This window comes from Ambystoma mexicanum, chromosome 4p (genome assembly GCF_040938575.1).
Source record: "Ambystoma mexicanum isolate Mex_15411 chromosome 4p, UKY_AmexF1_1, whole genome shotgun sequence".
Taxonomy (NCBI): Eukaryota; Metazoa; Chordata; class Amphibia; order Caudata; family Ambystomatidae; genus Ambystoma; species Ambystoma mexicanum.
This window is the reverse complement of record NC_090927.1, coordinates 941,313,352-941,601,709: the sequence shown is the minus strand read 5'-3', so window position 1 is coordinate 941,601,709 and position 288,358 is coordinate 941,313,352. Positions and strand designations below refer to the sequence as shown.

Genomic DNA, 288,358 nt, shown 5'->3' with positions numbered 1-288,358 from the left:
GAAGTCATGAAGATGTTCACTTGCTCTGTTGCACAAACTGGTCTAGGGAAACCAAAGTGGCATTTGGTGTAGTATTTCCCCTCTGTTTTTAAATTTGCGCCGACAATACTTGCCACAGTTGAGTCTTTGTAATTGTAAAATATGTGCATGAAGGTCGCTATGTGCAGTTTGTGAAGGGATTTCACAAGTGACATATTTGTGAATGAACTGCAAAACAATGGCATCACTGTCCTGACCAAATTTATGAGAATCGTTAATCCACAAAAGCATGTGGATGTGTGGTGCTCCTGTGGCTTGGTATTCTTTTCTCCAAAAGAAGTGTTGCACTTCTCTGAGGGGAGGAACTGTTTTATTGCAAATGAAGTGCAGCATAGCAATAAAGCGATGATGGAAGTATCTTGATACATTTACAGGATCAAGAGAGCAGAGTTCTCCTGGTGTTTTTATTTCTATACTTGTTTTGTTTTTATTTGCTATGCATTAGAAATTGTGCAAGTTTTCCCATGCATACTCTGCACAACTTAATGTCACAAACCATGTGAGTGGTTGAAGGTTTCATATCATAAGCGTACCACTGAGTGTTGTTAGAACCAGTATTATTTCGTACCACACATGTTTGCTAAAGGATTTGTAATACTTGACTGTAAAACTTCATCTTTTTCTTCCACCTTTTGTAGTAATTGCATAGCAGACATATTTAGAAAATTGGTACCTGTTTTCAATGTGTGTGCAACTCTGTAGCATAGAGTTGCTAGTTCACTTTCAAAGAGAAGGTCGAATATGTACATTTGTGAAGAGCAGTATTCTGATGCTGTTGTTTGTGTGGGTCTTTTATCGTACCTACCTCCTTTTCCAGTAGGAATGAGTAGAGGAAAGGCTTGTGCTTCTACACTTTTACCCATATGCTGATTGGAGATCCTTTGGCTTGCCACATTTGGTAAGTTTCCAGTGCATCATCGATGGTGTCTTCGGAATTCAGTGGGGGAATTGTATAATGGTCTAAAATATTGTATGCTGCAATAGGATCTAGAAGTTGAAATTGGCAGTTCCTGATGAGTCTTTTAGATATTGTAGGGCTTCTCTAACTTTATGTAAGTTAACTAGTTGCTGCCAGTTTTTTTGTCTTTTGTAGGTATGCCATTCACTAGGATAATCAAAGTTTGATCTATTGGCCGCTGCACTTCCAGAGTGTCTACATTTTCTTTAAGATCTAATGGCAAATAAGCTACTTTCCCACGAATGCCTTTCAGTAATTCAGAGGATGGTAGTTTTGCTGTTTTTGGTTGAAGGCATATTATTGCTTGAAATGGGTGCAATGTTTGAAATATAATGCTCTCATACAAGTTAAGTTGTTGGAGTGGTTTTGGCAGTGGGAATATTTCCAAGTTTAAGTTATAGCACGCAAAGGTATTTGGTTGTTGTCAAGTTTTGCAGTGCAGTATCTGCAAAGTATTGAGGGGTTAGTAATTTGTTTTCTTCCATAAAATAGATAGCTAATTGGAACCACTTGGATACATCATTGTCTTCTATTTTGTACAGTTTATGTGCTCTTTTAATAAACATGTTTGCAGTAACACACACACACATGGTTTGGTACTTCACAAGATGTGCTTTTAAACTTTAGTATTTCTTTTTTCTATGTGTGTAATAGAAGGTAGACATCTGTAAGGTTGTTGCTACTCTGTTGTAAAGATATTGCATTTTGTAAGTGGGTTACACTTCCAAAATATTTACTTTGGACGTGCTCTATTTCTTCGAGTAGTTCTTTGGCTATACCATGTAGAAGAATGTTATTTAAATGGTCCAGTGCTAAAGCAGGACTTTTTGCATAGTACAGTTTATGAATGAGATGTCTTACAGTTGAATGGTGTGCTGCTAACATTTTGATATGGTGGAAGATGCTCTTGCAAGCAGGTCCAAAAATGCAGGCTAATAAATGTCCTTGTAGTCCTGTGTATTTGCGCACTGGATAGGAGTCCATAGTTTTGAATAGTTTTATTTTTAATTTGTCTTTGCCTTTCACATACTGATTGAGGAACTGGCATAAAGATGCGAAAGATGTTTTGTGTATGTTACACATTGATGTGCACGCCATTTGTAGACTGGAAGTATTGGTTCGGTGGAATGAAGAGTTGATGCTAAGTTTTCTGGGGATATTTTTGTGAGCAGCGCTTCTTGTTCCATGACGGTATTGTTGACCTTTTCATACCCTCGTCCTCTGCTATGTATGGCATTTGGGTTTGTTTGCTTTTGTTTGTATGCTTCTTCATTGAAATATGGCTCTGTGCTGGTGGTGTGAATCCACTCAACTGCACAGATGTTTGCAAAGCTATCTTTGTTGACATTCCGTCTGTTGTGAAGTTCTTGTTGTAGTTTAGTAATATGTTTTGTTAGTGGTTTTATTCTGTTTAAATCTAATATAAATAATTTCCTTTTGTGAAGGAATGCCCTGCCTATGAGAGCTTCCAGGATTTTTTTTTCTGCAGTAGGTTTTAAGGGTTGAGCATGACTTCTCCCCTGTTTTTATAAGGTTCTGAAGGACTATGTGGTGGAACTTTCTTTGTAAAATAATGTTTTTGTTATGCTTACTTGAGGCTACATCAAGATTTATAGGTGCAGTGCTAGAACTAGTGGTAGTTGCAGTGTTCTGGTTAGTTTTACATTTTGAAAGAGGAGTCAAAGTTTCTTTCCTGCAAACTGCTTTAGTTTGGCGTAGTGACTGTATTAGCTGTTTTGTTTGAACTTTTTGTATAAATTCTGCTTGAGGAGGATGCCTATTTTATATGCTTTTAGTTTGATTTTCTCTATTTCTGCGTTGCTTTCTACAGAGTTGCTTTTTGGTAGGAATTATTTGGTGTCTGTTGGAGAAAAAAGTATGGGTTAGGAGGTTGTGCAATGTATGTGCGCACTGTGCATGAGTATGGAGGGTAGGCATACATGTAGAGGTGTGTTATTGTGGAATGGGCTGTTACTTCAGGTTGGGAAGGTGGTTTCTCATATCTGTGTGTTAATACTGGTGTTCAGATGACAATACAAAGTGTGCACCTGCTGAGGTGCAATCAGTAATACTGAATATAATGCAGTAGGGTTGATACAATTGTTTGTTGTACAATACAAGAACACTACACTGTTTGAGTAACAGTCAGAACACTATAACAGTATTGCACTTACTTTGTTGGATGCAAAGAGTAGGTTTCTTCGGGGTTCTGTTTTGTACTTGAGATGCCACTGGCTTTCAGGAGTGTGGTCTTCACTGCAATTGTGAAATAAGGAAGTTAGTACATATGTGTGTTAATGGTACAATAATTTAACTTCAAGAATAGATTAGTTACATTTGCAGAAGGATTTCTTTCCAGGAAGAGGTACTGTATGTGCTAAATTGCACAGCTTTGTATGTGAATGGGGATTTCAGAGCATCAGTATCATTGCTAAGGGGGTTAGTGAAGTATTTATAAGTGTGTCCTATGAGGTGCAATTTTGAAAGTGTATGGGCCTCATTCCGAGGTTGGAGTAAAGGGAAAAACGATGCTGGTAAACTATTACCGGCATCGCTTACCGCTACGGGCCATTCCGACCGGTCAGACCGCTATTTAGGACACCGTAATCTACGATGCTGTAAATACCGGTCTTGGGTTGCGCACGCGCCACACCATGCCGGAATTAGCGGCATGAGGTAAACCGGAGCTGATCACAAGTATGGAGCACACGTAAATAACAGCCTCATTAAGGCCGTAAAGTATCTTACCGGCAAGGAGTACACACAGGCATCTCAGAGAAGGAGTAAAGAACCCTGAACAGTGGTCCACAGAGCCACAGGTGCACACAAACAGCACAGGTGGAGGCAATGGAGTGTGCCACAGCAGAAAAGGATCACACCCACACAACACACCCCCTCCCACACCAAGAAAAGTCCAATAGTGGTAGCAGCACATGAGGCAGGAGGCCCTGCCAGCAAGGTCACAACCACTAGAACTACACCAAAAACACCAGGCCTCCCAACTGAGGAGACACAGGGGGAGAAGGAGGGGGAGACAGGCCCAGCATCCAGCACCAGTGCAGCCTCCGCCACCACCCCAGTAGCCCCCATTCCCACGCAGCAGGTCCTGTTCCTCAAGGAAACCCCTGAGCAGACACACACCCCCTACCCACTAGAATGTGACAGCCTCACCACCATAATTTGGTGGCGAAATTACTAGATAAGTGAGCAGCATACAAATACACTCCACTCTCCCGGCACAATTGAAGGTGGTGCCTGTGCCCCACACCCATGCCACAGGCACCTATCAGCACACAGTTGGACCCATGCACGGCATGTCACAACCGTTCAGTATATGGACGCAGAACGAAGTGCTGGAGCACCTCCTCAGGCACACAAGGGGCTACAAATCCCTAACAAGGACTACCCAGGAGATATACGACACAAAAGTTGGCCCCATGCATTGGCAGGGATGCCAAATGAGATGGGTGCTCCTGACAGCACCCACGTGGATTAGGTTGACCTGCATGGCATGCATGTGGCGGATCACAACCGCAAGCAATACCATTCCCCCTATGTGCAGATGGAAAGCAAGGCAAGCAAGAACAGTTCTCCTACATGACAGTCCAGACACTTACCCAAATTGGCTACACATGCAGGTGTTGGCTGCTGTCTCTTGACACCATGGTACCGGAACCCTGTCAGAAACTCACAGACCAGGCCCAGGGATCCCTATTATAATGGCCATACCCATGCATGCGTGGAGATGAAGCAGCCACCTGGCTTGCATAAGGCACATATGAGTTGCCGAAACTGGACTGGTGGGGGACCCATTTACTGCAATGTGGTGTCCAAGACCCCCATGTCATGTGTACAGCTCAACAAATTGTGCATCCCTTGGAATGTGGCACTGTCCCCTGACATGGGACTGCTAGTACCAGATGAAGAATGAGTGAAGGAGGAGGAGGAAGGCTCAAGACAGCATCATGGAGGCGGTGCATGGGAGGGATATGTCGTGTGGCTAACAACGTTTGGACATAATAACCAAAACACAAGACAGCAGAGGCCGGCATTATATGGGCACACAGGGCCCTGGGTGTGTGTATACTTGTAGACCATGCACTGTCAGACGTCATGATACACATGCTGAATGATGAATGTCCACACAGGTTAAACTTTGAAACTCCAAAGGTGTATTTAAATTTTGGATGGATGAGTGTAAACAATCCCTCCACCCGCCCAACCACCTCCCCCCAACTCCACAACAAACCCTCACCCCCCTCCCCCCAAATCTACAACAAACCCTCCCCCCTCCCCCCTTCCCCCCAACTCCACAACAAACCCTCACCCCCCTCCGCCCTCCCCCCAACTCCACAACAGTACTCCATTGCAGTACATTAAGGCCACATGTGGCAGCAATGATGATTAATGCATGCTCCCAGGGCCCGGGGGAGGCATGTCCCAGCGCTGCATGGAACGCAGAGTGCGTCGCGGAGGACTTGCCGGTGTGTCATGACTGGATGTGGCTGTGTCCTCCTGCTGATGCTGCGGATTGGAATGTGCAGCCTCAAGGGCATCAGCTAAGCCTCCTAGGACTTCACACAACCTGTTAGTGCTCTCAGTGACTGCCTGACACATTTCCTGGAGTTCATTTAGCCATTCCACCCTGGCCTGGCGGTTGTCCTCCATGAACACAGTGATGAGGTCAGTCAGCTGAGTTTCACGACATGTATCAAATGATGGGTGTTCATCACTGGAGTGACTTGGCCCTACGTGCTCTGGCATGGACTGGACTGGTGAACTTGGGCCACGATCATCGTATCCCTATGTGTCTGTTGGAGCACTACGGCCAGGTGTTTCAGGATCCCCAGAGTCACTGCATGATGCCAGGGGGACATTGCTGGGCTCCGGGGTGTGGACTGTGGGATAAAACTCCTCCTTGGATGCCCCACAGATGGATAAAGAGCTGTCCACATTCTCCTGGGGGCCCATAGCTGCCACCTCCCCAGCAATACTAGATTCTTCCGACGTTGCGGTGGCCATTGTGTCAGGCGCCGATGCAGGGAGGGATTGGGGTGGTGCATCCTCCACTGACCTTTCGGGAGCCGGGGTGGGTGTTTTGGTCCGGGCTGGAATGCGGCGGACCCTGGCACTGCCCATGGAGGTGGTTGGACGGCTCGTCTGGGGCTCGCCACTGTCATGATCAGTGCCTGTGGGGGTAGAAGAAAGGGACAACATGAGTGATTGTATGATGCCCTAATAGCATTGATGGCTGCATTCACATTTCAGTCATTTGGGGTTTGTGGCCTTTTGGGTGTAGCAACAGCACTAGTACATGTGCATGAGTATGATATGTACGCAGGTGTCAGAGTGACTCATCCTGCCATGGTATTGTGCAGTCTGGCTCACACACTGCCGAACTTGCAGCACAGTGTGCATGATGGTATGTGCAAATTAGTGATGTGCGTTATGTACTTGCACTTGGCCCTTGAATGTGTGGCAGTTGGCTCTGCATTATTTGGATTGGGGGAAGGCAGAATGAGAAGGTGCATTTGACGGGCCTTGGGGGACTATACATCATGTAAATGCATTTGGCAGTGTTGACTTTGGACACTCATCTCCATCGCCAGATGACGTAGCCCCACACTCCATATCACCAACGCCCTCAATTGATTCCGTACCGATCAGTGAAGCGCATGTCTCCTCCCATGGCTCCAGTCTCAATGGGGAACTTGGGCCCCCTCCAGTCTACATTGCCTTACTCCGGTTGGCGGAGAGGAGGCTCTGTACCCGCACCCGCACCCGCAAATCACCCCACGTTTGCTGCAGTCCTTAAGGGTGCGGGGGGTGGTGCCTACTGCACTCACCGTTTGGGCGGTTTGTGCCCAGATGTTTTTCTTGCGGATTATTGACTCTCGCCGCATGTTGCAGCTGAAAACAACATCTGCGTGCTCCGCAAGGTAGTCAACCATTGCCTGCAGCTCTTCGGGCTGAATCTCCTCTTGCGGAGCCGGTCCTCAGACTTCTTTGGGGCTTTAGGCATTGGTCCGGGGTGTGTGGTCCTTTCACGAACTTCGGATTGCTCCCAAGGGTGATGCTTGAAGAGGATGGCAATGGATTGTGTTTTTAAAGATGGCCGCCGCGCTCCTTCCCGTTCCTGTGCGATGACGAAATTTCCGGTTCCGTTGTTTTGCAGTGACCGTAATTTATGGGATTTACAGACGCTGCTGCTTCCAAGGCGGTGTTGTAATGTACGTGTCGCAGCATGCCGGTAGGGGTTTTGCGGATCATTTAGCGGCATGCCGCTAGGTACTTTTCAGGCATGGCGAAAAGCGCGTGTCCACAAGGTCGTAATGGGCCGCAATTAGTGGTCTGTCACCAGGCCGGTGTCGTACTTTCCGCCATGCCGGAAAGTACCTGTACTTACCTCTTAGCTCGGAATGAGGGCCTATGGGTTGCTGTTGCACTATTTAGTGTGTAAATTAATTAGTGGAAGTTGTAGTAGGTTGAGAAAAAAGCTTGGAAAGATTTACAGATTGAAAAGTAGAATGTTTTTGTGTGTGGAATTCCATAATAGATGCTTACTACATGAGTGGAGGACACCTTTCAGTTATTTGATTTATTTATCCACATTTCTAATGGAACTGTTCTGAATGTACACATGTATTTGTTTGGCTTTGCAAGAATGGTAAGTGGCAGGTACTTGCAATACTTTGGTAACATACACGCTGGTTTCCTGTTCTGTGTGCATTCTAGTTATTTCATAATAGTGTGTTAAGGGGGAAGTGGTTGTGAAAATGACAGAAGGAAATAAGAGAATAACAGTTTGTACATTATAATGATTGATATGGGTAAATGAAAACTTGGAAAGCAGACAGGTTTGCAAGTGAACTTGTGATAGGAGATGTGAAAAATGACAGTATGCTTTTTTTGCAGCTCATGCAGGGTAAGTGGCAGGTACCCTGTTCTTTGCATTTATAAAAGAGTTTCAAATGTACTGTACACACAATATTCATACCTGTAGTTTGTGTTGATGTGTGTACATGTGGTTGAATCTGGAAGGAGAACTCTTGTAGATTTATACTGTTGTTTTTGATGTAGGTGCTTTGAAATCTCAGGAGACCTGTACTCAGACTGATGAACAGTACATCCAAAGTGCTGTACTGTGAGGACAGAGTTAGATGTAGAGTTCTTGGATGTGTTTGGTGGATGGTTGTATGACTGCTTATGTGTAGCCAATGAGGGAGTGGTGCAGAAAGTGATGTGGAAAGGGAAAAAGGGCTGCCCCCTTTTTGTTACGGGTCTGAGTACATGGCGGTAGTTTGCGGACGGGGCGTGCCACACGCAGGGCTTCTCAGCATGTCTGGCATGGAAAGGGGACTGTGGGGATTAGCCGATCAGGTGTTGAAGTTGTGCTTTGTTCGAAGAGAGGCTGAGTGTAATGAAGATGGCAGAGGTGAAGAAAGTGAGGGCGTTGGTAGTAGGAGATCTTTGTAAATGTTTTAGAGAGGTATGCTAAGTCTAAAAATATGGCTGCCAATTTTCATTTTGAAGGGGTGGAGGTTTTGTGGTCAACTGTGCCTGGCTCCAATATGCAAGAAGTGGTTGGAGTTTGTAAGAGTATGTCCATTTGGAACAGTCCAGATGTAGTGGTACTGCATTGGGGTGCTGTCCATTTGGGATACATCAGTGCTCCTAGTTTGTTGAGTGCTCTTGAAAAATTGGTTCAGGCAGTGATGGTGGTTCTTCCAAGTGCATAGGTAATTTTTTCTCAAATGCTACCTAGGGTAGTATGGGACAATTGCAATATTTATTGTTCCCAGCAAAATGGTGCAAAGTTTTTGGTTAACAAAGGCATGTCTGTTTTCTTGTTTAGAGCTGGGATGTTGTCTTGTAATAATGAGAATATTGATTCTGTTAATATTCATTATTCCAAAGCAGATGGCATTTCTTTATCCATAGTGGGAAACGCCATGTTTTTTCAAACTATAAGGAATGCTTTACAGGGGATATGTAAAGAAATCTGGAGGAAAATAAGTGAAAAAACCCCAAAAAATGCAAAATGAAAGGTGCTAAGGCTCTTTTCAGAGCCACCATCAAAGAGTAAATGGAGTACCCTGGTTGCAATTTCTTTCCGCACCCTCACAGATTGCACGATATGTCAGCAGACACTGTGGTAGTCCGCAGAGCACATGTGTCCCATCTGGGGATTTTGAGACTGGCAGGCATGGAAATGGGACTGTGCAGGCCAGAGGATTGGTCAATAAGGTTAACTGGGTGTGATGTGTAAGGAGAGACTTTGGCAGAAGCTCTGTTTGCTGAGAGGAGAGCAAATGGCTATGGCTGTGTCTTTCAGGAGGCGTGTCTGGATTTTGGGCGACTCCTGGATAAATTGGTTGGCGGTGCATGCAGAGCACTGTGGAGTGGCTCCACATCTTGGATTCCATCATGTGGCTGTGCACTGGTATGGAGTGCGCAGAATGAAGTGGCTGGATGTGGTTCCTTTTTGTACCATTTTGATGACATACTGTCATCAAGACATTATTATTATTATTCATTGTGGAGGGAACAGTTTAGGACATATTACTGGAATCTCCTTGTAGTTTGCAATGAAAGAAGGACTTGGGAAAGTCATGGGGCCTCATTACGACCCTGGCGCTAAGTGGTTAATGGCGCCGTAAAAGGCTGCGGCGCCGATAACCACTTAGCGCCTTAGTATGAGGTCCATCTGCGGGACCCGACCTGAACGGCTGGTCTAGACCAGCTGTTAAAGTAGGGACCCGCAAAGGGACTCTCGAGGTAAGTACGGTACCGCAATTTGCAGTACCGTACTTACCGCCTTCCCCATTCCCAATGAGCACTATGGGGCAAAAATGAGAATGGGGAAGGGCCAATGTTCAATGCGGAATTACCGCCCCGCCAACATTGGAATGGGGTGGTTATTCCCTATTGAACATTGGCAGACTCGTTACAATACCGGCACCAACCATGGTGCTAATAGCGCCATGGTTTAGTGGCGGTGTTGTAATGAGGGCCATGGACATGTTTCCAAACTCCAGAGTAATTTCTTCTTGTAATGCGCAGAAACAAATGTGGCTGTGTTCTTCTTCAGTTGGTCCGCAAATGGAGAAAGCAAGGTGCAATGTCAACAAGGCTGTTAGCGCTTTTTTGAGAGATGTTGGCATGTCCTCTTTCCACAATGAAAATATTATGTTTTGTAGCACAATTTTTTTTCGCAGACATGGAGTCCATCTTACTGATACTGGCAATCAGATTTTTTGCAAAATATTCAAAATGCATTGTGGCCCTTTTTGCAAGTTTAGCAACCTTTTTTCCAGTAGGTGTTGGCCACTTCAACTTTTCAAAATGCAAAAAAAAACCACCAGTACAAAAAGGCTATTTTCAGAGCCACCACTTCCTCCCAGAGAAATAGCAATGTTTTTGATAGCACACCACCCCAAAGATGTTGCAAGTACGTGTCCTGTCCACAGATTCTCAGAATGCCCAGGGCCCTGCACCATTTCATTGGCACTTCTATTTTTAAACTGTGAAAGGTGGCTCTGAAAAGAGCCTTTTTTGTGGTTTTTGTTGTTTTGTATTTTTTGGGTGTTTTCAGACATGACACATAAGGAAAGGAAGGGAAGGGAAGGTAGTGGAGTGGCACCAAGCACAGGGATAAGAAAGGGCAAGTGGAGAGAGAAAGATGTCGGATGGGCCTCACTTGGGTAGGTGGCACTCTTTCTCATGCTCCCAGACCGAAGCCTCGAAAGCACTCCGAAATTGTTCCCCCTGCAGATTACTGCATTGCTGTACATACACAATATAGTGACCCTCGAAAGGTAAGGGTCTACTGCATCGCATAAAGGCCTACGATGCTGGTTCAGGGATGCGCTGTCCCACAGCAGTGTCACTTGTGGTGGCAGGAGCAGATTTGGAGGATGTTGTAGAGGAACTCAACCTACTACTTTGTTCAAAGCGGACAACTCTCCGACTGCCACCTTGTGGTACGACCTCAGGTGTTACCGCATGGAAGTAGTCCCGTAGCTGTACAAACTCGGTTTGCCATGACTGGGCTCCATGTTGCACTCAGTGCAGCGCAACTTGTTTGCACCTGCCTTGGGTAACTTTGCAACATTGGTAAAGAGCCCCCAGACCCAAGACTCATGCTGGCAGGCAGTAGTGGTGACTTCCACTCCTGATCCTCGGCTTCCTCTTCATCCTTCTCTACATCTCCATGCCTGTTCCCCTCTCCAGGCCCTTGGGAAGGGTGTGGTGGTGGAGGGGTTGGGGCTGGTGCTGAGGCAAAAGTAGCATGAGCAGCAGGAGCAGCAATGGATGCCATCAGAAAAGCTGTCAGGAATGAGGAAGATTGCAATCTGAATAGCAAAATCTGAATAGGACTGGTCAGCACAATGGAGCCAAAAAAATTCCAGGTAGTATTCAAAAGGAATTAAGGCAGGAGCAAAAGCAGGGCCAGCAAGGATTGCAAAAACCACCAATCTGCAGTAATGCTCGGTCTTGGACAGAAAGACAGAATGAGGAGCAGGCATGGGGTGTGGCTTTTTATAGGGGTGCTGGGGAGAGCTTTGCGGACAGCCTTTGCTGTCCGCGGACACTTCAAACACCAAAAAGGGCTCAAGAAGATGCAAAAAGAATACAGATCGGTTGGGGCATAGTCTGGGACCTCTTTAATGGTGAAGTTTCATAGAAAGATTCACTGCACAATCACAGTGAATAAACTGGGGCACAGCAATTAGCAAATAAATTGCACTAATTCATTTGAATATCAAAATGTTCAATGATTCAAAAAAATGCAAACTTTCAGTTTTTCTATTTATGTAAATCATAACTTTGTATTGTTCAACATCATATACCAATTCAAATCATTGGGCCTCATTACGACCCCGGCGCTAAACCATGGTGCTATTAGCACCATGGTCCATGCCAGGGTCCGCCATGGTGAATGGTGGAATTACCGCCCCTTTCCAAGGTTGGCAGGGCGGTAATTCCCCATTCACCATGGGCCCTTCCCCATTCCCATTTTTGCCCCATAGGGCTCAATGGGAATGGGGAAGGCGCTAAGTACGGTGCCGCAAATTGCGGCACCGTACTTAGCACCAAGGTCCCTTTGCGGCACCCTACTTTAACGGCTGGTAAAACCAGCCATTAAGGTCGGGTCCCGCAGAGGGACCTCGTAATTAGGCGCTAAGTGTTTAACAGCGCCGCAGCCTTTTACGGCGCCGTTAAACATTTAGCGCCTGGGTCGTAATGAGGCCCATTGAACATTAAATCAAATCTTTGCACACAAATAATTACTTTCAAAGATAGGGACACAATTATATGTTCCTGTCACTTTCAATGGTTATTCAAATTTGAGATAAAATTCACAAATGAGTCCCAATATTTGAGTTGACAAAAGTTATTCAATATTAGTAAAACAGTAGTCCTCTCATCTAACTATGCGTTTCGAGCATGCTGCGCCCTTCTTCAGGTTAAAATATTGGGTGACTTTTCTTTGTAGTTCTCTTGCAATTAATTATAGAAAAAAGCTAAATCAGTCTTCTGAAATGATATACTACCAATCATGTACGCAATCACGTATGGGTGCTGTATTGCACTAACCTTCATGCTGAACTCGGAGTGTAGTCCGGATATTTCTAATCAGGAGGATTAAGTGGTCACAGCAAGATATATACATGTCAGTGTCAAACGAGTATAATGTACTCTTTTCAGGTCTCATAATTTTCAGTAAAGGTAGCGCTTTACTTTCTGGGACCAGCTTAAGTGGCTATTTAAGTATTACCAAAAAATTGTCGACAGAGCTGTTGGGAAAAACTTATGAATGAATAAGTGGTGTGCATCTCTACTCTCAATTCATGAAGTTTCATAGAAAAACAGCTTGGATTGCTCAACAAAGTGTTATTGTTGGTGTCCGGAGGCCCGGACCATGTCCGTGTTCAAGGGCCTACGCTCAGCCTGGGTGTGGTCACATAATGATGTCGCGGACACGTTCACGAATGGGATGGCTGTCCGTAGGACACATATAGCACGGGATCAGTTGTGTGCATGTGTATAGGGGTTCTACAGACAGGGTTTGTGTCTCCAAACTAATTAAAAGTGTGACACATGGGCGCTAAGGGATTACCGGCACCGGTGACCTTACCGGTGCCGGTAATCCCTTAGTGCCCTACTACGAGGTCCCTCAGAGGGTCCCGTCCTTAACGCCTGGTCTGACCAGGCGTTAAGGACGGGACCCGCTGAGGGACTTCAGAGCTAATAACAGTACCGCAAATTGCGGTACTGTTATTAGCTCCTTCCCCATTCCCATTGGGTAATGGTATTTGGAATGGGGATTTACCGGGTCCTCCAGGGTTGGAATGACCCGGTAAGTCCCCATACCGCCTACCCGGACCCAGTACCCAGTAAGGGAGTAGCCATGGCGCTAATAGCAGCATGGTTACCTTCTACCGTGTAATGAGGCCCTTTGTGTACATGTGGATAGGGCAGGTGTTCTACAAACACCTCCATTTTGATTGCGGACAGACCGGACAGGATAAGTATCCGTACTACACCCCCATTTTGATTAATTATAAACTTTCCAGACAGTCGCTCTGTCCATGACATGCAAACAGGATTTTAAAAAAAAAGCAGATTGATACAGCAACGGTATACATATAACTACATTTATGTGGTAGACCCTGTACAAGAGTGCAGGGAAGGCAGAAGGCACTCCAGGAAGCGGTCTTGCATGCAAAAATCACGGCAAAACACTGAGGCAGCGAACCATTTATGTCAGCCAAAAAAATGTCTTTAATTAATCAATTGTCCAGGACAGAAAAGAAAACAGCACTGAAACAACGCGTTTCGCGGTAACAAACCGCTTGTTCACGTTAAGGGCGAGAAACACAAAGGAAGGACTATTTATCCAAATTTAAACTCTATGATTGTAATGTAGAGAGTCACGCACATTTCCTATTGGTCTATTACACAGATCTACCATCTTGGGTTGTGTTCAAAAGCTAAACCACACTTAAAGGTAAAACAAAACAAAACATACTTTAAAATCGAGCATTGTAAAATGTAGGCAAAGACATATTACAGAGTAGAAATCACTTATTATAAGGTGTCTATTAGTATGAGCAATGCAGTATTTGAGATTTAGTGCATAGTGCACATAAACTGCTCATTTTAAGACTCATGTGTATTTAACTTGCTTATTTTGGTACAAATGCCTGTTTAGACTAGCTGTGCAAAATATGCCATATACAACAAAATGTTGTTAAAGTGCTATGTGCAATCAGCAGCCACGGAGTACAACTCCTAATTCATAAAGTGCTACGTGCATTTAGCAGCCTCACACTATTATTCTCTATATGAGAATAGAATAAAGTGTTTAGTGCATAAAAAGCTTTTGTTTGTACTTTAAAAATACACGAGTATCATTAATTACCACATAAAATAAAATAAAAAGTTCTAGGCAACCATAAAATCAATTGCCCACATGTAGTAAAACCTCAATTGCAGAGTAAATCATGAAAAGTATTACCAACCCAAAAGTTGTTACAACCAAAAATGGAGAAAGACAAAAAAGGAAAAATTCTGCATGCAAATAGTTATGTTCATGTGTTAATGAATACTTCAACAAAAGATAAGTTGCTTGCTCTGACAAAAAGAAGAAGTGAAAAAATATTAAAAGGGAAGAATAAAGGAAAGAGGAGGTCTAAAGAATGTTCAATCCTACAATTATAGAAAAAGTATTGTTTTGAAAGACCTTCAAACCTTTATACTACATTTATATACATAAATATACAAATTCTAAAAGAGAGGGGGAAGCAGAAATGGAAACATATACATGGGATTGGGGTTTTCAAGAGGTAGGATGTTAGGGGAGGAAAGGATTGAGGTCTCATCGTAACATTTTTGGTGATGGGAAATGTTTGGGGATGATTGACTGGGACAGGGAGAAGGGGAACAGGTGCACGTGGGGCAGTGATATTTCATTTTCTCCATGATATGTCTTTGTACAACGTCTTTCAAATCAAGAACATTTTTTAATAATTGATCAATTGTTTCTTCTAAGTGCACTAGATGATTTTCCACAGTGTCCGTTTGTTGTTCCATATGTTGTGGGGGTACTGCATGATGTACTGTTTTTGGAGCATTGTTGTTATTTTCTGTATGTACAGTTAAAGTAAAATGTGTTAGGAACATGTGCAATAATTGGCTTACTTTGGAAACTGCAGTGTGTACCAGTACTATAACTGTCTTCACTCATTCATCCCAAGGAACATTTTCTTCAAGCCAGTCCAGGGTGCTAGCCATCTCTGTGTAAAAAAAGAGAAATCATTTTTTAGTGTATCCTACTAAACAAAGTGAATAGCTATAGGAATTAATGTACTGCACTTACCAGTTTGTTTTTCAGTTTTGCTGTTAGTGCTTTGTAGGTGTGCTGCTGATATTTGCTGTGCAGTTTCTGTACAAAGCAGGAGTGAGGTAATTCTGCTGGAGGCATAGGTTATTTTTGTTTTTGGTATGATCCATTATGCTGTACATTCTGTAGAACGGCATTGTTGGTTTCTTAAGTATACACTTTGAAATTGCACACACTAACATTCTCCTTTCTAATCTGTACATGCTTCTTGGCTTCTCCATTTTTCTCGGCCTTGGTTCCAGATTGCAGCATGTCTCCCACTGCCGCCTTATTCGCACTATTACACACTTTAACCAAACAGCACATGCTGCAAGATCCATCGCCACTCTATTACCCACCACAACCAAGAACACCAAACTTCTGCTCAGGTGCTTGAAATGGCCATCCTGATCACAGCACATGCCTCGACTTCATCGCCAATACAGAATCCTGCTCCATGCAGCCACAGGACCTCTTCTATCAATGGCCATCCCCAATGGATACAATATCATTAGAAGCGATCGCAAAAATAAAAATAAATACATTAAGAAGAATAAAACTACTAATAGCGCTACCACTACATCTACCAATATTAACGTACCCGTAGTTTAGCATTCCAAAAAAATACTTTTTTTACGAAGAATATTTCACCGTAGAGTACTTCACAATCTTATAAAAACAGCAGAAAAAGTCACCTCAACCCTTCAAATTACTGCAGAAGACTAATCCTGGAAGATCTCATTGACAATGCAATGCTCCTCAAGAGAAAATTGTTTATATTAATTTTAAACAGAATGAAACCACTAACAAAATTAATGAGTAAACTACAAAATGTACTTCTAAACACGTGCAATGTCAACATAGATAACTTTGCAAACGTCTGTACATGTGACTGGATTCACACAAGCAGCACAGAACCATATTTTAATGAAGAGGCATATAAACATAAGCAGAAAAACCCAATTGCAATACATAGCAGTGGCTGATGGTATCACGTGGTGGACAACAGTATTATGGCACAAGAAACTCTCATTGAAAAAATGTCCCCAACCAATTACAATCAACTCTTAATTCCACCCAAGCAATCCATCCAGTCTAAAAATGGCCCTGCACCTCATAGTGTAATGTACGGAAACAATACTTCAAATCTTTACGCCAATTCCTCAATCACTATGTGAAGGTAAAAGAGAAAATTAGAATAAAAACTTTGCAAACCACAGACTCCTGTCCAGTGCGCAATTACACTGGACTGTGAGGACATTTATTAGCCTGCATTTCACGACCAACTTGCAGAAGCACCTTCCACCACATCAAAATGTTAGCAACACACCATTCCACTATACAGAACCTTGACCAGAGACTACTAGGCAAAAAGTACTGCTTTAGAACTGCAACATTTTAATACCATTCTCCTATATGACACAGCCAAAGAACTCCTTCAACAAATAGCCCACATCCGAATCAATTATTTTGAAAGTGAAGATCACTTACAAAATCCAGTAACATTAGAGAAGAGTAGAGAAATTCCAAATTTTCTAAAAAACACATACAAAAAAGAAATAACAAGGTTTAAAAGCATATCTGCGGAAGTACCAAACCAAGCATGTGGGTGTTGTCACAGAACCTTTTATAAAAAAGCACCAAAACTGTAGATATGATGTACACAATGGAAGACAATAAAGAGTCCCAATGGTTCCAATTAGCTCTCTATCATATAGCAGAAAATAAAAACAAAATTACTAACCTCTTAATACTGTGTACATATGGCAATACAAACCTTGATAATAACCAACTGCCTTCATGGACTATCATTAATAACTTGGAAATATTCCCTCTTTCAAACCCTCTCCAACAGCTTAATTTGTTGAGAGCATTATAATCCAAACAGTACACCATTTCAAGTTATAATACTCCCTTAACCTAAAACAGCCAAATTGCCTGCTTCTGAATTACTAAATGGTATTTGTGGCACAGTAGTTTATTTGCCATTAGATCTTAAAGAAAATGTAGACACTATAGGAGTGCAACGGCCAATAGATCAATCTCTGATTATCCTAGTGAATGGTGTTCCAATGAAAGACAAAATAAATTGGCAACAACTAGTAGACTTAAATAAAGTGAGAGAGGCCCTACAATATCTTAAAGAGAACAATGAGTATTACAAAGAAATAAACATTGAACACCACCCAAAAATGTTGGGATTCCTCACCAACTGGCCACTTTGTACTTGTAGATCCTATTAGGACATCCAGTATTTTAGAGCAGTATACAATTCACCCATTACACTCCAAAGACACCATAGACGATCCACTAGAAACATCAAATGCATCAAGCCAAAAGGCTCCAATCCGCATATGGAAAAAGAAAGTGTAGAAGCACAAGCTTTCCCTCTACTCTTTCCTACAGGAAAAGGGGGACGATATGATGAAAGATACAAACAAATAAAAACATCAGAATACAGCTCTTTACAAATGCATTCTGAAGACCCCAGATTCAGACAAAACGTTAAGTACATATTCAATCTCCTGTTTGAAACTGAACTAGCAACTCTATATTACGGAGTTGCAAACACATTGAAAACAGGTTCAATTTTTTTTACACATGTCTGCTACCCAACTACTTCAAAAGATAAAAGACAAAGATGAAGGTTTGCCGTCAAGAAGCACACATCTATTGACAAACATGACTGCTACAAAAGAATACTGGTTCCAACGTCCCGCTGATATATGGTGTATGCTACGGAACCTTTGGCAGACCCACATGGTTTGTTGCTTTGAGTTGTGCAGAATATGCATGGGAGGACTTGCACGATTTCCTACGCATAACAAACCAAGACAAAGAAGGTATAGACATAAAAACACCAGAAGAACTCTACTGTCTTCACTGTGTAAATGTATCAAGATACTTTCACCACCACTTTATTGCAATGCGCATTTCATCTGTAATAAAACAATTCCCCCCTCGGAGAAGTGGAACACTTCTTTTGCAGAAAAGAATATCAATCCAGAGGAGCACCACAGATCCACATGCTTTTGTGGATAAAAATGCTCCTAAATTTGGTCATGACAGTGATGACACTGTTTTACAGTTTATTAACAAATATGTGACCTGTGACATCCCTTCAGAAAGTACACAAAGTAACCTACATACACACATTTTACACTTCAGAAAACATAAATGTGGCAAATATTGCAGACGCAAATATAAAAACAAAGGCAAATACTATACCATATGCTGCTTTGGTTTCCCTAGACCAGTTTCAGCAAAAGGACAAGTAAACAGCATCATGTCTTCTGTTAGACACAGTGTGAAAGGCAACTCGCCTAAAACAAATAGTGCATTAGAAGAAAGAAAGCTTCAAAGTACATAAAAGATTACAATGCAATCATTGCCCTCTTGTGGAATGCAAACATAGATATACAATATATTGCAGACAATGCCACTGCTATTGCAAGATATGTCACAGCATATCCACCCAAAGCTGAGAAAACAGAGCTGAAAGACCTCTGAGATGACACATCATCTAACAATACACTGTCACAAAAATTGGACAGCTCTGGCATAAAAATGCTCTCCCATAGAGAATGTGGATGCTATGAAGCAGCAGACTATTTAACAGGCAGTCTTATATGCCAAATCTGAACACATGGGGCCTCATCATGAGGCAGGCGGTAACGCCGGCGCTAATAGCCCTACCGCCAAACCCCCCGGTGCTATTAGCGCCGGATCACGGGTTTGGCGGAAGGGTTATTGCTCATTCCCCATTGGGCCCATTTGGGAATTCCTCATAAATTCACACTATTATCGCCGGCAGATTTCCCGCCGGCGGTAATCGTGCCGCAAATCATCAATTTTGCCGCAGATTACCCCCAGCTCAGATCTGGGGGAAATCCGCCACAGCCATGATCTGGCAGACCCTTAAATGCAGCGGTAATAGTGCTACCGCCGCATTTAAGGGTTACCGCCAGACTCGTGATGAGGCCCATAATCTGACTAAGGGCCTCATTACAACTCAGGCGTTAAGGGTTAACGCCATCGTTAACCCTTAACGCCTGATTCTGATTTTAACGCCTGCTTTTAGCAGGCGTTAAAATCCATGGCGCTAACCTGCCATGGTGCTAATTACGCCGCCGTAATTTACGGCGGCGTAATTAGCGCCTTCCCCACTCCCATTATGCCCTATGGGGCAAAAATGGGAATGGGGAAGGGAAAATGGGAAATGGGGATTTACCGCCCCACTCACCTTGGAATGGGGCGGTAAATCCGCCAACCACCATGGTGTAAACGGAGTTTACACCATGGTGGTAAAGTTGGTGCACTTAGCACCAAGGTTGTAATGAGGCCCTAAGCCTTGGAACTGTTGCATCCAGGAAAGGGTGCTGAAATCATACCAAAACATACAAACAATAGCTGAAAATGATCCCAACAGCCAGGACATTTTGAAAAACAATTTATTAGACACATTGGGCCTCATTACAACCCTGGATTTGGACCATGGTGCTATTAGCACCATGGTCCATGCCGGATTCCGCCATGGTGGATGGCGGATTTACCGTTCCATTCCAAGGTTGGCGGGACGGTAAATCCCCATTCACCATGGCCTCTTCCCCATTCATATTTTTGTCCCATAGCGCTCAATGGGAATGGGGAAGGCACTAATTACGGCACCATAAATTACGGTGCCGTAATTAGCACCAAGATCCCTTAGCGGGTTGGACTTTAACGCCTGCAAAAAGCAGGCGTTAAAGTGTGAATCTGGCGTTAAGGGTTTAACGGGGGCCCAGCCTTTTGCGCCTCTGTTAACCCCTTAATGCCAGGGTTGTAATGAGGCCCAAATTACCCAAAGAAAAGTATTGCTTTGGAAAACATGTGCCTGTACCAGATAGCCCAAAATTTCTCCTACAAGAAAGACAGCTTTCATGCTTGCCTAGTCATACTCTGTGCCCCCACTCTAGTTCCCATCATAACCAACTTCATAAATGCCTCCTTCATGTCCAACTCAGTACCCGCCAGTACCAAAGAAGCCTGGGTTACTCCACTCCTGAAGAAACAGTCCTTGGACCCCGCTATACCTACCAACTAGCGACCCATAACTACGGTTCCATTCCTGCTAAAAATAGTCAACAAAATTGCTTTCACCCAAGTCCAAGAGTATCTAGAAAGCAACCTTCTCTTAGGAGACAATCAGGATTCTGGGCCAAGCACAGTACAGAAATGGTGCTACTAGACCTCAAAATCAAGATGGACTCCATAAGAGACTCTGCGCAACTGTGCATACTGCTCTTGCTTGATTTGTCTGCTGCTTTTGATATGATGGACCATGACAAGCTATGTAATGCATTTTATAATAATGTCAACCTCTCTTCAGAAGCCACCGCATGGGTAAAGTCATTCCTTTCGGAATATACTTCAAGACTATCCATTGGTGATGAGGTTGCAACCCCATCCAGTACCTTTTGGAGTCATTCAAGGATCCTGCCTTTCCCCCACCTTATACAACGTCTATACCAAACATCTATTTTCAGCACTGGATGCCATGAGAGTTATCTAATTTCTTGGATGATACTCAGATCCTCATCCCCATCACGGGTGACTATGAACAAGATTCCGCAGCCATTAACAAGATTTATGCCATCATTCAAAAATAGATAGCCACTAACAGCCTGTGCCTCAATGATGAAAAAACTGAGATCCACATTGTACGTACCCTCACCCGATTGAAAACTCTGCACCCTGACTACAATGCCATCACCATCAATACCTATACCAGTATTGATAAACAGGTCAAAACATTAGGGGTCTATCCTGATTCTAACCTCACCATGACTAAACACATTAGTGAATTTGCTTCCTCCACTGCCTACACAGCCAAACTCATTTCTCTCACCTGCCAATTTCTCACCCCAAAAGACTGCCTCACACTAGTGCGAGCCCTGATACTGTCAAAGCTGGATTATTGCACAATCCTCCTCTTAGGAACCACAATAACGAATCTGGCTAAACTGCAATTGTTGCAAAACAAAGCCTCAAGGGCAGCCTTTGGATTAAAAAGAAGTGACCATATTTCTCACATCAGGAGAGAAGCACACTGGATACCCATACAAGCGAGAACATTTTTGAAGTCCCTTATTATCACTCACAAATGTATTTCTAATGATGCCCCCACTTAACTCAACAACAGTGTCTCCCAAAAATGGTCCATTGAACACTCAGATCAGGCTCTAGCACACGCATCTTCACCCCAAGATTCAAGAGCTCCAGGGCAGGGAGTGCTAGCTTTGCAGTCGCTGCACTGAAGATCTAGAACTCCCTCCCTTTGCACATCAGAAATGAGCTTTCCCACCACTGCTTCTAGAGTCTTATCATAACTTCAACAAAGTCTAACCAGTATCACCCCATTCTCAAATGTTTAGACCATTTTCTGTAACCATTATCTAGCATGAACTGTGTTGCCTGTATGATAACAAATGATGCAAATAATCCTACTTGTATTGTAACCTCCTCTGTATCCAGATAAGTAATTCCATGTAAACTACGTTGTGATACCTCTGGGTTTGGGCGTGTAACAAATGCTGTAAATAAATACATAACATTAAACCAGATGAAAAAAATTGAACATAGATAGTCAAAACTTGTGAAGGCAGCCTTTTTAAACTTACCAAACTCAGCCTAATTAACCATATAAAGGTATCATTTAAAACTCCTCACCATAGAAAACTTTACCACATGTCCCCACTCCAACTTTTTAAACCATGGAGAAGAGAACATGATTGATTGGGCACCCATGACTCATTTGAAGCTGCTTTCAATGCAAATGAAAACAGCTTAACAAATGTCAATTTCAAGCACTACAAAACATGCTGGACAATGAACGCCAACAAGGGAAGAAGTTCAAACACAACTAGATGAAGACACTCCTAAGAGCAATCAACCTTCTGTTACAGGAAGCCAAGAACCACATGGAGAGCAACTCATGGTAAATGAAGCAGAATTAGCCATGACTGAAGTAGAAAACACCATGTATCAATATGAGCAATCAGAGAAGTGACTAAAGAAATTGAACATGGTTTGCAACATTAAAGTAAAACTTTTAGCTGTCAAAATTATAAACCTGTACTCCTCTATGTAAGCATTGAAGCTGGTTCAGGCAAAATGTTCTTAATAAAAATGATCAGCAAATTCCTCCAAAAGTTAACAAGTAGCAAGCTTTATACTGTTTTAATAGCCCCCACAGGTTTAGCTGCCTACAACATAGGAGGTGTTACTTTACACCGACTACTGCTCCTTCTAGCAGAACACCAAAACAAATTAGAGTACTACAAACTATTAACAGAAGCTGCTACTGAACTACGCACAATTCTGAAACAAACAAAATGCTCATAATAGATGAGTTGACCATGGTCTCCAACCTAATGTTGGCTTTAACATAAATCAGATTACAAGAAGTCCTAAAAATGGACTAAGAACAACTCTTTGGAGGAAAACACATTATTGTTTTTGGAGATATCCTACAATTAACACCAGTGAAAGGTGAACCTATTTTTAAACCTTAGGGCACAAACAATGCTGCAACACACTTGGCAGCATAGGAAATATAAATCTCAAACAACATTTCCAATTCAGAGAACACACTCAAAGCCTTGGTCAGTCTACAGACCTCACCTATGCTAACATTTTAAAAAGCATTAGGACTGGTCTTCTTTCTAAAGATGCACAATCTATCTTAAATAGTAGACTCATCCATGAGCTATATGGGCTTGACACATCTGCTCCTGATTTCATGGAACAATTAGCACACAAACATTTTAAATGTATGTCCGTAATGTGAACCCTAGCAAGTTGTATGCAATTCAGTGAGATAATGTTAAAAATAGAAATGCACCGAATAGTGCATATTAACTCCACAGACAAACTGAAAGTGCACGGCATGACACTCCCTATGAGTCAACAAGCAAAAGCACAACTGAATATCTTAGAAAAATGTATCTCCAACACAGCTGGTTTGGAGAAAATGTTAACGTTGTGTTTAAACTGCAGAGTAATTCTGAAACGTAACCTTGATGTGGAGCAAGGTTTAGTTGATGAAGCAATTGGAACAGTTGTTGGCTTTCAGTCATATCCAAATGACAAAAACATTCAATTTGTCAACATCCACTTTGACAAACTCTCACAAGTTAAAAGAATAGGACACTCGACATCACGATTCCTTCTTGTCAAAGACATGTATGTAAGCATAGAACAATTCTCTCTGTCTCTTGCATATGCAGTCACTATTCACAAATCGCAAGGTCTAACCCTAGATCAGGCATTGGCAGCACAGTCTTTAAAGAAGTTATGAGTTATAAAGCACTGTCACGTCTATGTACACTCGAAGGACTATTTGTAATTAAGTTTGATGCAAACAAAGTCAAGTCTGACATTCCTTGAATCATACAGTACTACAGACTGCATGTTTTCTACACACCCCATCTCAATATGTTCCTCAAAAAGGTAAACTTGTGAAAAGAAAAATAATGCAAACAGAATTTATGAGAGATCTCCCAACAGTACCACCAAAGAAACTAAAAACAGCTGTTACTCCATCAAGTAGCACAACCACAAAACTATCTATTGCAAACACAAGTGCACATCCAACAGCAAAGAGAGAAATGTGTTTTCTAAAAAACAAGTGGAGTTCCAGCAAATGACACAGAGACCAAACTCTCTGGTCTATTTACATTTTACAACACAACTGGTGTAAATTGCTATACAAATGTAGAAATTAATCATCTGTTCCAATTGCCACCAATTGTTCAAAACATTTACTTGAACTGCTCAGACCAGCTGTGTTTGCAAATGCTTGTCTTTCATAGAAGTGCAACAAAAACCTGACAACACTTACAGTGTCTCATAATTAAGGCAAGAATTGTTCTACTGTGCATGAATGGTAAGATTCACCATAAACACACAGGAAGAACCACAAGAAAATCTAATGTACTTACTGCAAGTACTACAAAGCAAAAACATAACTATAAATTAAATCTTCCAGATTTCATACATGTGGAAGCATACATGCAGTCTCTGCAGCCATGTTGCACAGGAGCAAGTCCCCAATGAACGATGTGTGTATGTATCTATACCTAATTGTGAATCCATTCCATTTTATCAGCTGCTTCGAAATGGAAATCATGGCATATTATGCACTGTTTGCAATTCAGACACTCGTTCAACCTTAGATATAAACTCACATAGTCAATATGTAATAGTAATGCTTTTAAGGTACGACGAAGATGGTACCGAAAACAACTGCAAGCTTACTACCATCACACAGAATCTAGTATCTCTTGGCAAGAAAACCTTCACAACAGTTGGCATAATCTACTACACTGGTGCTGCAACCACTGCATGTCACTATACTGCATACATTAAAAACACATGTGGTTCGTTTGAATGCTTCCATTACTCTAAAACAAAGATTACCAGCACATCTAACAAATGCTTACTTAATATTCCTTAAACCTAAATGTAGTCACTGACCCGTAAAACTATCATAAGTTAGTGCATGATAGACACCAAAAGGTATCTAAGTGCTCAAGAAGTACCCTTCTGGACTCTAAATGTATATACAGAAGACAACAACTGGTATCTAACTATTTCCATAGTGCTAAAATGCTGTTTCTAAAATGGAAAACATTTTCAATGTGCCAACAGATGTACATGTCATACATTTTCAATAATGCTAAACATATTTTTTCCCCAATGACCCAATGTTTATGCAAACAGAAGCAAAAACTGTGCAAAACACACACTTATGTTGTTTCACCCATAGTACTTAAAATGTACTGATTATGAGGGTCTACAATCTTTCGTCATCAACCTGTAAAACTGACAACCGTTAGAATATGCCAACTGCTATCTAACTGCACCCATAATGACTGCAACATCACTTTCCAATAGTGAAATAGTTAGAATCCACCATCAGGAATGAAAGTGCTTCAAAACATACCCTTCAAAACAATAAAATTATCAACAGTTACAATAAGCCAAGTGGTATCTAACTGCACCCATAATACTGCAATATTAGTTTCCAATAGTGAAGAAGTTCACATCCAACAGAAATCTAACTGCAGCCATACCACCAGCACACATACACCATTGCACATCTTCTTACTGCAACACTGCTTTAAACAGCAAATATACTTCCAAGGTTGGCGGGGTCGGTAATTCCCCATTCACCAAGGGCCATTCCCCATTCCCATTTTTGCCCCATAGGGCTCAATGGGATGGGGAAGGCGCTAATTACGGCACCGTAAATTACGGTGCCGTAATTAGCTCCTAGGTCCCTTTGCGGGTTGGTTTTTTAATGCCTGCAAAAAGCAGGCGTTAAGTACCAACCCGCAAAGGGAACTCGGAGTAGGGCGGTAAGGGTTTAACGGCACTGGTCTCGTTAACGGTGACCGTTAACCCTTACCGCCCGACTCGGAATGACCCCCATTATATTATGTTTTTTTCACAGAGAAAGGAGCAAGGATTTCTCCTGCATTACCATGTACAACAAAGTCAACCTATACCCCCTATGTCACATCAACGAAAATAACTATTTCCACCTCAATGGTAGTGTGTCACTATGTTCAAAAAACAATGCATTGCCTATAAAATGTGTATAATGACTATACATATATTGTAATGGTTCTTTACAGTGGCCAAATTCCATTTCTGTACACATGTTATCGTAAAACTTGTAGCCAGTGGGCAGATTCTTGGGTGCATGGCCGTATTATGCTGTGGTGGTTGTGGCCAGTGCCTAGATTCTGGCACGCATGGCTATGGCCTACGGCCATGCACCTAAGAACCTAGGCACTGGCCACAACCACCACAGCATAACATGTCCATGCATCCAAGAATCTTTCCATTGGCCACAACCAACACACCACAACTTGACTTTAACTTTACATTCAAACACCATCTGCAGACATTGAAATAGACTGCCAACCCTATTTTTCACCGATGGCAATATCACCATATGTTCTAGATTCCACTCCCGTACTCTAACAAGCCCTTTTGTAGTCACCAAATAACCCCAAACATGTTTCTCCAACTGCCCACCAAACACTTACTACTAGAATGGTTGTGGCCAAATTCTTGGTTGCATGGCCGTATTTGCCTGTGGAAGTTTTGCCAGTGCCTAGATTCTCGGGTGCATGGCCTATTTTTAACCTAGAATCAAACAATTGGGCTCCTGGTATGGAACCTATTCTACCCAGGAGGGTTAACTGAAGAACAAAGCACACAATTGAATAGGTTCAAGAACACTATTGCTCATACACGCAAAATCCCACAATTTTTTTGTAAACTCTGCCGTTTCTTTAATGAGACAATACTCATAGAGGTTATATCGTAGAGAAAAATCTCTCAGACACAATTATTTTATATATTGGAACTGTGTGAGTGGTATACATAAAAGCACAATTCAGATTATTACTTTTGAAAAGATTGTCATCAAGACAGTAATGGCCGGATTCAAATAAGAAAACTTCTACCAGGACAAACCCGATAGAGAAGAAAGGAGTGCTATGAGAAGCCTGGAAATGGACAGATCTATAACCATCAAGCCTGCAGACAAAGAGGGTGGCATAGTCGTCTGGGACACTTCTGACTACAACACAGAGTGCCTACATTTATTGAGCGACCGAGAAGCATACATACCTTTGGAACATAATCCCACGAAGGATCTCCAAGATGAAATCAGAAGCCTTACGCAACACGCTCTCACCCAAGGTTGGATTTGTGAAGATGAAAAGATGTTCCTGAACAAAACCAATCCACGCATTCCGGCTTTCTACATTCTTCCCAAGATGCATAAAGACTCCAAAAAACCACCTGGAAGACCGATTGTTTCAGCTTGTGAATCCCTCCTTGAACCCTTGTCCCTTTACACAGATTTTTTTCTGAAACCCTTTGTCATAAAAATGCCTTCCTATCTCAAAGACACCACCAGTACAATCAATCTGCCTGATGATCTTGTCCTTACCACCGATAGCCTGCTTGTCACAATGGACGTTGAGGCGTTATATACATCTATACCCCAACAAGAAGGCCTCGAAGCAATACGTGATTTTTTGAATTCCAGAACAGACCAATATTCCACCCCAACTGATTTCATCCTTGAGTGTACGAGATTGGCTATGTCAGAAAATGTCTTTCTGTTCCAGAACCAGATCTACAAGCAAGTAAAGGGTGTGAGCATGGGTGCCACCTTCGCCCCAGACATTGCCAATTTATACATGTCTAAATACGAAGAGAATTATGTTTTCACACCAGAGAACCCTTTCCTATGTAACATCGCTCTATGGAAAAGGTATATTGACGATGTAATCATTGTCTGGAAGGGAACACCTTTGGAACTACTAGATTTTCATACGTGGATCAATTTGAGAAACACCCACATTAAGTTCACGATACATTGGGACCACCATCAAATAGATTTCCTTGATCTCCATATCTACAAGACGGGAGACCGACTAAAAACTGAGCTTTTTCGAAAACCAACAGACTGCAACACCCTATTGCACTTCACAAGCTATCACCCGATGGGCCTCAAGTACAATCTACCGTATGGACAGTTTTTGCGCATTCGTAGAAACTGTTCCGACTTGGAGAAGTTCCATCTCCATGCGGCAGGATTGACCCAACGACTTGCTGAAAGAGGCTACCCAAGAAAAGATGTTAGTCAGGCCAAGAAAAGAGCAAGATACACTCCGAGAGAGATCTGTCTGGGTAACAAACCAAAGAAAGATTTGGGAAGACTCGTGTGGGTTACCACTTTTGGGCCCCTGAGTGTCCTAATCCAGAAAACCATCAAGAAGAACTGGCACTTGGTAACCCATCCCGGAACTTTGCAAAATGTGCCTTGTTTCGCTTTAAAAAAAACAGGAATCTTAGAGATGCTCTTGTTCACACTTTCATAGAGCCACCCTCGCAACCACAGCATACACTCTGGGACCTACCCCCGATTTCTGGACACCATAAAGGCGGCCATTGCGTGGCCTGCCCACTGACTCTGCAAAAGAATTCCTTTGAACATGACAAAGTACAATGGACAATTAATGATTTCACCAACTGTAATACCAAGGGTGTCATATACATAATACAATGCCCATGCAAGCTCCTGTATGTAGGCAAGACCACACGTGCAATTAAAATCCAGATCTCGGAGCACCGTTCCTGCATCAGAAATAAGGTAGCAGACAAGCCCTTAGTAGATCATTTCACTGCTAAGAACCACAGGGACACGGATTTAAGGTGGTTTGTCTTCCAAAAAGTTAAACCAGCCAAGAGGGTGGGGGGGGGTTTGAATAAAACACTCACCCAGTTAGAACAGCGGTGGGTACACAGACTGAACACCGTACATGCTGGTTTAAATGTTTCAGTAGAATGGAAATCTTTTCTGTAACCACTGATTCATGTGTTGTTGATTTTTTGCCCAGTAGAATGTTGTTTCTACTTGTTTCAGAGCATTAATTCACCCTGCTCCACCTGTGTGAGTAACTGTCTGAATTGGCCTAACATATGGTTTTCTCTCACTATATGATATATGCACTGCACCAACAAGTATAGCCTGGTGTTTGTTGTGTGTTTTTTGAGGACCATATGAAGCATGCATTCATTTTTCTATGCATTTGTAAGCACTTCTTATTTTTGCCCATTATATTCAGCATACTATGTATACTATGTGTTCATGACATGCACCACTGCCGCAATGCATTGACTCCCTTCCACCCGTTCTTGAATTTATTTGTTGTTGATGGTTGCTATGGCAACCTTTAGATTGAAAATAGCCCCTAAATTGCTTTTTCATAATCACTTGAACATTAGGCACACTCGTATTTGTTTTAGTGCAATCATACTAATCTGGATCAAGTGCTATACACCAATTCCTGGGGGCACTTGATCCTAGCCTGACTCTAAGATGGCCTCCATATAAAACAGCCTCTTTGTCCTGGCAACAGCGTTACTAACACTTTGCTGTCGGCTCTCCCCAGTGACTCAGAAGCTTGGGAGACGCTGCCCACTGTCTTTTCCTGCAGACTACCAGTTCTGCCTGATACACGATCCAAGGTAATTCTACTTCTGCGGTCCCCAGCTTAGACTAAAACGAGGATCCTCTAGTTCTGGACTCTCATTGTTACTTTATATTTATCTTTTAGCCGTGCACCAAACGGCAGATTGCTGCTTTTTGAGAGAGCACTCCTTGACCTTCTTACCTGGATTTTGCCGGTGAGAGGTAAGACTCATTTACATTCAACAAAGCATGTACTTTTATAACTATTATGTACATGACACTGGAGGGTTTTTCAACTCCCCGCCAATAGTACTTGTTCTGTTTTGTATAACAGGATTACCTAGAGACCAGCCAACGCGGCTAGCGGATCTCTTATACAGTGCCTGTGAATTTACCCCATAGGTAAGCTGTGTGTTTTCTAATCACATTGATTACACAATACCTCTGATTTATTCTTTTTAAATTATTTTGCTCATACACCCGTCTGATTGTGGTCTCCCTCCCCTGCAGCACAGACGCCATTTCACACAGAACCCATCCTGATGATGGCCATATGAATGATGAGGCTCATCTAGCTCAACTCCAAATGGCCGAAACACCTGGTGTAGACGCACTATTTCCCTGAAACTACAGCACATATATTGCTGTTCATACATGCAAATATCTCTTTTGTGTCCTTGCAAATGTTTTATGTTGTTTTAAGAACCTTGTTTTGTAACTTCACACCATTGAATTGTGCATTTTTGACAAACCCCCACACAGATTGGGTTTGTTATACACACACTGTCTTTATTTTTGCCTGAAAAACGCCTTGATACAGTGTGTTGAAAACATATTCTTGTTTGTTCTGTTGTGGTCCAAGAAACCATTTTGATGTCTGTTTCTACCTGGAATTGTGCTTTTATGTATACCACTCACACAGTTCCAATATATAAAATAATTGTGTCTGAGAGATTTTTCTCTACAATATAACCTCTATGAGTATTGTCTCATTGAAGAAACGGCAGAGTTTACAAAAGATTGTGGGATTTCGCGTGTATGAGCAATAGTGTTCTTGAACCTATTCACTTGGGTGCTTTGTTCTTCTATTTTTAACCTATACAAACATCCTCATATCATCTACATTCCACTCCCCTACACCAAATTTACAAAAGCACGCTTTCGGGACCAAGCTGCTGCTCCTGCTGCAAATTTGGTGAAAATACATTCAGCGGTTTGGGCTGTAGGCGTGAGCAAACCTTTTTTTCCATTGCGTCTACGGAAAAAAAATATTTTTGGACCCCCCTACAACTTTGCCCCCCATTGAAGAAACCTCACCAAACTTGTCAAAAAAAATTCAGAGGGGGCCATATACTTTTTTTTTGCAAAGTTTGGGAATGATTCATCCAGGGGAGTGAAGTTATAAGCTGCCCAAAAATTGCGCTTCCTATGAGTTGAGCAACTTAACCATAACTACAGGGCTGCTACCACAGGCCCTGTAATACATATTATAGGACACCCCCATTGTTAATGTGATACCTATGAATCATAGTACACATGAAAATTCTATTAATAATAATATTTGACTTGCAGGACAGAATTAGTTGATATTTTCCAAACAAAAATGTTGTCACACACTGTTCCCTCCACGCCCACCAGGCTGGACATTTTGTGAAATATTTGTTAAAACATTTAAAAGTTATTAAGAAAGCAAAAAATTTAGTTTTGGCCCGTTCCCATTCACTTCCAATATAGAAAAGGTCCAAATTTGGTAAAGCCAAAGTACAACAACCATTGGGCAGATTTTGACCAAATAAGAAATAACAAAGCGTTGACTCAATTTCCTGCTCTTTTAAACCTTTACAGCTGCCTTGGTGCTTTGCAGCAGAGAGTCTGAGAGAGTCTAATAACTTTCTACCTGCTGGATGCATATGGATGGAATCCTCCAAGCACAAAGTTTGCCAAAGGCCTCCCCCAAACTGGACATTTTAGGAACAATTTCTTAACAAGCCTACTTCAATTAATGTTCCCATAGAGAAAAGTGTACTATTTGAAAGTCTAGCGTGTACACTGTTCGGCAGATTTGGACCAAATAAGAAACAATTTGGGCACAAAACGTTGACTACATTTCCTTGCATGGTTTGTGGTAAATCCATCCAGTAGTTTTTAAAATATTCAACAAAAACATGGGGTTGTCCCTGCTCCTTAAATAATGTATAAAAATCAACCTTGATGCTTCGCAGAAGAGAGAGTTTTCAGAAATGAAAAGTCACTATTTCTTTTTCAAGCAAGAGCACTTTTACTATGCTTGTACTTCCTGAATATCCTTCCCTCCCGCCTCCCGTCCCACCCTTCCTGCTCCCATTGGTCCGTGGACCTTGGTCTGCTGCCTTTCCATCGGAGCAAGGTGAGTGTTGCCCCTATGTGCTGCGGTTGGTTTCAATCGTTTTTTCCTTTTTTTGTTGATTCCATTTAGGCCCTGAGGTCCTGTGTAGACCCTGCCACAACCCCGGGCCCTCTTGCTGAATATCCTTCCCTCCCACCTCCCATCCCGCCCCCCCGCTCCCATTGGTCCTCTCAGCTCTCATTACTGGTCATACCAATGCAGCCTCTGCCCGTGCAGCCCTGTGGCTAAGGGCAGCTCCAACAGAGGCGGCGCCGGGAGGTGTCAGCAGGTATCTGCAGGGAAGCAGTGGCGAGTATTCAACCATCAACCTACAAGGACCAGTAAGGTAGGTAAGGTAGGAGTGGCCGGGGTCAGGAGTAGAGCTACTACCCTGTCCAGAATTGGAGCCACTTATCAAACCCATAAAAAAGTTGATTATTCTCCACTGCATATCTTGCCCCACCCTCAACTTGGAGAGATTCAATCAGTATTTTTAATATTATACCTATCTGACCGGCTAGGCACAGACCTCCACACCTCTATATAGACCTATACAAGTCTCTCAAATCTAGGAGGGTTTGTTGTGTCCAGAGTACATTGCATAATATTTGTAGATTGCATCGACGGGCCTATCTCTCAAATCTAACAGGGCTTCTATGTCCAGATTGCATTAAGTGTTATCCAGATTGCACTAATAGGGCTCTAGACAGGTCTCTCAAACTTAGCAGGGTTTCTGTCCCCAAATTGCATTGTATAATATCTAGATTGCACTGATAGGCCTCTCTCCCACTATACAGGTCTCTCAAATTTATCAGAGGTTCTGTCCCCAAATTGCATTGTATGATATCTAGATTGCACTGATAGGCCTCTCTCCCGCTATACAGGTATCCCAAAGTTAGTAGGGGTTCTGTGTCCAAATCACATGGTGCGATATTTAGATTGTACTGATACACCTCTAGACAGGTCACCCAAACTTAACAGGGGTTTCTGTGTCCAATTTACATTGTGTGATGCTCAGTTCACACTGATAGGCCTCTCTCCCACTATACAGGTATATCAAACTTAATAAGGGCTCTGTCTTCATATTGCATTGTGTGATATAAAGATTTCATTGATAGGCCTCTCTCTCACTATTCAGTTCTCTCATAATTTGGTAGGGACCCTATCACCAGGCTACATCGTATGATTCAGATTGCATTGATAAGCCTCTCTCCCACTATACAGGTCTCTCAGACTTGGTAGGGTCTCTATGTCCAGACTGCATAGTGTGATAATCAGATTGCATTGATAGACCTCTCTCCCACTATATAGCTCTCTCTAATTTGGTAGGGGCTCTGTCTCCATATCACATTCTGTGAGATTCAGATTGCATTGATAAGCCTCTCTCCCACTATACAGGTCTCTCAGACTTGGTAGGGGTTCTATCTCAAGGCTACATTCTGTGACAATCAGATTGCATTGATAGACCTCTCTCCCACTATACAGGGCTCTCAGGCTTAGTAGGGGTCCTACTTCTAGACTGCTCAGTACAATATTCAGATCCCATTGACAGACCTCTAGACAGGTCTCAAACCCTGCTGACCGACTCACCCTAAAGTGAGGCAGAACCCACCAGTGAATACTGTGGAGTGACACCCCACGACTAGAGGCTCATGCCTCATAAGGCGTATGTCCTAGCTGCCCCCCTCCGAACCGCGCTACAACTAGTAGATATCCTCCTTAAGCCCACACTGCTTGCTCACTGAAGTGAACCACAGATAGGGTGAAGGACACACTAAAGAGAGCAACCGAGAACACCTAATATATAACCCCTAACCTCATCCCCTACCCCTCAAGACAGTAACCGAACAAGTCGACAACACCAGCCGGAAATACCTCCCACAGACAGGGCCCTACCTGCTAGCGGACAGCCCTACTCACCGATTACTATACCACAAGACCACCAGACCGAAGTAGAACCAACTGGGCATCAGTGACAAACAAAGACCAATAAACCTCCTATAATGCAGCGCAAACAACCCATTCCGAGGGAAAGAAAAAGAGAAGAAGCAACAAACACTCCTGAACAGCAACAAAGAACCACAACTACAGAACGCAATCCCGCAGTCTGGAACAAGAATAGAACCAACTCTGAGAGAAGAGGCAAATCCCTCTACTTAACTCCTTACCTCGCTGACAACTGGTCACCAAAGCAAACCAACCCAACGCTAGAAACAGCAATATCAAACTACCCAACACAAACGCGAAGAAGAAGGACAAACAACACAAGAAACAACAAACACACAACTGATGCGATAACACCCTACATCACCAAAACAAGAAGGACTTCCGCACTACACTCCCAGCTCATGGAAGATGAACCTGATGAAAACAAAAACCCAAGGCAGAACCTAGAAGAACTCTTCGAAGAAGATGACCCCCCAAAACCTACACCTCAGCAAGAGATCAACCAGGAAGGAAAGCAAAACACTGACCAGAAGAATACCTCTACAAGAAAGCCCAACCCAAACAACAACTCTAAACTCCACTACAATCTTATAAACATAAGATCCATGTCAAAACACTCAACAGAGATCTTCGACCTACTCGATGACAACAGCATTGACATCCTATTCATCACAGAAACATGGCAGGACGACAACTACAAAATCACATTGCAAAGCTGCCTTCCAACCAACTTCAAATGCCTTCAAATAAACAGGAAAAACAAAAAAAGGAGGAAGAATCGCAATAGCATTCAAAGGACACCTGAAAATAAAAACAGATGAAACGCTCAACATTTTCAACTGCAAAACCATGGTAGTACATCTAACAGCAAGCCCAAAAACCAATGTCACATTCATCCTGGTATACAGACCACTGACATATGATGCAACCTTCATTGACAACTTCATAGAAGCCATCACCAACATAGCCATCAACCACGAACACCTAATCATCCTGGGGGACTTCAACAGCTGGTTTGAAGACAGTCTCGCCAACTCCCAAAACTCACTGATCGAACAACTCACTACCATGAAACTACGACAACTAGTCAAAGGGGCAACACACTCGGCGGGACACGCCATCGATGCAATTGTTCCCAAAAAAAACTCATCACCACGGCACCACTGATACAAATATTGTGGAGCAACCACCTCATCATCCAATTCCTAATCACTCTTCCTACTCAAGTTGGCATCCAACCCCCTAAACTCACAACCACCTTAAAAAGAAACTGGAAACACGTCAAAGAAAGCAACCTATTCGAACAACTAGAGTCAACCAAACCCTCAACTACAGAATTAGAGCCAGCCGACCTAGACAGGAAAGTGGAGCTACAACACAAATGGATTGCAGACGCAATCGACAAGGACGCCCCAGAAAAACCGTTCACCCCATAAAAAAAAGAGCAATGGCCAAATGGTTCACCCCACTATTAAGCAGCATGAAAAAGGAAAACAAACAGATGGAACTGGAATGGAGGAAAGAATACAACCCAGCCAAAAAAACTCTGTTCCAGAGACAAATCCACGCATACAAGAAGGAAATTCAAAAGGCAAAGAGAAGGCATTATGATGACAGAATCACCAATGCCACCAACACACAAAAAGAAATGTTTAACATCATTAAAGAGATTAAAAACCCACCAGGCTGCGACAACACCCCAAACCCCTCAGAGAAACTATGCAACGACTTGGCAGACCACTTCAAGAAAAAATCAATGACATCCGACATACCATACAAAACATGCCAACCAACCACAACATTCTACCAAGCGAACCTATCACAGAACCACAGTACAAAATGAAAAACGTTCCTGAAATATTAGCAGAAGCATTCGCAATGCTGGTAAAACACAGCAAGAAGGAGGATCCCTATCCATCGGACATCTACAAATCAATCCTTGCACAAGGAATGCCAGCAGAATACTACAGAAACCTTCTGAACCTTTCCCTAGCAACAGAAACTGTGCCAAAGACCTTCAAATCAGCATATATCAAACCACTTCTGAAAAACACAAGTGAAAACATAGAAGACCTCTCCAACTACAGGCCGATTCCAAACATTCACTACCCAGCAAAACTCCTGGAAACCTACATACCTAAACTAACCCAAGAATATGTAGAAAAACACCACCTGCTAGACCAAGTTCAAGTTGGTTTCAGACCCACAAGAGGAACAAAACAGCACTATTATTCATCTGGGACGACCTTAAAACTAACACAGACTCAAACACAACCTCCGCTCTCATTCTACTCGACCTCTCCGCAGCCTTCGACACAGTTAGTCATGACTCCCTAACCAAAAGACTAGAAGACATAGGCATAACAGACAGAGCACTACTCTGGACCAAATCATCTAGCAGACAAAAAAGAAACCGTGTGGATTAAACCCTTCAAATCCACTACAAGAGTTAACGAGGTATCACCTTGACTATAGGGTAGCAATCCCCATTATGCTTAGTTGCGGTGTACCTGGACAGTACTCTTACGGGACCACATCCATGCGCTGCCACACCCAATCCAACCACTGCAATGCAATCAGAAAGGCTGTCCCTTTCTTAGCAAGAAGTAGCCTGTCTTCCTCCACCTCATCTTTGTCAATCAGTACTATAACCACACAGCCTAGTAGTATGGGACACAAAACTCCACCAACTACCTTGCAAGCAATAAAAGAAGTGGTTGATCCATATCTTTCTAAGACAACAGTCCTCTGTATACACTGCAACACAGCACTCTGCAAGGGGGAGCAATTTTGAAGTGCTTTTGAAGCTGTAATCAAAGAGCATGAAGAACACTGCCCTCTACCTTAGATGTAACAAACGTGCAACTTCTTCCCCTGTCCAACTGCCCTTCCATATTACTGCATGGTGCCTATTCCCTCATTTTCCACCAAACCTAACATTGTAACCTTTCCTGGAGAGAAAAAAGTAAAAAAAAAAAAAAACTGGTAGGAATCACTTCTCACATCTAAAAAAGAACTAAAAAGGTAATATTATAAAATTCATCTACTTTGCATGTTCAATAAAGTAGATAAACTCAATAAGGCTCTGTTGGCCCAACTTCAAAGAGCTGCGCAGCACTGATTACATTCACCCACCCCCAAACGCTAACATCACTATATGCTCAGAATTAGCTCCACCTACTTGAATGACGTTAGTCCGCAGCATAGCCAAATGTACATGGTCATCACCAACGTCATAAATTATGTAACGCAGAACAAGGAACTTAAACACAAACATCCACAAAAAACGCAAATCTTTGGTCATTTTTTACAGAAATGATCAAAACATTTTATTTCAAACAAAACAGCAAAAGTGGGGACCCTAAAAAATACTTTTCATTTTGACACAATGATTAAAACATTCACTTAAGTCCACGAAAAGTTTTAGAACTTTTTCAAACACAATTCATAGCTACCGAACGTCACAACGTTCACATTTTGACTGAAACTCACAACTGTAATCTTCTACTGGCAAATAGAATCATCGATCCATCAATGAAAGTCTTTGCGTTCTCCACCAAGAATTCATTTCCATAAGCAACAAATAATCTGTGCACATGCCGCTCTATTACGCAGGACAAATTCCTGCTTTCAAATTGAAACAAATGCAATACTTTCACATCTGCACTTTCTAGATCCTTTATGAGACCATGTTGCTTCTTGTTACTGCAATGGCAAAAGGACAAATCATCCCACACAATCTTTCTAAGAGATCTGTTGTTGATAATTATTGTCCAAACACTGTTGAAAAAGCTGTCCGCCAGTAGACTGAACCCATGACACGCACAGAGCGGGAGTATATAACAATGCGAAATAGATAACAAAAACATATTTCAGTAAGCACTTTAAAATTAAATATACAAATACATTCATATTTTGGCTATAAATTAAAGTTTTTTGTAACATGTACGATGTCTACTCTTTGCGGCAAATTTAACATTAATGCGTCATTTTACAAATTTTACATTCAGTGTTGATCCTGGCAGACAATACACTTTCCACACTTTAATAGCTTTCGCTTATGATGTTGCTTACATTGCATTTTGTGAATGCATTTTACAATGTTGTACAGGATGAGCCAATTCACAACAGTTTTCTGAAATAGAAATTTTACTTTCCGATGCCTGCTTTTAATACCGTAAATCTTATAATTTCTTTGCTGATTATCGACACATTTACTCGCAGAAATTCTTAGTACACTGTTTTGAATGACACATAACAATGGCATCCTTTATGTAGCGTTCACACCATGCCAGAGTCAGTTTCGTTTCTGGAAATACATGCCACATCAATTAACACTGTTACTCGTAAACAGTGTAGTATAAAAAACAACCAAATATTTAAAATAAACCACATATCGCAATATTACATTCCATGTTACCGCTATCAATGTGCTTGTTTACAATACAATTACATTTTTCTTTCAAAAATAAGCTTATGCGCAGTGCACACAGGAACGTACTTCCCTATACGTCAATAGTAATGTGCCCCCTGCTCTGAGCTATAAGAAGCATTTCCCTAGCACACAGTTGTAGTGGCAACAACAAATGTATCATGAGGAAAAGTAGTGTGTCAGAAACAGCTGCAGATAGTGAGTTTCCATGAGCCAGACAGCCTTGTCGATAATAGAAGGATCTTCAATTTCATCCTTAATGCAACCACTAGTACCATTGCTCTGCACACTTTCAGCTTCTAGGTAAAAGTAAGAGGAGCACTATGACAAGGGCCAGCACTGCAAAATAGGGGCACTGTATATAGATAGAAGGCGCAGGAGCATAAGCAGGAACTGCGGGGACCCATAGGGCGAGTACAGTGGCGCTGAAGCTGTACAATTTTAATATAGCACAATAAGTAGAGAACAAAATAAATAAAGTGCCAGAGATTGATTTAATCGAAGTGTTTGTCCTTGAGTTGGTCAACAGCACCAATCCTTTTCATTACATGTCATTCTACACAGCGTATCAATTCCAAAAATTATATGATGTAGTGATTCATACCACTGAGTTGTTAGTTAATATTTGTAGTGCTTGTATGGCGTTTACTTACTTACCCATAGATGATTAGATGGATTCTCCTAGTTGCTACAAACCATCTTTGTAAATGCCGGAGTTCCGAGATATATCCCTGTTCCTACAATATGAACATTGGGTTTTGAACCTGCTTATTAATTAGTGTTAATTGTGAATATAATTGCATTGCGCCTGTTTAAGCTTATGGATCTTGTTCCCCTTGCAGAGCCCTTAGCTCTTCATGGATGCTAATTGCTACCTCCACATTGATCACCAGTTATTGGGTCTATAATGGTATATCCCGGGATCTCATACACCCATCAGACACAACATAATTGTAATTAAAGTGCAACATCTTCGAATTGCTTGTTCATTTTTCATGCTAATTCAATTTCTCCTGTTTCAATTGAAAATACTGCAGAAATTAGTGGGAATTATCAATATGGTTAGCCCATAGGTTCTTCTATACTAGTGCATCTCAGGAGCTGATGCCCTTACCAATCATCATATTGTACAGATTCCTGATGATTCTTTCCGTCCATATTAGTGTTGTTCGGTGAAAGTTACCCTTTGGAGTTACTTCAGGGCAAGCTAACTGCATTAAAATCGCTAAAGAATAGAGCCCACATCAAAAAGGCTGAACAGTAATTAAGGAGCTCAGTTCTCCTCACGGCTGCGTTATTGCAAACTCACGCAGCCGCCATTTTGTTTTACTCTTTATACCAGCGTAGCAGGTTTAGGCACCACCTACTCATGCGTCATACCAATTATGTGTGAAAGTTTCGAAAAAATGTGCATAGCTGTGTTACTTTTTACAATACAATAATAGATTGTTTAAGTTATCCTCATATTAAATTTGAGATCAGTAAATACATTCAGACATGTTTGTTTTTAAGAGGTGTTGATATTTTTTGCCTTATTCCCTGTGCACACACACATTTCAATCAGAGTGCTCAAAGTTGCTATTTCAGCCTATTAATGATATTATTTAAAAGGATATGGTGTCTGAGTGCTTCCAAAGACTTAAATGTACTAATAGATATGGCATTTGGACATCATGCATCATAGCCCTTCAAATATATGAAAGTACCTGCATCCAATTGCATGGTTATGTGAGGTTGATTGCTTAGCTATGTGCTGTCAACAGCAGTCAGACAGCCATGTCAGGGTGATGCGAAATCATATTTCAATGTTAATGTTTTAACGTTACAATTTTACAGAAGTGTTCTACATCCAGTTGCATTGTGGTATTTAGTGTTTTAATGCCACTTCACATTATATCTATGCATAAAATCATTTACCTGAATTCTATCTTGTGCCATAACAATTAGAATTGTACTTAAGGTCACTAGACATATTAGTGATATGCAAATGTATCTAAAATACAAGTCGAATGTGCGCACAGGATTACTGTTTACAGAAATCTACGCATTTCATGGTCAAAATGTATACTAATTTCCATTGCCCTGAAATAACAAATTAATTTCACTTCAGTTTGTCTAAGCAGTCTCTCGTGATTACTCCCTCTTATGTTCAACAAAATCCTTTTCAGACCAATAAATCTAATTTGGTCCTTGTTTTCCATTTCATGATTCATTTTCTAGTGCACTGCTGAAGGAAGTCTGGGTCCTGACTGTTAATGGAAGAGAGGTGTTCACAAATTCTGGATTTCGGTGCTCTGATTGTACTTCAAATATAGATTTTGTTACAGGAACAGATTATTGTGTAAACTGCATATTTCATTTTGCAGTTGATAAAGTCGTGATGGTCCAATTATATTGCCACTATGATCCTCAAATTTCACTGTTGTATCATGCACATATTTGCGCATTGTGAAAGTCCCACATTTATCAAAACTAGTTCTTGCAGGATTTAGCCAAGTTCCATTGTCTCTCGGCATGGAGGGCGATAAGAATGATGGACTTTGAGCTTGCTTGAATACTAAGGCTGCTTTTCTTCCAGGTACTCAGCCACGTCTTTGTCCAATAATAACAGAGTGTCAGGATTTTCCCTAGTGTTCCAGCCCCTAATGCTGGGACAACTCAGGAAATTAGGGGCTGGACCACTAGGGGCCTGGGCCATGCTATCACCCACTGATGTTGGGTCAGTTACTGGCCCTGCAGGTCCCTCAACATGGGAGAATTCTCCAGAATGGCTAATTTCCCTTACCTGTTTAGTCCCTCAGCAGCTTTAATGGATTTCTAGGATTTTCTTTTTTTTCACCTGGTAAGCGTGTGTTTTGCTGTGTGTTGTACATTTTGTGCTCATGGACTATGGAGTCTCACCTACTCCATAGGCATCATCTTTTTACTTTGTGTCACACAGCACCCTTAGTGCAGTGACACAGGGTTGTCTTTTTAGACTTCCCACTTCAAACTCCATTTTCTGGGAGTGACTACTGTCTCCAAGAACATGTAAAGTTGCCATGGACTTTACTAGTCTTTTTAAACTTACAGACCCATTACAAACTATCTTCCCATAGAGTACTGGAAGGGTTAATAGTTATCCTTTTTTGTCTGTTTCTCATGGAAAATTATTTCGTTCCCCTTTCTCTAAGATTTGTCTGGTGGCAGTGGTATTTACCATTTTTATTCTACTGCAAGCTATGACAGTAGCCTCAGTAACGTTAGAGGCTATGGTGGTAGCCTCAAACTCTAATCCGCTAGACCCCTTTTAGTTTTATTTGGTTCAGGTCAGGTTTAGTTGCCATTTCTTTTAGTAAAGGTCTTTCTCGTGTTTTACTCTGCACGCCAAACCAGGTTTGGTTCCTTTGTTTGCCGTCCTTTGGCAGGCTTCTGCACAGAAGCCCTCCTTAGATGTCTGAGTGTCTGGGTGGACAGGATGTGAGGGAGGGGTTTGAGGCCCCCTGTTTGAGACCCAAGTCACACTCTTTTTTGACTGGCTAGGTGGCTGTCCTGCCAGGACAGCCACCCTGCTGTGCGATTGACAGCCAGTCTGTGTGAATGGGGGAAAGCTGCTTAAAAGCAGGTCTCTGGGACTTGGAAGGCAGAGTCGCCACTGGAACGAGAGAACCAACGAGGAGCTGAAGGAAGAGAACTGCTGCAACTACTGTACATCCCGGTGAAGCCCTGCTGCAGGTCCGAATCGCCTGAAACTCCGACGACAGAGAAGATCTGCAAGGAGTCTTCTTCGCTTGAGCTTGGTAGGAGCAACCAGCTCGCCAAACACCAAACGCCGGCCTTCCTCTCCTGGTCGAATTTGCTGTGCATCGCTGCAGTGAAACGGATAGCCAGGAGGAACGGGACATGTTTGAGTTTTAAGTAGCGCTCCTTTTATTAAACGCTTTGCTCTGCTGCTGACTTCTTCCCTGGGCAGTGCAGGACCCTCCAGTCTTCCTCCTGCTTGTCACCACGACTGTCACTTCAGGAACCGGGAGCCTGCAGGAACTGCCAGGAACAACCGCCTCAGCTACAGCATTCTTCTTCATTTAAGGTACTGTGCAAATTCGGTCGTTCGCTGCGTCCAACCGCGATGAAAGTGTTTGATATCTTTTGCCTCTCCAAAGGCTTGTCCTTCTCTTCTCCTTTGAATAACTTTTCTTCTGACAAACTTCATTTTGAACCCTTGGCAAAGACTTAACTACTCTGAACTATGTGATCCTCTGCAAAGACCATTAACATTGGCCCAGGCCTATTGACATGAATCCTAGTTGTATTAAGCCTTTTCTAGATTGCCCTGCCTAGCATTAGTTGGTGTTGTTGATTTAGGATAACCTTTTCTTTTCCTCCCTTTTAAATTGCTGGAGTGCCATTTTGCTCACACTTCATTCTTGAGCTTAACTTGTCCAGAATTGATTGGGGGTTATTGTAGTGTATCAAGATTCTGATTTTCTGCTGCTTTATATTAGGGAACTGTTTTATAACTGATGGTGTAAATACATGTATATTCTTTTACTCAGGAACCTTGAATCAATGTTTGAACCATAATAATTACTGTCCTTTGTGTAACTTCTGATACTGCTCACTTTACTCTTGAGATAAGTCTGGCTGCTCAGCCATCACTACCCCTTTACTGTGTAGTACAGGCTTGGAACAAAGGTGAATTTGTACTTACACTAGTAGTCTTAATTGTGTGTGGTGTTCCCAAAGGGTACTGCATATGATTCTGCCTAACACAGGGCCTTTAACTTGACTTCCCTTCCCCTTGGACACACGGACATCAGCTGCCCCTGCAGATCTTTTTCCCTGGGGGGGGGGGCAACAGATACTGCTGTAGCTCCCTGACCCGAGCGGTTGGGGACAGCAGCTCTATCTTCAGATGCCTCAACCTGGGTGCTTGGGAGAGCAGATAACCCTGCAGATCCCTGATCCAGAGTGCTGGGCTCAGGGGTATTGCAGGGACGTCCCTTCACCTTGTGCACACAGACATCAGCTGCCCCAGGGTGCCTGTGTCCCTGGGGGGGAGACAACAGATACTGCTGTAGCTCCCTAACCCGGGTGGTTGGGGGCAGCAGCTGCATCTGCAGGTTCCTCAACCGGTGTGCTTGGGTGCGCGGATGACCCTGCAGATCCCTGACCCAGGGTGCTGGGGTCAGGCATTTTGCAGGGAGATCCCTTCCCCTTGGACACACGAACATCAGCTGCCCCTGCGTGTCTGTGTTCCTATGGTGGGATGAAAACCGATACTGATGTAGCTCCCTGACCCTGGTTGTTGGGGACAGAAGCTTCCCCTGCAGCTCGCTGACCATGGGTGGTAGGGATAGCAGCATCTCCTGCAGCTCGCTGACCCCGTTGGGGCTGGTGCACAGCTCTCTCTGCATGTCTCGACCCTGGCCACCTCGACCACCTCTGCCACCTTTCCCTCTTGGGGTCTTCCCAACCCTGGTGCAGATGGATTTGTACAATGGGAGGCCCAACAAGCAATTGTCCTGGGCAATAGGAGTGAGGGGGCAGGGTACATGATGTAAAACGTACTACTGTGGTCCAGCAAGTCTCAATATTACCCCTAGTGAAAAAATGAATGGGCTGCATAATGCACAGGCACCCCAAATATCAAAGATGCATGACCCCTCGGTAGCTCCTGTGAAAAGATAAAGCATAACGTAATGCACTGTGGCACCCAGCAACACAATAAATGCATATGCGAAGCAAAATGCGTGGCATCTCAAAATTCTCCGAAGTCCACACGTCCGTCCGGTCCAACTTGCACGTGCGGTGTAATGTTCTCCCATGCACTCCTTCATCCCTAATCTGAACACCAATGCCCAACGGCCAGCGCGTGTCACATAACTTACACAAGTAGTCCCTTGCCTTTGATTTCACATGTACGTGCTAATTAGGCATGCACGAGTAACCGTCACTCTGTTTCCGGCTGCCCATGCGAGAAACATGGAAGATTCACGCTCCTGCGTGCAAGCCTTTTTACCTGCTTCTTACTGCCCTGATCTGCCAGCTACGAGCCATCTGCTGCTGTCTGACCACTGTGTGTGCCTGCTGCCCACCTGTTTGCAATTTGAGTGTCTGCTGTCAAGCCATTGAAAGTGCTCCTGCCCTTGGCCCTGTGACCACCTCAGATGATCCCGAAGACTCACAACATGCGATTCCATCACCATCGCTGCGCAGCCCAGACCCAGGACCACTTTGCCCACCCACACCTGCCGCAGGTGTTGCCATGTCTCAACCAACATTTTCCGAGGTTGGTGGCAACCCCATGGCAGCGGGGCAGAGGGCTGTCAACTTCACAGCCAGGGAAGTTGACATCCTGATGTAGCATTTCCTGGGGTATTATGATGCCCTCTTCCACAGACCAAAGAAAGTCGGCAAGGAAGGACGGAAGCTGATCTGGGACCAGATCATGGGTGCCATCAACGTGGATGGGATGGAACCCTTTGACAACCACCACGTGCACAAGCGCTGGGAGGACCTCAAATTCAGGACCCACAGAAAGGCCCTGCCCTTCCTCCAGGCTGGGGGGCGCAGGGGTCAGATTAACACCACCGACATGCAGGTCCTGGACAAATTCTGCCCAGCACTGCACACACAAATCAGTGATTTACAGCTACATCTGGAGTCGTCCTGTGAGTGTCCAGTTAACGTACGCTTGGAAACACACTGCCAAAAGTTTAGGAAACAATTGAAAACCTTCCTGGTAAGTTGGAAAATGCATGGTTCCTGTTCCTTTATAAATTAAAATTATTAGGGAACAGATGTTTGACTGCAACAACACAACAGCATTATACTTTTTCAGGAAACTTGGCAGGTAAATTCTATATAAATTGAGGGCTTCAAAATATTTCACCAACCTGCGCAACAAAAAGCAAAAGGCAGGCCATGAGGGGGACTAATGACAGCAGTCAGGAATACCATAAGTAAGGAATCAGAACTCATTTTCAATAATAAAATGGGACTACAGGCCTGCAAAATCTTAATAAGATCAAACAAGCCAAGTTTCTTCATCATTGTAATCAACATTTATTGGAACCCCGCGTGTATCAATTTCCAAGCCTTTTTGATTATACTGTCTTCCCTCTTGGTTAAGATTAAACTGGAATATAGGGGCACCGATATAATACTGGTGGGTGATTTAAACACCTATTGTGTCCAGCACATAAATAAGGAGGAGTGGAGGAGATCACAAAGGTTCTCCTCTAAGGGAAGAAGCTGGCTCAAATTCCTAAATGGCTGGTGTCTCAAAATGACAAATGGGTTGGTGGCAGGGGATGTTCCATCATCGACAACTTGGCAGCGAGATGATTCATCCTCCACAATTGATTACATCTTTCTCTCACCTGACCTATTATCATGCTGTTCTTTGTTGAAAGTTAAGAATGGGGGCACAAATGATCACGCTCGACTGGAGCTGGTGCTTACTGATATGACCATTACACCTATGGATAGACAGATACAAGCAGTAACAGCTATTAAGGGGGAAATTAGGCTGGCCAAATATAAAAATGAGGGGAATTCGCTAAATGAGAAATGAATAACCATCTCAGAAAAGGCCTTTGAAGAAAACTGTCATCCTCTAAAATTCATAGAATCTTTATGGTCTACCACTTCACCAAACCCAGTCAAATCAGTTAAGCAGGTCTCTTGGGAGAGAAAAAGAATCTTAAGACAAAGGCTTAGAAAATTGGGGAAAACAATCTTGTACCCTGAGCTCTATAGACTGGAATCCAAGAAACTAGTAAGTCAGTATAAACACTGGTCATCAAGGCAAATAATTATACGCCTCCAGAATTATGGCGAGCTGATGTTGAGTACAGTTTGCAAAAACAACTCGGGAAACTTCTGGGCAATCATTAATCGGTTGAAGCACAACACAGCAGCATCCAATGCAACCTAGTGACAGAATCTGGATTGAATATCTCTCACATCACTTAGAGAATCCTTATACTAAAACTTTGAGAAAGTGTGTAGATGGTCTCTGGCTGTTGAAATTCAATGAACCTGAAATAGCAGAACTAATAATTAAATCCCCTCCATCTAGAGTGGCCGGCCCAAATGGGTTGACATACCAGGTCCTAAAAAACAATGTGGGCCTTTGGTCCAGGTTATTGAACTGGCTTTTCAAGGACATCCTGAGAAGAAAAGTGTTCTCTCCTTCCTGGAAAACAGCTATAGATGTCACATTTTTAAAGGGGGACGATCCGGTGAATCCGGCAAACGATTGCCCTATTGCCCTCATTGATATCAAGAGCAAACTACTCATAGCCCTCTTCCTGCTCCTACCTGCAAGGCAAAAAACCTTGGGGTTATCTTCGACTCCACTCTCTCCTTCTCTCCTCATATATCTGACGTCTCTAAGAAGTCACACTACCAGCTGCACCTCCTCAGAGGTATTCTTCCCTTCCTCTCCTTCCCCCAGAAGCTCGCTGTCTCCCGAGCCCTGGTTCTCTCAAAACTGGACTACTGTAACAGCCTTTATCTTAATCTGCCTGCCTCCACACTCCGCCCTCTGCAACTCATCCAGAACAGAACTGCGAGACTTGTCCTTGGCCTCAAGCCCAGGGACCGTATCTCTCCAGGACTGAAATCTCTACACTGGCTCCCAGTGGCTGCGAGGATAAAGTTCAAAACCCTCTGCATTGTCCACAAGGCCTTCTGGGGCCTGGGGCCTAAATACCTTCAACTCTCTCTTCCTAAATATCTTCCTTCCCGAGCCCTTCGCTCATCCGTCTCCAACTCCCTCAGGGTCAGCCGCTTCTCGAAGCAACGAGCTGGGGGTAGATCTCTCTCCGCGGCAGGGGCCTCCCTCTGGAACAGCCTTCCTGCCCCCCTGAAACTTGAGGAGAACCATCTCCGGTTCCGGAAGCACCTCAAAACCTTCCTCTTTGCTTCTGCTTTCTCTCTCCCTCTCCCCTGCTAATTCTTCACTGAAACTGCACTGAATCTGCAACTGGGCCACTCTCACCGACCTCGGTCCTGGGCCCAGCCACTCTCCACTTGCACTGCCTCCCTGGCAACCCCTGCACTGCGGGACTGTCTCTGTATCCCTACAGCCCCCCCTTCCCAGCACTTGTTCTGCACTTACCTTGCACTTGCCACCAGCTGGCCCTTTTATTTATTTATTCTACTTACCTTGTACTGCACTTCCCCCCTCCCCTTCCCCATGCACCTCTCCCCTCCCCCTCCCCCTGCACTTGCGCGATCTGAATGACACCTGGCCTAGTAGGATCGTTGTCTGTCTTCCCCTTGTTCCCCCCTCCCTGCCTCGTCGCGCCTTGAAACACCTGTGTATAGGCGCGTTACAAATGCCTTATCATATCATATCATATCATATAACGTCTACTGAAAGAACTGGAAACCTGGGTCGTAGAGGCGCACATTTTGTCTAAGCTCCAGACAGGCTTTAGTAGAGGTCTCTCAACTGCCCTTAATATAATTTTCCTTTATATATGATTTATGTAAGATTACATAGCCCTGACGATGGTGTAACACACCAAAATGCATTGGCTTTTTTGCACTTGATTAACCATTGTATTAGATCTCTGCCTTAGAAAACGCCACTTTTCATAATAATATAACAGGAATGTGAATTAAACATTTTCTGCACTTATTTCCGCTTCTTTTTTGAAAAAGTACATTTGTTTCTAATGGAAATTAAGTAAAGAAAAAAGAAAACAGGAATGTGAAGAAATATAACAGCTAAATGGAATAATATTTTTCTGCTCTTATTGAGCTAACTGAGAGCGTCAGTAATTATGTGGCGTTTTTCACCTCGTTTACTTGTTTCTTTGTATGGTACCACCTCTTCCAACGCACAGACATGCAATTTAAAAATACATCTTTGTACTTTGCACCTCCCAAGCTCAAAGCAAGCCAATAAAAAAATAACAGTGTACAACTTACTAGCAGAGGAAATTATAGGTGAAGCATAAACAAATTGAAATCACTGATATCAGGTGCATCTCTACTTTAAGATTATTCAAGAAGACATCTGCTTAGCAGAAAATAAACTGCAACCCCTGCTATTTAGTTTAATGCTGGGGACATTTACCAGTCCTAATGACAATGATGATTCTGACCTGGTGGGGCATACACAAAAAAACACGTTTGCGGAAATAAAAAAATATTGCAGGGTACAGTTAAGAGACTTAAAATGTACCCTTACATTGTATATAAAGAATAGAAGGTATTGAGACTGGAGGGGATGCACTCTCCCTGATCGAATTGCAAAAACAAACTGACTTTTGAGTTAATGTATATCAGTCTTTGTCCCAAATAAATGACGCTGCATTACTCTGCAATAGACCACGGGGCATTTTTAAGGAGACTTTTGTTAAATAGACTTGAATTTCAGTTGTAAGTGGTCTGCCGCTGTGAATATAAACCATCTGCTTAGAAATACAGGAGCTCATTATGGGTTTGGCGGTATATGTTAAATGTGGCAGTAATGGCATTACTTCCTCTTTTACCACACCGCCGAATTCAGGGATGTGATAATTCTGCCAGTAAAATAAGCTGCTGTGGAATTATCGCCAGTGGTGTAACTGCCAACATGAGGCCAAGTTAGCATCTGCCCTAATTTCGCCAGTGGAATTATTGCCAAGTTGCAATACAGTACTTCTACTGTATCACACGTTGAAATATTGCAGAAATACTGCTGAAAACAAAGTGCAGTTATCTCCACTTAATAGTTGGAGGTAGTTGTATACAGGTGATGGAGAAAAAGTCATAGGTGCACCAATCCACTCTGAAAGACTACAAAATGTCTATACCTGATCTAAACACACTTTCAAACATCATGCTGCCACTAGCTGTATCTGACTGAGACATGCATCTCCCCCTGCTTCAAAATGAGCTGCAGATGAGAGGAAGGAACAGCAGCACAGAGCACAGAGAGGAGGAGGAGACGCCAGGCAAGGTGACTGCTTAGGCACCAACCATGGACATTAACTGCTATGCAGCTGAACAAGGAGATCATTGTACAGCTACTCTCCCTCATCCATGATGACATACAGAACAGGTGTACAGCAAAACAAAAGAGGTGATGGCTGCAAGGTTTAGAATTCATTGTAACCTTTGGCATTGCTTTGGACATCCTTCCAGACCATCGTTCTTCGCCTGCCAAGCCATTAGAAAAGGGAAATAACCATATGCAAATCAGGCTTGGTCTCACCCCAAAGGGGGCAGTCCATCCCAAACTGTTTGGTCACATCCCTTCTACACGAGACCACAAGCATCCCTAGGCATGTTTCGGCCTTGCTGGGCCTCATCAGTGATGAGAAGCCTCGCTCTATAGGCCTAGCATGCACGGGACCCGTGTCTGGGCATACCTGCCCCACTGCAGCAAAACAAAATAGGTGATGGCTGGAAGATTTAGAATTCATCTTAAAAGAACAGTTTTAACATAGGAAAGACCCTATACATGCTGCACCTGCCCTCACGCCCTGCATATGACAGCCATCAACCCACAGGACTAGGCAATAACATACAATGCAGTAGTATGTTGGTGATGCATATTTCCCCAACAAGTACAAAATATACACACAGATGACTGCAGGAACTACAGTGTAAGGGAACACATATCTAACGTTCAATGCCAGAGTTTAACAATGGACAAAAACAAGGCAACACTAGCAGAAAGAGATGGCATGTAATCTTGTAACCATGCATGTGATCCCATAAAGAAAGGAACACAGAAAGCACACACATGCAAAGGAATAACTAATCACCCACCAGGGCACATTCACCATAGCAACACATAGATCCAACACAGGCAACATGCACTCTGTAATGCCAATCACAGACCACAAAAGTGGTGACTGCTCCTTGTGAGCTCTGTGCGTGGTGTAACATGACAATACATATGTTACCCTATAGTAAATGATGCTACATTCAATAACTGGTCTTTAAAACCATGTTGTATGACCATTTAGAAAAAATGCATCAACAGAGTATCCATCAACATGACTTTTGAAAAGTGAAAACATCCACAATGCATTGTGACTAACACCTGTGAACTTTGACCTTGCAGGTCACTCTGTATACCCCAAGCTACCATGGCTACTGACAGCTATGCACAATCCACGTATGCCACAGGAAGTGGTGTTCAATGAGGCATGTGCCAGATCCAGATTGTGCAGGTAGTGGCGTTTGGCCTGCTGAAGGGTCATTGTTGGTGTCTACACAGGACTGGAGGGGCCTTGATGTACAGGCCAGAGAAGGTCAGAAAAATATTTCTTACCAGTGCCAGGCTGCACAAAATCTGCCTCAAGCAAAATGTCCCCCTGGCCCATGATGAGAACATGCCTCCCCCAGAAGACAACAACAAACTACCTGCAGGTGTAGTGCTGCCACACAGTGATTGAGAGAGGGGAAGGGATGGTTGTCAGGTACAGCAAGAACTAATTGACAATTACTTCTAAATACATTGATAATAACCTGCTGCTCACTTTTGTATATAGTCACGTTTTGAATACATCCCACAAAAAGGATTGTCCAAGCATTGCTTCAAGTGAACTTGTATTTAATAGTGAAGTGTGAAAAACATACATCCCCAACACCAATATATCACCCACCTTCCCCATCCCCAACACTCATACCCATCCACCTCCCGATCCCCAGTCCTCTGATTACAGGTCACACTGCACACGTGCCAAGTTGTCGTGCTCAGAGTATGAGGGGGAGTCATGGGGAAGATGAATGGGTGTGGGTGCTGATTGGTGTTTGTCATTGGCAGCATCTGGCTCATCAGAAACAACCACAGGAGCTGGTTGTGAAATTGTGGTTGCAGCTTCCGCGGGTGCAGCACCTGCATCTGTGTGTGTTGTGCTGCCATCTTGTGCTGTACCAGCAGTGACATGTGCACTGTTTGTGGTTGTGCCACTTGGCTTATTGGTGGGGGCCGTGCTGGTGCCTCCACATCTTGCAGCTGACATGGTGTTTCTGGGCACGGATCCTTGCCCTGGTGACTCATTCCTGCCATTTCTCCTGCTTTTCCCATTGCTGGGTGGTGTAGGGGTGGAGATTGTTGTGGTGCAGCAGTGGCCCTACCATGGGACCTAGACAGGCCCACATGCAACTCCTGAGTCACCTGTAAACCGTTTGGGTGGATAATTGCATACTTTTAGTCATAATACATACTTGTACTTGGGCGTGCAAGCCACTCATACCACATGATGGAAGGTCATCATACACACATGTAGTCTGATGGGTTGGGTGGATTGCAGATCAATGTATATGGCTAATGCAAGGCAGGGGGTGTCTGCTGACAGTTTACACCTCAAATGCATGGACTCTTTGCCTGTTGGGCGAGCAATGTAGGAGGACCGGGGGTTCATGTTGGCACTTCGCCTTTCCCAGCACATATGGGTGCTGCCCATGTTTGCATGGGTTCACATGAAAATTCCTCCAACAGTGCACGGTCGCCCAACTTCCCTTGCATACACATGTGCTGGCATTGGCTTTGTACACATTGGCATGTGGTTGAACATTCCCCTTTTTAGTGGGAACCATCTATGCTGAGGGACACAAGCATGGGATGATCATTCAGCCAATGCATTGTCATGGGAGGGGGGCATTCATACTCATCAGCTTCGCATTGGCTTCTGGCTCAGACCTTGGCACTCCCAACATCTCCTCCCACAGCGTCAGGACAACGGGAGTCCACAATGCTGCCTCCTTTGGCAGATGTTTCATGCCAGTGTTTCAACAGGAGGTTGTAGACCCTGGCCTTGAGGTCATTCCAGTGCTTGCGGCAGCCCTCACTGTCCCATGGGACTGTGCCCACTGCTGCAACCTTTATCTGCCCAGATGTCTTTCTGTGACTTGAGCTGTACAGCTCCTTACCATGGACCACATCTGCGAGGACATGCCAACGGTTTGTTTGACCTCCCGACAACTTGCAATATGACGATAATTCTGCTGGACACCACAGCACTTGAAAGACCACAAAATGAGGCTTACTTCAAAGAAATGGAAATTGCCAGTCACGAGGTGCAAAAATGCATTTATTCACAACCCTGGCTGGGGTCTCAGTGCTCCACAATGCATGCGTACAGACACTGTGGCGGGAGAGAGCCCTGAACAACCAAGAGTGCATACATATATTCAAAACAGAATCACAATTGAAACGCTTGACCAGCCCCTTCAAGTGACAGGCTCCAGAGGGTTCATGACCTTTCCACGCAGGTAATGTTACTAAAGCAATGAGTCTGCATTTTCACCATCCTCCCATTAACAATTTACTGAATGGGAGCAGGGCAAAACAGTGCGTGGGGGCATATCGTGTTCACTGGTACAAGGTAACATTTGCTATACAGTTTATATGGGTTAAGTGTTTCATCTGAAGCCTAAGGTCAGTCTGCTCTAAAGCTGGGAATGGGGTTTTTCTCTAAAGGAGCATGCAGCATCTGCACATTATTACAATTTATAGTGATGGGGAAAACATGGTTGAGACCTAATTTATAGATAAGAAAATGCTTCTGCAGACACTTCAAAGTTCTACAGTGTAAGACAAACAAAACGCTCGACAGAATGTGCATTACTGTTCAGCAATTATCAGGGGTTCATGCCGCGGTCCTCCACTCCGTTCAGAATGAGAAACGCAAAATGAACAGGGAGATGAACTGAACAATGCATCCAAGATGGCAAATAAAACAAAATGGCAGCGTGATCACCATTAGTGTAGCAATAGGTTCATAGCATGATTAGAATGTGCTTAGGCCAATATGCATATCTACAGGGCATTAGACATACACATATTTTCACAAACCCTCCTTTTGGCCTAAGCCAAGAGCATCATCCAAACATACCATCCTCAGACGACCAGGTTGCAGAGTCATCATCAGAGCATCTGGAATCGTCACTATCATAAACATGGATAGCCATACATTCTTTTATAGTAGCCTCCTGCATGACCGGTGCATTGGTGACATGTATTGGCAAGTGTGGGTTTGGTTTCAATTTGACTAAAGAACATGCACAGCAATCCACTGTCATGGAACCCGTTACAGGCAAGCATTGAATGCAGCAGCAACAGAATAGAACTATACCAAGGATAATAGCCAGGACAGAAAATATCTTCCAACCCCAAGTTCATAGTAGATTCCCGAACCATGTACTAAGGTCCCAATCCCCTCGGGGAATGTGTACTGCTGAACCCAAAATGTGTAATCGCTTTATTGCTTGGAAAATGGTGGGGGCGGTATCAGGTACGTAAACACAACATGCGGACACGACAATTTTGCATACACCACCATACTCAGCCAGGATGACGTCTAACACCATTGTCTTCTGACGTGCCACTAGTCTAATGGCCTTTTTTCCAATGTCATATTGAACATGATGTCGGTAGTCTGATTGATAGTTTTCTCCAAAATCCTAGCCAGCTTTCTAATGTCATGGGAGTTAATAATTTGTCCCTAGAATGGAATGAAAGATTTAGAAATGTCCCTCAGCACCTGCAGGGCGGTGTCACCTTCGATTCCCCTTCTTGGGGGGGGGGTCTTCAATATATCGGCTGTAGAAGTCATATACACTCCTGGCAAGAGTATTCACAAATAACATGTTCCTTGCCAATATTTCGGTAACCAAGGATAAGCTTCACTTCCACAAACAAAATAGATAGAACCTCCTATATACAGAGGACAATCCTCCTTTACTAAAACAGCTGTGTTCATGCATTTTTCATACAAGCCCATAGGACGGGAACCTTCTTTTCATAAACAGAATGGGACAGAATCAGGATCATGGTTGATGGTGTATGATGGTGGAGCAATCTCCTTATGGACTGGAGTCCTTCTAAAAGAGATCATTGATTGGTAGGGTCTGGAATATTTGTCAGAATGTCTAACAGAGGCAGTGTTTAGTGTACTTCTTTTTGCAAATACTGAGCATCCTAGAGGTAGCAATACTAATCGATCAAATTAATTTATATTCATTCCATCAAAGTTACCAGTGGTGCTGTTGTTTCATCATCCAAAGAACAGCACCCTAAATGCAGCATAGAATGCAGTAGAAAGGGGAAGAGGGGAATATACCAACCTATCCCCTTCTCACCATGCTGTGGCACATTTTTGCAAACCCAGCCGTTGGTTTCATTCAGAATAGCATGAGCTGCATTCATAATCATCATGAGGGTGTTGTTATGGTAACCCCCTTTATGACTGAGATCACGTGGACGAAGAGTGTGTGCATACACATGTAAGGGAGACATTGTAGATGCACTAACAGTTGGCAATAGAGTGTTAAGTGGATGCACACTTTCTAAATACCAGAGCACCGGTATCAATGTGACCATAATACAGGTTATCACCAGAATAATTATCCATTTGGTCCTCGGGGACCATGGCCCTTGATGAACAGGCCCATCAAACTGCAAATGTACCATGTCCTCATTTAAGCAAGCAGCCCCAAACGCGGGCATAGTACTTTGACGTCCGTTAAGAAGCATCACTGATAGGCATTTATCATCCTTTGGTGGCACTTGACCACATGGCCAATCTTGATTGAAGTCTTCTTGCTACTCCCTGCCCCTCTGTTTGTCTAGAGGGGAATGACAAGGGAATGGTGTTGGTATCTTCGTTGGTGAACAATCTTACCACACTTATCTAATCTATTACAAAACGTAATGTCAATCCCTAAACTAAATCCGAAGAACCATCCATTTCTGAAGGAATAATGTCATCCAATTTAGAAGAAGAAGAAGAAGAGGAAGAGGAAGAGGAAGAAGAAGAAGAAGAAGAAGAAGAAGAAGAAGAAGAAGAAGAAGAAGAAGAAGAAGAAGAAGAAGAGGAAGAAGAAGAAGAGGAAGAAGAAGAAGAAGAAGAAGAAGAAGAAGAAGAAGAAGAAGAAGAAGAAGAAGAAGAAGAAGAAGAAGAAGAACAAGAACAAGAACAAGAACAAGAACAAGAACAAGAACAAGAACAAGAAAAAGAAACAACTTTATCCCCAGGCCCCACAGACCCCGGAAGAGGTTTTGTCTCACTTTTGGCGTCAATAAAAATAGGCGCATGATGATCGGTCTCCTTCTTTTCGCAATGATTGAGAGGCAAAAGCAGTGGCGCTTGTTTCACGTGCGTTGCATGTATCCAATGTTTGTTGCCTGACACACGTAGTGCTGTCTGCATAGCCAAAAGGACTTGATAAGGCACCTTCCAGTGTGGTGCAAGGCATGTTTTCCTGTTGAAGTTCTTCAATAGGACATACTCTCCAGGCCGAATTCCATGTCCTGGCCTTGCATATTTCTCAGGCAGGGCTGCTCGAACCTGTTGGTGAATCAAACACAAGTTTTGAGTCAACTGGTCAAAATAATCAGACAGTAACGGGTATTCAATGTCGGACAACTTTCTAGACCTTGGTGCATTCCATACTTTTGCAGGCCTTCCCATAATGATTTTGTATGGGGAAAGTTCTGTTTTTGACTGTGCGGATGTCCGCATTGAAAACAAGGCTATTGGTATAGCATAAGGCCATTTTAGATTACTGTACGTACACACCTTCACAAGTTTATTCTTTAAAATACGATTGTGGTGTTCCACCAAACCGGCACTCTGAGTATGTCTCTCTGAATGAAAACGTTTATCGATCTGTAATCCCGCACAGATTTGCAGAATAACATCAGCGATAAAGTGCAGTCCATTTTCGGACCGAATGACTCTTGGCATACTAAAACTAGGAAAGCGGGAAAGCTTTGACCATTTGCTAAAGGTGCAAAACACTACCAGTACATATCTGTAATTTTGGCAGCGTTCCATCTCGATAAAGTCAACATGAATCACTTTGAATGGCATGGAGGGAGGTCCAAAACTACCCTTCGGTGTTGCTGTTCCCTTCCCAATGTTGTGTTGTAGACATACCATACAATTCTGAACTAAATGTTCGTCAATTTTCGGGATATTCTTATTGTACCTGACATGATCTAAATGCTGGCATATCTTTTTCGCACATATGTGTGCTGGACCATGAGCCATAGTGACTACAGCAGTGACATAAGCATTGGGCAGCATCCATCGCTGCTTCTCATTGTCCACCCAACACCCTTCAACATCCAATCCTGCCAGACCATTCTCCCATTGCTTGATTTCCTCTGCTGTTGCTTTAGCCTAAATTTCTTTCACACAATTGACCCCTTCTTCCATCAAATTAGTGTAACCCATCTAGCTGAGCCTAACACATACATTCCCGAGTGTGGATCGGTGGCAGTCAGTTTAGCAATTCTGTCAGCAAAAGCGTTTCCTTGTCCTACATCGTCCGTCACTTTTTGGTGTGTGCCACATTTCATTATCGCGAACTGTGCAGGAAGCGCTAGTGCTGACAACAATTGTACTATCAGAGTACCGTGTTGAATTTTGGTGCCATGTGATGTCAACAATTCCCTCTCTGCCCCTAATAGGGCAAAATTGTGAACAGCTCCAAAAGCCTACTGGCTATCGGTATATATGTTAACACAATCCATCAGAGAGCTTGCCCGCCCTCGTCAATGCAACAATCTCCACAGCCTGGGTGGAGTTATGCAGTATCTTTCTTCTCTCAACAATATTGTCTAATGTGGTAATTGAATAGGCAGCAGTGTAGGTACCATCAGGTAGCTTAAAACAAGAACCATCACAAAATAGTTCTCCATTCGGAGACTTTAAAGGTGTTTCGCTCAAATCAATTCTACCCTTTGTTTCTTGTTCTGTAACATATAGACAAACTATGTGACATGTCATTGGTGCAGTCATCCTCTCGTGGAGGTGGCAAAAGTTCAGCCAGATTCAAAGTACAGCATCTCTTAATTTGGATTTGCGGTGCAAAAAGAATCAACTCGTATCTCGTTAATCGAGCAGAAGTGAGATGCTGTGTGTGTGTTCTGTTTAATAGAACATCAACAGAGTGAGGTACCATCACGGTTAAAGAGTGACCTAAAACCATACCCTCACATTGTTTTACTGACGCAGCAGCATCTGCAGCTCGAAAACTTTTGGGCAAAGCACATGCAAACGTGTCTAACGTGGAAAAAAAAAAGCTGCACGGTCTACTCTTTCCCCCATGTTCATGTGTCAACAAAGCCAAACCACAAAGCTCACGTTCATGCACATACAAAACAAAATTCTTCTCATAATTCGGTGTGCCCAAAACTGGCGCTGAACACAGCGCAACCTTGAGACGATCACAAGCGTTCTGGCAATCCATGTCCCAACTCAAGCCAAAGGAACACCCTTCTTTGCCAATGCCAACATAGGTTTAATCAAAAGCGAAAAATGAGGGTTCCACTGTATACAGTATGAAGCCATGCCAATCAGGGCTCTAACTTCTTTCTGAGTTTTTGGAACAGACATGTCAGAAATGCTCCGTATACGTTTAGGTGTCAGCCATTTTCCCTCAGCAAGCGTCCTCAGAATCTGCAGCAATAAACAAGTCGTCTATATACTGCAGCAATGTGCAGGTTGACAGCAGCTCAAGCATATCAAGCTGTTCTTTCAATGCCCTACTGTACATGCTTGGCCTCTCAGTGTAACCCTGAGGAACGCGTGTGAATGTGAAACAGCGTCCACCTAAGGTAAACGCAAACAGATACCTACTATCCGTGTTTACAGGAATGCCAAAGAAAGCATTCTTCAAATCAATGAAACTAAAATTTGTAGCTGAAGCCGGGATCATAGTTAAGATAGTCGTAACATCAGGGCCAATCAGGAACTGTGGCGTGTCAATTTTGTTAATTTGCACGCAAATCAATATGAAATGGTAGGGTAAAACATGATCCCCTTTTTTTATATACAGGAAGGATCGGGCTGTTCTTCAATGCACGCTCACCCTGTACTGATATTTTGTACTGTGGAATGCGGGGCAGCATAATACCTTTTTTTTAAAATTATTCGTACTGGCTCAACACTCAAGTACACTCCATCTGGAGAACAATGAATAACAGCATTTAATTTCTTCAACAGATTTAATCCCAACAAATTTTCGCCGCAATTCACCATCAATAGAATGGACATGAATCCATAAATGGTCCCAATGCAATCAGAACCGGCCGAGAGACTGAACTAACTACTGGCGTACCGGAGAACCCTACAGAAACGTTGCTCTGCCCTCACAGTGGGATATCTGGAACCCGCATATGATCAATGGAACACTTCTGTGCCCCGGTTTCCACTAGGAAAATATGCTCCCTATTCCCCACCTTCATTTCAACGTAGGGCCCCTTTTGATCTACAGGAATAGGTTTCGGTCCCAGACTCTGCTTTGGGCTGTCCTAGCGAAACAGTACATCGTCAGATGTGAAATCTTCTGTGAAGTATGCGTGTGTAGGATTATTGAAAACATTCCTGCTATTCATATTCTGTAGCTTGTCCCCTCCTTGGTTACCCACATTCATATCTTGTGGTTGCTTCTGCTGATTCTGTGCAAATTGCTATCTACCAGGACAAGTAATTCCAGGGTGACCCCTTGATCACCTGCTCATGGTGCCATATGGGTTATTAGCTCGCTGTTGGAGAGACGGACACTGTGCCCTCCAATGGCCTTCCTGTCTACCATACGCACACTGATTCACGTGAGGAGGACCCAATGGCGCTCCCATTTGTGGTACAAACTGACCTCTAAGTTGTGGATTCCCACCCCTGAAGCCTTGTGCTATTTGCTGTAAAAGGACTCTGGTCTTCAGATCACCCTTATTCTTCTCCACCTTTTCCTTCTCTGTGTTTACCCTGCTCTCATAATACTGGGCAATGTGTAGTACCTCGGATTGCGATTTTGCTTGCCATGCACTCTCGGATGTCATGATCTGAGTTTGAATGTCAGGCAACAATCCTTGTACAAATTTGTCGACAAATAGTCTTTTTCTCTGTTCTGTACTCAAATCTTGTTCACTAAAATCTGAAAACACTTGTTCAAATCTGTTAAAGAACTCAGTTGCACCCTCGCTTTTACCTTGTATGCATGCTGTCAATTTGTCCCATACGATTCTCTTCTCGGGCACTAAAGTTTTCAGTTTGGTTACTACATTATTCAGCAACATTAATATAGACTGAGGCGGTTTCTCGTCTGCATTTCTACCCGCATCAGCTCGTGTCAAAGCGTCCCAAGTATCGCCCATACTCGCTTGATCATCTACAGTTCTAATCTGCTTCCATAAATCTGCAGGGTGGATCACAGGAAACAACAAGTCAATATCCCATAAGGTGAAAACCAGCAAATTCAGAACAGATTCAATCTCTTTGTAGAACCCTGTGGGATTCTTCCTAATGTCTGGAATAGACAGTTTAATCGTATTCACTTCCTGTCTTGAAAATGGGACATGGACAAACTGCGAGATGTAAGCTGCTGGGGTAGTGGAGGCAGGTACATTACCTACCCCTGGAATCTCTACTTTCGGGACTAGTGTCGGAGGAACCTCTCTCATAGGTAATTGTAGAGTAGAGAGTTCTGAACGCTTAAAGCCAAATCGAATGACAAGGAAGCTATCATGGTGTGAGGAGAAAATGCTCATTTGTAAATCACCATCATGTCCGCAGGACAACACAAATTTCTTTTCATGCATTTATCTTGTAAATACTCAACCATCACTTGTAACAGTTTCCTTTGCATTTCCGGAGTATACTGGCTAAATGTATCATGCACTTCAATAGGGGGAATAGAAGTGTCTGAAATACATCTAAGCGCATCCCTTATACATATGCGCATTTCTTCACTCACAGGTTTCAATGAGGGCAAAAATTGCTTCTGTACATACGATGAATCTTGCTTATCCTTATTCAATTGATCCCTATGTAGAAGATCAAGTTCCCTCTTATATACAAACACTTTTGCAACATATGCTCATGTATTTTAGTCGCGATAGCTCTCGAACGAGACAAGAAAATCAAATCCTGCAATTCTTGTGGAATAGCTGAATCAGTCAAATCATTCCATATTTCAGCAAGATACACTCCCATTTGTTCTATCACCACTTTCTGTTCAGGAATACCCCGTGGTCAGACATTGCACTTACAGTAGCAGTTTCATCACCTCCCTCCATGTACGTTTCAGCCCACACACAGCTCCTCCTTTTTCTCTCCAGATATCGTACTACGTGTCACTATTCTTGATTCAGTATCGATCACTGATAGGGGGGGAGGGGAATGGAGGTAGCTGGCATGGTAAGGAAAGTAAAAATAAGTCCTGAGCACTCGGTGATGGAGGAAATATTCTTGCAGTGGGAACAATGGGTGTAGCAGCAGCTGTCACAATCGGACCGGGTACAGATGCAGGGGGAGGTATATAAGGAGGTGGTGCAGTTTAATTGGCTCCTGAATCAGATCTCCGCTCATTCAATAACTTATTCAACAACTCATCCGACACATTCAAATCTTGCGATGGATTTCATTTCTGCATGTCTAATTGAAAGGCCTTATCCATGGTCCTAATGGCCTTGCGCTGTTTCTGCTGATCGTGTACTAAAGCCTTCTTGGCATTTGTCATATATCTACGTGCATGCTTCTCTCTACTTCTGAGTCGCATATTCGCTTCCTTCTTCCAATCTCTAACAGCGTCACATGCTGCTGGCCTAAGCTTTATTATGTAACAACGCAGATTCCAAATATTCTATTCTCGCTAACTCAAAACAACTCAGGACTGGCCACTGATGGTCGGGTGCATGCCTGGTTTGTCGATGCCAAACATCATTGAATACAAATGCGCCTAGGCCATACGATATGTACATGTCATACGCTGCCAACACCGTGGGTGGTGCAGGTTGACTATGTTTCAAATACTTAGGTTGTCCTTGGCAATGAAACATTGCAAAACAGGATAACAACTTACCAGGCATACTAAAATCACAGTCTTAGCTAGTCAACAATATTTGCGCAAATATACTACCAATCAAATTCAAATCCAAAATCACCAGGCCCTTTCCTTACTGAAACATGCTCACCTGATTTCCAAACAAGTTCAATCGAACGATCATCGTGGCTGGCAATTCCTCCAAGCGGCAGAACAAGCCTCCATTCTGGAACCCTCGCTTCGATGTCCCGTCGGCGCCGCGATTGGCCAGATATCAGTCATATCAGTCTGTGAGGAAACACGTCTCTTGTGCAGGGGCCCCTTTTACTCTCTGATCCCAATCCAACATCCTCGTCTTCATCCAACATGGATGGAACATCAACGGGAGGGTCTCTGTTTGGGCGCCATCTGAAAGACCACAAAATAAAGCTTAGTAAAAAGAAATGGAAATAGCCAGTCACCAGGTCCAACAATGCATTTATTCACAACCCGAGCTAGGGTCTCAGAGCCCCAGTATGCATGCATACAGATAACATGGGGGAGAGAGCCCCGAACAACCAAGAGTACACACATATATACAAAACAGAATCACATTTGAAACACTTAATCAGCCCCTTCATGTGACAGGGTCCATAGGGCTCATGACCTTTCCACGTAGGTAATGTTACTAAAGCAACAAGTCTGCATTTTCCCCGTTCTCCAATTGACAATTTACTTCATGGGAGCAGAGCAAAACAGTGCGTGGGGGCATATCTTGTTCACTGGTACAAGGTAAAATTTGATAAACAGCTTATCTGTGTTGCTTCTGAAGCAGTCTGCTCTAAAGCTCTAAAGCTAGGAATGGGTTTTTTCTCTAAAGGAGCGTGTAGCATCTGCACATTATTACAATTTATAGTGATGGGGAAAATATGGTTGAGACAGGTGGGCACCTAATTCATAGATTAGAAATGCTTCTGCAGACACTTCAAGGTTCTTCAAGGTTCTACAGGTAAGACAAACAAAACGCTCGGCAGAATGTGCATTCCTGTTCAGCAATTAGCAGGGGTTCATGCCGCGGTCCTCCACTGTGTTCAGAATGAGAAAGGCAAAATGAACAGGGAGCTGAACAGAAAATTGCATCCAAGATGGCGAATAAAACAAAATGCCAGCATGATCACCATTAGTGTAGCAATAGGTTCGTAGCGTGATGTGCTTAGACCAACATGCATATCTACAGGGCACTAAACCTACACATATTTTCACACACTAAAAGTAATTCTGCAGAGGTGGAATTGCCACCATTTTACTGCACAGCTCGTAATGATCCCCACAGTCTGTTCAATAAACTGATAATTTCAATAGGCAGCTTAATGACACAGAAACATACTTCATGAGCCTAAATCTCTACCAAAGTAATAGGTTGATAATGAATGACCAGATACTGAGATCAATGACTTTCAGATAAGGTTAAAAATGATAGCCCATGGATTTTGAGTTTTGACAGCAAAAGACTGGCATTTGAATTTAATTGTTTGTAAATTGGCTACAAGGCCTTAGTCTCAAGTAAACGCAGATGGCCCAATATTTTGAGCATTTATCAAAGTGAAAGATCATTGGTCTGGGCATTTCCACTTCACACGAGAGAGGACTGCTGCACAAACAAAACTCTTTAGTGCAAACTAAGGTGACAACTTTGGAAAATATTTTATTTTTGTCATTCTTACTTGTAATGGTAATCAGATAATATTATGTTCTGTTCATAATTATACGTGATGCCCCATGTTTTACTGTTACCTCATTTTGTCAGCTTAACATTAATTAATTGATAATTCAGTGCAAAGCAATATTCTCAACTTGTGTTTTATGAAGAGCAATGCATTCAATCAGATAATGCACACCACCATAAAATGTTTTCATAAACATGCATACAGTGTGTAAGTGTTGTAGGCCTCACTGTTCTGCATATGTTAATATCTCTTTCATTCATGCTCCAGCATTCCTTTCAACTGCTCTTTATTCAGGCCCTCTGTCTTTGTCTATCCAAAAATATGTAATTCCTCCTTCACTTCGCAATATGAGATTGATGCTGGTGGTAGATATCCCTTAGGGATGGTATGTTTTTAAATTGTTGTGATTGTAGTTAAATGTAAAACAGGATCATTGTGAAATTCGCACATTTCCTCATGTACCTGTGAGCTGCATCCGATAATATCACTAGTTATTCTCAGATAAAGCTTTCCACAATTAGGACGTATGTTCTAGCGTTTCTGTTTGCATCTTTCATCATTTAACCTATGAAGAAATATTGTTACTTAAGACAAGAAGGCAGGAACCCCTAGAGGATAGCAAATGGGTTAACGGTACAGCCTGCCCCCACTGAGCCAGAAACAGCTGACCCTCCTCCACACATTCACGCACAAGTGGTTATACATGCTGCCACAGTTAGAGATAAAATGTTGCCTGCCCCACACTGAAGCATGAGTGGGAAGTAAGATCCATGCATGTCTCCCATGCCTTACATGTTCTGCTTCTCATGAGCATAAAGATATAACATTGGCACGATGGTACTTCATGTTGCACCTCCGTTTACTGCCCACACAGCTTCTATCATCAAGAATGAGGAGGCTCCAGCAGGAGCAGCTCCTGTCCCAAGAGGTGTTCTGCCTCGTGTCACTTCTCCACTTCTGCAGCTCCTTCTTTAACATCAGAGAGAATGTATCATTGATATGCACAAGATGGTCCATGTGGCTAAATGGATTAGAACAACATTACTACATCTGAGGAGGGTCCTCTGGGGCAGAAGCCATATTTCTAGACCTGTATGATGGTGGCAGGCACCAGCTTTTCCTCTCACTGTTAAACAAAGGAATCACCATTTCTACATGGCTGCCAATACGAGATTGACTCTACGTTTTAATAAAAACTTTGAAACGTGTTCATCCTGAGTGGGCTACCCAAAGTCCTGGTGAAGCAGTAGCCAATATTCCTGCAGGAGTGTGGCACCCAGGAAAATGTAAATTACGAGAAGCTGAAGGTGAAATACAGGTTAATGGTAAGAAAGACTGCAGTTCGCCTCAGTCATACAAATATATCAAGCAGGAACCGTATATCTTATTATTTCAACCCCTCCTTGAAATAGCAAGGAATCGTGAGCAAGTGGGTTCACACAAAATGAATGAGTCAAGCGAAAGGATGCACACCTCACGATAAATCTCATCAGAGCATGGTGCACGGCTGAATAGAGGTGTCAGACATTGCTGACACTGAAGCATCTGTGAATATAATTCTAGATCACACACTCAATGCACTATCACCAATCCCTCACCTCTCCCCTACTAGAGTAAAGATGGGTGCTATCCCATAATACTCTGATGCCCATGTGCAGTGTGTACACCAACATGAAGAAAAGAACACAATTTCACTATGAGTGTCTGCAGCAGAGATGGATAGATACATAATTGTGAGCTATAAACTGGCTTTGCTGCTTGGTCCCCTTAGGTTTCATTTGTCATCTCCATCGTAGGACTCGAAGATCTATTGGATGAATTTCAAGCCTGTACCCAACGTATCAGATGCACATGGGGCATGACTTACTGTTCACAGGGATAAGACTATCTAACATGTGGCCATCTGTCATAGGCACATGCAGTTCCCTAAGCATGGTATGGCGGAACATAAACAGGCAAATCTTGAAAATTGGATCATAATGGAAAGAATGTCAGGGCCAGGGTCCTGGGTTTCTTCATTAGTAATTGTAACAAAGTAAATCAACAGGCCAATGTATGCATATGTCTCAGAAGGTGCACCCCAGACATAATAATTAAAAAAACAATGACAACCCACTGTGATGGGTGATGACCTTATCAAAGAACCGGCAGGTGCCATACTATTTGCAAAGGTTGATTTGCATGCAGGCTACCACAAGATCAAACTTAGAAAAGAATTGCTAAAAAAAAACATTTTCAGTGCATGACAGCCTCTGTGGATGCTCGAGATGGAGTTTAGGTGGAGTACTTCACTCCCATCGGATCAGGTCTCAAGGCCTGCAATGTGGAATAAATATGAGCATTGCCAATGTGCTGTACTCACGCTCTCTGAAGACGACCACATCCCGTGAATCTGGAGTGATGCACTAGCACGTGAAGTAAATGGTTCCATGTGTTAATGTCCCCACAAAAATATCGCCATACAAAAATATCGCCATATTTTTGCCGCAATATTAAGCCATGGAACCTGCGGGGGACACCCTTGCAAATCCCATACTTTTTTTAATGGAGCGGGGGAACCACCGTAACTCCGGTCCCCCAAACCTCATCAATTATCGCCACTAATAATATCCCCTATGGCCTTACCCCACGACCATATAGATGGCGATATGATTGGTGGAGATAATGTTACCTGATACCAAGTAAATGGGACTCAGGTTAAACAAGCAGAAGTGTGAATTCCTGATAGGAAAAGCAGGATTTTACAGGTAGCAAGTTGAGCAAAGATGGAATCATTGCTGTCTCGACATGCATTCTGAACATTAAGGCATGCCTTAATCTGCAAACAATTTCACAAGTAGTGAGTTTCAATCCCATGGTAAAGTACCATTATTTTCCCCAATTCGAAACACTTACAGTACTGATGAAGGAGCTTATGAAAAACTCCCACAGATGGGACTGGAGTAAATGGCCTCTCTAGCCACAACATATGTGCTCACTACTGACTATACAATGTCTTACTTTTTCAGAAAGAAACACACTTAAATCAGTTCCATGGCATTTCATCGCAGGATGTTTTTTGCAGGGTTTTTTACAGTGCATTTTTAACAAAAAACCAATCACATTTAAAAAATATATATTTTTGGGGGGGTCCCCCACCAAACCTTTTTTTATCTATTCCCAAACACCCACATCCCAGATATATAATTTTCGAACCCCACCAAAAAATTACATGGGTTTTTTTCATTAAAAGATTTGCGGTAAATAAACCTGCGAAAAAAAGTCCCGCGATGAAAGGACCTTGTACCCTTAAATCCTGGTGATCGCCAATCCATACGACGTGCATCTTTGCTTTGGCATTCACACTAGAATAATAACATTTACACCATTGGGCGTTTATTTATGGATGCCTTTATTTGCTTGTTTATTTATTATGCTTGTGGGATGGAGTGTAGCATATTTAACTAGGGCACGCCACACAGGTGGAGTTGCAAAAATGTGCACTGTATTTACAAGACCATAAAATAACCTTGTTATCTGCCAGCAGTCATTTCATTATAATGAGTGTTTTCCTTCTGTTTATGTTTACATTATTTTTCTCCGTCATCAATCAAAGTACCAGGCCACCATTATTCTATTCTGTTACATTCTTGATTACACATTAATTCTACCTTTATTTTTATTTTTGTAATCTTATATTTCTCAGCACCATTTTATAGCTACAAGCGATGAATTCACAGTCCACATTTTCATCATTTCTAACCGGGCTGTGTACATTAAAGAAAAAAAAAATGTTTCTTTCTGTCCATGCTTACAGAGCATTTGTCAATACTTCTGTATATAACTGAACACCTGTTTACTTTATAGTTGTTGTTAAATATATCAAATATGCACCATGTGATTAAAATCTGCCCCTTTCCAGTGAGATAGCTCAGCATATTATGTGTTTCTTTATGAGATGCATAGTTAATGTGCAGGTTGGAGGTCCTTAGCCTGGCAAGGGCCAACTTAGCCTTTCACCCTTTTGAGGTTGTTATATGAGTGCCAAATTCGGCTGGGTAGTAATAATTGTAAATACACAAATGTGAAACGTACAGCACTTTGTTGACAGCTGTATAGAGAACGCATTCTTTTTATTAGCATGTATGAGTGCACAGCTGTCAGCAGCAGGGGGGAGGAGTGTATTTTCAGATACAGTGAAGAGATTTAGTTTAGAGGTGTAAACTACGAGACTAACAGCTCCCCCACTGGTCCAGTAATGACACCCTTCAAACGGCCTATCTAGTCTCATAGGACTCATGGGTGTAACCATGCATAGAGGTCGAAAGGGAAAATAGTGCACCATTGCCCATGCCAACAGGGTGTTCGTGGCCACAGAAAATTGAGAATTCATAGATTGAGAGTGAAGCCATTGGGTTCCATGCAGGATAAGACATTTGCATCTATGTGTACATGGTCATTCTTTCAGACCCATCACTGACCACAAATCTCTCCTCCCCATGTTTGAAGCTACAACCCATAGCCTTCCTGCGATAATTAGAAAATGAACGTTTAACTACAAAGCTTTGATTTTGAACTGACCTTTGACCCTTGAAAACACAATCTATCTGATTTAATTTTCCAGGCAGCCAAGACTGGCCACGCCACAAAAGGTACAGAACAGGGTGTCAAGGGCATCTTGGTATTGCACAGAAGAGCACATATTGTTTCTTTAGGGTTTCCCACAACATGTACTATTAAATATTAAAGTGAGGCTACTGACAATTGTGTTAATTCCTTTCAGTGTATCAAGTGATAATTGATACAAGATAATTGCTATTTATTATTCAATGAGCAAAGAAGGGTATGTCAAGGAAATGTACATATTTTTCTTACACAGCTCTGTTCGACCAATGCGTAGAGGGATGAGTGCGTAATGGGGATGAGTGCGTAAAGGGGGTTTAATTGCGTAGAGGGGTTGAGCGCGTAGAGATGAAAAATGCGTAGAGAGGTTGAGTGCGTAGAAGTGATGAATGTGAAGAAGGGATGAGTGCGCAGAAGGGGTGAGTGCGCAGAAGGGGTGAGTGCGCAGAAGGGGTGACTGCGTAGAGAGGGTGAGTGCGTAGAGGGGGTGAGTGCGTAGAGGGGTTGAGGGGGTAGAGGGGTTGAGGGGGTAGAGGGGTTGAGGGGGTAGAGGGTTTGAGGGAATAGAGGGGTAGAGGGGTTGAGGGGTAGAGGGGGTGAGTGGGTAGAGGGGTGAGTGGGGTAGAGGGGGTGAGTGGGTACATGCTTGAGGCTGACAAGAGTGTACGCGTGGGGCAAACAAAAGTGGATAGGGGGCATTGGACGGACTGAAGCGCATAGAATTGCGTAACGCATAAAGTATGGTTTGGAACGCAGATAACGCTTAAAGAGCATTTAACCCACAATGACTGGAGTACGCATGGCGAACTAGAGCGCACAGAACAAACTCGAACGCACGCGGCAAGCCAGAATGCATGAATGCGTGACCGAAATATATGAAACAGCCTGGGATGCATGAAGTGGATAGGAGTGCATGGAACCGACTGCAGCACGCGACGTATATAGTATGATTTGGAATGCAGAGAATATCTGAAAGGGTATATAACCCACCTTATCCCACCACCACGCTTACTCTCTCCTTACATCACCACTCAACTAGAACACAGTGATACTATGACACCATTCGGTATAACTGTTCTCATACCAACACTCGCCGCTCACTCCACATCATTCTAAGTAATCACTGCTGGTAACACCCCCCCAGCCAAGCGTTCTCCTCAGGCCTAACGCAGCCACATCCGCTCTGGATAAATCCTGCCAGAACGAACACATACTGCTGACCTCTCAACCAGCACACCTACTGCTAGAATGCAGCTATTACACGGTTACCGCACGAGCTGCACACATACCCGGTGCCCACACGCACCCTTTTGACTCTCTCTATTCTCTCTACTGATATGAACTTCGGTTCTCAAGGGCATGAGCAACCTACCAGCGCCTTCAGACCATACCAATGCTATATAAGGCGCTATATAAATGCAAAATAACAATAACAATAACAATAACAATAGATATTGCTGCAAATGGGGCGCAGTGCAAACGTATCTGCAAGGTGGAATGTTTCTGCTTAGAATGCAATTGTAGTTGCAAGCGTTTCTTTTCTCATGCTTGTTTTGCGGGTTGAAAGCATTCACATGTTCACATCAAGTCCACACCAGCTCTAGCATAAGGAATTCCCTGGAGAAGCTTTGGATGAAAACATTGTTTGTCCTCGCACTGCGCTGCACTGCTCTACTGGCTGACTTTTTAACCTGGGTGAACGTGGTATCTGGAAGAATTCTCTGCCGAATGGGGACCCCAAAAGTGGAAGGCTCGTTTGCACCCCTTACTCTGGTTTTCCAAGTGACCACCACTGGGGTACTCATAATCACTTATGACATTTATTTCGGTTTCGTTCACCATCAGTAGGAGTCCAGGGGTCACACATATAGTGGCTGAAGCAGGTGTCAGGATTGAGACCAGCTTGATGGTAGTTCTGATCTCCTGTTACCAGAAAGTTGCAATAGACTTACAGTACCACAGGACAGCAGCCACATCAACGTCCACGGTCTGCCATCAGGATGACCATTAGAACACGGCAGATGAAGTGCAAAAGCAAAGAAATCCATGCCACGGGTCAACAGTCTTGGATCATGGTGATTGCATAGAACACGCTCTTAACAGGCCCCTACTCATGCAGGAGAGTAGAAGCAGGTAAGTGTTCTTGGGCCACAAACCAAAGATCTGCAGAGTCCCAAGCTCCAGCTTGGGCCAGCGGCCATTGCACCTGAGAAGCCAGGATACTGGAGCAGGACCATGACTGGTTGATCCCACAAGTTTAAGTGTGGCGCTGTCTAGTGTCTTTTCTGGTCACAGGAAACTCATCAAGTTATCTCTGGTAAACTGCTAGTGACATTCTTGGTGTCTGCAGCAACAGTCCTCTGAGTCTTCATTACAGTGTTTAATTCGTCAGATTCTTGGATCCCTGAGGCTAGCCTCCAGAACAGATGCAAGACTCCTCTTCTCATTCAAAATCAAAGCTAGTGGTTACCTCATCACACCGATGGAAAGGATGTGCACCTTTCAAGCAGGGGACAGCAGTTCAATCTGTCCAGCAACAGGCATCCCCTGCAAGAAGGGTGGATTGAGGCCAGATGGCTCCAAGCCCAGTTTCAACCAGTTCAGCCACACACACCACTGTGCCGGGGAGTCCCGTCATACACTGTGAAAGTTTATGTACATCTATGGGCGTTTCCAAACTCAGAGCGTGAAACAATGGCCAAAAAGCAAGATTGCTAAAGTAGACAATTTAAACCACAAGTGGAAGTCATTTTGAGAGTGTGATACTGAAATCAACATTCTGCAGTAAAAGGAAGATGTGCACGGTAGCGAATACATAAGTACACCATGATTATCTGTAGCAAGCCTGTCCTAGGCAAGTCAAAAGGGCATATCAAATAATGACAGATAAAAAATTAAAAAAGAAAGTACCCCTGTAACATTCCACTTAAAGTCGTGTAGATACAATGTAAAAAGACAAGTACACATGAAAGCGCCCTCAAAATAAAAGAGTTGAGCACGTATGTGAAGGCAAACATGTTGTACTTACCTCAAACGCCAGCCACAGTACCATAAGATAGACAAGTCAGTGGAGCAAAAGTTGCAAAAAGAAAATCTTTTCTAGCATCTATCCTTTCAAGGCAGTAATGCTGTTCGAGTTTGGGAAACTTTAGTAACAAGTCTCAAAACATTTCAAGGAACCCAACAGTGTTTTACATTTGAAGCCGAACAATGAAGCAGCCACCCCTGTCATCCTCTACCTGTTCGATGATCAGCCATCTATGTGTTCTATGATCTGTTAGGAACACATTCTTCCAATGTCTATTTGGAAAATCTCTCTCCTTCCCTCTCTATCCTCTTTATTTCTCCATCTTTAACTCTCACTTCGCTCTCTCTCTCTCTCTGTCTCTTCTTTGATCTCTCAGATAATTTCCTCAAGTACTGTGGGAGCTCACAACTGACCTCTTCTCTGGTCTATGGGAGCTCACAACTGACCTCTTCTCTGGTCTATGGGAGCTCACAACTGACCTCTTCTCTGGTCTATGGGAGCTCACAACTGACCTCTTCTTTGGTCTATGGGAGCTCACAGCGGTGCCGCTTCTTTGGTCTATGGGAACTTACAGCGGTGCCTCTTCTTTGGTCTATGGGAGCTCACAACTGACCTCTTCTCTGGCCTATGGGAGCTCACAACTGACCTCTTCTTTGGTCTATGGGAGCTCACAGCGGTGCCGCTTCTTTGGTCTATGGGAACTTACAGCGGTGCCTCTTCTTTGGTCTATGGGAACTTACAGCGGTGCCTCTTCTTTGGTCTATGGGAGCTCACAACTGACCTCTTCTCTGGTCTATGGGAGCTCACAACTGACCTCTTCTTTGGTCTATGGGAGCTCACAACTGACCTCTTCTCTGGTCAATGGGAGCTCACAACTGACCTCTTCTTTTGTCTATGGGAGCTCACAGCGGTGCCGCTTCTTTGGTCTATGGGAATTTACAACGGTGCCTCCTCTTTGGTCTATGGGAGCTCACAACTAACCTCTTCTTTGGTCTATGGGAGTTCACAACAGTGTCTCTTCTTTGGTCTATGGGAACTCACAACTGACCTCTTCTTTGGTCTATGGGAGCTCACAACTGACCTCTTCCGTGGTCTATGGGAGCTCACAACTGACCTCTTCTGTGGTCTTTGGGAGCTCATAACTGACCTCTTCTTTGGTCTATGGGAGCTCACAACTGACCTCTTCTTTGGTCTATGGGAGTTCACAACGGTGCCTCTTCTTTGCTCTATGGGAGCTCACAACTGACCTCTTCTTTGGTCTATGGGAACTCACAACTGACCTCTTCCTTGGTCTATAGAAGCTCACAACTGACCTCTTCTTTGGTCTATAGCTCACAATTGACCTCTTCTGTGGTCTATGGGAGCTCACAACTGACCTCTTCTGTGGTCTATGGGAGCTCATAACGGACCTCTTCTGTGGTCTATGGAAGCTCACAATTGATCTCTTCTTTGGTTTATGGGAGCTCACAACTGACTTCTTCTTTGGTCTATGGGAGCTCACAACTGACCTCTTCTGTGGTTTTTGGGAGCTCACAGCTGACCTCTTCTGTGGTCTATGGAAGCTCACAACTGACCTCTTCTGTGGTTTTTGGGAGCTCACAGCTGACCTCTTCTGTGGTCTATGGAAGCTCACAACTGACCTCTTCTGTGGTCTATGGGAGCTCATAACGGACCTCTTCTGTGGTCTATGGAAGCTCACAATTGATCTCTTCTGTGGTTTATGGGAGCTCACAACTGACTTCTTCTTTGGTCTATGGGAGCTCACAACTGACCTCTTCTGTGGTTTTTGGGAGCTCACAGCTGACCTCTTCTGTGGTCTATGGAAGCTCACAACTGACCTCTTCTGTGGTTTTTGGGAGCTCACAGCTGACCTCTTCTGTGGTCTATGGAAGCTCACAACTGACCTCTTCTTTGGTCTGTGGGAGCTCACAGCAGAGCATCTTCTTTGGTCTAATGGGCAAGTTATATTGAGCAATCTCCGAACACGTAGGGCCTTTAGAAATTAATTTAAAGAAGACTATTTGCACATTTCTAAACCTTATATACTTCACTGCGGAAGTATAAAACGATCTATTTCCTGTGAAAGGCTTTCATTAAAAAAGTTTGTGAGCCGAAAGTTGATTATAAAAACAAATAATGACACTTCAAGGTGTTTTAAAACTTGTATAATTATGTGCTTTAAATTATATATATTTTCCTTGCCTTTGATGACTCAACTGTCACACCGTGATGTTAAGGAAAGAACAAAAAGGGCTGCTGAGGTATTGACAGTTAATTAGCAATCTAAAGAATGGCGATGCGTATAAAGGGCTCGCAGTGCCAGTATACACTCTGGAACAATATTATAAATATGAAAGTTCACATGCACCATGTCGTTGAGTTTGAAATATGCATTTAAAATGTGTAGTTGGCTACTAAGCTCTCTTTTCATAATGTACATGTTACTACTATTTCATTCAAAAAGGTATGTTATTGCGCATGTCATATGTATAGGTCTGCAACTAGAACCATGTGAGCAATATCTGATATTCAAATCTGATTTCTTATCTAATGTACGTTCGTTTGTGATCAAAAGAGAACATTGCTCCTGAAATATGTGTTATTGGGTGAAAGCAATTATTTTGTTTGTATCAACGTTTAGTTGAAAGTATTTGTAATGGCTAGTTATGATTTATGTACTCATGTTATTAAGTGTTAAATGGTTCACAAAATAAACCTTAAACACTGTTTGAAGGCATGATCCATCACGACATATCGCATTTTCGACATAAAATCACATAAGGAGATCAGGAAGACCAGCAAGAACAATCTTCCTGTGAAATATATTGCAATCTAATAAAACACAGTTCTGTTATAAATACAAAATACATGATACATTCAAAATTATAAATTAAAATGTCTTCATATACATTTCTTCCATCAATCAGTCTTTGCCCTTCCATCCAATAGGCGTTCAAGCATATAGATACATACAGTGCATTAACTTACTATTTATATGATTTCATAGGTTATTTATAATGCACTTAATATCCAGAGGTTTCTAAGCGTGGACCCGGGGATCAAAGCTGTGTTACTCTGTGTTGTCTTGCTTCCAACGTGGAAGTAAGGCGTGGAAAGAAGGCAAAGGCTCTGACTGAGCTGACCATTCGTGTCTTCTTTGCCTGTGGAGCAGGAGCTCTTCAGCGCCCATGGTGCACTGCAGGAGCAGCACCCCAGACCCCACCGGCCATCACAGGACATGAAGTAAGCTTGGGGCATATTACCAGCTGTCCCTGATCCCCTCTGCGCCCCGCTGTAATCAGCGCTGGTATTACCCGACATCAGCCCACTATCTGCAGCCTACTAGGTTTTTTGACCGCAACGTTCCGTTATAGAGAGAGCAGTCATCTGGCTCACTTATTTATTCATCCACCACTGGAGCACACGCGGTGCTCTACACTCAAAGATGGCCGCCGCTCTGGAATTGTCATGTCTTCGTTTCTGCTTACCCCCACCAGGCCGATTGGATACAGCACCCTTTCCTAAAGGCAACACGATTCGCCGGCAGGCGGAAGCCGGCTCTGGAAGTAAGGCGTGGAAAGAAGGCAGAGGCTCTGACCGAGCGTGACCGGCATCTGGCGCTGCCTCCATGCTCAACTTTTCTTCGGTCTACTCCAATCCTTAGTGCCCTGCCCTATTTGCCTAAAACATGGATACCTGGCAACTCCTACACAAGGTAATCCAGCCCCAGCCCTTGGCGCGCCTTTACCATTTTGCTCCTTACGCCCACATACCACTGTCATCCCGACACTACGGACTTTCAGCGCGGAAAGTGAAATTAGCCTATTCTGTGTAAAGTGAAATTAGCCTACTCTGTGTATACAGCTCCTACATTGCTGTACACATGACTCATGCTGATAGGAAAAGCCCCCACTAGCCTGTTTTGCTCCCACCATTTTTGTCATTGTACTTACTGCTCCGTTTCTATGTGTCTCCACGCGCCTGCCGACACCTGCCTAGCATGTACCCCTAGCTGTTACCGCACGGCATTCATCCACAGAGTGTATTTTCAAATCTAGGCACTGTCGCATTTAACCTGGCCCTAGTGTGTACCAGACTTGCATTGTGTAGCCGTGCGCCCAGACCATGATCACCTGTCTCACTCTCACTCTCACCATGCTCCCTTTCTGCATCATGCCGGACAATGTACACTGTACCGGCAACATCTTCATAACCGTCAACGGTTTAGCCAATCTAGGTTGCCCTAGGCACTACCCGATCCCCTGCCCCACGCCCTTCCTACCCTCCCAGACACCTTTTCCAGCTAACCAACACTCTCACCTTACTTCCTCCGTAGACAACAGCTCCCCTGCCAATGCGACCTCCAACAAAACTCCCAATTATAGCACACTTAGTGCTCCATGTCTCACGGGGCCCCCCACACTGAAATCTCCGGAATCCCTACGTTCTACCAACCCAGACATCACCGCCCACAACAACAGACTAGGCACTAGGCTGCCCCTCACAAATAGCATCCACCTGACCAAACTCAACACCAAAACTAAGAAGAAATTAAAGACCCCTAATGCGCCCGACCCACTACCTCTAAAAGGAGCCTTACTCAATGCCAGATCCCTGGCCGCTCACCCCACAGAAATTGCTGACACCATTCTAACCTATGATCTTGACTTCCTTGCCCTAACGGAAACATGGCTACATGAGGCCTCAGGACCACATTTATCGCTAGCCATTCCTGCCAACTACTCCATCCTTAGAGCCGACAGACCTAATGGTAAGGTAGGAGGCGTAGCAATCATTTCCAAATCACCACTAGGCTGCAGACTAGTCTCCACCCTATCACTTAAATCCTGTGAGTTACTCACAATCAAGTTACAAACTTCCCCCACAAGTACGATTACACTACACCTTATATATAGACCCCCAGGACATCCGGGAACCTTCAAGAAAGACATTACAGCGCTCATCACTGAAAATTCCAAGCCACTAACACAAACTATTATCCTCAGCGACTTCAATCTGGGTTACAACAACCCCAAGGACGCACCAGCCGCATCCTTAGCAAACGCCCTAACCGAGCATGGATTCGCGCAAGTCAGTATCTCACCAACTCACCAGAAAGGCAGAATTCTCGACTAGGTAGCAACTCTTAACTGCAACACCACCTGTAAGGACCCCCAACCTCTTACATGGACAGATCACTACCTTCTCCCACTCGAAATTCACACCAACCAGGCCACGCCTAAGAAGCGCCCACTGACACCAGCCTGCCCAACCAGAAACAAGCGCAACATCACTGCCGAAGCACTATTACGCCTGGTCCTACCCACCCTTAACGCTCTACCGGACAATGCTGACCTTAACCTACTGGTTGACACCTTCAACAACTCCATGGCTACCGCCATTGATACCATTGCCCCTTTGAAACTACGTAAAAGTAAACCAATAAACCACCTGAATTTGTGGTACACTCCCGAACTCAAACTACTCAGGAAAAAGAAAGCCAAAATAGAACTACTATGGAAAACCAACCCATCACCTGAAAACAAATCCAATCTCAAGAACATCTCCGCGCTATACAAAAGCGAGATAATACACACCAAAAAAGATGCCTATAACATCAGGATTGACCAGGCAGGCTCTTCCACCAAAGAATTATTTAAAATTCTAAAGGAGCTAGAAAACCCCAATCCCCCTCCAGACAACTGGTCAAAAGATAAACCCTGGTGCACTGTTACCCCTGGTCCTACCGACCCTTAACGCTCTGCCGGACAATGCTGACCCTAACCTACTAGTTGACACCTTCAACAACTCCATGGCTACCGCCATTGATACCATTGCCCCTTTGAAACTACGTAAAAGTAAACAAATAAACCAGCTGAATTTGTGGTACACTCCCAAACTCAAACTACTCAGGAAAAAGAAAGCCAAACTAGAACTACTATGGAAAACCAACCCATCACCTGAAAACACATCCAATCTCAAGAACATCTCCGCGCTATACAAAAGCGAGATAATTCGCACCAAAAAAGATGCCTATAACAGCAGGATTGACCAGGCAGGCTCTTCCACCAAAGAATTATTTAAAATTCTAAAAGGAGCTAAAAAAAACCAATCCCCCTCCAGACAACTGCTCAAAAGATAAACCCTGGTGCACCAGCATCCAGAATGCCCTCAACAATAAAATGACAGGGCTCCAGACCAAAATTGAGAACAAACGCCTACAACTCACCAGCAACAAAACCGCTAATCCTAGCTTAAGCCCACCAACACCTAACAAAGCCAATACAGGTTTCACCTTTAAGAAAGTGACCATCTTAGAAGTCCAAAAAATCATCACTTCCCTAAAACCTTCTAATTGTAAAGGGGACAGCTGCCCTGCCCAAATAATAAAAGACGCTGCCAGAGACCTCTCCCCCTTTATCACCAAACTAATCAACCTTTCATTTGCTAACAATTCTGTCCCCAACAACCTAAAACAATCCTGGGTGCTCCCTCTCCTAAAAAAAACAATCCCTAGACCCAACCATACCAACTAACTATAGACCCATCACCACTGTCCCTTTTCTGTTTAAAATCCTGGACAGAGTCGCCTACATCCAGATTCAGGAGTACCTGGAATCTAACCAACTGCTAGGTATACGTCAATCTGGCTTCAGACCTCAACACAGAACTGAAACCGCTCTGGTTGACCTCAAAAGCCATATTGATGAAATCAAAGACAAAGGCAATGCAGCCATCCTACTTCTCTTAGACCTCTCAGTGGCCTTCGATTTAGTCGACCACGAAATCCTATGTAACCACCTATCTATCTCAGCCCACTTCTCCTCCTCTGCCTCCGCATGGATACAATCCTTCCTGGCGAACAGAACCATGCGAGTCTTCTCCACAACAGCTGCTGCTGACCGACCCGATCCCCATCACCTGCGGAGTCCCACAAGGCTCCTGTGCCTCCCCCACCTTGTAAAATATATTTACGAAGCCTCTATTCAACAAACTGGACCATCTGGGTGTCACCTACACCAACTATGCAGATGACACCCAGATTCTCCTCACCATCTCAGGCAACTACAATGCGGATGTCACCCGGATCAACTAAATCTTCTCCATCATTCAGGCATGGATGGCCACCCACGGCCTCTGCCTGAATGATGAGAAGACAGAGCTTCTGCTGGTCGGCTCTCCTAACAACCTGTCTAAACTCAGTCCCAGCTACAAGAACATCATCATAGACGGTAACACCATCCCTATCGCTAAAAGTGTGAAAACCTTAGGTTTCCACCTTAATGCCAGCACCAACCTCTCCAAACAAATTAACTCAACCGCCTCGGCCACTGCCTATACGGGTAAGCTAATCAGGGCTAGCAGACCCTTCCTATCCCCCGACAGCTGCCTCACTCTGGCCAGAGCACTCATTCAATTCAAACTAGACTATTGCAACAGCCTGTATCTAGGAGCCAACCAATCCGTAACTAACAAACTCCAGGTTCTCCATAACAATGCTCTACTCGCAGCACTCAACATCCCAAGGCGTGAGCACATCTCCACAACCAGGAAAGCATGCAAATGGCTCTCCATACAGCAAAAAATTGACCTCAAAACTATCTGCCTCACTTACAAGGCCTTAAACAACCTAGCCCAACCGTACCTCTCCAACAAATTCACTCTAAATTCCACATCCAGAACCACTAGATCCTCCAACTCCTTATGCCTGCTAGTGCCCAGATTTGCCTTAAAAAGAGCAGGAGTTGCTAGCTTCACTGTGCTAGCCTCCCAACTTTGGAACACCATACCACTCAAAATTAAAACCACTGAGTCCTTCCCGATCTTTAGGAAACTTGTTATTGGCTGGTTACTGAACAAAGAGAAGAATTTACCCGCATCTCTAATATCTAACAGCCGCAACCATACCTGTATTATATGAATATTGTTGTACTATGTACATTTTTTTTTTATAAATTGATGTACTTTGTAAATGTAAATGCATATCTTATGCCTGTAACCGTGTCCTTAAGCGCCCTTCTACCCACGGGTCCGGAGCGCACTACAAATAAACTAAACAAACAAACAAACAAACGTTGCCGCTGAGCGATCCTCCTGAGAATCCTTCTTGAGGATTCATATGTTGAAAGAGCGATGACTGGAACTACTGCCAATGTATCATCAACCTTGAGCCAAGATACTCTCTTCAGCACATGCCCATACATAATATGTAGCCTGAGTTAGCACCCTAGAGGTCACATCAAAAATGTATGACCAGAATTGATCTACTGTGATGACTTCAAGAGTTGACATAAAGGACCTGTATCCTCTAAGAAATAGCTCTGATATTGGGTAAGTACATGTCTAATAGACTCCTGTTCATGATTGACCACATGCTCCGCATAAGCGTTCTCACCTGGGGGTTCTCAATCTAAGGCTCAGTACAGCCATGACAGGTAAGAGTTTAAACCTTAACCTCAGGCCAAAGTATGTGATCCTTTTCTCACTGAGCAAGACCAGACAAGGGACTGACGGACCTAGAGGAAAAGATTGTTTCATATACAACAGTAGAGAAGGTTTTTCCTCTAGGTAATCCAAATTGTGAGCCTTGTCCCTTGCATTTGCCTTCTGTTTTACACTATGCTTATAATGCGCAGCGTGGCGAGATAAATCAGGGTCCCAGCAAATTTCAGCATGAAAATTACTAACTTTATGCTGGAATTAGGGAAGTGTAGAATCTGGGAGAGATAATAATTGAGATCTCTCCTAAGACCAGCTAAATTGTGTGTGATGTCATCAATGACATTTGTGATGTCATCTTTGATGTCCTGGGTGTTAGTCTTAGCAGTGCACGGTGGTGGCGCGAGTTATGGTTGCTTAGCTTACCATAACTGGCGAATTTCAAGGGTTTTTCGGTTTTACTTGGAACCATAACGTCCCTTTAACAAAGTTTTTTCTACTGAATTTCATAGGTTTTTAGTAGCGCAAATTAACCATAACGTCTCTTTAACAACGTTTTTTTCACTGAATTTCATAGGTTTTTAGTAGCGCAACTTAACCATAACATCCCTTTAACAAAGTTTTTTCACTGAATTTCATAGTTTTTTTAGTAGCACAACTTAACAATAATGACTTTGACTTTATATACATGTCATATGGAACTAACTAGATCTCTTCTTATGAACTTGATGTCCGCAAACTTATTTAATGTTCGCGGACATGTTCGGAGAACAGTACCACCACCTAAAAACTCTGGGGAGGTATGATGTGTAATATTTATATCATAACATAGGAACATTTAACAAATTCACAAAGCAGCACACATACAAAGTATATGTAGTAATACTTAAAAAATGTTACCCATATATGTAACACACTAACCATTCATGTAAATACAATATGTTTTAAAATGGAATATACCAAAAGAAGATAAAGTGGCTTCCACCATAATTACCTCACAGACGCTCCACAACCAACAGCAAAACCAGACGTATACACTACTGATTACATATCTCACCAGACATAGTAAGTGCACTTCTTTTTACTCATATATTTATAAACTTTCTATATTAGAAAAAAAAAACATATTACTTCTTTGTTTTCTCACAGAAATGTGTAGTACTCTGGACTGGCTAGAGGACCATTTTCCACGAGACGAAATGTTAGAAGATAGTCCACCTAATGGTACACACTTTACTGTATAAACCAATTGATAAATATTATTTTGTATACATTCAACATATACATTTTCTTTTGCAGACCCTACAAAAATTGCAACTTCCAAAGAAAAAGAAGTGGTGGATAACACTCTTGAACACATTACCCACAAAATGGACCAACTTATGGCAAATTTTATGGATTTAAAGAACTTTGTGGAAGATCACCTAAAGCCACCAACAACATACCATTGTCCCACCTGTACTTGTCCCCCCTCACCATATCCCATTCATTTATCCCCAAACTCTCTCCATGGACCACAACGTTTTGATGAGATTTGCATCCCTTCTTCACCTGATCCCACTAATATTGAAAACCCTAATTCTCCTGTTTTTGTTTCCGTTTCTGCCCCACCTTCTCAGTCATAAATTGTTTATATATGTTAAATAAAGTTACTTTTTTATATTGTGTTGTAATTACTTTCAGTTCCTTGTAATAAAACCAATTTAGGTGTCCACGGACACCGCGGTTGTTCGGAAATGTTCGTAAAGAAACGAAAATGTAACTGTCCTGAGGACAATACATCTGTCCGTAATGTTCTCATGCAAGTTCAAAATGTTCTAAGAACACTCGTAGTGTCCTAAAATGTTCGTAAAGAAACAAAAATTAAAGTGTTCTAAAGAACACTATATCTGTCCGTAATGTTCGCTATCAACTTAAAACTGTCCTAAGAACACAATTGGTGTCCTGAAATGTTCGTAAATAAATGAAAATGATGTGTCCTGAGCAACAGTACAACTGTTCGTAGTGTTCGCTACCCAATTGAAAGTGTTCTAAGAACACAATTGGTGTCCTGAAATGTTCGTACATAAACTAAATTACACGTGTCCTGAAGAACACTATATCTGTCCTTACTGTTCGCTACCAAGTTTAAACTGTTCTAAGAACACACGCGGTGTCCTGAAATGTTCGTTTCACGTGTGACGCACTTTTAATTACTTCAGAACCCGAACAGTGTCCGTAGGACATCAATGCGCATGCGCTAACCAATCTCCGTGCACTTGGTGTCCTGCGGACAGGCGCTTCCTTCGCAGACTAGTTCGCAAACAGATCATATGATCGCGCCCACGCTCATCGTGTGTCCTGAAATGCGGACACTGTTCGTGTCCCCGAACAATTTAAAAGTACATTTTCAGTTAATCCATTATATTTTTCAATAAAATCTCACCATGCCACAAGTCCCACATAGCAATCTTGAGTTTCTATATACCTTTTGAAACTTTCCGATCCTTTTTTTGTGTTCGATCTGTCCGCGCACCGTGCGCATGTCCGCAGACCGTGCACAAGCACCCCTATAAAAGACCACGCCCAAGAGCTTATTCCCATTGTGTTTCTGGCTATTTTTTAGAACACAGTGATTTTTGCTGCCACCTGCAGACTACACCATCATCGACATGGCATCCTTGGCTGCTGAACTGCCACTTGGTGCTGCACCTGCTTCAGCACCACCACCACCCCTCCACCACCACCACCTCCCCAAGGGCCTGAAGAGGGGAACAGGACTGAGGATGCGGAGGAGGAAGAAGAGGATGATGAGAATGAGGTAGAGGAAATCCCTACTACCCGCACTAGGCGTGAGTCTTGGGTGTGGCGGTTATTTACCATTCATGGGAATGGTCCTAAGGCTCGTGCGAACCATGTTACCTGCAATGAGTGCAAAATGATACGCAGTCGCGGGAAGCACGGTAACTACAGCTTTGGGACCACTACTATGAAGCAACACCTGAGGTCATTTCACTCTGGGGCTATTCGCAGGGTTGTACCTTGCGAAGAACGTAGCAGGTTGATTTCCTCTACTTCATCCTCTGTTTCTGATCCTGTCACCACAAGGACGACCTCTGTGGGACAGCGTCTTTCTCAAGCTGCCTCACAGGCCATACAGAATGCTGATGACCCTTACATTTCGAGGGTCACAGTTGTATGTATGTACTGTGACACAGTACTCTGCAGGGGGGAGCGACTTTGGAGTGCTTTTGAGACTATCGTCTCAGAGCACGAGAAGACCTGCTCACTACCCAAATAAAACCCACTCTACATCTTCCTCTCTCGGCTCGCCCTTTCTTATCCCTGTGGTTGGTGTCCCCCCCTTTACCCTCCTTTACCCTCCTCTCCTAGTGTGTCGTGTCTGAAAAATCAAAAAATACAAAATTACAAAAATCAAAAAAAAAATAAGGCTCTTTTCAGAGCCGCCTCTCCCAGTTAAAACATAGAAGTGAAAATAAACGAAGCAGGGCTCTTTGTATTTTTTAGAAGTCCGCGGACAGTTCGCGAACATTAAAAAAATTGGGTTACTAATCCATCACAAACATTGTAATTTTCTCTGGAAAGAAGTGGTGGCTCTGAAAAGAGCCTTTGGGTGGTGTTTGTAAGTCAAAAATTGTAAATGCTTAACATCTACTTCAAAATCGTTGTTGTAATTCCAAAAAAGGGCGCAATGCATTTTGTACATTTCTCAGAAAAATCTGATTGCCAGCATAAGTAAGATGGACTCCATCTCTGCGAAAAATGTATGTACTACAAAACATAATATTTTCATTGTGAAAAGAAGACATGCCAAAATCTCTTAGAAAGCCACAAACAGCCTTATTAACATTGCGCCTTGCTTTTTCCATTTGTGGACCAAATGAAGAAGAACAAAGCCACATTTGTCTCTGCGCAATCTGTGAAAATATCACTTGAGAATTAGGAAACATGTCCATAACCTTCTGCAGTCCTTCTTTCATAGCAAATTGCAAAAAAATTCCAGTCACATGCCCTAAACTGTTCCCTCCACAATGAATTACAATTATGTCTGGATGTTGCTCTGTCTCCAAAGTAGCACAGAGAGGTAGCAAATCCAACCACTTCATTCCACGTACTCCATGCCAGTGTACTTCCACATGTGGGAATCCAAGATCTACAGCTACTCCACAGCTTTCTGCATGCACCTTCAACCAATGTATCCACAAATCTCCTAAAATCCAAACAATCTGTTTTCTGAAACACACAGCCATAGCTATCTTTTGTTCTCTCAGCAAAAAGAGTATCTCAGAAAATCTCTCCTGGCACAACACACCCACCAAACTTTCCTGACCAATCCCTTTCAGTGCTTATTCTCATTTGCATGACTTCTAAACCCAAAAATCCCCGGATGTAACTCCTGATGTCCGGGAACTACCGCCATGTCCGCGGACATATCGTAACATGAACAGCCCTTCTACCATTTCCACTACACTCTCTCTGCCATTCCCTCATTGGATGTACCTCAAAAATCACATGACCATGCACCAATCACATTCAAGACCTCTACATCTAACTGCATCATCATAGATCAGCACTGCAAATGTACTCTGAATCTCTCTGAGGACAAGTGTCATATCATTGGCAAGCAGCATCTACCACAAATACTGTACAAGTCTTCAAGATTTCTGCTTGCAGCTCCATGCATATCCATATGGATGAACACAAACTTCAGGTATGCATATTTTCTGTATAGTAGATGACATAGCTCTCAACCATTTTTGTTTTACAGGCGGGTGAAATCACCCGATTTTGTTTTTGGCGGGTGAGACGCCCATTGGAATGAATGGGCGTGCAGGAGGCTTGGCGGGTGAGTCTGCCCTTTACAAGGTGTGTGACACCCGCCAAAAGTGTGTGAGTTGAGAGCTATGGTAGAAGAACACATTTTCAAACAGACTTTTACCTTGTAAAATCTGTAAAATGAATTTACTGTACTTTTTTCAATTTCCTAAAATCAACTATCACTTATACACCTTTATACTTTTTACTTTCTTTATACACACACACTCAAATCATGTTAAACTAACATTTTTTAAATGAAATATATAGACTACATATATTCAAACAAAATTGCATGCAAACACAATCTATGTTTAAACCTTTATAAAAATACTTATACAATTTCATATTTTTTGTTTTTATTTATTTATTTACTTAATTACTTTAAATTAGACATGACATTGAGGCGCTATTACCTAGAACAGTTTACTTACAGAAATAGTGGTATTCACTAATATATTATAAATTTCACAAGACATAGTAAAGATATTTTATTTTTGCTAGTTAGTCATTCAATACGATTTGTTCATTAAGAACATACCATATGTACTGAACTGATGCAATGTATCTTATGTAAATAAATTAGTTTAATGGTTTTACAGAAGGCACTGAGGATTTCAATTAAAAAAATCAATATCTAAATTAAAAACAGTGCTATATACAAACAAATAATTTGAAGCTTTTACAGTTGCAGTGAAGACCAGTTTCCTGAAAAGAAGCAGCCGAATTCGAAGAAGAAAGAAAAACTAAGAAGTTACCTGTTAATTTTTAAAAAAAAGTAAGTAAAATATCACCATAATATTTATATTATTAATCAAATATACTATAACATTAATACCAGCTATTTTGGTTTTTTAAAATAGAGATTTTGTTCCATTTTGTCCAACAATTTCCATGTCGTAAACAGCGATTTACAACCAGAATGGCCCACAAATTTCTATTTTTGGAGACACAAATTAGCCAACTGAACATCTACAATTTTCATATTATAGAACAAACAACTGGTTTAATTGTATACATTAGATTTACTATTTGTACTTTTCCACACCACTAGCTTCCTTTTTTTTTGTCATCTGAACCCCAGTTTAGTGACACATAAATTCAAGAATACTTATCCCTACTAGTTTTAGTTCCCAATGCACAATCACACACCATTACATACATCTTTATCATCTTACTCAAACACTCATGCACACAGCACACATACATTCCAGAACACCCCAACCCATATCTTCTTTATTTTTTTCAACAGACCCTAAAGAATGCCTACCAAAAGACAACTCCGTAGAAAGCAACGCAAAATTAGAGCAAATTAAAATAAAGGTGTCCAACATAAGCATCCATCTCTAGCAGAATTTGTAAAAAAAAGTTGAAACAAAACAGCTAATACAATCATTTAGTGAAACAGTGAAACACAAGAAGTTTCAAGTACAACTTCGCTTCCTCTATCAAAATGTAAAACAAACCAAAAAACAATGTACAGATAAAACTACTTCTTCAAATTTTAATATAGTGCAAAGTAAGCATACCAAGAAAAGTATTTTAGCCAAAATATACTGTCACAAAGTCCTTCAAAATCTTATAAAAACAGGAGAGAAATCAGGTTCAAAGCTTAAAACCTATCGTAGGAAATTAATCTTAGAAGCATTGATGGACAGTGCAATTCTTCTCAAAAGAAATTTATTTATTTTACTGTTAAACAAATTGAAACCACTAACAAAACTAATAACTAAATTACAAAAAAGACTTCTCAATAAGCGAAATGTCAACAGAAAGAACTTCTTAAGTATCTGCGGAGGTGAATGGAATCACACTACGAGCACAGAACCATATTTCAATGAAGAAGCGTACAAACAAAAGCAAACTAATACAATTGCCATAAATAGCAGTGGTCGAGGTTATGAAAAAGTGAATAATACCATAATGGAACAAGAAGTACTCCTTACAAAAATATGCCCTGAAAACTTAGAATTACCCCTCCATTCAACTGAATCAGAACGTCTAGTGTACAAATGGCCATGCACGTCAATGTGTAACATTCCCAAACAATGTTTCAAATCTTTACACCAATTCCTCAATAAATATGTGAAAAGCAAAGACAAAATCAAAATTAAATTACTGCAAAATATAGATACCTGTCCAGTGCACAAGTACACAGGACAACAAGGACATTCATTGGCCTGCATTACAGGACCTACTTGTAAAACCACTTTCCATGATATCAAAAGGATATCAACACATCATTCAACTATAAGAAATCTAGTCTATAAACTGTACTATGCTAAAAGTCCTGCTTTAGCACTAGCAAAGTTAAATAACATCCTTATACATGGTACAGCAAAAGAACTACTTGAAGAAATTCACTATATCCAGAAAAAACATTTTGGAAGTGAAAGCCATTTACAGAATGAAATAGCTTTAAACCAATTAAGCAACAATTCTACACATGGCAACCTTTTGCTAAACACATACAAAAAAGAAATACTAAAATTTAAAAGTACATCAGCTGAAGTACTAAACCATGTATGTGTATGTTGCCGTAGAGTTTTTTATAAAAGTAACACAAAAACTGTGGACCTATCATACAAAATAGAAGACAATGAAGATTCTAAATGGTTTGAATTAGCTCTCTACCTTCTAGCAGAAAATAAATATGAAATAACTGAGCCCTTAATACTTTGCAGTTATTGCACTACAAAACTTGACAACAACCTAACTCCTTCACGTTCTATCACAAATAATTTGGAATTATACCCAGTACCAAAACCTCTACAACAACTTAATTTATATGAGAGCATCATAATTCAAACAGTACACCCATTTCAAGCAATAATACGCCTTCAACCAAAAACAGCAAAATTACCTCCCTCTGAATTGGTAAAAGGCATTCGTGGAAAAGTAGTTTATTTACCATTAAATCTAAAAGAAAATGTGCATACTCTAGGAGTGCAACGTCCAATGCAGCAATCTTTAATTATATTAGTAAATGGAGTACCTACAAAAGACAAAAAAATATGGCAACAGCTGGTAGATTTATATAAAGTTAGACAAGCCTTCCAATATCTTAAAGAGAATAATGAATATTACAAAGAAATTAATATTGAAGAAAACTTGAAAGATACAACTGAAATAATTCAAGAAACACAAGAAGCTGGTCAATTTGAGCTACTAGATCCTGCTACAATATCAAATACTTTAGACCATTATACAATTCATCCTTTGCACTGTAATGACACCGTACAAGATGTACTGGAAACTTACCAAATGCGTCAAACAAAAGGATCGCCAATCAGTATATGGGAAAAAAGTATAGAAGCACGTGCTTTTCCTCTACTCTTTCCTACTGGCAAAGGAGGAAGGTATGATGATAGACCTATTCAAATATCAGCTTCAGAATACCGCTCATTACGGATGTATTCTGAAGATCCCAGATTTAGACAAAATGTGGAATACATATTCCACCTACTCTTTGAAAGTGAACTAGCAACTTTATGTTACGGAGTTGCAAACATATTAAAATCAGGATCACACTTTCAAAATATGACAGCTACACAATTATTAGAGAAAGTGCAACAAAAGGATGAGGTTTTACAATCAAATATTACAAATCTATTAGCAAATATGCGTGGTACTAAAGAGTACTGGTTTCGACGTCATGGAGATGTACGTTGTATGATCAGAAACCTTGGCCCACCCACTTGGTTTGTTACATTAAGTTTTGCAGAATATGCATGGGAAGATTTACATGATTTCCTACGCATATCAAATAAAAACAAAACAAACATAGATATTCTAACACCTGGAGAACTGTGTTCTTTGGATCCTGTTAATGTTTCAAGATATTTTCACCATCGCTTCATTGCTATGCTACATTTTATTTGTAATAAAACTGTTCCTCCCCTTGGAGAAGTGCAGCACTTCTTTTGGAGAAAAGAATACCAAGCCAGAGTAGCACCACATATCCACATGCTTTTATGGATTAAAGATGCTCCTAAATTTGGTCAAGACAGTGATGCCACTGTTTTACAGTTTATTGAAAAATATGTCACTTGTGAAATTCCATCAGAAGCCACAAATAGTGATCTTCGTGCACAAATTTTACAATTTCAACGACACAAATGTGGAAAATATTGTCGTCGCAAATACAAAAACAAAGGCAAATACTACACCAAATGCCGTTTTGGTTTCCCTAGACCAGTTACAAATACAGGTCAAGTAAACAACCTCATGTCTTCAGTTAGACATAGTGTTAAAGGTAAGTGCCCTAAAAATACATATTACATAAAAAGAAAAGAAGAAGAAAAATATATCAATGATTATAATGCAATCATTGCCCACTTATGGAATGCAAACATAGATGTGCAGTACATTGCAGACAATTCTACTGCAGTTGCACGATATGTCACAGCATACTTAACTAAAGCAGAAAAGACAGAGCTCCAAGACCTCTGGAAAAAATAAAACAGTATCTCAGAAATGATACAGCTTGGGCATAAAAATGCTCACCCATAGAGAATGTGGATCTTATGAAGCAGCTGATGGTACTTCATTGTATGGTAAATCTGAAAATATAGTATGGCCACCATATAGGGCCTCATTACACGGACGGCAGTAAGGGTTAACGGTCACCGTTAATGGCAACGGTGACCGTTAACCCTTACCGCCGTACTACGAGGTCCCTTTGCGGGTTGGAGGATTTAACGCCTGCTTCTTGCAGGCGTTAAAATCCAACCCGCTAAGGGACCTCGGAGCTAATTACGGCACCGCAAAATTGCGGTGGCGTAATTAGCGCCTTCCCCATTTCCATAGAGCCCTATGGGGCAGAAATGGGAATGGGGAAGGGCAATGGCGGAAAGGGGATTTACCGCCCCTCCAACCATGGAATGGGGCGGTAAATCCCCTTTCCGCCAAGGCGGTGCCGGTATTTTACCGGCATGAGCCATGGCGCTAATAGCACCATGGCTCACCGCCTACCGTGTAATGAGGCCCTTAGTCTTGGTCCAGCTAAATCTAGAAAAAGAGTTCTAAAATCATATGAAGATATAGAAACAATAGCCAAACATGATCCCAACAGCCAAGACATTTTAAAAAACAATTTATTGGACACATACTACCCAAACAGAAGTAATACTTTGGAAAACATGTGTCTATACCAAATAGCCCAAAACTACACATACAAAAATAATATGAAACCCGATGAAAAAAAAGGTAAATATAGAGTGACAGTCTGTGAAGGCAGCTTAGTTAAACTCACTAAACCAAATTTAATTAATCATATCAAATTGTCATTGAAGACTCCTCAACATAAAGAAGTATATTACATGTCCCTGCTACAACTCTTCAAACCATGGAGAAAAGAAGAACAATTACTAGATAACTATGACTCATATGAGGATGCTTTCAAAGCAAATGAAAGCACTATAACTGATGTAAACTTTACACAGTACAAAACAATGTTGCACAATGAACAGCAACATGAAGAAGAACTCCAAGCCCAACTAGATAAGGATACTCCTGACAGTAGTCAACCTTCTGTAACAGGAAGCCAAGAACCACTGGGAGAACCACTAATAACAAATGAGGCAGAATTAGCTATGATAGAAGTAGAAAACACCATGTGTCAGTATGAAGATAAGGAAGACTTAACTATACTACAATCAAAACTAAACAATGAGCAAAGTAGCATTTTTCAAGAAGTAACAAAACAAATTGCACATAGTGTAAAACATGAAAATAAAGAATGTTCCTGCCATAATTATAAACCTATACTACTGTACGTCAGTGGTGAAGCTGGTTCTGGCAAAACATTCCTAATCAAAATCATTAGTAAGTTCCTTCAACAATTGACAAACAACAAACTGTCAGCTGTTGTCACTGCCCCCACAGGTTTAGCGGCCTACAACATAGGTGGTGTTACATTACACCGATTACTACTATTACCAGTAGAACACCAGAACAAATTAGACTATTACAAACTTTCTGCAGAAGCTGCAACGGAATTACGCAGAGTATTGAAACAAATGAAAATGCTACTAATAGATGAAGTGAGCATGGTCTCCAACCTGATGTTAGCTTTGATTCACCTCAGATTACAAGAAGTACTCAAAACAGACTATGAAGAGCTCTTTGCAGGAAAACACATTATTGTTTTTGGAGATCTGCTTCAATTAACACCAGTAAAAGGTGAACCTATTTTTAAAACATTAGGGCACAAACTCTGCCGTAAAACTGTTGGCAGCATTGGAAATGTCAACCTTTGGCAACATTTCCAATACAGGGAATTAACAGAAAACATGCGCCAATCTGCAGATCTAACTTATGCCAACATTTTAAAAAGTTTGAGAGTTGGTATACTTTCTAAAGAAGCAGAAGCAACATTGAAAACCCAGCACATTAATGCACTTTATTGCGATAATGCATGTGCTACAGATGTTATGGAACACTTAGCCCACAAAAATGTCAATTGTATGGCCTTAATGCCAACTCTTGCAAGCTGTTTCAAATTCAATGAAATCATGCTAAGTAAAGAAATGCAAACAATAATGGAAATTAGCGCCACAGACAAACTAGATGTACATGGTATGATACTACCCATGTGTGACCCAGCCACAACAAGACTAAATAATTTAGAAAAATCAATCTCAAGCACAGCAGGCTTAGAAAAGATGTTAAAATTATCCTTAAATTGCAGAGTAATGCTTAAACGTAACCTTGACGTGGACCAAGGACTAGTTAATGGAGCACTGGGTACAGTTGTTGGCTTTCAAACATACCCATGTGACAACAAAATTCAGTTTGTCAATATACTCTTTGACAAACTTTCAGAAGTAAAACAGATAGGACGCTCAACAGCTAGATTCCTTCTCTTCAAAGATATGTATGTACGCAGAGAACAATTTTCTCTAACTCTTGCATACGCAGTCACAATTCATAAATCACAAGGTCTTACCCTAGACAAAGCAATGATAGATATTGGTAACACAGTCTTTAAAGAAGGCATGAGCTACGTAGCACTATCCCGCTTACGTACACTTGACGGTCTATTTCTAATCAACTTTGATGCAAGTAAAGTAAACGCTGATATTCCTTGCATTTTAGAATATAATAGACTTTGGTCACTATACACTCCCCATCTAAACACATATTCTGTTCCACAAAAACTAAAACGTTGTAAAAGAAAACTAAATCAAACAGAAATGCAACAGGACGTCACTGCAAATCCTCCAAAGAGAGTAAAAGAAACTAATACTTCATCAAGTACCACAAACAAAAAAGAATCAATTAGAGAAAGTAAACCAGGTACTTCTTTAAAGAAGGAAGACAAACTCCAAAAAAAGCAGTTAGATACAGAACTACCTGGACCATTTAAATTCTCAAATATAGTTGGTGTAAGTTGCTAAGCAAATGTAGCAATGAATATTATATTTCAATTACCACAAATTGTTGACAACATTTACTCACACAGTACAGACCCATTGTGTTTGCAAATGTTAGTACTTCACAGAAATGCTGCAAACAATCCTAACAACACATATAGTGTTTTTGGAATAAGACGACAATTGGACTACTGTGCTGGAATGGTGAAATTCACTATAAACTCACAGGAAGATCCACAAGAATTTCTAATGTACTTACTACAAGTACTGGAAAACAAAAACATACCTATAAATGAAATCTTTCAGATTTCATACATGTGGAAACATACATGCACTCTCTGCAACAATGTGACACAAGAAGAAATCCCCAATGAACGCTTCATATATATATCAATACCAAATTGTGAATCCATTCCATTTCAGCAACTTGTACAAAATGCAAACCATGGTAGATTATGCTCTACCTGCAATTCAGATAATCGCTCCACGTTAGTAATACAAACACATAGTAAATACGTAATACTAATGCTTCTACGTTACAATGCAGATGGTACCAAAAACAACTGCAAGCTGACTGGATTCACACATGGTCAAATATCACTTGGTAAAAAAACCTTCACAACAATAGGTATAATCTACCACGCAGGAGCCACAACCAATTCAGGGCACTACACTGCATACATAAAAAAGAAATGTGGATGGTTTGAATGTAATGATAGTACCATTACTCTAAAGCAGAGATTACCAGCAAATCTTACAAACGCTTATTTGATGTTCTTAAAACCAAAATTTGATAAATAAACCGTATTTAAACCTTTAAGTAAATTTGTGTTACAAAAATATAAACTGTTAGAATACTCCAAAAGCTATCTAACTGCTCAAAGATTCTACAACAACTAATCAGATAAATGAATACCACTAAATTAGACCAAAAAATACACAGTTAGAATACGCCAATTGGTATTTAACTGTCCCAAAATTATAAATTTGTGTTAAAATAATATAAACTGTTAGAATACTCCAAAAGCTATCTAACAGCTCAAAGATTCTACAACAACTAATCAGATAAATGAATACCACTAAATTAGGCCAAATAATACACAGTTAGAATACGCCAATTGGTATCTAACTGTCCCAAAATTTAACAATATCCAAATAGATAAATCAAAACCACTAAAATATATTTAAAAACATAGACAGTTAGAATATGCCAATTGGTATGCCTAACTGCTCCAAAATTGTATAATATCAAAACAAATGAAGAATCTGTTACTGCTCCAAAAAAAATACAACAAAGAAAGTATAAAGCATTAGCCAGAAACAACAAGTGAACACTGAAAACAAACAAACAAATAAACTGTAGCATAACAGAAAAAGTTTTTTTTTTTAATCCAACATGGATTTTTTTTTCTCCCACAGACCCAATGATTTTAGCAACAAATACAGAAACTGAGCAAATTGCACAGTACTCTGATTTGTACTCTACTAAATATGAAGGTAAAAAAAAAATAAAAGTATATTGCTTATACAATGTAATAAGTCATTACAAAATACTAATACTAACATGCTATTTTCTTTTATCACAGACATGAAGAAGAAAAACATGGACTCCCATTACTAGACCAAACAGTAAGTATACAATAATACGGACAACCATAGCAGCATATCACATCCACAGTATCTAATACCTCTGTTCCTTATACATTTGTTTTTCACCCAAAGTTCTAAGCAAATATGAATGTGATATGCTGCGGTGGTGCAACAACCACCGCAGCATATCACATCCATAGAGTCAAACATTTCAACTATGATCTATCGGAAACTTTTAATGTCCGCGAACAATGTGAGTGTTCTTAGAACACTTTGAACTTGCCAGCGAACAATACGGACACCGTTTTCAGGACACCCCCTACGAACATTTCAGAACAACGCGATAGTTCTTACAACACTTTCAACTTAACAACGAACAATACGGACAGCGTCCTAAGGACACCCCCTACGAACATTCCAGGACACCGGGAGTGTTCTTAGAAGCGTCTTCAGAACACCACCATCTTGTTTATTTGCGAACATTTCAGGACACCGCGAGTGTTCTTAGGACACATTCAACTTGACAAAGAACAATACGGACAGCGTCCTCAGGACACCCCCTACGAACACTCCCCGGACACCACGAGTGTTCTTAGAAGCATCTTCAGAACACCACCATCTTGTTTATTCGCGAACTTTTCAGGACACCGCGAGTGTTCTTAGGACACATTCAACTTGACAAAGAACAATAAGGACAGCCTCCTCAGGACGCCCCCTACGAACACTCCCCGGACACCGCGAGTGTTCTTAGAAGCGTCTTCAGAACACCCCCATTTTGTTTATTTGCGAACATTTCAGTACACCGCGAGTGTTCTTAGGACACATTCAACTTGACAGAGAACAATACGGACAGCGTCCTCAGGACACCCCCTACGAACACTCCCCGGACACCGTGAGTGTTCTTAGAAGCGTCTTCAGAACAACCCCATTTTGTTTATTTGCGGACATTTCAGGACACTGCGAGTGTTCTTAGAACACATTCAACTTGACAGAGAACAATATGGACAGCGTCCTCAGAACAACCCCTACAAACATTTCAGGACACCGGGAGTGTTCTCAAAAACGTCTTCAGAACACTCCCATTTTGTTTATTTGCGAACATTTCAGGACATCGCGCGTGTTCTTAGAACACATTCAACTTGAAAGAGAACAATACGGACAGCGTCCTCAGGACACCACCTACGAACACTCCCCGGACACCGCAAGTGTTCTTAGAACAGTTTCACTTTGCTTGCGAACAAAACTGACACATATTGACTCCTTAGAATACCCCCTAGTCAGTTTATTTAGAACATTTCAGAACACCCGTGATGGCCGCAAACAAATCGAACACAAAAAGAACGTCTAACATATAAAAAACACAACTTTCATCCTATCTCATACACTCCCACCCTCCCCAAACACTCCTACACACCAACACACTCTACAAAATACACATTTTGAACAAAGTTTCACCGCGCTGTCCGGGGACGTCAGCGAATCCAATATGGCGGGCGCTACCGAAAAATCTGACGCGCTTCATGCTCCACGCCGTCCAATCAGCGAACACTTTGCATGTCCGCGAACATCACGCAAGATGATTGGCCAATCAGGACACTTTCCGCGGAGCGAACAGGGAAGTGTATCCGCAAACCGAACACAGATATCAATATATTTTTTTTACCTACTTTTTGGTCATTTTAAAAAAAACTACTGGACGGATTTTCACCAAATTTGCAAAAGCACGCTTTCGGGACCAAGCCGCTGCTCCTGGTCCAAATTTGGTGGAAATCCGGCCAGCGGTTTAGGTTGTATGCGCGAGCAAAATTTGTTTCCAATTCACTCTATGGAGAGTGAGTATAATGTATACAAATATGAGCATGTATAAAACTATGAGAAAGTGCTGATAACCATAATGATTATCTTCATGCACAGAAAGGATTGCTCTCTTTCAAGCCTGTATCTTCCGCTATGTACATGTTTCATATGATATGACAGGACCCTAAGTCTACAAATATAGTACCTTTTCAATTTTTACTTCCTGACTGTTACTGAAGAAAACTATGTGGCTTCGATATGTCAGTAAAGGATAAAAAGGGAGAGCCAGCCATGTGATGTCATCAGTTATGTCATCAATGACATTTGTGATGTCATCTTTGATGTCCTGGGTGTTAGTGTTAGCAGTGCACGGTGGCGCGAGTTATGGTTGCTTATGCTACCATAACTGGCGAATTTCAGGAGTTTTTCGGTTTTACTTTGAGCCATAACGTCCCTTTAACAAAGTTTTTTCACTGAATTTCATAGGTTTTTAATAGCGCAACTTAACCATAACGTCCCTTTAACAAAGTTTTTTTAATATCACGCAAACAATATACAAACATGGCGTGCAAAAACCAACTTCTACAGATGGCTTTACACAGAATGTTGCAAAGTAAGAATTTATGCTCGTTCACAGTGAAGGTCAGCTGCTTCCATTTTTTTCTCGGGCCCCGGAGAGGCTCACGAAGCGCACTATAAGGTTGTATTGTGTTTTGACCTTGACAGACAGAGATTGTGATGAAAGACTTCTCTTGAAGGAGTGTTGCTAAAACGTAAGAGAAGATAAAGATGAAATTTCTGAAACGAAACCACTTTTATACATTATATCACTATACGAAAGATCGTTGGCACACGCGGAGTCGTATTTTGGGACTGCACCACTCGTAGACAATGGAAATTGCAATTGTACTGTAAGTAACCCTTTAGATTACTTTATACCAAATATAATTACAATAGCGTAGCATTAAAGACCGCTCAAGTTGAACTTGTTCGTTGAAAGTGGCATAATGTTTTCTACCGCGCACTATCACCGCCGAATTGATCCCCTGTCATTTAGAGGGCTCTGAAAAAGGCAGACGACACAGGGTGGGTTAATAGAAATAATTTAACCGGTCTATAGGCGGTCAAGCGCTCTACTCGCTGTGCCACTTAACTGTAGCCTGTCAAGTGGCACAGCGAGTACAGAGCTCGCTTTGACATCCGTGCACAGCTTGCTAACGCAAGTTTGAATCCCGGCAAGGCGAAACTCAGCCTTTCATCCTTCCGTGGTCGATAAATGAGCACCACACACCGTGGTTAATAATAAGCACCGCTTACATACGGTTCTTAGCGCTATATGAATGGGAAAATATTATTATTTTATTATTAACATACTCTGTTGCACTATCTTCGATAGCAAATAGTTTCACGCCCTAATAAATAAAATGATGATTTTTAATGAAGATCGGCTGGTGAGACTAATTTATGTTTTTTAAAACAGGTACGTGGCCCCATTTTGTCTATGTCACGATTTACAGACTCCAGCGGATGGGGTCTTCAACTGCCAGGTGCAAGTCCAAATATGCAACTTCATGACCCGCACCATTTTATGGGACAATCGCCAAGGATCAATATGCCCTTACGCAGTACTAGCGGCTACAAACAACATACCAACCAATAGGGTGGTCTAATGGCTCGTTGTTGGAGCAACCTTCCGATTATCAGAGCGACCATTTACTGCTTTGATCATAAACCAACAGCCTATCTACCGCAAAGGAACAACGCGTGGCTCCAAATAAACTTTTGCTGATCGACAGCAGAGACAATAGCAAATCGCTGAATATTCACTAAACATTTCATGTGAAATAAATGTACTTTACCAAATGTACAATCCTGCTGTTTACTTTTAAACCACAGTTTCATATTCTGAATTGTGGCGCACTGAGTTGTAAGCTGATCTAACACTCTCTGTACCGCAAAGGAACATCGCGTGTCTCAACATGAACTTTTGCGGATCGACAACAAAGACAAATGCAAATTGCTGAATATTCTCTAAACATTTGATGTCAAATAAATGTACTTTACAACATTTACAATCTTGCTCTTTGCTTTTAAATCTCAGTTTCATATTCCGAATTGTGGCGCGCTGTGTTGTGACATAATGTGTGTTGTCTTCCGGGTTCTGTGTAAAGTCGCGTAGTACTGGAGACGACTGGGCGCGTTTCATTACGCACCCTGTAACGTCACGGAGAAAGGCGGGGAATATGAATGCTTTGATAATATCAGGGTTAGGGGCGGGAGATATGATTTAGTGTCGCAAAAGCAAGTCAGCCAGGTCAATAACGCCAGTCATAGGATTATCACATAATGTCGGTGCACACCAGCCGGATTTATCGTTTCTTTAGTGGACAAAAAGTCGGTTGATGCCCCTAGGAAATTGTACTATTAGCGAACAAAAGGAGTGCTCTTAAAACACTTTCACCCTGACAACGAACAATACAAACAACGTTCTCAGAACACCCCCATTTTGTGTAATTGCAACCATTTCGGGACACTGCGAGTGTTCTTAGAACACATTCAACTAGACAGATTACAATACGGACAGCGTCCTGAGGACACCCCCAGTTTGTGTATTTACGAACAATCAAGTACACCGCGAGTGTTCATAGCTCATTTTTACCTTCCTTGCGAACAAAAATGACACATACTCCGTCCTCTAAACACCCCACCATTTAGTTTATTTACAAAATGTCAGAACAGCCGTGTTCTCCGCGGACAAATCGAACGCAACAAAAAGGTCTAGCACATAAAAAAAAAAAACATTGAACCTATCTCATACTCCCCCACCCTCCCCAAACACTCTTACACACCAACACACGGCACTAAATACAATTTTTTATCCACGTTTCACTGCGCTGTACGCGGTCGACTGCGAAGACAAGATGGCGGGCGCCACAGAAAATCTGACGCGCTCCACGCCCATCGCCGTCCAATCAACGAACACTTCGCATGTCCGCGAACATGACGCAAGCCCATGGGCCAATCGGGGTGCTGTCCGCGGAGCGAACAGGGAAGTCCGTCTGCGAAGCGAACGCAGATATCACTCATTTTTTTGACTAACATTTTGGTCATTTTTAAAAAAACTACTGGAGAGATTTACACCAAATTTACAAAAGCACACTTTTGGGACCAGGCCGTCGCTCCTGCCGCAGATTTGGTGTAAATCCGTCCAGCGGTTCGGGCTGTAGCCGTGCGCAAAGTTTTTTCCCATTCAGTCTATGGGAAAAAAAAAAGGTTTTGGGACCCCCCTATAACTTTTCCCCCCCTGGACGAATCCTCACCAAACTTTGCAAAAAAAATTCAGAGGGACCCAACTACTTGTTTTGCAAAGTTTGGTGAGGATCCGTCCACGGAGAGCGAAGTTATAAGCCGCCCAAAAAGTGCTCTTCCTATGGAAACAGCAACTTAACCATAACTACATGGCGACTACTGTGGCCATGTAATTAAGAACAGGCGAGAGGGGTGCACTCTAGTTCCCTGCACAGTCAACCTACTCAGCCACTGATGTTCACATCCTATTGGTTGGTTTCTGTGTTCTTCACATCATCAGGGAGGCAGTCTTAGCGTGCAGCTCACAGCAAGTGCAGGCATTCACAATCAATGACGATTATGTTGCAAGGATTTCTTGTAGCTGTAGTAATCAGGTTATCAAGGAACATGCTCACACCCAGACCCACAATGTGGAAAGGGGGCGAGTAGCCCACAGTGTGCCACTCTCAATCAGGGCATATGTCGCCTGGACATTTTTATAGGTATGTATGCATATTCTGTGTATGTGATCCATGCTCACATTCACCTGGATTGTAATGTGTGCCATCTTGTCCTATTCTGCCATTACACACATGAACCTTGCATGTTGTTCATGTCTGTTGCTTGTGGCTATCATAGTGCATTGTATTCTGTGCATGGCTCATATCCATGAGTATACGTCGTCCATGTTTTCTTGAGCCATCGCGATTAATTGTGTTCTATCGTTACATGTATGATTCTTGCATTTTATTCATGACTGGTGTCTGTGTATATTGTGGTGATTTGTATGCCGCTTGAGCATTTTTTGTGTGTTCATTTGTAATCCTTGTTGTTTTGTTCCATTGTGGTCAATGATCTTCTGCTGTTAAGTATACAGACTTCACATGTTGCTAATTCTTGTTGTCTGTAGCTATTGTAATTAATTGTTTTCCAGCACACATGTTTTTTGTGTGTATTCATTGTTCTATCATCTGGGACCATTTTGGTGAATTGTTTTCTGCAGTTCCTCTTGTGTTTTATACATGTTGCTCTTAGTGACCACCATAGCGCTAGTACCCAAAACCAAAATAGTTGTGCCATCAAACACACAGCATCAGTAGATGAATAAAACCCTGGCACCATGTACAGAGCTTAACCGGACACAACAATTTGCACCAGCAAATGCATGTTTCCACCACACGTCCCCATTCATACCACCAGGCACATTCCTTGCCTCCAAAACACATCTGCAGACACCAACCGGAGCATGGTACAATCTAGAATGGTACAACACTGGTAGAGTGGTACAACACTACATGATGTGAACATTTTGAATAAAGTGGAACTTTTAAAATATGTAAAACCAAATTACAGGTAACACAGAATACACTTAAGATTTGTTTTAATATCTGGACATGAAGCCAGGCAAATATATTTGCTTGAAATTCGAACCACCTACATTTCCGGTGGTTTAGAAACGGTAAATCAAGGTCAAACGTATGAAAAGTTAAAACATAAAGCTGTTAATTTAAGCAATCATCTGGTTGAACGTTATGTGGTCTTTGGAAGCTTTTAGAAAGGCAGGAGTCTTTTATGAACGCAGGCATTGGACATTTTGAGAAACTGACAGAGTAGTTGAGTGGGAGGAAGGGCTGGGTGGTGATGGTGTGAAGGTTTGAAAGAGCCTGATTTTTTTTTTTAAAAAAAGGTTACTGTAATGAAATCACCACTGCTCTGAAGAAGTACATGTGTTACCAGTAGCTAAATCGCCTATTCAGCCTCACTGTACTACATAACAACAGAGAGCCCAATCATAAAGGTGAAACAGGCACAGTCAATAGATACACCTCCTTCGCTTTTGTGGTGAGGTGGGTTGATGGCAATCTATACTTTTAAGAGGGGTGTGAATGTGATAGCACTAGCAACCAAAGATCAACAGTATAACAGTACAAAATAAGGGTTCTATAAAAATATATACATTGCAATAAAACACATCAATATGTAATATAAGTGACCAGGGCCGGTCTTACAACAGATTGCACCCCAGGCGGGAAGCATCGTTGGCACCCCCCTCACCCGACCTGTGATCTCATTCATGTGTCATGGGCTGAGCAGTGGGAGTGTGGACTGTGAGTTAACAAAATTGTCAATGCTGGCATCTGCTGAATTTCATGAAACTCAGAAAAAAGCAATAAGAGGTTCAAACCCGAACAGGCCTGGTTATGTTAGTCTGCCTTTGCTCTTCATTTTTTGTAACAATGACCAGTTTGCTGCTGTGACTCAGGTCAGAGAATCGACAATTTCAGATCTACACTAATGTCATTTGTATGACCTCAAACATTTAGCCACTCTTAAAAGGTGATGAACTGGGTGATGCACTGGTCTTGAACAGTGTTACTCGAACCTCCAAGAACAAGCACCAGCAACAAACCCACTGATAGCTGTACAAGCCTGTCTATCTCAGCATTAAAATACATGCATTTATGCAATATGTATTGCATCACATATTTCACGGGAGGTTAAATATATTTAGGAGGGACACACTTAAACAATATCACTACTCCATGTGTGTGGTAAAGTCTACTTTAAACATATGCAGAGAGTTGACATGCATGTCCAATTCAACATAGCTCCCAATGTTAATTTTGGAGAGGTGGCGTTCTAAAATTATGACATTACAATGTGGACTTTACATTGAAACACACTGCAGTGCATTACCGCGGCAGAGAAATGGCAGTTCCAGTATTGGGGTTTGTTTCGCTCATGCTCGTGAACGCTCAACATTCTTAAAGGTTTCCTTTGTGATCACTCATTTTTGCTCCCAACAGCACCATGAAACTGTAAGATCACAAAGAAAAACGATGTCTACCATCCCAACATAAAAACAAAAACAATCAAATTCTTAAAAGGTGGAAGGCAACCTTTCCTTGGGACTTGTTAAGTTTACTTTTTGCAAATTACTAGTCGCGTGCTGCTTGAATTACAGCGGCCCTTGCACATTGCGCAGTTTATAGACGAATTTCATTTCAAGGGACTTGGAGTACTGCGGGTATCCGGGGTAAGCATCTCCAGTGTACCCCAAGCGTAGTGTGCTTTGCCCTCCACCCTCACTCCCCAGCCTTGCAGCCCTGTGCTTTTTCACATTCTCCATTATGGTAAAGAACATTGTCCCGAGCTTGGGAGAGAAATGGACTATGCAGAAGGAGCTGCCTCCCCAAGGTGTGTTTAGCTGCTGGTGTATCAAATGCAGAAATGGGTGGCATCAAGAGCCCCACGCTCTGAAACACCTTTTGTGCCCTGGTTGGTCACACGACAGAAAGTGTGAGCAGGTGATTCCCCAACACTTGAACCATTATTTAGAGACCTGGCTTTGATTAATGTGGCGTTAGCTAGTCATGGCCATTTCCCAGCATTTGTGTTAAAGGAGATCGGAAGCTGCGCCGTGCAGGGTATTTTAAAGGCCATGAATTGATGCTACAGCATGTCGCCCCCAATGGAACAAAGAAAGTAAAGCATGCATCCTGCAAGTCTGGGTATTTGCATTATACGGAAGACGGGCCAACCGTCCACGGAGACGGTTTCTACTATAGTTGCTGAGTCACTTTCCCAAGCCAGCTGCTGTGCAGACTTCGCTCATCTTTTGGTCCAGCGCCTGCATCCATCCTTCACACCATCATTCACAAGGCGCGTTCGTGTAGGTGTTTGTTTATCTCGTTAGACTAGCGTGATTGCTATTCCAAACAAAAGAAGCACAACGACAGAGTATAAGACAAGTCTGAGCGAACAGTGAAATGTATGAAACTCTTGCACTAAAATAAAGTCAGCAGTGCATGCCCAGGAAAGAGGGAACGACGAACAATATGCTCGGGAGCGGGAACTAGGGGGGCGTAGTAACCTCCAAACCGGCTCACGCGTGGTACTGGCCCCTAGGGTCTCGCCCTCGAAGTGATTTTGGCCTGGCAATGGGCCGAATGGCCGACGGACGGACCAATCCAACCCCACTGGAACTTGCAACTGTCTAAGATCTGCTGACGGTGATACTCTGCCCAGGTCTTCCGAGAACCGGCCTTTTAATCTCCTGAGGAGAGTCCACCACCAGTGCTCGCTACCCTTTTCATGACTACTTAAGCCTTGACAAAAGTGTCTAGCTTTGTGGCCTCCAGAGGCCATTCTTGGTTGGCCCAGTCATCTCCGCAATACCATTTTAAAATAAATAAAACACCTATTCAGCAATAGGCTTCATCTGCGAGGACGGGAGCAGGAGGAAAGAAGTGTGCTTGCCTCGGCAGGCTGTAGTTACTGCCGGATTTCCTGAAACAAGGTCCAATCAGCGAGGGCAGGATGCAGCAACTGTATTTGCTGATGCTGCTGCTGCTTGGCAGTGTGTGCTTGTGATGGGAACAACTTCAGGATTTAGTGACCCAATCACTCCTCGTTTCTGTAATGGCCAGGGCCTACAACACCAGCAAGCCCCAATCGATCCACACTTTGGTGTCAGTGTGGGCCCAAAGCCTGGAGGAGGGCACACTGCATGTGCACCCATGGGCCTGGCTGGAGCCAGTGGCGCAGGTGCCACCCGGGGCCAGGGGAATGTAATAAAGCAACAAATGTTGATAATTTATTTGCCAATTGCTCTGCCCTGCCTGAGGGCCAAGACAAGATGGCGGGCGCCACAGAAAATCTGACGCGCTCCACGCCCTTCGCCGTCCAATCAACGAACACTTCGCATGTCCGCGGACATGACGCAAGCCCATGGGCCAATCGGGGTGCTGTCCGCGGAGCGAACAGGGAAGTCCGTCTGCGAAGCGAATGCAGATATCACTCATTTTTTTGCCTTACATTTTGGTCATTTTTAAAAAAACTACTGGAGAGATTTACACCAAATTTACAAAAGCACACTTTTGGGACCAGGCCGCCGCTCCTGCCGCAAATTTGGTGTAAATCCGTCCAGCGGTTCGGGCTGTAGCCGTGCGCAAAGTTTTTTCCCATTCAGTCTATGGGAAAAAAAAAGGTTTTGGGACCCCCCTATAACTTTTCCCCCCCTGGACGAATCCTCACCAAACTTTGCAAAAAAATTCAGAGGGACCCAACTACTTGTTTTGCAAAGTTTGGTAAGGATCCGTCCAGGGAGAGCGAAGTTATAAGCCGCCCATAAAGTGCTCTTCCTATGGAAACAGCAACTTAACCATAACTACATGGCCACTACTGTGGCCATGTAATTAAGAACAGGCGAGAGGGGTGCACTCTAGTTCCCTGCACAGTCAACCTACTCAGCCACTGATGTTCACATCCTATTGGTTGGTTTCTGTGTTCTTCACATCATCAGGGAGGCAGTCTTAGCGTGCAGCTCACAGCAAGTGCAGGCATTCACAATCAATGACAATTATGTTGCAAGGATTTCTTGTAGCTGTAGTAATCAGGTTATCAAGGAACATGCTCACACCCAGACCCACAATGTGGAAAGGGGGCGAGTAGCCCACAGTGTGCCACTCTCAATCAGGGCATATGTCGCCTGGACATTTTTATAGGTATGTATGCATATTCTGTGTATGTGATCCATGCTCACATTCACCTGGATTGTAATGTGTGCCATCTTGTCCTATTCTGCCATTACACACATGAACCTTGCATGTTGTTCATGTCTGTTGCTTGTGGCTATCATAGTGCATTGTATTCTGTGCATGGCTCATATCCATGAGTATACGTCGTCCATGTTTTCTTGAGCCATCGCGATTAATTGTGTTCTATCGTTACATGTATGATTCTTGCATTTTATTTATGACTGGTGTCTGTGTATATTGTGGTGATTTGTATGCCGCTTGAGCATTTTTTGTGTGTTCATTTGTAATCCTTGTTGTTTTGTTCCATTGTGGTCAATGATCTTCTGCTGTTAAGTATACAGACTTCACATGTTGCTAATTCTTGTTGTCTGTAGCTATTGTAATTAATTGTTTTCCAGCACACATGTTTTTTGTGTGTATTCATTGTTCTATCATCTGGGACCATTTTGGTGAATTGTTTTCTGCAGTTCCTCTTGTGTTTTATACATGTTGCTCTTAGTGACCACCATAGCGCTAGTACCCAAAACCAAAATAGTTGTGCCATCAAACACACAGCATCAGTAGATGAATAAAACCCTGGCACCATGTACAGAGCTTAACCGGACACAACAATTTGCACCAGCAAATGCATGTTTCCACCACACGTCCCCATTCATACCACCAGGCACATTCCTTGCCTCCAAAACACATCTGCAGACACCAACCGGAGCATGGTACAATCTAGAATGGTACAACACTGGTAGAGTGGTACAACACTACATGATGTGAACATTTTGAATAAAGTGGAACTTTTAAAATATGTAAAACCAAATTACAGGTAACACAGAATACACTTAAGATTTGTTTTAATATCTGGACATGAAGCCAGGCAAATATATTTGCTTGAAATTCGAACCACCTACATTTCCGGTGGTTTAGAAACGGTAAATCAAGGTCAAACGTATGAAAAGTTAAAACATAAAGCTGTTAATTTAAGCAATCATCTGGTTGAACGTTATGTGGTCTTTGGAAGCTTTTAGAAAGGCAGGAGTCTTTTATGAACGCAGGCATTGGACATTTTGAGAAACTGACAGAGTAGTTGAGTGGGAGGAAGGGCTGGGTGGTGATGGTGTGAAGGTTTGAAAGAGCCTGATTTTTTTTTTTTAAAAAAAGGTTACTGTAATGAAATCACCACTGCTCTGAAGAAGTACATGTGTTACCAGTAGCTAAATCGCCTATTCAGCCTCACTGTACTACATAACAACAGAGAGCCCAATCATAAAGGTGAAACAGGCACAGTCAATAGATACACCTCCTTCGCTTTTGTGGTGAGGTGGGTTGATGGCAATCTATACTTTTAAGAGGGGTGTGAATGTGATAGCACTAGCAACCAAAGATCAACAGTATAACAGTACAAAATAAGGGTTCTATAAAAATATATACATTGCAATAAAACACATCAATATGTAATATAAGTGACCAGGGCCGGTCTTACAACAGATTGCACCCCAGGCGGGAAGCATCGTTGGCACCCCCCTCACCCGACCTGTGATCTCATTCATGTGTCATGGGCTGAGCAGTGGGAGTGTGGACTGTGAGTTAACAAAATTGTCAATGCTGGCATCTGCTGAATTTCATGAAACTCAGAAAAAAGCAATAAGAGGTTCAAACCCGAACAGGCCTGGTTATGTTAGTCTGCCTTTGCTCTTCATTTTTTGTAACAATGACCAGTTTGCTGCTGTGACTCAGGTCAGAGAATCGACAATTTCAGATCTACACTAATGTCATTTGTATGACCTCAAACATTTAGCCACTCTTAAAAGGTGATGAACTGGGTGATGCACTGGTCTTGAACAGTGTTACTCGAACCTCCAAGAACAAGCACCAGCAACAAACCCACTGATAGCTGTACAAGCCTGTCTATCTCAGCATTAAAATACATGCATTTATGCAATATGTATTGCATCACATATTTCACGGGAGGTTAAATATATTTAGGAGGGACACACTTAAACAATATCACTACTCCATGTGTGTGGTAAAGTCTACTTTAAACATATGCAGAGAGTTGACATGCATGTCCAATTCAACATAGCTCCCAATGTTAATTTTGGAGAGGTGGCGTTCTAAAATTATGACATTACAATGTGGACTTTACATTGAAACACACTGCAGTGCATTACCGCGGCAGAGAAATGGCAGTTCCAGTATTGGGGTTTGTTTCGCTCATGCTCGTGAACGCTCAACATTCTTAAAGGTTTCCTTTGTGATCACTCATTTTTGCTCCCAACAGCACCATGAAACTGTAAGATCACAAAGAAAAACGATGTCTACCATCCCAACATAAAAACAAAAACAATCAAATTCTTAAAAGGTGGAAGGCAACCTTTCCTTGGGACTTGTTAAGTTTACTTTTTGCAAATTACTAGTCGCGTGCTGCTTGAATTACAGCGGCCCTTGCACATTGCGCAGTTTATAGACGAATTTCATTTCAAGGGACTTGGAGTACTGCGGGTATCCGGGGTAAGCATCTCCAGTGTACCCCAAGCGTAGTGTGCTTTGCCCTCCACCCTCACTCCCCAGCCTTGCAGCCCTGTGCTTTTTCACATTCTCCATTATGGTAAAGAACATTGTCCCGAGCTTGGGAGAGAAATGGACTATGCAGAAGGAGCTGCCTCCCCAAGGTGTGTTTAGCTGCTGGTGTATCAAATGCAGAAATGGGTGGCATCAAGAGCCCCACGCTCTGAAACACCTTTTGTGCCCTGGTTGGTCACACGACAGAAAGTGTGAGCAGGTGATTCCCCAACACTTGAACCATTATTTAGAGACCTGGCTTTGATTAATGTGGCGTTAGCTAGTCATGGCCATTTCCCAGCATTTGTGTTAAAGGAGATCGGAAGCTGCGCCGTGCAGGGTATTTTAAAGGCCATGAATTGATGCTACAGCATGTCGCCCCCAATGGAACAAAGAAAGTAAAGCATGCATCCTGCAAGTCTGGGTATTTGCATTATACGGAAGACGGGCCAACCGTCCACGGAGACGGTTTCTACTATAGTTGCTGAGTCACTTTCCCAAGCCAGCTGCTGTGCAGACTTCGCTCATCTTTTGGTCCAGCGCCTGCATCCATCCTTCACACCATCATTCACAAGGCGCGTTCGTGTAGGTGTTTGTTTATCTCGTTAGACTAGCGTGATTGCTATTCCAAACAAAAGAAGCACAACGACAGAGTATAAGACAAGTCTGAGCGAACAGTGAAATGTATGAAACTCTTGCACTAAAATAAAGTCAGCAGTGCATGCCCAGGAAAGAGGGAACGACGAACAATATGCTCGGGAGCGGGAACTAGGGGGGCGTAGTAACCTCCAAACCGGCTCACGCGTGGTACTGGCCCCTAGGGTCTCGCCCTCGAAGTGATTTTGGCCTGGCAATGGGCCGAATGGCCGACGGACGGACCAATCCAACCCCACTGGAACTTGCAACTGTCTAAGATCTGCTGACGGTGATACTCTGCCCAGGTCTTCCGAGAACCGGCCTTTTAATCTCCTGAGGAGAGTCCACCACCAGTGCTCGCTACCCTTTTCATGACTACTTAAGCCTTGACAAAAGTGTCTAGCTTTGTGGCCTCCAGAGGCCATTCTTGGTTGGCCCAGTCATCTCGGCAATACCATTTTAAAATAAATAAAACACCTATTCAGCAATAGGCTTCATCTGCGAGGACGGGAGCAGGAGGAAAGAAGTGTGCTTGCCTCGGCAGGCTGTAGTTACTGCCGGATTTCCTGAAACAAGGTCCAATCAGCGAGGGCAGGATGCAGCAACTGTATTTGCTGATGCTGCTGCTGCTTGGCAGTGTGTGCTTGTGATGGGAACAACTTCAGGATTTAGTGACCCAATCACTCCTCGTTTCTGTAATGGCCAGGGCCTACAACACCAGCAAGCCCCAATCGATCCACACTTTGGTGTCAGTGTGGGCCCAAAGCCTGGAGGAGGGCACACTGCATGTGCACCCATGGGCCTGGCTGGAGCCAGTGGCGCAGGTGCCACCCGGGGCCAGGGGAATGTAATAAAGCAACAAATGTTGATAATTTATTTGCCAATTGCTCTGCCCTGCCTGAGGGCCAAGACAAGATGGCGGGCGCCACAGAAAATCTGACGCGCTCCACGCCCTTCGCCGTCCAATCAACGAACACTTCGCATGTCCGCGGACATGACGCAAGCCCATGGGCCAATCGGGGTGCTGTCCGCGGAGCGAACAGGGAAGTCCGTCTGCGAAGCGAATGCAGATATCACTCATTTTTTTGCCTTACATTTTGGTCATTTTTAAAAAAACTACTGGAGAGATTTACACCAAATTTACAAAAGCACACTTTTGGGACCAGGCCGCCGCTCCTGCCGCAAATTTGGTGTAAATCCGTCCAGCGGTTCGGGCTGTAGCCGTGCGCAAAGTTTTTTCCCATTCAGTCTATGGGAAAAAAAAAGGTTTTGGGACCCCCCTATAACTTTTCCCCCCCTGGACGAATCCTCACCAAACTTTGCAAAAAAATTCAGAGGGACCCAACTACTTGTTTTGCAAAGTTTGGTAAGGATCCGTCCAGGGAGAGCGAAGTTATAAGCCGCCCATAAAGTGCTCTTCCTATGGAAACAGCAACTTAACCATAACTACATGGCCACTACTGTGGCCATGTAATTAAGAACAGGCGAGAGGGGTGCACTCTAGTTCCCTGCACAGTCAACCTACTCAGCCACTGATGTTCACATCCTATTGGTTGGTTTCTGTGTTCTTCACATCATCAGGGAGGCAGTCTTAGCGTGCAGCTCACAGCAAGTGCAGGCATTCACAATCAATGACAATTATGTTGCAAGGATTTCTTGTAGCTGTAGTAATCAGGTTATCAAGGAACATGCTCACACCCAGACCCACAATGTGGAAAGGGGGCGAGTAGCCCACAGTGTGCCACTCTCAATCAGGGCATATGTCGCCTGGACATTTTTATAGGTATGTATGCATATTCTGTGTATGTGATCCATGCTCACATTCACCTGGATTGTAATGTGTGCCATCTTGTCCTATTCTGCCATTACACACATGAACCTTGCATGTTGTTCATGTCTGTTGCTTGTGGCTATCATAGTGCATTGTATTCTGTGCATGGCTCATATCCATGAGTATACGTCGTCCATGTTTTCTTGAGCCATCGCGATTAATTGTGTTCTATCGTTACATGTATGATTCTTGCATTTTATTTATGACTGGTGTCTGTGTATATTGTGGTGATTTGTATGCCGCTTGAGCATTTTTTGTGTGTTCATTTGTAATCCTTGTTGTTTTGTTCCATTGTGGTCAATGATCTTCTGCTGTTAAGTATACAGACTTCACATGTTGCTAATTCTTGTTGTCTGTAGCTATTGTAATTAATTGTTTTCCAGCACACATGTTTTTTGTGTGTATTCATTGTTCTATCATCTGGGACCATTTTGGTGAATTGTTTTCTGCAGTTCCTCTTGTGTTTTATACATGTTGCTCTTAGTGACCACCATAGCGCTAGTACCCAAAACCAAAATAGTTGTGCCATCAAACACACAGCATCAGTAGATGAATAAAACCCTGGCACCATGTACAGAGCTTAACCGGACACAACAATTTGCACCAGCAAATGCATGTTTCCACCACACGTCCCCATTCATACCACCAGGCACATTCCTTGCCTCCAAAACACATCTGCAGACACCAACCGGAGCATGGTACAATCTAGAATGGTACAACACTGGTAGAGTGGTACAACACTACATGATGTGAACATTTTGAATAAAGTGGAACTTTTAAAATATGTAAAACCAAATTACAGGTAACACAGAATACACTTAAGATTTGTTTTAATATCTGGACATGAAGCCAGGCAAATATATTTGCTTGAAATTCGAACCACCTACATTTCCGGTGGTTTAGAAACGGTAAATCAAGGTCAAACGTATGAAAAGTTAAAACATAAAGCTGTTAATTTAAGCAATCATCTGGTTGAACGTTATGTGGTCTTTGGAAGCTTTTAGAAAGGCAGGAGTCTTTTATGAACGCAGGCATTGGACATTTTGAGAAACTGACAGAGTAGTTGAGTGGGAGGAAGGGCTGGGTGGTGATGGTGTGAAGGTTTGAAAGAGCCTGATTTTTTTTTTTTTAAAAAAGGTTACTGTAATGAAATCACCACTGCTCTGAAGAAGTACATGTGTTACCAGTAGCTAAATCGCCTATTCAGCCTCACTGTACTACATAACAACAGAGAGCCCAATCATAAAGGTGAAACAGGCACAGTCAATAGATACACCTCCTTCGCTTTTGTGGTGAGGTGGGTTGATGGCAATCTATACTTTTAAGAGGGGTGTGAATGTGATAGCACTAGCAACCAAAGATCAACAGTATAACAGTACAAAATAAGGGTTCTATAAAAATATATACATTGCAATAAAACACATCAATATGTAATATAAGTGACCAGGGCCGGTCTTACAACAGATTGCACCCCAGGCGGGAAGCATCGTTGGCACCCCCCTCACCCGACCTGTGATCTCATTCATGTGTCATGGGCTGAGCAGTGGGAGTGTGGACTGTGAGTTAACAAAATTGTCAATGCTGGCATCTGCTGAATTTCATGAAACTCAGAAAAAAGCAATAAGAGGTTCAAACCCGAACAGGCCTGGTTATGTTAGTCTGCCTTTGCTCTTCATTTTTTGTAACAATGACCAGTTTGCTGCTGTGACTCAGGTCAGAGAATCGACAATTTCAGATCTACACTAATGTCATTTGTATGACCTCAAACATTTAGCCACTCTTAAAAGGTGATGAACTGGGTGATGCACTGGTCTTGAACAGTGTTACTCGAACCTCCAAGAACAAGCACCAGCAACAAACCCACTGATAGCTGTACAAGCCTGTCTATCTCAGCATTAAAATACATGCATTTATGCAATATGTATTGCATCACATATTTCACGGGAGGTTAAATATATTTAGGAGGGACACACTTAAACAATATCACTACTCCATGTGTGTGGTAAAGTCTACTTTAAACATATGCAGAGAGTTGACATGCATGTCCAATTCAACATAGCTCCCAATGTTAATTTTGGAGAGGTGGCGTTCTAAAATTATGACATTACAATGTGGACTTTACATTGAAACACACTGCAGTGCATTACCGCGGCAGAGAAATGGCAGTTCCAGTATTGGGGTTTGTTTCGCTCATGCTCGTGAACGCTCAACATTCTTAAAGGTTTCCTTTGTGATCACTCATTTTTGCTCCCAACAGCACCATGAAACTGTAAGATCACAAAGAAAAACGATGTCTACCATCCCAACATAAAAACAAAAACAATCAAATTCTTAAAAGGTGGAAGGCAACCTTTCCTTGGGACTTGTTAAGTTTACTTTTTGCAAATTACTAGTCGCGTGCTGCTTGAATTACAGCGGCCCTTGCACATTGCGCAGTTTATAGACGAATTTCATTTCAAGGGACTTGGAGTACTGCGGGTATCCGGGGTAAGCATCTCCAGTGTACCCCAAGCGTAGTGTGCTTTGCCCTCCACCCTCACTCCCCAGCCTTGCAGCCCTGTGCTTTTTCACATTCTCCATTATGGTAAAGAACATTGTCCCGAGCTTGGGAGAGAAATGGACTATGCAGAAGGAGCTGCCTCCCCAAGGTGTGTTTAGCTGCTGGTGTATCAAATGCAGAAATGGGTGGCATCAAGAGCCCCACGCTCTGAAACACCTTTTGTGCCCTGGTTGGTCACACGACAGAAAGTGTGAGCAGGTGATTCCCCAACACTTGAACCATTATTTAGAGACCTGGCTTTGATTAATGTGGCGTTAGCTAGTCATGGCCATTTCCCAGCATTTGTGTTAAAGGAGATCGGAAGCTGCGCCGTGCAGGGTATTTTAAAGGCCATGAATTGATGCTACAGCATGTCGCCCCCAATGGAACAAAGAAAGTAAAGCATGCATCCTGCAAGTCTGGGTATTTGCATTATACGGAAGACGGGCCAACCGTCCACGGAGACGGTTTCTACTATAGTTGCTGAGTCACTTTCCCAAGCCAGCTGCTGTGCAGACTTCGCTCATCTTTTGGTCCAGCGCCTGCATCCATCCTTCACACCATCATTCACAAGGCGCGTTCGTGTAGGTGTTTGTTTATCTCGTTAGACTAGCGTGATTGCTATTCCAAACAAAAGAAGCACAACGACAGAGTATAAGACAAGTCTGAGCGAACAGTGAAATGTATGAAACTCTTGCACTAAAATAAAGTCAGCAGTGCATGCCCAGGAAAGAGGGAACGACGAACAATATGCTCGGGAGCGGGAACTAGGGGGGCGTAGTAACCTCCAAACCGGCTCACGCGTGGTACTGGCCCCTAGGGTCTCGCCCTCGAAGTGATTTTGGCCTGGCAATGGGCCGAATGGCCGACGGACGGACCAATCCAACCCCACTGGAACTTGCAACTGTCTAAGATCTGCTGACGGTGATACTCTGCCCAGGTCTTCCGAGAACCGGCCTTTTAATCTCCTGAGGAGAGTCCACCACCAGTGCTCGCTACCCTTTTCATGACTACTTAAGCCTTGACAAAAGTGTCTAGCTTTGTGGCCTCCAGAGGCCATTCTTGGTTGGCCCAGTCATCTCCGCAATACCATTTTAAAATAAATAAAACACCTATTCAGCAATAGGCTTCATCTGCGAGGACGGGAGCAGGAGGAAAGAAGTGTGCTTGCCTCGGCAGGCTGTAGTTACTGCCGGATTTCCTGAAACAAGGTCCAATCAGCGAGGGCAGGATGCAGCAACTGTATTTGCTGATGCTGCTGCTGCTTGGCAGTGTGTGCTTGTGATGGGAACAACTTCAGGATTTAGTGACCCAATCACTCCTCGTTTCTGTAATGGCCAGGGCCTACAACACCAGCAAGCCCCAATCGATCCACACTTTGGTGTCAGTGTGGGCCCAAAGCCTGGAGGAGGGCACACTGCATGTGCACCCATGGGCCTGGCTGGAGCCAGTGGCGCAGGTGCCACCCGGGGCCAGGGGAATGTAATAAAGCAACAAATGTTGATAATTTATTTGCCAATTGCTCTGCCCTGCCTGAGGGCCAAGACAAGATGGCGGGCGCCACAGAAAATCTGACGCGCTCCACGCCCTTCGCCGTCCAATCAACGAACACTTCGCATGTCCGCGGACATGACGCAAGCCCATGGGCCAATCGGGGTGCTGTCCGCGGAGCGAACAGGGAAGTCCGTCTGCGAAGCGAATGCAGATATCACTCATTTTTTTGCCTTACATTTTGGTCATTTTTAAAAAAACTACTGGAGAGATTTACACCAAATTTACAAAAGCACACTTTTGGGACCAGGCCGCCGCTCCTGCCGCAAATTTGGTGTAAATCCGTCCAGCGGTTCGGGCTGTAGCCGTGCGCAAAGTTTTTTCCCATTCAGTCTATGGGAAAAAAAAAGGTTTTGGGACCCCCCTATAACTTTTCCCCCCCTGGACGAATCCTCACCAAACTTTGCAAAAAAATTCAGAGGGACCCAACTACTTGTTTTGCAAAGTTTGGTAAGGATCCGTCCAGGGAGAGCGAAGTTATAAGCCGCCCATAAAGTGCTCTTCCTATGGAAACAGCAACTTAACCATAACTACATGGCCACTACTGTGGCCATGTAATTAAGAACAGGCGAGAGGGGTGCACTCTAGTTCCCTGCACAGTCAACCTACTCAGCCACTGATGTTCACATCCTATTGGTTGGTTTCTGTGTTCTTCACATCATCAGGGAGGCAGTCTTAGCGTGCAGCTCACAGCAAGTGCAGGCATTCACAATCAATGACAATTATGTTGCAAGGATTTCTTGTAGCTGTAGTAATCAGGTTATCAAGGAACATGCTCACACCCAGACCCACAATGTGGAAAGGGGGCGAGTAGCCCACAGTGTGCCACTCTCAATCAGGGCATATGTCGCCTGGACATTTTTATAGGTATGTATGCATATTCTGTGTATGTGATCCATGCTCACATTCACCTGGATTGTAATGTGTGCCATCTTGTCCTATTCTGCCATTACACACATGAACCTTGCATGTTGTTCATGTCTGTTGCTTGTGGCTATCATAGTGCATTGTATTCTGTGCATGGCTCATATCCATGAGTATACGTCGTCCATGTTTTCTTGAGCCATCGCGATTAATTGTGTTCTATCGTTACATGTATGATTCTTGCATTTTATTTATGACTGGTGTCTGTGTATATTGTGGTGATTTGTATGCCGCTTGAGCATTTTTTGTGTGTTCATTTGTAATCCTTGTTGTTTTGTTCCATTGTGGTCAATGATCTTCTGCTGTTAAGTATACAGACTTCACATGTTGCTAATTCTTGTTGTCTGTAGCTATTGTAATTAATTGTTTTCCAGCACACATGTTTTTTGTGTGTATTCATTGTTCTATCATCTGGGACCATTTTGGTGAATTGTTTTCTGCAGTTCCTCTTGTGTTTTATACATGTTGCTCTTAGTGACCACCATAGCGCTAGTACCCAAAACCAAAATAGTTGTGCCATCAAACACACAGCATCAGTAGATGAATAAAACCCTGGCACCATGTACAGAGCTTAACCGGACACAACAATTTGCACCAGCAAATGCATGTTTCCACCACACGTCCCCATTCATACCACCAGGCACATTCCTTGCCTCCAAAACACATCTGCAGACACCAACCGGAGCATGGTACAATCTAGAATGGTACAACACTGGTAGAGTGGTACAACACTACATGATGTGAACATTTTGAATAAAGTGGAACTTTTAAAATATGTAAAACCAAATTACAGGTAACACAGAATACACTTAAGATTTGTTTTAATATCTGGACATGAAGCCAGGCAAATATATTTGCTTGAAATTCGAACCACCTACATTTCCGGTGGTTTAGAAACGGTAAATCAAGGTCAAACGTATGAAAAGTTAAAACATAAAGCTGTTAATTTAAGCAATCATCTGGTTGAACGTTATGTGGTCTTTGGAAGCTTTTAGAAAGGCAGGAGTCTTTTATGAACGCAGGCATTGGACATTTTGAGAAACTGACAGAGTAGTTGAGTGGGAGGAAGGGCTGGGTGGTGATGGTGTGAAGGTTTGAAAGAGCCTGATTTTTTTTTTTTAAAAAAAGGTTACTGTAATGAAATCACCACTGCTCTGAAGAAGTACATGTGTTACCAGTAGCTAAATCGCCTATTCAGCCTCACTGTACTACATAACAACAGAGAGCCCAATCATAAAGGTGAAACAGGCACAGTCAATAGATACACCTCCTTCGCTTTTGTGGTGAGGTGGGTTGATGGCAATCTATACTTTTAAGAGGGGTGTGAATGTGATAGCACTAGCAACCAAAGATCAACAGTATAACAGTACAAAATAAGGGTTCTATAAAAATATATACATTGCAATAAAACACATCAATATGTAATATAAGTGACCAGGGCCGGTCTTACAACAGATTGCACCCCAGGCGGGAAGCATCGTTGGCACCCCCCTCACCCGACCTGTGATCTCATTCATGTGTCATGGGCTGAGCAGTGGGAGTGTGGACTGTGAGTTAACAAAATTGTCAATGCTGGCATCTGCTGAATTTCATGAAACTCAGAAAAAAGCAATAAGAGGTTCAAACCCGAACAGGCCTGGTTATGTTAGTCTGCCTTTGCTCTTCATTTTTTGTAACAATGACCAGTTTGCTGCTGTGACTCAGGTCAGAGAATCGACAATTTCAGATCTACACTAATGTCATTTGTATGACCTCAAACATTTAGCCACTCTTAAAAGGTGATGAACTGGGTGATGCACTGGTCTTGAACAGTGTTACTCGAACCTCCAAGAACAAGCACCAGCAACAAACCCACTGATAGCTGTACAAGCCTGTCTATCTCAGCATTAAAATACATGCATTTATGCAATATGTATTGCATCACATATTTCACGGGAGGTTAAATATATTTAGGAGGGACACACTTAAACAATATCACTACTCCATGTGTGTGGTAAAGTCTACTTTAAACATATGCAGAGAGTTGACATGCATGTCCAATTCAACATAGCTCCCAATGTTAATTTTGGAGAGGTGGCGTTCTAAAATTATGACATTACAATGTGGACTTTACATTGAAACACACTGCAGTGCATTACCGCGGCAGAGAAATGGCAGTTCCAGTATTGGGGTTTGTTTCGCTCATGCTCGTGAACGCTCAACATTCTTAAAGGTTTCCTTTGTGATCACTCATTTTTGCTCCCAACAGCACCATGAAACTGTAAGATCACAAAGAAAAACGATGTCTACCATCCCAACATAAAAACAAAAACAATCAAATTCTTAAAAGGTGGAAGGCAACCTTTCCTTGGGACTTGTTAAGTTTACTTTTTGCAAATTACTAGTCGCGTGCTGCTTGAATTACAGCGGCCCTTGCACATTGCGCAGTTTATAGACGAATTTCATTTCAAGGGACTTGGAGTACTGCGGGTATCCGGGGTAAGCATCTCCAGTGTACCCCAAGCGTAGTGTGCTTTGCCCTCCACCCTCACTCCCCAGCCTTGCAGCCCTGTGCTTTTTCACATTCTCCATTATGGTAAAGAACATTGTCCCGAGCTTGGGAGAGAAATGGACTATGCAGAAGGAGCTGCCTCCCCAAGGTGTGTTTAGCTGCTGGTGTATCAAATGCAGAAATGGGTGGCATCAAGAGCCCCACGCTCTGAAACACCTTTTGTGCCCTGGTTGGTCACACGACAGAAAGTGTGAGCAGGTGATTCCCCAACACTTGAACCATTATTTAGAGACCTGGCTTTGATTAATGTGGCGTTAGCTAGTCATGGCCATTTCCCAGCATTTGTGTTAAAGGAGATCGGAAGCTGCGCCGTGCAGGGTATTTTAAAGGCCATGAATTGATGCTACAGCATGTCGCCCCCAATGGAACAAAGAAAGTAAAGCATGCATCCTGCAAGTCTGGGTATTTGCATTATACGGAAGACGGGCCAACCGTCCACGGAGACGGTTTCTACTATAGTTGCTGAGTCACTTTCCCAAGCCAGCTGCTGTGCAGACTTCGCTCATCTTTTGGTCCAGCGCCTGCATCCATCCTTCACACCATCATTCACAAGGCGCGTTCGTGTAGGTGTTTGTTTATCTCGTTAGACTAGCGTGATTGCTATTCCAAACAAAAGAAGCACAACGACAGAGTATAAGACAAGTCTGAGCGAACAGTGAAATGTATGAAACTCTTGCACTAAAATAAAGTCAGCAGTGCATGCCCAGGAAAGAGGGAACGACGAACAATATGCTCGGGAGCGGGAACTAGGGGGGCGTAGTAACCTCCAAACCGGCTCACGCGTGGTACTGGCCCCTAGGGTCTCGCCCTCAAAGTGATTTTGGCCTGGCAATGGGCCGAATGGCCGACGGACGGACCAATCCAACCCCACTGGAACTTGCAACTGTCTAAGATCTGCTGACGGTGATACTCTGCCCAGGTCTTCCGAGAACCGGCCTTTTAATCTCCTGAGGAGAGTCCACCACCAGTGCTCGCTACCCTTTTCATGACTACTTAAGCCTTGACAAAAGTGTCTAGCTTTGTGGCCTCCAGAGGCCATTCTTGGTTGGCCCAGTCATCTCCGCAATACCATTTTAAAATAAATAAAACACCTATTCAGCAATAGGCTTCATCTGCGAGGACGGGAGCAGGAGGAAAGAAGTGTGCTTGCCTCGGCAGGCTGTAGTTACTGCCGGATTTCCTGAAACAAGGTCCAATCAGCGAGGGCAGGATGCAGCAACTGTATTTGCTGATGCTGCTGCTGCTTGGCAGTGTGTGCTTGTGATGGGAACAACTTCAGGATTTAGTGACCCAATCACTCCTCGTTTCTGTAATGGCCAGGGCCTACAACACCAGCAAGCCCCAATCGATCCACACTTTGGTGTCAGTGTGGGCCCAAAGCCTGGAGGAGGGCACACTGCATGTGCACCCATGGGCCTGGCTGGAGCCAGTGGCGCAGGTGCCACCCGGGGCCAGGGGAATGTAATAAAGCAACAAATGTTGATAATTTATTTGCCAATTGCTCTGCCCTGCCTGAGGGCCAAGACAAGATGGCGGGCGCCACAGAAAATCTGACGCGCTCCACGCCCTTCGCCGTCCAATCAACGAACACTTCGCATGTCCGCGGACATGACGCAAGCCCATGGGCCAATCGGGGTGCTGTCCGCGGAGCGAACAGGGAAGTCCGTCTGCGAAGCGAATGCAGATATCACTCATTTTTTTGCCTTACATTTTGGTCATTTTTAAAAAAACTACTGGAGAGATTTACACCAAATTTACAAAAGCACACTTTTGGGACCAGGCCGCCGCTCCTGCCGCAAATTTGGTGTAAATCCGTCCAGCGGTTCGGGCTGTAGCCGTGCGCAAAGTTTTTTCCCATTCAGTCTATGGGAAAAAAAAAGGTTTTGGGACCCCCCTATAACTTTTCCCCCCCTGGACGAATCCTCACCAAACTTTGCAAAAAAATTCAGAGGGACCCAACTACTTGTTTTGCAAAGTTTGGTAAGGATCCGTCCAGGGAGAGCGAAGTTATAAGCCGCCCATAAAGTGCTCTTCCTATGGAAACAGCAACTTAACCATAACTACATGGCCACTACTGTGGCCATGTAATTAAGAACAGGCGAGAGGGGTGCACTCTAGTTCCCTGCACAGTCAACCTACTCAGCCACTGATGTTCACATCCTATTGGTTGGTTTCTGTGTTCTTCACATCATCAGGGAGGCAGTCTTAGCGTGCAGCTCACAGCAAGTGCAGGCATTCACAATCAATGACAATTATGTTGCAAGGATTTCTTGTAGCTGTAGTAATCAGGTTATCAAGGAACATGCTCACACCCAGACCCACAATGTGGAAAGGGGGCGAGTAGCCCACAGTGTGCCACTCTCAATCAGGGCATATGTCGCCTGGACATTTTTATAGGTATGTATGCATATTCTGTGTATGTGATCCATGCTCACATTCACCTGGATTGTAATGTGTGCCATCTTGTCCTATTCTGCCATTACACACATGAACCTTGCATGTTGTTCATGTCTGTTGCTTGTGGCTATCATAGTGCATTGTATTCTGTGCATGGCTCATATCCATGAGTATACGTCGTCCATGTTTTCTTGAGCCATCGCGATTAATTGTGTTCTATCGTTACATGTATGATTCTTGCATTTTATTTATGACTGGTGTCTGTGTATATTGTGGTGATTTGTATGCCGCTTGAGCATTTTTTGTGTGTTCATTTGTAATCCTTGTTGTTTTGTTCCATTGTGGTCAATGATCTTCTGCTGTTAAGTATACAGACTTCACATGTTGCTAATTCTTGTTGTCTGTAGCTATTGTAATTAATTGTTTTCCAGCACACATGTTTTTTGTGTGTATTCATTGTTCTATCATCTGGGACCATTTTGGTGAATTGTTTTCTGCAGTTCCTCTTGTGTTTTATACATGTTGCTCTTAGTGACCACCATAGCGCTAGTACCCAAAACCAAAATAGTTGTGCCATCAAACACACAGCATCAGTAGATGAATAAAACCCTGGCACCATGTACAGAGCTTAACCGGACACAACAATTTGCACCAGCAAATGCATGTTTCCACCACACGTCCCCATTCATACCACCAGGCACATTCCTTGCCTCCAAAACACATCTGCAGACACCAACCGGAGCATGGTACAATCTAGAATGGTACAACACTGGTAGAGTGGTACAACACTACATGATGTGAACATTTTGAATAAAGTGGAACTTTTAAAATATGTAAAACCAAATTACAGGTAACACAGAATACACTTAAGATTTGTTTTAATATCTGGACATGAAGCCAGGCAAATATATTTGCTTGAAATTCGAACCACCTACATTTCCGGTGGTTTAGAAACGGTAAATCAAGGTCAAACGTATGAAAAGTTAAAACATAAAGCTGTTAATTTAAGCAATCATCTGGTTGAACGTTATGTGGTCTTTGGAAGCTTTTAGAAAGGCAGGAGTCTTTTATGAACGCAGGCATTGGACATTTTGAGAAACTGACAGAGTAGTTGAGTGGGAGGAAGGGCTGGGTGGTGATGGTGTGAAGGTTTGAAAGAGCCTGATTTTTTTTTTTTAAAAAAAGGTTACTGTAATGAAATCACCACTGCTCTGAAGAAGTACATGTGTTACCAGTAGCTAAATCGCCTATTCAGCCTCACTGTACTACATAACAACAGAGAGCCCAATCATAAAGGTGAAACAGGCACAGTCAATAGATACACCTCCTTCGCTTTTGTGGTGAGGTGGGTTGATGGCAATCTATACTTTTAAGAGGGGTGTGAATGTGATAGCACTAGCAACCAAAGATCAACAGTATAACAGTACAAAATAAGGGTTCTATAAAAATATATACATTGCAATAAAACACATCAATATGTAATATAAGTGACCAGGGCCGGTCTTACAACAGATTGCACCCCAGGCGGGAAGCATCGTTGGCACCCCCCTCACCCGACCTGTGATCTCATTCATGTGTCATGGGCTGAGCAGTGGGAGTGTGGACTGTGAGTTAACAAAATTGTCAATGCTGGCATCTGCTGAATTTCATGAAACTCAGAAAAAAGCAATAAGAGGTTCAAACCCGAACAGGCCTGGTTATGTTAGTCTGCCTTTGCTCTTCATTTTTTGTAACAATGACCAGTTTGCTGCTGTGACTCAGGTCAGAGAATCGACAATTTCAGATCTACACTAATGTCATTTGTATGACCTCAAACATTTAGCCACTCTTAAAAGGTGATGAACTGGGTGATGCACTGGTCTTGAACAGTGTTACTCGAACCTCCAAGAACAAGCACCAGCAACAAACCCACTGATAGCTGTACAAGCCTGTCTATCTCAGCATTAAAATACATGCATTTATGCAATATGTATTGCATCACATATTTCACGGGAGGTTAAATATATTTAGGAGGGACACACTTAAACAATATCACTACTCCATGTGTGTGGTAAAGTCTACTTTAAACATATGCAGAGAGTTGACATGCATGTCCAATTCAACATAGCTCCCAATGTTAATTTTGGAGAGGTGGCGTTCTAAAATTATGACATTACAATGTGGACTTTACATTGAAACACACTGCAGTGCATTACCGCGGCAGAGAAATGGCAGTTCCAGTATTGGGGTTTGTTTCGCTCATGCTCGTGAACGCTCAACATTCTTAAAGGTTTCCTTTGTGATCACTCATTTTTGCTCCCAACAGCACCATGAAACTGTAAGATCACAAAGAAAAACGATGTCTACCATCCCAACATAAAAACAAAAACAATCAAATTCTTAAAAGGTGGAAGGCAACCTTTCCTTGGGACTTGTTAAGTTTACTTTTTGCAAATTACTAGTCGCGTGCTGCTTGAATTACAGCGGCCCTTGCACATTGCGCAGTTTATAGACGAATTTCATTTCAAGGGACTTGGAGTACTGCGGGTATCCGGGGTAAGCATCTCCAGTGTACCCCAAGCGTAGTGTGCTTTGCCCTCCACCCTCACTCCCCAGCCTTGCAGCCCTGTGCTTTTTCACATTCTCCATTATGGTAAAGAACATTGTCCCGAGCTTGGGAGAGAAATGGACTATGCAGAAGGAGCTGCCTCCCCAAGGTGTGTTTAGCTGCTGGTGTATCAAATGCAGAAATGGGTGGCATCAAGAGCCCCACGCTCTGAAACACCTTTTGTGCCCTGGTTGGTCACACGACAGAAAGTGTGAGCAGGTGATTCCCCAACACTTGAACCATTATTTAGAGACCTGGCTTTGATTAATGTGGCGTTAGCTAGTCATGGCCATTTCCCAGCATTTGTGTTAAAGGAGATCGGAAGCTGCGCCGTGCAGGGTATTTTAAAGGCCATGAATTGATGCTACAGCATGTCGCCCCCAATGGAACAAAGAAAGTAAAGCATGCATCCTGCAAGTCTGGGTATTTGCATTATACGGAAGACGGGCCAACCGTCCACGGAGACGGTTTCTACTATAGTTGCTGAGTCACTTTCCCAAGCCAGCTGCTGTGCAGACTTCGCTCATCTTTTGGTCCAGCGCCTGCATCCATCCTTCACACCATCATTCACAAGGCGCGTTCGTGTAGGTGTTTGTTTATCTCGTTAGACTAGCGTGATTGCTATTCCAAACAAAAGAAGCACAACGACAGAGTATAAGACAAGTCTGAGCGAACAGTGAAATGTATGAAATTCTTGCACTAAAATAAAGTCAGCAGTGCATGCCCAGGAAAGAGGGAACGACGAACAATATGCTCGGGAGCGGGAACTAGGGGGGCGTAGTAACCTCCAAACCGGCTCACGCGTGGTACTGGCCCCTAGGGTCTCGCCCTCGAAGTGATTTTGGCCTGGCAATGGGCCGAATGGCCGACGGACGGACCAATCCAACCCCACTGGAACTTACAACTGTCTAAGATCTGCTGACGGTGATACTCTGCCCAGGTCTTCCGAGAACCGGCCTTTTAATCTCCTGAGGAGAGTCCACCACCAGTGCTCGCTACCCTTTTCATGACTACTTAAGCCTTGACAAAAGTGTCTAGCTTTGTGGCCTCCAGAGGCCATTCTTGGTTGGCCCAGTCATCTCCGCAATACCATTTTAAAATAAATAAAACACCTATTCAGCAATAGGCTTCACCTGCGAGGACGGGAGCAGGAGGAAAGAAGTGTGCTTGCCTCGGCAGGCTGTAGTTACTGCCGGATTTCCTGAAACAAGGTCCAATCAGCGAGGGCAGGATGCAGCAACTGTATTTGCTGATGCTGCTGCTGCTTGGCAGTGTGTGCTTGTGATGGGAACAACTTCAGGATTTAGTGACCCAATCACTCCTCGTTTCTGTAATGGCCAGGGCCTACAACACCAGCAAGCCCCAATCGATCCACACTTTGGTGTCAGTGTGGGCCCAAAGCCTGGAGGAGGGCACACTGCATGTGCACCCATGGGCCTGGCTGGAGCCAGTGGCGCAGGTGCCACCCGGGGCCAGGGGAATGTAATAAAGCAACAAATGTTGATAATTTATTTGCCAATTGCTCTGCCCTGCCTGAGGGCCAAGGCCAGGCCCGTTTCTTGGCCTGGGCAAGGCGGGCAACTGCCAGGGAGCAATAGCCCTGGGGGGTGCAATTTCCACTGTCCCTTGAGCCTCTGGAGGGGATGGAATTCCCCAGTTTGTGGAGCGGCGCATTGACGTGGGGAAAGTTCTGCAGGTCAGGTGCTGGCGCTGCCCCTTCCAACTGTAATGTCACGTAGTACAAAAGTACTATGTGACATTACAGAAGTCAGAGGTTCCCTCTGACCACTTTCGCGTCACTTGGGGTGGGGGGCATTAGCACGCCAATAAAACACTTTAGGTCCCCCTGCAGCTAAGACCAGCCCCTCCCATCACAATGCCGGCAGAAAACTGCTAATGGTGGCCCATTAGTCACTAAATGGTTTTGCGCTGGCATTGAGATGGGAGGGGAGGTGCAGTGGGCTGTGGGGATTGGGCGTGCCTTGCAGGGACACACCACGGGCCCCGACACGGTACAAACGGAGACCCCTTTGGGCCCATGGTGCGTCCCTGCAAGCTCAGAAAATGGCCAAAATAATAGTTTAAAGCAGCGCTATTTTTTTCATGCCACTTCTTTTCCAAACTATATATCAATTACACTTTAAACCACTTCCATGGTAATGGTGATGAGTTACTTCACTATGCGGATAATAGTTTTGACCAGTGTTGCTGAGTAAGTATTCTTTAAGCCACAAACCGGTTTATTTATTTATTTATGCAATGTTTGTCGGGTACATGGATACAGATAATTTATTTATTTATGCAATGTTTGTCGGATGCCTGTATCCGACACACATTGCATAAATAAATAAATAAATATGCAGGTACCCGACAAACATTGCATGAATAAATAAATAATCCTGGTCCATGTATCCTTACAACAGTTAAGACTTTATTGTATCAAAGCATACACTTGATTCCCGTTCAAAGAATGTTAAAGTGATTGTTTATTGGGTTCAGGTGTCTCCTTGTCATTGCCCTTTTGGCTTAGGTTGCCTCCAAAGCCTCTTCAGCGTCTTTTGTTCTTTGTTGGTTGTATATACTGCATCCTATGCCATATTCATGGTCTCTCGGAGTGCCCAGTCCTCATTATCTGCAGCCTAAGTGGGACTAGGGCATAAAATTGTCTTGGGCACCAGTGAAAAAGTGGCCCACCGTTGCAAATGGAAATTCATTCCTTGTGTGACGGACTGTTTGACTTTGGGTAGGAGTTCCTTAACTGTGTAGTTTGGGAATGGTGCTCAGGGTGCAGTGGGAGTGGTGCGCGGGGTGCGGTGGGAGTGGAGCGTGGGGTGCATTGGGAGTGGCGCATGGGATGGGGCGCGGGGGGGCGCATTCCTAGTGTTTCGCCCTGGGCACTAAATTGACTAGAAACTGCCCTGGTCGAGGCCACAGGCTACAGCAGTGCCAGTGGTAGAATACACGTGTAACACGTTAGTTTCCTAACATTATAAAAATGAACAGGCACATTCGTTTTTATAATGTTAGGAAACGAATGTGTTACACGTGTATTCTAGCACTCACACTGTGGACTGCTGGTGCAGCGCCCCCTAGAGGCTAACTGACGTCAGGCAGCCGCCTGGGCTGCCTGATGCAAAGACCGGCCCTGTAAGTGACTATAAGAAGCCAACCCTTTGGAAAGACATATGCAATGCAAAATGCAGATGTAGCATGCACTTTGGCTACTGTGGCTGTAGTGAAAGGCAAGGCTGCAGGAGTCTCATTTGTGAAAGGATATCTCTTTAAATAAAAAGGGACACATGGGTTACTTAGAAGTCAGTAAGGTCCCAAAAGTGGATCCAGGGGTGCTTGGCTTCTCAACAGTATCTTAAGCTGTTTATGGGCAGTTATATGGTGCCAAACCAGGCTCCAAGGCGGTATCTTTGTGGGTTGAACCAGGATTGAAAATGACAAGTCGTGCTGCTCCAGGCATCGAGTTGAGGTCGAAAAGAAGCTTGGTGCGGTTTGAACATGGATTGGATTTCTTGTAATGCAGTTAGATGAGCCTACCAGGATCGTTTTGAATTTTGAGGCGGGTCGATACAGACGATGGTTAACACTGGTTCAAGTCGACAAGACTAAATGCTTTCAGCGGCTTGAGTCACGTTCCCGAGCGGTTCTATGTTTACATGCTGGTGGCTTGATGCAGTGTTCAATAAGGTGGCGATTCAAAGTCATCGGCAGCAGCAAGCTGATGTCTGAGCCGAACAAGTGACATTCACTGCTGATGTGATATGGTGTCAAGCTGGTTCAATGATTGCAAAACAGCAGTTAGAAGAGATTTGAGGAGAGTGGCAAATGATGCACCAATGGTCCTGATAGTTCAAAGGTGTTGAAACGCGGTTCACTCAGATTCATGGACAGTTTACTGTTGTGGAATACCGGAATCTACCTGCTTTGGATTATGGGGCTACTCAGGAACAAGATTACTCGTTTTCCTCTTTGCTGCAAGTCTGTGTATGAAAATTTCACCTGCAGGATTCCTTCACCTTCAGTGAGTATCCTGTGTGCATGTGCTGTTGGCAGAGAGTAGAGGTCTTGCACCCACAGCAGTCACCCTCAATGTTCCCTGGGGATGGGTAGGGAGACGAGCTTGTCTCTGCCTTGGAACACTTGTCTTCAAAACTGAAAGAGGGATGTGGACTGTTCTGTTCTGTCAATAGGGTCCAAGCAAATGCTTATGTCCTGTAGATGAATAAAAGGAGTGGGAGACCCCTTTGTTATCATGAAAACGGTCACTGGTTATTGGATAAAAGCAAGCCTGTGTTAATGGTTCCAATCCAACTCAAGTTGACAAGTGACATTTGCCTTCTTGCATCATACCTAGAGTGTTTTGCTCTGCAGGAAGTGAAGAAGACAGTAAGGAAAAAGAAGCCCACCGAAGATGGAAGAACCCTTCATCCAATCTCTACTGCAGTGTCTGACTGTGCTAATGCCCATTCCCAAATTCCCAAGCATGCAACTTCAAAGGTCCTTTGGTATGCAACACTCTGGTGCAAGGCTAGCCTTTGTGTTATGGATGTGCCTTTTTAAAGGTTCCCAGGAGTCCTCCGGCTGGGAGTTTTCTGGTCTAAAGCAGTGTAACCAAACATCCCAATGGATCAAAGAGATGCATATTTCTTGCATATTGCCCTGCTGGTTAATGCAGATGCAGGCAGTCTGGCTATGACCCACATAGCCTTTCGATAGCTGGACTGAGATCACAGTCTTGACATGAGTATGAGACAAATGTAATGTGGCTGTAATCATTCTGTGAACTATCAGTCACCATACCAGAACCGAGGTATGGCTTATTATTAGGATTTGGCCTGCCACCCCACACATAGTTCTTCATAATTATTATGGTATTGGGGCAGAGGTGCAGGTTTAAATTCACCCTCTGTCTGCAGAGACTTTGATGTCACAGGAGCTAACTAACAGGGCACATAAAAACTTTAAACTTATTCTGTGCCTTTAAAAAGCAGGAGCTGCATATCAGGAGACTGATGCAGAATGGCATATGTTTTCTTTACATTTTTAGCATGGAGCTTTTTCAAATCGGGAATCTTTTTAGCAGACTTCCCCTTCTGAGGCACAATTACCTGCATCATTTTATTCTCTAATTTAAAAAAAAAAAAAAAAAAAAACTAAAACAAAATGTTGGCTTGCACACCCTCACCAGATGGCAATCTTTCACAGTTATTAAGGTATTTTGTTTCATAGTTTTTGACTGTGTGGTCTGACCCCTTCAGTTTTTCAACAGTTAACTATTCAAGTGTCATCAGTGTGGGAGGGGTTAATCCCTGAGAGTAAAATCAGCTTTGGGGTCTGGTCCTTGCGATATTTACACAAGACATTTGAATTTTTGTGGGATTTATTGGAGCCTGGAAGAAATTAGGCACCTGGCATGATAAAGTGACATATCTTCATGTAGGCAAGACATACAGGGCCTCATTATAAGGCTGGCGCTGACGGAATGAAGGGGGCCGGTACGGGACCGGCCCCCTTCATTTCGTCAGGGCCGATTACAAGCTTCCCATCGCGGGACCCGGATCACACGGCTGGTAAAACCAGACATGCTTTCCGGGTCCCGCGAGGGGAAGAAGGAGGTAACAAAGGGACACTTATAATGTGCCCGTTGTTACCTCCATCCCTATTCCCATTGAGCCCTATCCGGGCTCAAATGGGAATGTGGAATGGTTCCTGCAAGGAGGACTTACCGGGTCCTCCTATGTCAGAATGACCCAGTAAGTGCCCATTGCAGGAACCCGGAAAAGGAGCCCGGTTTGGAGGCAGCCATGGAGCTAATAGCTCCATGGCTATCTCCAAACTCATAATGAGGCCCACAGAGTCTAGAAGTGAGTGAATGGATGGCACACATGCCCAAGGGAGAAACGTGGGTGTAGGAGGGATCAGAGAATCCCTTAGCACAGCTTGTGAAATTGATTAGACATGTGGGTGTGAACCTTGTGGTTGGAAAAATGTACATTCAGGGAGGCATGCGACTGACACTCTGGTGCAGTCTTTCAGGGAGTCACAACATGCAATAACATCTCTTGAACAGAAGGCACTGTACATGTGTACTAGGATGACATATGGGTGCAGGGAGGAGCAGAGAATCTCATAGCACAACTGTGTTGAGAGAGAGAGGCAGTGACAAGACAATTTGGGTGGTAGTAAGTTACAGAAGTTCAGAGGGGCAGGAGATACATATCAGTCAACATCCATCTTTTGAATTTAGTTAACTTTCAAGGTGCACACAATAAGTCTGAAGTACTAAAGCGATCTAGAGGCAGGGGGAGATGTGATACTCTTGTTCCATTTACACAAGCTCCATAGCCCCCCTTAAGACTTTATGAGATGAATGCAGTGGAAGTGAATGCACAGGCATTAGAACACAATGATTGTGCACCAAGACTTCCAGGTGAGGTTGCACTTTCAATTTCATCCACTGTTGCAGTAGGCAAGGAGCAAATTCCATGTAACAAAGAACCGTCTACTAGTACAATGAATACCAGTAGCACCACATTGCATAAGCCTGTGTTGTGGAAGCCTTTCGGTATTGACAAAAATATCAGAGGTCACATGACAGACAAAGCCCACTCAATGCAAATCTTGCCATCAGGCTGGCAACAGATCTTTTGGACTACTCTTTCTTTGATAAACTTGGGAATTGACAATCACAGCAGGGAAAGTCTCAGCTGATGTTATTTATCATGCACAGTAGTACCCGAATTGTACAACTACAGTGAAATGGGTACTATACCAGTCTGAGTGGTCAAAAATACATCTTACTATGGGCATGTGGATCAGCTGTCAGAACATTTAGTACATGCCCATGTATGCACACTGGGTAGCATATCCATTCTCTACCAGGCAAGAGGTGTTCTGGAATAATGTAAGGAAGAAACACATATTTATCTGACACAAGGACATGCATTAGTAACATGCAAGGGCCCGAAGCTACGCATGAGTTGGTATGTGCACATACCTACAGCTGACACAACAGCTTGAAGAATGGGGATACGTTTCTTCCCACGCTCTACATGTCTAACACCAAAAACTGGAGTGGGTTTGATTCATGGTGCATTTGGTTTCTGAAACATATAGCTTTTAGTGACTAAGAAGACCTTTCTCTGTGCCATTAATAAGAGGTCATGCCACAAATGCGTCTGCATGTTTCCCCTATAACTTGGTGCGTTCTATTCATGGTTTGCTGCCTGAAAACAATGTGGGTGTTCTTCCCTTTCTGTCTTCTGTGGTCTCTCAGAAACAAATTACATGTGCATGTTTCTTTTTTTTTTTTATTTATTATTTGTTTTAGCTGGTAAACCAACTTTTCAAATATTTACACTCATTATCATATTTGTAGTTACATGTCCATACTTACAACAATAAAAGAAAGTGCATTATTCTTTGTATCTCATTGCAAATTATTACAGGACAACATGAAATAGCGAAATGTATAATGTTATGACTACCAGATTGCCATTCACTTTACATAGATACAAGCAGACTTCGTATCAGGAAATATTTGATTAAGAAATTGCACAATTGCAAGCTGTATTGTTAATCTTGGGTTAGAGAATAAAAGATTCCATAGCTGTCTGTAACTAGTACCACTATGGACTAACAATTTATTTCCAAAGCATTTTGCTCTAATGTTATGTAGGGCAGGGCATTCAATTATAAGATGTTGCAATGTTTCACATTGTCCTTTATCATTACAATGCCGACAGAAATTCTGATCCTTTGATATTGCTCTCCTTCTATATAAAATCTCATTAGTTTCATATTGATTTAATCTGAATCTTAGATATCTCTGACGACATGCAGGTGATGGATATTTTAGTAGATACTCTGATATTACCCCATGCCTTTTAACACCAAATGCTTCGGAGTTAAAATCTTTAAGTTTTGAGCAGATTGCCATGTTGAAAATCCAGTCTGCTTGGTGAATTTTGTTTTTTGCACGATCAGGGTTTGTCAATAGGAGCTCGATCGTTACTGAAGCATCAGCAATCGCATTTAGCGTATGATTTTTCCACTTCAAAGGCATACCAATTTTGGTGGTTAATAGATTTGTGCATGTTTCCCTATCTCTACCTTTTGGGCATGATTTATGGTTCCCGGCATGAAATTAAAATCATGCATTCTGGGTTGCACATCATTTGTTGTCTGTCAAAAAAAAATGTATATGTATCTTCACATTTTCTCCACTGGGCTGAATACATGGTACCCTACATGAATAAAAGTTTAACAGGGTAATTCATAGAATTTCGCACAAAAGTGGCGCACGCGGCTGGCGCACAGTGTCCCCGTGCGATACACTGCGCCAGGCGCGTGCGAAAAAATCTGGAACGCACAGCATATTCATGGATTTTAGCCTCCAAAACCAGCTGTGGCGCAGAGTGGCGCAGCGACCCTGCAGCAGCGCCAGTTACGCCTCCAAGAACGCCCTCGTGCAAGGGAAAGCCATCAAAATTCCCAATTCATCGCAAATGTCTGCGCTAACCCTGGACCAGTTCACAGGGCTGCCAAACAGCAAACGCCAAGCGGGGAACGTGTATTTCAGTGGTTCGCGGGAAGTTTCACACGCGAATGTCCTGGGTACGTGTACATCAGGGGTGCGCGTGAAGTAATACACGCAAATTCAGCAGGGTACGTGTATTTCCGGGGTGCGCAGGAAGTATCACACGTGATTCCATCAGGGCAGGTATATTTCAGGGGTGCGCGGGGAGTACTACAAGTGAATTGGCCGTGTGGGTCCTCCCAGGTGTTCCCTCTACACCCTCCACGGCCCCTGCAGGCAGCCCACACCACAGGGGACTACCCTGCACCCCTGCTCATGTCCCGCAGGCAGCTCATCCACCATGGGCATGCCCTCCAGCCAACCCACATGTCACCTTGCACCACTGTCCACCAACGCAAGTCTCCCAGCACCCCCACCCCCCAGCATCCAGGGGCACCATCCACCAGGCCCCCACTCATGTCCCCCTGCACCCCCACCCCCCTGCATCCAGGGGCACCCTCCACCAGGCCCCCACTCATGTCCAACTCATGTCCCCCTGCACCCCCACCCCCCAGCACTGTGGGGCACCCTCCACCAGGCCCCACTCATGTCCAACTCATGTCCCCCTGCACCCCCACCCCCCAGCACTGTGTGGCACCCTCCACCAGGCCCCCACTCATGTCCAACTCATGTCCCCCTGCACCCCCACCCCCCAGCACTGTAGGGCACCCTCCACCAGGCCCCCACTCCTGTCTCCCTGCACCCCCACACCCCTGCATCTAGGGGCACCCTCCACCAGGCCCCCACTCCTGTCCTCCTGCACCCCCACCCCCCTGCATCCGGGGGCACCCTCCACCAGGCACCCACTCCTGTCTCCCAGCCCCCACACCCCCCAGCACTGTAGGGCACCCTCCACCAGGCCCCCACTCCTGTCTTCCAGCACCCCCACCCCCCAGCAGTGAAGGGGACCCTCCACCAGGCCCCCACTCATGTCCAACTCATGCCCCCCTGCACCCCCACCCCCCAGCATTGTAGGGCACCCTCCACCAGGCCCCCACTCCTGTCTCCCTGCACCCCCACCCCCCTGCATCCAGGGGCACCCTCCACCAGGCCGCCACTCCTGTCCCCGTGCACCCACACCCCCCAGCACTGTAGGGCACCCTCCACCAGGCCCCCACTCCTGTCTCCCTGCACCCCCAACCCCCAGCAGTGCAGGGCACCCTCCACCAGGCCCCCACTCCTGTCCCCCTGCACCGCCACCCCTCTGCATCCAGGGGCACCCTCCAGCAGGCCCCCACTCCTATCCCCATGCACCCCCACCCCCCAGCACTGTAGGGCACCCTCCACCAGGCCCCCAATCATGTCTCCCAGCACCCCCAGCATCCAGTGGCACCCTCCACCAGGCCCCCACTCATGTCCAACTCATGTCCCCCTACACCCCCACCCCCCAGCACTGTAGGGCACCCTCCACCAGGCCCCCACTCCTGTCTCCCTGCACCCCCACCCCCCTGCATCCAGGGGCACCCTCCACCAGGCCCCCACTCCTGTCTACCAGCACCCCCCACCCCCCAGCATCCAGGGGCACCCTCCACCAGGCCCCCACTCATGTCCCCCTGCACCCCCACCCCCCAGCACTGTAGGGCACCCTCCACCAGGTCCCCACTCATGTCTCCCAGCACCCCCACCCCCTCAGGGGTGCGCGGGGAGTACTACAAGTGAATTGGCCGTGTGGGTCCTCCCAGGTGTTCCCTCTACACCCTCCACGGCCCCTGCAGGCAGCCCACACCACAGGGGACTACCCTGCACCCCTGCTCATGTCCCGCAGGCAGCTCATCCACCATGGGCATGCCCCCCAGCCAACCCACATGTCACCTTGCACCACTGTCCACCAACGCAAGTCTCCCAGCAACGCCACCCCCCAGCATCCAGGGGCACCATCCACCAGGCCCCCACTCATGTCCCCCTGCACCCCCACCCCCCTGCATCCAGGGGCACCCTCCACCAGGCCCCCACTCATGTCCAACTCATGTCCCCCTGCACCCCCACCCCCCAGCACTGTGGGGCACCCTCCACCAGGCCCCACTCATGTCCAACTCATGTCCCCCTGCACCCCCACCCCCCAGCACTGTGTGGCACCCTCCACCAGGCCCCCACTCATGTCCAACTCATGTCCCCCTGCACCCCCACCCCCCAGCACTGTAGGGCACCCTCCACCAGGCCCCCACTCCTGTCTCCCTGCACCCCCACACCCCTGCATCTAGGGGCACCCTCCACCAGGCCCCCACTCCTGTCCTCCTGCACCCCCACCCCCCTGCATCCGGGGGCACCCTCCACCAGGCACCCACTCCTGTCTCCCAGCCCCCACACCCCCCAGCACTGTAGGGCACCCTCCACCAGGCCCCCACTCCTGTCTTCCAGCACCCCCACCCCCCAGCAGTGAAGGGGACCCTCCACCAGGCCCCCACTCATGTCCAACTCATGCCCCCCTGCACCCCCACCCCCCAGCATTGTAGGGCACCCTCCACCAGGCCCCCACTCCTGTCTCCCTGCACCCCCACCCCCCTGCATCCAGGGGGACCCTCCACCAGGCCGCCACTCCTGTCCCCCTGCACCCACACCCCCCAGCACTGTAGGGCACCCTCCACCAGGCCCCCACTCCTGTCTCCCTGCACCCCCACCCCCCAGCAGTGCAGGGCACCCTCCACCAGGCCCCCACTCCTGTCCCCCTGCACCGCCACCCCTCTGCATCCAGGGGCACCCTCCAGCAGGCCCCCACTCCTGTCCCCATGCACCCCCACCCCCCAGCACTGTAGGGCACCCTCCACCAGGCCCCCAATCATGTCTCCCAGCACCCCCAGCATCCAGTGGCACCCTCCACCAGGCCCCCACTCATGTCCAACTCATGTCCCCCTACACCCCCACCACCCAGCACTGTAGGGCACCCTCCACCAGGCCCCCACTCCTGTCTCCCTGCACCCCCACCCCCCTGCATCCAGGGGCACCCTCCACCAGGCCCCCACTCCTGTCTCCCAGCACCCCCCACCCCCCAGCATCCAGGGGCACCCTCCACCAGGCCCCCACTCATGTCCCCCTGCACCCCCACCCCCCAGCACTGTAGGGCACCCTCCACCAGGTCCCCACTCATGTCTCCCAGCACCCCCACCCCCCAGCATCCAGGGGCACCCTCCACCAGGCCCCCACACATGTCTCCCAGCACCGTCACCCCCCAGCAGTCAGGGGCACCTGCCAGCAGGCCCCCACACATGTCCCCCAGCCAACACGTCATCACAATCTAGATCCCTGGCCCTTATGGGCAGCCTCCACATGCCAAACACCCACCCAAGTATTGCATCCACCCACTTAGAAATGCCAATTACATGATACAACCCCAATGGCAAGTATGTAAATGAAGACATGTCCCTCACATACACACAATGGGTGTCAGTGAATGTCAAAGCCCATATCATGACATGCATGAAACCAATGAGATGATACTACACATTGAAGTATGATGAAAAAATATGTATTAAAAGCGACATAAATGGAATCAAAAATAAACAAACGAAAACGGGAATTAAAAACAAAAAGCAGCATGTCCGTAAAATAATGTAAAACCACAAATCATAATCCACAGGAAAGGTGTCCAAAGTCACAGTTCACAAAAGTAAATCCAATGGAAAATTAAAACCAAAAACCATTGCTCCATGGGTAAAATCAAACAAAAAAAAAAATTCCCAACAGTCAACTATATACAGATAAACAATCCAGGGTCCATGATCCCAACAGAAGAAATGAAACCTATCTAATAACACTACCTAATAAAAAAAACTATACACAAAAATGTGGTCCATTGTCCAAAAGGTCCAAAAAATATAAAAAAGCAAAGGAAACCTAACACTAACTACAGAACTATTTACAAGGGCAGCGGGCCAGTCCAACGGCTCAATTCGGGATGTTCCGGGCCAGGGCATCATCGAACTCCTGCTCAATGTCCCGGAGGCGGTCCTCCTCCATGGCCCCGAGGGTCCGCAGGGCCGATGACATGTTCACCTCCAACTCCCTGCGGATTGCCTCGAGGCACTCTGCCCGCCTCAGGGCCCTCTGCATGGAGTTCTCCGCCCTGACCATCGTGAGCCGTGCCTCTTCCGCCCGCTGCCGCTCTGCATCTATGGCGTGGCCCAACCGCTGCCACACGGAAGACACTTCCTGTCCTGGGTCCCCCTGCCCTCCGGCCGATGCCTGCCCCTCTGATGTCGAAGGCCCCGAGCCATCATGGCTCCCACCTCGTTGCTGCTGCTGCTGTGCCTGTGCCCATGCCCTGGCTCCTGCTGCCTGCACATCCTCCACCGGCTGGGGTGCAGTCGTTGATGTGGCCACCCCTGCTGGATGTCCAACTCCCGACTGTGACGGGGATGCCTCCTCCACCAGCCTGGCCGCACCGTCAGAGGCAGCTCCACAGTGCACCCAGGTGACAAATGGGTGGGAAGATGTCACGGAGGACGACTGGGGCATAGGGTGTTCAGTTGAGGAGGGGGTCGGAGCAAGCTGCAGCAAACTGAGGAATCCGGCCTGGGTGGCCTGTCCCAGTAGGCCGACGCAGTCAATGAGCCATTCGAGATGACGTGCAGTCTCCTCATGAAAAGACTGCAGGTCACCTCGCATGGCCCATTGACGCAACGCCACACCAGTCAGGACAGGCTCAACCTGTACCTGGATAGCCACATCCGCAGGCAGAGGAAGGCCAGTTGTTGTGAGCTCATCCCCTGCCTGAAAACGGGTCTGGACGTAGGCATCCCTGCTGTTGCAAGATGATGCAGTGGGTGGTCGGTCAAAAGGCCGAAAAAAAAATCTCGAATAACAAAAATCTCGAAAGAAAAAGGCCGAAAAAAAAAATATTGATTTTTTTTTTTATATATATGTATTTTTTGGGTCAGGTAAGTAAAAAAAAGGGTTAAAATAAAAAAAATAGAAAAAAGGGGGGTTGGGGGCGAACCCCCCCATTTCGAAAAAAAAAACGTCATAAAAATAATTCGATATTTTTGTTTTCGGCCTTTTTTTTCGAGATTTTTTTTTTCAAGATTTATAACTTTGGTATTATGTCTATAAACCGATGCAGTGACAGGATCAGGGACAGGATTGCACACAGGCACCTCCGCGGTGGCCTGTGCTGCCTCCTGTCCCTGGTCCTGGACTGCACCACTAGCACCAGTGGAATCCCCACCTCCAGACCCCGTCTCTGTCGCTTGCACGGCCTCCTCCTCCACCAAACCCCCCACCAACCTGGATGACTCCGTGCCATCTTCCCCCATTGGGCCCTGTGAGGTCCCAGCTGCCCCTTCTGCTGCCGAGGAGTCCAACTCCGACCTCCGCCTCTTGGACCTCCCACCGGCAGCTGCGGCCTGGGACGTGGCACCGGACTCCTCACTCCCCGACGAGATGACAACCTGGGAGGGGAGCCGGGCCTTGCGTCTCCGGCTGGCGGTGCGATCCCCGCTGCTGTGCTCCACAGCACTTTCTCCGCCCTCTTCATCAGTTGACGCTGCAAACAGGGAGAAATAAAACACAGGCATCAGGGCACTGTACAATGGACACATACACACATGACAGTTGTACATGAGTGGCATTGGCAAACCTCAGACATGGCATCACAATCGCTAACACACATGTCATTTCAACTCGCACACATGAGCCATACCACAGCCATATCGCAACAGCCAGCACCATCCATGCACATACAACAGCATGAGCAGGCAAAGGTGAGCCAGACATCACATGCAACACAGGGAGTGCACTACACATGCACACACACCACCACACTTGCATGCATGTGTACACCTCTGCCAACTGTCGCAGTGTTCAGATTGGCATCCATGTCACATCTGCCAATCAGGCTTCCACATCCCGCTGTCACATGCATCCATGTTGCATCACTGTTGCACCCTTGTCAAATACACACACATGCACATGTACACAGTGCTGATACATGCAGCTGAAAACAACATCCATGTGTGACATCACGAACATGCCTACTTACATACACATTCATCCAAACATGTGTGCCCACACAACTGCATTTGGCATGCAAGCCTACACACACAAGCACCATCCATGTCTCACACATGACAGCCCTTGCATGTGTTAGCCTCACGGCCCTGTACACCCCCCCCATACTTGGCCCCATAAAAACACATGTGCAACCTGCACACTACTGGCACATCACCACACGCACAGCTCACAATCATGATGCATGTACACTTACCGCTCGACTCCAGACGGGTCTGCCTCTCAAGGACCTGGACGTGGAGCGCTGGGGATATGCGTTCCAGGACTCTCATCTGATCATCCGACAAGTGGCCCTGGCGCCCCTTAGCATCCGCTGCCTTCAAGAGGCGCTGGGCCTTGTTGAGGGTCCTGGACCTGAAGTCCTCCCAGCGCTTCTTGACATGATGGAATAGTCGGACTGCCACCCCCTCCACGTTGATGGTAGTCACAATGTCCGTCCAGATCCGAGTCTGTCCTTCCTTGTCGGTGCGCAAACTTCCGAAGAGGGCATCATACTGCCCCAGGACTTTCTCCACCAGGACACCAACTTCGGTGGCAGTGAAGCTGGTGCCCCTCTGCCTCTCTGGCCGGGGGTTGTCAGTGGTGCCAGATGTTGCAGTGCCCGACATGACAACCCCAGAGGCAGGAGTGGGTGGGCAACTGGGTCCTGGGGCTGGTCTGTGGAGCGATGGAATCCCAGTCGAGAGTCTTCGGTTCCAGCAGGGGTGGTCACAGCAACGGCACCCCTGGCTGATGTGCAGGCAGCAAATGGCAGGGCATGTGGGCAGCAGGCAATCAGGAAGCAGCAGATGGCAGGTGGGAGCGTGCTCAGGGCTCTGGGGGGCAGTAATTCGGCCTTCTGGGCAGGAGCGTGGTCTTCCGTGTGCTTACGCGTGGCCAGCTTGATACAGAGTGATTTGGCATGTGAAAATCCAGCACGTCTGCGTGTAATTCGAGGAAAGGGCCTTAGCGCGTAAGCGCGTCAGCACACGTACATGAATTCATTGGCCCAAAGGCCACCAGCGCGTATGCGCATCTGTGACGTGCATGCGCGGGTGTTTCCCTGTACACGGGTGCATGTTACACGTCCAATGACTGCACGTCAGAGTGTCAGCTCGTGTAATTGGAGGATGGGGCCTTAGCGTGTACACGCGGAAGTGACGCTGGACGTGTGGGCATGTTTAAAAGGTACGTGTAGAACGCCATTTCCTTGTACGTGCTTTTCGTGGAGAGCGAGTGGGTGAAATCTGTACTTCTTGTCAGTTCACACGCGATTTACTTCACGGCGTTCCAAGTTCGTACTCACTGTTACCTCTGACAGCTTTTTCTCTTCTTGTCTTTTTCCTGGGCCTGTTTCCTCAAACAGCGTTCACTTCTCCTGTTGTCCTGTCTCCTCAGACAGCGTACAATTCTTCTTTTGGCGGGGGTGTTGCCAACGCGCACACGCGTGTATTTTTCACGCGGTATTTCCTGGCAGACGGTGAGTCACGCACGTATTTGACATCTGTGCTTGCCCCGTGTGTTGCCTACCCCTTCAGAGGTCAGTCTAGGCTGCGTGTGACACGCATACGTTCATTTTTGTGTTTCTGGGTGCCACAGCGTAGTGCAGGTTTATTTTTCCACGGATGTGGTCTAGGAGGGGTTGTGTGCACATTATCTCCCTTTTTCGGGTTGCCTGTGCGTTGCGTGACCCGTCATCTTCCCCCAGAGGTCACATACAACCTTGTTAGAGCACTAGGGTACGAATTCCATCTAGTACCCTACCCCTTTGACCCCCAATTGCCCAGGACAATAGTTTACTACAACTCCCATACGCACAACAACATCAGTGCCATGGTTGGGAGGCGAGCACGCGGTAAGTGGGGCAAAGGTGGGCGAGCCACAAGAGGTGGCCGTGGTGGATACGGTAGGGGACGTGGCTGGGACTTGCAGGGTGCCCCTAGCCCCCCATGTGTGGGTGACCAGTCAGGGACACCCATGCGCCCCCCTGGTTGACTGGTTGAGGGCAACGTGGCTGACACTATCCCTGCTCAGCCCTTTTTGGACCAGCCCATTGTGGCACCAGACCTGGCACAGGGTGACTCCATGGCTGACTTCCAGGTCAGCAGGTCTAGGCCACATGTGGTGGTGCACGTTGGTGTCACCAGCCCACGTGGATCAGGGGCAGCTATGTCATCTGCTGCCCCGAGTAGGCAGGGTGGGGAGGTTGCAGGGGCATCTGCAGCTCCATCCACCCCAGCTCTGAGTCTCCCAGCCAGGACAATGTCGGTCCTAGTCCATCCTGCTGACGTTCCCCCTGACTACATCACACTTCAGCTAATGCCTGCACCAAGTCCCATGGTGAGTGTTCATTCCCACACTCCTAGTCCACAGTCCACCGGGGCTCCTGCCCCTAGTGTCCAGAGCGGCGTAGGACACTCTGTATCACCACCACCTTCCAAGCGGAAGAGGAAGAGTGCTCGTCCAGTACAGGCTGATGCCCCAGACACGGCTACACAGTCCGGCCTACCAAGGAAGCCCAGTTTCAATCAGGCCGAACTTGATGCACTTGTGGAGTATGTGTCCGCACATGACAGCGAAATGGTGATTACTGCAGGATGCAAGACCACACCTGCACAACGTCAGGCACACTGACAGACCATCGCAGAACTCATAAGTGCCCTTGGATTCGTGAGGTGCACAGCTAATGATTGCTACAAACGCTGGAATGACCTGAAGCGCAGGGCAAAGAAAAAACTGGCCTCAAGTCATGCCGCAACTCTAGTGACTGGAGGTGGGTCTCCAGCAGAGGACATAGAACTCACTCCACATGAGTATGTTGCTGGGACCTACGTCACGGAGGAACAGATCCAAGGCATGGGAGACCTGCTAGATTACGAGGCATTGACCGGTGAGTGCAAATGCATGTGTGTGTCATCCATGTGCATGGTGTGTGTGTGAGTGCTTCTGATTGAGTGCCAGGTGAGGGGGTGTGTGCCTGAGTGGTTTGGGTCACCCATGTGCTTCATCCAATACATTCTGCGCATCAGGATTTGGGTGTTGCAGTATCCCTTCTGGCAACAGTAGACATTCAGCCCAACCTCACGCCAGTTGCCCTTGAAGTGTCATCTTGCCACAACATAGTTGCATATTATTCTGTGTTCATTCAGGCTGATTGTCTGCATTCCACCACTTTCACTAGGCATTTCTCAGTCCTATTGTCACATGTGTGACTTGGCTAGGGTACATGCCATCTGTGTGATGGCATGTGTCATGTATGTGTATTGGACATGCCAATCACAGGCCAATGTGTGATGGCACTGCTAGCCAGCATGCATCAAATGTGTTGGTCTTCCATCTTGGTGTCATCAATGTGTGCCATTGGCCTCCCCTTCACATGCAGTGACAGTGCATGCATGGGAGGGTTATAGTCATGTGGGACATGTGTCAATGAAGTACTGTTTCTGTTGCTTCTCAGCCCTAATTGTGTGCCATGGTGCTAATGCCTGTTCCCATTTCTTTTCTTTCATGTCTTTGCAGGGGATGACGCACTTGATACTGCTGGGGTTGTGGAGATGGTGCAGACCCAGGAGGGGTCTCAGGCCCGATCGGGCACCAGTGAGGGACGTGGTGTGGTGGTGGGTGAGAACCCACACTTGCTGCAGACCATCATTTCAAGGGGTGTCTCTGGGTGCACCTCCCCCGAGCTCTATTCAGGTGTCAATTCGGATGATGAGACCTACGTGCCGTCGCAGGTAAGTGTTTATGGGAGGGATTCTGTACTGTCCAACCCACCTGCACCAGGGGTAGAACCCTCAATGGGATGTCAGTGTTGGTAGGTCTGCCTTTGGTGGGTACGGATGCAGGGTCACACTCCGCTACATCTGATCCTGTTCCTGGGCCAGCAGATCAGAGGGGGAATGCAGTCCTGCAGCCTCAGGCAGTGCCGGCACAGCAAGGCGTAGTTCGCCTTGCCCCAGACAGGTGTGGTGCCCGCCGACGCGGTGGCCGTACGCCACCTGGCAATACCGCATGGGAGCAATCCATATACGGTATGGCAAACCAACAGGCACCATCAACTGAGATGATGGCTCAGGCCATGGATAGGGTGGCCACTTCCATTGTCCCCCAAGAAAGGCTGATTGAACAACTACAGCAGGCAACAGACTCCATTAGCCAGTCACACAGGGAGGACATGTTGGCGTCCAACAGGGACAGGCGGGCGGCACTGGAGACTCTGCGGGAAGCCATTTCTATTGAGTCCCAGGGCCACAGGGAAGCCCTGAGGGTGGAATTCCGTCAGCTCAGGGTAACTCTGGTTGAGCTTGAGGCTTCAGCTAACACGAGGACAGAACAGCAGCTGGAGCGGCTCACACGTACGCTCTCAGCTGAGATGCAGGCAACTAGGGAGGAGGTCCGGGCATCCCGTGAGTTGTTGCATGGGGACCTCCGCACAATTATCCTCCAGAACCAGACCTTCCACACCCGCATGCTTGCAGCCATGGAGGACCAGACTAGGGCTTTGCGTGGGCTGCCTCCCATAGTGCCACCACCTCCTGATGCAGCTGCAGAGGGTGAGGAGAGCGACAGCAGCGATTCTCCCACAACAGGGTAGCCGTGCAGGCCATGAGCCCATGGAGGTGGTTTTTTTTCGCAAGATCCACACAGGTGGGTTTTGGTGTGCACCCTGTCCTCTGACCTCCTGGGTGGCCTCCCCCACACCCCCATGCCCATTCATGGCCATTTTTGATTTTCGATTTTTTATTTTTTATTTTTTATTTTTCATATTTTGGACAGTGTGTTGCCTTGTGTGGCTCCCGTGGGCATACGCTGTATTGTGGCTGGGCACATGCAGGCTTGTCCTGAATTTGGGTCAGATGCTTGGGTTTGTGTGACACACACCCCTCCTGCTTCCCGTTTCCATGGGCTTGCAAAGGGTGTGCCCAACTGACATTGACTTACACGGTGACGTTGGACTCCCATTTGATGTGTGGGCAGTCTGTAGTCGATACTGTGTATACATTCCTAGTGCATATTGTTGTTGTATTGTACACTGCATGGTGTATTGATATGTGCCTCTGCATACATCTCATCCTCCTAATTTGCAGGTCCATTTGTCATGTCTTCACAAGGCGGTCTACTTTGGAAATGGAGTCCATGTTGTAAGCAGTGAACCTACACTTTTGTGTGGCGCTAACACTGTACAGTTGGAATTGTTCGAAGTACTGGCATTATCAGGTAGTGAGGCTACCCATTTTTTAAGTCCGTACTGCCATGTTTATGGTAGGTTGGAGGTTGTGTAGGTGATTAGTATTATTGGTAAGTATTTGGTAATGTGTTTTGTTGGTCCTGCATTACTGTGAGCATTTCATGTGTGTCCAGTTTCCATTAGGTTACTACTACTGCGGCGTGGGAAACAAATGCAGCCGCGACTGGATAATTCTCATAATAGACACTGCCCAGGAAGAATGCAAAAAACAAGGAGAAGATCTGGCCACCCTGGAAAAGAAATTTGTCGAGGATAAAACTATCAATGACGCCATGCAAAAACTAGAAGAAGAGGTAGCTAAATTCAACCAACTCACGGTAGAACGGAAGGTACAGAAATTTAGAAAAGACCTCACCAACTATGCGGAGGAGAAAACTTATCCCTATCTCAAAGAAACATACTACGATGAACTTCAGCAACAAAAGAAAACGAATTACAACAGACGCAATCGCGTAGTGAATTTTTCAGGCAGTTCAGGATCTTCAAGTGGCAGTACTCCAGGTTCCCCCCGAAGCAGCAGAAATCAGGGCCCACCTCCACAACATCCTTTTTTTAGAGAGGGGGTCAACGGGGCCCCCCAAGGAGACGCCCCCAACAGACCGGACAATACATGAGGACGCGCCAATGGTACTCGAACCAGCCCTAGCAACCATTCCTATCTTTAATTTGTCCTCTAGACCACTAGTCCAAGCCGAACAGACCCTCCTCGAAAGGGGCCTTTCTTTTGTTCCAGCCACCAAAGCGGACCCTTTCACCACTGAAGCAGAACTCAGACATTTCTTCCGGACTCTGAGGTTAAAATACTTCTTTGAGGATGACAGGGGATGACGCACTTGATACCTCTGGGGTTGTGGAGATGGTGCAGACCCAGGAGGGGTCTCAGGCCCGATCGGGCACCAGTGAGGGACGTGGTGTGGTGGTGGGTGAGTACCCACACTTGCTGCAGACCATCATTTCAAGGATTGTATCTGGGTGCACCCTCCCCGAGCTCTATTCAGGTGTCAATTCGGATGATGAGACCTACGTGCCGTCCCAGGTAAGTGTTTCTGGGAGGGATTCTGTACTGTCCAACCCACCTGCACCAGGGGTAGAACCCTCAATGGGGATGTCAGTGTTGGTAGGTCTGCCTTTGGTGGGTACGGATGCAGGGTCACACTCCGCTACATCTGATCCTGTTCCTGGGCCAGCAGATCAGAGGGGGAATGCAGTCCTGCAGCCTCAGGCAGTGCCGGCACAGCAAGGCGTAGTTCGCCTTGCCCCAGACAGGTGTGGTGCCCGCCGACGCGGTGGCCGTACGCCACCTGGCAATACCGCATGGGAGCAATCCATATACGGTATGGCAAACCAACAGGCAGCATCAACTGAGATGATGGCTCAGGCCATGGATAGGGTGGCCACTTCCATTGTCCCCCAAGAAAGGCTGATTGAACAACTACAGCAGGCAACAGACTCCATTAGCCAGTCACACAGGGAGGACATGTTGGCGTCCAACAGGGACAGGCGGGCGGCACTGGAGACTCTGCGGGAAGCCATTTCTATTGAGTCCCAGGGCCACAGGGAAGCCCTGAGGGTGGAATTCCGTCAGCTCAGGGTAACTCTGGTTGAGCTTGAGGCTTCAGCTAACACGAGGACAGAACAGCAGCTGGAGCGGCTCACACGTACGCTCTCAGCTGAGATGCAGGCAACTAGGGAGGAGGTCCGGGCATCCCGTGAGTTGTTGCATGGGGACCTCCGCACAATTATCCTCCAGAACCAGACCTTCCACACCCGCATGCTTGCAGCCATGGAGGACCAGACTAGGGCTTTGCGTGGGCTGCCTCCCATAGTGCCACCACCTCCTGATGCAGCTGCAGAGGGTGAGGAGAGCGACAGCAGCGATTCTCCCACAATAGGGTAGCCGTGCAGGCCATGAGCCCATGAAGGTGGGTTTTTTTTGCAAGATCCACACAGGTGGGTTTTGGTGTGCACCCTGTCCTCGGACCTCCTGGGTGGCCTCCCCAACACCCCCATGCCCATTCATGGCCATTTTTGATTTTTTATTTTTTATTTTTTATTTTTTGGACAGTGTGTTGCATTGTGTGGCTCCCGTGGGCATATGCTGTATTGTGGCTGGGCACATGCAGGCTTGTCCTGAATTTGGGTAAGATGCTTGGGTTTGTGTGACACACACCCCTCCTGCTTCCCGTTTCCATGGGCTTGCAAAGGGTGTGCCCAACTGACATTGACTTACACAGTGACGTTGGACTCCCATTTGATGTGTGGGCAGTCTGTAGTCAATACTGTGTATACATTCCTAGTGCATATTGTTGTTGTATTGTACACTGCCTGGTGTATTGATATGTGCCTCTGCATCCATCTCATCCTCCTAATTTGCAGGTCCATTTGTCATGTCTTCACAAGGTGGTCTACTTTGGAAATGGAGTCCATGTTGTAAGCAGTGCACCTACACTTTTGTGTGGCGCTAACACTGTACAGTTGGAATTGTTCGAAGTACTGGCATTATCAGGTAGTGAGGCTACCCATTTTTTAAGTCCGTACTGGCATGTTTATGGTAGGTTGGAGGTTGTGTAGGTGATTAGTATTATTGGTAAGTATTTGGTAATGTGTTTTGTTGGTCCTGCATTACTGTGAGCATTTCATGTGTGTCCAGTTTCCATTAGGTTACTACTACTGCGGCGTGGGAAACAAATGCAGCCGCGACTGGATAATTCTCATAATAGACACTGCCCAGGAAGAATGCAAAAAACAAGGAGAAGATCTGGCCACCCTGGAAAAGAAATTTGTCGAGGATAAAACTATCAATGACGCCAAGCAAAAACTAGAAAAACTAGAAGAAGAGGTAGCTAAATTCAACCAACTCACGGTAGAACGGAAGGTACAAAAATTTAGAAAAGACTTCACCAACTATGCGGAGGAGAAAACTTATCCCTATCTCAAAGAAACATACTACGATGAACTTCAGCAACAACAGAAAACGAATTACAACAGACACAATCGCGTAGTGAATTTTTCAGGCAGTTCAGGATCTTCAAGTGGCATTACTCCAGGTTCCCCCGGAAGCAGCAGAAATCAGGGCCCACCTCCACAACATCCGTTTTTTTAGAGAGGGGGCCAACGGGGCCGCCCGAGGAGACGCCCCCAACAGACCGGACAATACATGAGGACGCGCCAATGGTACTCGAACCAGCCCTAGCTACCATTCCTATCTTTAATTTGTCCTCTAGACCACTAGTCCAAGCCGAACAGACCCTCCTCGAAAGGGGCCTTTCTTTTGTTCCAGCCACCAAAGCGGACCCTTTCACCACTGAAGCAGAACTCAGACGTTTCTTCCGGACTCTGAGGTTAAATTACTTCTTTGAGGTACATTTACCCAGCAAACAAGATTCCATCAGCCATGGACCGGAGAGGAGCAAATACAACATCACTGGTTTCAAACCCAAATCAACCTTTTTTCCCCCTCCTCACACCGTCCCGAGTGAATTTGACACGTTTGAAAAAATCATGATGAAAACAATTACTGATGGAATAAAACAGAAAAACTTTTATCAAGACAACCTGCTACCAACAGAAAGACAGTCCCTTAAGGACCTAAACCTGGACACTACCATCACCATTAAACCGGCAGACAAGGGAGGCGGCATTGTGATCATGAACACCACAGATTACAACCAGGAATGCCAGCGACTCCTCAACGACAAAACCTCCTACAAGATGCTGAACAAAAACCCGACACCACGGCTACAAGAAGAGATTATCAACCTAACCAAGCATGCGGAAGAGGAAGGGTGGATCTGTCAAGAAGAACGGGTCTTCTTAAACAAGACACACCCGAGGATGCCGGCCTTCTACATTTTACCCAAAATACATAAGCACCCCACCAAACCACGAGGCAGACCCATCGTCTCCGCGTGTGATTCACTGTTGGAACCCCTCTCCTTATACACAGATTTTTTCATGAAGCCCTTCGTGGGGAAGATGGCCTCCTACCTGAAGGACAGTACAGAAACTATCAAGATTTTGGACTCCATACTTCTTACCACCCAGTCTATATTGGTCACCATGGACGTCGAGGCATTGTACACCTCCATTCCACAAGTAGAGGGCCTACAGGCGTTGGCAACATGCCTTGAAAAACGAGCCGACACATCAACTGTACCTACTAACTTCCTGCTCGAGTGCATCCGGATCACTATGGAGAAAATTTCTTTTTATTTGGCCAACAGATGTATCAGCAAATAAAAGGCGTCAGTATGGGTGCCACTTTTGCCCCAGACGTCGCCAACCTGTGCATGGCACAATACGAAGAGGATCATATCTACCACAACGACAATCCCCACAGACCACACATCAAGGTCTGGCGTCGATACATCGACGACGTATTAATCATTTGGGAAGGAAGCATTGAAGGACTACTAGCCTTCCACAAATGGCTCAACGCACAAAACGACTACATCAAGTTCACCATTGAATGGGACTATCAAGCTATCAACTTTCTCGATTTACACATCTATCGGTCCGGAGAGATGTTGAAGACAGAACTCTTCAGAAAACCCACCAATAGGAATACCCTACTTCACTTCACGAGTTACCATCCGCAAGGGTTGAAATACAATCTCCCCTATGGTCAATTTCTCCGCATCCGGAGAAACTGTTCTGACAAAGAGAAATGTAACCTCCATGCACAACAACTGCAAACACGCCTTGGACAAAGAGGCTATCCGAGGAAGTCAATCAAGACAGCCATAAAAAGAGCAGCAAACACTGATCGCTCCTTTTGCCTAACGACCAAAGAGAAAGACCCTATTGACAGAACCGTTTGCGTAACCACGTACAATCCAGTCAGCAACCTCATAATAAATACCATCAACAAACACTGGCATCTGTTCAAGAACGAAGGCACCCTTGCGAAGAAACCATTGTTCGCATTCAAGAAGAACAGAAATCTAAGAGACTCCTTGGTCCATACCTTTCTAGAACCTACCAAACCAGCAACAACTCTGTGGAACCTTCCGCCAGTAGTAGGCCATTTTAGTTGCGGATAATGCGTCGCTTGCCGTTTTACAACCAACAGCAAAACTTTCACTCACAAGAATCTGGTCTGGAAACAGAACAGCCACACTAACTGCGAGAGCAAGTACGTGATCTACGCCATCAAGTGTCCTTGTGACTTGGTCTATATTGGCAAAACCATCAGACCTGTCAAACAAAGGATAAACGAGCACAGATTGTGTATTAAGAACCAAGTTGAGGACAAACCTTTGGTCGAACACTTCACCAAGAAGAAACACACCCACGAACAATTTACATGGACCGTGGTTCAGCAACTCCTGCCGCAAAGACGAGGAGGAGACATCAACCTTGCCCTCACCAGACTTGAGCAAAAATGGGTTCACAAATTAAACTTGGTTCAAAACGGTTTAAATATAACCGTTGAATGGAAACACTTCTAGAAAACAACCAGTGCTCCATAAGCATGGCACCTTCATGGCCGTCAACACCCTCCCCAGGTATCTGACCCCTAAGCAACACCCAACACACTCCTGCTCACCGACATTGGGTCCTGCCACCTCCAGGAGGGAGCACTACAGATACCGCAACCTGGTTGTCAGCCACAGCACCGGGACTACAGCTACAGCAATTGATTTCAATTATGTCACTTTGGCTTGGTGTCCGCCTGGTGTGCTACCTACACTCAACCACAGAGGACTGGGCATCCCCACACACCAGTTTTTCTCCCAAATGGTTACCCTAGAACCCATTATCACCGGTGTCCACAACACTCAATCAATTACAATGTGCAACTACCACTAATACGATAACACAAAGGTTTTTAACCTTAGTGATTGCCTGCTATGTTGTGTTGTCTTTTATACACAATTGTACACCAATGCCAACCATGTCCACCATCTGCAGGTGCTTCCGGTAATAATCATCAATCCTAAACTGTATTGATTTAGGTGTTATATTATTTTTCTGTATCTAGAGCAACAGCCGATGCCCCACGGGCCTCAACAGGAGTCCACTCTACCTAGACACACTCTTGGTCCATGTGTCACACACACTGGGACACTGTTTTTATGTGTCCGCCAATAGCAGTGGCCTTTTCACGCCCCACCGGACTACATCACCCAACATCCCATGCGTCGTCTCGCACTTCGATGGGGATACCACGCACAGCCACCTGATTGGCTCCCGCAGGTAGCCTCTACTTGACCGCGGGCTCCCATTGGCCTGTTCTCAGCAACAGGCAGTGTTTTATACAGACTGCCACGGCTTCCTCGGCCTCCGACTAACACGGCTCTCAGAAGTCCCTGTACATCACGGCAGCGCACCATCACGACCGCGGTAAGTTCTCCTCGACTTGTATGCCTTGCAGCACGCACCGGGCCACAACACCAACACGTCCTGCCCACTCGTAACGCAGTGATTAGTCTCACTTGAGGCACCCATCCACCAGCTCACCAGGGCTTCACCCCTGTTTTCAAGTAGCCGCCATTTTCTGGTCCTTCAATAGGGATAACCATATCCATGTTTGAAACTCTGTGTGTCCCAGGAGCCAGTGGCGTTCCCCTCTGTTCGGTTACTTTTGCACTTACCCCCGTGCTGGGCACTATGTTGTTGAGACACACTACAAGTTAAGCCTTTGAGATGATCAACTCGTGCACCACACTCGAGTAATTCTCCACATCACCAACGCTGTTCTCCAGGCACCACCACTGAGCTCACTCTCGCACTCAGTGTGTTTTCTAGAGCTATTACAGCATTGCCTCGCCTGTCCACCATACCCAGGGTCACCTCTGATTTTCCCCATGACCCGTGAGCGCACAGGGTGTTTCGACACGATTGACCAAGTAGCCTCTTTGAGTGCCGGTCACTAACAACACCCAGCACTCTCGAATCCCCACTATTATAGGTTACTATATTACCTGTTTATCTACTCTCCTTCCAGACCTGGGTCCAATATCGGCCCACTCCGGTACCGTGAGACTCTGAACCACGTCCGCCTCTAGGAAACTACAGCCGACCCACCCAGTGCCAGTATTGCACCGTTTATCCTGCATTTATTTTGGATTTCCCGACAGCACCCCTCTGCTACCCCAGCAGTAGGTAAGCTGTCTTTTAGATACACCTTGTGGTGTATCACCTGGGCACTAATTGGCCTGTATTTAATACCTTTAGTACTTTATAAACAACCACCCGAGATCCTAACAGTTCTGTTTCACCCACAGACATCACGGACAGCACCGCCACCGGTGCCTTTTCCTGACGAAGGCCAGCACAAAGACAGGCTCGAACCAAGCCACTTTCTTTGGCCGAAACACACCCTGTGACACACCCCGTGTCGAACTACGTGACACAACTGTATCACTACTCTGTATTGGTCAAATTCAAAGATTGTTGTGTGCACTTTTTGTTTACCACGCCTCAGACCACCCCCAGTCTCAGGCTCGTGTTTTTCCTGTACCAGTGGGTTCTTATACCCCCTCGATCTGTAAGGAAACATGTATCCCAATGTAGTTTTGACCTCTACACTCCAGAGGCCGACACCTACTTGTGCTACTACTGTATAACTAACTTTGTCCGTTCGTTGATTTCAACCATCTTTCGTGCTTATCGGAAGAAATGTAAAGTAAATTGTTGAACCACTAACCACTTCATGTGTGAGTATATAATAAACACACACACACAGCACTTTTGTGTCTCTGTTTTGGATCTCCTCATCCTGATTATTTGCTTAAAATACAGTTTCCATTAGGGACACTGTAGTTTGTGACACTTGGGTCATTTTGTGGGGATTAATTTGTTTGCTCTCACATAGCATGACATGCCATGGTGTGTTGTGTGGCCGTGCTGGGTAGGGGTTGGGTGACATGGCACTGTTCTCATGTTGTATTTTGCAAGTGGGTATTCATTTTTGCTGCATGGAAGTGTGTCTTTTGATGACACTGCATTGGTGGTGTTTGTGTAGGTAGGGATGCACACATTGTGACACTTCCAGATGAACAATCTCAGGCTGCTATGGTTCTGACAGTTGACTGTCCCTTAATTCATCATAATTGTCAGATTGAGTCATCATTGATTGTCAGATGGTATGTGCCAGGGCTGTGTGCACTCCACAGGGGTGTGATTTCTATGTGAAGTAATTAGCCACCAGCTGCGTATGGGCTGCCTCACCCCGTGCCCTTTCCCCTCCCATGCGCAGCGGGCGTGCATGTGGTTGGGGATGTGGGGGCACCACCATGTCCACAGACAGGCCCCGGCGTGTTGCAACATTGTGCAGGACACATGCTGCCACTATGATCCTGCACACTACTGGGGGAGCATATAACAGCTGCCCGCCAGAACGGTCAAGGGAGCGAAAGCGTGACTTGAGCACTCCGAATGTGCGCTCCACTATGCCCCGTGTTGCAATATGGGCTGTGTTGTATCTTACCTCGGGAGGCGTGATGGGGTTCCGAATTGGCGTCATCTTGTGGGTGCTCAGAGGGTAGGCACTGTCCCCTGGGGAGGTGGTGATGGGGATCATTAGTGGGGTATTGACATTACTCTGTATCTGTCATGCATGCGTGTGCTGTGGCATTTATACTCACCAAGCAGCCATGCATCGCCATGCCGCCCAGCTTCCATGTCCCTGTTTAGGGTTGACATCCTGTAAATGAAGCTGTCGTGGGTGGACCCTGGATAGATGGTATATACTGAGGTGATGATTCCCTTGGAATCACATACTACCTGGACTTTTTTGGAATGCCAGTGCTTGTGGTTTCTATAGATGTGCTCAGATGCCCTGGGGGGACGTAGAGCCACATGGGTGCAATCAATGGCACCTAGCACTTTGGGGAATTGTGCCACCCTGTAGAAATCCTGGCTGACAGCCTGCCTTTCTGCAGGTGTTCTGGGCAGGTATATGTGCCTGCGGACTGATGGGCGTGCAGTGATGATGGCCAACACCTGGTGTAGGCACCGTGACTGCGTGGCCTGTGACACCCCCCACTATGGCACTTGTCCGCTGAAATGATCCGGTAGACAAGAAGTGCAGTACATTGAGGACCTTCTCCAGGGGGCTGAGTGCTTGGGAGCACAGGGTGGGTGATGTGAGGTCATCCTCCCACTCACTGACCAGGTCGAGTATTATGTGTGGTGGAAATCTGTACCTCCCATACACCTGGTCATCAGGCATACCAAATAGGCTGGTTCTGCGTGTGAAGATTGTGGCCCTGACTATCCTTCTCCTCCTCCTGTGGTATCCCACAGCCACTGCTGCTAGGAACGGTATATTCATCCTGGCGTCTGAGCTTGTTTGTTGTTTGCGTGCACTCTTTTATACTGCGCGGGACGTGCCCCTGCTTCATGCTGGCATACCTGTTTCCGGATTGGACCTTTATTTTTTGCGCGTTGTAGGCGACCGTGTAAATCTTCCCGCCCACCCCTGAAATACACGTACCCTGCAAATTTGCGTGTGAAACTTCCCGCGCACCCCGAAATACACGTACCCAGGGCAATCGCATGTGGAACTTCCAGCTAACCCCGTAATACACGTACCCTGCTGATATTGCGTGTGGAAGTTCACACGGACCCATAATACACGTACCTTGATGAAATTGCGTGTAAGACTACCCGCGCACCCCTGGAATACACGTACCCTGGCAAATCGCACTGCTGGGGGGTGGGGGAGGTGGGAGACATGAGTTGGACATGAGTGGGGGCCTGGTGGAGGGTGCCCCTGGATGAAGGGGGGTGGGAGTGCAGGGGGACCTGAGTTGGACATGAGTGGGGGCCTGGTGGAGGGCGCCCCTGGATGCAGGGGGGTGGGGGTGCAGGGGGACATGAGTTGGACATGAGTGGGGCCTGGTGGAGGGTGCCCCTGGATGCAGGGGGGTGGGGGTGCAGGTTGACATGAGTGGGGGCCTGGTGGAGGGTGCCTCTGGATGCAGGGGGGTGGGGGTTCAGGGGGACATGAGTTGGACATGAGTGGGGGCCTAGTGGAGGGTGCCCCTGGATGCTGGGGGGTGGGGGTGCTGGGAGACATGGGTGGGGGCCTGGTGGAGGGTACCCTACAGTGCTGGGGGGTGGGGGTGCAGGGGGACAGGAGTGGGGGCCTGGTGGAGGGTGCCCTACAGTGCTGGGGGTGGGGGTGCAGGGGGACAGGAGTGGGGGCCTGGTGGAGGGTGCCCTACAGTGCTGGGGGGTGGGGGTGCAGGGGGACATGAGTGGGCGCCTGGTGGAGGGTGCCCCTGGATGCAGGGGGGTGGGGGTGCAGGGGGACATGAGTTGGACATGAGTGGGGCCTGGTGGAGGGTGCCCCTGGATGCTGGGGGGTGGAGCTGCAGGGGGACATGAGTTGGACATGAGTGGGGGCCTGGTGGAGGGTGCCCCTGACTGCTGGAGGGTGGGGGTGCAGGGGGACAGGAGTGGGGGCCTGGTGGAGGGTGCCCCTGGATGAAGGGGGGTGGGAGTGCAGGGGGACCTGAGTTGGACATGAGTGGGGCCCTGGTGGAGGGCGCCCCTGGATGCAGGGGGGTGGGGGTGCAGGGGAACATGATTTGGACATGAGTGGGGCCTGGTGGAGGGTGCCCCTGGATGCAGGGGGGTGGGGGTGCAGGGGGACATGAGTTGGACATGAGTGGGGCCTGGTGGAGGGTGCCCCTGGATGCAGGGGGGTGGGGGTGCAGGTTGACATGAGTGGGGGCCTCGTGGAGGGTGCCTCTGGATGCAGGGGGGTGGGGGTTCAGGGGGACATGAGTTGGACATGCGTGAGGGCCTAGTGGAGGGTGCCCCTGGATGCTGGGGGGTGGGGGTGCTGGGAGACATGGGTGGGGGCCTGGTGGAGGGTACCCTACAGTGCTGGGGGGTGGGGGTGCAGGGGGACAGGAGTGGGGGCCTGGTGGAGGGTGCCCTACAGTGCTGGGGGGTGGGGGTGCAGGGGGACAGGAGTGGGGGCCTGGTGGAGGGTGCCCTACAGTGCTGGGGGGTGGGGGTGCAGGGGGACATGAGTGGGCGCCTGGTGGAGGGTGCCCCTGGATGCTGGCGGGTGGGGCTGCAGGGGGACATGAGTTGGACATGAGTGGGGGCCTGGTGGAGGGTGCCCCTGACTGCTGGTGGGTGGGGGTGCAGGGGGACAGGAGTGGAGGCCTGGTGGAGGGTGCCCCTGGATGAAGGGGGGTGGGAGTGCAGGGGGACCTGAGTTGGACATGAGTGGGGGCCTGGTGGAGGGCGCCCCTGGATGCAGGGGGGTGGGGGTGCAGGGGGACATGATTTGGACATGAGTGGGGCCTGGTGGAGGGTGCCCCTGGATGCAGGGGGGTGGGGGTGCAGGGGTACATGAGTTGGACATGAGTGGGGGCCTGGTGGAGGGTGCCCCTGACTGCTGGTGGGTGGGGTGCAGGGGGACATGAGTGGGGGCCTGGTGGAGGGTGCCTCTGGATGCAGGGGGGTGGGGGTTCAGGGGGACATGAGTTGGACATGAGTGGGGGCCTAGTGGAGGGTGCCCCTGGATGCTGGGGGGTGGGGGTGCTGGGAGACATGAGTGGAGGCCTGGTGGAGGGTACCCTACAGTGCTGGGGGGTGGGGGTGCAGGGGGACAGGAGTGGGGGCCTGGTGGAGGGTGCCCTACAGTGCTGGGGGGTGGGGGTGCAGGGGGACAGGAGTGGGGGCCTGGTGGAAGGTGCCCTACAGTGCTGGGGGGTGTGGGTGCTGGGAGACAGGAGTGGGGGCCTGGTGGAGTGTGCCCGTGGATGCAGGGTGGTGGGAGTTCAGGGGGACATGAGTGGGTGCCTGGTGGAGGGTGCCCCTGGATGCTGGGGGGTGGGGGTGCTGGGAGACTTGCGTTGGTGGGCAGTGGTGCAAGGTGACATGTGGGTTGGCTGGGGGGCATGGCCATGGTGGATGGGCTGCCTGCGGGACATGTTCAGGGGTTCAGGGTAGTCCCCTGTGGTGTGGGCCGCCTGCAGGGGCCGTGGAGGGTGTAGCGGGAACAGCTGGGAGGACCCACACGGCCAATTCACGTGTGGGACTCCCCGGCACCCCCGAAATACACGTAGGCTGCTGGATTCGCGTGTGGAATTTCCCGCGCACCCGGAGTACACGTACCCTGCTGAAATTGTGTGTGGAACTTCACGCGCACACTGAAATACACGTACCCTGCAAATTCGCGTGTGAAACTTCACGCGCACCCCAAAATACACATACCCTGCTAATATCGCGTGTGGAAGTTCACGCGGACCCATAATACACGTACCCTGATGAAATCGCGTGTAAGACTACCCGCGCACCCCTGTAATACACGTACCCAGGCAAATCGCACTGCTGGGGGGTGGGGGGGGAGACATGAGTGGGGGCCTGGTGGAGGGTGCCCCACAGTGCTGGGGTTGGGGGTGCAGGGAGACAGGAGTGGGGGCCTTGTGGAGGGTGCCCTACAGTGCTGGGGGGTGGGGGTGCAGGGGGACATGAGTTGGACATGAGTGGGGGCCTGGTGGAGGGAGCCCCTGACTGCTGGTGGGTGGGGGTGCAGGGGGACAGGAGTGAGGGTCTGGTGGAGGGTGCCCTGCACTGCTGGGGGGTGGGGGTGCTGGGAGACATGCGTTGGTGGGCAGTAGTGCAAGGTGACATGTGGGTTGGCTGGGGGGCATGGCCATGGTGGATGGGCTGCATGCGGGACATGTGCAGGTGTGGAGGGTAGTCCCCTGTGGTGTGGGCCGCCTGCAGGGGCCGTGGATGGTGTAGAGGGTGTAGAGGGAACAACTGGGAGGACCCACACGGCCAATTCACGTGTGGGACTCCCCGGCAGCCCTGAAATACACATAGGCTGCTGGATTCGCGTGTGGAATTTCCCGCGCACCCGGAGTACACGTACCCTGCTGAAATTGCATGTGGAACTTCACGCGAACCCCGAAATACACGTACCCTGCAAATTCACGTGTGAAACTTCCCGCGCACCCCGGAATACATGTGCCCAGGCCAATCGCGTGTGGAACTTCCCGCGAACCCCGTAATACACGCACACGATATTTTTCACACAGTGGGTGTCCGTGTTTGTCGGTACCCCTTTGCACCTCATTTGTCTTAGAGGGCCACAATATGGATCATTCATCATAGCTGTATATGGGTGCTTTTTGGTAGCGCACCGTTTGGTGCACATTTATTTCAGGCGCAAGGACGCTACCGCCTGCTTTCTTGTGGCGTACTTGTTTGGCCCTCTGCGCGTCTTTGACCGTGTGCTGGTTTGCCCTATTCGATTCCATGAATACGAGTTGTAGGCGAGCGTGTGGGCGTTCCGCGCACTTGCCTCCTGTAGTTCCCCGTGACGCCCATATTTTCACGCGTTGTTCCCCATTCCGAGTGTTACGCCCCGTGTTCCGCCTACTTTTGTAATGTGCGCCGCGCTATGTGCGATTTCCCAGCGCCGCGCACTTTTTCAGCACACATCCAATATTTTTCTCGCGCACGGACTTCCATGAATCGATGTGCGCTGGCTTCCCTGCGATTTTCACAGTTGCACTGTGATTTTCGCACTTTTACTGCTAATCACACGTTTTGGCACCTCTGAGCCGGAATTTTCGGTGCACATTAATTCCATGAATCGGCCTGTAGGTGTTGTAGCTCCACATCGTTTGTGGTTTCTTAGAAAAAAGGATTGTTTGTGCATGTTTCTGCCGTTCTTTCACTGTACTGAATGTGTGGTTCCTTAAATTTTGGGCTGCACATTTTAGTTGTCTCTCGGAAAATATGTATACCTGCATGTTTTCAGACCTTTACTTTGTTGGCTTAATGTTTGGTTCCCTGTATACAAAGAGCTTCAAGTGTTTTGGGCTGCACATCATATGTTGTGTCTCAAAGTAAATGCATGACGTATGTGCATCTTCACTCTATCTTCACTGAGTTGAAGGTGTGTTTTCCTGCCTAGCACAACATTCTGGTGTTCTGGCCACACCTTTTGGTCTCTCTGAAAATGAATGTATGATCATGCTTTGCCTTTACCTCACTGTGCTTAATGTGTGATTCTCTAACTTCAGAGGTGTACCTTTGAGTGTTTTTTTTTTTCAGAAGAAAGTTACACATGCATGTTTTCCAACTATTACTTTGTGGGATTGATATATGTTCCCTGAACATTCAGGTGTTTTTGGCTGCAAGTCTTTTGTTGTCTCTCAGACAAAGTGCATCTTCACATTTTCTTCACTGGCCTGGCTGCATGGTTCCATGCCTGAAACACAATGTATGCGTTGTAGTTGCATGTCTTTTCTGTGCTCCCACAAAAAATGTTTGCCATGCTTTCATCTTCAGACAACTATGCTGAATGTGTGGCTCCCTGACTGAGAATAGCATTCAGGTGTTCTGTGCTGAGTGTCTTGGGTGGTCTCCCACGAAAAGAAATTATACGTGCATGTTTCCATCTCTTCCTTCACTGCTTTTCTGAAAGTGTGAACCCAGGCCTATAAGATCCAGGAGTTCTGGGGGTTCATACCTGAGAGACGGCCTTTAACAATTTTTGAAGTCCAGTCTTTCTTACAAAGAATGTCCCAAATTGAACGACAGGAAACCGGAAGATTTTAATTCATGTCCTTTCTATAACTACGTCAAACCGACTCAACACAATCCAAATCAATAGAGTCACGATTTTGATGGTGTTTCAGATCGTTTTGAGCCAGTTCCATATCTGATGTGTCGCTCTTCCCCACAGAAAAACCTGCTGTTCGAGTTGTGAGCCACTGTAAAGTGGTGAAAAAATACTGCAATACAGTTTAAGAAACTCTTGTCCTTTACATACAATGATATGATATTTATAACGCGCTTAACACCCAGAGGTTTCTAAGCGTGGATCAGGGGATCGAACCTGTGGTGCTCCGTGTCGTCTTGCTTCCTAGGCGATCACGTTGCCCCTGAGCTATCCTCCCAAGATAATGGGAGGATGGGACAATGGACTCATGGACATTTTACAACAGTTCCATTGTTTGCTGCCACTTTTGATTTGTACACAGATGAATGTTGCAAAAATCAGTGGTATTGTTCTAACTTGATGGGTCCGACTTGATGGTCGTGCAGTTATGTAATGCCTCCGTCCCCAAGTACCGCTCGAGCAGAATGTAAAATACTGCCCTAGCAATCTTTGAGGCCACAAGTGGGAATGTCGTCGTCAGCCTGGTATCGGGAACGCCAGAAGGACCCCTGAGTACTGTAAGGCAAAGGGTTATAATCAAAGAAACACTCAAAACGGCACTTGGCAATTGGCAGAAGGAGTAAACAAGATGCAGTGACACCAGCTTACCTAAAAGGGGTGGAGTGTAGGTAAGGAACCTATACAGGGGAACCCACAGCAGGCTGGGATGATGTAGTTGACACTCCTGAAAGCACCTGGTGGAGCAAGACTGAAGCCGTGGCAAAACGTGAAGCAATCCGAGGGTTGCAAAAACAGAAGGGCAATCCAAAAGCAAGTCCAGAGTACAAATAGGTGTCAGATGTCCGGGAAATCAGAGAGCACGCCAGAGTCCAAGGGTAATCCAAGAGCAGTTCCAAGAAGCGTTCCAGGGTCGAAGCAAGGAGAGAAAACAAGAAGCAAAGGTAACGCCTGGCAGTCCTCCGTAGAAGTAGCTGTGAAGCAAAGAGTCTTGTTTGCCGGCTTCTTTTGAAGAGGCGAGCGGTATCACGTGACGCATCACGTGACTGCTCGCCCACGTTGCGTGGAGCGCAACGCGGCCAGCGATTGGGGCTGTCGGTACGTCCTGGTATCCTGGCGTCGCCGGCTGTGCAGGAGGTGCCATGGCAACCGCCAACGCGGAAAAGGGCGAAAAGAGGCTGGTCCGCCCAACATGGTATCCCGCCTGCCGTGTTTCCCCCGCTGGTGTGAATGGGAAATACGACAGCGAGAAGCGCCTGATGAGGGAGACAGGTGTGAGGGGGGAAGTGAGAAATGGGTTGTGTGAGAGGGCGTGACAGAGCCCCCCCTCAAAGGCCCACGACCGCATGGGCTGGAAGGATGCTCCCGGTGAAACCGGGCCACCAGGCGAGGAGCGTGAACATCCCGGGAAGCAACCCAGGAGCGGTCCTCAGGGCCGTACCCCCGCCAGTCCACTAGATACTGTAATCCGCCCCTGTGCATACGGGAACCCAGAATAGCCCGCACCTCAAATACATCGGGGGATGAGACAGAGACCGGGGCAGGAGGGGCAGCCAATCGGGTAGGGCCAGGGCATGGTTTAAGCAGGGAGACGTGAAAAACCGGGTGGATCCGCCAGGCGGGGGGCACCGCCAGGCGCATAGCCTCCGGGTTCAGGACTTTGACCACCTCATATGGACCCACAAAGCGAGGGAGAAGTTTGCGACATCCAGGGATGTGTAAATGGCGGGTAGAGAGCCAAACCCGGTCCCCCACCTTGTATGCAGGTGCATCCGCCCTTCTCCTGTCAGCAGCGATTTTCATGGAGGATTGGGCCTCACGCAGGTGGACCAAGGTTTGGGCATGGACCGAGACCAAATCCCGAGCGCAGGCCGAAGCGGCGGGGGTATCAGAGGAGGAGAAGTCCGGAATAGGAAGAGTACGGGGATGTTGGCCATAGAGGGCGAAGAAAGGTGAGAACCCAGTAGCAGAGTGCAATGTATTGTTATAAGCAAACTCGGCGAGATGCAAGAGGTTAAGCCAAGTGTCCTGATACTGTAACGTTAGGCAGCGTAGATACTGCTCCAATGACTGATTGACCCTCTCGGTTTGCCCGTCGCTCTCTGGATGGTAAGCAGAGGAATAATGAGCATCAATACCCAACAGAGAGGTGAGGGCCCGCCAGAATCGGGAGGTGAACTGTGTGCCTCGATCGGACACCAAAACATGGGGCAGGCCAAAGAGACAGAAGACAGACCTAAAGAAATGCTTGGCTAAGACCGGGGCTGAGGGTACCCCCTTGCATGGTACGAAACGGGCCAGTTTGGTATAGGAGTCGACAACGACCCAAATAGTATCGAAACCCTGTGTACGTGGCAGGTCGGTAATCAGGTCCATGGAGACCGTGTGCCAGGGACGTGGAGGAACCGGGAGAGGAAGAAGAAGACCCAAAGGTCGGCCCCTGCGTGACTTGCCCTGGGCACAGACTGAGCAGGTATTGATGTAGTTTTGTACGTCGCGTTTCATAGTCGGCCACCAACACCAGCGTTTGAGTAATTCCAGAGTACGATGCTGCCCGGGGTGACCATTAATGGCAGTATCATGAGACCACTCCAACGCCAGGTTCCTGGTTTCACTTGTGGGAAGAAAAAGCTTCCCGTGTACAAAGGGCAGCCCATCCTGCATGACCGGATCCCATTCAGTTAGTGACTGTGGATAGCGGGAGACCCACTGCCGTATGGTGGACTGTAATGAAGGTGATGGTGTGCAGACACAAACTACATGAGTCTCACTCAACAAGGTTTCAGGGAAGGATGGGAGAACCTCCCCCCCAGGGGAACGAGACAGAGCGTCTGCTTTCCCATGCCCGACACCTGGTCTATGTTTGACCACGAAGTCGAACGCGGCAAAGAAGAGATGCCAACGTACTTGTCGGCTGTTTGTACATTTCAGGGACGCCAGGTCTTGGAGATTCTTATGATCGGAGAACACCACTGTCTGGTGTTTTGCGCCCAGGAGGTGGTGTCTCCAGGTCTGTAGGGCGTCCTTAATGGCCAATAGTTCTTTTTCTGTGACTGTGTAGGGCAATTCGCTTGCCGTGAACTTACGAGAGTGAAACGCAACCGGATGCAAATGACCAGTGCCAGGACATGGTTGGGACAGTACAGCTCCTAGTGCATAAGAGGATGTGTCTGCCTCGAGGACAAACGGGAGTTCAGGGTCAGGGTGTTGTAACACCGGAGCAGTGGTGAACATAGTTTTCAGGGAGTCAAAGGCGTTTTGTTGTGTCACGGACCAGACATAGGGGACTGAAGGGCTAGTGAGCGCAGTGAGTGGTGCTACAATAGAGGAGAACCCAGCTATGAATCGTCGGTAAAAGTTGGCGAAACCCAAAAATGATTGCAGTCTCTTGAGTGTGGTCGGAATTGGCCATTCGTTAATTGCCCGGACTTTGGACTGATTCATAGAGAGACCCCCAGGAGAGATATGGAACCCCAAGAACTCAACCTGACTGGTGTGGAAAATGCACTTCTCGGGTTTAGCAAATAGTGTGTTGGCTTGAAGACGCAACAACACTTCCTTGACATGCGTGATGTGTTCATCAAGGGAGGAAGAGAAAACCAATATGTCATCCAAGTACACTACCACGTAAGCGTTCAGGATATCGCAAAATATGTCATCCATGAAGCGCTGAAACGTAGCAGGAGCATTACAGAGGCCAAACGGCATAACTGTATACTCAAACAACCCTTGTCGTGAGCACAAGGCCGTCTTCCATTCATCTCCCTCCCGCATGCGTATGAGATTGTATGCTCCCCGCAGATCCAGTTTGGTGTAGATTGTGGCATGAGTGAGTTTGTCTAACAATGGGGTAATGAGAGGTATAGGATAGCGGTTTTTTACCGTGATGGCGTTCAGACGCCTGTAATCAATGCAAGGACGGAGATCCCCTTCCTTCTTTGGCACAAAGAAGATAGGACTCGCAGCTGGGGACGTTGATGGGCGAATGTGACCCAGACGCAGGGCCTGCTGTAGGTATTCTTGCAGGACTCGCTCTTCTGTCTGGGTTAGGGAGTAGATCCGCCCCTTTGGGATGGGGGCGTCCGGGACTAAATCAATGGGACAGTCGTAGGATCGATGCGGAGGAAGACCTTCCGCAGAGCCTTTGTCAAACACAGCCCGAAATTCAGAATACTCAGGAGGTATGTTGGTGGTGACCGCCCCTATCATGTGAGTGCCCTGGGCGTCAGATCTGTCTTCTATGGTTAAAGAAGCGACTACCCCTAGAATGTCTGCGGGACCGGAAACCCGAGGTGTCTCGAGCAGACAGTAGTATTGGCATGTTTCTGATTCAAAGGAGACCTGACCCGTGCCCCAGTTTATCAGAGGATTGTGCCTCTTTAGCCAAGGAATGCCCAGGATAACACCAAACTGAGGCGTGGCTATGATATCAAATGACATGGTCTCTCTATGGACTTCCTGTATAACTAATTCCATAGGGGCTGTCTGTTGTAAGATTGGTCCAGAGGCTAAGGATGTCCCGTCTACTGCATGAACCGGTTTGGGGTGTTTCTTTTTGATCAGAGGTAAGTTTAGCGAACTGGCTAACGCTATATCTATAAAGCAGCCTGTAGCTCCAGAGTCGATCACTATTTGTACTGCATGGGAGACTCCTGCAGCTGGGTTTAAGGAAGCTTGGACCACCACAGGTCGGACGGGACCAAAAGCTGGATCAGAGGTATTTTGTATAGGACTCGCCCCAACCCCTGATCTCAAGGGCGAGTCTTCGGAAAAACCCGGAACTTTGTTCCTTGGCCGGCGGGGACATTCCTTTACAAAATGCCCGTTGAGACCGCAGTAGAAGCAAGCGTTGCCCGCCCTTCTGCGCTCTCGTTCGGCATGAGTAATAGGGCTGCGTACCCCGCCGATCTGCATGGGTTCCGGTGAGGTGCCAGATGAGGTTGAAGGTGAGGTATGGGATAATCCTGCTTCCCCCTTACGTTCTGCCCGCCTGGCGTCGATTTGCAAGGTCAAATCGACTAGGTCGATATAAAGTGAGGGAAGAGAAGGCACCACAGACAAAGCATCCTTCATGGAACCACACAATCCCCGATAATAGATCACTGCTTTCTTGTTCTCTGGCCAGGAAGTCTCAGTAGCGAGTTGGTTGAACTTGGTGATATATTCAATGAGGGTGGATCGGCCTTGAGTAAGATCTAAGAGTTCCATGTCTCTGGATTGGGCTTTATATCTAGTGTCAAAAACCTTGGCCATTTCTTGGGTCAATAACTCGAAATCATACAGAGCAGGATGGTTGCCCTCCAACAATGGGTTAGCCCATGTGGCTGCCACACCCGACAAATGGGATAGAAGAAAAGCCGCCTTAGAGACCGGATCAGAGAAAGCCTGGGGTCGGCATAAGAAATGCAGTTTGCACTGATTTATGAAGGTGCGATATTTCAAGGGATCCCCCTGATACCTCTCAGGGGCTGCTAGAGGAAATGGGGTCTGAACCACCACAGACGGGGCTGGCAGAGTGGGTGGTGTGACGGGAATCGTGTTTTGGGATGGGGCAGCATCGGCGAACTCGGCGTCAACAGGTAAGGGATGTCGTGTGCTTTGCATGGCATCAAGACGGTGGTTCAGTGCAGTGGTGGCAGAGGCCAAGTCAGTGCAGAGGGCAGTGGTAGCAGCTGCCATATACGTCCTAAGCGATGTCACTGCTTGCATTAAAGCAATCACAGGGTCCCCGGCTGAAACATCCATAACTGGACGACCATAAGGCTTCACAGTCTGTTCTAACTTGATGGGTCCGACTTGATGGTCGTGCAGTTATGTAATGCCTCCGTCCCCAAGTACCGCTCGAGCAGAATGTAAAGTACTGCCCTAGCGATCTTTGAGGCCACAGGTGGGAATGTCGTCGTCAGCCTGGTATCGGGAACGCCAGAAGGACCCCTGAGTACTGTAAGGCAAAGGGTTATAATCAAAGAAACACTCAAAAAGGCACTTGGCAATTGGCAGAAGGAGTAAACAAGATGCAGTGACACAAGCTTACCTAAAAGGGGTGGAGTTTAGGTAAAGAACCTATACAGGGGAACCCACAGCAGGCTGGGATGATGTAGTTGACACTCCTGAAAGCACCTGGTGGAGCAAGACTGAAGCCGTGGCAAAACGTGAAGCAATCCGAGGGTTGCAAAAACAGAAGGGCAATCCAAAAGCAAGTCCAGAGTACAAATAGGTGTCAGATGTCCGGGAAATCAGAGAGCACGCCAGAGTCCAAGGGTAATCCAAGAGCAGTTCCAAGAAGCGTTCCAGGGTCGAAGCAAGGAGAGAAAACAAGAAGCAAAGGTAACGCCTGGCAGTCCTCCGTAGAAGTAGCTGTGAAGCAAAGAGTCTTGTTTGCCGGCTTCTTTTGAAGAGGCGAGCGGTATCACGTGACACATCACGTGACTGCTCGCGCACGTTGCGTGGAGCGCAACGCGGCCAGCGATTGGGGCTGTCGGTACGTCGTGGTATCCTGGCGTCGCCGGCTGTGCAGGAGCCGCCATGGTAACCGCCAACGCGGAAAAGGGCGAAAAGAGGCAGGTCCGCCCAACATGGTATCCCGCCTGCCGTGTTTCCCCCGCTGGTGTGAATGGGAAATACGACGGCGAGAAGCGCCTGATGAGGGAGACAGGTGTAAGGGGGGAAGTGAGAAATGGGTTGTGTGAGAGGGTGTGACAGGTATGCTGGAATGGACATTGACTTTGGGTTGCCAAAATTCATATATGTCGTCATATATTCCTAGGCCCCATTGCATGCAGAGCTCTTCAGTGCCACCAACTGCATGTCTTATGGGCCTTGCACACTTAATCATTATTCTCAGGTGCTGGGAAACTGCCATGGTGCCTTGAGAGCAATTGCCCATGCTGAAACTTAATCTCAAAGAATCTACACACTGACATATGCATGTGTGCTCTCGCTGTGGTTCTTTCATTCATGCACCTATGATTCATAAATCAATTACATGCATGGAGAAGTAAAAGGAGTCCTTAGACTCACCTTGTCACTCTTCCAAGAGAGTTATCCGCCTCCAAGTAAAACTCCTCTGCTTGTGGTTGTCTTGATCCCATAACCAACCTGAATTCCATGCTTCCTGGATTCATTGTTGTCTCTGGTTTTATAATGGTGACTCTGAATTCTGAACCTGCGCTTTTAGTTTTTTTACCCTAGCCTGTCTCCCTTTGACCTTTATGTTTTCAACCATGGCCGGGTTTCCCTAAATCTTCTTCTGGATCTCTTTTGTGGGTACCTCACCTGTGGATCACTATTGGAGTTAATGTCTGCTCATTCTCGTAGGACTATCTATAGGAGAATGGTTTCTATGTCCTCTGTCAAGATCTTGATAAGCATCTCCAGATCTTCATAAGCATCCACAAAGGTCCTTTTCTGTCTTCTTAAGAATTCCAAAACCATTCCCCCACCTCTTTTGTTTCATCCATTAACCCCAGAGATTCCTGAATGCCCTTATGATCATGTCTCTTGTCTGTTTTTCCCTTACTGGATCTCTTAGATGTTTTCATTTTCAGGACAGTGGATCTTGTTTTGCACTCTCATGTTTTCGCTGTGGAGAGGGAGTTACGGGGGTCCTGAGACCACCCTTCTGCCCTCTAAAGTTCATGATGAGATGAAAGGCCAGAAATGCTTGCAGCCACCCATCTTATTTTGGACAGATCCCGAGTGCTCCAATGATTGACAAGTACACTGAAAGATATCCTCTCAGCCAGCCATACAGACCGAATACAATGCACATCTTTCAATGTGTGGGAGAAGAGCCCATGATCATGGACAGAGATGCCTATATGGACAGCCTCGACTTAACACCAAGAAACCATGGTACTGACGTAATTAGTGACACCCCAACATAGCAGTGTTAGACGTGAGGCACACTCACAGTCCTACACTGTACCACATAAACACACACTCGTTTACATGAAGAACATGAGTGTACAGTTCTATAGTTAGAGGACAGATACATATATATATATACTGTAATTGCTTTTATTATTTTTTGCCATTAGCCAAAAGTCAGTAACGCAGAACCGCAAGGCACAAGAGATCGTGAGCAAGCTTGCTGATGCTTAAAGCTAATTGCGTGGATATTCAGGAGTATATATGGAACTTGATCAAACCATGTACAACCAACCTATAGGGAACTTAGCATAACATGGACAATGTAGAAACCACATTATAAGGTTTAGGAAAATGACAGCATGCCTCAAGCCTCTGAGCATTAGATGAGGAGAAGCTGACTCAGGCTGCTCAGGGAGCAAGACGTGCAAAGACAGACTGAAAGCCAAGGCCAGAAATACAAGGACATTCCAATCTCCAGGCGACAAGGGGACCAGCTGCAGAAAAGCAGAATAAATCATCATATTGTGAACTGCAGAGCTCAATTTTGTGGTCTCTAAACACGTGATGCAGCCAGATGAGAAAATGGACTGTCATCTACGGTGAGAAAGGGGAGCCAATCCCAGCAAAACAGACGCAGACTGCAGCAAGTCTTTCAATGTAAGGAGCATATTCTCATAGGAAAAGGAGGTACACACAAGTTACAATAAAGACAAATAATCGTTCACATCACCTTGAAGAGGTGCAATGCGAGCTGAGAACTCGATCAAGTCCCAGGCCTGGGGGCATCGCCTTCAACCAATGACAGATTAAAGTCCCAGGGGTGGATAACAAGGGCTTCAAACCAATGGTAAACCCACCACTCTGGAACAATGAAATAAATAGTTTCTTGGGGATGGAACATGCAAATCACCTGACATGTAAAAGGCATTAGAATAACATCTATAGGTGACCATATAGGTTATCAAACTCTTGATATCCAATCCCACACACTGATAGTTTTTTTAGAGAAGGGTCCAAGTGATGATGCCAGAGTCATACAAAACAGGCCTGCGTGCTGTGGAACAACGAGATGTACCACAATCTTCCAGTGTTCTTTTATTAATCTCGGTTGGTTGGTACTTGCAATGCACCACAGTTTGTACTTGCCATTGACTGATTCCTCCGTTTGTCCTGGGGAGGATGTTGGGCTCCCCAAGTCCATTGACCCCCAGTCTCACTCTGGCATACCTGGGAGTCCCACCCAACAAGTTGGTAGCAGAGCTGATGGTTAGCTGCGCCAGCCTGGCACAAAGTTGTCTCCTCCGCTGACTAACTTGAGAGGCTGCAGGTCCCTCGCATATTTCGAGAAAGATGGGGAACACATACCTGTGAAAAGGTTGTCAGGAGCCAGCTTGGAAAATATCATGCCCAAGTTCAGTGAGGAGTCCAGGCAGACCAGGAGGGGGAAGTGGCAGCTTTGGAGGATGCGGCGGCCGAGCAACGCCAGCAGACCACGAAGTGTAAGTATTGACCCAATCAGACGCCAACTGTGGGTGCAAGGGAGGGTATCGAGTGGAAATGGGGTGTCTGACCCAGCCCTTTAAAACGGGGTAGCAATACTTTGAGATGGATGCAGATGCAGAATATACTCAAACAACAATACTCAAAACTGACTCAGAAAGTTGGCAAAATGTGACTGTTTTAATTTCAATTATCTTAAACAGGGAGTTACAACGAACTTCAACCTGTTAGATCGTTCACACTCAATTCAACACATAGAAAACACAGGTAATGTACTACAAACTCATCTAAACATTGACATCTATCTGTGTTTCAAACTCAAAATAATTAGTTGGCAACCCTGTGCCCTTCTGCAATAGTCTACATGGTTAAGCAGCACGCAGGCTGGCATCCAAGTGCCAGTGGGCTGGTCATAACCATAGCTTCCCACCAATTAATATGTCTTCCATCATCACCCTTGCAGTTTGCCGGTCAATTATCCCTTTGAAGATTGGCCTTAGAACTGTTCTCTGAGCTTGAGAATAAGAGGGAGTATTGCATACTCTGTATTCTTGGTTTCGATACAACTCATCCTTGTGTCTATTTTCATCTGTCCCTGTGACTGCAGACCATGATTTTGAGTCTTACTGCATTTAAAATACTTTTATTGGATGAACGTCTGACGTCTTCAATGTTCTCGCCCCTCACTAGAAACAGCAGTTCCGTTCTTTCACAAGTTCTGTAATTGTTTGTACGCACATCCAAGTCCAAGGTGGGCTTGACTTCTTGGTGTTGATCTAAGTAAGCCTTCTTTATTCACCTCCATGGTTCAGGTTTCAATTTCTTACTGCGACACACTGAAAAAGTCTTCCTGTTCACAAAATCCAGCTCTGCTAAAAGTGCATTGCGAATATCTGTAGTCTATTTATTCCTTATACATAAACATTGGTGCATTACCGCAATCTATTCACTACATAGCCAGCCTTAAAGAATACTCTGTCTACTTGCGTTGCTGCTTCTGTACAATTGTGAAATGACTTAATATCTTCTTTATTCTGTAGCATGAACATCTCCATCTAGAGCCCAAATGTTGCTCATCTTTGGCATCTCTTCTTTAGAGCCTATAGGATGTTTATGTTCGCTCACCTCTGCATCTCTTCTAGGCGTGTCTGCTCCACTTCTCTGTGACATCACCAATCTGCTCTTTTGCTCGGTTTTCCCTCTTCCTCTGGGATTTCATTCATTCATATTGTCGCGTATGCATATACAGCTTTCTCAGTGGGAATCATACTTCGAGGATTATCTTAGGTATATGTATTCTCACTGGTAATGCTCATGTCTCACACTTTGTTCCTAAACATATAGGCATCATGGGGGAGGAGCTTTGGGTGGGGGTACTTAACTCCACCTCTACAGAGTATTGTGGAGTATTGTTTAGTATTGTTAATTATTGTCACCGTATTGTGTAGCAGTGTTACAAGTAGTAGAGACAGGAGCCATTATGCACATTCGAGTTTAGAGGTAAACGGTTCTGGTGAACCACCTAGAATATTGACTTAGAGGCTAAGATGAGAAAGGGAAATTGTAAGCAAGAAGAGCTAAATCATATGAAAAATGTAAAGATGAAAGTGAAAACCGATCAGAAGACTGTTCCAGTGCCGCTCAGCTTTTTGTAAGTGGCAGCTGAGTGAAATTAGATCAGGAGTAAGCCAGTATAGGGGAAATGTATGAATGGGAGCAAAAGGACAAGAGCGGAGAATAGAATCAAGTGTAGACAGTAAAGTAGAATGAAGAACACTTCTAATGTCATCAGGAGGAAGGGAGGAGAAATTAGAAATGGATGGGAGAGAAGAGTTTAGTAAAGGAAGAAAAGAAACCAAGTTGAAAGAGCTGTGATTTCAAGTGAATATCTGTGTAGAAGAAGGAGTTGCAGGTAGAGGAGGCGAGAAATCGAGAGCGAAAGTAGAGAGTGGTCTCAGAAATTAAGATGAGCAGATGCAGAATCTGAGAAATACACTGAGGAAAAAATAAGATTGAGACAGGAACCAGATTGATGGGAAGGAGGAGAAGGAAAAAGACATAAGTGATATGAATCAGCCAGTCCTATCAACAAAGAGTAGGTCAGAGTAGTAGAAAGAGGGAGATTAAAACCTCCAAGAAGGAAGAAAGGTGAAGAATAAGGAACAAGAAAAGATAGAAGACGGTCATGGTGGTCAGTTAAATCAGCAGACGAGGCAGGAGATCGATAAATGACAAGAAGTGAAACTGGAAAGGGATTAGAAAAGGAAGAGAAATTATACTCAAATGTAGGAAAAATCTGAAGACCAGAGGGGGGAGGCAGGATGGCCCAAGAAGAATTAGAGAGGATACCAGTGCCCCCACCATGCCCAGATGGGCGAGAGTGTGGGAGAAATGGGTAGAGGAAGTATGGAATAATGTTGTAATAACAGTATTATCAGGAGTAATCCTGGTTTTGGTGAGACAAAGAAAGTGCAGATTGCAGTGAAAAAACAAATCAAGAATAGAATTAGACTTGTTACAAACACAGAGTGCATTAAGGAGACCGAACTTGAACAAGGGCAAGGCATCAGAAGAAACAGGTGGAAAACAAAGATTGGACACGAGTAAATGATGGCTGAGGAAAGGAGTGGTGGGACACCCTGGATAGAATATAGCTATGCATTAAAAGAAGCAAATAAAGAATGAAATATGAACAGGCTATGGCAGTCAGGAGTATGATCAGGCATGAACAGGGGCAAACAGGGATAGACCATGCCCTGAGAGGGTCTCCCTTTGAATGGGATGCCCAGGGTTAGAGACACCATAGAGGCACTTCCTCATATGGCAGTCACATGATCCCCACTTGACCATTCCAGCACTTCCAGGGGGCTGGGGCCAAGCAAGGAATCCCAAGGCAGAGGCAGTTTTCAGGCCAGCTGAGGAGCATTCAACCTCTAAGCCAGGATGTCATGGATTGAGCAGCAGATGACAAAGGTGGCAGCAGGTAGGCAATAATTACTGTAGATGATAATGAGTCTCTGGCAGCACCGGCTCCAGCCACACAGCACGTCCTCCTATAGCAGTCATGTGATCCCCAGTGAGCACAACCCGGAGACCTCACACCTGGTGATGTAAACTGCAGAACAAAATCTTAAAACATACATAACCCAAAAACAATATCTGGATAATCAAATGCAAAATCTTCAGTGTGGGAATTACTTGTTCCTAGAAAAGAAGCACAGGGCCGTAATACAGATATTTTAAACGGAGGCAAGTGTAACGCTGCACGGTATTAGCACTAGGGTAACAAGTGCCACAGGGCCCAAAATGTATTTTTTCAATGTCTTTGGACAATGTTTGCCCTAATGGTAATATCGCTCTGCAGTAGCGGTACACCAAATATTGACCCAGTGCAAAAATACGACAGAATACGTTTTTCTTTTATTTTTCAATAGGACAAACACCATTTTATTGCACTTGCACTAGTGCAAGGTTTCTGTTATGTGGCCTCAGTTCCCCTCCACTGTCCCGGCGTCATCCAATTAAAATAAAGGAATGAAGCCAGTCTGCTATTAACGTTACATTAAGCCTCTCAATGATTGACTGTGCAAAGAAAAGGAATACCAGCCTGTCCCATATCACCATAAGTAAGAACTGAAATCCCCATTGGAAGAATACTTTCCTTAAAGCCCACATATCTTGTGTTTGCCCCTTTTTTATATCAGTAGAGTGGCATACTATTATAATTGTTCATTAATAACGTCCCTAATAGCAGAAATTGTTTTCAAAGCGTGGGATCAGGATTTGCACGTGTGTTGTGCTGCGTTGTCTTTCTTCCAAGAAAAACATGTTGCCCCTGAGCCATCCCTCCTCCCTATGTAATACTGTGTTATGATGAGATTCAAAGGTCTATTTTCAAACTGCAGAGCTCTAAAGATGCCTTATATTGTGTGACGTCTGGAACACATGCTTTGGCGCAAATGCATGTCATGGATAACAGCTGCTGTAGTCCAAACTCTAGCCTTCTGGCTAGCCTGATACCAAGTCTGCAGTTGTTCCTTACATGGCAGCAGCCATTGTCTGATTTACGGAGAGTTCCTTAGTCTCCACTACATATGGACAGGGAAAGACGCTTCAAACTCATTCCATTTCCACGTTTTCCAAATGTCATCCCCTACTAATACCCAGCTTTGAGAAAACCAATTCATGCTGTATTTTCTGTCTGAAAAGATACACAATTACACAGGACTTGACTTTGAAGTCTGCCTTCTCTCTTCCTCTCCACAGCTGATTTCCTTTTGCTGGCCTCCCTTGTCCCTCTCCCTGCTCTCACCTGTGAGGCTAAGCACCTCAGGGTCATCTTTGACTTCATGTTTTCCTTTTCTCCTCTCATCTTTGATGTCTCTAAGAAGTGAAACTAACAACTGCATCTCCTCAGAGGTATTCTTCCTTTCATCTCCTTCCCCCAGAAGTTCACTGTCTCTACAGCTCTGGTTCTCTCTATGCTAGACTATTGCAACAGCCTCTTTCTAAATCTGCCTGCTACTACTCTCTACCCTCTGCAACTGATCCAGAACAGGACTGCAAGACGTCTCCTTGGCCTCAAGCCCAGGGATCATATCTCTCCAACCCTGAAGTCTCTTCATTTGCTCCCAGTGGCTGCAAGGATTATATTTAAGACCCCTTGTATTGTCAACAAGGCCTTCCGAGGCCTGGTTATGCAATACCTTCAACTCTTCCTTCGGAAATACCTTCCTACTCGAGCTCTTCGCTCCTCCACTTCCAACTCCCTCAGGGTTAGTCGCTTCTCCAAGCAACACGTTGGGGGTAGATCAATTTCTTCAGCTGGGGCCTCCCTCTGGAACAGCCTCCCTGCACCTTTGAAATTTGAGGAGAACCTTCTTCGGTTCCGGAGGCTCCTCTAGACCTTCCTCTTTGCCTCTGCCTTCTCTCTTCCTCGCCCCTGCTGATTTCTGTCTGCTTCAGCACTGGGCACCTGCCTACCCTATGATATCGTGCTCAGAGCCCTGTCCTCCCAGCCGCATACCTTGCCTGCCTCCCAGCAACCCGTGCACTTGGGTCGGCAACTGCAACCCTACAGTCCCCTTCCTGCACTTATTACTACCTGTTGTTTTCGTTCACATGTTCAAAACTTTCCACTTTCCCCTACCCTTGCACGCTCCCCCTTCCCTTTCCCATGCACTTGCACGTTCCCAATGTCACTGGGCCTAGTAAGGTCCTTATTGTGTCTTCCCTTGTACCCCTCCCTTGCCTCTTCACGTCCTAAAACACCTGTGTGTGGGCACAATATCAATAAAATATCATATCATTTCATTCCTTCCTTAGCTTCATAATCCATTCAAAGTTCAAGTATTGTTGTTGACTCAGAGAAGCCCATTAAACATGTATACAATGTGGCTGTCATATACATCGCCCTATTTCATATCGGCATTTGGAATTTCCGAATTAACCTGTGGCAAGATGCACAAGAACAATTTCCGGCACTGCATTATTAGTCACGCTAGTCGATTCCTGGCCCTCTAGGGAGTTTCCGTATGTACAATGTGCAATACTTAAGTATTATACTGACATCTCGGCTCATTAGCCCGAGACCTTACACCTCTGGGTGGCAATTGCCAGACCATGTTATGGCTATTTTCAGCTCCACAATGCTGAATACACACACGTTGCCTACTTCGTGCAGCTGAACTTTTTCGTTTCAGCTTAATGTGGCTCATGCATGTTTTATCAGTGTAGCCTTACGCATGGTCATGGTTTGCAAAAGTTTCTGTTGTTGTTTTTGAAAACTTTTTGTTTTATTGGCAAGGTATAGGGAACCTATTTGTGTACGCAGGCAGGCACACCGGATAGGTTTTGCTAACGTCATTATACAGAATTCAGTTGAGTCATTCCCATTATGCTGTTAATGGAGAGAAAACACGTTAATGAAAACTAAAGAAAGGAACATCGCGTTAATAACATTTGCTTTCCCCTCGGTTCCATTCAACTCAAAGGGTGACAATTAATCTCCGCCAGGAGTGTCTACGAGACCCTTTTCTCAGCTTTTGCCTTGGACATAGAAATTGCTGCAGAACCTAAAGATTCTGATGGACAGTTGACTCGCACTGGAGCCACCCAATCAATGCTACGGTCAAAAGCATTATTCCACCTGCTTTCAATCGGGAAACTAATGCCCTTCCACGCCTTCCCACATAGAAACTGTCACGATCAAGATTTCATTATCTTAGCAGTATATGGTGCATCAGCCATCACGCACCCCTTACTAAGCACGGCCTCAAGACTGCATCTAGCACTCAACGGGAGAGACCACATCAGATAGTTCAGGCCCTCCGAAACTTCCAGAAAAGAGTAAAGACCTGGCCATGACCTAGAATCAGGTACCCATCCGCCTGCCCAACACGGCCATGTAGCTTCCATATCTCTGCCCTTAGTGACCTTCATCACCAATCCAGAGGCATCCCAAACACTCACCCTGAAATCGTCCATGCCATAATGTGGCCAGGACAACTCCTCACACATGAATTTACCACCATCACAGGGCAAACACCTTGAAGCAATTTTGATTGAATCCCCTACTTGCCTACTTCCGGACTTTCTAGCTACAATGTGACTTTCCCACTGTCCACTACTCAATGCTATCTTGCCTCGTTATGACTGCATACCCATTGTTGTCTTCTCCCAATACCCACTGTTGTCTGCCCCTGAATTTCTTTATGCTTTGTTTCACTGTGTTCCAGAAACAGGCACTGCATGGTGCTTGTTGCCAGGAATACCTGGCCAGTGTAGGGAATTTCAGGACCTCTCCAAAAAACCCTACCCAGTGTACACCTCACTATGGCATCGGCAGGGATTTACCAGCCAGATGTTCCAAGTGCCCTTTGCGGTCCCGATGGACCAATCAGAGTGGTACAATGCTCTCATTATACTTCCAACCCAAAAAAGCATACCAAACAGGCCACCCACTCACTGCAATGGAACACTGCCTTCAATGCATTCAATATCAGAAATCTATATATCCCCAGATATCTGCTCTGCCAGTGTCCCAGCTAGTGCATCCAACACACTAATGGAACATGAAGCTCTATTCTTGATGCAGCTACTTCAAATCCTTTTGGCACAAACCACCTATAAAATGACCCTCTCACAGTACCAAAGGCTTTCACAACTGTGCCCATCAACACAACAGCAAGGCTACATTGCATGTTCCCTCTATCCCACCAACCAAGCATATTCCCTCTTTTGTGCATGCCCCAGAAGTGTCAAGGGAACATGCAAAATGCAACAGAGAGAAGTGTATAGCCCAAATAATAACAGCACATTACAACATTTTGAAATGTAGCTAATTATTATATATAAAGAACAGTGCACACCAATAGCTTGCTATGCTTTGATAAGGAGTTTATAAAAGGCTGGTTGTGATTATGAGAAATTGATTGAGTGTTTGGATCACACCAATGAAGGTGCCTATTTTGTGCAGAAGACATGCCTGGAATGTTCTGAACCTTCATTAAGTACATAGTCAGAAATGTTGCAGGAATGACAGGGTCATGTTTTTGGGTTATTTAATGTACTCGCTTTGCTAGGTGGTGGAAATTGGGAAAGACCAATGATTCTTCCTGCGGATCTTCTTTCGGTTATATTTAGTGATGAAAATCTCATTTCATTGCTAGTTTTTTTCAAATTATTTTGTTTTTTATTGTCTGATTTAAATGTAGCTTGAGACGTTTGTGCTAATGCTGTTTTGTATTTATTTGTTTATCACTCTGCCACACTTGGATTTATTTTGAAGTTGAGAAGTTGGGGGAATCATAGAATACTAGCGGTACCACGAGACGTTGCCCGGTCTGTAGCTGACATACATGTGAGGGTCTGCTATAGCCTTGTGTCTGTTTTATAGTGTCATAACTTTCTATTTTTGAAAAATCTCAAAATTGTCAATCTCCCGAAATCGCATACACTGATAGCACAGGCCGGAACCCGCACCACACCAGTGCAGGGCGAATGGGTGCTGTTGGTCAAATTTCACTATCGCCAGTACACCCAAGACTGGTATGCTGACATTGGGCCTCATTCCGAGTATGGAAGTAATCATGCCGTTATTTGCACCATGACTATCTCCCATACTGGTACCAAGTCCGCCCTGGTTCAATGGGGACTTACTGGTCCATTCTGACCTTGGAGGGACCAGTAAGTCCCCATCGAAAATGGCAATCCCCATTCCCATTTGAGCCCCCATAGGGATCAATGGGAATGGGAGGGAGCTAATAATGGTACCACAATTTGTGGTACCGTTATTTGCTCCCTGGTCCCCTTGCGGCTGCCGCTAAAGGCGCGTGGTAAAGCTAGGCACCCATAGCGGGACCCGCTAAGGGACCTCGGAATAGGGCGCAAATGGATTACCGGCACCGATGTCTATAACGGTACCCGGTATCCCTTTGCGCCCACCTCATAATGAGGCCCATTGTGTCCTAACTTCCTATTTTTGGAAAAGTCACAGAATCAGCAATCTCATGAAACCACCTATACTGATAGCACAGGGCTCGACCCTGCCCTGTGCAGGGTGAATGGGTGGGGTTGGTCAAATTTCACTATCGCCGGTACACCCCAGCCCACCAACTGGGGCTGGAGCCAACACTGAAAATACAAACACACTTTCAGAAATATTACCCGTCCTGTGGTAGCGGCTGTGTATTTATGGTTCAGTTGCTGAACCGGTACACAAAAGACGGTTCACTGGGGAAACATTGGTCTGCTTGCAGATCAAGGGACGACGAGAAGGGTGGTTGTGGTGATTTAATGGTAGTCCTAACCATTGGCCACAAGATGGTGAGATGGTCTGGCCCTCTGGTGAGACACCCGAACCCTACCGGGGGTGGAAAAGGGAGGGGTTGTGGTGGGTTGCCTGACCCTAGACAGCAGATGGTGTAGTGCCTGTCTGGGAGGGAGAAGGGGAGGAACTAATTTAAGCTCTATGCATGTGGTTGTCTTTATACCGCATGCAGTGCTATCACCAACAGCCTAAAAAGTGATGGGAGGGCAACCAGCAGTGTAGTGGATGAGTACGAGAGGGGGATTAGATCTCGTAGTCATGAACCAAGCAACTTTGGTTAACATGTGCAGATTGGAGACATAGGGATTTTTGACTTGTTCTTTATTCATCCTGATGCCGCAAAGCTCTTTACATATGGATGGTTGCCCAAAACGTGGATCTTTTACTTCTTAAAACGCACAGTCCCACTGGCTATGGGGTGTGCTGAAAGCCCAGGATTTCTGGGTTTTAAGTCTGATTTTTTGCGGTGCCTACTGTTAGTCTTGGGGATATCGTGTGGTGTTGTGGTGGAGCCACAACATGTCTGGTTGACTGGTTTTGATGGTTTTCTAGTGGTTATAGACCATCTTCTTCAGGACACACTGAATCTTCATGTGGTAATCAATAATGTCTGTCCTCGTAGTAGGGCATCATTGGCAGGCTGCATGGGATCCTGGAATAGGAGACACAAGGAACATTGCAAAGAGGGCATGAGTCAACCTCTAATTGCAATGTTACAGAGTGGTATATCCAGGAACTTGCTCAGATTCATGTTACATAGCTATTCAATGCTATCTAGTGAGGCGTGTGCTCGCTTGATAAGTTGGAGCATTGCCACTTAAATGGTGGCTAAAACATAGACAACTTAACCTAAAAGTGGGAAAGAAGGGAAGGGTTGGGGGGTGTGTGGGGGAAGGAAAAAGGGGGAAGAGAAAGGGAGCAGACCGAAGATAGCTGAGCCTGTGGATGGGCAGGCTTGGGCAAAAGCATTGCAGTCTTGGCCGTGTGGGTCAGCGTGGTAAATGGAGGTGCTCAAAAAGCAAATGAAAACGCTGTGGGCAGCGCCTACCTGGATGTGAATGCAGATGATCCAGGAGACCGGTGGACAGGCGGTGAAAAAGGACGCTCTGCAGGTCCATGCCATTTGGAAAAAGGGGGCAGCATGGAGTGAAGCTGTCTGTGCCTGCTTAGTTAAAGAAGGAAATGGCGTATGAAAAGGCTCATACCTTGCTGGCTAGTGCGGACACAACCGCTGCAGCCTGCTCATTCAGAATGCTGGTACCGTTGTGAGCAGCCGCAGTGGTTGTTATGTTCTGCATGTGATGTGCTGGGGGGGCGTGGCTAAGCCCAGTCACTGGCGTGGTGGCGGTGTGGGCTGGCCCTTCTCCAATCATTGCACAGTCGTGGGTGTGCGTATGCCTCAGGGCAGGACCCTGCATGGGAACTGGAGCTGGGAGAAAGGAGGGTGAGGGGGGGTGAATATGGTAGAACGCGAGTGTGCATGAAGCGCTGATGCTGTTCAGGGGGTCACCAAAAATAAATGTATTTAATGCAGGCGGAGGGAGCCCCTATGGATGCAAAGTGCACAAGGCAAGGGGGCTGCTGGAAAAACGGGCGGCCGCGTGGAGCGCGGAATGGAGCCGCGTTCTAGCCAAAAAAATGCGCTGCCATGCTCCATGCTGTAGTCTTAATGAAAAAAGGCAAGCCAGAGGGGGATCTGGATATTAACAGCCCATAAAAAATAGAAGGACAACAAAGCAGTTGACAGAGTGAGAGGAATGCAAACAGATGCAGGGAGCTGGATGAGAGCCAAGAAAGAGCACATGGGAGGCAAAGACACCAGAATTTTTGTAGTTCAGTTTAGAAGGAGAAAAAAGGAAGGAAAAAAGGAGAAAAAAGAAAAAGAAAAAGAAAAAGGGGGAGAAACAGAATGCTATTGTGTGCAGAATACACAATAGAACAGAACAGAGTGGAACAGATGACACATCTTTTTTCTGCTGAGTGCATTAGACAGGTCCACAGGGCAGGTGGGAGTTTAGAAGAATGTTGAGTTTCAATGTTGTAAAACCGCAAGCTCCTGCCACTGCATTGCTTCGGTCAGGTGGGGGTATGATGGATGTACCAGTATTGAGGATGGGCCACAGAGACTCCTTCGAAAGGAGAGTAACTTAATACTGCCGTGATGGTTTTGTCCTCTGTTTTCTTTTGATGTTGCTCGAGTGTGCACAGGCGTAGGATGTATCTTGCCCTTTTGTAAGTATGGTGGACAATCCTCTGTGGGTAACCACGCTGGACAAGTTGATTTTTAAGGATTTTGGCCTGGGCAGTATAGTCGTCTGTCCTGCTGCAGAGGCGTTGATAGCTCAAAAATTGTCCAAATGGTAGGTTATCTTTGAGGGATGTGTCTGTGTCTTATTTTTTGAAATGTGTCATAATGTGGGTACAAAAAATAGTGATATACCAAAGGTCACCGAGGTATCGCCGGTGGCCATGGGCAGTTGCCAGATTGTTCGAGTTATGTGTTTTGCCTGCGGGCAGTGACCAGATTGTCTGAGTCATGGCCAAAAGAAATGACTCGGATAATCCTGCTACTGGTCATGACCACAAGAGACTGGCAACAGCGTTAAAGTGTGCATGGCCACCAGGCACTGGCTATGTGGTGAAGTTTTTGAAAATCGGGATAGGTGTGCTGCACAGGATTGCATCAACAGATCACCATGACTATTACTGCATGGACTCAGAGACAATGCTAATCAGCAGATCATTACAAAGAATGCCAACCAGGTGCCCACCTGGTTACAAGGCCACCCCTTGAAATCATTACCCACCCTTATTTGTGACCACAGTGGGGCAACATATTGCGATTGGCTGCTTGACTTATTCCCAAAACCTCGCAGCAATGAATGGCCCACAATCCATATGCCTTAAGAAAGACTATACAGAGTCGAATTACGTGTCGGCTGAGTTCTAATAATAAATATAGTATCAAGAATGTTTCTGAAGACTGTATCATTATGAAAAGAATCACTTATTGAAAAACTCAGTGCTGATCTGAACAGGGCTCACTCTCCTATTCAAAACCTAACGCTTGTAGAAGGAAGGGTACCTTCACAAAAGAACCCCATCACCAGCAGCAGGGTAATCTGTTCAAAGTATTAGATGAAGCACAGTGTCTACCCATTCTACCGCCCTGCAATTACTTGATAATCATGTACTCGCATTTGATTAGTGGGGTATGCAGCATGGCCGAACACTAGGTTTGAATGGGAAGAAATATTTTGTTTGCGGCTACAGCCAGAAGAGCTGTACTGAATGACAACAATCCTGCACAAGGAGCATCAGCAAGGACCTGAAAACATGCCTTTGCAAATCTTTTGTTGTGTTTTATTTTTCCAAAGTGTCCAAATGTAAGCACAAAAAGTAGTGAAATAATTTTGGTGCATGGACAATGGGCCCTCGGCCCTCGGCAAGGACGAATGCCAATTCTGAGTTACTTATTGGGACATGTGGCATGGCTGAATCTCTAGGTTGCAATGGAAAAAAAAATCTGTTTGTGTCTGTAGTCCTGAGTGCTGGATGGGATTGCAACACACTTGCGCGAGGAGCATCAGTAAGGACCTAAAATTATGCTTTTGCAAATCTGTCCTGTGTTATATTTTTTTAAAGTGTGGAAACGCAAGAAATAAACAGTGATTTAACACTTCTGCCATGGGCATTGGCACACAAAATAGTGATATAAGTTTGGTAACCGGGATAGCCCTAGGCAAGGACACACGCCTACTTTGAGTTACTTATTGGGGCATACAGCATGGCCAAAGCTGTAGGTTTAAATGGGACAAAAGTATTGGCTTACGACTGCAACCCGGTGGGCTGGATGGATTTGCAGAAAACTTGGGGGCATGTAGCATGCCCGAAGCTGTAGGTTTACATGGGGGAAAAGAAATCTGCTTGCGGCTGCAGCCCGGAGTGCTGGACGTGATTGCAGCAAAGTTCTTATAGGAGCCTCAGCAAGCACCTGAAAGGATGCTTTTGGGAATCTGTCCTGTGTTTCAGTTTTTTTAAATTGTTGAAACGTAAGTACAAAAAAATGTGATATTACTTTTTTGCCGTGGGCAGAGTGTCTGGCCTTCGGCAAGGACAAATGTTTACTCTGATTTGCCTATCGGGGTATGCTCTGCTGATAATGACTCACATACGTATGTATTGCAAAAATATGTTTGTTAAACAATGTTTATAGTTCTTTCATATATGTTAAAAGAGGAATTATTAATAATGCGTATGCAGTGATGCAACATTATGACACATTTTCACTTATAAAAACCTATTCATTTGACAGAAAATACTGTGTTAAAGGGACATTATGGTTTCAGATGTACCCCACCCTTGGGACTCCTCTTCCACAGCAGTTAGCTAGTGGCCTGCCATCTTGGGATCTTTTAGCACTTCCCGCCTGGCGTCCCATGAACACTTGTCCATCTGTGATGCCCCTTTTATTTATGCACTTCTGTCACGGCACAATGCATATGAGCATTTATAGAAGCACTGCGTACAATTATTTGGTATACGTATTGGAAATGTAGATGCAAAAGATTTGTAGAACATTGTTAAGTTGCAGTTGGTGGGTGGAAGTTTAATATGTTGATACGCTATATGTAGAGTTTTTTAAGTGATTGGTGGATATATGTGTAAACGGTTTAAAGCAGGTAATGAGAGAGTGTTATAAACATAACAGTAAAAAGAGTAGAAGGGCTTTTTTGTGTGATGGTGTGCATGTGCAATCCGGGTTTTCTAATAAGGCATGGGCCACACAGGGGAAAGCAGAGACTGGATAGTTATAAACGGCAATGGATTATGGTTTTTATTTCATATTAGAGAGAAGAATTTCAGCCAGAAATTTGTTTCTGTGCCTTTTTCTTTATCTCTAGTGTACAATTGTGCATTATTGCCATTAGCATAGTACAACATGCTAATGGGAATGTTGGAGAATCTTATTGAATCTTACTACTTTACTGAAAAATGTAAAGTAGTTGGAGTATATAAGCTTCATTTTTCAGTTCTATTTTTCTAACTGTGAAATGTAGTTCCTAGAGGGACGTCTGTTAATGTGTTTTTGGAGGTGGTCCCTTAGGAGTACTGTCCAGGTTGTTTGCGACTCAGTACAACGTTGCACTCAGAGCATTTCACTGTGGTAGCTTTAACCTTTGGTACATTTCCAGCAGTGGTAAAGAATTGCCACACCCATGATTCTCTCTGGGTGTTAGAGATAGGCACTTGCTCTACCTCAACTTCGTGGTCTTTTTGATTGTCTTTTGAAGTATTACTCTTCTTTCTTTGTGTAGGTTCTCCAGCTGGCGGTGGTAGTGGCAGCTATTGGGGAGTAGGGATGGCAACAGCCGATGCCATTTTTAAGATAGGTTTTCCTAATATTCTTCCTAGTATGCGCTGTGTGCCTGATTTGTAACGGGTAATGAGTAAGAAGAGGTATAGGAGCTGTGCATGGGTACATTCTGAACTTCAAAGTTCCTAGATCACCAGAACATGCAGTTCTGAAGTGTTTGCGAAGCACATACCCATTTGAGAAGTGGCGAGACGTTCGCTGACATGTCATCATGCCGCAAGCGTGACAGTGTCCATAACGTCCACGATGAAGTCAAACATTCATGAACGTCAGTGAACACAAAAAGTGGAAAAAATGCTAAAAGTGCATAGAAGTGTTAAAAATGATGCTAGAAGGTGGGGAATGGCAGAGTTTTAAGGTGGAACTTTCTAAATTTCAAAAACATGCTATATTGGGGTTAGCATAATATTAGTAAGTTGTAGAAAATTATGGTGCACTGGTATAACCCATGAAATTCACTGAAAAAACTTTGTTAAAAGGATGTTATGGTTAAGTTGCACAAATAAAAACCAATGGAATTCTATGAAAAAACTTTGTTAAAGGTACGTTATGGTTAAGTTGCACTAATTAAAAGCTATGAAATTCAATGAAAAAACATTGTTAACGGGACGTTATTGTCACAAGTCAAACCGAAAAACCCCAGAAAAGAGCCAGTTAGGGTAAGCCAAGCAACCAAAGCTTGTGCCACCACCATTCACTGCTAAGACAAACAACCAATACATGAAAGATGACATCACAAATGTCATTGATGACATCATTGACAACATCACATATTAAAATAATATTCATGAACAGTCCCTACAAGGGGTAGTGTTTATAACGTTGGTCACGAGATGTCAGGGGTGATCAGGAGATCATAAACTACTTAATGTATTAAACATTAAAACTAGCCTAGACAAGTCAGTGAACAAATACAAGTGGCTCAGATATGTGGTTATTTATAACATGCCAATACCCAGATGTTTCTAAGCATGGGCCCGGGGATCAAACCTGTGTTGCTTCGCATTATCTTGCTTCCAATGCGAGGACATTGCCCCTGAGCTATTCTGCCGTCTATCCTCCAGGCCACTGATGTTATTAGTTATGTCATCAATGACATGTGTGATGTCATCTTTCATGTACTGGGTGTTTGTCTTAGCAGTGCATGGTGGTTCCGTGAGTTATGGTGGGTTAGCTTACCATTAATGGTGAATAATGCGCCTACAAGCCACTATTAAGCTGTTTTGACCACATGTTTACCTTAGGTTCACGCATTCTCTGACATGACACCTCCTCCTGCCTGCCAATCCTCCTTAGGTGCCATCTTTCACTCTGTAAACATGATAGGCTGCAAAGAGAGAAGCTCATGATGGCACAGTGCCATAGGAGCCACATCTAATGTCAGGCATGAAGACCCCTCTTGAGGTACTCTGGGGCTCGGGTGTGGATGTGGAGGAGGACATCATTCATGTGCCTTGTCTTAAGAAACCTTCCCAGCACTAATGCTGCCTCCAGGTGGGTGACTAGCATGGCCATTTCCCACCGAATTGCAGAGAACATTATTCCTCTGTAACCCACCCACCAGCAGTTGCATATCTGTGTCCTGGATGGTCTCTTCTGCCATTGAAGTGGGATTTGTGTGGGTGGAGGCAACAGAGAAGGTGTGCAGCCCTGCAGCTGATGAGCCCGGGCCAGGAGGCTGTGCTGATACCTACACATTGTCCTGCACACCCTCAGTACTCTGGGGACCATGTTCATGTCCCTGTGCTGGTCAGGTTTCCAGAACTATGATGTTGCCAATATCCTCCCCCTCAGCTGCTGTGCCTTTGGAAGAGCTCACAACCACAAACACATGAATCTCAATGCAGCTCAATGTAATGGCGATTGCCTTGGGTCTATGGTGTATAGGAAAAACCATGAATGTAAGAGCAATTGTACACATGTCTACAGATAATTGCAGTGCGTGGCAATGCAGACATTAATGCAAATGGCATGTGCACAATATTGTGGTCAAAGATGCATGTCTCACATGCATATCTGCTGATACAGTTTAATGGGAAGGGCACCTGGCCCCATGCCCACTGGACCTCCACTTCAGAGACTCATGGCTCTCCATCCTGCTATGAGCATCCTTGACAGTCTGGAAGTACTGTGTGCAATACATGCATATCTGCCAAGAGTCATCACCAGAGTCTGAACTTGTTGCCCCTCCATCACACTTCTCATAAACATCACCATGTTCCCTAACATCCTGCAAATGCGTCATGCTTCTTCAGCTTTAAAGCAGATGCACAGCCATAGCAAAAGAGAATAATACGTCTTGATGACACAAGCATGTGATGAAACATCTGTCACCCCGGCATCTCAGTATCTATGTGTAGGTCAATCACCACTTCACCTCCCACAGCCCTCCGCCCCCCATGGTCTGCATCCCTCACATGCAGTCATCAAGCAGCAAGGATGTATCTACTCTGTGAAAATGAATGTCCTTGCATCCTTCATTTGTAAAGGCATCCCACCCCCATGTTACAATCTCTGATGAAAAAGACATGCACATAGATGATGTTAAGAATTATATGTACACATGCCTTTAGCAGCTGACATAGGTTGTATCCACTACCTGGCTTGATGTATGTAAAAGCTGTGCAGCATACATTTATTGCAGTGTGGCATTGAGGCAAAAGGCAAAATACTTATTTGACACACTTATTTTAGTGTTAACCATACTGACTCCCCTTCCTAATTCATGTCATCTCATACATTTTTTGTATTTCTTTATTTATTGTATTTATATAGCACATAGACAAATCCCGGCAGGCATAGGGGAACTTAGACAAGACATATATACATACCAGAAGGGAAAGAAACAGGTATTAACTGGGCGAGTTCTAGTTCATAGGTTACTCTGCAGAAAAGTGTTGTTTTCAAGCCCTTCCTAAAGGCAGGAAGGGATGTGCAAGCTCGTAAATTGAGAGGAAGCTCATTCCAGAGACTTGGTGCTGAATGTGGGTGACACTCTTGCCACACAAGACCGTTTGGAGCATTGCGTCACCAAAAGAGAGGTTTTGGTCGAACGCAGTATCCAGTGATCAGGTAAGCAGCAGAGATGTTTGGCCAGATGTTCTGGGCCCAGGCATAAAGGCATCAGTGCGCTATGCAATGTACACTGAACAGGACGTGACTATTCACTGGCAACCAGTGGAAAGCCCTTCTGGCTAGAGAAACATGGTCTAACCTGCCCATCCCCATTACAATACGCACAGCATTATTCTGGACCGCCTGTAGTCGAGATAGTTCCCCTTTGGTTACCCACAGCAGAAGGCTAGCACAATAGTCAAGCTTTGCCCCTATGATGGCATGGGCAATCATGGCATAGTTGGTATTGCTCAAAAAGGGGCAGAACTGGGCTAATAGTTTTATATAGTAGGAGGAGCAGTAGACTAAACTGCTCACATGTGCCTTCATTGACAGGTTTTGATGAAGGGTGACTCCCAACGTCTTGACCTTAGGCTGAGTTTTGTTGTGGCATCCGGATATGATGAACTGGCATTATTTGTGACCAAGTTTCCACAGATGGGGAGCTCTACCCACAACCATCAGTTTGGTCGTTGAGTCATTGAGTGCTAGTCTGTTCACCTGCATCCATGTTTGTATCCCCCTGTAGATACAATTTAGGGCAGCAGAGTCAATTAGATGGTCAGCTGATAATGGCATAAGGCACTGAGTATCACCAGCGTAGTTAGTATAAATGAACTCTGCTGCATCCAATTGTTGAAACCGTGGGAGCATGAAGAAATTAAATAGTGGGTGAAATACAACACCTTGCGGCACGCCACAGGAGACCCAGAATTCTTCCAATGAGTCTTGAAAGAAAACTCTTGCAGTTTGGTCGGATAGAAATGATTGAACCCATCTTGTTGCAGCGGCGGAGAAATGAAACATGCTACAAAGTCTGTCCACAGAATGGAATGATCCATAAGATCAAATGCTGCGGACAGAAGTAGTAGCGCCAGGAAAGCTGAATTCCCCTTATCAAAGATATTAAACATATTGGTCTTCAGGTCAAGAAGAGTTGACTCAGTACTGCAGTCTTGTTGAAAGCCTGATTGCTTTGGCCCCAGAACCTTATGTTCAAGCAAGAACTCTTCAATGTGTAACTGTGCCACTCTGCCAAGTGTTTATAGTGAATACGGCACATTTGTAATAGGCCAGTAGTTACCCGGCACATTCTGATCAAGAGTGTTTGTTTAAGAATGTTGAAATCCAGGCCTTTTTGTTGTTAGTGGGGTCAAAACTCTCTTTAAAAGAGAGATGTATACATTTGGTGATGAGAGGAGCAAGTTGGCTGCCACATTATTTAACTATTGTGGCGGGACAAACATCCCCCTTACATTTAGTTGGTTAAGTAGATTAAGTACCTTACAAAGGTATTGCTCGGAAATGGGCTGAAACTCAAATTCGACAAAGTCCATATTGGAACATACCACTAGCTTCGACACCAGAGTTAGTTTTGGTTGCTAGATTTTTTGTATGTTCTCTATTTTATTCATCATGATCTGTTGAATAGATGTACACCAGCTGCTGTCCTTTACCACCTGGATATGGTTCCTCCAGTTCCTTTAGAATCTTAAATAGTTCACCTGAGCTGGAGGTTGTTCCGGAGATTCTTTTATCATAGTAACATTTTTTGGCATGTAAAATAGCCTTTTTATATGTTTTTGTTGCTCTGGCATACAAGGCTTTATCTTCTACTGAATAGGTTTTTTACTATTGTTCAGTGCACAAAATTTAGCTATGCATAGCAAATGAATATCAGGAGGAATAAATGTTTTGTTTGGCCTGTCTTTCGACAGGCGTGTTTTCAGTTGAGCCAAATGATTAGTGTCTGTTTCAAGGGTGTCATTGTAAGCCTTAGCCAGCTCTTTTGTGGTGTTAAGAGGGTCTAGGCTATTGATAGTGGTGCTATAAAAGGGGCCATAGTGTCCATAGTCAGTTTGTGCAAGTTCCTACACATCACCCAAACCTTTTCTGATTGATTTTTCTGTAACCTTGGAAAAACATGTTCTAGTCTGACATATAATGATAGGACCAGGGACAGAGATACATCCCAAATTGGTAATGGGGAGATTTTGGGTAAAAACCCAGTCCAGGATTCCGCCCTTAATGTGGGTGGGTGTCTTAACATGTTGCCTGAAACACAAATCACACAATGTTTTATTGACTAATGTATTTTGGAAATCCGATGTGATGTCATAGCCTAGATTGAAATCACCCAGAATCAGTATTTTCCATTTAGGTTTGAGACTGGCTACAATAAGATCACTGAAGTTATTTAGAAAATCTGGCATGTTCTGAGGTGGCCTGTAGATGAGGAAGATATTTACAGTTTCATTTGAATTTATAATGACATGTATGATCTGATTCCCTTTGTATATGTACCAGATGCTTGGATTTCTGCCTGCAGGTCATGCACCTGGGCATGAATCACTGGGCCGACCTTCACCATGATCCAGACCTGTAGTGGTGTCATCATATGGTGGACACAAGGATGGACTTCCTGACTGCATCCTGCCTCAATGGAGGCCCTCATCTTCTTCTGGTTCTGTATCCTCATGTCATCCCAGTGCTTCTTAACATTGTCCACAGTACGCTCTACCAATCCCTCCTTGTTTATATAAGACATCATGCTCTCTCAGATCCTTCTATCTGCTTTGTCCTCAAGCAGCTTCATTGCACTCAAAAGGGATGATTCATAATCCCCCAGGACCTGCTAACTCAGGTTGCCAATGTCATTAGCAGAGAAGTTGAAAGCGTTCCGCCTTACCATCTTGGCAAGTTCAGGTGATGTTGCAGCCATTGCGGAGGTGAAGCTGGTAGGGGTGAGAGTGGATCTTGAGAGTTCATGGCCTGGGGAACTACAATATTCATTTGGACTTCTTTGTGCCCAGGTGATGCAGATGTGGTGGTCTGAGGAAGTAGATGGTAGACTGGTGCAAAGTGGTCCAGCAGAAGCTGACAGCCAGTGGTGGTCAAATAGTCACTTCAGGACAGTGCTAGTTGTCAGCCGCCAATGAAAGACAACCAAATAGCAGGTGTTGCCTTGCTGAGAACACAGGAAGAGGCAACAGATAAGGTAAGGCAGGAGGAAAAACAAGACACAGGTGGCATTAAGGGGCATGCTAAGAGGCAGCAGGCAAAGCAAAGTGCATACGTTTAACATGACATGTTTTACACACTATACATGCTCATTGTTCATGCACTGTTCGGATATGTAAAGGAGGCACCTATGCAGATTATGTATGCATGGCTCAATCACAGAGGACGTGTGTGCCACTTTTGAATGTGTGAGGCAAGCACCACAAGTGAGAGGTGACAGCCAAAGAAAGAGAAAAGACCACCCAGTGAAAGAAACGTTCACATCTGAAGAGCTGGTCATCCTCAAAGACTTGTGCATTATGTGAAGCCTCTATACTTTGGTTGTCACTATGCCCTCATGTGCAGAACCTGAGCACAAATGGAAGCAGGTGGCTGATAAGATAAATGCCTGTGGAGTGGAACATCTTTCTTCCAGGGAGGCACATAAGTGTCTAGCAGATCTCAGTGTAAGAACCAAGGAAATGTTGAGGAGCAATGTGCTTTTTGCCCAGAAAAGGTTGTAGACCCCCCGCAACTACCCCAGATAGATGTGCTGATCCCAATCGATGAGGTAGTTGTGGACTAAGTGAGCAAGTCCTTGGAATGGGGGGCATGGACATATTTGGTGAGTAACATGTCTGCATGATGACTTTGTTTTTGAATGTTTATTCCATGTCAGCAATTCTACAGTGGCCTACTAGATACATGGCAGATGGATGTGATGGTGTTTTCCATGTACGTTTGCCAGGTTATGGACACTCCCTTCTGCTGTGGAATGGTGAAGTGTGGAATGTTTAATTGTTCCAGACAAACATGTCTGCTACTTAATCTATGGTGCATACGTTTATGGCTCAATTGTGAAAGCAGAGGCAGACACCCATGAAAGCCTGTTCAGCTGAGTGTGGTGATCGCAGTGTAGAGGATCAGGAAGATGATATCTTGCCAGTTCCCCCCCCCTCATCGTCGTCATACTGCAACGGTCGGAAAAGAGCAATTAATAGGACCCCTTGCATTGTTCCCATACCACATCAAGAGTATGAGAGATGCTATGCACGCAGACATCCATATAGAATGTACATTCACACTGAAAGGATGTCACATGAAATAATGCTACATGTAAGGATGTCACCTGCCAAGATATCAGAATGCATCAATACATATTATAGACAGACATTAAAGTGAAATCTAACAAGGACAAAGTGATATCATGAAGAAGATATATGAACCTTTGCTGAAACAATATGAAAATATTTAGAATTAATAATGTAACTGAAGAACTAAAAGTAACATGTACCTTAAGCTAAAGTTATCATGGATCTAAAGAAGATTAAGTAACTTACTGACCATTAACTTAAATACGCAGTAATGGAAGGTAGAAATAAAATGTATAGAAGCTTGCTATAGAAGAATATATATCGTGGCAAGGACGGCCATAATGGGAAAATGTACGCTGGCTCACACTGAACTTAACTAAGCTACCTATGGGACAGGGCAAGGTTGTACAATCAGGAGACAGGAAAAACAGCTCTGTGTGCAGAGCCAATGATTTGAGGGATAAGCAGAAAGCACAACTGAGTAAATGGATAAGATCTGAATGTGGGACAATCTTCATAGATGAAAGAAATGGAAAACATCTGTGAGAGCCAGTCTGTTGGTCAAATAAAGGTATACAAAGTTCATATGAGATAGAGTGAGCCAGTCTCTAGAGGCCAAGAGGAGCAACAACATCCTGCATAACTAAATCAAATAGCAGTAAATAGAAAGCTGAAATTGACATGTTTGTGGTCTCTTCACATGTGACTCAGAAGTCATAAACAAAGGATATTCATTAGTGCCTCAAGCTAAGATAGTGGTGTACTCACACTCCCTTGAATAATTCAGGACAGTGAGCAGGCAACAAGGTCAACTACAAACAGAAGACTTTGGCTGATGGGCTACTGATGAGAGATGATGGACTAATTGGGAAAATGGGAAGCAGTCTGCCAGGATTCAAACACCTATGTTTAGTTTCACATAAATGCTGCTAAAGAGCCAAATGTGCAAGGATGGAGTGGTATGCCAACCAATCAGTGGAGTTGCAGGACAACCTAACATGCAATGTAGCATAGACTAATCCACTGTTGTTTTGTCCACTATAATCAGCACTATACATATTTAGAAGTAGTTCAGGACGTGCCCTACAGATAAGGGGTAGCCAATGATCTACTAATCCCTATATGTTCTATACGTAGATATGTTCCCTTAAACAATCCCTTCCCTTGATAGGTTTTGTATTTTGCCACATAGAATGAGGTCATACATGACACATATTGGGGTATAAGACCTCTATGTAATCAATCTGTTGTGTGAGTATGCATATATCAGTCTGATGAGTGTGAGTACTTCCTACTTTATTACATTGACAATAAAGTAGTACTTTTGCCATATTCTTTGAGTCTGTCTGATTATGTTTCGATCATTATTGTAATTCCATCTAGCACAAACAGATGATTCAAGGTGCTAGAGCAAGTGGTGTCACCTCCAGAAGTATCAATGTGTACGGGGTGGCCGATAAAGCGGGTAAAACCTATGTTTCATATGCCATATAGAGTTATGCGTTCACCCACCAGGCATAGGTTGCAGTGCTGGAATGTCAGTCGTCATGCCCTGGCCAGACTATGACTGACAATCGCACACTGCCTAGTGGCAACCATTCTGGCCATGTACCGCTTTGACTCACAACAAAAATGTTGTGGCTGCAGAGGAGCATGTGAAGGTACACCAGTATACTCTCGTAATTTATGAAGGAAAAGATGACAAAATGACCTAAGATTCAATTGGGGGTGGTAAGGCATGGCAGCCAGCCATCAGAGGAAGAACCTGGGTAGGGTGCATATCCATATATGCATATATGGAACCTACTTTAAGAGTGATATGGACAGAGGCCTTTGCCACCACAGACATCCCCCAGTATGTGGGTAGAATGTTAGTCAAGTCCTTTAACTGACAAGCTTCGGGCAACATAGAGTGTCCACATGAACATATCCTGTGTATTCTTCTTTGGGTGGGGGTTTACTGCAATTGATTCATTCAATGAGGAGTATAGTACACAAGGCCCAGTGCACTCACCCATGGGTGAAGCACATCACTTGTCATTATACATATAGTCCCCATGACAGTGGGGAAGGGGCCATCAGCCATCAGTGTATGCTCTTTACCCAGGCTCAATCTGGCCTTTATTCATGCACACATTGGACAGCGGTCAGTTGAGGCACTGTGCCAAATGGGACATGAGAATCAGGTCATATTACATGGGTGTGCAGAGATCATGCACCCTGTCTCCTAACCAAACCTGTATTGATTGGAGGGCGAGGGCCAGTCATGGAAATCAGCAAACATTTATTTTCCAACTACTTTCATCAAAAGGGCCGCAGGGGGATGTTAGGGGAAAGGCTGTAGATCGTTTGCAGTGACGCTTCTACCCTCTGCTCCTGGGTGATTAGCATGGCTAGGTATTTGTAAGTGGGATGACATATTGGGCTGTGTACTTGGGAGCTAAGTGTCTTGTAAGGCATGGAATGGTAATGGGATTTCGGACAGGGTCAACATAGGGCGACGTCCAAATGAGAGGTAATTCATGCTGTGGCTGAGGGATTGTCCTTGGCTTATATGATTTACATGTGTTATGGCGGGAACTTGTCCTACACACCACATTTCCACTGAAAGTAGTATTTAAGGCTCCCTGACATGGGTCTTGCCTGGTATACACAGTCAAAGATCGGTTGGAGTTTGTAGTGATTGCATGTTTTATTGTGGTGTTATTTTGTAGTGTTTGTGCTGGCTTCATTGCAGTCATTCCCAAGGCTGACACTGATACCTGATTGGGTGAATTAAATGTGTGTGGAGTAAGCAGAGGATAAAGCATGCTTGGCTGATTTTCTGTGTGAAGGTCAAATGGGATGGATATAGGGGTCCATTAGCATGTTAGGATGCATGTAATGCTTGCTTCTTCAGGTACATTTAAGATGCTTTGTATCCTACGTGCCTAAATGGAGAGTTGATTGTATGAGTTGTGCAATATTTTACAGTTGAGGATTCCCCAGAGGAGGGGCAGGCTGCACCATTTACCAGCAGAGGTCAGCTCACAGTGTCCAGTAAACATCCCCAATGCTTGCAGGCAATTGTGATCAGGCCTGATGACATGTATTCCTCAGAGGATGTGGCTACTGATGTGGATGACATTTTTTGGGAACTCCTGCATGGGCCTGAGCTCACCACTCAGGAGGAGGAGGGAGGAGGGGGTTCATGTTCATGTCTAAGGCTGGGTCAGAGGGACAGACCCAGGCAGATGCACAAGAGGATGAGACCCAGTGACTGGAGACGTGATGCCTTTATTTGATTGTCTTACATGTGGAATGCATGCAATTTGTTATGCCGTATTGTTGTGTTGACCTTGATTGTGTTGTCTGGGATGTCTGCTGGTGTGATACATTTTTTTCATTGGGGGTGACATAGCTCTCCTTTACTTTTGGAGGTGTTTATAAAATTTGGTCTACATCTTTTATTTTTAGAAATATTGATCAGGCTGTTAAAGGCATCATTGGAAACGCTGTGATCAATAAACTGCAGTCATATGTGTTCATGTTATGTCACAAAGAGTGCAATGTAACCCTCCATATAGGGGATTACATGATGTCAGTTAGCAACACCATCCTGGGTTACAGGGTCCTCACATTCATGAATATACTGCTAATTATGTGTGATGTTTGGTGTAGCAAGAATCTAGACTCTGCTTTTCAACCTCTAAACTCAGCATTTCAACTTCTAGACTCCATCTTTTAGCATTCACATTTTAGCAAGCGTTTGAACTTTAACTAGGGCCAAGTGTGGGAGACTCATTGCTGGAATCAAGAGTATGAGTCTCAGGCTGAATTTAAATAGATGCCAATGCACAGAGCACATAATAGAAAATGATCACTTTGCTCCATGATGCTATTAATGAACCCAGTTGCACTAGAATATAATACTAACATGAATCTAATATACTAATGAACCCAACCCCATTTAACATGTAAAATATTCACATAATAAAATTTAGTGCAAATTAGTCCATGAAATAAGCTGGATGCAGATTGAGCAAAATGCATGAAGCTCTGAAAATGAAAAAGAAAATGATTTAAACCTGCAGTCTGAATATAGACAGATCATTGTATTGGGGCAGGAAGTGCAAGACAAATGTATCGAGTTCTATTCAGCAATGCAGTTAGCACAATGAGGAAAACACATAGTGGAAATTGCATGCTGTTAGTGAGATGGACTACACAAAGGGAGGTGCTCTTGAGTGATGAAAAGTGTTTGAGGCAACATTATTAGGCATTGCTATTCTTGCACTGACTGATGAAGGAGGCAGAAGTGTTGGTTCCTGGACAGACTGAGTCCAGTGCTTGAGTGCTGACTGTCTGTTGGGCTGCATTTTTCCCTCTCCTGAGTTGGCATCCTCAGAAGAACTGTGAAGTCTCAAGAATTCTTATCTGGGATGACCCTATGTGAGGCAGGCAGGCAGGCAGGCAGAAGGTTTGGGGAAGGATTTACTGCCAGGCTGAGTCGGGGAAAATCGCCAGCATAATCTGGGTACATATAACAGTAACTGAGGAGCATGTGAGAAACCTTTACACGTTGTGTGATAGAAATATGTTTGTTTTCTTAAAGTGATTCACAATCTATATTTTCCATGGATTCGCACCTTGAAGCAAGCTTTGTTAAGATACAAGAGAAACATTCAAGGTTACATCAGACTGTGCGTTAGCCAGCCAGCAAACAAATGTGTAACTGAAGCTTATTATTAGAAACGCTATTTAATGTTTATGAGCTCTCTAATTAAATGCATTTTATCCATGTTTAAATGTAAGTCTATGTAAAGGAGTACAGCAGAATACAACTGTTTGATAATTTTCTGAATGTTAACCTTTTATAAAACCATAAGAGAGAAAAACGAATTGGACTAGCATTTTTATCTTGTGTCTGAGTTATTGTTAACACATAGTATGCGGTCCAACAGGTGGTAAGCCTATTTTACTGCATCCGGTAATTCACATTTTACCACACGTATTTTGAAACACAGTCAAAAGGGCGTAAAAGCGGTATTGTACATAAGATACAGCGAGCAGATAAGAGTGTACTAAGTCCAGTATTTGTTTGTTGTTAGTGACCCTGGAGAAATATTTATTAGGCAGTATTCTGAAATTAGTCTCACCACTATAAAAATACCACACAAATATCACCATAGCAAAGTGCAGCAAAATACCACAAGAATACCACAACATACTAGATATAACCCCAACATAAATCCTTCCGTTTGGTGCATTGGCCGGGAAACTTCAAAATAATTAGTGGGCATGGCCTTGCATCCTAAAGCATAAATATATTGTGCACTCATTAATTTAATTAGTACTGTGAGGTAGTACAGTACTGTATACTAATATGACTCTCATTATTGTGTCATTGTCCATTGCTGCCATGTCCCAGATTCAAGCTGAGTTTTGTGATTTGTCAGAGGACCTTGAGACAAAGCTAAATACCCATGCAGTTTGGTCCTCAGAAAATGTGACAGTATGGAAAAACAGAATTACCACATAGGTAGGAAAGGAGGCATTTGAAAATATTTTTGATGAAGGAAGCATTGTGCATGTGTGTCTTTGTAGGGTATTCTGAGCGACAGACTTATAAAAATAGTAGGGGGCCCCACTGTGGTCCAGCTAAGGTGGGGGTCATAGACATGAAATGTTGAATACTTCCAAAGCTGCTGTAAAATTATTTTGGGATCTAATCCTCTTTTTTCTGATGCATGCATCCAAAAAAAAGATATCACTTCAAAGTTGTTCCATTTAAGATGCAAATGTAAACATCTACTTTATCATAAAATAAGAATTTGGATTTTTCGATTTTTAAGGTTGAATTACAAAACATAAAGTATATAGTGGATAAAGAACAGTACATTCCAAAAAACACACAAAATTGTTGTAAAATTCACAAAATAAAAAAGGGAAAAAAATAAATTACAATAAAAAACACACAAAATGTGCTCAAAGCTTTTCAGGTAAGTATCCAATTTATTCACATAATTCACTAGTTTCTTTTCTTTTCGCAGGTCTGCCTACGTATGCGAGAACATCATGACCATTATTAGTTGGTTTATAATTATTAGGGTGTTTTAATCAAATCTGTAAACTCCCTTATATGTTTCGGTAAGCAAGCCACCTAGCCGGCATAATCTCAACAGCATTCCTCAGGGCAAATTGATCACATAACCCTAGGAGGAAGCAGACAAAAAATAGAAGTAAACATTTTTTTTGTTGTTAAAAAAATGAGAATGAAGAATGAATAAGGAAAATGTTTACATTCAGACACGGGATTGCCTTATGAATTGCAATTATTTAAGAATGACTGTCTAATGTTGCTTGACCTATGAGAAAACATACCCAATCATTATAGTGGGTAATTAGTGGGTAATCAAAAGTAGGGCAAGCTGGTAGTGACCCTTGTAGGTGCGAGGCGTGTACCGCAGAGGTTAAGGAGATCCAATCAGTGATCAGTCTAACAGTCTGTGAGCAAAAGACAAATGCTCACTGCTTATTCACGCCATACCATATACACTTGAGTTACCAATTGTAGGTGTTATACAGTTAGGTTCTGATGATGGCCTTCTATTGGCTACTTTCTTTCAAATCTATACATATTTATTATATTTGTTTAATCGCACCTGATAGAATAATGTGTTTGGGTTCCCTCCCTTTCGTCCAAGTGTATCAAATTCACATATTTCAATTTTGTTCAGCCATAATTCATGTTGTACACTGAACAAATGGTAAAGGAATACAAGATTTTGGCAGGGATACTTCTCTTCTCGACGTGTGCACAAAGTTCAATACTAATTATATCATATAGAGAGTTTTAAGTTTTAAGCGTTTGGCCTTTGAGGCCTACCTTATGGCAAAAGACGAGAAAGGTGGTTTTGCATTCTGAAATTCCTTAATTAAGACAGGCTTGGTTTCTGTCACACTCTCCAAACTTGTTGTGTTACTGGGATCAACTCGCCAGGGTTCCCTCTCTACAAGAATGTATATTGCCTAAAGTCACATGTTAGTTTGGTCGTCATAGTGACAATAAACAACAGAGCAGGAATAGGTAGAATGGGTTTGTATTTTGTGGTTACCTAAATTGTTCCGGTCCAGTATGGTTCTGTCCCCTCTTCGTTGGAACTCAGCATTACATCGACAGCTTCAACAAGTCATCAAGTGCCTAAATAGGCTTAGTTTTCCATTGAGCAACCGGGGCTCCCATCCGAATGGTCAGGGAGTACGTGCCTCCTTCTCACAAATGTCTCCTGATTTCTCATTGGGCCAAAATAGCCAAGCCTTACCTCAACTTTGCGTTTGTTGCCACGGCAACCTAACACTGAATTTGTATGTTAATTAGAACAAAGTGTCCAATTACTTTTTAAAAATACTTGCGATTTTCCCGTGGCAAAGTGGATTGTTAAGGCATGCTATCCCTTCCGCTATATATTTAAAACACCCGAGCGACAGAACACATGGAGGGGAAAAAACTGCATTATCAGACTGTGCGCAAATCTGTGGTTCCTGCTCCATAGATCCATAAAGATTCAAGGGAAATGTACTGAAGTTATTTTTTTTAATTCCACATTTTATTGGTTTTTTGGAAACACAAAATATACAGCCCCACACAGTGGGGTAAACAAAACCTCCCGTACCCACCCACCAACGACTCCCCGCTGTGGTCCCTTACCAACGAGCTGCAAAACATGCCACAACATTTGTCCCTTTCGCATTACACCCGCCAGTCCATCTGCAAGTCTCTGGATAGCGTAACGATACAATATTATAACTCGCTTTTAGTGCGCCTCTTCCCAACTTTGCCATATCATTTGCGCTTTTTCTGGGCACCCCCTGGCAGTATAGACTCTCTTTTCCATCGTGATGCATATATCCACGTCTGTGATCCATTGTTCAAGGCTCGGTGGCCTCTCGGAGCCCCAAAGTTGCGCTATGTGCCTTTTAAGTATCGCAGTGGTGGTAGATAAGAGCGCTCTATCTCATACCTCTTTAGATCAGTGTCTCCTTCTATCCCCAGCAACAATTGCTTTGGATTTGCAAGTATCCTTTTGCCCATTACCCTTGACAGTTCTTCACAGCACTGTTGCCAGTATTGTTGAATGATGGCACAGTCCCACAGGATATGATAATAGGAGCCTTCCTCCCTCTTACATCGCAAACAGTATGGATTCGTAGCCTTTCCCCACTTGAACAGTGCCACCCCCGGGTAATAAATCCTATGGAGTATCTTCAATTGAATCAATCTAAGCCTGGAGGAGATAGTTGATTCTCTGGGGTACATCAGCGCAGACACCCATTTCTCTGGGAGTATATCACCTACCTCCCTCTCCCACTTGGCTTTCAGGTTTGACAGCTCTTTCGTAGCAAAGGAGTTAATAGCAGTGTACATAGTCGATGTGACCTTCTGTGTAAGCAATTCTGGGAATACATTGCGTTCTAGCGGAGAATAATCAGGTATGTCAATCAGTTCAGGGAGATGGGCCTGCAGCGCATGTTTCAGCTGGATATAGTGGTATTGTTCGCTGGGGGGAGTGCAAAGGTGGCAGCTAGATCCGCAAATGCTATTATTACATTTTCTTTCATCACATCGCCAATTTTCATGATACCTAGTTGGGCCCATGCTTGCCATTTAGGGAGTTTGTTCACCTCCAGGAGATGTCTGTTGTTCCAGATTGGTTGTGCTAGAGTTAGTTTTTTATCCCAACCTAGGTATTTATGTGTATCTGCCCAGGCCAGGGTTATATGCGACAACATGGATGGGTCAGCGGGTCACTCTTTTTTCCGGTAGAGGAGGCTCATGATGGGCCTTTCTTGTGCGTCGGTGTCTAGTATTACATTATGCGGTAGAGTGGTATCCCCATGCAGTTTGTCATTCACTATTGCCATTTGACTGGCCCAGTAATAGGTCTGTAGCCGGGGGAGCCCAATCCCGCCCTCCCATATGGAACTCATTGGGTGCTATTGATACTGGTGCATTTTGTAGCACATAGAGAAAACGGGGGCGGGCCATCATTTTGAAGAGCGCCGCGCGACCCAGCAATGTGAGTGGTAGGGACATCTAGTGGCGAACATCATCCTTGAACCTGGTCGCCACTGGATGTAAGTTTTTCCCCACATAGTCCGTTAGTTTGTGTGTGATTTGTATACCGAGGTATCTGAATTGTTCCCTTTCAATACGGTAGGGGCACACATATGGTACCGCAATGTCTATATGTTTCAATGGGAATAGTATGGACTTTGACCAGTTGACACAGAGTCCACTGAACGCGCCATATCTCTCTAGTAAATGCAACACAACGGGGCAGGAAACTCGCGGGACCGCCAGATAAATTAACAGATTATGCGCGTATAAAGACATTCTGTCTTCCCAGCCGTCCGCCCACCTGAAGCCACTCCATGTCTGCGTGGATCTTAACAGGATTGCTAAAGGTTCGATTGCTAACGCAAAAATCAAAGCTGACAGGGGGCATCCTTCTCATGTGCCCCTACCTAGTTGAAGGGTTCGGAAGTATACCCATTCACTCTTGTTACTGCCACTGGAAGGTGGTATAATAGTTTAACCCAACTCATGAAGTAAGGGCCTATGTCCATACGTCGCATCATTTCCCAAATTGCCTCCCAGTGCACAGAGTCGAAAGCCTTCTCGAAATCTATGGAAAGCAGGGCTAGGGGGTTTGGTAGCTTAGGTGTTTTTCTAGTGCTGTGTGTAATCTATATATATTTTGCCTGGTGGATCTTTGTGGCATAAAGCCGCATTGGTCCGGGTGCACTAGTCTGTGTACGACGCGCTGCAGCCGATTGGCCAGTACTTTCGCCAGTATTTTGGCCTTGCAGTTTATAAGAGAGATGGGCCTATAGGAACTGCACTTGTCAGGTGGCTTATCTGCTTTGGGCAAAACTATTATTGTAGCTTTTCTGAGGTCTGGGGGGAGGCAACCCTGCGAGTGTGAGTGTTGAAAGAGGCACAGTAGTTGTAGAGAGATTACGTTTGTGCCTATTTTCTTCCATATTTCGACAGGGAAACCATTCGGGCCTGGGGTCTTCCCTGACTGAAGTGGTGACATTGCACAGGTTACTTCTTCCTCTTTAATTATTTGTTCTAGTAGTGCCGCCTGTTGTTCGTCTAGGGTAGGAAGGGTTATTTCTTCTAATATAGTGGTCGGTGGCAGTGCAAGTGGAGCACTGTACAGTTCAGCGTAATATTTAGCAAATACCTCCGCTATGTCCTGGTCTGTTACTAGCGGGTCCGACTCTTCTGTCGTTAGTTTCCTAACTTGAGTGAGGCCCAAGTCCCGGCGCTCCGACCACGCCAGAATTTTCCCCTCCTTGTCCCCAGTTTCATATATTTTCGCTCGCATTGCTGCATGCGCTTGTTTTGCATTGTCTAAGGCTGTATGCTGTAGCTGTTTCTTTGCTAACTGCAGTGGACGTTGTGTCTCGGGGAGTTCATGGACCAGGTGAGTAGATTCTGCATACCGTACCTTGGCTTCAGCTGCACGTATCGCTTCAAGCTTTTTTTTCTTGTGGGCTGCAGTCCAGGCTATGATTTCACCCCTCAATACTGCTTTTAGTGCCTCCCATAGCGTTGTTGGGCTGTCCACAGAGTCAGTATTTATTTCAAAGTATGTTTCAGTAACTTTTTGTATGTGTTCCACCAGTTCGGTAAACCCCAGGTAATAACCATTCAGTCTCCAACTGGGCGGGGGGAGTGGTGTGCTGGTCTTAATCGTTAACATGAGTGGGGAATGATCTGAAATACCTCTGGGGAGCAGTTGTGCGTCACACACCTCATGTATGTTACACATTGGTAGGAAGAAGTAATCCAACCTGGATAACGAAGCATGTGCACCGGAGTGGTACGAGTATTCTCTTGTATTGGGATGTAGGGATCTCCATGCATCATGTAACCCCAGTGCATTGGTAAATGTGGCAAGTTTAGTGCATATATCTGGGTTTCTGGATCGTACATGTGTCCTATCCAACTCTGTGTTCATGACTTCGTTAAAGTCACCTCCAATCAACGTGAGGCCTTCAGTGTTGACAACAATTAGGGGTGTAATATCGTTAGTCAGGGGGGTTAGGAGGTTAGGCGGTGCATATACAGCGATCATAGAGATGGTGTGCTCCCACAGGGTTCCTATCGTGTGTACATATCTACCTCCCTGGTCCTGGGTGACTGCAGTGGGGCTATAGGGGAGTCTTTTATGTACTAGGATCAATACCCCACGTGATCCCATGGTGAATCCGGCATGAAAGGCTTGTCGGTAATTTGTGCAACTAAACAGTGTGCATCTTGTGCCCACCAGATGTGTCTCTGTTAAGAAGGCCACATCCGGTGAGTGACGGTTCAGTGCTTGTAGGACTAGGCATCTTTTAATACTATTTCCGAGCCTGTTAACGGTCCATGTCATCACCCGGATGGCTCTGCTTTTATCTACGTTGGTGTTCTGTGCCATGTAACTTGTGCATGTGTGGTGTCAGTATATTGTATATATTAGAGTATTACATGATCCACCAACCCGGATTGGGATTGAGCTGGATCGTGCATCTGTTGGTTCAGTGTCGGGACTCGTTTGCTCTTTCGTTCCATGCGGGTCAAATGCAAGGGAGTTATTGGCATGTACTTCTTGAACTTGGTGTAACTTTTAACACAACAACTCACACCCTCCCACCCCCACCCTATACTCCACCCAACCTGAAGCATCTGTCGCCCCATACAACAATCAAACACCTTGTCAAACGGACAGGTAACTCATTAACTAATAACCATTACCCAAGTCTCTGTGCTTCTGCTTCAACCAATCTCCAATTGTCTTACTTTGGTTGTTCCGTTGCCAAACTGACTGTTCATGGTCACAGTCTAAATTTAAGTTCAAGTTCCTGGGAGGTGGCCTCGGGCAGCCGCCGTTGCTATGTTGTTTCCATAATGTTATTTGTGGTTCAGAGTAAGAGTGCATCATCCTGGTTGGTGCTTGGCGGGTTCCACTGCTTGTTCTAGAGCCACTGGTTCCATGTTCACCGGGGGTCTCCCCCGGGGGGCCCGGTCGGACGAGGCTGGCGTCTATCTTCCTGTCTCGTTGGTTGCGCTGACCAGTTGCCTTCAATGTGGGTCTCCGCCCATTTCCAGGCCTCATGAGGGTCAGTGAAGTGTGTGGTCGTGCCTTTATGATATATCTTGAGCTGAGCTGGAAACAGCAGTCCAAATTTCACTTTCATGAGGGACAGCTGCCGCTTCAGTGGTTCGAATGATTGTCTTGCGCGTTGCACTTCTTTCTCAGGGGAGAAGGCTATCCGAGAGCCATTATAAGTGATCGTTCCCTTTGCACGGGCCATCTCGAGCAGCGCATCCCTATCACGATAGTTAAGGAGCTTAGCAATTACAGTCCTGGGCGGCATTCCTGGGATGGGCTTGCCATAAAGTATCCTGTGAGTGCGTTCTATTGAGAAAAATTTGGAAAAGGAATGAGGGTCATAGATGTCTGCTAGCCACTGTTCCAAGAACAGTTCCATGCTTCGTCCCTCCATTCCTTCCGGAATTCCGAGGATACGCACATTGTTGCGGCGAGACCTGCGCTCACCCTCATCCACTCTGGCCTCCAGGGTCTTCAACCGACGCAGTGTCTGTGACAATTGTTTGTTGATATTGCTAATGTTGTCCTCTGTACCTGAGATGCGTTGTTCCGCTTCCCCCATGTGAGAAGTGAGTTTTTGCAGGTTGTGGTGGAGGAATGACACATCCACTGCTATGCTGTCCACTTTCATTCCCATGGAAGTGCGAGAACTCGCAATGGCCGCCATTACATCTTTCAGGGAAAGGGTGTCCTCCACGTCTGGAGAGTTTGCCAGCTGTGCTTGATCTGTCGGTTGAGATGTCGTGGCGAAAGCATATTGGTCCATTCTGCTTTGTACGCTCAATTTCCGTGGTTTGTCTTTCCCCATTCTGTAGCGTGGAAGGTGGCGGTCGAACTGCCGGTGTAGGAGTTCTGTTTAAGTGCTTTGAAGAGTGTCCCTGCAGGCGCCAGTTCCGGATCTATTGTTGCCTCTCTGCCCAGTCCGTGGAAAGCGGATTTCCTCCAGTTCTCCCTGCGGGGGCGGGAGGTGAGGATAGGATCGGTCGTGGGCCGCAAAGCCAGTGCCACTCACAGGGGGAGGCTCCAACGAGGGGGGATCCGTCCGCTCCCTCTCGGAACAGCGTTCCTTCCTACCTTCTATCCGGGAGACACACGCAGCACTGTGCCGTCTGCTCCGCGTATCACCCGCCACTTCCGCTGCTCCCTCCGTTTCTCCCTCTGTCCTGCACCGCAGCTCCGCACACATTGCCTGCCTCCTCTGTGATGGGTACCCTAACCGGGCGAGAGTACAGCCACTAAGTCGCGGCGGCCATCTTGGTTTCACGCCTTCGCGCCCGATCAGGTTTCGTTATCGTCGAATATCTCGGTAAAAGGCTGGCTTTCTGCTATCCAGCTCCGTGTGCCTGTGCCGCACCTTATCCTCTTCGCCACAGATGCGTTTGGAGCCAGAACTGTTCCATCGAAAAGGATGTTTAGAAAGGATTTCGTCGGCAGCCACTGGAGCTCCACGGACTCATGTCCTGCCCGCTCGCATGCTGGCCACGCCCCCCATAGTGAAGTTATTAGCAAGTTACAATGCAGTTTGGACAATGAATGTGATCAGGTGCATCAATTAAAAGAAGAGCTAATGCAGAGGGAGCTAGAAACTAAATTGCAAGCCAAATGCGTCGACTTTGCTAGTCAATTGGCTCACAGAGAGAAACAATTTAATGAGACTGAGCAAGAATGAACCCACTTAAAAGCAATTTTAGATGAAATAAGACAAGATAAAGATGCTGCTATTTTGGAAATACTTAAGCAATATGACCCATGCGGCGGGGGCATTACCGGCTCAGGTAATGCCCCAGGATCCATAGTTATAGGATTTGCATGACCGGGGCAATAAAAGCATTTTTTTCTGTCCCGAAAACATTTCAGGACAGAAAAAAAAAACAAGAAAATGACCACCGGGAAAGGGAAGATGGAGTCCATTTTCCCTTTCCTTGGCGGCCATCAGGAGTGGACGTGCTGGAAACAGAAGTGTTCCCAGTGTGTCTGCTCCTGAAAAAGGTACTTGCGTCCCCGGCGGGGGACGATGGAAGCTTCCAGCCATATGGAGGCGCAAGCAGGGATGGACCTGCTCCGAACCTCCACATGGCTGAAGGCTGCCATGGTCCCCCACCGGGGACAAAGGAGGGGAGGAACAGCAAATATTTAATCTCAAATCTCAGGGAAAGCGACAGGGTGCTACGTTCACTGGAGCTGAACCCAATCACAGCTCTGGCCAAGGAAACAATGTACCAACAGCTGTCCTTTTGGCCAGACCTCATTATAACCCAATGGTACGGTCAGAATCACCTGCAAATATTGACACTCATTCTTGCCCACAAGAAAACACAAATGAGCAACAAAGTGACACATGCCAGAATGCACCATGTAGTCCAATAAAAATCATGAAATCCATAACGACTTTAATCAAACCATTCAAAAAGGGTGGCGATTGTTGCATGGAAGACCATTTAGAGACTTTTCATGATATATTCAAAGCCCTCAAAATACCAAGGGAACAATATAGACAGTGCTTGCACCTCACCCTAGATGCAGCATCTGCTAGTATCATCTGTGGTCTCAATGAACAGGAAAATGTGTCATGGACTTTGAGAAGGAGGTTAGACATCCATTCTCACCTTACCTGTCTATACAGGATGCTAAAAAAACAACATACACTATGACAGCAAAGCCAGATATGTCACCTCGATAATAGCTTCAAGATTTAAAAAAAAGCATGTTCACGCTTTGATGTGGCCTTTAACCCTAGCTCTGTAGAATGTAAAACAGCATACTTTCATGGGTTTCAAAAAGAAATTGTCTCCCAGTTCATTTGTGAATTTGGCAGGGAAAACCTTCTAGAATGGATAATAGAACACAGAACCAAACTGTATGAAGTAATACTTGGTCAGAGAGAGGAGTGTCCTAAGAATGAAGAAATAAAACCAAAGTCTAAGGAATCCACACCAGCGATTATAGAGGTAAAATCTGTAAAGATGCTGCTAGAATCAGCGCAAACTCAAGTAAGAAACAACATGGTATCTAGTCAAAGGGGCATGCATCCACAGAGGACATCACCCAAACTCCTATGCTCCAATCCATTGATCCCAGCAATAGGAATTCTTACTTTATCCCTAGATTTCTTGGTAATTCTCCCAGAGTGGAATTTCGACACAATATGCCAGGCCTAAAAAAAATCAAAATCAAATGTTCAATGGCCCATTCCAGACATTAGGGGCCCAGAGTAGATATGACGCTAATACAATGATATATGGCCACCAAGAAAGACCAAGACATGAAGATAGATTAGTTGAAAATGAAAACCAGCATAGGGAACAAGTGCCACAACATGAAAGAAAAAATATGAATGATGTCCCTTGCCAATATAATCGATAACCACCACTAGTCGACCAGGGTGAAAGGATGGTCACCCCACGTTCTCCACCTCCTGTGTCACGTGAATTCAGAGGTAACACAAATAGAAAACAATCTCCTTAGAGATATCAGAACAGGCCTAATCAGGGTGAGTTTAATCATTGCCGGCCCAGGCCACTAAGAGAAAAATTCAGAGACATGGACAGGTTTCAATGCTTAGAGGCCCAAGTCAAAATGTTGCATGAACAGATATGAAAATTATGCACAGTCCAAAGGCAACAGCCAAGTGAAGGTTCAGAAGGCCACAGGAGTGATCGTATGCATAGCAACAACAAGTGACTAGCTAATGACCTCCGCCCTGATGAGAACAAAACAAATGTCTACAATTGCCATTGAATAACAGTTCTGAATTGCTTGCTGATTTAAAAATAAGAAAACAAACAAATGAAAGTGAGTCAGGGAATGTAAACACACAATTAGGGGGTAATTCAAGTGGCGCACAGTGTGCGCATGCAAATGTCTGCGCCAGCCGCGTGCGCTAAAATCAATTTCCATGCACAGCGTATTCATGGATTTTAGCCTCCAAAACCAGCCGTGGCGCCGAGTGGCGCAGCAACCCTGCAGCAGCACCAGTTACGCCCCCAAGAACGCCCTTGCGCAAGGAAAAGCCATCAATGCACACATGAAAGCATGGCTGTCTCTGTTCCTGAAGGGGGGGTGAGGAATGGGTGCTGATGTCATGTACATGTATGGTGCACATGTGTGTGTGTGTGTGCCTGAGAAGTGTGTATGTGTGACTTTGAAACGCCATGGATGCATGTGACTTTGAAGGCAACATCTTGGTTTACAGGGGCCCTTCTACATGGATGTTGATGTTGATTGCAGGCGCCAGGACTGTTTCTGCATGTGTGTTGTGTGCATTCACCCATGTGTTGTGGAATGACAGGATGGAAGTGACATTTGACAGTGCCACTCATGTGTTATTGCTTCCTGTCTAGGGTATTTTGTACTGTACCCTGACGCTTGTGTTCTTTTTCTCCCTATATGCAGCGTCAAGTGAAGAAGAGGGCGGAGATGGCGCTGTGGAGCCAAGCAGCGGGAATGCCTCCACTGGGCGCCGATGCAAGGCCCAGCCACCCTCCCAGGACTTACCATCATCCCAGAGCGAGGGGGCTGGTGCTGCGTCTGCCACAAACGCTGTGGCGGAAGGGCCGGGTGAGTCCCCACAGGGGCTTCCAATGGCGGAAGACAGTGTGGAGACATCCAGGTTGGTGGTGTCCACAGAGGAGGAGGAGCCTGCTACTGAGCCGCACATGGGGCCTGGTGGGGGTAATACCACTGGTGCAAGTGGTGCAGTCCAGGGTCAGGAGGCAGCACAGGTCACCGCGGAGGGGCCTGTGCATGTCACTGTCCCTGACCCTGTGACTGCACCACCATGAACCAGCAGGGAGGCCCCATCCCAGGCCCGTCCGCAGGTAGGGGAGAGTGCCAAGTCATCTGCCTCTCCACTACCTGTGGACGAGGGGTCCCACAAACGTATGGGCTCCGTCCTGGTTGGTGTTGCATTGCGCACGCGTGTCATTCGTGATGACTGCGTTCTTCCTGGGCGGAGAACGCATGCCATCACAGAGGCAGAGTTGTGACGTGGCACTGCTGGGAGGGGCCCTGGTTGGTGGGTTCGTACATGTGTCGCACACTCTGGCGGACCTCTCCTCCTCTGTGGAGACTATGTGCCAGTCGTTCTCCACACCGTCTTCCGGCCCAGATTCCAAGAGGGCCCCCTGTGGACCTGGCCCGACCAACACAGCCAGCTTGGTGGAGCTCACATCCCTGCCACAGTCGGGAGTCGGCGGCCCAGCAAGGGTGGACACCACAACTGGAGACCAGCGGATGGAGGATGTGCAGGCACCATCAGACATGGCACATGGACAGCAGCAGCAGGAGCAGGCTCTAGGTGGGAGCAACGATGGCTCGGGGCCATCAACATCGGAGGAGCAGGCATCGGCCACATGGCAGGAGGACCCAGGAATGGGAGTGTCTTCTGTGTGGCACCGGTTGGAACAGCAGATAGGTGCGGAGCGGCGGCGGGCGGAAGAGGCGCGGCTCACCATGGTCAGGGCGGAGTTCTCCATGCGTCGGGCTTTGAAGCGGGCAGAGTGCCTCGAGGCAACTCACAGGGAGTTGGAACAGGCCATGAGTGCCTTCCTGCGAGACCTCGGGGCCAGGACAGAGGCCCGCCTCTGGCAAATAGACATGGAGTTCAATGATGCCCTGGCCCGGGACACCACAGAGTGAGCCGCTGGACTTGCCCGCCGCCATTGTATATAGTTAGATAGTGTTAGGTTTCCTTTCGTTTTTTCTTCATTTTGGTTGCGCTTGGACAATGCACCACGTTTTTGTATATAGTTTTTTATTAGGTAGTATTTTTGATAGGTTTAATTTCATCAGTTGGGTTTCATGCATGTCATGATGTGGGTTTTCACATTCACTTGCACCCATTGTGTGTGTGTGACGGACATGTGTTCATTTACATACTTGCGATTGGGTTTGTATCATGTAATTGCTTTTTCTATGTGGGTGGATGCAATATTTGGTTGGGTCTTTGGGCTGGGGAGGCTGGCCATAAGGGCCATCATTGAGGATCGTCATGACCTGGGGGCAGGAGGACATGAGTGGGACATGAGTCAGGGCCTGCTGGCAGGTGCCCTGCACTGCTGGGGGATAGGGGTGCAGGGGGACATGAGTGGGACATGAGTGGGGGCCTGCTGGCAGGTGTCCTGCACTGCTGGGGGGTGGGGGTGCAAGAGGACATGAGTGGGGGCCTGCTGGCAGGTGCCCTGCACTGCTGGGGTGTGAGGGTGCAGGGGGACATGAGTGGGACATGAGTGGGGGCCTGCTGGCAGGTGCCCTGCACTGCTGGGGTGTGGGGGTGCAGGAGGACATGAATTAGAGATCAGTAGTGCAAGCTGACATGTGGCTTGGCTGGGGGGCATGCACATGGTGGATGGGTTGCCTGCGGGACATGACCAGGGGTACAGGGTATTCCCCTGTGGTGTGTAGAGGGAACACCTGGGAGGACCCACACTGCCAATTCATGTGTAGGACTCACATACTATCAACATGCATGTACACTTACCGCTCGACTCCAGACGGGTCTGCCTCTCAAGGATCTGGATGTAGAGCGCTGGGCATATGCATTCCAGGACCCTCATTTGATGGTTCGACAGCTGGCCCCGGTGCCCCTTGGCATCCGCTGCCTTAGCGAGGCACCGGGCCTTGTTGGGGGACCTGGACCTGAAGTCCACCCGGCGCTTCTTGACATGATGTAAGTCGCGGACTGCCACCCCCTCCACGTTGATGGCAGTCACGATGTCCATCCAGATCCTGGTCCATCCTTCATTGTCAGCGTGCAAACTTCCAAAGAGGGCATCATACTGCCCCAGGACTTGCTCCACCAGGACACCAACTTCGGTGGCAATGAAGCTGGTGGCCCTCTGCCTCTCTGGCTGGGGGTTGCCAGTGCTGCCAGATGGTGTTGTGCTGGACATGGAAACCCCAGAGGCAGGAGTGGGTGGCCAACTGGGTCCTCGGGCTGGGCAGTGGAGCGATGGAATCCCAGTTGGGAGTCTTCGGTTCCAGCAGGGGTGGTCACAGCAACTACACCCCTGGATGACGTGCAGGCAGCAAATGGCAGGGAACGTGGGCAGCAGGCAGTCTGGCAGCAGCAGATGGCAGGTGGGAGCATGCTCGGGGCTCTGGGGGGCAGTAATTTGGCCTTATGGGCAGGAGCATGGTCTTCCGGTGTTTTCGGGTGGCCAGCTTGATACGGAGTGATTTGGCACGCGCGCGGGCGTTTCCCTCATAGCACGTGATGACAGAGCAAACGTGGAAAAACTGCACGTCCGAGTGTCATTGCGTGTAATTGGGGGAAAGTACCCGCGTACATGCGTATCTGACATGTACGTGTGGGCCGGTTTAAAAGCTACGTGTAGGACGCCATTTCCTTGCACGTGCTTTTCGTGGAGAGCGAGTGGGTGAAATCTGTACTTCTTCTCGGTTCACACGTGATTACTTCACAGCGTTTCTAGTTCGTATTTACTGTTACCTCTGACAGCTCTTTTCTGAATTTTTGTTGGGCCGAGTTCACTTCTCCTTTTGTCCTGTCTCCTCAGACAGCATACAATTCTTCTTTTGGAGGGGGTATTGCCAACGCACACACGTGCGTATTTTTCACGTTCTTTTTCCAGGCAGACTGTGAGTTCTGCACGTACTTAGCAACTGTGCTCGCCCCGTGTGTCGCGTTCCCCTTCAGAGGTCATTGTAGGCTGCGTGTATTACGTGTACGCTTATTTTGTGTTTCTGGGTGCCACAGCATAGTGCAGGTTCATTTTTTCACGCACGTGGTCTACCAGGGGTTGCGTGCACATTAATTTTTGATTTTGGGCTGCCTGTGCGTTGCGTGACCCGTCATCTTCCCCCAGGGGTCACAGACAGCCTTGTTAGAGCACTAGGGTACAAATTCCATCTAGTATCCTACCCCTTTGACCCCCAATTGCCCAGGACAATAGTTTACTGCAACTCCTATACGCACAACAACATCAGTGCCATTGTTGGGAGGCGACCAAGCGGTAAGGGAGGCAAAGGTGGCCGACCTTCAAAAGGTGGGTGTGGTGGGTGCAGTAGGGGACGTGGCTGAGATTTGCAGGGTGCCCCTATACCCCCATGTGTGGAGGAACAATCAGGGACAACCATGCCCCCCCCCATGGTTGAGGGAAACGTGGCTGATATAATCCCAGCTCAGCCCCTGTTGGACCAGCCCATTCTTGCACCTGACCTGGCACAGGATGACTCCCTGGCTGACTTCCAGGTCAGCAAGTCTAGGCCACGTGTGGCGGTGCAAGTTGTTGTCACCAAGCCACGTGGATCTGGGGCAGCTATATCATCTGCTGCCCCAAGTACGCAGGGTGGGGAGGCTGCAGGGGCAGCTGCAGCGCCATCCGCCCCAGCTCTGACTCTCCCAGCCAGGACAGTGTCAGTTCAGGTCCATCAAACTGACGTTCCCCCTGCCAACATAACCCTGCAACCAATGCCTGCATCAAGACCTATGGTCATTGTGCATTCCCACACTCCTACTACCCAGTCCACCAGTGATTCTGCCCCTACTGACCAGAGTGGCGTAAGCCACTCTGGCTCTGCTCCACCTTTAAAGAAGAGGAAGAAGGGTGCTCTGGCACGAAAGGCTGAGACCCCAGACATGGCTACACACTCTGGTACCTCAAGGAAGCCTTGCTTTAATGAGGTGGAACTTGATGCACTTGTGTCCTATGTGTCGGCACATAGCCACGAAATGCTGGTGACTGCAGGGTCCAAGACCACAACTGGTCAACGTAAGGCACACTGGTAGATCATCGCCGACCGCATAAGTGCCCTTGGATTTGTGAGGCGCACAGCTGATGATTGCTACAAGCGGTGGAATGACCTGAAACGCAGAGCAAAGAACAAGCTGGCCTCAAATCATGCCGCTACTCTGGTGACTGGCGTTGGGTCTCCACAAGAGGACAACAAACTCACTGAACATGAGTCTGTTGCTGGGGCCTTCGTCACAGAGGAACAGATCCAAGGTGTGGGAGAACTACCTAATTATGATGCATTGTCCGGTGAGTGCCCATGCATGTGTGTGTAATGTATGTGTATGTTGTTTGGGTGACAGGTTCTGATTGAGTGCCAGGTGAGGGTGTGTGTGCCCGAGTTTATGGGTCACCCATGTGCTTCATTCGAAACATTCAGCGGCCTTGGATTTGGGTGTGACAGTATCCCTTCTTCACACAGTAGTAATTTAGCGCAACATTACGGCAGTTGCCCTTGAAGTGGCATCTTGCAACAACATTGTTTGTATTTTTCAGCGTTCGTTCAGGCTGATTGTTTCAATTCTCCCACTTTTGCTACGCATTCCTCAGCCCTATTGTCACATTTGTGACATGCTTCTGTCATTGATGAACCCCACATTGGCCCACATGTGTTACCTTGTTAGGTGAATGATTTGACCATTCAGGCTGGTTGAGTACTGGCCTGATCACATACATTTTTGGGGCCTGTTTGAATGTGGAACATGATAGTTGTTTCCTGTCATGTTGAAGTGCACAACCATTGATGTGTACATCGGCCTGCAATCACTGTATTTTTGTACACTGGATGTGTTGTAGTTTGTGGCACATGCCTATTTTGTCAAATATATGTAGCATTTTTCATCTCATCATGTCCATCTCACATGGATGGCTGACAGTACTCATTCACTGACATATGGATGTACATGTGGAATGTACCATGGCTATGGTACATGCCATCTGTGTGATGGCATGTGTTATGTATGTGTATTGGACATGCCACTCACAGGCCAATGTGTGATGGCAGTGCTACCCAGCATGCAGCAAATGTGTTGCTCTTCCATCTTGGTGTCATCAGTGTCTGCCTTTTGCCTCCCCGTCCAACTCAGTGACAGTGCATGCATGGGAGGATTATAGTCATGTGGGACATGTGTAGATCATGTACTGGTTCTGTAGCTTGTCAGGCCTATTTGTGTGCTATGGTACTAATGCCTGTTTCCATTTTTTGTCTTTCATGTTTTTGCAGGGGATGATGCACTTGATGCTGTTGAGGTTGAGGAGATGGTGCAGACCCAGGAGCAATCTCAGGCATGACCGGGCACCAGTGGGGGACGTGGTGTGGTGGTGGGTGAGAACCCAATCTTGCTGCAAACCATTCTGTCCAGGGTTGTCTCTGGGTGCATCTCCCCAGACCTCTATTCAGGTGCTGATTCGGATGACGAGACCTATGTGCCGTTGCAGGTAAGAGTTTCTGGCAGGGATTCTGTTCTGTCCAACCCACCTGCACCAGCGGTAGAACCCTCTATGGGGATGTCATTGTTGGTAAGTCCGCATTTGGTGGTTATGGATGCAGGGTAACACTGCACAATATCTGATCCTGTTCCTGGTCCAGTAGATCAGAGGGGGAATGCAGTCCTGCAGCCTCAGGCAGTGCTGGCACAGCAAGGCACAGATATCCTTGCCCCAAACAGGTGTGGTGCCCGCCGACGCGGTGGCCGTACGCCACCAGGCAATACCGTATGGGAACAATCCATGTACAGTATGGCAAGCCAATAGGCAGCATCAGTTGAGATGATGGCTCAAGCAATGGAGAGGGGGCCACTTCCATTGTCCCCCCTGAAAGGCAGATGGAGCAACTACAGCAGGCAACAGACTCCATTTGCCAATCACACAGGGAGGACATGTTGGTGTCCAACAGGGACAGACGGGCGGCACTGGAGACTCTACGGCAATTGGTATCAATAGAGTCCAAGGGCCACAGGAAACCCTGAGGGTAGAACTCCATCACCTCAGGGAGACTCTTGGTGACCTTGAGGCTTCCACTAACTTGAGGACAGAACAGCAGCTGGAGCGGCTCACACGTTCGCTCTCAGCTGAGATGCAGACAACTCAGGAGGAGATCTGGGCATCACGTCAGGTGCTGCATGGGGATCTCCGCACTATAATCCTCCAGAATGAGACCTTCCACACCTGCATGCTTGCTGCCATGGAGGACCATACCAGGGCTTTGCGTGGGCTGCCTCCCATAGCACCACCACCTCCTGTGGCAGCAGCAGAGGGTGATGAGAGCGACAGCAGCAGTTCTCCCACATTGGCATAGCCGTGCAGGCCATGAGCCCATGGAGGTGTTTTTTTTCCCAACATCCACACAGGTGGCTGTTGGTGCGCACCCTGTCCTCGGACCTCCTGGGTGCCCCCCCCAGCCACCACATGGCCATTTTTGATTTTTGATTTTTGATATTTGATTTTTTTTTACAGTGTGTTGCCTTGTGTGGCTCCCGTGGGCATCCACTGTATTCCGGCTGGGCACATGCAGGCTTGTCCTGAGTTTGGGTTAGATGCTTGGGTTCATGAGACACACAACCCTCCTGCTTCCCGTTTCCATGGGCTTGCAAAGGGTGTGCCCAAGTGACAGTGACTTACACAGTGACGTTGGACTCCCATGAGCTGTGTGGGAAGTCAGTAGTCAATACTGTGTATACATTCCTAGTGGATATTGTTATTGTATTGTACACTGCATGGTGTATTGATATGTGCTTATGCATCCATGTCTTCCTCCTAATTTGCAGGTTCATTCCTCATGTCTTCACAAGGCCGTGTACTTTGGAGATGGAGTTCATGTTGTAAGCAGTGCACTTACACATTTGCGTGGCAGCAACACTGTACAGTTGGAAGTGGTCGATGTGCTGGCATAATCAGGTTGTAAGACTACCACTACTTTAACTTAGTACTGTCATGTTTATGCTATGTTTGAGGTTATGTAGCTGCATTGTATTTTTGGTAAGTATTTGGTCATGTGTGTTGTTAGTTCTACATTACTGGGAGCATATTGTGTGTGGCCAGTTTCCATTAGGGACACTGTACTTTGTGACACTTGTGTCAGGTTTTGGGGATTGCGTTGTTTGCTCTCACATAGCATGACATGCCATGGTGTGTTTGGTGGTGGTGCTGGGGAGGGGTTGGGTGACATGGCACTGTTGTCATGTTGTATTTTGCAAGGGGGTAATGAATTTAGCAGCATAGAAGTGTGTCTTTTGATGACACAGCATTGGTGGTGTTTGTGTAGGTAGGGATGCACACAATGTAACACTTCCAGGTGACCAATCTCAGGGTGGTATGGTTGTGACAGTTGACTGTCCCTTATGTCATCATCATTGATTGTCAGATGGTATGTGCCAGGGCTGTGTGCACTCCACAGGGGTGTGCTTTTAGGTGAAGTAATTAGCCACCAGCTGCGTACGGGCTGCCTCACCCCATGCCCTTTCCCCTCCCATGCACAGCAGGTGTGCATGTGGTTGGGGATGTGGGGGCACCACCATGTCCACAGGCAGGCCCTGGCGTGTTGCAACGTTGTGCAGGACATATGCTGCCACTATGATCCTGCACACTACTGGGGGAGCGTATAACAGCTGCCCACCAGAACGTTCAAGGGAGCGAAAGCTTGACTTGAGCACTCCGAATATGCATTCCACTATGCCCCGGGTTGCAACGTGGGCTGACGTGGGCTGTGTTGTATCTTACCTCGGGTGGATTGGTGGGTTTCCGACTTGGCGACATCATGTGGGTGCTCAGAGGGTAGGCACTGTTCCCTGGGGAGTTGGTGATGGGTATCATTAGTGGGGTTGTGACATAACTCAGTATCTGACATGCATGCATGTGCTGTGGCATTTATACTCACCAAGCAGCCATGTATCACCATGCGGCCCAGCTTCTAGGTCCCGGTTTAGAGTTGACATTCTGTAAATAAAACTGTCATGGGTGGACCCTGGATAGTTGGCATATACTGAGGTGATGATTCCCTTGGCATCACATACTACCTGGACGTTGATGGAATGCCAGTGCTTGCGGTTTCTATAGATGTGCTCTGATGCCCTGGGGGGACGTAGAGCCACATGGGTGCAATCAATGGCACCTAGGACTTTGGGGAATTGTGCCACCCAGTAGAAATCCTGGACGGCAGCCTGCCTTTCTGCAGGTGTTCAGGCCGGTATATGTGCCTGCAGACTGATGGGCATGCAGTAATGATGGCCAAGACCTGGTGTATGCAGCATGACTGCATGGCCTGTGACACCCCCCCCACTATAGCACTTGTCCGCTGAAATGATCCAGTGCCCAAGAAGTGCAGTACATTGAGGACCTTCTCCAGGGGGCTGAGTGCTTGGGAGCACAGGGTGGGTGATGTGAGGTCATCCTCCCACTCACTCACCAGGTTGAGTATTATGTGAGGTGGAAACCTGTACCTCCCATACACCTGGTCATCAGGCATCCCAAAAAGGTTGGTTCTGGTTGTGAAAATTCTGGGCCTGACTATCCTCCTCCTCCTCCTCCTGCTGTATCCCACGACCACTGCTGCTAGGAACGGTATATTCATCCTGGCGTCTGAGCTTGTTTGTTGTTTGCGCGCACTTTTATGCTGCGCGGGTCCACGTACACCTGCTTCCTGCTGGCGTGCGTATTTCAGGATTAGCGTGTCTTTTTTGGCGCACGCGTTAGCCCCGTTCGAATCAATGAATATGTGTTTTGAACGTGCGTGTGGGCGATCCGCGCATTTGTCTCCTGTACGTCCCCCGTGACGCCCACATTTTCAGGCTTTGTTCGCCATTCCGCGTGTCATGCCCTCTGTTCCTCCTACTTTTTTTTTGTGCGCCGCACTATGTGCGATTTCGCTGTTTGGAGACATGTGCACCAGCGTGCGCCTTTCACACTGGCACGGCGATTCGCACGCTTTCGCATGCTTTCAGCTCACATTAATTCCATGAATCGGCCTGAAAAAGGGAGTGTGGTTCAATTTACAGTTGAACCAGCCTATTGAGGTGTGTCAAGAACAAAAGGGGGGAAATTAACAAGAAAATCCCAAAGAACAGAGAAGCAGATTTAAAAAGTGCTCCAATATGAAAATAAAACACACAACGAAGAAATAAGATCAACAGATCCTCACCTGATAATCAAAATACTGTTGGTACCCACAAAGAGGAACTAATTGCAACAACGCAGAATGCAGGTCAGTCACCTGACAGGTATTTTGAACCACAGACATTCCAAGGGACAGAAATGACAGGTTCCATGCAAAACGCAGATAATTGTCATACGCCCGAAGTTGACATGCTGTCATGTGACACTTGTGAAAATAACCAGCCAATAGGTTGCAATGTAGAAGTAAGTGGAGCAACCCAGACAATGAGAAAAGTACAATAAGAAATTGGGTTGTGAACACTAGTGGTCCCAAGTCAGAGGGGCAGTCAGTGGCTACACTCCAAATGGGTTCTTAGCCCAGGGGAATAGACAAGGTAGTTAAAAATGAAGTGTGCAAAAACAGGGGGTGAAATGTCATTTCATATACCAATTTGCTTAGCAAAGAGTAAAGAAGAGCTAAGAAAAGTCCTGAAATTCACAAACATTCACATTTTGTAGGTGTACTAGAAGAGGTTGTCGATAGGTACTATACTCCCATCACTATTGAAGAAAAATGTAATGCATTTGCAATAATTGACACAGGTGCCCAAGCAACAGTAATGTCAAAAGAACTGGTGAAAAATATCAATGAAGGGAGATCCCCACAAAATCACATAAAGGTGAGAAAAAAATGAAGGCACTGTGCACAAATTCAATGGAGGAGAAATACTATTGCAGGAGTCACTGAGGTTGACAAAAAGATAGGGAAGCATCGGATGAGACAGGAAGTGTTGAACACCTCGATTAATAAAATACCCTTTCTCATAGGGACGAATTGCCTGAAGAGGTTTTTCGCCGCATTGATTGGGTAAATGGAGTATTGTGGTCCTTAGCTAAAAGCCATTGAGACACAAGAAAATAATAACTCAAAGCAACAGTGTGAAAGAATGCCAGACCGTTGCTAAATGATCAAGTGCAGTGGAAGTATATCTTCCGAATGGCTTTGTCCCTAGTGTCACTGTCATTCTCATGTGTCAGGATGAAATGCGAGGAAAAAACGAAAAGCAGTCTTTGAAGATTTATTTGGACCCCAAGAAAAACTGGCAAACAGAAATAGATGAAAACACATTGGGCCTCATTACGACCCATGCAGAATGGGTTAACGGGTTCCGCTAATGGATGCGGACCCGTTAACACCATTCCGCACGATTACGAGGTCCCCTCGCAGGACTCGGTAAGGACGCCTGGTGAAACCAGGCGTCATTACCGGGACCTGCGAGGTGACCAGGGAGTTAACAACGGGCCTGTCATAATTGGCCCGTTGTTAGATCCCTCTCCCATTCCCATTGAGCCCTATGGGGGCTCAAATGCGAATGGGGAAGGTCCGTGTCCGGGTTCCCAGAGGGAGGAATTACTGGGCCCTCTGAACTCGGAATGGCCCGGTAATTCCCATTCAGGGAACCTGGACCCGGTTTTGGTGGCAGCCCTGCCGCCAATAGTGGCATAGCTACCACCAAACCCGTAATGAGGCCCATTGCGTTGTTATCTAAATGAAGAAAAACGCAAACCTAATGTCACTCCGGAGGTAAATAAAGAAAAACACATTTCAACAATCTCAGAAATACACATGGGAGAGGGTAGCCATGGATCCCTATCCATGTAAATTGGCATCCTGAAATGATTAAAGCCACTTTGGCGCTTGAACATGAAAGGAGTTTCATTAATGAAAGATACTCCAACAAATAGTTGACAGGGAGGGGATCCCAAAGTTCAGAATAAAGATTCAACACATTTTTGGCCTAGATGATCCTGAGTTGGGACAGAGGATTGTTGGAAGATGCATGTTAAAGATTACTATTGGCCCTAAGAGTATTCCACACAATGGGCCTCATCACGAGTTGGGCGGTAACGCCGGCACTAATAGCGCTGGTGCTATCTGCCCTACCGCCAAACCCCGTAATAGCGCTACCGCCGAATTTAAGGGTTACCGCCAAACTCGTGATGAGGCCCAATGTGTGGATCGTGAGCGGGACACAAAACAAATTATATTTGGGAAATTACATCATGTACAGGATGTGTATGGTATTAGATTTTCTAAATAAAAATGTTTTTTCCAGGTTGGATGGAGGCGCACCTGAAGTTGAAGACAAAAGACAAGCTTACCATTGTGCCCAAATGAAGCCACATGCATTTGAGCTCCAGGTGAAAAAGGATGTTACCATTCCCGCATTCACCAGACAATATATAGTAGCATTAAAATACATTAAGTGATAACAGATAAAAGATTCTGATGCATTTCTATGCCTAAATGAATCCCTAAGACATCAAGGTTAGATTTCAAATATATATCACAGATAGAGATTGGGGATGTACCCATTCAAATACTGGTGGACAATAAAGAGTATCAAGATATTCATTTGAAAGAAAACTCAGCATTAGGAATAGCAATACAACAATTTTACTACACTGCCGATTTCAGTAACCCAGTGATCGGGAACATTCCTGAAAGCTATGTGACTGCACAGGGTGAGTTGCCAGAATCATTGGAGTCTAAGCCTAAAGGATACTTTAAAGTTCAATCTGTGTACCCTTAAGAGCCAAGTGAAATAGTGTGCTGTCATCAAGATTATTGTATCCTATTTGAATTATCTGAATTTAAAAGGGAAAAACAGCATATTGAAATGGAGGTCAATATTCTAAAATATTTGACTATAGTGACCCTCCAAAGAGACACTTGGCCTCATTAAACGGTAGGCGGTGGACCAAGGTGCTGATAGCACCTTGGTCCATGCCGGTAAAATACCGGCACCGCCTTGGAGGAAAGGGGAATTACCGCCCAATTCCAAGGTTGGCGGGTGGGTAATTGTCATGATCTCTGCTTCCAAAAGGTCAGGGTTTTCCCAACTCCCTTGGAAGCAGATCCATAACCCAGGTTCCGAGTGCCAACCAGTCCCAATTGGGACCTTTTGGACCCAGTCCTGGCGCCAGTGGCACCAGGCTCATAAATATGCCCAGTCCCAGCGCTGGAAGCGCCGGGCTCATAATGCTTGGGTGGACTTACCTGCAGCAGACCATGCTGCTTACTTGCCTGCCAGTTGAGCCTCTGATCCTCTTCTGTTTGGAACTACTTTTCCTGTTGGGTGGGGCAGGAGCCACTCCCTAGATTCAGAACACTGGAACTCTTCTGGAAAGCAGGAACTCTTTTCTTACCTAGGCGTGGCTGTGGAAGGAGACACCTAAGCACTACAGGAGGCTATTTAAACCACACCCGATGGATGAATCTTGCTTTGCGTTATTCTGCATCCTCTGCAGCAGAACGCTCATCGTGTCTTCTGCATCTGATCCTGGGCCTAAGGGAAAAGGCTTACCATCCTGAATCCAGTCTTCAGCAACACCTATAAAGACAAGAAAGAACAGGTTAGCATTACGGTCTTCAGTGACAGCTCTTCACTTACCTGGTCCATCGGCTGTCACCAACGCCTCGCGCTGCATTCCAGCATCTGAAAGTCAAAGGCTTACCTACTCTTCGTGCGCTCCGGAGGTCTTCACACTGCATTCCGGCATCTGAAAGAGAAAAGCTTACCAACTCTTCGCACGCTCCGGAGGCCTTTGGCGCTGCATCCCGCATCTGAAAGACAAAACAAGGTGCGTTTAAAGACATTGGGGAACTTTAATACTCACGTGCCATTACTCCTTTCCACATCTAACCCAGTGGGTATTCCGGCACCCTGCAGCCGCTCCGAACTTGTACCTGCAAAATAAAAAGACAGTTAGAGCGCATCGTGAAGCAGGCAACAAGCGCTTACTTACGTGCTTCCAGGCGCTTCTATTCATCACACGGGCTCCATTTTCAACTCACTTCAGCCCATCATCCGCCATCGCCGGAACCCTGCAAAACAAGAGACATCATTACTAAAGACTTTAAAGACATTAGAATTACTCGAAACTTACCGTTCGTGCAGTAAACGACGGACAGCAGTCCTCTGAAGTCAAGAGGCCTGCTCCCCTTATCCAGTGAAGAAACTGGTTACAGCACCCTGCCCCGAGGCAGATGGAGAGCACGGCGTTCACTTACCTAAGGTGAGAGCGTTAACCTTTGGGGTTCTACAGGAGAAGAGAAAGGGAAGAAGAGAGATACATTCAATAACCCAGTTCCTTAATCCCATATTTTCTATCTGCAGACATCTTACCCTTCGAGCCAGACATATAGTGCACAGAGGTCCAGCCCAAAGAGCCAGCCGTGTGTTACACATCACCTTTGAAGATACGGTATACGCCCAGTCAAGACCGGCGCCTCTACGGGAATCAGGTGAGCGTAACAGAACGCAAAGCCTACCACAAAACTCCCGCCCAGGCGCTATGGAAACCTCGGATACCGACCAGCTAGCCCAGTTACTTGGGGAACTAAGGGCAGAAGTGCATGCAGCCCGTCAGGAAACGAACGCTCTAAGAAGGGAACTGATTATTTCCAAGGAGCGAACAGATGATCTCGCTAGACAATTGCTACAGTCACAAGCCGGACAGACCCCGTTACCCGCATCCGGGGGAAATCTTCCTTCTACATCCTCTATGAATCCAGTGCAGATCAACCTACCTGGGAATGTACCTCTGGCTCCGCCCGAATGATTTTCTGGTGACCCAAAGAGGTTTGCAGTATTTATCAATCAGTGCCGGTTGCATTTCTTATGCCGGCCAGCAGCCTTTCCAACTGATCAAGCTAAAGTAGCTTTCGTGCTTTCGTACCTTAGTGGCAATGCGGCAGACTGGTCGATCCCTCTAGTAAATCAAGATGATCCGGTCCTCCATGATTTTCAAGCTTTTCAGCTCAGTATGGAAAAACTGTTCGCAAGACATTCACAGGGGCAGGCCTTGGACAATGAGCTTCTTTCGTTGCGACAAGGTAATCAAGACCTTTTGGCTTATATTGCATCTTTCAACAGACTGATAGTGGAAACTCAATGGCCTGAGGACAAAAGGATTACGCTGTTTTATAGAGGTCTACGTGGAGAGCTCAAAGATGTGTTAGCCCAAGTAGTGAATCCCCCACAAGATTGTTCGGACTATATAGACTTAGTCGTTCAAATAGATCACAGACTGCAGAACAGGAAGGCCGATCGTTCCAAGTTTGATGCTCGAGTATTTTCCAAACCGCCAACTCCTTCCAAAGGAGTAGACTCCGGGGAACCCATGCAAATAGGGGGTCTGAAAGGTCCTCTAACACAAAAGGAGCGGGAAAGGAGAAAACAGTTGCAATTATGCCTCTATTGCGGAAACTCAGGGCACTTTCTTCGAGACTGTCCGGTGAAACCTGCCAAGAAGGCAGTAGGAGCTGCAGTTACCAAAGTTACAAACTCTGAGCAGGGAAACAACCTCGCCCGACAAGAATAGAGGTCCTCTTGCCGAGCGTGAAAACCCGTTCCGTGACCTCGCATTTCGTGATACCTATGGTCCTCATTAGCCCTGATAATCCGGATCGATTACATACAATTGAAGCTTACGTCGACAGCGGTGCCATCGGCAATTATGTGGATCATGAAATGGTTTTGAGGATGAATCTAACTCTTTGTCCCAAGGCTGTAAAGGACTTCATTACTACGGTGGATGGTACGGAGATAGCCTCCGGACCAGTAACGCATACCACTCAAGAAGTGATGCTAGTAAGTCAAGATGGACACCATGAGAAGATCGTGTTCGATGTGATCAAGGCCCCTCAGTTTCAGATTATTCTAGGAATACCTTGGTTAGAGAAACACAATCCTCTGATCGATTGGCGAGCAAGAACGGTCCAGTTTCCAGAATGTGTCTCTACTTGTCACCTTCCACCTGGTGTTGCACTGGCAGCAATTTCTTCAGAGACTCCCCAGTTACCTCCCAAATACCTAGAATACCAAGATGTTTTCCGGAAGGATCAGGCTAACTCTCTACCTCCTCATAGGTCTTATGACTGCCAGATAGACCTGATACCTGGATCTACTCCTCCTTGTATTAGAATTTATGCCCTCACCGAGCCTGAGAACCTTCACCTTCGACAATACCTGGATCAATACCTGGCAAATGGGTTTATTCGTCCTTCCAAGTCCCCTGCTTCTTCAGCTTTGTTCTTCGTTCCAAAAAAGGAAGGAGACCTTAGAACTTGTATAGATTATCGCTCCCTGAACCAGATCACCGTTAAGAATAGATATCCGTTACCTTTGATCCCTGAACTCCTGGACCAAGTCAGAAAAGCATGCATATATACAAAGCTGGATCTTAGAGGAGCTTACCACTTGGTACGAGTAAAAGAGGGCGATGAATGGAAGACGGCCTTCTGCACCAGGTATGGGCTATTTGAATATCAGGTCATGCCCTTCGGACTTTGCAATGCCCCGGCCGCCTTTCAATATTTTATGAACGATGTCCTCAGAGAGCTCATAGATGTGTGTGTTGTTGTTTACATTGACGACATCCTCGTTTATTCTTCATCGGAATCTGAACATCGGAAACACGTGAAAATGGTCCTCGAAAGATTGCGTCAACACAAACTTTTCGCTAAGTTGGAAAAATGTGTTTTCAACGTGACTGAAGTTGAATTCTTGGGATTCATATTATCACCTGGCGGAGTGCGTATGGATTCAAAGAAGGTCGATGCAGTTCTCAAATGGCCATCACCATCCTCCGTAAAAGGTGTGCAAAGCATGTTAAGCTTCGCTAACTTTTACCGCAGGTTTATCCCCGAATTCTCTCGAATAGTCCAGCCCATCACTGCCTTGTTAAAGAAAAACAAACGTTTTGAATGGTCTACCGAGGCGGAACAGGCTTTCCGGGATTTGAAGACTAAATTTATCTCTGCACCAATCTTAAAACACCCTCGCCCCTAACTCCCCTACATCGTGGAAACTGATGCTTCAAGCCTTGCCATGGGGGCAGTTCTATCACAAAAGGACCCGGTAACCAATCAGTTGCATCCCGTGGCATTTTGGTCCCGCAAATTCTCGCCTCCTGAAATCAATTACACGATTACTGACAAGGAACTTCTGGCTATCAAGTCTGCCTTTAAGGCTTGGCGGCATTATCTGCTGGGGGCCCGACACACCGTTACTGTGATTACGGATCACCGAAACCTGCAATATTTGAAAACCGCAAAAGCCCAATCCTCTAGACAACTCCGTTGGGCATTATTCTTTGCCGAGTTTGACTTCATAATTACCTATCGACCTGGTACAAAGAACGGTAAAGCTGATGCCCTTTCTCGGATGGGAGTGGAAGAACACTTGATCAACCCTAAACCTGTACCAATCATTCCCGAACAAAGAATTCTGGGTGTAATCGCCACAGAATCCATAGAGGAAGTTAAGGATAAAGCCAGGCAACTTGTAACTCCAGCAGACATACAGAATTGGCATCTGCAGGAAAAGGACTTTGCAGTAAAGGACAACTTATTATATTTCCAAGAACGATTATACCTACCCAGCACAGATTTACAGAAAAAAGTAATCTCTTGTTATCACGATTCTTTAATGGAAGGACATCCCGGTATGGCCAAGACCTCAGAAAAGATCAAGCGCTACTTCTGGTGGCTGTCTTGGAAAAAAGATATCAGAGACTTTATAATGTCCTGTGGAGTATGTGCCCAAAACAAGAGTCAAAAGGAAAGACCAGCAGGCCTCTTACGCCCTATTGACATCCCACCTCGCCCTTGGCATACGCTTTCTATGGACTTCATCACCGATCTACCTCCATGCTCCGGATACAATACGATTCTAGTAATCGTGGACTTATTCTCCAAGATGGCGCATTTCATTCCGCTCAAAGGCTTGCCAACAGCAGCAACTCTGGCCCGAGAATTTCTGGAAAACATCGTCCGACTGCACGGTTTTCCTTCGGTTCTAATTTCGGATCGAGGTAGTCAATTTATTTCTCATTTTTGGTGAAGTTGCTGTCGGTCGGCTCAAATTGATGTGAGACTATCGACCAGTCACCACCCTCAGACCGACGGACAAACCGAGAGGACCAATCAAACTCTGGAACAGTATTTACGCTGCATGCTGCAACAAACTGAAAAAACTTGGAAAGACATCCTTTGGATAGCCGAATATGCCTACAATAACTCTGTCCATTCGGGAACTGGGAAAACCCCGTTTTTTCTTTTGTACGGCAGTCACCCTCGAACCTCGGAGTTGGATCCCCTCCAAGATCTTGAAACACCAGCAGTAGACTACCTGCATTCTACAATCACCCAAGCCTTTAAGGAAGCTGTTTCTCACCTTCAAAGGGCTAAAGAACAATACAAGAAAGGAGCAGATCAACATCGGAAGGAAGCCCCTCAATATCAAGTAGGGGATCAAGTCTGGTTATCCACCAAGTATCTACCTCTAAAAGGGCCACACACATTCAACCCAAGATACCTTGGTCCCTATTCCATCACTACCATAGTAAACCCAGTAGCGGTCAAGTTGGACTTGCCCCCGCACATGAAGATACATCCGGTCTTCCACGTCTCTCTATTAAAACCTGTGCAACCTCAAACCCGACTAACTAAATCTCCAAAACCTATCCTAGTTGAGGGAGAACTCGAGTTTGAAGTCAAAAGCATTCTGGACTCCAAGATCTCCAAATCTAAACTATTTTACCTAATTGACTGGAAAGGCTACGGCCCCCAAGAGAGATCCTGGGAACCTGCTGAATATGTCCACGCTCCTCGCCTAATCAAAAGATTTCACCGAACATTTCCTGACAAGCCAAAACCCCCGGAGAAGCCCGGTTTGGGAGGGGCCTTGAGGGGGGGTACTGTCATGATCTCTGCTTCCAAAAGGTCAGGGTTTTCCCAACTCCCTTGGAAGCAGATCCATAACCCAGGTTCCGAGTGCCAACCAGTCCCAATTGGGACCTTTTGGACCCAGTCCTGGCGCCAGTGGCACCAGGCTCATAAATATGCCCAGTCCCAGCGCTGGAAGCGCCGGGCTCATAATGCTTGGGTGGACTTACCTGCAGCAGACCATGCTGCTTACTTGCCTGCCAGTTGAGCCTCTGATCCTCTTCTGTTTGGAACTACTTTTCCTGTTGGGTGGGGCAGGAGCCACTCCCTAGATTCAGAACACTGGAACTCTTCTGGAAAGCAGGAACTCTTTTCTTACCTAGGCGTGGCTGTGGAAGGAGACACCTAAGCACTACAGGAGGCTATTTAAACCACACCCGATGGATGAATCTTGCTTTGCGTTATTCTGCATCCTCTGCAGCAGAACGCTCATCGTGTCTTCTGCATCTGATCCTGGGCCTAAGGGAAAAGGCTTAACATCCTGAATCCAGTCTTCAGCAACACCTATAAAGACAAGAAAGAACAGGTTAGCATTACGGTCTTCAGTGACAGCTCTTCACTTACCTGGTCCATCGGCTGTCACCAACGCCTCGCGCTGCATTCCGGCATCTGAAAGACAAAGGCTTACCTACTCTTCGTGCGCTCCGGAGGTCTTCACACTGCATTCCGGCATCTGAAAGAGAAAAGCTTACCAACTCTTCGAAACGCTACGGAGGCCTTCGGCGCTGCATCCCGCATCTGAAAGACAAAACAAGGTGCGTTTAAAGACATTGGGGAACTTTAATACTCACGTGCCATTACTCCTTTCCACATCTAACCCAGTGGGTATTCCGGCACCCTGCAGCCGCTCCGAACTTGTACCTGCAAAATAAAAAGACAGTTAGAGCGCATCGTGAAGCAGGCAACAAGCGCTTACTTACGTGCTTCCAGGCGCTTCTATTCATCACACGGGCTCCATTTTCAACTCACTTCAGCCCATCATCCTCCATCGCCGGAACCCTGCAAAACAAGAGACATCATTACTAAAGACTTTAAAGACATTAGAATTACTCGAAACTTACCGTTCGTGCAGTAAACGACGGACAGCAGTCCTCTGAAGTCAAGAGGCCTGCTCCCCTTATCCAGTGAAGAAACTGGTTACAGCACCCTGCCCCGAGGCAGATGGAGAGCACGGCGTTCACTTACCTAAGGTGAGAGCGTTAACCTTTGGGGTTCTACAGGAGAAGAGAAAGGGAAGAAGAGAGAGACATTCAATAACCCAGTTCCTTAATCCCATATTTTCTATCTGCAGACATCTTACCCTTCGAGCCAGACATACAGTGCACAGAGGTCCAGCCCAAAGAGCCAACCGTGTGTTACACATCACCTTTGAAGATACGGTATACGCCCAGTCAAGACCGGCGCCTCTACGGGAATCAGGTGAGCGTAACAGTAATTCCCCCTTCCCCATTCCCATTTTTGCCCCATAGGGCATAATGGGAATGGGGAAGGTGCTAATAACGGTACCGCAAATTGCGGTACCGTAATTAGCACCCTGATCCCTTTGCGGGTTGGTTTTTAACGCCTGCTAAAAAGCAGCCGTTAAAGTACCAACCCGCAAAGGGACCTCGTAGTAAGGCGGTAAGGGTTAACGGTCACCGGTACCATTACCGGTGACCGTTAACCCTTACCGCCTTCCGTGTAATGAGGCCCACTGTCACATGATTAGAGGAAAGTACAGAGTTTCCTCCTTTGGAGGACTTCCCAGAGTTTTCTAAAGTTGTAGAGGAGCAGATTCAAGCTGCAGATGCTTGCACAAGTGAAGAAGAAAAAGACCAATTGAGAAAAATATTAATGGAATTCAAACAGGTTTTTGCCAAAGATACCTATAACTGTGGGCTGACAGATTTACACGTTGACACACTACCAGAAGGACATGGTAGGGAGCCAGTATTTGTACGACAATATAGGTTACCCCTGGCATGTTCGGAATCACTAGCTGAAATAATCCAACATTCAGAATCTAGAGGGATCATTAGGCCTATTCATAGTACATCAAATACCCCTATATTAGGTGTGCTAAAACACAATGGCCAATGGCGCTTTTGTGCAGATCTAGCAGAATTTAAAAAAAGATACCTGTTTCAAGTTGGCCCCTTCCATTTATTGATCAGCGTCTTGCACAAACTGGTGTGTGCCACTAGGTGAAGATATTCAACATTTGTTTGCATTTTCATTTGACAAATAAGCGTGGTTCCAGACTCCTTTTGGGTATGTGAATAGTGGAAGTGAGTTTGGGATATTTCTGAGCAAGGCATTTCCGGATGCAGGTGAAAGTGACAGAATAGTCTATGTGGATGATGTGCTAATCAAAAATGAAGATCTGAAAAGCCACTTCAATGAGATTATTTATATTCTTAGTCAGCTACAGAAGGCTGGGGTACAAGTATCTTTACAGATGCGACAGTGGTGCAGAACAAGGAAAAACTTCCTGGGTCATGAAGTGACAGAGCATGGATTAAATCCACAAAACAAAAAAGTGGAAGTGACTCATAAACTAAGAGATCCCACTAACTTGTAAAGTTTAAAGAGCTTGTTAGGAATGACAAGTTACAACTGGAAAAGGAACACAATGGCGCAGTGGCCATGCTAAAAGAGTGTCTGATGAAATCGCCATGTTTGGCATATCCAATGAAAAACAAGGATTTATTTGTAGAGATAGGATTCACAAATCAATGCATGTCATCAGTGTTATATCAAAAACATGACACTAATAACAAAACCATTGCATATGCTAGCAAAGCATTGTCACAGGTAGAGAGCAAATTCAGTGAATGCGGAAAAGCGCTTCTGGCCACTGTCCGGGCATTACAACATTTCCGTCCTATAATTCAAGGGGATCAAGTGATTGTTGAAACAAATTAGTTCCTGGACATTAGCACTTCAGGGATTTCCTGTAGAATTGAGATATGGACAAAATAAAAAGAGCCCCGTTGCTCAAGGACTAGCAGAGTTGCATGATTGGGCTTCTGTCTGTGTGCCTGATGACACAGAGATAGAGAAAAGTTTGAATGAATTTGAGCAATCCCACATAAGGGATTCAACGAAGAAACATGTAAGGATTTACCAACTGTGTATGTAGATGGATGTTCATATCATGTAGAAAATGATACAGAAAAATACCTTGTGGCAGGAATAGGAAATACATGTTTTAAATGCGACAACATTCCAACAGTAAGCATGAGGATAGGCCCCAAAAGTAGTCAAGTGGCAGAATGGGTAGCTATTTATAAGGCAATATCTACAGCAGTATAAAATAGACTCAAAGAATTAGTTCTAGTAACTGATTCTGATTATGCGCAAAAAAGTTTTGTGGAGTATTTCCTTGGCTGGAAGGTGAAAGGCATGCTCACCTATGACAAGAAGCCACTTAAACATGGCAAGATGATTCAGACTATAGCCACACTTGTGTCAAGAAATGACCTGATAATCCATTGGAGGAAAATATGTGGTCATTTGAAAACACCAGGTGAGGATAAGGATCAAAATAATAAGACAGCTCAATTAGCCAAAATTTGAGCTATAATGGGGAGTTATTTCCTATTGTTGAAAACCTGCTTGGTGAAATAAAGGTAGATGCGATAACATGTTCCAAAACTCTAAAAACAGTTCAACAGCCTGTGGCACAAAGGAGTTGTGATACTCCAGATCAAGGTTTGATCAAGGTACACAAGGAAGATCTTATTCTAGGCCTATTTTACAACTTTTTGCAAAATGCAGAACAAAATCCTATGACTGAAGAGGACTACAAATGGAAAGAGAAATTAAGGGTGCTATTAAAAAACAAAATGAGAATTAGGATACAAGATGGACTGATGATCAGAGAATCTGTGACAGGCCAAATCCAATGGGTAGTGCCGTTGTCATTTCAGGGATTGATGTTACATCATGCCCACAATGCCATAAATGGAGGACACAGAGGTTAACAGAAAACTTTGGAGTTTTGAAAGATTAGTCCTATTGGCAACACATGTGCCAAAATGTTGAGCTCGTCAACAGCGCGTGTTTAGTGTGTGCACTGTTTCAACCTCTGTCACCAGCTCATAGTGCACCGTTGATGAAAATGGGCTTGACACTCCCAGGGTCTGATTTACAAGTCGACTATGTCGGGTCTGTGAGGAGATCAGCAAGGGAAAACAGATACTTGCTCATAGTAGTTTGTCTAATGTCTAAATGGATTGAGCGCATTCCAGCTGCAGACTTGAGTGCACAAACGGCGGCCACTTCACTTGCAAATCATATTTTTTCAAGGTTTGTTTTACCTCAAAGAAAATAATCAGACCTTGGAAGTCATTTCACTAGTTCATTTATGACATAAATATGGCAATTCGTGTGTGTGAAGAGGAAGCTACACATGTCTTACCGGTCCTCCTGTTCAGGGAGAGTGTTACAGTGTAACAGATCAATAGTTGATGAGTTGGAAAAGTTTGTAGATGAAGCAGTATCTAGTTGGGATTTGCGGCTTCCCTTGGTACTAATGGGTCTCAGGTCAACGCACTCTAAATCAACAAATCTCAGCCCCCATGAAATATTGACAGGAAGAAAATGGTTTTGCCACAATACTTACTTTACAGTACAAATGAACAGGTGATTGTAAATGCATCCACAATTCATGAATATGTGGAAGAATTGAGAACGCACTTGCAATTTGCATTTGCACAGCGAAATTCAGAAAAGGCAGATGATGGTGCAAAGACATATTATGATTGGAAGGCATCTGTGAAAGAATGTGAAATAGGAGACCAGGTATACACATTTAATTTCGGGAAGGGATAACATAAGAACTCTAAATTCCTAGCAGCATTGCAAGGGCTATATAGAATTGTAGATAAGGTTTCACCTGTTGTCTACAGAATTGCTAAAAAGGAGGGAGAATTAACAGTGCAACAGTTTGACCATGTTAATCAAATTAAGCCCTTTCACCTGAAAAGTGAAGTGAAAAGACTAGAGCGAGTTGAGATTAGCAGGGTGTGAAATAGCAAAGTGCTTACCTATTAAATAGAATTACCAGAACAGGTGGATAGGTGTAAATAGTGTGAAGATGTCAAAATTAGATTTAAAAAAAAATGGGGAAAAATATATCAAGTTATTGAACAAACATGTATGTGAGTAACTAATAGAAAGGAGTGTTGTGTTTGAGACTGTTACTTGAAAAATACTATGTGATATCAATGTGCTTAATTCATGTTTAATTCACGTTAATTTCATTTGGTCATAAGGAAATGTCTTGAATGGTTTATATTTTATTTGGCATAATCTGCAGTCGTGTGCACAACTGAATTTGATTTCAGATATCCCAGTTAGAAAGGAAAAGTAAAAGGTTGATGTGCTTGATTTGTAAGTTGTCTTTTCATTTTACTCTAGAAAAATAATTGTTTTTCTCATCAGCACCGGACCTTGGGAGTGCCGGATCTCTGGAGGGTGCCACTGGAATGGAGTCCTCTGGAAAGACCCCTGGAACAAAGAAGGGGGTGAAGATGATGATCCAGAAAGATGTGAAGTGGATGACTTCAAGAGGAAATTCGGATTACAGCAAAAAGGATGACTGGCTATTTCTTCCGTATCGCAAAACAAAAAAGGACATCTTTTGGCTACTGTTGGTGTTAGTAGCTATGAATGCTCCATGTGTCATGTTTGCAGAAGGACAAGTTCTGATAGAGCCGGGACCGGCATCAGGAATTTCAGTAGAATAAGCACCAGGCTTTATATTAGGGAATAGAAGGTTGTCATAACAAAACATGTATATTCGCCTAAATTCTGATTTAATCATTGAAACGTAACCGAATGGGTCAGAAATAAAATCAGAGCAAGTGATGGATTGGGTGCAACCACATAAAGGAGAAGCTTGGCGGGAAACCAAGGAAATCATGTTACAGTTAGAAAATACTTTTATGAGTTCATCTAGTGTTAAAAAAGGAGGGGGATAAAGGGAGCTAGTTTATTAGTGGTGACATTTGTGATGACCATAATTGTCGCTGTGGTGGACACAACAATATCTACAGCAAATGCTGTATCTTTAAGCATGCTGAGTAACAAGGCACATGAATAGAGTTAAGATTTGAAAGAGTTGCAACAAACTTTAGATGTGATCAGGGGTGGACAGAGTGAACCAATCCATTATGTGAATGAAACAATTGTGGCTCTTAATGAGCAAGCCACAATATTAGAGCATAGTACCAATATCACTGTTAAACATGATAAACTGCTGCATGATATTTTAAATGTGGTAACTCCCTTTGAAAGCATTGTGACAAAGTATTTATGGGAAATTCAAAATACGGTATCTCAGTTGATTCGGGGCCATATACCTCTGTATTTTATGTCATCTGATATAATTCATCAAATGATGACACAGATTACACAAAGGGAGGTGTAGATAATCCAAGAAAGAATTGTGCTTGAAATGGGGAGTGCAATACCATTATATGTTAAAATGGAGAGGATGGACATAGGTTTCCTACTGTGCATTCCATTCATCACTCCACAGTTGATCTATCAAACTAAATTGGTACATAACATAGGTTTTTGGCAAGATGACAAAAATGTCAAGATTGTAACTCCAGAGATGGTGGCATTTCAAGCATGGGAACCTGGTGTATATCTGATAACAAAGTTAGATACCTGTGTAAAACTTCAAGGAGCAGAATTATATATGTCCAGGCAAGCCATTTATATCTGATACAGTGGATGCTATTTGTGGGTTGAGGTCAGACCATGGGGTGTCAAAGGGATGTGAGGTGATTATAAGTAATACAGAGATGTAGGAGTTAGTCCATGCTAGATTAATTAAGGATAGGTGGTTAGTGAGTACTTCAATTACAAATTACACAATTATTCACCTTAATCATAGCTCTTTAATGGTCAAACATTTGCAACCTAGCGTGTTTTACATGCCTATCCCTAAAGATACAGTAGTGTTGGTAGGTGAATTTACTCTCTTTCATGCTGAAGGTGATTTGTAAGGGAAATTGGATAACAGTGATTTCTTTCAGAAAAATGTGTTTCCTAATGATCCAGATATTCAATTCTTACTGACACACACAATTAGAATGAATCTGAGTAAAGGTAACATTTCTGTGAGCAGGTTAGGCAAGACAGAGGCGGATAGGTTCAACTGGGGGACATGAGTAGAAAGAGGTTTACTGATTTTGGTGTTTCCAATTGTGATTGTTTTGATATGGTTGGTTGTACTTACCATTAAGATGAAAATGAAGATGTTTATTTTAATGACAATGGGGAGAGAGAAGATCCAATTGGGAGAAGCACATTTGATTTCGAGCATATGTATTTGTTTTTCCTGCAGTGATTTTGGGTTACATCCCAGTAGAAAAAAGGCTGGAGTGTAGGAAGAATCTAGATTCCTCATTCCATCATCTAGACTCTGCATTTCAACATCTAGACTCTGCATTATAGCATTCACATTTTACAGAGGGTTTGAACTTTAACTAGAGCCAAGGGTGTGAGACTAATTGCTGGACTCAAGAGTATGAGTCTCCGGCTGAATTTCAATAGATGCCAATGCACAGAGCACATCATAGAAAAGTATCACTTAGCTCCATGATGCTATTTGAAAAAGCTGAGTTGCAATACTAACATGAATCTTATTTACAAATTAACCCAACCCCATTTAACATGTAAAATATTCCCATAATCACCTTTAGTGCAAATTAGTCCATGAAATAAGCTGGATGCAGATTGAGCAAAATGCTTGAAGCTCTGAAAATGAGAAAGAAAATGATTTAAATTTGCAGGCTGGATCTGTGTTGTAAGATGAGGAATGTGAAGATCTGTTCCTAAAGACAGATCCTTGTATTGGGGCAGGGAGCACAAGTGAAAGGTAGCGAGTTCTAGTCAGCAATGCAGTTAGCACAATGAGGAAAACACACAGAGGAAATTGCGCGATGTTAGTGGGATGCACTACACAAAGGAAGGTTCTCTTCAGTGATGAAAAGGGTTTGAGGAAGAATTATTAGGCATTGCTATTCTTGCACTGAATAATGAAGGAGGCAGAAGTGCCAGTTGCTGGGCAGACTGAGTCCAGTGCTTGCAATCTGCCTGTCTATTGGGCTGCTTCTCTCTTTATCCCGGATTGGCATCCTCAGAAGAACTGCAAGGTCTCGAGAATCCTTATCTTGGTTGACCCTGTGCGAGGCATGCAGAAAGACTGGGGAAGGATTTACTGCCAAGATGAGTCTAGGAATATCGCCAGCTTAATCTAGGTAAATATAACACTAATTGAGGAGCATGTAATGTTCGTGAGAAATGCTTACAGGATGTGTGATAGAAATATGTTTGTTTTCTTAAAGTAATTCACAATCTACATTGTGCGTGGATTCCCACATTGAAGCAAGCTTTGGTAAGATAAGAGAATTATAGCTTCCAAGAATTGTATGAGAGAAACATTCAAGGTTACATCAGACCGTGCGTTAGCCAGCAAACAAATGTGTAACTGAAGCTTATTATTAGAACAGTTATTTAATGTGTGTGAGCTCTCTAATGAAATGCATTTTATCCAGGTATGTATGTCTCTGAAAATGAGTACAGCAGAATACAACTGCTTGGTCATTTTCTGAATTTTAACATTTTATAAAATCATAAAAGAGAAAAGCAAACTGGACTAGCATTTTTATTATGTGTCTGAGTTATTGTTAACACATAGTATGAGGTCCAACAGGTGGCAAGCCTATTTTACTGCAGGTGGTAATTCACATTTTACAACATGTGGGAATTCACATTTTACCACATGTGGGAAAACATAAGTAAAATTACTCCTGGGAGGTGAGCTTTTCAGAGGTGCTATGTCTGTGTGTGTGAATACAACTATTTTGTGATGTGAAATCTCCAACTTATTTTTAAACACAGCCAAAAGGGCATTAAACCTGTATTGTGCATAACATACTGCAAGCAGATAAGAGTGTCCTAAATCCAGTATTTGTTGTTAGTGACCCTGGAGAAATAAATATTAGGCATTCTGAAATTAGTCTCACCACTATAAAAATATCACAAAAATAACATGACATACTAGATACAACCCCAAAATAAATCCTGCAGTTCTTTTGCTATTGCACACGCTTTAGACAAGCTTTATGGCATGGTGAATTGGCCACTGAGTACTTCCAGTGTTGGTTTCAGTGCATTGTTTCTCGAGATATGGATGTTTATGATGTGTGTGTATGAAGGTTGTTGTTATTATTGATGACAAGTCGGAGAATGTGAGGATGGTAATACATGTGGTCAATATGTTATACACGAGTAGTGATGGACTCTGTCATTTTGGATCGCTGGCTTGTGTTTGTTTGGATATGTTTTTGTCACATAGAGGCTGGTACCTTCTCACATAGAGGCTGGCAGTGTGCTTCTTCTCTCATTGTACATGCATTCTGTGTCCCTCCTGAGAAGGCTTTATCAGGGTGTTATTTTACTCTGAGGGTATTGCCCTCTCTCATCACTGAAAACCATCATGCATGAGAGTCTGGATTGTGTCCATAACACAGGTTATAGGTCATGCAAAGAATGTATCTACCTCAAGGTTGAGGGTGGCCTCTCTGCACCTTGGGCCGATAGGGGTATGAAAGAATCATACAGATTTGGCCACAAACCCTCTTGCACCTCCACTGGTAGTCCACTTCATGTTGCAATCTTGTGCAAGATGCAACACAATAGTATAATGTTGCATACCACCGGTAGAATGCAGGGTTAGACAACTCCCGAGTGTTCTTGGCAGAGGAATTGTGATTTGAAAACATCAAAGTTTAGCTCAACTATGGCTTTTCTGTCATGGGCGGATCCTGGATAATTGCAATTCCCATGCATGCTGTGGTCCTTTGTATCACAGATGACCTGGGCAAAGATTGAAAGCCAATGGTTCCCTGTTTCTGAAGATGTGTTCCATTTGTCGGGGTGTTGTAGTGCCACATGTTTGCTGTCAATGGCTCCATGGATCTGGGGAAATTTGCAAGGGCATAGAGGTCTTTAGCAACCATGTTTCTTTTCTGCACAGTATGGGGAATATCAATGTGGTTGTGGTGGCATGTGATGATGCATTGCAACATCTGATGCAGGCACTGCGATTGTGCCCCTTGTGATATTCCCCTCTAACTGATGTGGTGTACTGAAATGACCTTTGGCAAAAAAGCAAAGAAGTGCAGTGCTACTAACACCTTCAGATGTGGGGTTAAGGCATGTAAACACAATGTGCATGTTGTTAAATCACACCCCCACTGCCTAACTAGCTCCATAATTACATGTGGGGGGAATCTTTATGTGGCAACGACCTCCTTGTCTCTCAATTCATGTATTGCAGACCGGTTGTACAACATTCTTGGCCTCCTCCTCTTCCTTTTTGGATTGTGTGTTAGCACTAGCATGAGCAATTTGTGATCGACCATGGTGGGGAGATGTGGCAGTGCATGCAAGGCTTATTTTTAATTTGGCTCTGCTCCTAGTAGACGCTAAGTTTGAGGGCCTTTGACATTTGTGTAACAGTGCTATGTGTTTTGTCCATTAGATTGGTTTTACACTTTGGTGGGTGTGCCTGGAAGTTTGGCCCATCCATCCTCCCCACCCAAGCCCATTACATTCCCATTGCAATATAATGATGCTTCATGCATATTGTGCCACATACTTTGCCCTTGCGTCTGTCCTTCCTAATGTGGCACACATGCTGTGTTCTTTGACAAGGCGTAAGGCCGGGACACAATGTCAGCACAGTGTGCCTTTTGTGACTCACGCAAATGATGTGTATTTTGGCACAAAATCATTTTGATGGCCCAAAATATTTTGTGAATTAGGCCCTGGGACTCATAGTTTTTCAATAAAATACGGTATCAAACCCAGAGGGCTTGTATGTCAATTTGGGGCGAATGGGTGTGAATGTATGAAATGCCAAAGCTCAACCTGGAATTCTTCACAAACAATGAGGCTTTTCTCTCTCACAAATTAACTGCAGCCATTAGATGCGAAAGAAGGCATTCGTAATCGTGTCTATTGTTTTTCATGCTTATCTGCTTCTCCCACATTGTCCTGCACTTTATTGGTGTGTTTATGTACGTTTTAAATACACGTTTTTCGTCTAGACGGAGCTCAATCATATTTCACAAAATGGAATTAAAAACATATTTACAAAATGAGATACTCTACAAATTAGGCAATGAATGAATATGTTAAACTGGCCCGCAGCACACTTCAGATTGTTAAGGTGTTATTGTGCAATGCGTTTCTCAGGCTTGAACTTGTGAAAAACTGTATACACTTAAACAAATACATAGAAACAAACACTTCGGCAGGAAAAGAGTGGCTTCAGTAAGCTGCACACTTTGAAACTGCCTCCATGAGTACCTGTGGATACGGTATGCAAGAAAAAAAAATGTCCAAGACGTCCCTTTCTGAATGCAAACCACGAACCAAGTCATGAAGCTTGCTTCTTAGACAACAACATACACAGCACACCACTACCTTATGCGACGCAATGATTTCTCTTTAAAGAAGGTCGAATATTATATCTACATTGCAGGAATGCGACATTCTGTCTGCCTAATAAATAACAGTGTCACTTATCCCCTGCTGCCCATCTTTGCTTTCCCTTACCCTACTTCTTACTCTCCCATGGCCATTTCTTTCATCCACAGTGCCCTGAATTGGATTTCTTGCCACCTGGCACATTATATAACCAAGGAGTGGCTCCCTGTTGCCTCCCCCCAATCAAGATGACGTCACCCAGGGAACGGGTTGGGGTGACTGGAAAAAGTAGACAGTACAGAGTGTATTCTCCCCTGTTTTTTCCAACCACCTGATTGGCTGGGTCCCCTTCCCCGGATGTGAATTACAAGTAAGGGTGAGGGTGTCATTTCAACAGTTCATTGATGTACATGTCTAAGAACGCATATTTGGTTGAATGCATCAACGTCAGGGATGACACACCATTTATCAATGTTTTTTTAGTTGATTGATTGAAATCCACTTTCCATATAATGTCGTCTAAAATATTAATAGTGATATAAAGAATGTGTCCCGCAATGGGATGGACAACATACTAAGTAGATACAGAATTATGAGCCATACCATCGTCTTGATTGTCCCTAACCTCCAAAATTGTTTTTGTAAGAGAACTTGAGGCTGATTCACGGAACAAATGTGCGGTGAAATTTGTGGCGCAAGCTGGCGCAAGCGTGAAAAAGCAAGCTCACGCGCACGATTCATGGAAGGCCCTGCGCGTGTTTTTCCCAGGATGTGTGCCAAATCCACGTGTGGCTCAAACGGGTGCACACGTCACTGCGACAACGCGAACGCTGTGCGTGACGCTTTCAACATGTAGCGCACAGACCAAAAAGGGGGCGGAACACGCGGAATGGGGAACAACGCGTGAAAATGAGGGCGTACCTGGGGATGCACTGCTGAGAAATACATGGAACGCCCACACACGTGTGAACAACACGTATTCATGGAATCAAATACTAGAAACCCGCGCACGCCAAAAGACCCACAGGCGTAAACACGTCCGCCACACAAAGGCAGGCTGAAGCGTCCCCGTGCAGTATAAAAGTGTGCGCAAAAAACAAACACACATATACAGCTACAATGAATGTCCCATTTCTCGCAGCACTGATCGAGGGACCGCAGGAGAAGGAGAATAGCCAGGCCCCGCCTTTTTTTGCCCAGGACCAGCCTTTTTTTGATGCCTGATGGCGAGGTCTATGACAGGTGTAGGTTTCCACCTCAAATCATCCTAGACCTGGTCACTGAGTGGGAGGATGACCTCACATCACCCACCTTGTGCTCCCAAGCACTGAGCCCCTTGGAAAAGGTGCTCAATGTCCTGCATTTTTTGGCCACTGGGTCATTTCAGCGGACAACTGCCATAGTTGGGGACATGTCATAGCCCACGCATGTCACGCTACCTACACCAGGTGTTGGCAATCATGACTGTGCGCCCCTCAGTCTGCAGGCACATATACATGCCCAGAACACCCGCAGAAAGGCAGGCCGTGGTCCAGGACTTTTACAGGGTGGCACACTTCCCCAAAGTGCTTGGTGCCATAGATTGCACCCATGTGGCCCTACATCCACCTAGGGCCACTGAGCACATCTACTGCAACGTACAGGTTGTAGGCGATGTCCATGGAATCATCACCTCTGTCTATGCAAACTATCCTGGGTCTACCTATGACAGTTTCATATGCAGAATGTCCACACTGAGCAGGGATCTGGAACCTGGGAAGCATGGCGACACGTGGCTCATTGGTGAGTACACATGTCTGTGCACATGCATGCATGTCACACACAGACAAATACACAAACCCAACTAATGACAACCATCCTCACCTCCCCAGGGGACAGTGCCTACCCACTGAGCAACCACATGATGACGCCAATACGGAACCCCAACACATCACCCCAGGTAAGATACAATGCTGCCCATATTGCAACCAGGGGCATAGTGGAGCGCACATTCGGAGTGCTCAAGTCACACTTCCGGTCCCTTGACCGCTCTGGTGGGCAGCTACTATATGCACTCCCAGTAGTGTGCAGGATCATTGTGGCAGCATGTGTCCTGCACAATGTTGCAACACGGCAGGGCATACCGGTGGACATGGTGGTGCCCCCACATCCCCAACCACAGGCACAGGCGCTGCTCATGGGAGGTGAAAGGGCATGTGGCGAGGCAGGGCGGACCCAGCTTGTGGCCACATTTTTGACCTAAACTCCCACCCCTGTGGAGTGCTCACAGGCCTGGCACATATCAGATGACAATCGATGATGACAAAGAGACAGTAAACTGTCACAACCTTACCACCCTGAGAATGTTGCTACGGGAGTGCTACAATGTGTGCATCCCTAGCTACTTAAACATAACCAATCCTGTGTGACCAAAAGGAACACATGCAAGGTGCATATCACACCACCCCCCTGCAAAACAGGCATGACAATCACTGGTATGTCACCCAAACCCTCCCAAACCACATTACCCTTGTCGGTCACACCATGACATGGCATACAACAGCGAAAGAGCAAACCAATAGCACAACACGTGACCAATTAGATATGAAGTGACATGTGATGAATGGAAAGAGGCCTGAGACAATCACAACTGACATGGAATCAGATTAAATGACTGACCAACAACCTCCCAAACATACAAAGTCATACACAAATGCATGCCACGAGCGGTGCCATCAACAAAAGACAGAATGCCTGTTGGCATGCACATTGGCCAACCCAAATCCGCAAATCCCAAACCTGTGTGCTGTGTGTGTCTCCTGCAACACACAGCTCAGCACACAGCACAGTGAGCAGCCATTGTGTAGGGGATACACCTTGAGCATCATATAAAAAGGACAAGCAACACAAATAACCCAGTGACGCATGTACACGATCCACAAATGGTAAGTGATCATGCGCTGCAGGGACACAGCATGCCAGAGAAGGCAATCTGTGGGCATGGAAGGGTGGTTGTATGTGTGGTGAAGCATTGTGTAAGTGTGTGTGTCAGTAGAGACATGCACTCAATACATTCATGTGAAATCAAGTGACCCTCAGTGTCCTGTACACATGACATGTGAACATTGGCCATGTGTACACCACAGTATGTCAAAACACAACAATCCCCTGACACCTGAAAAGTAAACCCAACACAGGAACATTCATTGACCAGCAGAACACATCATGTACATAGTACCCCACAATGAGATTGTCAGAGAGTGCCCAAACACTGTAGCCCAAGTGTACTGTCTGACAACAAAAGCCCCTCCCTCATTTACTCATCACCATGACCTTCAGAAGAACTGTGTCTGGAGTCTGTTTGCTTCTTCCTTCTAGTCTACCTTGCTTCAGGATCTCCTTCCCCTTGGTTTCCTTGTTCTTCCTGTCGTGTAAATAGGGTCCAGCCCCCTCAGAGGCCACCTTGACTGGTAGAAATACCAAATCGCAGAGAACTCCATGGAGCAAAACCCCCAAACCAGGAAAAAAAGCCTGTATATACCAAAAAACCCTGGATGAGTCTCCAGTAGATGACTTGAAGTCACTGCATATGGCCAAGCACATGTCCAAGCACAATGATAGAATAACTACCAAGGTAGCACATTTGAACAATGGTTCAACAGGATGGGTAGAAATTTCAGTGCACAATAATCAATGAAGATGCACAACTGATGGGTAGTATCAAAGCTCTGGTCTCCAGGCGCAGGAGTGGCTCGAACCAACCACTCCTTCTGCGGTCTGTGCACCTGCAAGGTAAAACTTACACAGGCCTCTGAGACCCCGGCGGGAAAAGAGGGTTAGGGATCCATTCTTTGGATAGGTGTATTTAGGATAACCGGAAAGAGGGCCAGGAGAGGGTAGGTGGATGGGCAAGGGAAAGTAGGCAAAACACAAAATACAACAATTGACAACTACACATACTCAATCAGAGAAACCATGTTCTTCATGCACATTGTACAAAATGGCATAAAGGTGAGCCAAAGAGAGACTTATCTCTGTGGTGAGTGCTGGCCTCCTGACTGGGCACTCTCAGGTCCAGTAACAGGAGCAGTTTGATGCTGCAAAGACAGCATGAGTTACTATTCTTTGTGTTTTTTCCCCACACACACATAACATCATTCATGCCTCAAACTTAGTGACTCCTCCCCAAACAAGCACTCGTGTCTGCTGCTTCGTTCGTATACTTTTGCTTGCCCCTGTGATGGTTCATACACTGTTAATGCGGTAAGGTACCCGCACATGATAGAATGGGCCATGGATGAGCTGCTAGCCGCGTGTGGCGAGGTGCGACTTCAGTACAAGTTGCGTTCTGCCAGCCACAGCTTTCTATAGGCAGCGCACGTGGCAAATTGCATATGCTAATGATATGCACTGCACTTGAGTATGTGCATCGCTGGATGCCCCCCTTGCGCTGTATTAGTTTGTGGCTAGGAACGCTACTGCGCTAATAACTTAGCTTCTCTGGAGCAGGGGGGACTCGAGGATATAAGCGACGCCCCCTGTGTGTGCCCCTGACAACTTGGAAAGCTGCCTGGCATTTGCTCCTAAGCGCGGCTTAGCTGTACTGTTCGTGTCTTCCCCAACACTCGGCTAAGCTCCCCAGCACTGGTGCTACTTAGCTTGCATGTGTGAAGGGCCTGGAGGAAGGTCGGCTGGGGCGTGGCCCCTCGTGCTGCTCACCTTGCTCGGAGCTCCTGGAAACACGTCTGCTTCTGTTGGACGTCTGAACACAAGCCCAGTGCTTCTGCTTGTGCGCGTATGCGCATGTGTGCCCCACACGACGTGGCCAGGGTTTTGAAGTTCTTGGCCCGGTGGCTTTTGGGAAAGGTAATCTGGAGTCTCCTTTTCCTGCAGAAAAGACATAAAATCCTTTTATAATCGTTTCCGTGTGTGTGTCTTAATGCTGCTTGTTACTGGGCCATGTCTGAGACCTACATCTGACCTCCTCCCACACAACCCCAGGGTCTGTACCCTGACAGGTAGACCCGAACCGGGAGGAGAAAAAAACCAAGGACGCTGGCACAACTGGATGGTTGAGCTGAAACCCAATCAATCCTTGATAGCGTGAACAAAGATAGGCAAAGACAGCAGAATTCTGGAAAGGCACAGTGAATGTGAAATAGCTGGAAACAGCTGGCAGCAAGTCAAGAGCCACAACAGTTGAACAGCATTGTTAAAAGCCAAAGTCAACATAAAGGCATGGATGTAATAGAAGAAAGACAGGAGGAGCGACAGAGAGATGCTTTTGAACAGAAGTGTACGGAGGCAAACCGAGGCAGTGTAAGAGTACGTGGAAATAACTGCCCGAGATACGGGCGGACAGATCCGCAAAAAGGACAGTAGCAGGAAGAAAAACAGGGACTAAAGGTACCAGAGTGTGAAAAACAAGTAAAAGAGCTGTAGTCCAGTGGGAAAACTGCACCGTCAGGCAGCATCAAATTCCAAGAGGGAAGACTGATACAATGTGCCGTCCAAACGGAACGGAGTCTAGTAGTAGTATAGGCGGACAACTCAGGTGAGGACTGGACCGTGACTTGTGCCTCTTGGGTCAGATGCCTAATGCATCCTCCTTTGACACAATCCCCAAGGGCTGAACTCAACACGTACCAACTTGAAATTGTCAACACCCGGCCCACTCCCACCATCAGTGTGACTTTGACAGCTAAAGGGTGCAGGCTACCGTCCACAACATGAAGTGCATCAAGCACGTATACAGGCAAGAAATGAACATACATCACAATCAACATCAATAAATGGACAGTTAAAAAATGTACTCACCAAAATTGATTGCAGACATGCCATGGAGAAAACATCCATAATCCCCACTAGGGGTGTAAACACAAGTAGTACAGCATCAGACAGGCTACAGATATGACGAAAGTCCAATGCCCTTGTGTAAATGGTTGTCACACCGAACCATCCTTGCAAGCCAATGGAAAGGAGAATCAGGAATGGCATATGTGTCAGGACCCCAAGCCACAAACACATACACAAGACAAGCTTGAATAGGCCCAGCTGGAACAGACAGTTGATGCTTTCAAAAGCCACAAAGCACCACACCGTCACATGAATGTACAATAGGCAAACAATTTTAAACTATATTAAGTAATTAAACAAATAAAATAAAAAATGGCCACATACGACCCGGGGGGGCACCCAGGAGGGGGGAGGTACAAGGTACACCTCAACACCCACATGTGATGATGTTGAGATAAAAAAATCCTCCATGGGCTCAACGCCTGCACGGCCCAACCTGTGTGGGAGATAAGTCGTCGTCCGAGTCACCCTCTGGATGGAAAGCAGAAGGTGGACGTGGCACAGTACCCTGAACACGCCTATGCGTAGCTTGTCCCTTGTTGGCAGCAAGTCTGCGGGACTGGTAAGCCTGGTCCTGGGCGGCGATGACACGTAGGTCAGCATGCAGCACCTCACAAGATATGCGTGCTTTCTCTTGCAAGGTAGCTTGTGTAACACAGCTAGAGAGCTAGAGTGAACACAGAGTTCTTCCTGAATGGCCTCACATTACTACATCCGGAGCACCTCCCAGCATGCAGGTAGCTCAGCCGAGATGGTATTCTCAAGCTGCTCCAACCTCTCCTCTGACCGCTTCCTCTGGGACATGGTGAGCACACCCAGAGTAGATCTGAGGGATTGATGGTCATCCCTCTGGGCCTTCCTGTGTGCCTCTGCGTGAGCAGCAAGTGCTTGATGCAGAGACACCATTTCAGCCTCTGTGCCCTGTCTGAGGCCGCCATGCCCAGCCTGAATGAGCGGGCCGTGGACTGTGCTGCCCGCTGCTGGAGATCCACCTGCCTAGCAGGGCGGAGCACGGATTGGGCCACATGTTCCATGCTCTGAGCGATCTTATCAATAGCTGCCCCCTGTTGGCCAGAATTGGCATACATGGATTGCTCCCACTCAGTATACCCCGGTGGCGCACGGCCACCGCATTGCCGGGCATGACATCCGCAGGAACCAAGGAGCTGTGGTCCTTGCTGGATTGGCACTGCCTGCGGCTGCAGGACTACATCCCTCCGTTGATGTGATGCCCCAGGCACATCAGCAACTGGTGTGGAGTGTGACCGTGCGTCCCGATCCACCACAGGCGGAGGGTCCAACACTGTCTGGCCCGTCAGTGCAGGTGGCACGGACAGAAGATCGTCCACATCAAAATCACTCACCGTCGCCAAATGGACATGACGCGCATCCAACTCAACATTGTTGTCAGAGTGATCCGAGCTAGAATGATTGCCAGCCTGGACAGGATGGTCTGGAACACAAGTGGGTTCTCGTGGCCTACCACCCCACGACCCCCACTTGTGCCCGGTTGCTGATGTAATAGCACCCCAGTGTCAGGAATGACATAACCATCCTCTGGCTCCATTGCATCATCATCTGTAATGTAGAAAAAACAAACTTGAGTACACATGTCAGAGGCACATAACCTACACACACATTGGGCCTCATTACGACCCAGGCGGTAAGGGGTTAACGGCAGCGTTAACAGCGCCGACCCTTACCGCCTGAGTACGAGGTCCCTTAGCGTCATGGCGCTTTTAACACCTGCTTTTAGCAGGTGTTAAAATCCATGGCGCTAAGGGACCATGGAGTTAATTACGCCACCGTAATTTACGGTGGCGTAATTAACGCCTTCCCCACTCCCATTATACCCTATGGGGCAAAAATGGGAATGGGGAAGGGTAAATGGGGATTGGGGACTTACCGCCCCGCCAAGGTCGGAATGGGGCGGTAAGTCCGCCAACCACCATGGCGTAAACGTAGTTTACGCCATGGTGGTAAAGTCACGGCCCAGGCGGTAACTTACCGCCTGGGTCATAATTAGGCCCATAGACATCACATCGACAGCCAACACATGAAGCAGACATGTCACACACAAATGAAATTCCAGCATGCATCCAGTGGCATCGATATGCAAACACATCCCAAAAGCAGAAATGGATGTGTGTAAATGGCGAAACACACACATGTACTGAATGTAGTATATCACCTCCATCACACACCACCTCTGTCAGGTACATGTCACAGGCAGAAATGACAGATGGCAACAAAGAGATGGCACATACCATAAGCATGTCTGAACTGCCAAATGGCCACAGCTGCAAGTGAATCCAAACACACCATGACACACGTAATATGCATGTACACATGTATCACTAAATCATCATCACCAATATTGCTTTAACCATCTGCAGCTCGGCCCGTACCGGGTGTCATGGGCCATGTAGACATAGTAAATGTCCCAAACAAAGCGAGGGCCTGCAACCAGGCATGAGGAACCATAACTCCCAGTATGGTCCGAACTGCCAGCCACGAAGCTTCCAGAACACCCCTCAGGGCCTGATTGAGCACATTGTGCTATGAATGTGCCCTAAACCATAATTCAGTGTGTCAAATCATCACGGGCAGGCCCCACCAGATTAGTTAAGTGGGCCTGGGCATACACATACTGCACAACAGTGCACCTCAGGATTGTGCCAGTTGAACATAACAAATGCAATGCTGAAATCTCACCAGCATTAACTTTAATCAACTACATATTAATCAGTCAACAAAAAAGCTGCAGAGGACATGTGTAAATGAACACTTTCACACACACTTAAGTGAGTAGCCGCAATGTTGCACTACGCAACATTGAAGCTGCTTGCATATGTACATGGGAAAGTGTTCAAAAACACCTGTGTCCATATACACCCGTATAGTGATCATGAACAGCATCCTATACATCAAAGCAAGCAGCTACAACGCTGCTTGCTTTGATGTATGTGAAAGTGTACACAAACACACGTGCAGGCAGCTACACAGTCATTACAACCCGATTGGCAGGCTACAGTAGCTCTGCGGCCTCTACCAGTTGGTATAGGCCGGAGATTGACCTATCAACTTTGCTAAACACCCACTAGGGTGTTCCTATACTGAGTACATGTGTAACGGGATGCACCTGTGCCTGTGCCTTTCATGACAGTAAAGGGATGAAAATCTGACCATACATGCCAGGTCACTTTGACATTGATTGCAGCAGTGAGTAGGCATGTAGAACGGTGTAACAGGGCTCAGAAGTGGGTTGGTGCAGTGCAGAACATTTGTACGTTACCAACTATTTACATCAACAGGTACATTATGATTTCAATCAATAAACAAGAAGGCAGTGTAAGGGCAAGGTCAGGCATCACGTGCAATGTGCATGCAATGGGTTGCATAGCTACAGGCAACCCCCCGCCCCCTTAGTGAAAATGCAGGGAGGCATTGCATGGCAGTGAAAGGTTGACCGGATAACTGTGTATTGGCAGACAGTGTTGAGTAGCGTCAATTGCATCATCTGAGTCAACTGACAACACAGCAGATGAGAATGGGACAGTAAGCAGGACACAAGACGAACCCTCTGTAGTACACCCATTTGTGCAGAAGGCACTGCACCAGTTGAACAGAGTCAGGGGCCCTGAGACAGGGGGAGGCCTGTGCCCCACACAGACTATGACACCTTAAACATGTGTGTGAAGCAGGACTGAGCCACAGTGAGCATGGAATGGATGATCAAATGCCATTAAATGTATGTCATCCTAGACCCGTACTACAATGATCATCCTGCCAAGGACACATAGGGGCATGCATGGAATGCACATGGAGCATGAATGGGTACTTATGTCCCTGCGGAGCATCTGCCATCTCCACAGTCCGAGTGAGACACCCTGCATCAAGGACATAGGATGTACCCCATAGTATGTGTCTGGCAGGTTGGCAGGGGGAAGTGTGCATGTACACAGGAGGGTTGAACAGGCCATTGCAGTAGTCCATCATGTTACCCACCAGTGCAATGGTCTAATAGTGGTGCAGGGGGGTGGTGGGGCAAGGGAGCATGCCTACGTGGAGTACCCGCATGCAGGCAGAACACACACTCATGTCAGTCATGCGATGACATTGTCCGAGTGCTGAGTGGAAAGATACCCCAGGCTACATGCAGAAGGGCCAGTGAGCTGGAACATGGACAGGACGGGCAGCCGGGTGACTAGCATGTGAGTAGGGTGCAAGTGTGGTGATGAGGAGAGTCCCTGTCTGCACTTCATGTCCAGCATGCTGCACAGCAGGCACGCATCAGTGAAGCATTGCATGACTTGCACATGAGAACCATGTACACATAGCATGTATTGGCAGTCAAGCCCAACACATCGCACAAGCAAACCACACATGGGCTGGACAAACACGCAACAAGACTCAATGGATGGGGCATCAAAATCCAGCATCTCTCCCACTCCTTCTACCAATTCTGCCGGTGTGAACTCCGCAGCGATCACCTCATGCGGAGTGAGCTCTTCCTCCTCAGGTGGTGTCCCACTGCCAGTCACCCGAGTCATGGTATAATTGGAGGCACGCTTTAGCTTAGCACATCGTCGGAGGTCATCCCAATGCTTTTTGCACTCCTGAGCTGTGCACACCTCATGTCCGAATTAACTAACACCCTCCGCAACATGCTTCCAGTGGTCCCAACACTGGACAGCCGTAGTGTGACAATTTGGGCCCACTAGCATATCACAGTCGTGTTCTGACATGTAGCCCACAAGGAAGTCCAGTTCCTGCTTCTTCCTCGACATGCCAGAGGCCGGAGACATGTCTGGGGTCCCAGCCTCTTGTGCAGGTGCAATCTTCCTCCTCTTGGGCAGTGATCCAGACCCTGACTGGCAAATGCTGCCCTGATCAGTAAGGGCAGTGGCACTGGAGGATTGAACCAAGGGAGTGGCAGGTGGAACTAGGACGGAAGCCCTGACTTGCGTCAGTGGCTGCTGGGTGCTCTTGACTGGACGCAGCGCAGCAACAGACGCTGTGCCACGGTCATTGACCGAGACTGTCCTGGCTGGCAGACTCACAGCCAGGGTGGTGTCAGATGCATCTGCCCATGCAGTTGTCAACACCCGGCTGCTCGGGTCTTCAGTTGACAACCCTGCCCCAGGGACATGTGCCTCAGTCAGAGCAGCCCTGTGGCATTTACCACGTGCCTCCTGACCACCTGGAAATCATCCTGGGACTGTTCAGGTGCCAACGCAGCATGCGCTGGCCGACCCTGAGCCTGGTTGGTGGTGGCTACAGCTGCACCTGCAGTTACCACTACCCTTGGGCCCGTGGCAGTCGATGAAACGGACTGCTGGGTCACATGGGCACCAGTGACAGATGCAAGAGCTGCATCTCCCGGAACCACAGGGGGTGGTGGCATGACTGCACCAACACGTGGCAGAACATCCTGCCAAAGTGCTGCACCCCTGCCTCTTCCCCCTCTTCAGCAACCCTGGACACCCTGGAGTGTCCCTATTCCTTGGTCACCCCGGCCACATCCCTGACCACACCCACCACATGGAGGACACCCAGCTGAGGCGCCCCTCGCCTTTCGTGGCCTCCCAATCATGGCACAGATGTAGTAGTGCCAGTGGGAGGTGTACACAACAACTGTCCTGGGAAATTGGGGTGAATGGGGTGGGGTACTAGATGTAAACAGCACCCTTGTGCGTCTGCAAGGCTGTATGTGACCCCGGTAATAAAGTGACGGGTCACGCAACACTCAGGAACCCCAAAACTGCAGTAAAACTGTGCACGCAACCCCCGGTAGACCACGTGTGTGGAATTAACCTCCCGCAGTACGCAGTGGCACCCAGGGGAACGAAAAACAGGTACGCATGGAACACGCAGGCTACTGTGACCTCGAAAACAGGTACGCGATACACAGGGGGACCCGCAGTGGGAAAAATAGCATGCGCAACTCAGCATCTGACTAGCGTGGTAATGAAAAACACGCGTAGCCAATAGCCCTGCCAAAAGAAGTGATACGTCCTTGATCTGCTGTGAAGTAGTGATGGCGTGAGAAACAACCAGAAGTAGCAACACATGCGTCGGTCTCCACAAAAAGCACGTACAGTGAACTGCTAAAACCTTTAACCCATGCTGAGGGAAACGCCTGCATGCGTCATGTCACTTATGCGCTTAGGACCTTTCCTTGAATTACACGCATTAACACGTGGACGTGCTGTTTTTTCACATGCTGAATCACTATGCACCCATGCTGAGGGAAATACCTGTGCGTGTTACCTCACATACTTGCCTACGCGCTAAGGGCCTTTCCTCGAATTACACACTGACGTGCTGTTTTTTCACATGCCAAATCACTCTGTATCAAGCTGGCCACGCAACAACACACGGAAGACCACGCTCTTGCCCAGAAGGCCATTTTCCTGCCCCCCAGAGCCGCAAGCCATATCCCAGCAGCCATCTGCTGCTGCCTGCCTGCCTGCTGGCCATGTGCCCTGCTATTTGGTGCCTGCACGTCAGCCATCTGCAGGGGTCCAGTTGCTGTGACCACCCCTGCTGGAACAGAAGACTCCCGACTGCAGTTCCATCACTCCACAGCCCAGCACCAGGACCCAGTTGCCCACCTACACCTGCCTCGGGGGTTGCCATGTCAAGGCAAACTCCATCTGAGACCACTGGCAACCCCCAGCCAGAGAGGCAGAGGGAAGCCAGCTTCACAGCAGGAGAAGTTGGCATCGTGGTGAGCAAGTCCTGGTGCATTATGATGCCCTCGTCAGAAGAGCACGCACTGACAAGGATGGACGGAAGAGGATCTGGATGGACATCGTGGTTGCAATCAACGTGGAGGGGGTTGCAACTCACATCCTACCATACGTCCGTAAGCGCTGGGAGGACTTCAGGTCCAGGATCCTCAGGAAGGCCCGGCGCCTCTTGGATGCAGCGGATGCAGTGAGGTGCTGGGTACACCTTACCACCGACGACATGAGGGTCCTAGAACGCATTCACCCAGCGCTTCACCTCCAGGTCCTCGAGAGGCAGACCCGTCTGGAGGCGAGCAGTAAGTGTCCATGCATACTGATTGGACGCAGTGCATGTTGAGGTGTGCCAGGAGTGTGCAGCTTGGACATATGTCTGGAAAGGCCCATGTATGGATGTGTATGTGCAGGTACATGAGCCTGCTGCATGTGAGTCCAGTCATGTGTGAGGCACATCAATGGTGTATGTGTTGCAAAGCATGATGCACAAATGCATGTAGAGATGCACACATGTTAGCATTTCTGTGTATGTACTATGCCATGGTTGGGGTGTGATGCATGAATGCTGGTTCCTCCTTCATGTATGTGCACGGCGTACATGTGCATGTGTGTGTTTGACATGTGTACGACTGTGATACGGAATGGATGCATGTGACACAGACATGTAGGAAACCGATGGGCAGATGTGACATAGTTGCTGATGATTGCACTGTGACAGGTGGTGGAGATGTACAATGCATGTCTGTCTGGTGGCGTGTGTACAAGTGTTTGGCACTCCCCATGTTGCTTGTGACATCATGCCAACCTTTGGATGTTCATGCTGTTGTGTGTGTATGGATGCTGCTGTCTGCTGCATGATTCCTGTTCATTTGTGTATGTGTGTGGGCTGAAACGATATGAGTGTTGGGGAGTGTGATGCCATCTGTGAAGTTTGACACTGCCACTCATGTGCAACTATCATGTGTGTATCTGACCATTGTACAATGCCCTGATTCCTGTGTTCTGTCTCTCCCTGTCTGCAGCGTCGACTGATGAAGAGGGCGGGGACGGTGCTGTGGAGCACAGCAGCAGGGATCCCACCGCCAGCCGGTGAGGCAAGGCCCAGCTCCCCTCCCACGTAGTGATCTCTTCCGGGAGTGAGGAGTCCGGTGCCGCGTCCACAGCCGCAGCTGCCGAGGGAAGGTGCAAGAGGCGGACTTTGGAGGTGGACTCCTCGGAACCAGTAGGGGCAGCTGAGCCCACACAGGGTCCTACGGAGGAAGATGGCACGGAGTCATCCAGGTTGGTGGGGGGTTTGGTTGGGGAGGAGGCCATGGAAGCCGCATGCATGGGGCCTGGAAGGGGGGATTCCACTAGTGCTAGTGGTGCAGTCTAGGGGCAGGGTCAGGAGGCAGCACAGGCTGCCGCGGAGATGCTGTGTGTAATCCTGTCCCCGATCCCGTGACTGCATCATCTGGCACCAGCAGGGATGCCTCCGTCCAGACCCGTTTTCAGGGAGGGGATACGCATACAACAACTGGCCTTCCTCTCACTGTGGATGTTGCAATCCGTGACCGGATTGAACCTGTCCTAGCTGGGGTGGTGTTGCGCCAACGTGGTATTCGGGATGACGTGCAGGGTTCTCGTTTGGACAATTGGACAATGCACGTCATTTCAAATACCTCATTGGCCGCGTCGACCTACTAGTACAGGTCGTCGGCACTGGGTTCATCCGTGTGCTGGATCTTCTTGCAACTCCCTCTTCAACTGAACCCCCTTTGCGCCAGACCACCTCTGTGCCATCTTCCCACCCAAGTATCACCTGGGCCTGTGGAGCTGCCCCTGAGCCAGCAGCCAGGCTAGTAGAGGACACATCCCTGCCACAGTGGGGAGTCGGAGGTCCAGCAGGGGTGGCCACCCCACCAACTGGACCCCAGCAGATGGAGGACATGCAGGCATCATCAAGCAGGGCATGTGCACTGCGGCACCAGAGGATTCCATCAGCCTGGAGGCCATCGTGGGAGCGATCATGGCTCGGGGCCTTCTACATACCAGGGGCAGGCATCGGACGGCGGGCAGGAGGACCCAGGATTGGGAGTGTCTTCCGTGTGGCAGCGGTTGGGCCAGCAGATAGATGGTGAGCGGCGGCAGGCGGAGGAGGCACGGCTCACAATGGTCAGGGCAGAGAAGTCCATGCCTCCATGCCTCGAAGCAACTCGCAGACCTCAGAGCCAGGGAAGAGGCCCGCCTCTGGGACATTGAAGTGGAGTTCGATGATGCCCTGGCCCGGGACATCAATGAGTGAGCCGTCGCACTAGCCCGCCGCTTTTGTAAATAGTTATGTAGGTGTAGGTTTCCTTTCTTTTTTCTTTTTCTTTGGGGCGCATCAACTATGCCCCACCTTTTTGTAAATAGTTACTTATTAGGTAGGTTTTTGTTTCGGTTTCCTTTGGATTGTTGGGCTCATGGACCCTTATGATATGATATGATTTGGCATTTGTAACGCACCTATACACAAGTGTTTCAATACACCCCTGATTATTCATTTGTATATAGTTATGGACCTGGTTTACTTTTTTCTTTTACCCATGGAGGAATGCTTTGCTTTTTTGGAACTTGGATTTTGTTTTATGGACAGACGCTTTGGAACTATTTTACTTTGGATTTTATTGATTTCAGCCTTCATTTTTTTACCTTATTTTTGGAAATCCAGACTTGTATTTATTATTTGTTTTCTTGTGTGATTTTGTTTCATTAATTCATTTTTGTATTGTGTGAGTCAGGGCCTGCTGGCAGGTGCCCATCACTAGGGGTGGGGTGGGGGGCATGAGTCAGGGCCTGCTGGCAGGTGCCCGTCACTGGGGGTGCGGGACATGAGTTGGGGGCTGCTGGCAGGTGCCCATCACTGGGGGTGTGGTTGGAGACATGAGTCGGGGCCTGCTGGCCGGTGCCCCTCACTGTGGGTGGGGTGGGGGACATGAGTCAGGGCCTGCCGGCAAGTCCCTGTCACTGGGGGTGGGGGACATGAGTCGGGGCCTGCTGGCAGGTACCCATCACTGGGGTGGGGGACATGAGTCTGGGCCTGCTGACAGGTGCCCGTCACTAGGGGTGGTGTAGGGGGACATGTGTCAGGGCTCCCAAGTGCATGGTGCCATGTGGGCTGCCTGTGGGGCATGGTCAGGGGTGATGGGCTGCCTGCAAGGCATGCCCAGGGGTGTAGGGTGGTCCCCTTTGGTGTGGGCTGCATGCGGTGCGTGGGGATGGTGGAGGGGCACACCTGGGAGGGCCCACACTGCCAAATCGCGTGTAGTACTCCCTGCGCACCTCGGAATACGTGTACCCTGCTCATGCTAGCCCGATCACATGTAGAACTCCCCACGCACCCCAGGAATACACGTACCCCGCTCGTGCCAGGCCAATTGCATGTGAAACTGCACACGCACCCCCAGAATACACATACACCGCTCGTGCCAGCTCAATCGCGTGTGAAACTGCACGCGCATCCACGGAATACTCGTACCCCACTCATGCCAGGCCAATCGCATGTGAAACTGCACGCGCACCCCATGGAATACGCGTACCCCACTCGGCCAGGCCAATCACGTGTAGAACTCCCCGCACACCCCTAGAATATGTGTACCCCTCTCGCGCCAGGCCAATCGCGTGTGAAACTGCGCGCGCACCCCCGGAATACACGTACCCTGCTTGCGCCAGGCCAATCACGTGTTGTACTCCCTGTGCACCCCTGGAATACGCGTACCCCGTTCGCGCCAGGCCAATTGCGTGTGAAACTGCACACTCACCCTGGAATACAGGTACTCTGCTCGCGGCAGGGCAATCGCATGTAGAACTCCCCGCTCACCCCCAGCATACGTGAACCCCGCTCGCGCCAGGCCAATCGTGTGTGAAACTGCACTCGCACCCCACGGAATATGCGTACCCCACTCATGCCAGGCCAATCACGTGTAGAACTCCCTGCACACCCCTGGAATATGTGTACCCCACACGTGCCAGGCCAATCGCGTGTGAAACTCCCCACTCACCCCCAGCATACGCGTACCCCACTCATGCCAGGCCAATCGTGTGTGATACTGCACACGCACCCCCAGAATACACGTACCCCACTCGCGCAAGCCCAATCGCATGTAGAACTCCCCGTGCACCAACGGAATACGCATACCCCACTCGCGCCAGGCCAATCGCATGTGAAACTGCACACGCACCCCCAGAATACGCATACCCCGCTCGTGCCAGCCCAATCGCGTGTGAAACTGAACGCGCATCCCCGGAATACTCGTACCCCACTCGCGCCAGGCCAATCGCATGTGAAACTGCACGCGCACACCATGGAATACGCGTACCCCACTCGGCCAGGCCAATCACGTGTAGAACTCCCCGCACACCCCTAGAATATGTGTACCCCACTCGCGCCAGGCCAATCGCGTGTGAAACTGCACGCACCCCCGGAATACACGTACCCTGCTTGCGCCAGGCCAATCACGTGTTGAACTCCCCGTGCACCCCCGGAATACGCGTACCCCGCTCGCGCCAGGCCAATTGCATGTGAAACTGCACACTCACCCCGGAATACGGGTACTCTGCTCGTGCCAGGCCAATCGCGTGTAGAACTCCCCGCTCACCCCCAGCATACGTGAACCCCGCTCGCGCCAGGCCAATCGTGTGTGAAACTGCACACGCAGCCCCAGAATACACATACCCCGCTCGCGCAAGCCCAATCGCGTGTAGAACTCCCCGTGCACCAACGGAATACATGTACCCCACTTGCGCCAGGCCGATCGCGTGTGAAACTGCACGCGCAGCCCCAGAATATACGCAGGCAGCCCACAGCCCATCCACCCTCCCCATGCCCCGCAGCCAGCCCATCTACCCTGACCATGACCCACAGGCAGCCCATCAACCCTGACCATGCGCTGCAGGTGGCCCACACGACAGGGGACCACCCTACCCCCAGACCATGACCCTCAGGCAGCCCATCACCCCAGACTATACACCGCAGGCAGCCCACACCACAGGGGACCACCCTACACACCTGGGCATGCCCCGCAGGAAGCCCATCCACCCTGACAATGCCCCGCAGGCAGCCCAACCACAGGGGACCGCCCTACACCCCTGGGCATGCCCCGCTGGCAGCCCATCCACCCTGACCATGACCCGCAGGCAGCCCATCCACCCGGACCATGCCCCGCAGGCAGCCCACACCACAGTGGGGACATTTTCAATGCAATTTGCCTGTCACAGGCAGAATATGCATATTCCAGGGGGTGCGCGAGTTGATTTCCACACGATTTGGCTGCCGTGAGCAGAGTGCGCGTATCGAAGGGGGTGCGCCGGGAGATTTTCACGTGTTTTGGCTGCCACGAGCGGGGTACCCGTATTGAAGGGGGTGCGCAAGTACATTTTCACGCGTTTTAGCTGCCGTGAGCGGGGTACGTGTAGTTTTTAATGCGATTACAGTGTAGCAGGACTGTAAGCTGGTCCAGGGTTAGCGCAGCCTTTTGGGCCGTATTTGGGATTTCGATGGCTTTTCCTTGTACAAGGGGCGTTCTTGGGGGTGTAACTGGTGCTGCAGGATGTTTGCTGAGCCACGGCTCAAAAAGGCTTGGAAAATCCATGAATACGCAGTGCGCCAGAATGCTGTTTAGCACACATGGGTGGCACATGCTGGCGCTAACACTGTCCACAGCTGAAATATGAACTACTGATAGTTATTGGCCATGGTCAGTATCCTTCTAAAGTCCGAGTTCTCCTGGTTAATGTGTCTCCTGAACCCCTGCAGCTTCAGAAAGGAGATATGCTTGGCATGTTCTCTTTGGACACAGTATTGAAAACCAAATTGAATCTTTGTGATACATATGTATCAGAAGCCCCACCACCAGCTCTGATCCAATAACTGTGATGCATCCTGGATCAGGAAGGAGGGAGATTCTCAATCAAAACATGACCCCCAGACAGGGGTAGAAATCAGAAAGGAATCGCACATTCATCCATAATCCCTGACACTATCTAAGGAGACATCAGTGAGAAGAAGAAGAATCACACTCCTACATCCACAGAGCAACACAATCATAGTCTGCACCAGTCAAAGTCTGGACCCCAGAGAAAAAACAAGGAGGGTAATAGTGCAAAGGAGAACCCAGTTGGGAGGCCAAGAAGTCGACACAAAACAATTACCATGCACCCAGAATGGTACTGGAACCCTCTGGAGTTCAGAGAAGCGGACCCAGTAACAAGTTCCAAAACACCTTCTTTTTTGCCAGACACTTTCTCTAACCAAAATGAGAAAACCCCCTCCACAAGTGATAGGCTATGTTATTTGAGCAATGGATGGAAGATTGTTAGGCAGAATTCTCACGCAGTGCTAAATTCCCTCTACCCTAGAGCCTTCCAGCTCTTTTGCAATATTTTGGAGCTTTGAACTTTTCATTTTCAATGTGTTTTACTTTTGTGTTCTTTGGTTATGGAGTTTTACAACTCCATAGACATCATCTTTTTCTGTGTGTCACACAGCACCTTCAGTACAGTGGCACAGGGATGTCTTTCAGACTTCCCCAACTTCTCTAGGACTGACTACCGTCTCCCAGAGCATGTAAAGTTAAATTGACTTTATTAGTCTCTTTAAATTTACAGAATCAGCACACACTATCTTCCTATAGAGTGCTGGAGATGTTGCCTAGCTTCCCCTGAGTCGAAACACTCATGTAACTGTCTAATGTTACCCTTTCCTACTTTAAATGGCTGGTGGCAGTGGTTCAATCAAACTACCATGATTTTTCCCAACCGCTATCAATGGTAGCAAAAAATCGGTTCAGCCATGTTTTTCAATATGGCGCCCCAGAACTATCTGTAAAAACAGACTCTGGTCGAGTTTTTTCACCATTTCTTTTAGGAAAGGTCCTTCTTGTGTTTGTCTCTGTGCGCCAAACCAGGTTTGGTACCTTTGTTCATTGGCCTTTTGCAGGCTTTACTGCTGAAGCCCTCCTCTGGCGCCTGAGTGTCTGGGATGGACAGGATGTGAGGGAGGTGCCCGAAACTCCCTGTTCTTAGTCTCCTAGGAGACATGAATGCACTTTGGCGTGATTGGCCGGCTGGCTGTCCAGCAAGGACAGCCACCCTGCTGTGTGAGTGACAGCCAGGCTGGAATCAATGGGGGAAAACTGTTTAAAAGCAGGTCTCTGGGACTTGGAAAGCAGAGTCGACCACTGGAACGAAAGAACCGAAGATGAGCTGAAGGAAGAGGATTGCTGCAACTCCTGGATGACTGGTGAAGCTCTGCTGCAGGTCCGAATTGTCTAGAATTCCATGGACAGAGAAGCCCTTCAAGGTTAACTTCTTCCCTTGAGTTTAGTGGGAACAGCCAAGTCGCAAACCACCTGGACACCGTCCCCTTCCTGGTCGAATTTTCTTCAGAGTGCTGTTGAAAACCAGATAGCCAAGGGGAAGGAAACCAGCTTGTGGACTTTAAGGCACTCACACATCAAACCAATGTTTTGCTATGCTTTCGGCCTCATCCCTGAGAAGTGAAGAACCTCCTGACGTCCTCCTTCTTGTCCCCACGAGTGAAGCTCAGGAACAGCGAGATCTGCTCGAACTGCCAGGAAAAACTGCCTCAGCTACAGCTCTTCTTCACTTTCAATATACTGTGCAAACGTGGCCCGTTAATCTTTGCGGCCACATCAAAAGTTTGTGAAACTTTCCCGACTTTGAAGGCTTGTCCTCCCTAAACATTATTCTAACTTTTCGCCTAGCCAAACTCTTCTACAAACCGTGGCAAAGACTTAACCATTTTCTACCAGAACTGTGCTATCCAATACAAAGACTCTGAACCATTGACTTTGGCCCAGGCCTATGAACTGAATTGCTGGTTGTAGTTTACTGAAACCCTTTGCCCTGCCTATGAAAGTCTTTGTGCTATTAACTCTTATAATCTTGTCTTTTTACCCCTTTTTAAAGTATCTGAAGTGCCATTTTGCTCCCACTTCAGGGGAGCTAAACGTGTTCATTTACTTATCGGTTGTGTATTTGTGGTTTATTAGTTTGTAATATTGAGCTGCTCTTACCAGTGTAATGTTTTCAAACTAACTGTGTAAATAAATGTATTTTTTTTTACCAAGAAACATTGAGTAAGTGTTGATATGAATCACTGTATTTGTTGATCCTTTGTGTAACTTGTTCTACTGCTCACTTTACTCTTGAGATAAGTCTGGATGCTCAGCCATTGCTACCACTTTATTGTGTAGTGCTGGCTTGTACAAAAGGTGAAATTGTACTTACACTTGTGGTCTTAATTGTGTGTAGTGTTCCCAAAGGGTACTGCACATGATTCTGCCTAACACTGGTGTACAGTGGTGAGGATAAAGTATACTTGTTACATTTAGAATGCTAATTTTACCTTTGTTTAAAAATTCCTCACAGGCTAAGCAACACTAGAGAAGCAATTGTTTTATCATGACTGATATGGAAAGCTACAGACAGGAGACCCTAGTCACTTTAACAGTTGATCAATTGAGAGATATGTGTAAAGCTAGGAATCTCACTGTAAAAGGCAAAACGTGTGAATTGATAGAAAAGCTGTTAGAATACCAAAGTCTGATGAGTGGGTCTGAAACCCCCACACCTGCAGCAAATGTGGAAAATGTTGATAAGGATGATAATGTTTCTGAGCCCAGCTCAAATGTTATGGATGAGTTAGATGAGGCAGAGGAGTCTCACAATGTAGGCCCTGGTTTACCTATACCTGCTCATAGGCCTCAACTTTTGACCACAGGGACCCGATCAGGTCCCACACTTAGTCCTGAATGTCTCTTTGGAAAGAATGAGAGTGGAGTTAGAATTTAAAAGAATCCTAGCTCAAACTGAAAGCAAACATCAAGAACTTAAACTCAGAGAAATGGAGTTGAACCATGCCCTTGAAATGAAAAAGTTGTCCTTTGAAACTGGTTCTCTCCCAGAGTCTTCTAGGTCTTCCAGTCCTAAGAAGCCTTGCATGCCCAAAGATGCAGTTAAGTATGTATGAGGTTAAGCTTGGTATTTTGAATTGGTTGGCTGCTTTTGAATATAACCATGGGATTGAAGGCATTACAGAGAATCAGTTGATTCCTTGGCTTTTTTCTAGGCTACCCCCTGTTGCAACTGATGTGGTAATGGAGTTGGGGGATATAGACAGAAAGGAGTATGAAACTGTGAAACTAGCTTTGATAGCTAGGTTTGGGAAGACACCTTCCCAGTATCTTAAGAGCTTTAGAACCCTCAAAAAACATGATGGTACCACTTGGGCTACCTGGGTGTGTGAATGTTTGAAACCCTTAGATGGTTGGGTTAAGGGTTACAGAGTTAACACTTATGAAGGTATAAGGAATCTGTTTATGTTGGAAACTATTTTTGATGCCTGCTCTCCTGAGCTGAGACAGCACTTGGCTGACTCTAAGGAATTAGATCCAAAAAAGTTAGGTAGTGCAGCTGACTCATGGGTAGCCAACGGTCACCACTCATAAGGATTCTGGGGCAACTCCCAAAAGGATGGGGGAAGCAGCACAAAGAGAACACAGATACATCTAAATCTATCCAACCAGAAGAGGCCCCCAAACATAACCAGGGTAAGCCCCATGGGAAACCGAAAAGGGCTAGTGAATTCTCTGGTGCCCAACCAGAGGGAGGTCAGCAGAAACCCCCATTCCAGAGAGCATTTGGTAAATGCTATATCTGTGGGTAAACTGACCATGTGAAAGGAGATCCCAGATGCAAGGGTAAACCTGCAGGGATCAGCACTGCCTCCTTAGCCTTCTCCCCAGAGGAAGAAGTACAAATGACTTTTTCCCACTTTCAACTATTTGCTGACGCACCCGTGGGTCTGATGGCCACTGTATCCTTAGAGTCCATGGGTCTGGGTAACAAACAGAATAATGAGGTGTGCAACTCCACTTCAGAGAACTCTAGAGGGTATTATATGGACAGTGTTCTTGTCAATGGCCAGGATACTCCTGGCAGGAGAGACAATGGGGCCAGCAGAACAGTAGTGGGTGAAAGCTTGTTCAAGCCCGAGGATGTTGCTTTGGCACCCAAAGGTCCCACTACATTTTCTTGAGGCCCTGTCCAGTTGGTTCCAATTTGACCTGCTCTCATTCAGTGTACTAATATGACAGTGAGGATTCCTGTACATGTCCAGAATGAGGTGCCTGGGAGAGTCCAGTTGGGGAATGATGTAAAAACTCTAGGAGTAGTATCCAAAACCTCCAGGCCTCTCAGTGAGAGGAAACAGACCCAACCCAAATTGGCTAGAGAGGCAACCTAAGAGATCACTCTGAGCCTGTGGGAACCTCCACAGAGAACCCCATTGCAAGCCCTGGTGTTAGTAAGTTGACCTCTAACCCAGGCAAATCTGAGGCTAGAATAGTAGGAAAATGGGAGCCCCAACCAAGCTCCATCATTGCCCATCCAATTGTAAAGTATTTGACCCCCCCCCTGCTTCTGAGGAAGAGGTGGATAGACAAATTGGTCCCCTCTCTAGGCGTGTGAGAACTGGTCATTTTGAAAGCTGGTGGAAAACCAGGAAAAATCGGTCTAGGGCTAAACTCCTTAAGACTGTTGGATCTTCTACTGTATACTCCAGTATAAATCCTAGTGTTAGGAGGGAAACTTCTAAGCCAGTTAAAACCAGATTTCTTAAGAAGTGGAAGCATGTACCTTGCTTGACCACAGCCCCTCCAACCAAGATACATGAGACCCAACTTTCTCTTGTGAGAGAGGTGGTGAGGAACCATGGAGGCCCCTATAGATCTAAGTGATTTCTTTCTAAGGACCCCTTGAAAAAGCCTATTGTAGGTTCAGAGGTTGTCATAACTTCTGAGGGACTGTTAGATCAGATCCCTTATACCTTGAGAAAGAGAGATGTACCACAACAGGTTTGTAGGTCATGTAGCTTACAAATGAAAACCACTAATAAAAAGTTTCATAGCAAGGGTTACAAAAGGTTGCCGGTGTACTCAACAGGCATTTAACCGACTTCCAACAGGAGATCCATCCAGGTGGGGATTAGATCCTCCTGTCTCTTAGTCTGTGGGAGACGAGTGTTAGGGAGAATTCTCACCCAAGTGCTAAATTCCCTCTACCTTAGAGCCCTACAGCTCTATTGCTATATTTTGGGGCTTTGAACTATTCATTGTCAATGTGTTTTACTTTTCTGTTCTTTAGTTATGGAGTTTTAAAACAACTCCATAGGCATCATCTTTTTCTGTGTGTCACACAGCACTTTCAGTGCATTGGCACAGGGATGTCTTTCAGACTTCCCCAGGTTTAAATTCCATCTCTGGGACTGACTACCATCTCCCAGAGCATGTAAAGTTAAAATGACTTTACAAGTCTCTTTAAATTTACAGATCCAGCACACACTATCTTCCTATAGAGTGCTGGACAGGTTGCCTAACTTCCCCTGAGTCAAAACACTCATGTAACAGTCAAATGTAACCCTTTCCTACTTTAAATGGCTGGTGGCAGTGGTTTAGATCAAACTACCATGATTTTTCCCGACCGCTAACAACTGTAGCTAAAAATCGGGGCAGCCATGTTTTTCAATATGGCACCCCAGACCTATCTGTAAAAACATACTCTGGTCGACTTTTTTTGCCATTTCTTTTAGGAAAGGTCCTTCTTGTGTTTGTCTCTGTGCGCCAAACCAGGTTTGGTCCCTTTGTTTGTTGGCCTTTGGCGGACTTCAGTGCTGAAGCCCTCCTCTGGCACCGGAGTGCCTGGGATGGACAGGATAAGAGGGAGGTGCCCGAAACTTCCTGTGCTTAGTCTCCTAGGAGACCTGAATGCACTCTGGCGTGATTGGCCGGCTGGCTGTCCAGCAAAGATAGCCATCCTGCTGTGTGAGTGACAGCCAGGCTGGAATCAATGGGGGGAAAACTGTTTTAAAAGCAGGATTTTGGGACTTGGAAAGCAGAGTCAACCACTGGAACGAAAGAACCGAAGACGAGCTGAAGGAAGAGGACTGCTGCAATTCCTGGACGACCGGTGAAGCCCTGCTGCAGGTCTGAATTGCCTGAAACTCCATCAACAGAGAAGCCCTTCAAGGTTAACTTCTTCCCTTGAGTTTGGTGGGAACAACCAACTTGCAAGCCACCTGGACACCGTTCCCTTCTTGGTGGAAATTTCTGCAGAGTGCTGTTGAAACCTGGATAGCCAGGGGGAAGGAAACCAGCTTGTGGACTTTAAGGCACACACATGTTAAACCAACATTTTGCTAAGCTTTTGGCCTCATACCTGGGCAGTGCAGGAACCTCCCAACGTATTCCTTCTTGTCCCCACAACTGAAGCTCAGGAACAGCAAGATCTCCTAAAACTGCCAGGAACAACTGTCACATCTACAGCTCTTCTTCACTTTCAGGGTACTGTGCAAACGCGTCCAGAAATCTTTGCGGCCAAAGTGAAAGTTTGTGAAACTTTCCTGACTTCGAAGGCTTGTCCTTCCCTAAACATTCTTCAAACTTTTCACCTAGCCAAACTCTTCTAAAAACCGTGGCAAAGACTTAACCGTTTTCTACCAGAACTGTGCTATCCAATACAAAGACTCTGAACCATTGACGTTGGCCCAGGCCTATGAACTGAAAGCTGGTTGTAGTTTACTGAAACCCTTTGCCCTACCTATGAACGTATTTGTGCTAGTAACTCTTATAACCTTGTCTTTTTACCCCTTTTGAAAGTATCTGAAGTGCCATTTTGATCCCACTTCAGGGGAGCTAAACTTGTTCATTTACTTAACGGTTGTGTATTTGTGGTTTATTAGTGTGTGATATTGAGCTGCTCTTACTAGTTTAATGTTTTCAAACTGACTGTGTAAATAAGTGTATATTCTTTTACCAAGAAACCTTGAGTAAGTGTTTATTTGAATCACTGTATTTGTTGGTCCTTTGTGTAACTTGTTCTACTGCTCACTTTACTCTTGAGATAAGTCTGGCGGCTCAGCCATCCTTACCACTTTACTGTGTTGTACAGGCTTGTACCAAAGGTGAAATTGTACTTACACTTGTAGTCTTAATTGTGTGGAGTGTTCCCAAAGGGTACTGCACATGATTCTGCAAAACAACAATTTTTCCTGATAGACGGATGAAGACATGATGGAAAATATGCCAGTCCAAAAGAAGGGAGACAGTGAGCCAGCACAGATGGACTTGGCAGTTATTTCATAACCTATGGTCCTAAACCAGGATTTTATAGGGAACAGAAAAGGAAAGGTATCCAAGAAACAATCCTATCACAAACAACTTTATACCCAAGGGGCACTCCTGGATGACACCTTCTGGATACCGTTGAAGCTCTATGGGAAGGTTGTCTGGGCCCTGTTAGATTCTGATAGCCATTAAAAGATTATTCGCCCAGAGTTGTTCTGCCCAAACCATTCATACAGAAGTCCAAAGTACACATGGTGTGTCCCTGGTGACTTACTTTTCCTACTTGTGAATGAGAGTCCCACTCCAGTTCAGCAAGTCCATTTGAAAAATGAAGGCCCTCATGAATCCAAATCTCCCGGAAGAACTAATAATCGGTCTGAAGTTCCCTGGGTTTTCCAAATAATTAGAACCATTGTGCTACTAGGGGCCAAAAGCCAAGATATCATTTACAGTAAACCAAACCAAATGCTATTCCTTTGGGAAGTGGAGACATATCTCTTATCAATGCTAGAGAAAACCAATAGCCCAAATAACTCAGATCCACCAGAAACTGATTGAGTTAGAAAGGCAGATAGTAGAATGAGGAAGTGCACATCAATGAAAGAGTAGGGATGTGTTACAAGGCCTGTTTCTAGGCCCTGTCTTTGGAAGGAGGGAGGAACCTGACCCCTGCCCTCTTTCAGGTTTCCTTGGTATGCGGATACAGATCCCTTCCCATTCCCTCCTTAGCTGCACAGAGGAAAAAAGGCGTGGCTGCAACAGGACACCTGGGTAGCAGCGCACTCAGAGTTAGGGTGGTGCAAACCGCATGAGGCCCGGGATGACCGACACAGAAGCCGGAGTCGCAATAAGCCGAGCTGGTTACCTGCTTCAGCCAGTGCGGCAACAAGCGAGGCCCTAGGCACTGCAGTGTTGGCAGGCAACCAGCAGCAAGAAGAAGGGGTGGGGCCCACAAGGAAAAGGAAACTCATGAAAGCCACACGCCAACACAGTGTCATGCAGAGCAGAGGTGCTCTGGTAAGCAACACCAGCTGGAGCCCACCAACGAGGAGATAACACCACTAACTCACCAGGGATTGACTATAATTAAAAAAAGAAGGCCAAAAAGAAGGCCATAACAGGGAGCAGCATGCCCCTGTTAACTTTCTTAGAACACAGCGATCCATGTGGCTGACAAGGGGGTCGGCTTAAAGCCAATATGAAGCCTCTAAATCCCTCCTCTCTCACGTCCATTCAAATTAGAGTGAGTGATTGGCTAGGGATAGAGAGCCAATAATGAGAGGGAAAGGGTTATATAAAAGGAAACCAGTGTTGTGTTGAGTGTGGGGTAGGATGGTGTGGCCATTATTTGAGGAGAATTAAAAGACCAGATGGAGGATAAAGAGAGGAGTGTGGAGGTTGTTGGAGAGTTGTGTTCTCTGGAATGAATGTACATTTTTTTATTGCAAAGTGTTTATTTGAAAACTTTACAAATTAGTATAAAAACAAGAAAACAATCAAAATAGAATCACATTACAATCACAATCAAAGAGAACAAAAACCAATTAAGCAAAACTGATGAACCACAGCAATAGAATACAGAAAAAAATATGACCACATTTGAAAAATACATCCAAATGGATAACAATAAGAATAACCGCTAAACAGAATTCATAAAAAACATCATATCGTCATACGATTACAAAATCCAAGTAGAGACATGATTCACATTCCACATTTACTGATCAATATGGAGGATTCCCTGCAACCGCAAATAGAGAAGGAGTAATTAAACTAGGAACGTAATACATCGCTCAGGGAGATGGATATCATGTCCCCAAAACTTTATTCCCAGATAATCGAAAGCAGTCATTTAGGGTTACTCCTTAGGATTTCTGGAGATTCAAACCTTTAATGAAACCTTATAAAGCCAGACCCTCATGTACACTCTGGATACTGAGAAAGTGCTTTCATACCATATCCTTACTGCAATTTAGCTGATTTAAGTGCAGGCTCTGCAAATATTTAGACATTAATATCTTCAATGATTCACATTCCAGAACTAAGTGTCAAATTGACTCAGGTTTTAACAAGGAGAACCTACATCCAACTTCACCACTTGTTATTAGTTTCCTCCAGAGCTGGATTTCCTTAGTAGGAAGGAGTTTCCACCGTAGCCTAAGTAACAGCCCACGGTAGTAGCGATTAGGGAATTGGAGCAAAATACAAGAGAGGTATCCTAGGTGTTTATGGCCCATAGACGTATATGAATGGAAGGCATCAGTATTCTGAATCCAATCAAAGTCATGCAGGGCCATTTTGGCTTTTTTAAATTAAAGGTATATATAAAGCAATACATATTAACTGTTTTACTTTTCAGACTGTGCTGCGTACCAATGGGGTACTATTGTTACTTACTTCGTCATGAGGGAAATTCTCTTCCAATTGCAAGGTGCTTGGTATTACTGCGTACAAATAAAACCTCATAGTTTTCCACTTTTGTACACTACACAAGCTGTGTCATTTTAGAAGAAACTTCAGTGTACTTACTGCATTGTAGTGATGTTATGCTGTCAATACTTTGCAGTCCTTAGTCTGCCATTTGCTTCTTTGTTGCCATGTTCAGCCGCAGTGCTGTAATATTGTTCGACGCAGACGTTATTTGCCTTATTGTTACATTCCATTATGGTGTATACCCTATGCATTTGCTTTGTTTGTTTCCCTAGTACCAACTTTGCAGACCTGCTTTATTTTTCCTTGCAATGCACACATATGGTGCTCTTTGTATATGTTCCTTGTCTTTGCTGAATGGTACTACTATGTAAGAATACCCCTGCCTTTTCCAGCAGTTTGATTGCTAGTTGCTATCCGCGCACAGATGCATAGTCAGTGGTTACTGTGCCCATTGGTATGCCGACATCCAATTGGTATGCTGTATGGTACATCTATACAAACTAAGGTTATTCTGATAAAAACATATTAAATTCAGTGAAAAAACATTGTTAAAGGGACGTTATGGTTCAGTTGCCTTAAGAAAAACCAATCAAATTCAGTGCAAACACTTTTGTGAAGGGACGTTATAGTTACTTTGCACTAAGAACAACCTATCCATATTATGGTTACAAGTAAAACCAAAAAAAAAAGAGAAATTCAACAGTTATGGTAAGCTAAGCAACCATAACTCAATGTGGTTTTGTACATAAAAATCAAGAGGACAACGAGAATGAAGTAGAGCAAATCCCCAATACCGGCAGGCAGCGTGAGTGCTGGGTGTGAAAACTGTTTAGCAGCATAGGAGACATGCTGAAATGTCGCGCTAACTCCACTCACTCAGTTGCGGAAAACCTGGGGTGTACAGTTACGGCACCACCTCAATACAACAAGATCTCAAAGCTAACTAGAAGGCAGCAGTTCAGATGGTACTGCCCTTCAAACAAGGCAGTAGGTTACTTTCTTCTACAACATCCTCTGCATCTGCTCCTGCAACCACCAGGGACACTCCTGTGGGTCAACGCATCCCTAAAGCAGCCTTGCAGGCTATATGCACCACAGAAGCCTTTCTTTCTGTGCACGTGCCTCATCTTATCCCTGTGGTTCGTGCCCCTTCCCTACCCCCTCTTCCCTTCCTTTCCTTCTGTGTCGTGTGTTAGTAGACCAAGAAAGATACAAAACAACCAAAAAAGAACAAAAAGTAAAAACAATCTCTTTTCAGAGCCACCTTTAAAAGTTCACAAATAAAATTGCCAATATAACGATGCAAACTGACACGCAGCCGATAAGCTGTACAGATTGCATGATGAATAATGGGAGTGGTAGCTCAGTCAAAAACATTCTAGTTGATTCTGGGAGAAAGTCCTGGCTCTAAAAAGAGGCTTTTTCTGGTGTTTGAGTGTGTTTCGAAGGGTTGAAATGAGCAACACCTACTAGAAAAAACACTTGCTGTACTTCCAAAAAGGGCAGCAATTCATTTGTCATATTTCGCAGACAAAGCTGATTACCAGCATCAGTAAAATGAACTCCATCTGTAGGAAAAATGGTCATGCTAGTAAATACAATGTTGGCATTGTGGAAGTACCACATGGCAACATCTTGCAAAAAGGCACAAACATACTTCTTGACATTGCCTCAGGAGTTTGGAAACATATCCATGAGCTATCCAAGTGTCTCCTTCATCGCAAATTGCATAGAAATTCTGGTAAAATGTACTAAACTATTTCCACCACAATGAAGAATAAGAATGGCTGGATGATTGAGCATCACCAAAGTGGCAGGTACTCCATACCAGTGCACATGTACATGATAGAATCCAAAATGTGTAGCCACTGCACACTTTTTTGCATGCACTTCCAACAAATGTATATAAGAGTCCCCTAAAAATCAAACACTTAGCCTCCTGAAGCACACAACCATAACCATACGCTTCTACATTCCTCTCTACAAATATACCTTCTGCCACAGTCTCTCAGTATTGCCAACTCCCCAGTAAGGAAAGTAGTTAAGTAGCTATTGGCTGTCCAAAAAGTAGCTAGAAGTAGCTAAATAACGTCATCCCATGATTTGCCTAATTGGCCACGTGCATACTAAGCTCTGATAACATTTTTCACCCAGCTAGCTGCCTAACTCTAAGTGGGGCATGGTCTGATGACCTACAGATGACAGTACATAACATAATGCATAAGTGCAGTACAGCATACATGTTGATATGTCATAGCCAGAAGTAAATACCTATTAATAATAGTAATAACTATATTTGGCATCTTTATGATTTGCAGGAAAAGGTAAAAACATGTAAAATTCCTCTGCAGGGCCCTTGTCCGCTTCCAAACCAGAAACTATTTCAGACCTAAATGGCTCCACAGGTTTCAACACTGTAGGAACCTGAGCGTTCACAGTTCCAGTACTGACACAATGCACTGCTCTACCAAAGCACGTCACTTACCTGCTTCTGATCAGCATCACAGTTGGACTAGGACATAAAATTCTCTTGGGAACCAATGAAAAAGTGGGCCACAGTGGCAAATGGCTCTTCTTTTTGTGGCAGACTTTTTTTAAATAGTACGCAACTGTGAGGTTTTCATGACATGTGATGCAAATTGTGCACTTTACAGAGTATTTATTCAGAAACAATGGGCAACTACTTCCCACACGGCTAACAAGAAATGTAGTGCTTTTTTTCAATTGGATTGGAAAGCAATAGAAAAAAGTGTGCGTTTCCAAACCAATAGAATAAAGTAGGTAGATTTCACGCTAGCCACTTTTACAGTACATAGTAGCAAGGGGGGCATGATTTCTCGCTAAATTTAGTGAGAAAGTCACCAAGTTCACAACACTGCACTCTCTGCTTACACATCACACCCAGAAACCTTATTGGCCAATCCGATAGCCTCCACAGTCCCATTTCCATGCCTGGCATTCTCAAAAGCCCCGGATGTGGCACATGCGATCCTGCAAATATTGCGATATCCGCGGACACATTGTGCTGTGTATGGGAGTGGGTGAACACATTTCAACCAGGGTAGGGGATTTCGTCTTTAGTGGTGGCTCTGAAAAGAGCCTTTTCTTTTGTGCTTGTAAATAAACCCTTTTTTTGGTTTTTATAGGAGTTTGTGTTTTACAATAACCTCTTCAACGCATCCTGTAGATAGTAAAACAAAATACCATTTCCAATGGCTGATAAAAAATAAATGCCATTTGCATCGAAAAAGTTCACACTTCGAGAATCAATGATGTCATTGTTACAGAAGAACATCCCAGCAGTGCAGCAGTGCACAGGAAATCACACATACTTCTGTTCATAAGACACCTTCCAACCTCTGGCTGGGGACAAAGCATATAGGTATAGTCCCATACTCTTCTAGGTAGTATGGAAGAGAAAAGCACCTTGGCAGTGGAAAAAAGGTGGTTCACTGCTTTCATCAACCTGTTTAGTTGATGGAACAAATGTGAACAAGCCACGTAACCCAAATGCTGGCAGCTATCATGCACCACGACAACATCAACAGTTGCAAAAGTGGCCACTTCTCTGCAAAGTGCTAGCACAATGCCGAAACTGCACACACCGTCACAGCACCAGAAAGCCCCTACTGCTTCCAAATCGAAATTGCCATCAAAGTCTCTTTCCAGGGCATACCTGTGCAGATCTAGCACAAAGGCAATAACCAACGATCAACACTGTGCGTCTCTACATGTCTGCCACCCTTACTACACAGAGTAATGAAAACAAATACTACCGCCCCTTACTGTAAAGCACACCCTCAGCTCCTGATTGGATAATCCCCACAGTCCCATTCCCATGGCCAGCATGCTAAGGAAGTCAGGATCTGACAAGTGTGCTTCCCAAAGTACTGCAAGGGCCATGCCCCAGTAAAGCAGTATCAGTCCTTCTTCCCTTTCCACTATCTTTTTTCCAGCACTCCCTCATTGGGTACTGTGAAATACACACGCATCCACCAATCACATCCAAGAGCTCTTCATGTAAGACTAGCAGTTCTGTACAACACTCCATATGTACCATTTAACATTCAGAGTGCAAGTCTTGTGCCATTCCAGTAAAAACTTCTGTGAAACTACCCAATATTTCTGCATCCAGATTCATTCACATCGCCACCCATCACCACAAACTACAGCTATAAATATTGTTTCTAATGTATTTTAACAACTATGATATATGTGCCTCTAAACAGGTTATCTGCCACTGAATCTCCACAACGTTCTCAAAAAGCATACTGTCATTTCTACCATCACCTACCATCAAGTGCCACTTCATTATTATGTGCTTTGAACGTTTTCATTTACCCATATCAGTCATTGCAATATCCAAACAGGAACTCTCTTATTTCCTTACGACAATGGCACACAATTTTTTCTGCACTAGCGCATCTCCTACAAAATTCGTAAAATGATCGCACAAAATCAGCACTGAATGTATCCTATCAACCTAAACCAAGTACATTCATTGCATGCATAAAAACAGGGTGCCTGCCACTTATGTCGCACACTTCACAGAATGTAACATTAGTTAGAAAGGCAAAAAAAGTATGTGTGCATTGACAACAGTGCCAAGCAAAAATGTGGATACATAAATCCAAGAAGTGTAATAATTGCTGTACTCATGTAGTAAGCATATTTGTGCAGAGAAGTTAATGGAATTTCACATACAAACACATTGGTGGTCATTACGAGTTTGGAGGTAGCCATGGTACTGTTAGCACCACGACTGCCTCCAAAGTCGTGTCCGGGTCCAGGTTCTCTGAATGGGGACTTACTGGGTCATTCCAACCTTGGAGGACCCGGTAAATCCCCATTCAAAAAACCCTTCGCCTTTCCCATTCGAGCCCCCATAGGGCTCAATGGGAATGGGGAGGGAGCTAATAACAGGCCCACAAATAGAGGACCCGTTATTAGCTCCCTGGTCCCTTAGCAGCTCCTGCTAAGGACGGCTGGTTTTACCAGCTGGCCTTAGTGGGACCCGCTAAGGGACCTCGGAATGCGGTGGTAAGGGGTTAACGGCACCCACATCCTTACCGGTGCCGTTAACCCCTTACTGCCGTACTCGTAATGAGGCCCATTGTCCTTTCCACGCTGTACACCTTTCCCAACCTTTTTCTCACCCTTCCACAATTACGACTAATCCATTTGAAAAGTAAATACTCCTACCCCAATGCACACACTTCCTAAACAGCACGTCATACAGAACACTTACAAATCAACCACGTACCCCCTTACCAACAATGCTGCTGCCCCCAAATCCTCAATCATGCACAAAGCTGTCCAATTAAAGACACACACTAATTGTTCCTGCCAACACATCCCCCTACATTGTCATATAATGCCTTCTCCAAATGCAGTCAGTATGCCATTAACAAACACTGCGGTCTTCTTTAACAGTTGCAGTAACCACCTCTGACCTAAAAGCCAGTGGCGAGTCAACTTCAAAATGCAACCCAGAGGAAGCCTACTGTCGACAGCCAACAAAGCAAGTGCAATTGTATTGTGGAGGTACACCTCTTACTAAGAAATTGCAGGGTTCTTGTATATTAAGGTACACAATAGCATCAACCCACTGGTATTTGCTTCATGCTAAGTGCACCTCAGCAGTTGCTCACTTTGTGTTATCATGTCGCAGGCATTATAGTAACTCCCAAATAGCAATATAACATTCCCCCATTCACTAACACACTATTACACAATAACACACCTTTATCTTTTCTTCCTACCCTCATATTCATCCATTCATGCACAGATGCACACATATATATCACAAAAACTGCAGAACTACAGGTCTCTTTTTTTGTCTAGCAGATGCTACAGAATGCATAGCAAAAAGTTACTCAGTAGAAAACAATGCAAAAATAGGCCAGCTATACCTAAAAGCATAGAAAGTAGCCATGCACCCCTAGCAGATATTGTACATAAAGTTGAAAGAGAACAGCTAATGCAGGCACAAAGGAAAATGAAATGCCTCTATCAAAATGTAGAAATTAAAATAAAGGTACTGAAAGGTACTGAAAACAGTGCAACTGTCATTACTGGTAATGGAGTATGGACAAATGCTAATGACACAAGGAAGCATTGCAAAAAAGTATTTTTACAAACAATGTTCCACAACACAGTCCTTCAGTCCCTTACAAGTACAGAGGAGAAATCACACTCAACCAGTAAACCAAACCACACAAAACTAATCCTGGAAACTGTTGTAGACAGTGCAATGCTCTTAACACAAAAAAATGTTCAATTACATGTAATGAGAATTAAGGCACTAACAAAATTACTCTGTAAACTACCACCACTAGTTAGAAGCAAGCACATTATCAACATAGATACCTTCACAACATCAATACAGGTCAGTGGAGGCATACCACCAGCATAGAGGCCTACTTCAATGAGAAATCATACAAAGAAAAGCAAAGAAAGTGAATTGCCAGACATAGCACTGTACCAGAGTATGAAAAGGTACACAATAGCATAATGGAAGAAGAAACACTGCTTTCAGAAATATCCCCAGCAAAGTGAGATGCCACTGTCTATGGTACCGCACCGATGTGGTGGAGCTTCAAATTGCCTTGCACATAAATTTGTGATGGTCGCCTCAACTCTATGAAGTAGTTGCAGCAGTTTCTCAAGCACCATGTGAAAGTCAGCAACAACGGAAAAAATAAAATACTACAAACTGTGAACCATTTCTGGACCTGCTAGCAAAAGCACCTTCCACCATCGCCAAATGTTAGCAACACACCTTCGTACTGTAAGAAATCTTGTTTACAAAGTGTCCTAAGCAAATAGTACTCACTCACAAAACTGCCTGGTCCATTCAAATTTGGCACTAATTGTTTAAACATTTATTAAAACGGCTCACACCAGTTGTGTTTGCAAATAATAGGGATGCACAGAAATGTTGCAGACAATCCTGGAACAGTTACAGGGGTGCAGATAAGGCAGGGATTGGACTATTGTGCTGAAATGAAAAATGCATGATGAATAGACAAGTAAATCCACAGGAAGTGGTCATTTACTTACTGCAGGTATTGGAAATGAAAAACAAACCAATAAGTGAAATATTTCCGATGTCTTACATGTGGAAACATACATGCACTCTCTGCAATCATGTCATCCAGGAAGAAGTCCCTAACAAACAATTTCTCTATGTATGTATACCTAACTGTGATTTCATTCCATTTCAACAGGTGGTAGAAAAATGCAAACTATAGCATAGTATATAGGCCATCCAATTCCGATAATCATTCGACCTTACATTTACAATCGCATAGGCAATACATAAAATGAATGCTGTCAACGTTCAATGAAGATGGGAAAAAAAGTGACTGCAACCTTAATACCTTCACACATGGACAGGTATCATTTGGCAACAAAAGATTCACACCAATAGCCGTAATGTACCACACAGGTGACAGTTCAGGTCACGCTGCTTTGTACATTAAAAAGCACATACAATCTTTGAAAAAGTTGCTAATTAATTTGTTTCCTTTCATGAAGTAGAGCCCCAAAAATGTCCTTCCTCAAAGGCACTACAGTGCATAAACTGACCCTGATACCCACGTATGCGCAGCCATTGCACACAGAGTCTTCCAACATACACTTTTAATTTGTAACTCACTGCACATAAATATAATAGGTAGGGGCCATAAATGTACATGTATATATTGTGTCATCTGTACATTCATTGCACCATGTATAAGATACCAACATGTCGCCATGTATGTAACTGGAGTGCTTAGTATTGGAAATGCACAATGAAATGGTAACACGTTGCCGCGTGATTTTGTTTTTGTAGCCGCATGGTGGCCGGAAATGGAAACCTGTCATACCTCTCTATCAACAGGGGAAGAGGTCATTGTAAAATAGGCTTCAGTGGAACGCATGATTTGCGCCAAATGTAGAGCTTATATGCAATTGAACAAAAAAAATCGATATAGCAGTATCAGAGTGTTGGAATGCATGGCTGCATAACGTTGCAGTGGGTGTGGCCAAGGCCTATGCTCTTGGGTGCATGGCCTACGCCCTACAGCCTTTGGCCATGAACCCAAGAACCTTGTCCTTGGCCTCACCGACTGCAACATTATGCAGCCATGCATGCGAACATGTGGCCAAGTACCAGAACCCACAAACGTAATACAGCCACCAGCACTCCTACAGCCTATGGTGTTTGGCCATGCACCCAAGTGCCTACGCATTGGCCACACCCACAGCAGCATTATGCAGCCATGCATTTGAACATGTGGCCAGGTACCAGAACCCCCAAACATAATAAAGCCACCAGCACTGCTACCCAACCCCTGCACCATAATGCAGCCATACATGCAAACATGTAGGTACTTGGCAAAATCCACAAACATAACACAGCTCCAGCACATCTACCCACTTCCACTCACATGGTATTTTTCTACTGACAACCAAACCACAAAATGTGCACAACATTGCCGCTCCTCTCAGCAGTCTATTAAGTACACAGAACCAATTCATCATAGTACAGTGCAGTAATCAGTAATCTCCACAATGGCCACAATCTTCAGTACATTGCACCTGCTCTAAGCAGTCTATTAAATACACAGACCCAATACATCATATTACAGTGCAGTACTCTGAATTCTACGCAATGGCCACAACCCAACCACATAAAACATCCACCGGAACCCTATGCACTTCTATACACACTGTATTCTAACTCAGCACCCAGTCGACACACTGCAGGACTGTTGATTCCATCATGTCCAGGCATGGACCAAAAACTGTTAATTGCGGGGCTGTTATTAGCTCCATGGTCCCTTAACGGGTCCCGCTAAGGCCGTCTGGTAAAACCAGCCAGCCCTGGTGGGACCCGCTAAGAGCCCTCGTAATAGGGTGTTAGAGGGTTAACGGCACCGGCATCCTTACCGGTGCCATTAACCACCTACCGCCAGGGTCAGAATGACCCCCAAAATGTACAAAAGCACGCTTTCGGGACAAAGCCGCCTCTCATGCCGCATATTTCCTGAAAATCTGTCCAACGGTTTGGCATGTATGCGTGCGCAAAGTTTTTGTCCATTCGTCTATGGAAGAAAACATTTTTTTTTGGGGCCCCCCCTATAACTTTGGCCCCCTTGGACAAAACCTCACCAAACTACCCGGAATAATTCAGAGCGGCCCATATACTTTTTCTGCAAATATTGGTAATGATTCGTCACCAGGGAGCGAAGTTATAAGCCGCCTAAAAAGTGCTCTTCCTATGAGTTCAGCAACTTAAGCATTACAGCCCCGGCAGATCCGTTAATCCATTGCTGGGTGCCAGTAATTATTACTTCCCATTCCCATTTGAGTCCCATTGTACTTAATGGGAATGTGGAGGCCGGATTCACCAGCACCATTCATTAATGTGCCAGTGCATCAGTCGAGGTCTGCTCGCGGGTGCTGGTCATACCTGGCGGGCGGCAAGGCACCTGCGATCTAAACTCGTAGTTTGCCAGTCTGGTAACAACGGTACAGGCAAGCTTAACTGTACCATTGTTACCGGACCGCCAACCTTATAATGATGCCCTATGTATTGTTAGATGCAGATGTTGAATATGGAAATTAAAATGTTGGAGGGATTCATGGTAGTTTTAGATGCAGATGGTTTTGATTAACAGGAGTGATGTACTCTGAGGGTTCAACTTTACATTTGAAGTGTTGAACTGAGATGACAGGGTTAGGTGTAGAGTTTTTGGATGTGACTGGTGGATGCATGTGTGACTCTTTGATAGCATCCAATGAGGGAGTGTTGAGAACATGAAAGTGGAAAGGGTGGAAGGGCGGAAGGGCTGTCCCTGTGTTATGGGGTTTGCAGACACTGCGGTAGTCAGTGGATGGCATATGCCACATCCGGGTCTTTCAAGGAAGCCTGGCATGGAAAGGGGACCGTGGGGATGAGCCAATGAGGTGTTCTGATTGTAGTTCAAAGGAAGCAAGGGTCGTAGGTGTTTTGATTGTTGTGTGTAGTGAAGATGGATGTGGCTATTGATAAGAAAAAGCCCACTGTCTGGATGTTGGGAGACTGTTGGATGAATAATTTGAAAAGGTACACTGAGTTGTGTGGAATCTCTGGTAATATTGGTTTGGAAGGAATGGAGGTTTGGTGGTATACAGTGTCTGGTCAAAACTGTGTGAGTTTACTATTATTTAGTAATACTATGGCTCACTTTCAATGCCCAGATATTATTGTGGAGGAAATAGTTTGGGCTACGTTACTTGACTATGTTTGCAGGTTGCATTAAGAGATATTTTCTGAGGCTTAATGGAACTATTTCCACGTGGAAAGAGTACGTTTTCAGAAACACATCCAAGGGAATTATGGAGATGCCCAAACGTGTTTTGTGCACAACTTGAAGTAGGTAGACACTTTGTAAATAAAGGTGCATGTGCTTTTTTGAATGGTATAGGTATGGCATCTTTTGAAAATGAAAACGTCAAGTTGGATGGTGCAAACAATTTTCAAAGTGATGGAGTGAATTTGACGGATTTTGGGAGTCAAATGTTACTTGTAAATATTCAAAATTAACTAAGAAAGTTTAGGTGCAAAAGATGTACTGTGCATATGAAAACATTTGCAAGTATTTCTAGGAAATACAAATCAGAAACACAAAACAAATTTCAAAACTGAAAAAAAAAATATCTTTTAAGAGCCATCATTGTGCAATACATTGTTTTAATTAAGTGTAATCCTCCCCACCTCCTTTGAAGTGAAATGGTATGGAGTGTGAGAAATGAAGTGGCCTGACCTACTCCCGATTTGTAAGACTATGGTTCACTTAAAACATCCTGACATTGTTGTTCATTTTGGAGGGAATAGTTTGGGGTATGTTACTGAGATTTCATTGCAATTTGCAATAATTGCTACATTTGGAAAGTTGACGGAAATGTTTCCAAATTCAAAAAATTACATTTTTGCGCATTGCTCAGAAACAAATGTGGATGCGCTCAAATTTATTTAGTCCACAAATGGAACAAGCAAGGCGCAATGTCAATAAAGCTGTTTGTGCTTTTTTACGAGATGTTGGCATGACGTCTTTTCATAATGAGAACATTACATTTGATATTTCCAACATTTTTTGAAGAGAAGGAGTCCATCTAACTGATGTGGGTACTCAGATTTTTCTGTAAAACATATAAAATGCATTGAAGCAGTTTTTGTGAACATTTAAAGTATGGATTTAAGTATTCTTTAGTAGCTGAAATAAAGAAAATGTAGAAAATGGAAAAAATTTACAATTTTTGTAAAATGTTCCTTAGTTTAGTTTATAAAACCAAAAATGTTTCTTTTAAGAGCCACCATTTTTGAACGCGCAAAACAATGAAAATGATTTTAATCCTCCCACCCCATGACTTTTGATGTCCGCAAACTACTATGCTGTCCAAGGATTATGAAGGCTGGACAGGGGCCTTTGTCTTTTTTCTCACTTCTATTTTTTAACTGTGAAAGGTGGCTCCTAAAGGAACAGTTTTAGTATTTTATATTTATTTTTTTGCTTTTTTGAGTTTTTTTGCAGGAGTGGCAAGGTGGTCGGGAAGGGAAGTGAGGGAAGGGGTACCAACCACAGAGAGACGAAGGGGAAGGTTGATAAGGGAAGATGTTGGGTGTGCCTTAAATTTAAGGTAGGGGGCAGTGTTTCTCATGCTCCTTGAAAACTGCCTCAAAAGCACTTTGAAACTGTTCCCCCCTGCAGAGTGGTGTGTCGCAGTACATGCTGAACACAGTGATCGTCGAAAGGAAAGGCTCTACAGCATCCCGTATGGCTTGAAAAGCAGCTGGTGGGATCCTATGCCCCAAAGGAGTACCTGGCGTGGTGGCAGGAGTGATTGAGGAAGATGTTGAAGAGGAAGATAGCCTTTCTCAGTGCATCCGAGTGGCTAGAATGGACAATGGTGGTGCATTGATGTTGTCCCGAAGGAGTAGTGCCCCTGTTGTCCATGACTGATTTTCACCCCAACTCAATACATTAAACAATTTCTCAGAATAATATTACGAATCAAATATCTATATGGACAAAACGTTATCACACCAGTGTATGAACAGACTATTTTTCAGAATTTTGGAACAAACAATGGGCCTCATTACACGGTAGGCGGTAACCATGGCGCTATTAGCACATTGGTTGCCGCCGGTATTTTACCGTGTCCGCCTTGGTGGATGGCGGAATTACCGCCCTACTCCAAGGTGAGCGGGGGCGGTAATTCCCCATTCACCAAGGCACTTCCCCATTCCCATTTTTGCCCCCATAGGGCATAATGAGAATGGGGAAGGAGCTAATTACGGTACCGCAAATTGCGGTACCGTAATTAGCACCGAGGTCCCTTTGCAGCACCCTACTTTAACGGCTGGTAAAACCAGCCATCAAGGTCGGGTCCCGCAAAGGGAACTCGTAGTAAGGCGGTAAGGGTTTACTGGTACCGGTGCCCTTACCGGTACCGGTAAACCCTTGCCACCTAACGTGTAATGAGGCCCAATGTCTGTTATGGGACCTTGCCCTTTTCAGTGATCTTTTGAGCAACTGTTCAACATCTGACCAAGTTGAACAATGGTACTTGGCTCTGAAAATACTGGCTGAATGGAATATGTTTCGTCATGCTAGTCGGATCTTGGCTCTTAAATTGCAAAATTTAGAAATTCATTCTGAAACATTCTTTTCTAAATGTCACATACACGCTTCTGAGCATATGCAAATGCAGTTTATTATATAGACAAATTATGGGCCTCATCAAGAGTTGGTTACATACATCTGGTTCACCACTAGACACAAATCTACTGCATATATCAACTGGACATCAATGAGAACATTTTCCACAGTTCAGAAACAAAAATACACAAAAAACTCACACATAATACTCCTCATAAAAACAATAATGTTATACAAACTTTTGGGTCTCCCCAGTACATCACAATCATTAAAGTGACAAGTGCTCGAACTTACTTCACCTGCTCATCAAAGTGCTTGGTGCAAAAGGTGTAACATAGTCATAAATGCAAAGAGCTTAGCAAATACCTTTAGAGTTCCATACTCCTTCAAGGTGTCTGATGCTAAAGTGCAAAGTGCATTTCGTACGTCTATAAAGTGCCTAGTCCAAACTAGCTAAACACATATTATGTATAATTCTAGCATTCTTTCGAAGAACAATCCCTTTCTATTCTTTATATAGCCAAGGAGCTGACTAGTTTAAACGAAGAGCCGAGGGTCTTGTCTTCCTCATGACAGAGTACTCATGGTTCATCTAGAGGATACATTTTGAAAGGTTTAAGATTAATTTATTTTAAAAGATTATGGTGTGCTCCTAGTCATCTATATGTGTATGGGACTAAAGGAAATGCCATGTACCTGAACTTCATGTGGGTTGTCAGTTAAAGGTAACTATCCTTCCACTACTGTCAGGAAGGTAGACCTTCAATGTATCATTGTCAAAGCTGCAATAGAACAGATATGTATTGTAAGTATCTAAAACTGTTTTGTGAAATCGTGTATGGTTTAGTTGAAGCCAATCTTCATTAACAGTATTTAAATTTACCTGAAACTACTCATGGAATCCTGTGCTAGTCTCCTTCAAAGAACAGGATTCCTATCCTTATATTAGTCCATTTGTGGTGAGCTCGTAAACTCAACAGTGCAACTACATGAAAAAGAACAGAGAGATATGGAGGCGATAAGAGAGAGCTATCACAGTCTCTAGTTCGACAATAACACACCCATTGTTGTATTGCCAGTATTGTGATGCTATGGCCATTTTATGAGTACTTCCCGTTTGGAAACGGTAGCTGATGTTCTGAGTACATCATGTGTGAAACGTGATTACATTAGTTGACAAACTGTTGTCTACTAGATCGCATCAATGTAAGCTCCAAACATTTTGTTCAGGGACAACGAAGCCACCATTGTGGCACACACTAAGATCGAATAAACTGCAATGCAAATCCCTATACACTAATAGGGACATGGAAATCTTCCTTTTTTTGCATAGTAAATCATGATGCACTGTGGGGAAAAGGAGCTCTCTGATTTTAGAGAGGGAAACTATTACCAACACAATTCGGCAAACTGATGGATGTTATGTTATTGTCATTCGTAGTGAGCACATTCACCCAAAGGCATCTTGGTGCAAGGATTTCCACGGTAGAAGCTTGCATAACATACTAAAAAAGACGGGTTTTCAAACTTCGCCTAAATTGAAGGTGGATCACCATCCCTCTCAACTCAGAGGATAGACCATGCCAATGGTTTGCAGCAGCAAAGAAAAAGGCCTGTCCTCCAACTCGCGAAAGCCGAATTTTAGGAATCACCATCAAATTGGTTTTGCCCGAATGGAGCAATTGACCTAGGATGTAGGGGTGAAATGTACCTCTAAGGTATTCAGCTCCCTGGCCATAAAAGGCCTGATGAACCAGGCACATGGACTTAAACTTGATTCTTTGGCCCCCAGGGAGCCAATGAGGAGCCGAAGAACAAGACTGATATGGGCTCTGTAAGGCTAATTGGTGTCCACCCAAGCTGCCAGATTTTGCAGCAGCTGAAAGCGATAGATAGAGCCAGCTAGTTTTGCCAGACAAAGGGTGTTATAGTAGTCAATACGACTGGTGATAAGCAATGCTACAACAAGTAGGTGCAGATTATAAGGGAGGACGGGGAGCACTTTTCAGAGCATTATCAAAAGGAAGTGCCCTGTTTTTGCATACCACACTCTCTTACAGTATCATAGATAGTGAAGAGGAGAGGAGTAATCCCAGATTTCTAACAACCGTCACAGGAATAGGAAGATCATCGAACATGGGGGGGGGGGCTCAAAAAGAAGCTGTCTACATCCCAGAACCAGACGAGGAACCCTCCACCAGAACTTCTGTCTTGTCCTCATTCATCTTAAGCCAGTTCGTGCTCATGTACACCCGCACCCACAGCCGACAAAGACGCTTGCAGCATCGATGATGCTTCAGGCTGGTCCAGCTCTAATTGGACTAGAATCTGGGTGTCATCGGCATACAAGTAGCATCGGAAGCCATGGGAGAGGATGAGGTGGACCAGCGGCTGAACGTAGATATTAAAAAGCATGGGTGACAAGGCAGAGCCCTGAGGAACACCACAGGTAAGTGCACGTGGAGATGATAAGAAAGGTGACAAGAGCAGTGATTGATTCTTGTCGTTTAGGTATGAAGTGAACCAGGTCAGGAGGTGGCTGGAGAGGCCTGACGCTGTGAGCCGGGACAGCAGGATGGATGTCAAATGTGCACACAGATGTTACTGAGTTTTTTTTCCCATTCCTGACAATGGACCAATGTCCCACTCTCAATGATAATGAACATTTAGCCTCAGGTAAAGTTAAAAGCAGAATCATATTACATGTGGCCACTCCAAATTATCATTGAGTCCTTTGATATGTACCTTCAAAGTAAATATCCAAAATTGCTCATGTGTAGCCAGCTTTGTTGCTATAGAGACTCTTCTATTATCATGTTTGACATGCTCAAGAACCAAATATCGTACGTAATTCATGCACGGTGTGGTGTGCTACAACAGAAAGGGCTACTAGAGGAGGAGTGAGTGCACTATTTTTGATTCTAGAGCTTTGTTGATTAATTCTCAAATGTACTGTTTTTTGGGTTTCCCAACATAGCATTTATCAAATGGACAGAGAATAACGTAAATGACATTTTGGGTTTGGCAATTTGTGTGTCCTTTAAGATGCTATATTCTTTAAGCATACACAAACTCACTCATTTTGATAGTCTATTTACAATCAACACAGCTACCACATGCAACATACCCCAATATAGTTCCAAGGCCCAATTGGCTTCTAATATCCAAGTGTTGTTTTTCTTCTTCCACTAAAGTGTAGGACTGCTTCAAATGTCTTACTTTCTTGAACGCAAACAATAGTTTGGGTAAATGAGGTTCATTCAATTGGAGAATTTTCAAATTTCTCAGAATACGAGTGAGAATCACATTACTGTCTGGACCAAACATTGTCACACACACTAGTCTATTAACAAAGGATTTTTTTTTTTTTGATTACTGGGAAAAAAAACAATCTTTGTTATAGTACCTTGCTCTATTCACTGATCTTTTGAGAAGCTTTTTGGGATAAACTCTTTTCCTTAGTCTCTGATTAATATTGTCAGCCTTATAATACAATTCTGAGAAAGTTGAACAATTGCACCTGGCTCTGAAATACTGGATAATCTGAATATTTTCCTTCAAGCTGTTCGGATGCTGGCTCTTAAAATGCAAAATAGTATTCCTATAAGTAGGTTTGCGATTTAAAATAACACCCAATTGGTCAAATTCATCTTTAATCAGCAAATCTAGGAATTTAATGTCACTGTGGCTAAATGACACTATCCATTTTAAATTGATTTCCAAAGTGTTCAACCGTGTGAGAAATAGCAAAAGTTGACCACTGTTGCCAGACCAAATTATGAAAATATCATTAATATTGTAGTGGTAAAGTCTGATTAATTGGAGGAACTCATTTGTGTCAGTCCAAATATATTTGTTTTCAAATTGGTTCATGAACAAATTAACCAAACCCCGAGCGAACCCATAGAGACACCTTTCGTTTGTTGGTCAAATTCATCATGCAAAATAATTCTGTTGGAATGAGGCTGATGCCAATTCTATTAAAAACTCGCTCAGCACCATATGCTGTTGGGATCTTAAATCTAAAGTCTCTCTTGTTACTTCCAAACCTTCTCTTTGTGGAATGTTGTTAAGAGGGATTCAATATTGAGGGTGACAAGCCATTCATTCGATGTGTCAAATGGTTGGCACTGAACTAATGTAATGGCTTCTCTTACATTGTTTAGGTAAGATTATTCCTCTTTAGTGAGATTATATTTAACATGTTTTTTCATAACAATTGATCAAGGTACATAGTTAATAATGATTCAAAGGTTAAAACCTCTATGGGCATATCCTTAGTGAGGGGCAAGAAAATAGATTTAGCTTGAAGGCCTGTAATATACATATTTGATGTAGTTTCTTCTGTATCCTCAAAAAAGTCGTGTAGCCTCAGGAACTGACAAATCTCTATTTCTCGTTTAAAATTAGATGTAAACTGTGTCGGGCCAAAAGATGGACACTTGTTAAGCAAACATATCTCTGCCATAGTCTAGTTCATATTTGAAAGACTGAATACTGATATGGGGAGATCACTTTTCTCTATATCTTCTGTGACTCAATTTGTACTCATCTTTCTGATTCATGGGATGTCCCTGATGTGTTCCAGGTAACAGGCCTCTAGCCCTGCCCCGGCATCTGCTCCTTTGGTTGCCTCTCTCTAAAAATGGTCTACTATTTACACATGTGTTAGAATTCTCATAGTTCTCATAATTCATAGGCAAAGGGCCTAACTGTTCTTGATGAGAGTTCGAGGATGAGGTATCAGAAAAAGTCACTGAGTCAGGACATAAACTGGTCTTGCCTTGAGTATAATTGTGTTGATACTGTCCTTTGCATTCCATCTTGGCACTGTACATAATCGTCAGCCAACTAAGAGCAAACACGTTCACACCTGTAGTTGGCTAAATCGGTTTTCATTATATCCTTATTTTTGGTTATTCTAAATGTTTTAAACTCATTTATTTGTTTGCTAATTGAATCTTGTTTATTCTTCACATCTGTAATGAGTGGATCACTTTTGAATGCCAGTGCTGCTTGCTCAATTTCTCTGATGATTTTAGTACTCTCCTTTTGTGCCATAGGGATGTTAAAAACGAATAGGTCTCTATTGCACTTTGTTGCACTTTGACTGAACGCTAGTTTGCAATCAGCATTGTCAAGAAAAAGACAGGGTTCGTTTTTCACATGTAAGCCCTAACCCACCGGAAAAATGTTCCCCTTAATGTATTCTTTAAGTATGAACTATGGCAGTAATACCTTTAAACACTTCTCAGTATGCACAAGCAGTTATCAGAATGCACAAAGATAGCTGGTGTAACTACTCAATGTCAGGGAACCAGTGTAATTTGCTTCTTATTCACAAACCACACAAATGGCCTCGCATGCACAATATCATTTGCCTGGCATGGCATACGCCTATGATACATCAGAGAAGACAAACATGAGAGAAGAGCAGTCAAAAGCAATTGCAAATGAAACTCTTTCATACTGTTCTACTTGTTCTTTCAATTCAAATTATGTTTTATATCTATGAGAAATTCCTTTTTTTCTAGAAGCATCCACAAATGCACATGCATACAAATCTGATTCTGTCAGACTGCTCTGAACTTTTGTAAATACACATAAAGAGGCGCGTTTGTGTATGCGTACCGATCCCCCAAGCAAACCCCCTTGACATACCCACTATTCACAAACATGCCACCAAGAATGTCCTCTTTTGCTCACCTAATGGCACTTTAATTGTCTGTGAGGTAAACCACATGCATGTGCACCTATAGATTGGCAGTCAATCCTTCAGAACTTGAAAACTCTTCCCACTGCTGACTCATCACCTCACCCTTCAGAGGTCGATACTTTTTACGATTAAAGTTGGCTAATACTGAAATATGTTGATACTTTGGAGACATATTGCACCGGATGAATATTTAAGCACAAAGACCCTCATTTTGAAGTATCATTGCTTAGCAGGTGGGGGCTGCATGCATGGGCGCAGACATGAAGGCAGTCCCCTTCAATCTGATGGTTTCACTGCAATGTAACAATGCATGGCCAGCTGGAAAGTGGCGGATTTACATGTGTTTGCTGCACTTACTGTTGCGAGCATTAACAAATGCCTTGCAGCATGTCCCCACAAGGGGAGGCATTTTCATGGAATCCGGTGGGATCCTTCAGTTTTCAGCAGATGCAAAACGATGGTGGATTGCCAGGGAAATAAAGGTATACTTACTTCCCTTAATTACAGAATCTGATTCTGGTGGAATACTAGAATGTCTATGGCGACAATACTAGGGCGGAAGAATTGCAAATAAGGGTCCATGACCGGGATCTGCTTTAGAAATCGAGGACACTGTAGTGGTTCGTAAAACACATGCTTAAACGTGTTATGCATTGTTTACAAGCATGCTTTAAATGAATATCGATATGTAAAATGAACCGCAAATTATTATACCTGCTCCACTTTTGCAACTTATTTGGGTGAATTTCATGCAAACATTTCATGAATAGATTCAACTATCCCGAGAGGACAAGGCTTGTGAAGAGACCTTAATCGAATTCTTCAATGTTTTAGCCTATGTGCATGCATGATGTAGAGGTCTCTAGCACAAGGTTAACCGCCACATCCTTGTAAATGGAAGACCAGGAAGGAATCTTTGTCTTTGACTTTCAGATTCGGCCATTACAAATGATGAGCAGGTTGGGTGTGCGTGGTGGTTTTGCTACCACTGTGGACATCATGAAAAGAGGCAGCCAGCCATGAAATGCTCCGTGGTGAGATGCAGGCAGTGGAGTAACTTTTTCTGAAAATGTTGGGTGGGACATGACATCTGGAGAAAAGGTGCCCCAGCCAAACGAATGCTGATAAAATGGTGTGCCACGAATGTTGGGGGGGACAAACACACCAGAACCCCCCCCCCAAAAACTACACCCATGGATGCCTGTTGTCAAGACAAGGATTGAGAGGTAATCTCTGTGCTGCTAAGCTCCCACCTGGCAGATGACTCCCCAGATCCTTTTACGCATACATGCCAACAGGTAATTACCCTGTCGGAGGCATCTGCAAGGAAAGCTGAAGGGCAAACATCATCCATGGATTGTGTACCCTCTTCCTTGAATCACACACACCTACAGACTAAGCGGCTCTAGGATAATAAGGTTATTTTGTGGAGATGAAGTAGGAGTGGATTGTTATTCATATGAGTTGTGTCTCCACATCCCTGAGCCTGCCTAGTATGACATGGAGTGGATCGGCATTAGCTCGTCATCTGACATGCCACAGTGTGACTGTTTGTGACCCTTCTTCTTCAATTGCGCCTGCCTAGAATACCTAAACTGCCTGAAGATGCAGCAGTTATCTTCCCTATCACTCTCATAAATTAGGTCTCTCTTGGGTATGTGGACGTTTCCAAAGTGGAAACTGGAGCAAATATGGTACTGATATTATTGTGAATCACAAGGATTCTATGGGACACGTTCATGTATGCATTAGCAGGCTCTAGATTTCCCATGGTGTGACGAAATGACTTCCACACTGCAGGAGTATAAGGGTGAGCAGTGAATAAACAACCTTCTCAGCCCTCTCACTTCTCCAAGCCAGCAGTAATCCCATTCATAAAGTTAAAACAGGCACAGTCGTACAATATACCGCCTTCACCTTTTGTGGTAACGTGGGCCGTGGGAATCATTTACTGTCAAGAGGAGTGTGAATATGATTTAGTAGAGACCCACAAAGCAAAGCATAACAATTCAAAATAAAGAAATGTCCAATCAAGGGTCTATAAAAAAATATATGCTTTAATGATGCAAACGATATGCAGAAAAAACGAAATAGAAAAAAAAATAAACAAAACTCATCCCTTGAGGAATAGAGAATGAACAAATATAGTATAATGCAGCACTCTGAGTAATTCATCAGTGGTGTAAGGCAAGTAATGATCACAATGTTATTTAAAAAGGACATGTTTTATTGATGAAAACAGTCACTATGATGCAAAGCTGGACCAAGGACCAGTTAATAGTTAATAGCACCTTCTTGCAGTTCTCAGTGGTTCAACAGAGATGAACCAGATTTTGAGCTGTTGTGCAAGAAGGCTGATCCAAGTTCGAGGACTGTGCAAGAGGTGAACGGACGCTGAGTCTGGTCAAATGCAGATGCTCAGAAATTTGAAGTGGACACTCAAGTGATGCATGTTGAAGGGTTCAAATGAACAGTTTAATGTCAAACTGGTTTGAGATGACGTAACCACTGGTTGGGGTTTGATGAGTGACTCTACAGCAGTTCCGGTCAAGTTCCTGTCAAAGCTGTGACCCTGATGTTCCAGTGTGCGGTTTGATGAGGAGGCGGCTCGAGGACAAGTGGATTCCAGTCATAGGGTAACAGCAGGGGGTACATCGGCAAGTGACATCCCAGTGGTTTGACTCAAGGTCAGGCAATGAGGTCAGTCAATGTGCAGCTGATTCTGTTAGGGCAGGTGAGGGGCTCAGTGAGCTATGAGGCAGGGTGGAGCTGGTTATAATGCTGCCATCATGTTGGGTTGAAGAGTTTGAGTGCAGCAGTCACGTTGTTCCTAGCAGTGAGTGGGTTTTCAGCAGGGTTGAGTAGAAGTACATTGCAGTACAAAAACAGTGCTGAAATGATTGTGAAACATGAGGGCCACCAGTGTTGGTTCAACCTTCAAGATGACAGCAAGGATGCTGATGAATTGATGCAGAGATTGGTTCCAGCGATTCTTAGAAGTGTTCGAAGATCACTGTTCGAAGGCGTCCCCCAGTGTCTGGTTGACTTTGGCTGAAGATTGTCAAGGAAGAGGTTGGCAGTTAAAATGCAGTTCCAAGTTGCGACTGCAGTGAAGATCTTCTGGTTCGAGGTGGGGAAAATATGTGCTCAGCTGGTGCAACATGACGGAAAAATGGTTTGAACACGCGGTACTGCGGTTCGAGGTGGTAGATGGGGTAATGCAGCTTCGGAAAGTCCTGTAGGTTCAAAGGCACAAATCCTGTTTCAGAGTAGTTCAACAGGAGAAACAGAGGCTTCCTGGTTGTTGTGGTCCTCTGGTTGATGTGAATCACAATCCAAGGGCTAAAGGATAAGATTGAGAGATCTTGTTCTTGGTATCCGAAGAACTAGGGAGGATGGCCCACAAGTGCAGGTGTCCTACAATGTGGTGAGGTCATGGGAACCATTGTGGTTGGCAGACATTCAGGTCTTGTCCCAGCAGCAGGTCACCCGCAATGGTCCCTGGGGATGATTAGGGGACAGAGCTCACCTCTGCCTTGGAGAGATTAAAGAAGTGATGTTATGCTCCTTCTTTTAAAGGCAAAAAAACACAGGTGGTTAGACTAAAGCTAGCCTGCTTTAGTGGTCCAATCCCTGTACTTGCAATACAGGGATTTTGTCTTCTAACATTACACCCAGAAGAGTTTTGTGCTACCGGAAGCGGAGGAGCAGGGAGGAAAGATGGAGGCCGAGAGAAACAAGATGGTGGAACCTTCCTCCAACTTAAAGATCACCTTTTCTAACCTAACCCCTCCCCTTCCAATCTCAATAGAATGAAAGGCCTCTAGATATGCCAAACCCAGAAGTGAGATGAAGGTTTTTGTGAATAGGTGTGCCGTTTGATTCCTATTCCCAGGCAAACCTCTGGTGGATTGTCTGTCTCTCTGGGGTGTTACCTGCCCTCACAAAAGAAACACATTGAGGCAATCCCCAAAGCTACATTCCTGCCAGCGCTGATGAGGACAGCTTTGTCTGGGAAGAATAAACATAATCCCTACACAGCTGAGCTGGCCTCTCAGGGTTGTATTGCATTGTATTTGTCATTTATATAGCACCCTTTCCCCATTTGTATGGCCTCAATGTGCTTTGTGGTTGGAACGCCCTCAGTGACCGCAGTCCATGTGTAGGGGATACTAAGAGTTTAAATTGAAGATGCTTGTGTGCATTTTTGCCAGGTTAGGACTTATGTGGGCTGGCTAGGCTCCAGTGAGCAGCCTGGAATCAGGCACAAGAGTGGGTGCTGTTGGTGGTTTAGGATAGAGTTCTAGTGCTGGGGATTCAAAGTGTGCCCAGCTAGACCAAATAGTTCTTTGTCGTTCGTACCTGTATTCTAGTGGCAGCAAGGTTGAGGTACGGCAGGGGTTTTAGGGTGGATGGCTATGTTTGATGCCTGAGCTGAATAGCATAGCAATAGCTGCATTCTAGGGTGAATGGATGGGTGGCCATGCCTGTGGCCTGTGCCCACAGACGTGGTGTAACGTATACGTACCATAGATTTGGCTGGGGTTTGCCTGCAGTGTTCTTTTTCCTGGTCCAGTATAATTGGCTGGTCTCACTATTCGTGGTCTTCCTGGAATGAATGCTTGAGCAAAGGGAGGGGGTCCAAGAGGGATGATGGGGTGGGGGGTGGTGTGGAGGGCTTACCTGTGCTTGGCCAACTGGTATGGGTTTTGGAGGAGGTTTTGAGGTACCTGGATACAGGGAGGAGGCGCCTAAAAGAGGGTACCAAAGTACACATGAAAGTATAGTAGCACCTGGATTTGTGACACCTGGATAGAGGGAGGGAGGCATAAATGGCCATACATTAGCGGATTGCAAATGCTGCAGCACCCAGACTTGGGGCACCTGGATAGCGGGAGAAATGCCTAAATGGAAATACAACAGTAGACAGTAAAATATGGAAGGACCTAGGTTTGGTACACCTAGATTGGGACACCTGGATCGAGGGAGAGAGGCCTACATTGGCATACAACAGTGGACAGTACAATGCAGTAGAACCTAGATTTACGATACCTGGATAGCGGGAGAAACTCCTAAATGGGCATACAACATTGGACAGTAAAATACAGTAGCACCTAGATTTGGGACACCTGGACAGCAGGAGGAAAGCCTTAATGGGCCTATAACAGTAGACATTAAAATTCAAAAGCGCCTAAATTTGGGACACTGTGATAACGCCTAAATGGGCATACAACATTAGACATTGAAATGCAGTCTAATGCAATAGCACCTAGATTTGGGACACCTGGATAGCGGAAGAAACGCCTAAAGGGGCACATTTGACATTAAATTGACGTGGCTGTAATAATTATGAGAAATATCATTCAACGTACCATAAATGCATGGTATTTTAAATGTTGCCCCTGCACTGCTGAGACGTGGCTGTCACTGCAGCGTTCAAATGAGCACCTGTGACCTGCAAACCTGCTCCATGCCCCTGGCGAGCAAGTGCTGCAGATGAGGTCACTGATGCAGCTGGACACGAGCATGAACCATGCTTCAGAAATGGGAATGTGATCGGCAGATTACCCTTTACGACAGGGAATACCAGCAACATTGTATTAAAATAATCAAAATAAAAAATGCTGACGCTTTTACTCCCTTGCCAAATGGCAATCCGTCACACCTGGACACCCCTGAAACCACTCCATTTGGTAAATGCAAATGAGAAAAAAAAACTAAATATGACATCTTCTTTCCGCCGATTTGTTCATTCCCATATATAGATAGTTTATTGGTAAACTGTGTAGTGGAAAGGATGCTAACGCAGTGTGTCCTCCATCTGCCACAGAGTCTGCTACTCATGCTTGGGGAATAATTTCCTTCTGGGTCAAGGTCTATTTATTTGGGTCTACAGGACATTGTAACTACATTCTTATAGTTGTAAATCGTTGAACACATGCCTGAACTTTGGTAATATGCAGAACAACGATGCACGTTCAGTATCATTTTAGACCGTCTGGTCCTGCTTTTCAATAGGATAGCTGTGAATAAAAGGCAGCATACAAGCACATATGCTGTTAACATGCAACCCGTTATCCCCAAAACATGCACAATCCATTGTTTATATGCACTTAAAATAAAATATGCCATTCTTTAAGGGGCCTGCTAGTTAAGGCAATGCCGAAGCCATTAGTCAGTGTTAATAGGAAAACGAATAAAGGACACTACATCAAAAAATTCTCATTAACATTTGACAGACTAAGATGAGAAAAACAATCTTTGAAATAGGTGAGCGTTCTTCAGGATTTCACTTGCAAGGCGCTGATAAAGCTGCAATCAGTTTCGATGTCAAGCAGCATTCTTAGTCTGACTGAAAATCAGCCGCGCTCTTTAAACTTTGATTTGTTTTGCCAAAGTGTGCTGGAGTTAAAAATATTTTAAAAAAAGATGCACCGGGGAATGAAAAAATCGGAAGCACTCGTCTGTAGAGCCCCAAACTTCCACCACGATATATCAAGCGTCCCTAGCTGCACAGAACAGATCTCACTGGGAATTGTTGAATGCCTTCACCCTGTAACCACACGTATTCTCATTGACACCTATTGTGACCTGAAAGCGGACAAAAGTACAAGTCTGCAATTCCTTCCAGAGTTCGGCTGCATTCTTCTGACTAGGGTGCTCTAGCCAATTATGTACTTACAAAAATAAACATGTTTGCATGAAAACTACGATCGTTTGCATCGTAAGCATTAGCCCCTCCTCTCTCGCATCAGTATAGTTTATGCCTTGACTGGGGCTTTTGAACAGCCGAGGGGGAAGCTCTAGAGATTGCAACCCAGCCAGACCCTTTGCAAGATGAGCAGGAGAACAAGATGCTTCTGGGAGATTTTAGGTGGGACAGACTTTTACAGGAGCACCAATGTTTGTCAATGAGGCAATGAGGAGCCGGTTTCGAATGGGAAAGGCACAGTCCTTTATATATACTAAATTAAAGTGATTAGAGGCAGAATCATTACAACGAGGCACAGCAGACACCTCATTCGCCAAGAACTCGGCGTAATTTTACGTGAAAGTGCCACTTTAATGAGCATTGCGCGACATACCACAAGAATTCTCCTTCATGTTCCACAACGCTCGCCAATCAGTGTTACACTGATGCCTTTGAATCAGCCTCATACTTCGTTACCCTGCTGCCGTCATTCCAAGATGGCTGTCCGACGACACCAGCAGCCGACCTACTTCCCGAAACAGGCACCCCCAGGCTGCCGTCTTGCCTAATTAGTTGACCTGCCTTTATCTTTAGCCAATCCCCAATCCGGGAGGCGTAGCTGGCTTCAGCACCAAGGCTTCCTACCCTGTCCCAGCCTGTCCTTGCCTTTCCGGCCATCGGCCAGAAACCCTGCCAACCCTGGCAGCCATGGAACCTTTGTCGGACTCCCTCTACAGTTACTATATTGTTTGTAGTAAGAGCTCCCTAACTGTCGTTTGTGTTTACATTACTTCTGCCTTCTTCCCGCGTGCTGCCACTAACGTGTCCTGGACCTACTGGCCCTTGCATTGCATGTGATATGCCCAACTTGCTACCATTGCTACTTTGACTATGGCCGTTACCGCCGTGTGTGTCTCACCGGTACAACCGCGATAATCAGCGCTCCTGTCACTTTCCTGGAAGTGCACTCCTACAATCTGCTACCTGCACAAACAATTCTTCACACACAGCCCGGTAAACCACTCTATGGAAACTGAATATGCACCTAGACATATTGCACCTAGCTTAGACTGTGATTTTTGAACCTAATGAACCTTTAACCGCTGAACCCGCATACGCCCATCTGCACTTTGTATTTTAGCCTGTATTGTAACTCTTGAATCTAGGGGAACCATTACTACTGAATATTCATCCGACCGTCTGCACACTGCATTTTAGTCTGCACTGCAAATTTGGATTTTAGGTGAACCATTGATATTGTATCTGCATATTCCTGTGTGCATATTGCATTTTAGTTTATATAGCAAATTTTGAATCTAGATGAACCCTAACTATTCAATCTGCATACTCCCGTCTGCATATTGCATTTTAGCCTGTATAGCCAATTTTGAATCTAGATGTATCCTTACTATTGAATCTGCATATTCCTGTCTGCACATTGCATTTTAGCCTGTATAGTAAAATTTAAATTTAGGTGAACCCTTGATATTGAATGTACGTATTCCCTTGATATTGAATCTACATATTCCTGTCTGCTGCTTACGCTTACAAATAACAGTCCCATTTGCCAGCCTCACGGGACAGTAATACCAAGCATAACCATTGCCTACTATCACACTGTTGTTTAAGACACAACTGTGGTACCTAGCACTTATGCAAATGTCTAGTCCTTCACTATATCAAGCATCACAATGCCCCCTTCAACGACTAACCAGACTATCTACACGATTATCCTTGCTCTGAGCACTACGTTCCACATCATGACACTCACCACTCCCACTAACAGGACACTGCCCTCCTTGACATCCACCACCTCGACTAATCCGTCCACCACGTCACCTACAGACAGGACAGATGATATAAACCACCTCCCATGCAAGCCATGCGCAACCACGGACCGAAATGTACGCCTTAGAGCGAGACTAGCCAAAATATATGAGCCACTCACTAGGTCTCTAAATATCTCTCCAGAACCTAGGATTCCTGGCATGCCTTTAGCCCCCTATTGCGGCTCCAAGCCTACAAAAAAAAGCTTAACTAAGTACAGTAAACCTAAACCTCCACAAACCTCCCTACCAACTACACTAACTACTATGAGTACCCAGTTAAAAGGAGCCCTAATAAACTCCAGATCTCTGGTAGCACACACTACGGAAATAGCCGATTTAATCCTGAAAGATGACTTAGACTTCCTCGCTATTACTGAGATGTGGCTACACCCTGCTGCAGGCCCTATGATCATGCTAGCAGTCCCTGATGGCTTTTCCATCCTGAGACATGACAAACGTAAATCCAGATGAGGAGGTATCGCTGTTATCTACAAATGCAGCCTCGACATGAGACTAGCTACCCAGATCGAGACCCAATCATGCAAATTACTTTCAGTCAAAATACCTTTAACCAGTGCCCAAACCCTGAATATCCATTTGATATACCACCCTCCAGGCCCACCTGGAACCTTTGTGGATGACATTAATTCTATCCTAACCAACAACTTTAAAAGTTCCTCGCAAGTACTTTTACTTGGAGACCTGAATATGGGCTTCAATGACGAATCAGACCAGCTGGCCACAACCACAGCTAACACCCTATCAGAACTTGAATTCACCCAAAGAAGTAACACTGCTACCCACAATAAAGGTAGAATACTTGACTGGGTGATAGACCATAACTGCCAGGCCAACATCCTATCCATCTCACCACTAGCTTGCTTGGACGGACCACCACCTTGTTTCCTTTATGCTCTCTACCAATAGACCTCCTCCGACTACGACCCTTAGGACTCCACCTACACTAATCAGAAATAAAAAAGAGTATCACTGTGGATAGGTTTATCCCAATACTACTCCCCACTCTTAACTCACTCCCTGACAACACTGATCCTGAGAGATTG

General features: G+C 45.4%; 1 long non-coding RNA gene across 1 annotated transcript; it reads right to left on the bottom strand.

Moving 5' to 3' along the window:
• Positions 1–55,125: 55,125 nt before the first annotated feature.
• LOC138453551 (uncharacterized) lies at positions 55,126–285,985 on the bottom strand. The gene is made up of 3 exons (XR_011260465.1): positions 285,860–285,985; positions 61,093–61,349; positions 55,126–55,459 (listed from the first exon to the last, which is right to left on the bottom strand). It is a non-coding gene; the product is annotated as an uncharacterized lncRNA (long non-coding RNA).
• Positions 285,986–288,358: the final 2,373 nt, after the last annotated feature.